Source organism: Cnephaeus nilssonii, assembly GCF_951640355.1.
Source record: "Cnephaeus nilssonii genome assembly, chromosome: 1".
In the NCBI taxonomy this organism is placed as follows: domain Eukaryota; kingdom Metazoa; phylum Chordata; class Mammalia; order Chiroptera; family Vespertilionidae; genus Cnephaeus; species Cnephaeus nilssonii.
In genome coordinates this window covers 61,094,198-61,382,555 of record NC_137072.1, presented here as the reverse complement: position 1 = coordinate 61,382,555, position 288,358 = coordinate 61,094,198, and the positions used below count along the sequence as shown (strand labels likewise).

General features: G+C 40.5%; 6 protein-coding genes across 10 annotated transcripts; 3 read left to right on the top strand and 3 right to left on the bottom strand.

Annotated features, from left to right (window-relative positions):
• Positions 1–9,125: 9,125 nt before the first annotated feature.
• On the bottom strand, positions 9,126–34,147 carry HSD17B11 (hydroxysteroid 17-beta dehydrogenase 11). Its single transcript, XM_079775427.1, has 7 exons — positions 33,777–34,147; positions 30,958–31,065; positions 27,844–27,975; positions 26,410–26,516; positions 18,496–18,633; positions 13,529–13,645; positions 9,126–9,871 (listed from the first exon to the last, which is right to left on the bottom strand). Exons 1-7 carry the CDS (start codon positions 33,987–33,989, stop codon positions 9,781–9,783), a joined length of 906 nt encoding a protein of 301 aa, XP_079631553.1. The 5' UTR covers positions 33,990–34,147; the 3' UTR covers positions 9,126–9,780.
• A 30,321-nt stretch (positions 34,148–64,468) lies between these two features.
• NUDT9 (nudix hydrolase 9) lies at positions 64,469–92,540 on the top strand. 2 transcript variants are annotated; one of them, XM_079795948.1, is made up of 8 exons: positions 64,469–64,862; positions 74,125–74,364; positions 79,155–79,250; positions 80,749–80,835; positions 86,020–86,131; positions 89,167–89,313; positions 90,597–90,681; positions 92,026–92,540. In XM_079795948.1, exons 2-8 carry the CDS (start codon positions 74,168–74,170, stop codon positions 92,202–92,204), a joined length of 903 nt encoding a protein of 300 aa, XP_079652074.1. In that variant the 5' UTR covers positions 64,469–64,862; positions 74,125–74,167; the 3' UTR covers positions 92,205–92,540. The 2 variants fall into 2 exon arrangements, with proteins under 2 accessions (XP_079652074.1, XP_079652073.1); XM_079795947.1 differs by lacking the exon at positions 64,469–64,862 and adding an exon at positions 65,092–65,496.
• Positions 92,541–96,501: 3,961 nt separating this feature from the next.
• Positions 96,502–108,508, bottom strand: SCPPPQ1 (secretory calcium-binding phosphoprotein proline-glutamine rich 1; the record flags this gene model as incomplete). Its single annotated transcript, XM_079759648.1, has 9 exons — positions 108,448–108,508; positions 108,038–108,067; positions 107,333–107,403; positions 105,907–105,939; positions 105,737–105,814; positions 103,701–103,745; positions 101,680–101,706; positions 97,576–97,605; positions 96,502–96,537 (listed from the first exon to the last, which is right to left on the bottom strand). The coding sequence occupies exons 3-9, from the start codon at positions 107,387–107,389 to the stop codon at positions 96,502–96,504; spliced, it is 306 nt and encodes a 101-aa protein (XP_079615774.1). The 5' UTR covers positions 107,390–107,403; positions 108,038–108,067; positions 108,448–108,508.
• Positions 108,509–110,120: 1,612 nt separating this feature from the next.
• On the bottom strand, positions 110,121–174,399 carry SPARCL1 (SPARC like 1). Of its 3 annotated transcripts, none has more exons than XM_079770732.1 (11): positions 174,312–174,399; positions 129,369–129,433; positions 124,524–124,700; positions 123,211–124,149; positions 121,305–121,377; positions 119,934–120,052; positions 119,355–119,475; positions 117,496–117,632; positions 115,548–115,696; positions 114,805–114,953; positions 110,121–110,547 (listed from the first exon to the last, which is right to left on the bottom strand). In XM_079770732.1, the coding sequence occupies exons 1-11, from the start codon at positions 174,394–174,396 to the stop codon at positions 110,519–110,521; spliced, it is 2,043 nt and encodes a 680-aa protein (XP_079626858.1). In that variant the 5' UTR covers positions 174,397–174,399; the 3' UTR covers positions 110,121–110,518. The 3 variants fall into 3 exon arrangements, with proteins under 3 accessions (XP_079626858.1, XP_079626859.1, XP_079626860.1); XM_079770733.1 differs by lacking the exon at positions 174,312–174,399 and adding an exon at positions 163,881–164,272; XM_079770734.1 differs by lacking the exon at positions 174,312–174,399 and adding an exon at positions 145,254–145,275.
• A 40,675-nt stretch (positions 174,400–215,074) lies between these two features.
• On the top strand, positions 215,075–219,737 carry DSPP (dentin sialophosphoprotein; the record flags this gene model as incomplete). The annotated part of the gene is made up of 4 exons (XM_079759533.1): positions 215,075–215,125; positions 216,143–216,229; positions 216,354–217,325; positions 218,016–219,737. 4 exons carry the CDS (start codon positions 215,075–215,077, stop codon positions 219,735–219,737), a joined length of 2,832 nt encoding a protein of 943 aa, XP_079615659.1.
• A 27,029-nt stretch (positions 219,738–246,766) lies between these two features.
• Positions 246,767–253,448, top strand: DMP1 (dentin matrix acidic phosphoprotein 1; the record flags this gene model as incomplete). 2 transcript variants are annotated; one of them, XM_079776801.1, is made up of 5 exons in its annotated part: positions 246,767–246,820; positions 247,338–247,385; positions 249,550–249,582; positions 249,756–249,803; positions 251,975–253,448. In XM_079776801.1, the coding sequence occupies 5 exons, from the start codon at positions 246,767–246,769 to the stop codon at positions 253,298–253,300; spliced, it is 1,509 nt and encodes a 502-aa protein (XP_079632927.1). In that variant the 3' UTR covers positions 253,301–253,448. The 2 variants fall into 2 exon arrangements, with proteins under 2 accessions (XP_079632927.1, XP_079632928.1); XM_079776802.1 differs by lacking the exon at positions 249,756–249,803.
• Between the last annotated feature and the right edge of the window lie 34,910 nt (positions 253,449–288,358).

Sequence of the window (288,358 nt, the reverse complement as noted above, 5' to 3'; positions counted from 1 at the left end):
TTTTTTTGCATGTGTGTGTCCAATTTTCCCAACACCATTTATTGAAGAGACTGTCTTGATTCCATTGTATGTTCATGCCTCCTTTGTCAAATATTAATTGAGCGTAGTGGTTTGGGTCGATATCTGGATTCTCTATTCTGTTCCATTGGTCTATATGTCTGTTCTTGTGCCAGTACCAGGCAGTTTTGAGAACAGTGGCTTTGTAATACAGCTTGAAATCTGGTATTGAGATCCCTCCTACTTTATTCTTCTTTCTAAGGATTGCTGCGGCTATTCGGGGTCTTTTTTTATTCCAGATGAATTTTTGGAGAGTTCTTTCTAGGTCTGTGAAATATGCTGTTGGTATTTTGATGGGGAGTGCATTGAATCTGTAGATTGCTTTGGGTAGTATGGACATTTTAATGATGTTGATTCTACCAATCCATGAACATGGTATGTTCTTCCATCTGTTTACGTCTTCCTCTATCTCTTTTTTCAGTGTCCTGTAGTTTTCCGCGTATAGGTCTTTTACCTCCTTAGTTAAGTTTATTCCTAGGTATCTTAATTTTTTTGGTGCGATGGTAAAAGGGATTTCTTTTTTAGTCTCTTTTTCTTTAAGTTCACTATTGGTGTATAGAAATGCCATAGATTTCTTGGCGTTAATTTTGTATCCCGCTACATTGCCGAATTCATTTATTAAGTCTATTAGTTTTTTGATGGAGTCTTTTGGGTTTTTTACGTACAATATCATGTCATCTGCAAATAAGGACAGCTTCACTTCTTCTTTTCCAATTTGGATGCCTCTTATTTCTTCTTCTTGCCTAATTGCGGTAGCTAATACTTCCAGTACTATGTCAAACAGGAGTGGTGAGAGTGGGCATCCCTGTCTTGTTCCTGTTCTTAGGGGAAATGGTTTTAGTTTTTGCCCATTGAGTATGATGTTTGCTCTTGGTTTATCATATATAGCTTTTATTATGTTGAGGTATGATCCTTCTATTCCCACCTTGTTGAGAGTTTTTATCAAGAAAGGGTGTTGGATTTTGTCAAATGCTTTTTCTGCATCAATTGATATGACTATGTGATTTTTATCTCTCAATTTGTTTATGTGATGTATCACATTTATTGATTTGCGGATATTGTACCATCCTTGCATTCCTGGGATAAATCCTACTTGGTCATGATGTATGATCTTTCTGATGTATTGCTGGAGCCGATTTGCTAGGATTTTGTTGAGGATTTTGGCATCTATGTTCATGAGGGATATTGGTCTGTAATTCTCTTTCATTGTGTTGTCTTTATCTGGTTTTGGTATTAGGGTGATGCTGGCTTCATAGAAGGAGCCTGGAAGTGTTCCTTCCTCTTGAATTTTTTGGAATAGTCTGAGGAGGATAGGTTTTAGTTCTTCCTTGAAAGTATGGTAAAACTCTCCTGTGAAGCCGTCTGGCCCCGGGCTTTTGTTTGCCGGAAGCTTTTTGATGACTGCTTCAATTTCGTCCATAGTTATTGGGCTATTGAGCTGTTTAGATTCTTCCTGATTGAGTTTTGGAAGGTTGTATTTGTCTAGGAATATGTCCATTTCCTCCAGGTTGTCCAGTTTGTTGGAATAGAGTTGTTCGTAGTATTTTGTAACAATCCTTTGTATTTCGTCAGGGTCTGTTGTTATTTCACCTCTTTCATTTCTGATTTTGTTTATTTGGGTCCTCTCTCTTTGCTTCTTGGTGAGCCTGGCTAGAGGTCCATCAATCTTGTTTATCCTTTCAAAGAACCAGCTCTTGGTTTTGTTGATCTTTTGTATTGTTTCTTTGGTCTCTATGTCGTTTATCTCCGCTCTGATCTTTATTATTTCTTTCCTTCTGCTTACACTGGGCTTTTCTTGTTGCTCTCTCTCTAACTCTTTGAGTTGTTTGGTTAGGTAATTTATTACCATTGTTTCTTGTTTTTTGCAGTAGGCTTGTAGAGCTATGAACTTCCCTCTCAGGACTGCTTTCGCTGTGTCCCATAGATTTTGGATTGTTGTGTTTTCATTGTCATTTGTTGCCATGATGTTTTTTATTTCTTCCTTGATGTCTTTGGTAACCCAGTCATGGTTTAATAGCATGCTGTTTAGTCTCCATGTGTTTGATTTCTTTGGGTTGTTTTTATTGTAGTTGATTTCCAGTTTTATGCCACTGTGATCTGAGAAGAAGCTTGATATGATTTCTATCTTCTTGAATTTGGAGAGACTTTGCCTATGTCCTAACATATGGTCTATCTTTGAAAATGTCCCATGTGCACTTGAGAAGAATGTATATTCTGTGGCTTTGGGATGAAATGTTCTGAAGATGTCGATTAATTCCATCTGGTCTAGTGAGTCATTTAGGATTGATGTTTCTTTGCTGATTTTTTGTTTAGAGGATTTGTCCAATGGTGATAGTGGGGTATTGAAGTCTCCTACTATAATTGTATTGCTGTCAATCTCTCCTTTGATATCTTCCAGGAGTTTTTTAATGTATCTTGGTGCTCCTGTGTTGGGTGCATATATGTTTACCAGAGTTATTTCTTCTTGTTGGATTTCTCCTTTTAGTATTATGAAGTGGCCTTCATTATCTCTTGTTATGTCCTTCACTTTGAGATCTAATTTGTCAGATATAAGTATTGCTACCCCAGCTTTTTTTTCATTTCCATTCGCCTGGAAAACCTTTTTCCATCCCTTTACTCTCAGTCTGTATGCGTCCTTTTTTTTGAGGTGGGTTTCCTGTAGACAGCAGATATATGGGTTTTGTTTTCTTATCCAATCTGTTACCCTGTGTCTTTTGATTGGGGCATTCAATCCATTTACATTTAAAGTTATTATTGATAGGCACTTATTTGTCACCATTTTTATTCTATACCCCTGTGTTCCTTCTTTGCTTCCTATTTCTTTCTTTCTTTCTTTCTTTCTTTCTTTCTTTCTTTCTTTTTTTTTTTTTTTTTACAGCAGACCCTTTAGCATTTCTTTCATTGCTGGTTTGGTGGTGATAAACTCCCTTAGCCCTTTTTTGTCTGTGAAGCTCCTGATTTCACCTTCAATTTTGATTGATAGCCTTGCTGGGTACAGTATTCTTGGATTGAGACCCTTCCTTTGCATGACTTTGTATATTTCATTCCATTCCCTTCTGGCTTGATGAGTTTCTGTTGAGAAATCAGTTGCTAGTCTGATGGGGGTTCCTTTGTATGTAACTGTCTGTCTCTCTCTGGCCGCTTTTAAGATTCTTACTTTGTCGTTGGTGTTTGCCAACTTAATTATAATGTGCCTTGGCGTCGGTCTTTTGGGGTTCATTTTGCTTGGAACTCTGTGAGCTTCTTGGATTTGTGTGAGTTTTTTCTTCCCTATATCAAGGGAGTTTTCTGTTATTATTTCTTCTAACAGGTTTTCTATTCCTTGCTCCGTTTCCTTTCCTTCTGGTACCCCTATTATCCTTATGTTGTTTTGTTTTGTGTTATCCCGAAGTTCCCTTAGGCTCTCCTCATGCTTTCTAATTTTTGTTTCTAGAAGCTGTTGTAATTGGGTATTTTTTTCCATCTTGTCTTCTAGCTCACTTATGCGGTCCTCTGCTTCTTCTAGTCTACTCTTGATGCTTTCTATTGAGTTCTTTACAGCAGCGATGTCATTTTTCATTTCTTCTTGCTTCTTCTTCATTTCCTCTTGGTTCTTACTCATATTGTCGAATTTGTCTTCCATCCTTTTCAGCCACCTTATGACCATTTCTCTGAATTCTTTCTCTGATAGGTTGTTTGCCTCTAGTTCGTTTACTTCCTTTTCTGGTGATGCCTGCTTCTCTTTCCTGGGGGGGCTAATTCTTTGTTTCCCCATGGTCTCTCTTCTCCGGATGTCTGGTTATATAGTTCTCTCTCTCCGGCGTTGATTTAAAGGTACAAAATACAACACAACCAGGCACAACACACAAGGCACTAAACAGAATTGTATTCACGATATTAATAACCTCCAATAAAGGTAACCACCAGAGAAAGCCAAATTAGGGAATAGGAGTGGAAGAGGGAGAGTAAAAAGAAAGAACAAAAAAAAAAAAAAAAAAGAGTGTGAATCTGAACTTGGGAGAAGAGCAGTAAGAAAAAAGAAAAGAAAAATGAGTAAGAGAGGCAAGAACAATACTAAGAGAGAAAAGGGGAACAAACTATATATATGGGGAGTAGACTCCACTAGAACAACCACTAAACCCAGCAAATTCCAGCAACACGAGCCTGGAGATTAATACCAACTGCAACAGCAACTCTTATCAAGTGAGGCAAGAGAAAACAAAAGTAATAAACAAAAACAAAAACAAAGCAAACAATAGAACCAAACAAACAAACAAAAAGTATAATCAAAACAATCTCATAAAAAAAGCATAAAAATTCAATCTAATCAACATTCAAGCAAACAACAACAAAAGGCCAGAGAGAAAAATAATTTTTTTAAGGGGAAAGGTTAGGAGAGTGATGGCAAAATGTTAGCGTTGAGATAGGGTAAGGGAAAGATGCAAATAGAATGTAGGACACTAATCCCAAAATAAAAGAAAGAGAAAATCTAATGACATTTAAAAAAAAAAAAAAGTAAAATAATAGCAATAATAATGCTGATTGAAAATAAAAATGTAATAATTAAAAAGTTGAAAATCGAGGAAAAAGGAAAAAAAATTTTTTTTCTTAAGTAAAGATGCAAAAAATGAAAATAAAAAAATTAGAATAAAAAAATTGAAAAAAAAATTGAAAAAAGAATTAAAAATTAAAAAATAGGAAGACTAAAATGTGCAGTAGCGGCTGTCATTCACTTCCTCTTTTATTCTGTTTGGTATGCCTGTTTCCCAGTCTGGGCGGTATTTCAGTTCAGCTTCGTTCCTCAGCTCCTCCGTGTTGTAAGCCAATCCTGCTTTTTAAGCCGGCCGTGTCTTAATTTCTCGTATTTATTTTTGATTACACCAGAGACAATTAGCGTTTCAGCCCCTGGGTGGCAGTGTTTCTGAATTGACTTCTGGGCCTCTCTAGCTTTTTTTTTTTTTTTTTCCCTCTATGGCACTCACTACCGGTTTGTGGAGGTGTGTGCCTCACAGCTGCCTCTCCGATGGTCACACCCAGCTCTGTTCCCAGGTTCCGAAAAAAACAACTTCCCCTGCAGTCTTTCAGGGTTTTTCCACCTGGGCTTTCCTATGCGTTGGGCTTAGTAAGCAGAGTCGGAAAGAGCCCAAGTGTGCGGACAGTGGGTCTGTGCGCCAGACTAAGGAGCCCGCACTCCTTTGAAAATTCTTAGTCTGATCCTCCTCATCAGATTAAAATGAGTTGATTTTAAGAGGACACTTCAGTTAGCAACTCAGAGTACCCCCTTCCACATTCACGGATCACGGCAGCTCCAACTGCCGCTGGTTTTTCTAGGCACAGACCTCCCGGTTCCCGCCGGTCCCGCGGCTCGCGCGCTTCCCTCCCACCGCGGGGATTAGAAACCACACCTTATTTCAGGCGAAATCTGACCTTTCCGTGGTACAGTGAAGAGTTCCTTTGAATCCGAATGTTTGCGCCGATAGGGGACCGGTGTTCTGGTGCTCGCAGCTGTTCAGTGTTTGCAGTTGTCGCGGAAAGTCAGGTTTCCAATAAAATCCTCCTTTCCTTGCAAGATGGCGAGGCGCCCGGTGAGCCCGCAGCTCCGGGAGGGAACCCAGCCCCTGTCAATGCTGTCTCTATGTGGTCTCCACTTATGTCCTTGGTTATCAGAGTTCTCTCCAACTAGTCTTCAATTGATTTTTCAGGAAGTTTTTCTGTATTTTAGTTGTAATTCCAGTTTGGTCCTGGGAGAGTGTCAGTGTAGCTTCCACTTAATCCGCTGCCATCTTGGAAATCAAAACAGGAATCTTTTCACCAGAAGAAACATTTACTTGTTTCCACAAGTTCTTTGGGTATTTAGTTCTAAATAACATGTTCATATTACTTTTTTTCTCTCTCTAATTTTACATATTCCTAATTACTTCCTACAAATTAGCCATCTTACACTCCCAATAGCTCCTCTCTAAACTTGCACAGTCTTCCAGCCTTTATCCTTTCAGTACAGTTATATGATCCTTTTTAGAGGAAATTGGCCCATATATAGCTGTAGATTCAGTGTGTCCCCTGAAGAAGTAAGTTCAAGATCTCCCCACATTGCCATCTTGGTCTGGAACCCCACAATCCTTTTTAACTAAGTAAATATTCAGAGTTTACATTATTATGACTGTGTAAGTATTATTCACAAGTGAGCCATGTAATGTACTATGATTATTTCCCTTTCCTATACAATTTTCCCCTGCATTAATAATTGCCTTTTTTTTTAGCTTATTCTTTTTTTATCCACCCATCCTTTATTAGTTTACTGGGGGCCCAGTGCATGAAATTTGTGCACTGGGGGGGGGGAGTCCCTCAGCCCAACCTGCCCCCTCTCACAGACTGGGAGCCCTCAGGGGATGTCCTACTGATGGCTTAGGCCCACTCCCCAAGGGGAGCAGTCTAAAGCCACAGTCTGAACTCCCTCTACAGGAGGCGACCGGGCTGATCAGGGGAAGGTGCCAGCCCCATCACCCTGCTGCTGCAGCCACTGCCAGCCACTGCAGCTGCCAAAGTGTTTTCATCAACACGGACTCCAGTCCCTTCACCATGAAAAAATGACAACTTTCTTTAGGCGTTTTTAAGATGTGTCTTTCATAGGATATGACGTTTCTTTCTTTCTTTCTTTCTTTCCTTTCTTTCTTTCTTTCTTTCTTTCTTTCTTTCTTTCTTTCTTTCTTTCTTTCTTTCTTTCTTTCTTTCTTTCTTTCTTTCTCCTTCCTTCCTTCCTTCCTTCCTTCCTTCCTTCCTTCCTTCCTTCCTTCCTTCCTTCCTTCCTTTCTTTCTTTCCTCACCTGAGGATATGTTTCCATTGATTTTTAGAGAGTGTGGAAGAGAGAGGGAAAGACAGATAGACATTTATGTAACTTGAACTGGAGATAATCCAGGAGGTTATGTAATCTAATTTGATCCTTTTATAAGTGAGGAAGCTGAGGTTCCAGGATGGCTAGCTTGAATTAGATTAGGTAGCTATAGAGAAGACTATAAAAATAAAAGGCACATCTCCCTAATTCTGAGGTTGACCAGTCATCCCTAGACAGAAAAAGGAAAAACAAAAACTTGAGTGGTCAGATTGGCTCTAAGGTTAAGTGGGAATTCTTATCTATTTGGGGGAAGGATGTGATGTCCAGTATAGATTAAGACTTTCCCAATATTTTCAGGCTCAGCATTTTATTTTTATTTTTTTCAAATCCTCACCTGTACATACCCTGGACTGGGAATTGAACCCGTGACCCTTCAGAGCTCCAGGGTGACAGCAAGGGCTCAGAGAAAGGCTTTATGGTATGTCATTGGAGGGTGGGTTTCTTGCCATAGTCAGGATTTCTTTATCCCACAAAAGAGCAAGCCATTGGTCCTAGTTTAGGACCACAATGGTTGACATAAGGAGTTGTCTTCCTCTTTCACCCCAAGACAATGTAAGCCTCTGATTTTTGTGTGACCTTCAGAAGCAGCCCTATTAATGGCTGCAAACCTGTTGAAAAGTAGGTTCAGAGATAAGATTAACTTCATTCAAATGACAAAAGTTTTCAAACTTAGAGTCATAGTAGTGATTGCCTGATGTTGGTGAATTGTAGCAAGCTTTTTAGAAAAATGCCAAGAACTAAATTCAGAATCCCTACAGCATTCATTCCATCATCCACCTTCCCACAGGTTGGGCTCCACCTCTACGGTTCCTCTGGGTTCCTGCTCACTCCTGCTGTGTTCACAGCTATTTCAAGTCCTTCAACAATGCCTGCTACACAGGATTGCTGGGGGATTGAATGGCAAACTGTGCCTTGTATGTGGTTAACATACAATAAAAAGAACTGATTGCCATTCTGTCAGTCTAATATCCAAGAAGCATTACTTCACCATAATGGTTAAGGCCAAAGTTCATTCAAGTGCTGATTTCAGACAACTGTGTTAAGAGCCAAAACATGTTATAAAACGTGGCAAGTTATTAGTGCACTTTGAACCTCGGTTATCTCATTGAAGTTTCACTATCGGCTTTCTCCCAGCCTTTCTCCTCACGGTTCCACTGGGCAAACTGGAAAAGGTATAACTTAACTAAAAGAATGAGTTAGAAGCTGACTGTACAGACTCCTAGTGTCATTCTCATAGACTAGAGGCCCCATGCACAAAATTCTTGCAAGGGCCTTGGCCCTGGCTCCCGTCTGCCACCGCTGCGGCCAGGGGCCTCTGCTGCCTCTGCCTTGGCCCCCTGCCCACTGCGGCTTTGTCCAGAAGGAAGGACGTCTGGAAGGATGTCTGGTCTAATTAGCATATAGCATATTACACTTTTATTATTATTGATACTCTAGTAGGGTGCTACTACAGTCTGACAAATGTATGGAGAGGAATTGAAGTCACAGTATTCAAACGTAATGATGATTTCGAAGCAGGCATTTTTACTGAGATGTGTCTTTACTTCAACTAAATGTTGAACATAGTCCAACAGTAATTGCATTTTGATTCTCTATATTAGAGGAAGGTAGTTGATGGACAAAAGGAAGACATTTATGTAGGAATGATACCTTCTGAAATTCTCTTATATGGTATAGAATCTATAGAATAACCTTCCTTAAACAGACTGTCATATGGTGATTAGAATCTGCAGTGGCATTGATATTACTTGTTCAACAAGTCAAGTGTTTAAGATAGCACCTGACACATGTTGAATAAATATTAATTCCTGCTTATAAAATGGATAAAAATCTGTTACCATGAAGTGTCTGAACCTAAATGTGGTTCGTTTGCTACATTTCACAGGGATCGGTTACTCAGGTTTATGTTTCCTGAGTATGAACTTTCTGATATAAGTATGTTCTTTACTTCATGTGTCTAACACAGTCTTGAAAATATTTTTAATATAAATGCAACAAACCTACTTATTTTTTCAATTTATAAGTCTGAACTTATATTACCATCTCACTGAGTCTCACATCTGAGACATTTCCAGACACTAAAAAACAAAACAAAAAAACCCCAAGACCTTTGAGTACATAATCCATTTTCCTTTCAGTTGAAGATTAAACCATGGTTTAGTCAAAACACAAAGATGGAAACACCACAAGTTTAAGTTTGATCCATTTATTATTACTGTCACTTATGCGTACATTCTTGCATTTCTCTACCTGAAATCCCAATGATGGTTTTTTTATTTGCAACATGTGTCCACTTCCAGTTTCCCTGTGCTGAAATGTTTGTCACTGAAATATGAGGTATTTCTCAGGAAACAGGGGTGATGTGTAGGACAAAATATTTGAACATTTCTTACATCACATAAAAATTCCTTGTGCAATGCTACTAGATATAGTCCTTCATTATATTTAAAGAGCTTAAGATTTCCATTTTATGTACAATAGGGAAAAGAAACATGTGAATTATATAAAAGTTAAGTGTAATTAAAAATAAAAATATATCTTAAACATTTATAGTACAAATTTTGCAAAGCCTTCAGATGAGCCACACAATCAGAAATTATTGTAAAATTGCTTTTGTTCTTTTCCTCCATTTTCCACAAGGCAATTGCTCAGATATTTCTCTCTTTGTATTACATGAAATTAGCTTTCAGCCAAAGAACAGTGATAATAAATGAGGACCGCCAGAGCCTCAAAAGGTGATATTGAAGAAAAAAAAAGATAAGAAAAGCAGAAGTCCAAACATTAAAATTCTGATTAACATTGGATGAAATCAACTTAAACCTGATAAATCAATTTCCAAAAAACCAAGCACTTATTCTCCTTTACTTTTATATCCAATAACTGCATCAAACCTAACATTGATCTTCCGTTTTAAAACTGCCAGGAAACGCTCAGGAAGCATCCTAAAAGAAAGATATATAAATATAATTAGGAAATTAATATCAAGTGCATTTTTAAGATATCTTCTCTTAAAATGCTTGTGTTTATCATGCATCATGTCCATGTTCATTTGAAACAAGGTTAAGATTTTAACACATAGTCACTACTATATGTTCTTTCCAAGTAAATCCATTTTCTTTTCATAAGGAAAAGAAAGGTTTAATTCTTTAGAGTAGAAGTGACTTGAAATATTTGTTTTAAAAAATAAATATACTCTATATTTTTCAAAAGATCTGTGAGAGGAGGTGTATAGAACTCAATAGTTGAGATGCTAAAGACTTTATTAAAACACACACACACACACACCTGACATTGGAAAAGAAGTGAGAATAGGAACTAATTTTATACTTTATAATCCAGTATATTATCAAAATGGCCCACTAAGAGACTGGGGAAGTAGAACTGCTCAATAAAATGCAGACAATACACTTGGTTTTCAGCATAATGCTGAACAAGTTATTTTAACTTTTGAGTTTAAATTCCTCACATGAAATGAAAAAATGAACACCTACCCCACAGTGTTACTTGAAGAGTCAATGTGTTAATATAAAATGCCTTACACACAGTGATAGACATCTAGTAGGACTAATTTTTTTCTCCCCACTCTATAGTTAAGAATATTTAGGAAAAGGTCACATTCCAATGAGTCTGAGAGAAACTAAAGAGACTATGTAAGTCAGTGTAACTATATACAGACATCTGCCTGGATGGCATTCAAATACAGTTTGGAAATTGAGCACACTGAACATTCACAGTCAGAGAGGAAAATCAGGCAATGGTAACAATGGTAATCTCTCTCTCTCTATATAAAAACCTAAGCGACCATTGCAACCTAACGGAAGACTGAACAGGCTGCCTGGGGCGAGTAGGACAGTAGGGGGGTTAGTGAGGGGCGACCAAACGACCGAGCAGCAGGCTGCGTGGGGCGACCAGGCCGGCAGGGGGGTTAGTGAGGGGCGACCGAACGACTGAACAGCAGACTGCGTGGGGCAACCAGACCCACAGTGGGGGAAGTTGGGGGCGACCAGGCCGCCAGAGGGGGGCAGTGAGGGGTGGCCAGGCTGGTGGGGGGGGCAGTTGGGGGCCACCAGGCTGGCAGGGGGGCAGTAAGGGGTGACCAAGCCGGTGGGGGGGCAGTTAGGGGTGACCAGGCCATCAGGGTGGGGCAGTTGCGGGGAACCAGGCCAGCGGGGGGGGGGGGTAGTAAGGCGTGACCACACTGGCAGAGGGGGCAGTTAGGGGCGACCAGGCTGGCAGGGGGGGCAGTTGGGGGCGACAAGGCCAGAAAGAGGGGCAGTAAGGGGTGACCAGGCCAGCGGTGGGGTGAACAGTTGGGGGCAACTAGGCTGGCAGGGGGGCAGTTGGGTGACCAGGCCAGCAGGGGGGTAGTTAGGGGTGATCAGGTAGGCAGGCAAGTGAGCAGTTAGGAGCCAGTAGTCCCGGATTGTGAGAGGGATGTCTGACTGCCGGTTTAGGCCCGATCCCCCGGATCTGGCCTAAACCGGCAGTCAGACATCCCCCGAGGCGTCCTGGATTGGATAGGGTGCAGGCTGGTCTGAGGGGACTCCTCCCCCATGCACGAATTTCGTGCACCCAGCCTCTAGTTATAATAGTAACAGTGATAGATAACATTTATTGAGTACTTTTAGGGTACTAAATACTTTAAATGCCTTATTTTATTTATTCCTCATAGCCCTATAAGTCTTATTGTTGTCTCCCTATGACAGATGAAGAAACTGAGCTTCAAAGAAGTTAGATAACTCATCCATGTTCATGTTGCAAGCAAGTCACACAAACACAGCTTCGCCTAACTCCAGAGCGAAAACCCTGAGTCTCTGTGTTAAAGGTTTAGGAAACAGAATTAACTTATTCAATCAGCAAACATTCTGATGCTGGAATGTGTCTACCGACTCTTCCAAGTGCAGGGGATATAGTGAGGAAAACAGGCCAAATTCCTTCCCTCACAGAGTTATATTCTAAAGCATTGTAATCACTGAGTGCCTGCTTCGGTGATGTGACAAGTCGAAGGCTAACACCTCAGAGGTTTTAACTTGTTTACCCACCAAGGAGATGCTCCGGCTTGACTACCGCAACCTCTAAAGTATGTTCAATAATAGTCCCTTAGCATAAGGGACTAAAAACCCGACATCTGCCCTAATGCTTTTGCTCTCTTACATTTTTTTCAGTCTCTAGGTCTGTAGCTCTCAAAGTATGATCTTTGAACCAACGGCTTGTGCCAATTGCCTGTTAAAATACAGATTTCTGGGTCCCACCTCAAACATCCTATATTAAAATCTCAAGAGGTGAGGAATCTAGTTTTTAAATATATATGATATTTTAAATTTTATTTTAGAGAGAGAGGAAAGAAACATCAATCGGCAGCCTTCTGCACGTCGTCTACTGGGGATCGAGCCCACAAGCTGGGCATGTGCCCTCACCAGAATCAAACTAGTGACCTTCTGGTGCACCGACCAGGGCAGGAATCCATTTTTTAAATTGACTTCCCTAGTGATCCCAATGCCCTAATCATGAGGGAGAAGCTAGACCTAGGAACAGGAAGAGCTTTGTTTTGTTTTTAACTTTAGGCGCCTCTTCCGTTTCCCCTCATTACCTGACCAGCCTCTCTGTCACACAGCTTTCCCAGATGAGTGATGAGACAATGTGTTATGATGAGGCATTTTTTTAAACCAGTGCTTTCCAATCCTGACGCTGCATTAGGATCACTGGGCAAGTTGTACCTCTGACACCAGGCCACACTCCAGACCAATTAACTCAGCGTCTTGGGGAGCAGGTCTCAGGCACTAGCATGTTTAACCCTTTGCACTTGCTTGATTTTTTCTTAATTCCTTTATTCTAATGCTAACCGTGTCGAGTCAGATAACTGACTTCTTTCACTTCTTTTGACATCCAAGTGCAAAAGGTTAAAACTCCCAGGTGAATTCCAATGTGCACCAAAGTTGAGAGCTACTGGTCTACAGAAATGCTTCTAAATCGAATATGCATACAGATCACCTGTGGATCTTATTAAAATGCAAATTCTGATCCAGGAGATCAGGAGAGTCTGTATTTCTAACAAGCTCCCAGGTGATGCGGATGCTGCTGGCCCTGGACCACATCGGAGGCAGCAAGGCTCGAGGACCTCTACAATTCCTTAGCAATTCCTGTGCTTCAGTATGATTTTGCACAAAATGAGAGCTCAATGATTATCTGCTCTATATTTAAGTGAATATATAAAACTTAACTTATGGTTTCCTCCAATATCATTGTCCTATCATTCCATTATGTACTAATGTTTACAAACGGTCTTTCTTCATATTTATTCACTTATAAGACTTCCAAAATATTAAAAAAAATTAAATACATAAAAATGTAAAGAAATTTCTTTAAAAAAAAAACACGTAAAAACTGGTGGAAATTATTCAGTTCATTTACCCAATTGCTATACTAATCTTGCTTCAATCACTAACAAATGTAGTTTAAAAACTGATGGATTCTTTAAACCTATTATTTTTGTTAACTTAATTCCATTTCATTGTACTTTACAAAGATTTGGTCTTAAATCTGAGTAAAAACATGTAGGATGAATATTCATAATGCTGGCAAACATAACTGTTGCTTACCTCTCCAGCACTGTTATAAGCTTTATTGAAGATGGAACAAAAATCATCTTCTGGTCAGTCAGGACTCCCTTCATCAGCTTGCTCACCACTTCCTCAGGTTCCAGGGTGGGTCCCAAACTGAAATCAGAAGCAAATCATTTCACGGAGGCTTCAGCTTTAGTTTAGTGCTAAACAAATACTTTATGTTACTAGAGGAACCGTAACCTAACTGACTTGCGGCATCTAGCCCATCCTAAGTATTCAAAGATGGTAGCTGCTTTGGCACTAATAACAACAACCATTTACATGGTGTTTATCATGTACTGCCCACTGTGCTAAGCATTTTCCACAGGTTATCTCCTTGAAATTTTATAGCACCCTATGAAGGAGAGACTATAGTCCCTATTATGCAAATGAGGAGTATAAAGGTAACTAAGACTCAAAAAATAATTTAGCTAGATTAAGACTGATAAATTCACTTTTAAATCTTTAGAAGCTTTGGGAAAGAAGTCAGACACCATTATGCAAGTGTTATTATATACTAAGATGTTTTAGTGAATAAATTCTAAAGTGTCAAGGAATTAAAATACAGGAATGTGGTCTCTCGCCCAGTGGGGTGAGCTGGGCCCTCCCTGGAGAAGAAACCCGGGTCCCCCAAGATATGTGATCAGTGCTGGGGCCCCGCCAGCAGGCGAGGGGATCCCAAGGCAGGTGCTGGGCGTGGAGGCCACGGGGGCATAGGCTACCAAGGAGACAGAACTGAACCTCACAGCACCCTGCTTGGCCCCGGAGGATGGCTGGTTAGCCAGAGACGGGTAAGATTCCTCAGGGAAGGAACAACCTAAGACAGGCACAGTCGCAGAGGGGCCATCAGGAGAGAACTTGGGGGTCAACAGAGGTGGGGCACAGACCCTCACCCCCCCAACTTTGCAGGGGCCTGAACCCTCACCCCTTCTGAGGGAAGTCTCCTGCCCCCATGGCTGCTTAACTTTCCATGCCCAGCTCAAATCGGGACTCGGGTAACAGACAGAGACTTGGCCGACAGCAGCTGCTTTCTCACTGCAACAAGAATTGTTTGAGTTGTCTTGAACCCATGGTGTGGGGAAGTGGGTTTTTGATATCTAAATCCAGCCTACCACCAGGAATTCTCAGGGCCTACTCAAGAAGGCAAATAATCCTTTCCACTAATATTTACAGGGTAAAATAAGATTGTTGTTAGAGTAATAAATTTGACAGTAAAATAGTAGTCAAGTTTTCAGGCTAATTTAAATTGGCTAATTGAAATAAGCAAATATTCTAGAAAAATTAATTGTACTGGACAAAAAGCCGTTCCTAAAGTGTTAACTAAAATTTTTATTGGTAGTTCATCTCATGATAAAATTGCGTAACATGTAATGAACCTAAAGCAGTCATATTATAGTGCAAAAAATTAAAAGCTATCAAGACTACATTATAAAATTTTCAAAAGCCTCCTAATATTTAAATCAAAAAAGGGAGTATAGTAGAATATCATGTAAGGAAAAATATCCTGTAAGTAAATTACATCTAGAAAATTTGTACTTTAGAAAATTAATTGTAATGCTAATAGCAAGACACCCATGAAAAACACACATGGTGTCAAAACAAGCCAGAGGAAAATCATTTGGGCAAAAAATGAAAAAGGATCCCAAGTCAATTTTATAGAAAATATCCCTTTATTAACTTTTGGTCGAGAATATGTTTGTATATTTTCAGGAAACAACTCTGAGACCATGTGGATTCCGGCAACAGAGAGGAATTGACAGGACTACTCCAGCCATGAAGACAGAAAAGAAGCAGTCCAGAGATGGAAGATGCTGACGTCACCTTGCCATACTAGCAGTCAGCAGCTGTGCATCACTGCAGGTTGCCCAGGACCAAACCAGAGAGGGTCGGACCTGCATTACCACCATTTCTCCACCAGCCAGAACTGAAATATCATCGCTGACATGTACACATAAGAATCTGTTTGACACTGAAATTGGGTCTCAAAAGAACTGTTGGCCCAGAAAGAAACTCACTACAGACTGATTCATTTGCCTTTCAGCATAACCATTATTGCTTGTCTCATTTTTGGTTCTTATAAGTATATTTCTAGTAGGACATGAAAATGATGAACAACATAGATTGATGAACAAGAACAGACACAGAGACAAGGAGGCATGGATCAGACTGTCAGACCTCAGAGGGTGGGTAGGGGAGGGTGGGGATAAAGCGGAGAAATCAACCAAAGGACTTGTGTGCATACATATGAGCCTAACCAGTGGTCAAGGACAACAGGGGGGTGGGGGCATGCGTGGGGAGGGGTATGGGATGGAAATGGGGGGATGACGACAAATATGTGATACCTTAATCAATAAAGAAATTTAGAAAAAAAAATACAGGAATGTGTCCGGCTCTAGGTCCTTGATGTCTATATGAAACACTAATATGGCTTTGATGATCTAACTTCACCACTTTATTAGGTCTTTGTTTCATTTCCGGTGTTGTTACTTAGTTCCATGTTACATCTTCACTGTGTAATCAATCACCCTGGTATATGTTCTACTGAGTAGCATGCAATCCCTAAAAAGTGACCTTTGTTATCTGGGTGTTAGAATAAATGCACGCAGGATGGAGTTGCACAAGAGTTGGTCCTGAGTTTTTAACATCTTACTAATGATTTAGATAAAAAGATACATAATTAAATAAACTTCTAAAATTTGCCAATGTCACCAAACTGGGTGACTAACATTTTGGGGAAGCAGTTGTTAAATTTTGTGATTAGTTAAGAGAAGTGAGACAAAAAGAATTGGATGAGATTCCTTATGAACAAATACAGAATAGGTCATTCAGAGAGATTACATATGCAGTAAAGTAAAGGTGGGACAAATGAGAAAAGTAGTATTATACCCAGCCGGTGTGGCTCAGTGGTTGAGCATTGACCTATGAACCAGGAGGTTGTGGGCTTGATCCATAGTAGGGGCATGCAGGAGGCAGACTATCAATGATTCTCTCTCATCATTGATGTTTCTATCACAGGGGAGCGGGCCTAAGCCACAGTCTGGCCTCCCTCTGTGGAAGGCAACCGGGCGATCAGGGGAAGGCACCACTCCCATCACCCCGCTGCTGCTGCCACTGCCAGCCACCAGCCCTCCTCGGCCCTTGCAGCCACCACGGCTTTGTCCAGAGGACGTCTGGAAGACATCTGGTCTATCCAGTCTAATTAGCATATTACCCTTTTATTAGTATAGACTAGAGGCCTGGTGCACAACATTCATGCACTTGGGGAAGGGGTCCCTCAGCCTGGCCTGCACTCTCTCACAGTCTGGGAGCCCTCAGGGGATGTCCGACTGATGGCTTAGGGGAGTGGGCCTAAGCCAGCAGTCGAACATCCTCAACACTGCCTTGGAGGTGGGAGAGGCTCCCGCCACTGCCGCTGTGCTCACCAGCCATGAGCCCAGCTTCTGGTGTACTGACCACCAGGGGGCAGCTCCTGCATAGAGCGTCTGCTCCCTGGTGGTCAGTGCACATCATGGCCATTGGTCGTTCCAAGGTTCCTTCAATTTACATATTAGCCTTTTGTTATATAAGATTGCACTAGTAGAGCTTTGCCAGAAGAGGGCACCCCAGCCCAGACCTACTGACACCGAACCTGCATTCAGAAGATCTGTGGGGAAACTCAGAGGCACATTCAATTCTAAGCTTTGTGCAGCCCTGTTCTGGGGGCAAGGGTAAAAAATCCAATTATAATTTTTAAATATATGCTGTCTGTTTTTAACTGCTGAAAGACAGTCTGAGTGAGGAAAACTTGGCTCAAATATATTATTTTAGTACTTAAATTCTGAAAATAATGGAGGAAATTGCCAAATTCTATACTTGGGTATGATCCCTCTTCCTTTGACACCCCCTTTCAGTTTTAGCGAACTATTTTAATTAATTTTTATTGAGACATAATTGAAACATCACACGGTGTAAGTTTAAGGTGTACTACGTGTTGATTTGATATAGTTACATATTGCAGTATGATTATCACCATAGCATGAGCATAATTATGTCATGTCACATAATTATTATTTCTTTTTTTGTGGTGGGAACAGTTAAGATCCAACTTCTTAGCAACTCTGAAGTTTTTAATACAGTACTGTCTATAAACATAGTGCTGAGGGAAGTGAGCAGTTTACTTACTGTTTCTAGAAACCCGTGTGTAATATATGCTAGTTACATACAATTTAGACATTTAATCTGTACATAGGGAAATGTCTAGAAGGATGTTCATCAAAATGTTGAGTAGTTTCCACTGGATAGAAGGTTTTAAGAAATTTTAAAACAAAACTTTCCTATTTGTACATTCCTGTATGTTGGAATTTTAAAAAAGTATACATTATGTTTACCAAGACATTAAAGCTATTCCCAAATATAGAAAACATTAAAATCAACCTCAGAGCAGATCCTTACAATTTTACTTTTTAACCAAGGAAACATCATGGTCTGGTGCTCAATTTGGTAGATTAGCTCTAGATTACCAAAGGAAAGTGTTTTTCACAGTGTGGTCCTCATTTATCTCCATCAGAATGGCCTATGAAGCTTGTTAAACATACACAGTCCCAATTCCCCATCCCAACTACTAACTGCCCCATCCCAACCAAACCGAATAAAAATCAGCATCCCTGGGGGTGGGGCCTCTACATGGTTCCCAAGCACTCGTGTTGAAATGTGTGTCTACTTAAGTCTAAGAACCGCTGCTTAGGGGAAGGGAAAAGGGAGGATTAGCAGGTTCACCTGGGTCATTCATATGAACACTCGTATACATTCTCTCCCTCTCTGTCTCTACACCTGTTCTCACACAATCTACAGAAGCTGAAATTGAGACGAGCTAAGGGCATTGAATACCAGGTATTTAAAGGATTAAAATACTTAAGAAACCCCACAGAATGGCTCATTCTCACGTAATCGCCAACCCTTTTATCTCCATTTCTGTCTCAGTTTACCTGGTACTTGGGTTTTTGATGAAGCCGGTGTTTATGAAATTAGGGCAGAGACATGACGTTTTGACTCCGGTTCTTCCTAAGGCCGCCAGTTCTTCAGTCAGAGCTCGGTGAAATCCCACCGCAGCAAACTTGCTGGAACTGGAAATACACAGAGAGAGGTCGCTGTATCTTCAAGAAATAATTCAAGAAAGCGGCTGCTTCTATTTAATTCGGAGATCTGTTTTCCTTAGTTAAGGGTGGTCCCCTGCCGAGAAGCGTGGGCAGCACCGGGATCTCAAAAACACCCAGCCCAGACCTACGGACACAGAACCTGCATTCAGAAGATCCTTGGGGAAACTGAGGCACATTCAAGTCTAAGAAGCACTGACAGGCCTGGCAGGTGTGGCTCGGTGCTTGAGCGTCGACCTAGGAACCAGGAGGTCACAGTTCCATCCCTGGTCAGGGCACATGCCCCATTTGAGGGCTCAATTCCCAGTGGGGTACATGCAGGAAGCAGCTGATCAATGATTCTCTCCCATCACTGATGTTTCTGTCTCCCTCTCCCTCTCCCTTCCTCTCTGAAATCAATAAAAAAAAGAAAAAAAGGAAGCACTGACTGCACCCCAACACCATTTATCAGAGTGACATCTGAGTAGATTTAAATGTTTTGTTAGGAAAATTGGTAGGGTGCTTGTTTTGTTGTTGCTGTTTCCGTAAAATTTAATGACACTGTAGGCTACTCATTATTTAATATGTTCATGAAATTCATTGGAAAATTTTCCTGCCTAAGTTCTTTTCTTCCTTTAAGTCTCAGCTTGACTTCCTCAAAGAGGTCCTTCCTAACCCCTGGTCTAAATTATTTCCCCATTATATAATAATCTTCAGTTTTCCATCAGAGCATATTTGGAAAGAGAAAGGACATTAACCATATTTTAAGTGGACATTATGCTTCCAGTTAGGTGTTTAGAAAAACAATTTTATTGAGATATAAATTCACCTACCATATAGATCCATTTAAAGTGTACAATTCAATAGTTATTAGAATATAACATTAATTTTAAAAAACTATGTGAAAAATATATATAACAAAATTTGAAATTTTAACCAATTTAAAGTGTGCGAAGTTCAGTCGCATTATCAGATAGATTATTCTTCTAGAAATCTATATGGATTAGCAATTATGTAAAGTAGCTCTAAATTCTTATAAATTAACCCGTGCTTTGGGAAATACAACGCTGTGGAAAGTTCTCTTTAATTTTATTGATTTTTAGAGAGGAAAGGGGAGGGAGGGAAGGGAGAACAAAGAAAAAGAGATAGAGAGATGTGAGAGAGAAACATCGATCATTTGCTTCACACACCCCGACCAGGGATTGAACCTGCAACCTGGGTATGCGCTCTGACTGGGAATGGAACCTACACCTTTGGGTGTACGGGACGACGCTCCAACCAACTGAACCACACTGGCTGGGGAACCTCTTTTTTTTGAAGCTTAGACAAATATTTAAGGCTTAAAAAGAAAGATTGCTAGATTCAATTATATAAAATGTAAATCTTCTGTACCTTGAAAAATAAAACAAGCAAAACTAATCATGAATAAGATAGATTACTACATGCCAGACACTGTTCTCAGTTATTCAGATGCATTGTTTTCATTTAATCCTCACAAAAACTCGATGAAATAGATACTATAATGATCCCCATTTACAGAAAAGGAAACTGAGGCACAGGAGAGGGATACAGAACTTGCCCAAAGACACAGAGTGGTAGAATCAGGCTTTAAATCTGGGCAATAAACCAGGCCTCTATATGATATACTCTAAACTTTGCTGGCTCCCAACCAAGTTAAGAGGTAAATAAGCTGGTAAAGCATTTGCAACATATACAACAAGGATAAGGGTTGATATATGGCAACTTTTAGAAATGAATAAGACAATATTCTAATGGACAAATGGCTAAAGAGCATTAGCAGAAAATACACAGAATGAAAACACCAATAGATATACTCATATTAAAATGTTATTTTTAGGAATAATTAATACAAATTACAAAATAAAACAAGAGAGAATTTTTGCCTAGCAGTAATGTTAAAGATATGAGAACATTTTTATTTGCTTGAATTGTTTTTCCACATACAGAATATTTTTTATTTTATATGACTGAACTAGCCATCTTTTCTTTTTAAGCCTTCAACATATGTCTAAGTTTAAAAAGAAAAACTGACAGAGAACTTTCTATTTCCCAAAGCACAGTGTTAGTTGGCAGCCTTTTTGGAAGACAATTTGGCAAAAGGTATCAAATTCATTAAAATATGCCATGCTCTTAGATCCGGTAATTTCTCTTTTAAGTATCCTTAGGACATAATCAATCATATTTCTAAAGGTTTATTCAAGGATAGTCCCTGGGATACATAGTTCATTAAGGCAAACAGTTAAAAACAATATTTAATTAATTAAATTAATTAATTTAGGTAACACTGACTTATACCATTATGGAAGTTTAGGTATGCAACATTATCAACATTATCAACATCTGTATAGACTATACTCAGTGCTTATCACCAAAGTCTAGTTTCCATCCGTAACCATACAATTGACCCCCTTTACCTGTTTCACCCTCCTTCCACCTTCTCCTCCTCTGGTAACCACCAATCTGTTGTCTGCCTTGATGTTCTTGTGCGTGGAAATAATTTTAAACATCTATAGTGGACAGCTGTTGTTTTTGCTCATTGGCTTTCATATTCCCTTATTCTGCAATGTCATTCTGATTTTGCCTACCCATTCAGAACCTTTTTTTAAAAAAATATATTTTATTGATTTTTTTACAGAGAGGAAGAGAGAGGGATAGAGAGTTAGAAACATCAATCAGCTGCCTCTTGCACACCCCCTACTGGGGATGTGCCCGCAACCAAGGTACATGCCCTTGACCGGAATCGAACCTGGGACCCTTGAGTCCGCAGGCCGATGCTCTATCCACTGAGCCAAACCGGTTTCGGCCATTCAGAACCTTTTAAGGCATCACTGGGAAGTCAGGCCTCTCCCAACCTGCTGGACTCGGAGTTGAATGGATGCTCCACTGGAACTGCTGGGAGCTATCTTGCCAAAAAGAAGGAAAGCCTGCCTGAGACTTGCATCACAGAGGGGAAAAAATTCCTCTTTGGCCTGAGCCAGGTTAAGTTTTGTGTTCCTTGCAACTGAAAGAGTCCAGGCACAGCACCTTCGTGATGGCAAAAACATCGGGGAAGGAGCCTGGACCCTTATACTTTGCAGAGGAGAGTAGACCTGTTAACTCAGACATTTTGTGTGACAGAGAAGTAATCTATCTTGCTGAAATCACTTTTATTTTGAGCCATTCTATTTCCTCTGTTGAACTGATAATCTAATTAAACAAATGGTCACCAAAAATAGTAACACATTTTAATTAGATTTTGACAGGATGCTGGGGAAAGAGCAGCGGAAGATGATAATCAGGTGAGAGGAACTACAACCAGGTTCTGAGTAGAGAGTACCTCCCTGAGTTTTCCAATGAAAAAATGAAATCAGTCTAATGAAAAATACAATCCTCTCAACAATAAAGAAAAAAATATAAAAAATATGTTCATGTTAAAAAAAAGAGTCCAGACAAACGGACCCAACAATAATGGATAAATTAAATAAACAGTTGCATACCATGCAGAAATTGAAAATGATGTAGCACATATACATTTATTAACAGGCAAAAAGCTCATTTTAAATTTTTTAAAAAGCAAGATCATGTATGTAGATTTTTTCAATGTATGACTATATATCTGCATGTAAAATGCCCTAATCAGGTCGGTGTGCTCAGTGGTTGAGCATTGACCCGTGAACCAGGAGGTCTCAGTTTGATTCCTGGTCAGGACACAAGCCCAGGTTTCAAGCTAGATACCCAACAGGGGAGGGGGCATGCAGGAGGCAGCCGATCAGTGATTCTTTCTCATTGATGTTTCTATCTCTCTCTCCTTTCCTCTCCCTGAAATCAATAAAAACATATTTAAAATAAATAAATAAAGTGCCCTAAAAAATTATAACAAATGCTTACCAAGGTTTTTTTCTGCATGGTGAAATTATCAGCAAATTTTCTTTTTTCTTTTACTGAAGTGTATTTTCTCATTTTTTTAAAAGTGAATCAAGAATGCAGGAATATATTAAAACTCAGAGTTAATGATCTTGAATGTGTTAAAATAATTTTATGGTTTTGAACTTTAGGTTGAGTGCATTTTTTTCTGCACTTTGTAACAGTATATCAAATTTCTTATTCTTAGTAATCTGAATTAATATTTCTTATTCCAAATTATCCTTCATAATAAAAAGGCAATATGCAAATAACCATCACTCCGCTATGCCCACGACTGGGCGGTGGGAGGCTGGGGGGCGGGACTCGGGGTGGCATATCCGGCCATTGAGAGGCGGGGGACTCCCGCCCTTCCCCCCCCCTCCCCCCCCCCCCCCCCCCGCCTCTCAACGGCTGGATTGGCGGCCGCTGAGGGGGGCTGCCTCGGACACTCTGGACACCCAGCTCCGCTGCCATCGGAGGCGGGGAGCCAGTTGTCCGCACCCGGGTGCTCCCCTTCGTCAGCGCCTCAAGCCCCAGCAGCAGCGGTAGCGGCTGGGGATGAGCTGGGGATCCCAACAGCCTGGCAGCTCAGTGGCGGCGGCGGAGGCAGCATTGGGCCTGGGGACTGGCGAACAGGCAGAAGATGGCCCTGATCGCAGGAGGCTAGGCCTAGGGACCCTACCCGCACGATTGAATCGTGCGCTGGGCCTCTAGTTTTTTAAATAACATTTTATTACAAGCTAATGACCAGAACTCAGTTTTACCTTGTCTTCCCATATTGCTAACTTTCATGCTTATAAATTGGCTGTTTGAATTGACAAGATGTATTAGCCAGAGTTTTGTGGCACCAAATTGCTTTCTTTTTAAAAATCAAGACACTTTTGGACAAAACACTTAGGAAGCAGCAAAGGAACATAATCAAAGGATTAACCTCTCTCATCATGAATCCAGTTTTTCTTTTTTTTTTTTAAATATATTTTTTTGATTTTTCACAGAGAGGAAGAGAGGGATAGAGAGTTACAAACATCGATGAGAGAGAAACATCGATCAGCTGCCTTTTGCACACCCACCCCCTACTGGGGATGTGCCCGCAACCAAGTTACATGCCCTTGACCGGAATCGAACCTGGGACCCTTGAGTCCGCAGGCCGATGCTCTATCCACTGAGCCAAACCGGTTTTGGCATGAATTCAGTTTTTCCATCTTGCTTTTTTACACATTAATTATTAAAACTATTGAACTATAAATCCAAAAGAAATTGACTTTTTTTTTCTAATATAGGAGATTAGAGCTGTAATAGATTATTTTGCCATGGCTGCAGCAACTCAGGATAATGATAGCTGAAGGCTGGATTACAGGGCCTAAAACAGGTAATTCTAGGTCCCCTCTTATTTCATTCTAACAAATAGGAGCAGAGTATATATGATTCATTCCACTAGGGCAAAGCATTTTGGAAGCTAAAATGAGAGGTATGTAAACAGAGAAGTGGAATTGGAACAGAAAATCAATAGGTACTCTCCTGTTATCAAACACTTGCAGAATTCCAGATACTATGCTAAGTGCATGACATTACATGATTTAAACTTTACAGCATCCTGATGAGTTAGTTAGTTGCTATGGTTAGCATTGTGTTATGGATGAGAAAAATTACGCATATATAAGTTGAGTAGCTTGCCAAAGATCACATAAGGTTAGTTAAGTGATTAAGCCAAGATTTCAAACATCATTACTCATAGTAATCATGCCCTGTAAACAACGCAAATGTCTATCAACAGTGGATAATAAATTATTATTTACTTATATGATGCAATACTAGATGGGCATGAAAGTGATTAAACTACAGCTGCCAACAACAGCATGGATAAATGTTACAAACATAGTGTGCTTCCATGTATATAAAGATCAAAAATAGGCAAAATAATTAATGGTATAACAAGTCAATATAGGCGTTTCCTCTGGGAAGGAAAGAGGAATTGGTGATTGGGAAGAGGAACTTCTGTAAAGTTCTCTTTTTGACCTGCATGGAGGTTAAATAGCTGCGTCCACTTTGCAGTAACTCATTGAGCGGTACACTCATGATTTCTGCATTTTGATAGGTGTATGTTATACTTCAGTTTATGTTTTAAAAAGCAGCATCTCAGTTTAACCGCCCAATCGGTGATAACAACAACTGATAAACATTGTGTTCTGCTGGGTGAAGTCTTCCGTGTGTCTCTGGTGAAAGCTCTGCCATTGATCTGATATTGTGCAAAAACCAGAGCCGAGTGAATTTTAGATAATTGTGGTCAGTAAGGATCACAGGCTGCAGCTCAGGCCCGTGAGAGCGGAGGGTCCACACAGGAGTCCTGGGAGGGCAAGCACAGCCCAGGTCTGTCCCAAAGATGCAAGTGTACAAACCACCTGTGTAGCTGCAACCCCGCCTTTTAGCCCAAATGGTGCCTCTGTGTGAATTAGAACAGGCCACTTCTCTCCTCAAGCTGGTTTACTGCCTATGCATCTGGAAAATCATTCAAGTGTAAAAGGACCTGAATGTGAGCAGCGCCCCCTAGAATGTGCAGCGCACAATCTGCACAGCGGGGTTTGTTGCTCCGGCTGCGACAATACCTGATAAGGACCTTTACTTCTGTTGACAGCACCATCACTAGTCACCACGATAAATCTGTTTCTCGCACAAAGCACATTCTCGCTTGACTTTCACGGTAAACCTCAGTGGTAGAACCAGCTCAGAATCAGAAGAACTACAATGTTTACTGTGGCAAGGGAAGGAGGAAGCGCAACAGGGTTGACGGCCCTGTTACGTTCTCTAATTAGCTGGGACTAAGACGGAATTTGGCAGAGCAGGGGGAAGTCATGTGCTAGCCTAGCAGCAGCACCTGCAACTGCCTTTCATCAAGGAAGTAAATGCATATACAATTGTGTTAGCCCTTGATGGTAGGGGCCAATCTCCTAACTTAAACTTACTCCGAAAGAGACAAGACAAGGACTATAGATCTGTTCTGTGACTGCTTCAGCAGTTATTTCATCTTTAAAAAAAAAACAAAACACAACTCAATCCATGTCTATATTTATTTTTAAAACTATTATAAAACAAATAAATGGTCAGAAAGGAAGAAAGAAAACAAAAAGAATAAAATAAAAATCATTTTTATTGCCATTACCTAAGAATAACCACTCTCTAGGTGTGGTTAGATAATGGTTTGGTATATAGCTTTGCAAACTTACGTATTAATTTTTTTGTTGTTAAGCCTCACCCAATGACATTTTTTCCATTGATTTTTTTTTTTAAGAGAGTGAAAGGGAGGAAGGGAAGAAAGAGAGAGAGAGGTGGGCGGGGGGAGAGAGAAACATTGATGTTGACAGAATCACATCAATTGGTTGCCTCCCATACACTCCCTGACCCCTGACGGGGGCTGGGGATCAACCTGCAACCCAGCCACGTGCCCCTGACTGGGAATCGAACCCGAGAGCCTTTGGTGCTTGGGCTGACACTCTAACTACTTATTTTCACCAGCCAGGGCTAAAATTATTAATATTAATTCTGTTCATGGTATTGCTCTTATTTTATAATCTCTTGCTGCTAAAAGAGATAACCAGTGATCGCGGACAACAGGGGGGTGGGGGCATGCGTGTGGAGGGGTTTGGGATGGGAATGGGGGGGGGCGGTGAGGACAAATATGTGATACCTTAATCAATAAAGTAATTAAACAAAAATAAAAGAGATAAGAAATGTTGAAGCAGTTGGCTTCTAATTGGATAACTTCCCTGTAACCACCTCTAGAGTGGTCAACATAGTAGGGGAATTAATGGTTGATAATGTTGTTGCAAAGCTAAGCATAGCAACCAATGAAAAACCATGTTCACTTACCAATAAGCCATTAAAAAGGGAACTGTAGTATGCCCAGCTGCTGAAGCCACAGTGACAATATGGCCATGATTATTCCTCATCATCGCTGGAAGAAATGCCTTGGTGGTCTAGCAGTAGTTATTATAAAACAGAAAAATAAATTATTTCTGATTTGCAGACCTATTGGGAATATTTTGAAACAAAGATACATTCTGTTAACATTGTTTCTGAAATAAATTAAAATACCTAGATTAATTGCCAAATGTGGCAACATAAGGCAATTGGATAGGAAAATTAAGGTAAACCTTGGAAACTGAAAACTTTAAGAATCCATCTCATTTAAATTGTGAACAACTTATGTCTACTCGTCCTCCACCTTTTTTTGTTAATGATATATTCTATCTTAATGTGAAATTGTTAGGAAAGCGTTTGCCATAAAAATATTGAAGTGAAAAGCAATCTTCCAATAGTCACTGAATTATGCACACAATATTTACTGAGCATCTATTATATGATGGGGATTCAGAAACAGGTAAGACAATACCTTATATTCCAAAAGAGGCAGAAAGATAAGCAAATTCCTAAGTCATAAAAATATACATAGGTGTCAACAACTTGGGAATGTTAACATAACATAATACTGCATTTTTACCAACTAACTCCAATATTCTTTTGAGATTACTCATCCCAAACTCACATCCAAGAAAACATTCAGGGGCCCTTGAAGGAACTGGCTATTTGGGCAGTAGACTCCTCAGAAACTGTGTGTGTGTGTGTTTAAGACCTTGAATGGTGAGTTTCATAATAAAGTTTGCATTTGGGGCCAGGATATAACGGGAGGCCTGTGTCTCATGAGACTCAAAAAACAAACTGGGTTCCCCTTTTACAGAACCACTGAAGATAACTCAGAGTATCCCTAATCTCTTCTTCATCTTTAAACAGACAGAGACATAAGAATCTAGCTTAGAATGAAAACATAAATACCACCTGAGGTTTATTACTATTTATTATTATTAATATTTTTTGAGGGGGGAGGAAAAATAACTGATGAAATTTGGTTGTAGCAAAAAGAAAAATGATCTCGCCCCAGCTGGTTTTGCTCAGTGGATAGAGCATCAGCCTGAGGACTGAAGGGTCCCAAGTTCGATTCCGGCCAGGGGCACGTGCCCAGGTTGTGGGCTCGATCCCCAGTAGGGGGCATGCAGGAGGCAGCCAATCAATGATCCTCTCTCATCATTGATGTTTCTATCTCTGTTCCTCTCTGAAATAAATAAAAAATATATTTTAAAAAAAAAAGAAAAGAAAGATGATCATTTTGTATATTATCCCTGGTACCTAGCAAAAACTTTAGTATTGAGTTGATATGTCCTTATCTCTAATGAAAGCTTCACTTTAAACTTAATCTTCGAGTCTTACAATAAGACTCAAAGAAATTGTAAAAGAAATCATACTTACCCAGAAATGTGCAAGTACATTAACCTCAAAAGTCTTTTCAATTTGAGGGTCTTGTGTAGCAAACAAATCTGACGTATAGACCACACCGGCATTATTTACCAGAATACTAACATCTCCAACTTCTGTCTTCACCTTTAAAAATAAGAAAAATATCTGCATCATTTAGAAGTTTGCAGGTAGGTTTGCATGCAATGATTACTTTTAAAAGTGTGTCTTTTCTTTGATTAGCTGTGGGGGGGGGGGGGGGCGGGGAATGTAGTTTTGAATCTATGTGCCAACATGAAAAAAAAAAAAAAGAGAGAGAACCTTTTAATCTTAGGTACTTAATTTCAAAATAACCCTGCTTGTACATTTTCTTTTGCAATTTAGTCTCTTGACTTTGCTCTATTGATTATAGCTCAGGAGGCATTTGGCTAACAAAAACATAACTAGTGACAAATAAGCAGCTTTATTTTTAAAATACTACTTTAAAAGGTTTAAGAAAAAAAAGGTTAATTAATTGGCAAGTGCAGGGACTCTTATGAGGAACTCTGTAAAACTGATTACACCATTAAACTAACTATATCCTCTATTTATTTTTATGGTCACTCCATTCTCTTGCTCCCCAACCTTTCTCCATGAGGTTGCAGTAGACTTAAGGGCTAGCAATCCAAGAGTATCTTATTCTATATTTCAGGCTGCTTGGTGGGTGGAACCCGAGGGCAACAATGCATTTTGTTATACATTGTGCTCCAAACAAATGCAAGCCTCTATTAATAGAGCTGTCATTATTTAGATAGTGCTGTGGTGTCCTGGGGGACTGAGGGGCAGGTGGCAACTAGCCTATTAAAAGCTTTCATATATGTAATTGCTATGCATTTTACAGAACTTCACTATATCATTGAACTCTCACATGATTCTATGAGATAGCAACTCTTTGAATGCTCATTTTCATGAGAAACATGAAACCCAGAATGGCTCACTTTCTTGCCAAAGGTCACATGGAGTTGGGGCTCTCCCAGATTTACTGACCTCAGAGACCAGGACACATCTCAAACCTCAAACAGAGGGGAAGTCAGGAGGGTGAGGCCCATCACCATCCCAGAAGGACATCAGTTCCTCAGCCAGACTGAGTTTCATCAGGTTGTATTAAATTATTAGAGTCAAGCTAAGTTATTTTGGTCCTTAACAACACATTTTTGTTCCTATATCCACATCTCTAGCACAATAGGAAAATTGTTGTTTAGAATAATGCCCCTACGTTATGAGAGAAACAGGACATTTTCTGTGATTGAATTGATGAAGCTGCTGTAATGCCTCCAAATTACCATGACTCAAAATATAAATTACTGTTTCATATTGCCAAAGTATTTGCTCAGACCCTCTGACCCTTCCGTCATCCTTCCCATCGTCACCCATTGTCTTCCCCCAGGATGAGAATACCGATTTGAACATTTCTTAATAATGAAAGTGAGCCGAGAGCTTTATTGTCTAGGTGGCATAAAAGTGTCCTGATATCAAAACAGCCACATCAAAATAGCTACTTCAAAATATCTGGTAATCATATGTCATTGTGCATACTCTGTTCAAGCACACAGTTAGTTCATCTTAGAACAATTTCAATGAAAACACTGTGCTTAAAATAACATGGAATTGTTTCAAATAATAAAGTTATCTTTCCCAGAAAAGCCTATTCTCAAATGAGTCTGGAAATGAGTGTGTTCCAGTTAGGTACTAATCCCCTTAATATTGGCTGATAACAAAATTATATAGATTATATTGGTGATTCTATTATTGTTAGCAGCGGTAGCTAGATGTTCATAAAGGTAAGAAGCAAAAGGGATCAGAACATTATTCAGCCCAAAAAACCAGGGAGCTGATACGGGCCATAAGCCTGCTTGCTTCACCAGGAAGTTACAGCTTCACACACTCCCCAGGGCTCCACCCTAGGAGACCGAATATCCCAAGCAGGCCCCCATTTCCCCTGGGAACATTATAACACTAACAACTAATTCTTACCAAGCGACTACTGAGCACCAGGTATTGTTCTAATAACTTTACGTCATTAATTCATTTAATCCCCATAACAACCCTATGAGGTAGGGACTGCTGTGATCCCCATTTTATAACTGAGGAAAGTTAGGCACAAAGAGGTTGGGTAACTTGCCCAAGGTGATAAAGCCAGTATTAACTGGAATAGCACTCATTTCTATGAAGGAAAATCGTTATTAATGTAAGTAAACTAGTTATTGTGAGGAATACAGATGTTTCTTACCCAAAGGCCTTGATCTTACCATACCCCCTTCCCGGAAGGCCACTTCCCAACCACTAGCCTGGGTAATGTCTACCGATTCTACTGACCTAGCGAAGGCCTAACCAACAATAGAGGCATCAGCTGGAAATAAAAGATTAGAATTTAAAATAGAAGTTAAAGATGTCCTCAAACCTAAAATTCCAGAGGTTCTCAAGTCTTGGCGGAACCAGACTCTTTATACGGTACTGAATCAGAATATCCAGGGGTGAGGTCCAGGAAGGTCTATTTTAAGGAATTTGCCCAGGTAATTCTACTGGCCTTCCTGCTGTTACCACATTTAGTTAACAAGCATATTCATCAATGTGTTCAGAAGAAACCCCATTATATATATAGCACAGCTCAGTTATGTATAGAAGAGGCAAATACTGCTCTATAGAAACAGATTGGTCTATGCTCAAAGCCTGATAAGCAGTTATCCTATCTTTCTAACTGAGTTCTTTGACTGGAGTTCAGAAGACTCTGTTAGTGATTCTGCGGCGTCATCCAAGGATTTACCTGTATCAGAATCAGATGGTGAGGTGTGGGTGCAAGGGTACTAAACATGCAAATTCCTGGGCCCAGCCCTCGACCCACTGAAAGAAAACTTCTGGGGTGCCTTTTTTTTTTCTTTCTTTTAAACAAGCTGCCTGGAAGATTTTGGAACACATTAAAGTCTGGAACCTCAGTTCTGGGCTTTAGTTCTGGGTCTGCCCACTAGCTAGCTGTACAAGCCTTGGGCAAATCACCAACTTCTGTTAGTTTGTCTGCATCATGACTGGGCCATCTCCAAAATCCCTCCCAGCCCTGACACAAGATGATTCTAACCAAATGTGAAATGTCACCTTCTTCGCCGAACTGTAAATATCTTCTCGGTTGCTGCAGTCTACCACAAAGGCATGCGCCTGCGCACCCAGCTTCCTGCATTCAGCAGCTGTTTCCTCAATTCCATGCTAGGAAAAGCAACAAAGAGGCAGGAGAACACAATAATGGTGAGCGAATTATATCAACAGCTGAAAATAATTAAGGGGAGTCAGATTCTTTGAACTGGGATTGGGCAAGAATTCAACTGACACATTTTTGACAATGCTTTGCAGAGCTTCTTTTAGTTGGAAGTGAATTGAAAGCAAGCTTTGAAAAATAAGATAAAAATCTTAAAATACTAATTTTGTATTATTAATTTTATATTGGGAATGCATGTATAATTGGGAATGCATATATGAGTGTATATTCCATATTAGACTTTAAAAAATAACACTAAGCTTTTTTTTTCTCTGTCACTAAAAGCTACTCATGACCGTCAATTTTCTGGCTGCAAAATAAATAAGGAGTTAACTATAATTCATTCATTCATTCATTCACTCATTCCCTCCAACATTTTAATGTGTAGGTCATATTCATGGTGCTTAGAAGAACCTTATGGACACAAATATGAATGAGTCAGAGTCCTAACCTCAGTGAGCTCAGTGTTGTAGAAAGAAAAATAAAATAAGTATAATATTTTGGTAGGACCATACGAAATCGTTATTTAAAAATTTTTTTTTGTTAATCCTCACCCAAGGATATTTTTTCCCATTGATTTTTAGAGAATGGAAAGAAGAGGGGGAGGAAGGGAGGAGAAGGGAGGGAAAGAGAGAGAGAAGGATAGAGAGAGAGAAACATGGATATGAGAGAGGCACATCGTGCCCAATCCAGGCTGGGGATTGAACCTGCAAATAAGGTACTTTCTCTTGACCCAGAATCAAACCCGCAACGCTTTGGTGTGTGGGCTGATGCTCTAACCACTGAACCATGCCAACCAGGGTGAAACTGTTATTGTTTTAGAATAAAGGATTGAATATTGGCAGTTTCATATGGTTCAAACTAATATATTGTGATAAGTATATTAACAGAGCTACAAAGAGTTACAGGAACACAGAGAAGGGTCATGCAGTACAATTCTAGAAGAGGAGGTACCTGAGGTGGGTCTTAAGACTGAGCAGAACAGCTATGCAAAGAGAGGGCAGGGCATGCCAGGCAGAGTGTAAGTAAAGGAGAAAGATCCTCTGGGGAAGCATTAGGAGATTGGTGATGCTGGGTCATAAAGTTCAAGGCCAGGGGGAGTCCAAATTAAAGGGCATTATATGTCATAGTAAGTGTGCACTATTTGGCATATAGCGTGTGCCAAACCCTGTGCTTTGTGTGCAATATCTGATGTAATCCTTCCAGCCCTCTAAGGCAAGTACTATTATTTTCTCCATTTTTCAGAAAAGGAACCTAAAGCTCTAGGGAGGTGGTCGGCAAACCGCCGCTCGCGAGCCACATGCAGCTTTTTGGCCCCTTGAGTGTGGCTCTTCCACAAAATATCATGGCCTGGGCGAGTCTATTTTGAAGAAGTGGCGTTAGAAGAAGTTTAAGTTTAAAAAATTTGGCTCTCAAAAGAAATTTCAATCGTTGTACTGTTGATATTTGGCTCTGTTGACTAATGAGTTTGCCGACCACTGCTCTAGGGAGTTACCCAGGGTATTGGGTAAATTATCCAAGAAGAAGTAGAGAGGTCAGATGAGTCTGACCACACCCTACCAGACACTTCCTTCACAGCACCAGACTAGGCTGGACCTAGTTTGTATTTTTCATTGCATATGTAATTATTTAATGTCTATTTTCCTTACTATAGTGAAGGCATCTGACCCTGTCTCCTGTTTGCCCTGTGTTCCTAAAATCTAGGCAACAGATACTCAGGAAGTACTTGTTGATTGCTCTCTCAATTACCCACGCACTGGGTTGGGCTTGCCGATCATCTAACTTCACATCCCATGAATTCTTGTTTACATCATTGTAACTGATGTGTAAGGTATGGCATTTCAGGCCAGCAGGTGCTTCCAGGAGCCTCTTTGTACATCCATCACTAGCCAAGTAAAAGGTAAGATTTTAGCCCTGGCCCGTGTGGCTCAGTTAGTTGAGCATCCTCCCATGCACCATGAGGTCACAGCAGGCCCGCGGGCCGATCCGCAGTAGGGAGCGTGCTGGAAGCAGCAGATCCAGGTTTCTCTCCCTCTCCCTTCCTCTCACAAATCAGCAAAAACATTTTTTTTTTTGAAGAAAAAAAAATAAGATTCTAAGTCCCCCTCTCTTCCTTAAGCCTATACCTATTCTGGTAAAAATTACATTAAAGTTTTTCTTTTTTGTTGTTTTTAACTAAAATGTGATTTTTTAAAAAAAGTACGCTTGTAAATTACTGTGGCATAGTAATGTTGCTTTCTGTTGGGTATCTTAAACCCTCTTATCTCAGTTAACTGCAAGTAGGATTTTTTTCTTAATGGATACAACCCTCTTACTCTTTTGTTATACTAGCTAAAACTATTACTTTTTCCATATGATTAAGACTGAGGGATCAGTGAAATCAAGTTGAGGAGGAAATTACAAATTGCTTTCAGGGCAAAAGTGAGGATAAATTTACAATGTCAAATGAGCAGCAACTGAGAATCTTATCCTCTCGGTCCATGTATCACATGATCATAAACACATTAATTAATCCGTGTTGCCCCCATCTACAACTTGGCAATAGTAGTTTTTTCTACCTCCTCCTTTACAGCTACGCTGTACGGGGTTGCTGCCTGCAACATGCACCCATGCCCACAGCTTAAAGGTACCAGAAAGGAAAACAGTAAAGCACCACGATTACCTTATTTATATCCCACAGAACCAGCTTGCTTTTAAGCTTGGCAAATTCATAGGCAGTCAGTCTCCCGATTCCGTGCCCAGCTCCCGTAATCAGGACGATTTCTCCAGTGACTGACTTCCTCTTCTTAGGAATGAAAGACTTCAGGAGAGATTCTAAGACGAAGATGAGCAGTAAGGGCAGAAGCAGGAGGCAGCCCAGGACGAATTTTATCATTTTTGTTGCTGCGAGGATTTGGTATGTTTACCAATCACTCTAAGTTGCTGAAGGGGAAGTGCGAGGGTTGTTCCGTCTAACCCTATGGAGAGACGAAGCCAGAGCAAGGAAGGGCTTCTTTATCAAACAGAAACAAACAACTCTGAAACCGTTCCTTCCGCGGGGCTGGGCCTGGGGAGGTCCTTCGCAATTGGCTCGGGCTGCGTGCAGCGCGGAGCGAGTGCTCGCTGGCTCGGGAATCTGGGAGGGACAAAGTCCGGAGGAGAGCAAAAGCCAAAGTCGTCTTTCACCCACTCCCTCCTGATCCCCCGAGCCGACCTCGGAGGGTTCGTTGCCGCCTGTTTTCCTAAATTGGATACATTCCTCTTAAAGTTGCGAGGGTAATTGATAGTGTCCGCAGCCCAGATGCTTCTTTGGAACTCGATGGCTGCCCATTACCACTCGTTAGTGATGCAAATATCGCTGTCTGTCTTAAAGGAACCTGGGAGAGGGCCCGCTGTCCTGCTCCCGGCTGAGAAATGAGGCTACATCATATTTTAGTTTGAGCTGAGCACGATTTTTGGAGGACAGAGGATTTCTTGGGACAACAATAATCAAGACCCAGGAAATACCTGATCATATTAATGGGGATTGTTTCCATAAGGAAGAGCTGTATATTTGGATAACCCTTTTCACTCAACCTATTAGAATTTGTGGAAAAAAACAACCATATGTTACCTTTTAGGAATTGTGTATTTATCCAGGTTAATAAGTCACTGCCTACAGAATGGGTAATAAACTAGAAAGAAAATTTTTGCCTCAAAATTGTAATTTTTGGTTTAGTAGCCTATATATGGGAGTATTCCATATGTAACTGGTGATTTATTGATTTATTTTTAAATCCTAGTGATTGGTTATTGAAAGAAAAGACCAAACCCTGGGCTTGTGTGCAGTAAGAGCTTAATGTCTCTTGCATATGTTTTTTTTTCAATTCAGTTTTTGACAGTAATTTTATTGGGACTTTTTGCAATACATTAGAGTCTCTTCTTAGGAAGAGACTTTTGTCGGGAGGGGAACGAATGGTGACCCTTTTATATTTAAGAGGCAGGAAAATCGCAAGAAATGGAAGTTCACAAGGAATGCAGGCTCCCTCCTCTTCCTTCGCAGCCCCACGCTGTGAGAGGGCGGAAGGGGCTGTGACAGTCCTGCTGAGGCAGAACATCCGGGAGTTCTTGGAAGTTCTGAATCTCATCGGCACCTCTTTCTTATGGCCCCAAATCCAGGTTTACAAAAGCACATGCCTATCTATAGAAAGTTTAGAGAGCTTTTTTTCTGCATCTGTTATTTCATTTGATGTTCAAAAAGCCTTCTAGGAAGTACAGAAAAAATTTTTTTTCTCCTTATTTTATAAACGAATAAATCAGTTAGACTGACTGTTAAAGCTCCCACAGCAAGTAAAACTGTGAAGCTAGACACAGGGTGAGTGTTTATCAAACTTTTTTTTGCCCAATTCCTATAGGAAGAAACCACGTTTTCCATGGTGACCTAGTATATGTATGTGTTTGCTTTTGTATATGTTAACTTTACAATAGATCTTGAGACTCAGACTTTTTTTTTCTATTAAAAATGTTTATTAAGTAAAAACTGGGTAGTTTTCACTCACTAAGTTGACCAAGGAAAGAATCCAAGAAACATTCATACCTGAAGCCCAAATGTGTATGTGATTCACCTCCCTGAGCATGTGTTCTAATTTGTAAAGCTGGGATGCTACTAGTACTTACTATACAGGATGCTTGTGAAGTCCAAAAACGTTAACATAAAGCACAGTACATTATCTACTGTTCAACTCTATATAAATTATCATTAACACTAATATAATTATAATCTGAATGGTTTTGTGAGTGATGATTAGCTACTGATCTGATACAGTGGTAAAGTACATGACTTTATTACAGTATATTTGTGGTTTTAAAAAATACCTTCTACCCTGGCTGGTGTTCCCAGTGGCAGTGGTTAGAACATCTGCCCTCACACTGAAGGGTCTTGGGTTCAATTCCCTGTCAAGGGCACCTACTTGGGTTGCAGGTTTCATCCCTGGCACGGATGGGGGGGAGGGATGCAGGGGGGTTTTGCAGGAGGCAATCAATGTGTCTCTCTCACATCAGTGGTTCTCTCTCTCCCCCCTTTCTTCCCTCTCTTCCACTTTCTAAAAATCAATGAAAATATATCCTTGGGTAAGGATTTAATAAAAGGAAGAGAAAAAAATTTTAAAATACCTTTCATTAGGAGAGTTTAACATGTTTTATATGTGGAACATCTTAATTTCATGCTTCCTTCCCACCTGTTTAAGTGGCATTAAAAAGAATAAGGGGTTCCTCAATAATGTTTTGAGCACTTACTATGTATGGCCAGGCATTATGCTGAATGTTCACATAACCTACACGAGTCATTTTATCCTGTCAATAACCTTAAGCAGTAGGCTCAGTTAGGAACTCTGTCACATGAATGAAGAAATAAAGGATTAAGAGAAATTCAGCAAATCATCTGAGGTCATAGTATAAATGGCAGAGCTGAATTTAAGCCTAGGCCAATATGACTGTGCTAGATTGCCTTCTTTCTTAGGGCAAAAAAGAAAAACTAATCCAGTTCTAAATCACTGTGAAAATCCAAAAGAATCAAAACTCCCACTATTCATAACTCCAACAGCATTCATAAAACCTCCCTCTCATGTGATTAGGCCACTTAACTGACTAATTAGCAGGTAATAGAGTGCAGTTGTTAAAACAATGAGTTTTAATTCCTATCAAGGGTTTTATTAGCTACTAGAGGCCAGGTGCATGAAATTTGTGCACTTAGGGGGGAGCCCTCAGGGAATGTCTGGGAGCAGGCCTAAGCCGGCAGTCAGAAATCCTTAGCCCTGCAGTTGGAGGCAGGAGAGGCTCCTGCCACTGCCGCTGTGCTCACCAGCCGTGAGCCTGGCTTCTGGCTGAGGTGTGCTCCCCCTGTGGGAGCACACTGACCAGCAGGGGCAACTCCTGCGTGGAGCGTCTGCCTCCTGGTGGTCAGTGTGCATCATCACAACTGGTCATTCCACCATTCGGTCAATTTGCATATTACCCTTTTATTATATAGATGTGATATCTGGTTAATTAATTACCCTCACCTGAGGTCTTAGTTACTTCATCTGTAAAATGGATATAATAATAGCTTGGGGTGGGGGGAGTGGTAAGAGATCAACCAAAGGACTTGTATGCATGCATATAAGCAAACCAATAGACACAGATACAGATACTAGAGGGGTGAGGGCATGTGTGGGGGAGATGGGGGTGGATGGGGGGAGGCTAATGGGGGGCAAGGACACATATGTAATACTATATGCAGTACTTTAACCAAAACAAAAATAAATAAATAGAAATACTGCTAAAAATGCTAAAAAAACAAAACAAAACAAAACAAAAAACCAACCAAACAAAAAAATAACAGCTTGGTTTAGTAAGTGAGATATTTAAACAGCACAGAGCATGTCATCTTACATTAAAATGCACCTAATGAATGGTAGCTATTACCATAGCTGAACTGGTCTTCTGTAAGGTTGTGGCTCTATAGAATCCTAGTGGATTCAAGACAAAAGGCCACCCTACTTAGCAATTGCACAAGCTGTTCTTCTCCCCATTACTCTAAAAAACGCTAAGGCAGCACATCCAGAGTGATTGCTGAAGGAGGTACTTCAGAGTTCTGTCATCCTGGGATAGAAGCCCCCACGCTTGGCTCTGTAGTCTGGATTTGAGAGCTGGAGGGAGTTTGATGTTAGCTTGTCCGGCCACATCTGGTTTTTCTTTTTTCCAAGCAATGAATCTATGAATTCAAAGTAATGAATATATCTGGTTTAAAAATGATTCAGCAGGGCAGATATTAAAAACGCACAGTCTGACTTTTGTCTGACTCTTCAAATCAACGACTTTTAGTCCATTTAGCTGTCTATTACAGAGGTGACTTAAGAGCCTCTAATAAAGGCTTAGAGTGCCATGTCCTGATTAATCAGTAGTAGACATTATCAATCAGTTTTCTCCTGTAACAGCTGAGGTTGTAGCTTACTCTTCCCCTAATTCCCTCCTCCCTCTAAAAGGGTGTCTCAAAAAATGTATACAGGTTGTACACACTTTAACAGCTGATAGCTCAATTGATGTTTCCTTTCAGATTTAACCCATTGGAATTAATAATTATTCAAAGAGTGTATACATTTTTGGGACACCCTATATATTCCCAATATAATTATGTCATTTTCTTTGCTACTTTTATATGGTTATATTTTAAACGTTTACACTTTTTATGTCTTATTCTAGCAACTACCTGCTGAAATTATTGGCTTCAAATTTATCTATCTATTTATTTATTTAAAATACATCCTTATTGATTTCAGAGAGGAAGGGAGAGGAAGAGAGAGATAAAAACATCAATGATCAGAGAGAATCATTAATCGGCTGCCTCTTGCATACCCGCTATGAGGGATCAGCCCACAACCCAGGCATGTGCCCTTGACTGGAATCAAACCTGTGACTCTTCAGTCTGCAGGCTGATGATCTATCCACTGAGCCAAACCAGCTAGGGCAGCTCTGATTTTATAAGAGTAGGGTATGCCCTATTCTTTTCCTTAGCTGTCCATTTCTATGTTCCAGCTCCTGTTTTCTGCACATTTAATTTCACAATGCCAGGACTGATAATATGGACTTCCTATTTTGTAACTGCAACATCTCCTGTGCTTGGTCTATGGGTTGATTCTGAAAGCTGAGAGTCAACAAATAGAGTTCATATTCTTGGGACTAGCTACAGTAGCCTTCCTCAGCACGATGCTGCTTATTAGGCTGGACCAGAGGAAATCACTGTCATCTCGAAACTGTTCATTGGCCTTTATGAAGCTTAAGGCAGCATAGTGTTAGAGCAAGAGCTCTGCAGTTAAGGTGGAATTCTAGCCCCGTTACACTCTAGATGCGAGAATTTGGACAAGTCATTTATACTCGTTGTGCCTCAGTTTCCTTATTTATAAAATATCAGTAAGTACCTGTAGGATTGTCAGGAGGATTGAAAGAGTTAGCATTTATAGAGTATTTAGAAAAATGCTGGCCCATTGAAAGTATATGAATTTTCCAAAAAAAAAAAAAAATCAAAGACTGGCTTGGCTGGTGTGGTTCCGTGGTTGAGTGTCAACCTATGAACCAGGAGGTCATGGCTCGATTTCCAGTCAAGGCATATGCCCAGATTGCAGGCTCAATCCCCAGTGTGGGGGGAAGAGGGGGTGCAGGAGGCAGCTGATCAATGATTCTCTCTCATCATTAATGTTTCTATCTTTCTCTCACTCTCTCTTCCTCTCTGAAATCAATAAAAATATATTTAAAAAAATCAAAGACTGGTTTTCTCATCTAAGAGGAAAATCTGGAGGTAACTAATGCTGCAAAAAGTTGTTCCAACCAAGTTATTCTGTGCCATGGACCCTTGTTTTTCTTGGAAGATTTTTTAGCTGTTATAAGATTTTGTTATTTAAGGGACCTAAGTTCAGATGTTCCCATTTTCTCTATTTAGGATTGAACAAAGATACAATTAAGCTCTCCTGTTATTTTCTCCCATAATCTGCTTTATCCCACATTTTCTCATTTTGAAGGCTATGTTAAATGAAGCAAAGGTCCTTATTACAAACTGCACTGCAAAATAAAATGCACAAACTATCATTTTTGAAAGTAGGTGAAGATCCATTTAGAAATCTCAGGCCATAGGTTCATTTTTTAATTCAGTAATTCATTTATTGAAAAACAAAGAATTTTATATAATTTCTTGGTTAAATTTTTGAATTATTTTTTGATTTAAACATAAACATTAAAAATTATCCATAAAAATGGTCCTGTTCTAAAACAAACGAATAAAAGAAAATGCCGTTATTATACTGCATAAAGGCTGAAAGGAATTCTTCCTTTTTTTTTTTTTTTTTGAATTCTTTCTTTTCTTTATTCCCTTAAGAAACTCTTTTAGTGTCTATTCTTCCAAACAAAATTGAGGGATTATTATCAATTCTATTTAATTCAGTTCAACAAATGTTATTAAACATTCTGTGTGCAAGGCACCATGAGGGATATGAAGCACAGTTTTCTGCCACTTAACAACATTGTTAGGCGATTTCACCACTGTGCAAATATCATGGAATGCACTTACCCAAACGTACTGTACTCCTATGCTACATAATATAGCCTATTGCTCCTAGGTTACAAGCCTGTACAGCATGTGATTGTACAAAACAACATGAAATGAAATCAAGTACGACAGAAAATGATGCAATCAAGAGACTGTAAACATGAGACTGCTGCCAGAGCAACACAGCACACTGTTACAGCAAACATTTAATCAGTAGAAAGAATGCACATTTAGTCAGTAGAAAGAATACACATTTAATAAGTAGAAAGAATACACACTAAAAGTAACAATAGAAAGTATAGAACAGTACGTATATAAATCAGTAATATGGTCATTTATTATCATTATCAAGTATTATGCACTGCACGTGATTGTATGTGCTATACTTTTATACAACTGGCAACACAGTAGTTGTGTTCACACCAGCATCACCACAAACATGAGAGTAATCCATTGGTCCTACAACATTTAAGACAGATGCAAGGACATTTTCTGTTACGTGTATTTTACCCCAATGAAATAATGAAAAGAGACAATTACGATGTCACTAGATGATAGGAATTTCAGCTCCATTATAATCTTTTGAGGCCACCATTTTATATTTGGTCCATCATAGAACAGAACTTTATACAGTGCATGACTATAGAGAAAAATACATCTATCTCCTTAGGATTCTGCAATCTAAGAGAGCACAGACCAATACATTACTCTGGGGAAACAAACAAATATTTGAATAGAAACTGAAAGAACAAAGTGCTGTGAGAACTTAAGGGATTTAGGAATGGTTGACTGGAGGATTGGATTTGAGTTGTGTCTAGAGGGTGTGTAGGATTCTAACAGGCAGGGTAAGGCATTGGGAGGGGCATTTCAATCCTCTCCTAAATCCAACTAGGGAAAATAATTGTGTTGTTCCATGTAATAAATCTTCATTTTCAAATATTGCATTCTATTTTGTTTAAGATCATTACACTGTTTTAAATCCATTCAATATCAAGTTGACTTGCTTCACCAACAACCTAGCAGACTGAAGGAAGTGTATTGATATTGGAAAAGAAAGTGTATTGATATTCCAATCTGGAATTTTTAAAAACTGTGCTTCATTACCTATTAATGGGTCAAGGAATTGATTGTGTTATGAAATCAATTTAGAGGGACATACCAGTGTTAAAAAATATGTAATATAAAGAAAATAGGAGAAACCAAGATGGCGGCATAGGTAAACACCTGAAATTGCTGCTTTGCACAACCACTTCAAAACTACAACTAAAAGACAAAACGGACATCATCCAGAACCATGGGAAGGCTGGCTGAGTGGAAATTCTACAACTAGAAGGAAAGAGAAAAGCTCACTGAGACTAAGAGGAGGTGCGGAAGTAAAGTGCAGAGGTACAAAGGCGAGCGTGGAAATGGCTGGCAACTGAGGACGCAGTTGTCTTTTTCAATCAGGAGGGAGACACAAGCTCCCGAATGCTCTGAACTCCAGTTCCGGGTGAGACTCTGGGGACCCGGACTCATACGGGGAGAAACTGGACTGTCTGGCATGGGGCAGAACTCGAGGGCGGCTTTCTCTCAGAGGTGCTAGCAGCTATTCCAAGGGACACTGAGACCCAGGGCCTCTTAGGGCAGGGCTGAGGATGAGCCACTGCTGTTTGCGCTGCCCTGTTGATTCCCTGAGACCCCGCCTCACCCAAACTGTTTGGAGAGACTTTTGCATATGAATGGCCGGGCTCTTTGCAATCTAAGATTATCTAACAAACTGAAGCTGGGTCAGAGACCCCCGAAGCCGCCAAAAGAAGGACCAAGGCCCCACAGTAGCTTGCATTGCTTCACAGCTGGGCCTTATCTGGGCACCTCCAAACCCCAAACAAAAAGGAGGAATCTGAAGATCTCTCTGTAGCTCCTGCTGGGTGGTCCTAGACAGTGGCCGACCTTGCACCTCCTTGGAGATCCAAGAGCCAGTGTATCCAGTGGTCAGAGTGAGACCATACCAGATTACAACTCTTCACATCCATAAGAGACACATTCAAGGGGCAGACTCAGTGAGCACCAAAGCCCTACTGAAGCAAGTCCTGCCCCATAAGGGTGTCTCCTGCGCAACAGATCTTTCAGTGTAAGCACAGCTGATTCTCACAGCCAATTGGCCTGGAGGTCAATTCTTCCCAGTGATATCAACAGCAATCAAAGGTTAACTACAACAAGACTGTGCACACTGCCCACAAAGGGGTGCACCAAGAGTGTCCACCTCAGGTAACTGGGGAGGCTGAGCCACTGGGCCCTATAGGACACCTAGCACACAAAGCCACTCTGTCAACACAGGGAAGCAGCCAAAATGCAGAGACAAAGAAACAGTCACAAATGACAGAAATGGAGAAAAGCAAACTACTGGATTGGGAGTTCAAAACCACGGTTATAAGGTTTTTCAAGAATCTTCTAGAAACTTCCAATAAATTTAGTGAGACCCTCAAGGATATGAAAAAGGACCAACTAGAAATTAAGCATACACTGACTGAAATAAAGAATAATATACAGAGATCCAACAGCAGACTAGAAGATCCCAAGAATCAAGTAAAATATTTGAAATACAAAGAAGCAAAAAACACCCAACCAGAAAAGCTAAAAGAGAAAAGAATCCAAAAATATGAAGATAGTGTAAGGAACCTCTGAGACAACTTCAAGCGTACCAACATCCGAATTATGGGGGTGCCAGAAGAAGACAGAGAGCAAGATATTGAAAACCTATTTGAAGAAATAATGACAGAAAACTTCCCCCACCTGGTGAAAGAAATAGACATACAAGTCCAGGAAGCGCAGAGAACCCCAAACAAAAGGAATCCAAAGAGGACCACACCAAGACACATCATAATTAAAATACCAAGAGCAAAAGACAAAGAGAGAATATTAAAAGCAGCAAGAGAAAAACAGTTATCTGCAAGGGAGTACCCATACGATTATCAGCAGATTTCTCAACAGAAACTATGCAGGCCAGAAGGGAGTGGCAAGAAATATTCAAAGGGATGAGTAGCAAGAACCTACAACCAAGATTACTCTACCCAGCAAAGCTATCATTCAGAATTGAAGGGCAGATAAAGAGCTTCACAGATAAGAAAAAGCTAAAGGAGTTCATATACCGCCAAACCAGTATTATATGAAATGCTGAAGGGTATTCTTTAAGAAGAGGAAGAAGAAGAAAAAGGCAAAGATAAAAATTATGAACAACAAATACATATCTATCAACAAGTGAATCTAAAAATCAAGTGAATAAAAAATCTGATGAACAGAATAAACTGGTGAATATAATAGAATCAGGGGCATAGAAAGGGAGTGGACTGACAATTCTCAAGGGGGAAGGGGTGTGGGGGTGTGGGAAGAGACTGGACAAAAATTGTACACCTATGGATGAGTACGGGGGCGTAGGGGTAAGGGCAGAGGGTGGGGTGAGAACCAGGTGGAGGGGAGCTGTGGGGGGAAAAAGAGGAACAACTGTAATAATCTGAACAATAAAGATTTATTTTTAAAAAAGTAAAGAAAATACCATATGGTATAGTTCTGGGTAAGTATTCTGGTGAAACTTTTATATCAGTTTCATAGAGGTAGATGGGGTGGAGGAGTGTGTGTGTCTCTCTGTGTGTTTGTGTGTATGTGCACCTGTTTATACTAGTTACTTGAGAGCCAACAGAGCAAAATGCTAAGAGAATAGACTGGAGCCAGATTACCTGAAGTTGAACCCTTGCTCAAATAATTACTGTCTGTGTCCTTGTGCAAGTTACATAATTATTTCATTTTAGTTTCCTTGTCTGTAAGAGGAAAGCTGATTTAGTGTCTAATTGTGATTATTGTGAAAATTAAGTGAAACAGTATTTATAAAATGCTCCTAATAGAACTTGATACATGGTAAACTGTACACGTGTGACAAGAGTCTTAGGCAAACATTTTGAAAGCCACTATTTTAATTAACTTTAAATTAACCCAAATCCTTTTTTGTTTCAGAAGCACTTAAAGGAAACTAAATTTCATTTATTGTACTTCCCATGAACCTATTTTTTTAGTAAAGAATAATATTTATTTAGCACAATGTAATTTATAACAGGAACATTGAAAATTAGTGTTTTATTTCTCTGGAGTTTTTTTGTGGCTTAAAATAAGCATTTTGTTTTATTTTTATTTTTTAAATAAATCTTTATTGTTCAGATTATTACAGTTGTTCCTCTTTCCCCCCGCCCATAGTTCCCACCCCACCCCTTACCCTTACCCCCCTCCCCACCACAATGTCCTCATCCATAGGTGTATGATTTTTGTCCAATCTCTTCCCGCACCTCCCATACCCCTTCCCCCCAAGAATTGTCAGTCCACTCGCTTTCTATGCCTCTGATTCTATTATATTCACCAGTTTATTCTGTTCATCAGATTTTTTTATTCACTTGATTTTTAAATTTACTAGTTGATAGATATGTATTTGTTGTCACTTTGTTGTTCATAATTTTTTTAATATATATTTTATTGATTTTTCACAGAGAGGAAGGGAGAGAGATAGAGCTAGAAACATTGATGAGAGAGAAACATCGATCAGCTGCCTCCTGCACACACCCCACTGGGGATGCACCCGCAACCCAGGCACATGCCCCCGACCGGAATCGAACCTGGGACCCTTCAGTCCGCAGGCTGACGCTCTATCCACTGAGCCAAACCGGTTTCGGCCATAATTTTTATCTTTACCTTTTTTTTTCTCTTCTTAGAGAATACCCTTCAGCATTTCATATAATACTGGTTTGGTGGTGATGAACTCCTTTAGCTTTTTCTTGTCCTGAAGCTCTTTATCAGACCTTCAATTCTACCTGATAGCTTTACTGGGTAGAGTAATCTTGGTTGTAGGTTCTTGCTACTCATCCCTTTGAATATTTCTTGCCACTCCCTTCTGGCCTGCATGCATAGTTTCTGTTGAGAAATCTGCTGACAGTCGTATGGGTATTCCCTTGTAGGTAACTAACTGTTTTTCTCTTGCTGCTTTTAAGATTCTCTCTTTGTCTTTTGCCCTTGGCATTTTAATTATGATGTGTCTTGGTGTGGTCCTCTTTGGATTCCTCTTTTGGGGGTTCTCTGCGCTTCCTGGACTTGTAAATCTAGGGGAAGTTTTCTGTCATTATTTCTTCAAATAGGTTTTCAATATCTTGCTCTCTGTCTTCTTCTGGTACCCCCATAATTCGGATGTTGGTACGCTTGAAGTTGTCCCAGAGGCTCCTTACACTATCTTCATATTCTTGGATTCTTTTTTCTTTTTGCTTTTCTGGTTCGCTGTTTTTTGCTTTTTCATATTTTAAATCTTTGACTTGATTCTTGGGATCCTCTAGTCTGCTGTTGGATCTCTGTATATTATTTTTTATTTCAGTCAGTTTATGCTTAATTTCTAGTTGGTCCTTTTTCATATCTTCGAGGGTCTCACTAAATTTATTGGAAGTTTCTAGAAGATTCTTGAAAAACCTTATAATCGTGGTTTTGAACTCTATATCCAGTAGTTTGCTTTCCTCCATTTTTTTTTTTTCATTTGTGACATGTTTCTTTGTCTCTGCATTTTGGCTGCTTCCCTGAGTTGACAGAGTGGATTTGTGTGCTAGGTGTCCTATAGGGCCCAGTGGCTCAGCCTCCCCAGTTACCTGAGGTGGACACTCTTGGTGCACCCCTTTGTGGACTGTGTGCACTGTCTTGTTGTAGTTAAGCCTTGATTGTTGTTGGTATCACTGGGAAGAATTGACCTCCAGGCCAATTGGCTGTGAGAATCAGCTGTGACTACACTGAAAGATCTGTTGCGCAGGAGACACGCTTATGGGGCAAGACTTGCTTCAGTGGGGCTTTGGTGCTCACTGAGTCTGCCCCTTGAATGTGTCTCTTATGGATGTGAAGAGTTGTAATCTGGTATGGTCTCACTCTGACCACTGGATACACTGGCTCTTGGATCTCCAAGGAGGTGCAAGGTCGGCCACTGTCTGGGACCGCCCAGCAGGAGCTACAGAGAGATCTTCAGATTCCTCCTCTTTGTTTGGGGTTTGGAGGTGCCCAGATGAGGCCCACCTGTGAAGCAAGGCCACTGCTGCAGGGCTTTGGCATTCTTTTGAATGTTCTGGGTCTCTCTGACCCAGCTGCAATTTGTTAGGTTTTAGGTTGCAAAAGGACAGGGCATTCATATGCAAAGGCCAATGGGCATAGCTTGGATGGGGTTGTAAATTGGGTGAGGTGGGGTGTCTGGGAATCACCAGGGCAGAGTAAACAGCAATGCCTTCCAGTCAGCCCTGAAACAGAGAAGCCCCTGGTTCTCTGCGCCCCGAGCCCCTGTGCAGGAACAATGATCACTGCGAGCACCTCTGAAAGTTGCCCTTGCATTCCTGCCCCGATGCCAGACAGTCCAGTTTCTCCCCGTATGTCCCTGGGTCCCCCAGAGTCTCGCCCGGATCTGGAGTTCAGAGCAAGCGGGAGCTTGTATCTCCTTCCCAGTAAAAGAGCAGCACATCCAGGTGCCAGCACTTTCCGTGCCTGCTCACCTCTTACCAGTCTCAATGACTTTCTTCATCTCTCTAGTTGTGGATCTTCCACTCAGCCAGCTTTCCAGCGGTTCTGGGTGGCAGTTGTTCTGCCGTTTAGTTGTGGTTTTGATGTGGTTTTGAGAGGCAGCAAGTATAGGTGATTACCTATGCTGCCATCTTGGTTCTCTCCCCATGAATCTATTGACTCTATTAGCCAAACTTTATTTACCCAGATGTTTTATTTTTTTTAAACATTTTTTTGTAATATTCTTTTGCCTTTTTTTTAATTTCAAGAAAAACAATTTAAAATATAATAATGTTACATGCAATAAACATAAATATTTCAAGGAAAATGATCTTAGATATAATAATGTTACATGTAATAAACATTAATATCTCAAGAAAATTTATTTTAAATATAATTTTACTCAGATGTTTTAGTTATTTCCTTTTCAGTATTGTACTCGGCTGTTTCAAATCAGTGCAACTACGATTTTTGAGGATCTTCTCTGTGCTAGGCACATACATCTCTTTCTGAAGACTCCTTCTCTATTTCTGACTCCTTCACCAAATTCTCTTTTACTTCTATTTCAACTCAATTCAGCAAGCATTTGAGTTTCTGTATGTGCAAATCAGCAGGTGTGGAAATATTAATACTTAGAAGAAGCAAACAGTCCAATGGGTGAAACACATTTGCAAAATGATGAATGCTGAACAGTGTAGAAAGTACTATGGAGACTAAGACTGGGGTCAATGGAAGCTCCCAGAAAGGAGTAGTCGCTCCTCCCTATGCCAGCTAGGGAATGCATCACAGGAAAATTAAATAGGAGTTAGCACATGAATGCACAGGAAGAGAAGGGAGAGCGCTTGTAGCAGGTGGTACTGGCTGTGCAAGGACAAGATGAGTATGACATGGCATGTTCTGGGAACCATGTAAGACTCCAAGGGGGAATAGACAGAGGAGATGGACTGAGGCCAAGTCTTGGAGGGCTTTCTATGTTAAAGACTAGCATATGATATTATCCATTTGGATATCAGGAGCATTGATACATTTTAAACAGTAGGGTAACATGATTGAATCGTTCATTCATGTAACAAATAACTACACACTGCCCTTGTGCCAATGACTGAGATAGGTTCTGGGTTTAGAGGGGTCGTGCGACACCGTAGCAGTGGTTAAGAGCACTGATTTTGGAGCCACATTTCTAGGGTTGGAATTCTGGCTCTACTGTTAGTAGCTTCATGACTTGGATAAGTTAGTCAATACCTCTGTTCCTCATTTTCCTCATCTGTAAAATACAGATAAGAATAAAATCAAACTTTCAGGACTGCTGTGAGGATAAGTTTATTAAGATACAGAAAACACTTAGACAAGTTTTCCATCATTATTATTGTTACAATTTTTAATAAAAACACTCACTGTCTGTCCTTTCGAATCTCTTATCCTAGTGGGGAGTGTAGAAAATGAAGTAATAATTCATATGAAAATATAATTACAAATCTGCTATTATAAAAATTATATGAAAGAATCAAGAGAGTAACAGGGAGGCTGGATGGATGCCTTCTTTATTTAGGGTGGCCAGAGGATACTGAATCTGAAGAATCAGTCAAACACTCTTTTCTCTAGAGATTTAGCCCAAGCCCATAACTTCAATTTCCACCTCTCTGTGATTGTGTCTTAGTCTGTTCAGGTTGTTGTAACAGAATATCGGGTGGCTTATAAACAACAGAAATGTATTTCTCACAGTTCTGGAGGCTGGTAAGTCTAAGATCCAGGTGCCAGCAGATTTTGTATCTGGTGAAAACCTGCATTCTGGTTCAGAGATGGCTGTCTTCTCTCTGTGTCCTCACATGTCAGGAGGGCTGAGGGAGCTGTTTTGTAAGGTCTCTACTCCCATTCAGGAGGACTCTGCTGTCACGATGTAATCACCTTTCAAAGGCTCCAACTCCAAGTACCATCACGCTGGCTATCAGATTTCAACCTATGAATGTGGGAACACACAAATATTCGATCTGTATCACAATGACTCAGGGATGTACTGCTCTGGACTTGACCTTTCTCCTGAACTTTATACCTTTTATCCAACTTCCTGTTGCACATTAATCCCTTAAGTTCTCTCACAACCACAAGCTCTAACTAAACTCTATCTTCTTAAAGACTAAGGAAAATGTCATTCCAACAACTTATTTTCCATTCATATTTTTTGCACAAATTCTAAAATGTGTAATAGCCAAATATAGACACAACAACATAGGAGCTATGAAAAAATATGGAAAAACAAAGTCATCTAGTTAAAAAAAGGACTACTTTATCCAAAGGTTAATTTCATTATGTAACTATATAAGCTTACTCCTGTTCCTGGGTTTAGGAGGCCTCAAGTATGAGAGAGTAGAGAAGTGGCTTGATGTAATGTCCTGTCTTTAAAATATTTCATGGCAGGAGCCATAGAAATAAATATGTTTTGTACTGCAAGTCACACATATGTGCAAGTGCAAAGGCCCTGAGGCAGGATGTGCCTGGCATGTTTGAGTGAAACACATATGGCATTTGAAGTCAGACTGGCCTCAGCTTTCTGACCCTGCACATACCAGTCAAGGCCTAGGACAAAGAACTAAATATTCATTTCTAGGTGTTTTTTTTTTTGGTTTTATATTTTTAGCTTGGGGACAATTAGATTTTAAAAATAATTTTTAAACTTCATGCTTCAATTAATTAATGTTAAACTATGTCGTTGGGAATTTATATATATATGAAAGGCTAAGCAACCAGCCGACCAGCCACCAGCCGACTGGCAGGTGGATATGACGTGCACTGACCACCAGGGCACAGCTCAATGCAGGAGCTGTTGAGCTACAGCAACTTTGCAGAGTGTCCTCTTGCATTCTGGGACCCTTTGGGGGATGTCGGAGAGCTGGTTTCGGCCCGATCCCTGCAGGCCAGGTCGAAAGACCCCACCTGCCAGAGGGACCCTGCTCACTCCGCAGATGCTGGGGAGGGACCATGGGAGGTTGGCTCCAGGGTGTGTCCGGCCCTTCTCGCCCAGTCCCGCCCCACCGGCCACCTTCTAATTAATTTCCTTTCAATGTGCATGAATGCGTGCACTCGGGCACTAGTATTAAATATAATTAATCATATTGATGTTTAATATGCTTCAACCCCACTCTCTCCCCACCCAGATCTCTCACATGATCCTGGAGGTCCTGGTTATCCAGGCCTCTGTTTTGCCCTCTGGTCCATTTTAACCCTCAGGTGAGAGTCAGTTACTTAAGGCCCAGTGAATCCCAGTAGGTTCATTTGTGACAGGAATACCATAACTCTAGTGTGTTCAGTGCACCTCCTCCCTGGGAAACTGTTTGAAAGAGGTGCTTACTTTGTGGCAGGTTTGTTTAAAACTCATCTCTTTATTCTCTAATCACACCTAATGTTGAGGGTAGAGCAGGCGCATATCTTTCATTCAGTCTTCAGCGTTTTCATTGTAAATATTTGGTAGTGTAAGTGATTAAAGAAATATATTTAAATGATTTTCTTAAGAATAGGGCAGCAAATAACATTTGAATAGTATCTGGGAAGATAACCAAAATTTTATTCTTTTTTAAAAATAGTACATTTTTATTAACCTGGAAGAGTAAATCTAATTCAGTGCCTTATAGTATAAAGGTGATTCGACTATGTTGATTGAATCAAAGAAAGGAGGGTCAAATATGCACAAAAGGTAATAATTTTTAAGAATAATTTCCACCGTAGTGGAAAGTTTCAGCAAACAGTGATCTAGAAATCTGATGGCCAGTAAGAAAACACCCTATAAGGAAATTACCTAAGTTTGTGCTCTGAGGAAAGTATATCAACAAATTCATCAATGGGATTATAAAGTTGTCAAACCAAATATATGTTAAAGCAGTTGGTCTGGATATATAAACTTCTTTTTTGCCTCATAAATGAGACTTGAATTTGAATCTCAATTTCTTATCTAAGAACTTACATACATTATGCAAACTGTACAAGTTTTAATCCTGGATTTAAAAAAATATATATGTTTTATTGATTTTAGAGAGGAAGGAAGAGGAAAGAGAAATAACAATGACAGAGAATCATTGATTGGCTGCCTCCTGCATGCCTCCCACTGGGGATTGAATCTGCAACCCCAGGCCTGTGCCTTGACCTGGAATTGAATTGTGTCCTCCTGGTTCATGGGTCAACGCTTAGCAGTGAGGCCACGCCGGCCAGGCTAATCCAGGATTTGATAAAGGCTGGGGTTTACACTCTGCACCAGAATTTAAGGCTGATTTTAATCCAATTTACCTATCGTTTTATGTAATTCAGTGACTCAGTGTATATCTTGTACTGAGAGAAAGAGGTTCAGAATCTTTCCTATAATCACCTCCTTTGTTTTGTTCTTACTTGTTTTCCTCTTCAGGCTACTGTGGATATTCATTAAACCTTGATTCATTTAACAGGAAAATATCCCTCTATAGAAAGAAAAGAAAGTAAATGAAAGAGCGTACAGGGTTATTTGTCCTTGGTTGTAACCCTGAGAATTACAGTGAATTTGCTTAATTCAATTCCTCTTTCCCACTGTTGAGCAGTCTACTTCATTGTAAACAAAAGCACTCAACACTATTCCATTCTGTCGCCTTATTCTCCGCAGCCTTCCAAGCCTCAAAGGGATACACCTTTGATTTTTCCTGGAGCTGCCAGGGCCCTTTGTCTTAGGATCTCTTCCAGTTGAATGTTAGGAATCTATTTAATGTGCCTTAACAACCTACCTGCCAGTGCTAACCTTTAAGAGTTCACTGCTCTTTCATAAACCTTGACTCTACATCCTCTGAGAACTGCCAAATCTACCACTATTGTGCAACGGTTAAAAAGAGTTACACGTTGGAGACCAATGTGCAGAGAAGAGAGTAGATGAAGGCCAACAAATGACAGTTTGGTCTTGTATTCTGTTCTATTTACCACCCATGCCCAGGGTTGTATCCATAATCTTGATAAATATGGTAAGTACATCACATCCCAATCTCAGCCAGAGCCTCCCACACTCTTGCCACCAGCCATCTCCTGCCAACTCCCCCACGAGAATGCACCCACTACAGCAGCTACTTGACTGGTGTCCTTCAGTCAGCTGGCTTATCCTCTTCCAGATTACCCCACTGAGTCTCCCCGCCCCTCTACTCAGCTTTGATCCAAGCGCCTTCATTGTAATCAATTATCGATTCTCACTCCTTCTATTATTAGACTTTAATGAGACCCAGCCCTTATTAAACTCTGTTGTTTTCTACAATATGCTTGCACCAAGAAGCTGAGTACTTCTGGGAAAATAATATGTTAAAAAAACAACAAGATAACAGGCCCAAAATTTAGTCAATTATGTTAAATCCCACAGAGACTTAACACCTAACTTAATTATAGTTTCAGCCTCTCCCAGGAATGGAATCTTAACCCAGTCAATCTGAATTACCCGGTCAGCACTAGTGAGGTAATCTACCGGATAGAGGCCTCCTACCCCACAAAGAAGGTGACTTGGCCACAACCAATCTGCTTTTTGCCAGTAGCATAACTTCTTTGTCCCACTCCCTTCTGCTTAAAACGTCTTTCATTTGTACAGCATCTCAGACCTCTTTTCTATCTGCTAAATGGGAGGCTGCCCGATTCATGATCATTAAATAAAACCAATTAAGATCTTTAAAATTTACTCAGTTGAATTTTATTTTTTTCACAAAACAAATCAATAGCCTCAACCATGCAGAGAGAATTTGTGAGCACACATTTCATCTGGGTGTGAAGTCCTGGGAGGGAATTTCCTTTGATGCTTCTTTCCCACTCTGGGGAAGAGACCCCATCTCACATTGTCCTCACTGCAAACTGCCTATGCTCCCTTTCCTACCCTTACTCTCAGCTGGTGAACCTATCTCAATGGAGAAACACAGAAGCAATCACAAGGAATGTCTTCATTGTCCAACTATCGATCAATCACACTCTCTGCGCCTGATCCTAGGCTTCTGCCTCCTCTCCCGTTCCTCTGATGGAGGTCCCTGCTCCTGTGTCATCGTCAGGGAAACTCCCCTACCAGGCACTGAATCCCATCCCTTTCTGCCGCTCCTGCCCTTCCAGGGTTTGGAAGAACTTCCCTTCTGCAATTACCTCCTCTTCCTCCTATTGGAGCTGATTTTTAAATGGCAAATAGTTCTCTGCCTGTAAAGAGGGCCTCCTCCAGAGCCCTGGGGGTCAGCTCTGTGATGTTCTTACTAAATAATTTTCTAGCCATCGATGAGGAAACATTTTTCTGCTATATTAAGTAATGAGCTTCTGTGAATTAAACAGACTAAAAATAAGTAAGTAAGTAAATAAATAAATAAAACAAAACAACCCACCCCCCCCCTCACACACACACACACACACACACACACACACACACACACACACAGGTTAGCAAGAGAAAAGACAGGAATCCACAGAAAAATGTGATTCAAAGAGAAGGGTAGAAATAGGGGCTTATATACCACTAGAGGCCCAGTGCACAAAATTTGTGCACAGGGTGGGGGTTGTCCCTCAGCCCAGCCTGTACCCTCTCCAATCTGGGACCCCTCAAGTGATGTCCACCTGGCTGTTTAGGCCTGATCCCACTGGCTGGCAGGCAGAAGCGGTTAGGGGCAATCAGGCAGGCAGGCAGGCAAGCAGTTGGGAGCCAGAAGTCCTGGATTGTGAGAGGGATGTCTGACTGCCCATTTAGGCCTGATCCCACCGGATGGCAGGCAAAAGCGGTTAGGGGCAATCAGGAAGGCAGGCAGGCGAGCAGTTGGGAGCCAGAAGTCCTGGATTGTGAGAGGGATGTCCGACTGCCCGTTTAGGCCTGATCCCAGTGGGATCCTGGTGGGAGCCAGGACTGCTGGCTCCCAACTGCTCGCCTGCCTGTCTGCCTGATTGCCCCTAACCACTTCTGCCTGCCAGCCTGATCACCCCCTAACCACTCCCCTGCCAGCCTGATCGACACCTAACTGCTTCCCTGCTGGCCCAGTCGCCCCCAACTGCTCTCCCCTGCAGGCTGGTCCTCCCCAACTCCCCTCCCCTGCAGGCCTGGTCCTCCCCAACTGCCCTCCCCTGTAGGCCTGGTCCTCCCCAACTGCCCTCCCCTGTAGGCCTGGTCACCCCTAACTGCCCTCCCCTGCAGGCCTGGTTGCTCCCAACTGCCCTCCCCTGCCGGCCTGGTCCCCCCCAACTGCCCTCCCCTGCAGGCCTAGTCCCCCCAATTGCTCTCCTCTGCTGGCCCTGTCACCCCTTATTGCCCTCCCCTGCAGGCCCGGTCACCCCTAACTGCCCTCCCCTGCCAGCCATCTTGTGGCAGCCATCTTGTGACCACATGGGAGTGGACATCTTTGACCACATGAGAGTGGCCATCTTGTGTATTGGAGTGACAGTCAATTTGCATATTACCTCTTTATTAGATAAGATTTTAAGAGGGAAAGGGGTGTGAGAGGATACTCCTGGGTAAACAAATGAGTTTTAGGTGAAACAAATAGGACCTTAGGAAAATACATGAGGGATGTGATAGTTTTGTGACAATCTTCCCTCGTTGTGAAACTCCCAAAACTCCAGGTGAGAAGATTTATGACTATTGGGTTTTGAAGGAGGCTCTGGTTTTTAGTAGATAAGGGAGTTCATTAAAAAAGCCTTTTTTGGTTTGGCTCAGTGGATAGAGCGTTGGCCTGTGGACTGAAAGGTCCCAGGTTCGATTCCGGTCAAGGGCATGTACCTTGGTTGCCGGCACATCCCCAGTGGGGGGTGTGCAGGAGGCAGCTGATCGATGTTTCTCTCTCATCGATGTTTCTAACTCTATAACCCTCTCCCTTCCTCTCTGTAAAAAAAAAAAAAAAAGAAAAAAGAAAAAAAAAGCCTTTTGTGCCCTGGCCTGTGTGGCTCGATTGGGCATCCTTCCGTGCACCGACAGGTTGATAGTTCAATTCCTGGTCCAAGCACATGCCTAGTTGAGGGTTCAATCCCCAGTAGGGGACGTACAGGAAGCAGCTGATGGATGTTTCCCTCTCACATCAATGTTTCTCTTTCCCTCTCTAAAAATCTTAAAAACAAACAAACAAACAAACAAAACTGCAACAACCAAAAATCTAAGGCAATGGGAATAAAGTGTGGACTTAAAAAAAAAAAAAAAAAAGGCCTTTTGTTCTCAAGTGCTTTCAACTTAACACTTTTTATGCTACAGTGGCATATTCTGGACCCCTTCTTAGCCCTGAGAAATGGACCACTCCATTTCTTAACTCCTCTTCATAGGAGCCAGAGGGCTATTTGAAAAATGAAGATTAGATCACCAGTCTTCTGATTAATTCACGCAGGCTTCTCATTGCACTTAGAATAAAATCCAAACGCCTGTCCTCTTCTACAAGGCTCTCTATGATGCAGTCTCCACATGCCTCCCTGTTCACATTAATCCCTCTATCATCAGCACACCTGGGTCTTCTGTAGGAACTAAACACAGAACCTGATTTCTTTGAGATTTATGGACAGTGGACATAAACGATATTCTTTGGGACAAATGCGTAAGAGACAACAAACCAAGGAAGATTTAATAACGTAATAACATTGGGAAGGTCATTTGAAAATTGTTCCCTGAGTGTGCTAAAGGCTGTCTTCATGGCATGATATTAATGCAGCCTCCTTGAGTCACCTCGTCAGTTGACTTCCCAGGGTCAGCAGCTTGGTATTTACAAGGGCCAATTAACATGCCAGGAGCTGATAGTCAACAGCAAGGAGTCTCTGCCTTGGAAGGCACAGTGCTGCTCCAGAGCCCTAGGGGTTTTGTTCTGTGAACTCCACAAAAGTTCCTCATCCATCCTGGATAACTCTTGCCCAACAGATCTACAGGGCAATAAGGACCAAGAAATAGGCAAGCTCGGAGCATAGCCTGGACCTGACATACAGCACTCAAAACTGGCGGCATTCTGAGTTCACCAAGGAAGCTGCCAGGGGGTATTTCCAACAGCTGTCGTTACGTATATGCCCCCTGCAAACCCCAAAGGGACACTGTCCTTCTTTCTCAGTGTGGAGGTATAAAGTACAACCTTTGCTTAGAATTTTACCACCACCTAGATTCTACAATTAATGTTTACTACATCACATTTTTAACTCATTCATCCATATATTGTTACCTTTTAAAAATCTGCAGACATGAGACTAGCACATAATAATGCATAATATCTAATGATAACATTTTAATGTGTTACAGGTAAAATAAAACGATATAACCATGCACTTTTTGAATGTGGATTCCTCAGAGTGACTACCAGTAATTTGTCTATTTTCCCCAAATAGGCCTCACATGGAAATGGGGGTGGGGAGAGGGGTAGGGGTTGAGTGCGGTGCTTGTGATTGTGAGGTTCCCATACATGTCCTGGGGTGAGAAGGGAGGGGGACAAATGGCCAGGGTCTTGGGTCTCATGAATGAACCCTAGTCTCTGCTTCAGTATAACTTTAACCAGGACAGAAAAAGCTTGATGGCATGAATGGGGAATCCTGTCTGGTGTTTCCTTCAGAGGGAAGAATATTGGGGCCTTTCTCCAAAATTGGTAGACAATGTCCACATGGGACTGATTTGGGCTTAGGGAAAGAATATGAACTGAAGTTCCCCTACCCTCTCATAGTGAACCTGCCACAATAGCCATATATTCCTAGCTCTTAAATGCAATATCTGGAGTTTTATGTTTTTCCATGTGCTAGTATGGCACTTTAACTTATCCCCTCATTAAACACTAATGTCCCCCTTTGGACATTGTCTCCTAGTAATCCTAGCCCAAAGCTACAAAGAGAATTCCAGCTTTCTGACAAGCTGTTGAATGTTCCACACATAATCTCAATAAATATTCCAATGGCTGGGGTCCAGTGGGCTACCAAAACTTTACTAATGAAACCTGTGTTGAGACTAATTAGAGACTTGGCCATTAAAGTGATTTACATTTGAAAAGGGCACACAGATTCTGAAAGGGGAGGAGAGGGTCTCTTCAGAGAGGGAATTAAACTTCTTTTAATTTATAACTTGCCCATTTAATTTATATTTGACCAGTGGTATATAGGTCAAGTGGCTGAATCAGTGAGCTAGCAGTCTGCCAAATCCCTTTAGCAAGCTATACATAAAGATGGAATAATCAACTATATTAAAATGAATTTTTTGTACCAAAAAGGAAAGTCTTTTAGGAATGCCACTGTATTTAGAAATTCTTGTGCATTTTTTTTTTTAAGGAAAACCTATGATGGCCTAAACGCCCACTCTAAATAGTTGTGCCATTTTACATTCTTACCAGTATTTGTGTTGACCTTTTCCCCTCTACCCCTGTTAATATTAGGTGAAAGTGACCTGTTCCTTCTGATAAATTCAAGTTAATTCTTAAAAGCAAACAAGTAAATAAGAGAGTGAATTCAATATAGAAGATACCTGCAGGAAGCCACAGCTTTCCCAATACTGTCATAAGAGTGCACCAAGGTATATGGAAGGCCGATGGACCATGAGATAGTGATGGCTCGAAGCCATTTTCTGACCTGATAGCCTCAAAGGAAATGTTTACTGAACCTTACTGATCTTTATTGACCTTAGAGACAGTCTGTCTGCTACCTGTTTGCCGTGCTTTACTGAGGGCAAGATGTGTATCTAAAATGGAATAAAAAGCAGGTAAGGCCAGGTTTCAGTGTGCCTCTCCTAGAGAGAGGTCTCCACCTGGCCCCCCATGCCTTCTAAATTCATATTTCTTGTCTAGTGTTTTCATTTGTGCGTCAGCCCCTTTTTCAGATCCTGAACCCCCACCACAAAAGGTTGTGGCAGATGCCCAACCCAAACTAGTAACAAATGAAATGTATATACACTTCAATCGATAGAAGAAATGGGAGGTGGAAAGATAGGGATAATTATGGAGCTAAGTCCAGATAGCTCTTCTATCCTTCCTTGCAGCATTGCTACCTATGCAGTAGTTTTTGATTTGATGTAATTCCATGTTTTTAAGTTCTTTCTCTAGCAATAAATATTGATTACAGGCTATTTATGTAACCTTATGGAACTCACTGAAAGGGAAAAAGTCACTGGCATAAAATGTGGGGGAAAAATGTGTTTTGTTCTTTAACTAGCCATGAAATAAATTTTGTTTCTTCCACATAACAACTCTAACAGAATATCAATGAAAACTTTGGGAAACACTTATTTTCAACTACAAAAGAACATTATTTGAAATCTCTTTCATGAAACACGTAGTAACATTTGCAAAGGTCTCCTTGAACAACTTTCTTGTTTAATTAATAACCCAATAGTCAAGAAGGCCTTCTTTTTTATAAATGTTCTATTAGGGAATGATTTTTCTTTTGGGCTTTTTGAATGTCCTGATCACGTGCAGTCCCATCCTGTAACGATGATTGAGAACTTGCTTGGCTCTTTGTACAATAGACTACATTTGATTCTTGTTTCCTGCCTCGCTGATGCAAGCTACATTACAGATATGTATGTTATTTAGCTATAGCTGCACTATAAGTTGTGAGGACAGTTATTGCATGGACTCTATTGCATAGAGTGTGGTTGGGAAGACTTTTAGGGAAACCTCTGCAGGGGTCTCACTGTGGTAGTTCTATATCTCTTTGAATAGTCCTGTAGCTTTACTAGTATAGTAGATTCTCTAATGAAAGGAACAGGTAGGGAAGACAGAACTTGATTTACTGAGCACTTATATGTGCCAGATATCCTGCTAGAAGGACTGCATAAGGATTTTTATACTTCTCTCCATTTATGTCTAAGGCTCCTCATCTTCCTTCAGATCTCAAGTATTACTTTTTAAGTGGAGCTTTCCGAACTTGACCATATCTCCCTATCATAATTCTCAGAGCGTCAGAAACCTCCCTTCTTAACATTGATCATAGTTACAATTGGACATTTATTTGTGTGATTATTCCTACCAATGTTTTTCTCCCCACCCAGGCTGTAGATTCATGAGGGCAGTGCTCTTGATTGGTTTTGCTCATCATTGTATCTGCAGCACCTACCACAGTACTTACATGCATCAGGTGTTTAAAAAATATTTATTGACCAAATGTCTGGTTAAGAATTTGAGTGTATAGTCAGACAGACTTAAATTCGAGTCCTGATGGAGTAGGCTGAATAATGACCCCAAAGAAAATCAGGTCCTAAACCCTGGAACCTGTAATGTTACCTAACGTAGAAAGGGATCTTTGCAGATGTAATTAAGGTCCTAGATTATATGATGATCATGAAATTAAATCACAAGTATCCTTATAAGAGAGAGTCAAAGAGAATTGACACAAACAGAAATGGGGAAGGCAGTGTGACTGCTGGGAGTGATGCAAAGCACTGTGGCCACAGCCATGGTACACCAGCGGCCACCAGAAGCTGGAGCAGGAAGGAAAGGATAGTTCCCAAGAGCCTCCAGGAGTGTGTGCCTGATGACAACCTGACTTGTCATAATAAACTGAATTAAAAGTTCTGGTCACCAGAACTGTGAGAGAATAAATTTCTATTGTTTTTCACTACTAAGTTTGTGGTAATTTGTTACAGCAGCCCTGGGAAATACATGCACCTGACTTTACAAATTATTAGATAGGCTGTGTGTTCCTGGGCAAGTTATTTAACTTCTGGAGTCTATCTGCATCTCTAAAGTAGGGACAATTACATGAGCCCTCAGGATTAAATGTGGTAATCGGTGTAAAGAATAATTGTTACAATTTTTGTTAAGACATTTAACAAAAGTTATCTTCTTTAATTCTCATAGCTCTAGGGTGTTGAGTACCCTATGTCCTCATTTTACAGGTGAGGAAAGAGGCACGGGAAGGTAAATAATTAGTACAAGTTACATGGTCAAAGTAAAAAAATATTATGAGAATAATACTTTTGAAATATTTTTAGATGTGTTTTTTTAATATTCTGTGTATCTTATTGCCCTGGGACACCCCATCCCTTGACATAATGGTTTCAGTGTTTCAACGGGAAGAACAGATATGAATTAGAACAAAGAAGTGACTTGTCAAATGGGAATTCTGCGTCTCTGGCACAGGATTAATCTTGAAAGCTAGGCTTTGTCAAGGGAAACAGGGTTTTAATTTTCCTTCAATATGCATTAGCTTATTAAGAAACAGAACTGGTGGGTATGAAGTCTCCTATGGTTGACAGAATACAAAACATATGAACAAAATCCTTGCCATAAGGGAACAGAGAAGGAAGTTGGTTACTTCTGACCAGAGGATTATGGGAAAGAAGTGAAGGGATGGCAGTAGTGAAGAAAGTCAGAAGCTAGTTAACCTCACTTTCCACTCCAACCTCTGCCCCGTTGTTGCTGTTTATCCAGTTCTAACTTAGAGTATCTACCTCTCTATGTTGTGAGGAATAAAGCTTGGGGAGTTTTAATGGCTTTTCATTGCACTTGGGATAAACTCCTAATTCCTTACCATGACCTTGAAGACCTTATATGATTTGGCTCTTGTGCCGAGATTTTTACATAAAATAAACCCAACCATAGTAGCGTAGCCAAATAAGGGCTCTCTTCCCACCTCTCATTAGCCCAGAAGCCATAAAAGACTCCAGGCTCCTTCTTGCACTCTATTCTGCCATCCATGTGTGTGGCTGGTCTTTATGGTCTCAACATAGCTGCTCCTTCTCTAGGAATTGTGCCCTCATTTTCAGCAGGAATAAAGGAGGAAGGGGAAATGGTAAAGGGTTAATAGTTTCTGCCAAACAAGCCAGTCTCTTTCCACCGGGAAAATAATAGCCTTTCTAGACACCCACACAGTAAGCTTCACCTTCCATTCAGGAGGGTCAGGAAGGGTCATATGGCCCCTTGAGCTGCAGGGAGCACAGGGAGATAATTTTTTAATTGGACACATTTCTACATAGGACAGGGAAGAAGGGAGAATGGGTAAATGGGTATGGGGAAGCAGTGAATTGTGTCTGCCATGCTTCATCACAGATCATGCCCCCAGCTTTCTACTGTGCTTTAGCATATTGACTTTCCCATTCCTTGATTATGGCCAAGCTCTTTCCAACCACAGAGATGTTGCACTTAGAGTCCTCTCGGCCTGGAATGCTCTTTCCCCAGCTTTTCCAATGGCTGGCAGTGTCACGTCTTTAGGTATCTCTCAAATGGGACCTCCTCAGAAAAGCCTTCTCTGACTCCCCTCCCCTGTAACCCGCAGTCACTGCTGCCTGTTATTCTTTTCCACAGAAAGTTGTCTGTTTCCTTCATAGCATTTCTCCTAATCTGCAGTTCCTAGTATACTTACTTATAGTTGATGTCCCTCCCCTAGAAAGTAAGCTTCATGAGAGCAGGACCTTATCCATCTTGTTCACAACTGCATTCCTGGCACCTAGGGCAGTGCTTGGTAAACAGTAAGTAATCAGTAAATATTTGTTGTGTCCTATATAATAAAAGGCTAATATGCAAATTGTCCCCTCAACTGGGAGTTCGACCAAGGGGCGGGACTGACCAACCGCCTGAGGCCCCTCCCCAATTGGGGGTGGGGCCGGCCAGCCAATCTCCCCTGTCCCCTCCCCTCAGCTGGTCTGGCTCTATCGGCCCCGATTGGGGCAGGCTGGCTGGACGCCACCCATGCATGAATTTGTGCACCGGGCCTCTAGTAATAAAATACTAGTAAATGGAAAAAGGGGAACAGTTGGAATTCTTACCCTTATTTTTAGCATACATATCAATTTCAGTAATCACATACACTGTTTTCCTATTTAAAAATACATATTTCTCAGCATTTTGCTTTTCTCAGCAACTATTATAAGATGCCCTTCTTAAAGTTGGTATGTGGCTTCTAAATAAAAAATAAATTAAAAACAAAAGCCCTCACTTAAATTCTGATGACACCCATTTAATTTGGGATGTGAGTAAATGGACAGTTATATAAAACAGTAAATATTTTGGTTCTGTCAAAGAGTGGACTGCAGCAAATACTCACTGGATAAGTTCTAGCAGACCTGAGAGTACAGTCTGTGAGGGGAGGAATCGAGGAGACCCAGCTGTCTGAACCAATAGTGTTGCAGTTCCGTGCCATGGAGTTGGTTTTGTTTGCATAGTTATGTGGGTTTTTAAACTAAGTCCACTCCAACCTCCCTTAAGGAATGTAGAGTTAGAAGACAAGGGTTCAAAGACGTTTCCATAACTCCTTTCTGTTTTTCCCATTCTTTGAACAGATGTTTTGTAACCCACTGCCTTACCTCTCTCCTCCCTAATGTCAGCAGACTTTAAAATAAGCTGAACCTTTTATTTTTTTAAAAATATGTTTTTTATTGACTTTAGAGAGAGATATAGGAAGGGAGAGACACCCCCTATACTGACTGGGAATTGAACAGGTGACCTTTTGGTGCATGGGAGGACATTCAACCAACTGAGCCATAATGGCCAGGGTGAAATGAGCTGAACTTTTAAAACAGAACCTACCTAATACCTTTCCATCTGAAGCAGAGGTTGATGGTTGTTGACAACACTGACATCAACATCTATCTGACCAGAGAAAGCCAAATTCAGATATTTTTTTAAAAGCAAGCTTTTATTTTATATAAAAGTAAGTACACCTTACCTAATAATAGAGAAACATGTAAATTGACCATACCTCCGCTATGCCCCCAGCCAATCAGAGTGAGTATGCAAATTAACCCAACAAAGAGGCGGTTAATTTGCATACATACCTGGGTTCTGGGAACCTCATTGGCACCCAGGTCACTCACAGCCGGCCATCGGGCGGAGGCTTTAGGCTTGGGAAGGGGCTGAGCCTGGAATCGGAGGGAAGGAGGAAATAATCAATGGAAACATATCCTCAGGTGAGGATAAAAAGAAAAAATAAAGAAATGTCATATCCTATGAAAGACACATCTTGAAAATGCTTAAAGGAAGTTGTCATTTTTTCATGGTGAAGGGACTGGAGTCTGTGTTGATGAAAACACCTTGGCGGCTGCGGTGACTGGCAGTGGCTGCAGCAGCGGGGTGATAGGGTTGGCGCCTTCCCCTGATCAGCCCAGTCACCTCCCGAAAAGGGAGGCCAGACTGCGGCGTAGGTCCACTCCCAACGGAGAGCGGGCCTAAGCCATCAGTAAGACATCCCCTGAGGGCTCCCAGTATGTGAGAGGGGGCAGGCTGGGCTGAGGGACCCCCGACCCCCAGTGCATGAATATCATGCACCAGGCCCCTAGTCATAATAATAAAAGGCCAAGAGACGTCATAACCAAAACTACCAAACCACCGGTCACCAGGAGGTGCATGGAGCACCTCTCGGCCATAACGACCTAACAACCAGTTGCTATGACGCCCACTGTGGCCAGTGAACCAGCTGGATCAGGGGGTGGGGCCAGCGGCCAACCTAGAGGCCCCTCCCCCCTGTCTGCCTGCCCCTAATAGGACTCTCCCACCCTGATCAACAGCCAGGCTGGCCACCCCCCAGTTGGGCCCCCACCACCCTAATCAGCCTGCAGCCCCTCCCCTTGGCCAGCCCTGTCCCTGATCTCAACCCCACCTCAATAGGAGGCAGGGCTGGCTGGCCAACCTCCTGCAGCCCCTCCCCACTGCCGGCCATGCCCCCTATGGGCCCCCACCACCCTGATCGGCCCACAGCCCCTCCCCCTGGCCAGCCAAGCCCCTGATTGCCCCCCAACCCCGATCAGGGGCAGCCAGCCAACCACCCATGGCCCCTCCCCCAGGCTGCTGGCCCCAATTGGCACCCCCCACCTACCCCATTTGGGGGCGGGCCGGCCACCTCAACACCCACAGCTCCTCCCCATGGCCGCCCTCCCACCATCTCCTCCTCCCGACAAACTCAGCCCTGATCTGCCCTGATTGGGGCCAGGCTGGCCAGACCCCACCCGTCCACGAATTCCTACACTGGGCCTCTAGTTTAATAATAATACTTGACTACCCAAAATAACTATCAAAGATAAAGCTGTTTGCTAGGTAAAGCTGTAAAGACACATTTAATTCAGTAATACTACTGCATGAACTGAATTCAACTTCCCTGAAACAGAAGGCTGGAGGCATTTTAAAGGGTGGAGTGTGCCAAGGGAAAGGCACTGAGGGGTGTTATGGGGGTGGGTGGATGAGGTCATCTGGGTTTGTTAATTGGCGCTTATTGGTGGAGAAACAAATTTCTATTTTTAAAGCAGGAGGCAGTTGTGCAAGTTGAAGAAAGGTGCCACTTAAGTTGGACCCTTATCCTTCCACCGGGCTGGGAGATAGTACAGAACCATATCCCCTGAATGTTTGCTTTTCAAAAGGGCTCTCAGGTCCTTGAGTAAACAGTTCTGGGTGGTCGATTACATCACAAAAGGCAGAGAAAGGATTTATAATAGCAAGCTTTCTAAACCTGCCAATCGCCAGGTTTTGCATGGAATAAACAATAAATTCTCCTGGCAGCGTTGAGATTTCTGAGGCTGGCATTTTAAGCGGGGACGTGGAGGGTGTGGGCGGGTTTTGTTGCTGTGATCCTCCTAGGACACCCTTAAGCTGCTAGATGCCACACTAGTTTGGTCAAGTCTCCAGGCGCATTGGTTTAGATGGAGTCGTTACATGACAAGAGTTCTGCAGTCTTCTGAGCTGTACTTCTTAGTTTGATTAACCTGGCTTTTAAAATAGTGAAGGTTTCATAACGTCTTTGTCTATGACACACCATTGTAACATCTCATCATGTACTTAAAAGTTAAATGTTTGCCACATTCATAAGATAAACCCCTGGTTACTAGTTGCTTTTCCAAATTTCAGTTTGGCAGTTTATCTGATTTTCTTTTTTAAGGGGATCTTTTTTATTCACTTTAGAGAGGGAGGGAGAGCACCAGTCGGTGGCCTCCGGTGCGCACCCCGCCCGGGAGGGAACCCGAGACCCAGGTGTGCGTCCTGACCCGGATGGAGCCCGCGACCTTCCGGTGCTGGGACGACCGTCCAACTAACCGAGCCGCCGGCCGGGCCGTGGGTCTAACTCCTGCCTGGGCGTTGCCCCTTCGATCCTGCTCCGGGCTGAGCGCCCATTTCACAGATGGCGTACTCCTCCGGTTCGTCAGGATCGCCCCGGGCAATGCGCTGCCAAACGTAGCAAGTGCAGCGAATAACTGGTTAAAAAAGGAAGAGAAGAGCGACGGCTCCGCTGATTGCATCCCTTGCCTACCTCCCTTCCCTGGGACCGCTTACTCAGATCCGACCAGGACGCGCGTGACTCAGTGCATCAGCGGTGTGTAATCCTTCCACCCCCCCCGCCCCCACAAAAGGACAACAAACTTCTCCTAACCCCCTCTCTTCCTTCCTCTCTTCCCTCTCCAGTTCCTCGCCTTCTTTCACTCTCGCTAGTCCCCTCCACCGCGCCCCCACCACGCCTGCGCGGAGTGGGAGATCTGCGAAGGCCCGCGCGCGACGCAGCCCGGACGGCCTTTGCTTTGCGGCAAAGCCGTAAAGCGCCGCCACGCACCGGCGGTCCCGGTTCCGGCTGGCTGTTTCCCGGACTGCGGGGGCTGGGAGCTTCGGCGTCCTTGGCCGGTCTGGCTACTCTCACCCACTGGGGAAGCGCTGGACTGTTATTTTGGGAGGGGTCCTGGTCCCCTTGTGTTTATGAGATTAGACCTAGCTACTCCCTCTCGGGAACGGGAGGGCGGCCGGGTCCTAGTGCCCGCTGGCTCCCCGGGGCCCGGGGCTGCGGGGTGGGCGGAGGCTGCGGCCCACGCTAAGAGCGACCTCGCCGCGTGAAGCCGTCCGCGGGCGCTGATGGCCGGACGCCTCTTGGGGAAGACTTTAGCCACCGTGTCTCTCTCTGTGGCCTTGGCCTCTGTGACGGTCAAGTCCTCGGGCTTTTGCAGCATCCCGGAGTGCAGGTATCCCGCCCCCGACCCCACCTCGTGCTGGCTCCTCCCCAGTCCTTATGTTGCCGGTGGGAACCAGCTTGGAAGGGCTGGCGGATTCTATAGGCTTTGCTTGCGTCTCGGATTTTTTTAGTCACATAGAGACACGCTTTCAAAAAGGCTCAGAATGTTTTTATCTGCCCTTTGAAGGAAGCTGGTGCCATCCTTCCTAAGTCACCAACGTTGTTGTCCTCAGAGAGTTTAAATAGCACTTGTTCGGGTGTGGTGCTGTCCTGTGCTATTTTCTTCTGGTTAACACTTAAAAACATTGTTATTAAAATGAATACATGCATATAGTTTAAATGTGTGGCCAGTATAATTGGTGTCAAATGAAGAGCGAAAGTTGTCATTCTTCCTCTAAACCTCATTGTAGATAATGTAGGTATTAGCTGCCTCTTTCTTGATTTGTCAACTCTGGATAAATTTAGGGATTTCTTGTGTCTCACACTGCCTCCTATTTTTATTTTCCCCTTTTCAGGATTTTATTCTTCGAGTCCATTGTTCAGGAAACACACAATGGTTACTGAATTATTCATTCAAACTTAAGATCTGTGCATTCCGTTAGTCATCTCTATGGGATTGTAAATTTTGACAAGAACCTTTTCTTACGCTACTCTTTATGGAAGCCTTTTCTTATTTTATGAACATAAAAACGTTTTGAAACTATAAAAATGATAAAAAATTACCTTCTTTTTCCTGAATTATCTGTCTGTTTTGGGTAAGTGGTTCTGTTACCATTTGGTTCTTTTTCCTTTTTTTTTTTCTTCTCAAACATCTGGTGGACACTGGTTATCCATCTATATTTACATGAATATTTCAAATATACAGTAAAATGTAGATAATAAGCATTGTTTTCTCTACATGGGAGGACTGATTGAGTATTGCCACCATGTACCAGGGTGCCTAGACTGGAAGGTTTCAGTGTGTGTGCGCAGGTAGGTGGACAGGCTGGGAAACTCCCTCTTACCCTTTTCCCTGGGGTCTATGCTAGTGGAGCAACTTATTTGCTGAGCATAGCTGCTTTAACTTTACTTCCTCAGTGTGTTGTAGAAATAGTAAGCCCAAGTTTCTATTGTGCTAACACCAACATTCATAATAAAAGACCTAGTTCTTAATTTTTTTTAACTTTTGGCGTTATCCTAATGTAACGGTTGCTGACTTTTTGTTTGAAGGGTAGGCAGGGAAGGGGACTGATTTTCATGGTTACTGTCCCACTGTCCACTTAGGACATTTGGACCCACTTATTTCAATCTTGAAACCTCTCAGGGTCCTCTTGTAGGAATGGCATTTTTTCCTCACCCTTTTGTGAATATTCTCAAATCTAATTTGCTCTACTTTGGTTTGTAGGTCAGTATCATTCCACCTACTTGGAATCTTTCTGAAATTGGTTGAAATCTCTCCTTCACTTGGTGGTGTCCTATTCTCTCTTCTTGCTGTGGATGTTGTTGCCTTTTACCAGTACACATTTGTCTATCTCTTCAATGGGATTTGGGGAGGGAAAGAATAAACATCTATGTTCTCTGGAAGTCACTAATGCTGCTTTTTGATAGATGCCACTAGAATAATGTAAAATTGCTTGGCCGTTATTCTTCATTTTTATAATGCTGGGAATCCTAGGTGAAGCAGAGTATATCTAAAACCTGTGACTGCTTACTGGCTTGGAAGAAAAATCCAAAAGTTAAGCCAACAAGTATGTGTTGAGTATCAGGTATCTTATATTGCAAGGCATCCTGGAAGAGACAAAAGAAATTTAGCATCTAGAATTTTACTGCGCTTTAATAATTTGGGTAAATCCAGAAAGTCATAGTTTTGTAGTTGGTTTTTAAAAAAGTATATTTTTTTATTGATTTCAGACAGGAAGTGAGAGGGAGAGAGAGAAACATTAATGATGAGAGAGAAACATTCATTGGCTGTCTCCCCTCCTAGTGGAGTTTGAGCCGGCAACCCCAGGCATGTGCCCTGAATGGGAATTGAACCATGACCTCCTGGTTCATAGGTTTACGTTCAACCACTGAACCACACTGGCTGGGCTGTAGTTGGTTTTTGTGGTTTGACTAGAAAGTTGCAAATGCCTATTTCTAGAGAAAAAAAAAAGATAGTATATAAAGATGTGAGTGCTTCCAAATTTTCCATTGGTATTTATCAGCAATGTATGGAGAATGGTATATATTTTATTCCTGTGAATACATGTAAATATATATGTGAGTTGAAAATGAAATGGAGATGATATAGCATAATCTTAAGAGCCTAGAATTGGGACCAAGCTTGCCTGGGATTGGATCCTGATCCTGTTATCAGTTTTGTGACCTTGATAAACTTCATTAGCTTCTCTGGGCCTTGGTGGTCTTATTTCTAAAATAAGGTTAATAATATCTAACCTTAGAATTGGGAGGATAAAATGAGTTAATGTATTATAGCATAAGAAGAGTGTCTTGCACATAGCTTATACTATGCATATTTAGTTATTGGTGTTGCAATTTGCTTTATCTCAAAGTACTGCATCAATATTGCATTTCTTCAAGTTTGACTGTTTTTAGGAATTGGTTTTTGCTTTGTAAAATGAGCTTTATCAGCTACTTAATTCCCATTTGCTTGGTCAAATATATTTTTTTGTACCTATTCAGTAATCTAATAAAATAACGGAGGCTGCATATATGTATATCATATATAGGATGCCTCCCCCCGCCCCAAATGTGTACACACTTTGAATAATTACAAAGGCAGTATTTATTAAAATACAGTTCATTTTCAAAATTGAGCTATCAGCGGTTAAAGTGTGTATATGCTTGTTCTGATTCCTTTCAGTGTATCACATTTAAACAGCAGATATACTCTAAGTACTTCTTACTGTGGTAAGATACATAGTTTTTGAATTTTTGCTGTTTTTCTTGAAAAATTAAGTATCTTTGGAAAAGTAAATAATCAAGTGTGTAAGTTTATTTTGTCAGTGTGGGAACAGATTTGTGGAATTGCACATGCTTGTTGCTAAAGCAGGGAACAAAGAACCTCATACTTAGAAAACATTTTTGGTACTTTGTTAGGATAGAGTGGAACAAGGGCACTGTTTCCTGTTGAGCATCTCATTAAGACCCTTGACTTTTTTCTTACCTTACTAAACCATGAAAAAACCCTCTTAATTTTGTAATAGAATTGAGTTAAAGACTAGAACTTCATATGTAAAATTTTGCTTTTCTGAATGTACATGCCTGATATGTATTTGCATGCATGTATGCTCATTTTTATTGAGTATGGGTTTAAGGTGTGTGATGAAGATCTTATTTTGAATGTTCGTTATTCAGATTTCCAAAACTATGGCAATTTAGGCAAGCAAAACTCACCATAACATGAAAATAATGGGGTGGGGGGAAAGAAAATAACCTATCACTTTATTTTTCCTTAAGGATTTTTTAATCCATCCCAAGGATATGTCTATTGATGTGAGAGAGAGACAGAGACAGAGAGAGAGAGAGAGAGAGAAGAGAGAAAAGAGAAGAGAAACATTGATGAGAGAGAGAAACATCCATCGGTTGCTTCCCCCATGGGCCCCAACCAGGGATCCAACCTGCAACCTAGGTATTTGCCATGACTGGGAATTGAACTCGAAACCTTTTGTTGTACAGGACCACTCTCGAAGCAACTGAGCCACCAGGACTGAATCTACCACTTTGAATAAAATTAGTCACCTTACACTTTGAAGAGCCCCTCCGGGGTTATTAACTTTTTTATAGGTCAGGCTTCCCTGATTATTGGGTGTTTGACAATACTCCACAGATGCAAACCGAGTGCAAAATGAAATAGCAGTTGTTTCAAAGTCTTTAAATAAGATGAGAGAGAACAACTTGAATAGCACGTAATGGTATAGACAACCAAGAATTGGAAAGAATTAAAACAGTTAATAAAAAAGAAAAGACAGTTTGGCAGTTTCTCACAAAATTTACCATATGATCCAGCAGTTGCCCTCTTTGGTATTTACACAAATGAATTGAAAACTTAATGTTCACGCAAAACTTGCACACTGATGTTTATAGCTGCTTTATTCATAATTGTCAGAACTTAGAAGCAACCAAGATGTCCTTCAGTAGGTGTATGGATAAATAAACCTGTATACCTGGACAATGGAATATTGTTCAGTTCTAAAAAGAAAGGAGCTGTTAAACCATGGAGGAGGTTTGGATGCACATTACCAAATTAAAGTAACCATGCTACGACATTCTGGAAAAGGCAAAATGAAGAAAGTAAAAACATTCATGGCTGCCAAGGGTTGGAGTTGGGATCAGATAGCAATGAACTGGTAGAGCTCAGGATTTTTTAGGCCAGTGAAACTACTTTGTATGATACTATAATGGCTGGTACATATCATTATATATGTGTCCAAACCAATAGGATATATAACACCAAGAGTAAATTCTAATGTAAACTCTAGACTTTGGGGGACAATGATGTGAATGTAGGTGATCTATTGAAACAAATAGTGTCGGGAGGCTCTGTGTGTGTTGGGGGTGGGGGTGGGGCTCTGTACTTTCCACTCAGTTTTGCTCTTCACTTACATTTGCTCTTAAAAAAAAAAAAGTCTTACATTTGCTGTAAACAATAAAGTCCATTAAAAAAACAAAAGGGCAGATAGTAACCTTGGCTGCTTGCTTCAGTTCAGAGACAGGTACATGGAAAATAAACAATTGATCTTGTTAAAAGAGAAGGTTGAGAAAGGATAGTGTTTTAAGAAAGAATGATTTGAGTATCACAGGATTAAAGGAGGTGTGGGGACCCTATTCAGAGTATGCCAGATGCTCGAGGCCAATTAGAATGCGGAGGCCCTATTCAGAGTACGCAAGATGTTCAAAGCCACTCTGAGCATGGGAATCATAATCAGGGTGTCCAAAGGCTATACGCAGATGCAAGAACGCAAAAATCTATGCACTGTGCAAGCGTGCCCTTCTATAATCCAGATGACTGATATCACTATTTGGAAAGAAGCCTCTTTTGTCTAAGTAGTATAAAGTTGTTACTGACCAGTCAGTACAAGGCTGCATTATCTGCTGGGTACAGAGGCAGCATGCGGCTACTCAGATAATGGCTGTAGGAACAGGCTGCTGCTACTATGTAGGAAAGATGTATTGTTACCTAGCTGGTGTTCAGCTACCTACTGTATAGGACTTTGCTTAAAGAACTGTTTTGTTTAGTGGCTCCTTGTTAGCAATGGCTACTTGGGCTACATGGCCACTGGCTTCTACAATAAAGATTCTCTTATAAACCCACAACTTCTCATGGCTTCTTCGTCTACCACCCAGTGTTCAAGAAGGTCCAGCCCCTGGCAGAGGGGCTCAGACCCGACTATTAGTAGTAGGGCAGGATCAGGACCTGTTCTTCCAATAGTGGCGCAGCAAGTAGAGAATAAAGGAGGAACTTGCTCTGTCAGGAGGTCTTGGGAAAATTTTGATGAAGGCTTCTAATATTTTGGCCAAAATTACCCCCTATGATTTGTGATTTGTGAAGGTAAAAAGAAAAGATTGTATTATGAAGTTATACGAATTTGTTGAAAACAAAATATTTAATTCTGTTCTAAAACTTAGTGTGTGTGTGTGTATATATATGTATATGTATATACATACATTTATATATATATGTATATGTATGTATATGGTTATAACCTAGCTTATTTAACTATTTTAAAATTTTATTTTTAAAGATGAAGTCCTAATCAAGCTCCTTTTCACTAATTAAAACAAAAATTTGGTCTCTTTATAGCACATAAGCTTGAGCTACAACACACATGCTCCCTGTTCTCCATTTGCTTAAAATCAGGTGGCACCCTAATAAATGTAAAATCCCAATTGTGGCAATTCCATGAAAAGTATAATGGAGTTCTGATAGCACACAGCAGGGGAAACTTACTTCTCCTAGGGAGTTAGGGAGGAAGACTACCCTGAGGAAGTGAACCTTGATCTGAAGGATGGCAGAAATAACAGCGTGTGGCTTTCCATATTGGGAGGGAACATGGGAGTTTTTATGTACGTACTGGGTCAGCATGGCAAAATCATAAAGAGTTGAAGAGGAGTGTGGTAGGGAGTCCTTGAAGGTCAGGTTAAGAATTTTAATATTTCTTCATGCAAATACAATGACATACATTGACCAAATACATAAATATGATCCCTCATTTCACCTTTTTGGTGTGTTTGAGTAGTCTCTCTCTCTGCTTGTTTTTCTCCTTTGTCTTCTGTTTTCTTTCGTATCTCTTTTTCCAGTCTTTTTCCCTTTTCTCTCCCCTTTTCCCCTTTTCTGCCACCCCCTTTTTTCCCCTCACCTTTTGTTCCCCCTCAACTTCCTTTTTCCTTCCTCTTCTTTTCCTACTCCCTCCACTTTTCCTCACCTCTTCCCTTTTCCTTTGTCTCATATCTGTACTATATTCTCTAATCCACATTTAGAACCTGATGATATAGATCCTTTTACATTTTTCTCATTCTCATATAATAAATAGTATAGACGTTTGTAGTAGGCAAGATTTAAACAATAAAGTCCAGGCGGTTGGGGGGGGGTGTGGGGGAGTGGACCAGGCCTGCAGGGGAGGGCAGTTGGGGGGGACCAGGCTCCCCAAAGATGTCCACAATCCCTGAAACCTGGGCATATGTTGCCTTACATGGCAAAAGAGATTTTATAGATGTGAGTAGGAGTAAGGACTTTGAGAAGGGATGAGTATGCTGGGTTATCTAGGTGAGCCCAGTTTAACCATGAGTCTAAAAATGGAGAAGTGTTCCCAAGTGGACAGAGAGGGCTATCACTACTGAAAAAGGGTCAGAGAAAAATTTGGTTGTTGTTGGCTTTGAGGACTAAGAAAGGGGAACATGAACCACAGAAGGGGTGGCCTCTAGAATCTGGGAAAGGCACAGAAAAGGCCTCTAGAATATCTGTAAAGGGATGCAGCGCAGTCAGTATGCTATGTCGGGGCAACCAGGTCGGCAGGGGAGGGCAGTTAGGGGCAGTCACGCTGGCAGAGGAGCAGTTAGACGTCAATCAGGCTGGCCGGGGAGTGGTTAGGGGGTGATCAGGCCTGCAGGCAGAAGCGGTTAGGGCAGTGGTTCTCAACCTTTCTAATGCCGCGACCCTTTAATACAGTTCCTCATGTTGTGGTGACCCCCAACCATAAAATTATTTTCGTTGCTACTTCATAACTGTAATTTTGCTACTGTTGCTAATGACCCACAGGTTGAGAACTGCTAGCAGGGTCCCCTAAGACTATCGGAAAACACAGATATTTACATTACGATTCATAACAGTAGCAAAATTACAGTTATGAAGTAGCAACGAAAATAATTTTAAGGTATTAAGGACAGATTGGTATTATGAGAGCAGGGGAATGGAGTGTGATCACTTTACCATGTTCTCAAAATTCCCTTTTCCACTTCAGATCTCCTAATTTAGGGTCATTAGGAATTTTAATCTTTATTTTAAGAATAATGAGGAGGACACATGAAACATTTTTGTATATGCTGTAAAATAAAGGCTACAGTTGAGTTTTTGTCTATATTATCTAATTACTAGAGGCCTGGTGCACGAATTTGTGCACAGGAGGGGTCCCTTGGGGTGGCCTGTGGGGATCAGGCTGAAACCCGCAGTCCAATGCCTCCTGCAGCTCCTACTTGTCCCTCCTGCTCATCCTGGCCCCACTGCGCCAGCCATGGGCTCACACCCTATCAGTCCCTATCTGGAGAGCCTCGCACTGCTGCAGCAGCACTTGCCAGCCCTGAGCCCTGCATCTGGCACCCTCCTGAGGGGAGTGGCCAGCAGGATCAGGTCAAAACCGGCTCTCTGACATTCCCCGAGGGGTCCTGCACCAAAAGGGTGCAGGCCAGGCCAAGAGACCCCACCAGTGCACAATCAGGGCCAGGGAGGGACCGTGGGAGGATTCCAGGGTGTGTCTGTTCCATCTCACTGAGTCCCAATCAGCCAGACCCTAGCAGCAAGCTAACCTACCGGTCCGAGCATCTGCCCCCTGGTGGTCAGTGCATGTCATAGTGAGCAGTTGAGCTGCCTTAGCACATCATTAGCATATTATGCTTTGATTGGTTGAATAGTTGACCGGATGACCAGACACTTAGCATATTAGGTTTTTATTATATAGGATTTCAGATTTATACCTCTTAATTTTATTTTAAATTTTAATCACAGTCTGAATTTTAAGAATTATTATATTACTTCATGTACAATGTAGGAATCTTATTACAGTATATTTATATTTTCTAGTTATTCCTCCTTTGTGCTATTTTTGCCATACATTTTACACATGTGTCTTAGATTGTAGACTGCTCCTAAAACACTTATTTCTTCATGTATACTTAATCTTCTTTTACATTTGTTTTTATGGTTGAATTTTCATAATACTAGTGTGTGTAGAGGACTGATGCACGAAATTTGTGCAAGGGGCTCGGCCCTCGCAGCTGCGACTTGCCTTGGCCCTCGCAGCCCTGGCTTTCTCCGGAATTTTGTCCGGAATGTTGTCTGGAAGGTCATTCGGCCATCTGGTCTAATTAGCATATTATGCTTTTATTATTATAGATACATATATATTTATTTATTTAAAATATTTTTCTTTTTCCCCTCTCCCAGAAGCTCATTTTCATCGTGTGGGTTTCATCTTAACTCCAACATCATGTCTGGTTCTAATGGTGCCAAAGAGAATTCCCACAAGAAGGCTCGGACATCTCCTTATCCAGGTTCAAAAGTTCAACGCAGCCAGGTTCCTAATGAGAAAGTAGGCTGGCTTGTTGAGTGGCAAGACTATAATCCTGTGGAATACACTGCAGTCTCTGTCTTGGCTGGACCTAGGTGGGCAGATCCTCAGATAAGGTGAGCAAATTAGCTGGCATTAGCTGGGTTGTAAGACTGTTAGAGAAAGTAATGGTTGTATTTGTAAATTATCATTTTGACAGCTGAACTGTTTTTATCTAGTGCTTGATTTTATTATAACTTAGTTTCCACATTTGCTTGAGTTCTTGCCAAAGCTAGATACTCCATGTTCATTTATTTTTTGGGGGCTTTCTATGATGATCATTCTAAATGGGTGTATTTTGCTACTGAGTATTTTGTTTTATGAAATGACAAGTAGTGTCTGTTTTCATTTGTTCTGTCTTGGTTATCAATAGAACATCTTTTGTGGTTGTTTTCCAACATAGCTAGACTTGTATTTGAAGAGGTGAAAATATTTTTCAGAAATATTTTCCAAATTACTAAGAATGGGGTGATGATAAAATTAGAGCAGTGTTGAAAAAAATAGAAAAGGGATTGATAAAGGAGAGAAGGAGGAAAGTAAAATAATTGAGCAAAAAATGCTTTGACTAAAGTCATTAAAGTGCTACATTGACTCATATTTTTTATATTCCTTTTAATAAATACAATGATAAGTTTTAAAAAAAATGGCTACCTGTGATCTAGGCACTGCACTAAATGTTTTATAAGCATTATTTTATTTTATTCTTATAAGTATTCTGGAAGGCAAACAGGGTTATTATTTCTACTTTATAGAAAAACAAGCTAGTTTTGGGACCCTTTTATATATTTGATTTAATGGGTGAATTTATTGTAAATCATAGTCTTCTTGAGACATCATTTAGTCTTAAGTAAAAAGTTTTGCTAGTTGGGTAGATCCAGTATTAGTTCATTAGGTTGTTAAACTTTACCACGGACTTATTGCTGTCATTTGATTTTGACCCACAGTTTCCTTATTTTATCCAAAGATGTGTTTGTAACTTTGTAATAGTACTTGGATTATGAATTAATTATGAAGCTCACCTGTGGAAAAATTATTAGCTTTAAATAGTTCCCATTTCCCGGATTTTAGAGAATGCACATAAATACACATTATGCACAATTAAAATTAATGACATTGGCAGGGGTGCTATATAGTGTAAATAGAAGAAGATCTAATACATTTTCTTATTTTTCACTCAATTTTTTAACATTTGAATATATATCACCATCTAAATTGAGCTTTATTACTAAGATTAGTGGCCCCATGCATGAAATTCGTGCATAGGAGAGGGGTTTCTGCAACTCAGCCTGCACCCTCTCCAATCGGGGAACCCTTGGGGGATCCCCCACAGGGATAAGGCCTAAACTGGCAGTCAGACATCCCTCTCGCACTATGGGACTGTTGGCTCCTAACCGCTCACCTGCCTGCCTGCCTGATCACCCCTAACTGCCTCTGCCTGCTTGCCTGATTGCCCCCAACCCCTCTCCCTGCCTGCCTGATCACCCCTAACTTCCTGCCTGCCTGCCTGATTGCCCCTAACTGCCCTCCCCTGCCAGCCTGATCTCACCCCTAACTCCCTCTGCCTGCTTGCCTGATTGCCCCCAACCCCTCTGCCTGCCTGCCTGATCACCCCTAACCTCCCTGCCTGATTGCCCCTAACTGCCCTCCCCTGCCAGCCTGATCTCGCCCCCAACTGCCCTCCCCGGCTGGCCTGATCGCCCCTAACTGCCTCTGCCTCAGCCCCCACCACCATGGGTTTGTACAGAAGGAAGTTGGATATCTGGAAGATGGCCGGTTGACCTGGCCTAATTAGCATATTTACCCTTTTATTAGTATAGATAGATTATATAGGATAGGATTGTTTAAATGGGGAGCGGGGAGCCTTTTTCAGCAGGAGGAGATGCTCTTGACAGACAAAAATACATAATCCCTATATCTGGACTGATAGTCAGCCATATGCACTATACTGCCAAACCAGTCATTAAAAAATTGAAGCACTTTCTTACACCTTACACTAAACAGCTGTTGCCCTTAAAACCCCTTCTCAGCCCCCACCTTAGATTCTGACTTCACAGTTCACCCAGATTAGGTTCTGATTGGTCGTTTTCTATACCAGTCGGCGTCAGAAGCTCTGCCTCATAGGCAGCTATTGGCTCCTTGCAGTTCACTCATATTTGGTCCTGATTGGTCAGTTTCTATGCCAGTCAGCGTCAAAAGCCCCACCTCCTAGGCAGCCATTGGCTTCTCACATTTCACCCAGATTTGGTTCTGATTGGTCAGTTCCTATGCCAGTCAGCGTCTCCAGGCCTATCTCCAGCCAGATCAGAAAGGCAGAGCTGATCCACAGCCACCCCAGGCTGCTGGCAAGCAGGCTGAACTGCTAATCTCTCGGAGAGAGAGAGGCATGGCTGCTGGCGAGGCCTGGAGAGAGAGAGAAGCAGGGTCTGATCCGAAGCCTCGAGGCTGTGGATCAGACCCTGCTTCTCTCTCTTGGGGCCTCACCAGCAGCTTCAATATCCCCTGATCAGCCCTGTCTGTATCTCTCCTCAAATGTCAGCAGTTAAGCCCGCTCGCCAGTCCCCGCCCACCAAAGACTGCTACATGCGGGCCTGGCGTTCAGAAGAGCCTTCGGTCATTACGGATGCTGAGTTTTTATATATTAGGATTAATGCTTTAATAATTAAATTTGTGCTTTTTAAAAATTTTAATGGTGTATTTCTGGAGTCCCAAGAGCATTGTAATTCTGGTTTTATAATTTCATAATTTTAACCACTTAATTCTTTTTATTTGTGCGTTAGATGGAAGATTGGTTAGAAGTCTTAAGAAAATGTTTGGATTATTCAAACTGGAAATTATTCCCAAAACAGAGCACAAATATTCTGTGCTCACTTACTGGAATTAAAGCAAGAAAAAAGTGAAACTTATGTCAGAACTAGAGGCCCGTTGCATGAAATTCGTGCACCGGGGGGTCACCCAGCCCAGCCTGCGCCCTCTCCAATCTGGGATCCCTCGGGGGATCGGGCCTAAACCGGCAGTCAAACATCCCTCTCACAATCTGGGACTGCTCCCTCCCAACCGCTCGCCTGCCTGCTTGCCTGATTGCCCCTAACTGCTTCTGCCTGCCAGCCTGGTCACCCCCTAACCACTCCCCTGCCAGCCTGATTGACGCCTAACGGCTCCCCGGCTGGCCCGATTGCCCCCAACTGCCCTCCCCTGCTAGCCCAATTGCCCCCAAATACCCTTCCCTTCAGGCCTGGTCACCCCCAACTGCCATTCCCTGTAAGCCTGGTCCCCCCCCCCCCAACTGCCCTCCCCTGCCAGCGTGATAGCCTCCAACTGCCCTCCCCTGCAGGCCTGGTCCCCCGCAACTGCCCTCCCTTGCCGGCCTGATCTCACCCCCAACGGCTCTCCCCTGATGGCCTGATCTCACCCCCAGCTGCTCTCCCCTGACGGCCTAATCGCCCTCAACTGCCCTTCCTTACCGACCTGATTGCCCCTAACAACCTCTGCCTGCCTGATCACCCCTAATTGCCCTCCCCTGCAGGCCTGATCTTGCCCCCAACTGCCCTCCTCTGCCGGCCAATTTGGTACTGATTGGTTGGTTTCTATGCCAGTCAGCCTCAAAAGCTTTGCCTCCTAGGCAGCCATTGCTCCTCACAGTTGACCCAGATTTGGTTCTGATTGGTCAGTTTCTATGCCAGTTAGTGTCAAAAGCTCCGCCTCCTAGGCAGCCATTGGCTTCTCACAGTTGACCCAGATTTGGTTCTAATTGGTCAGTTTCTATGCCAGTCAGTGTCTCTGGGTCTATCAATGGGGCCTGATCAGAAAGGCGGGGCTGATCAGCAGCCCCGGTGGAGGCCTGGAGAGAAATGGAGGCGCAGCTGCGGACCAAGCCCGGAAAGAAAGAGGCAGGTGCTGATCAACAGCTGCCACAGAGGCTATGGATCAGACCCTGCTTCTCTCTTAAGGCCTCTGTCCGGGCCTGATTCGCAGCCCCCTCAGCAGTCAATGCTGGGTCACCGCGCCTGCAGCCGCAGCAGTCAGTGCTGGGTCGCCACGGCAACCCAGCGCTGACTACAGGACTGATTTGCGGTTGGTCGAGCCTCCTGGTCGTTGTGGATGTGACGGACCCAGGGTTTTTATATATTAGGATTGTCCAGAAACTATCCACTGCTCTGCAACTCTTTATTCACTGACAGTGCAATTATGTCAATGATTTCATAATGGAGAGGAAAGTAGTTTACTTATATCCATTTTTAAAATGTTTTTGTTGAGGTCTTGCATAAATGCAGTAAAGTACACATTTCTTAAGTGTACAGGTGTAGCTCAGTTAAATTTTATGTTTATGTAGCTCTGTAACTAATACCCAGATTAAGATCTAGAACATTTTTAGCATCCCTATTTTAATTTACATTATATTTGTTATGAAGCTTGTGGGGTAAATTCACTGTTTGGTGGGTTTACTTTGATAAAAATTACAGCTAGTGTACATTTGAAGAAATTAGAGACATCAAGATATCAGAAGGAATCTTACTTTTAGAACCACATAGAAATCATTAATTGCCATAATTTGCCCACAGACAATTCCTTCTTACTAATAGTAATATAGACTTTTTGTAGCACATGGGAGGAAGTCCAGTTCTTTTGCCATGAGTCCTTCCCAGTTTGATTATGTTACACATCCTTGTATTGAAAAGTGTTTTGGTTAACAGATTTTTTTTTCTCACAAAATGTTTTGAAGGGGTCAGGTAGATTTATAAATGAAAACTAAGCCTTAACATTTTTAATTTCAGGGATACTACTTATTATAAATAACAGATTGGCATTATTAAGATGTTGGTAGTACTGGACTATTATTTCTTATTTTGCATTGTTATTCTCGTTACAGTGAAAGTAATTTTTCTCCCAAGTTTAATGAAAAAGATGGGCATGTTGAGAGAAAGAGCCAGAATGGCCGGTATGAGATTGAAAACGGAAGACCTAGGTAGGTACTGGGAATGGAACTTTTTATAATAGTGGGTCTTCAAAAGGTAGAAAATATAATGAACAGTTATGAAGTGTTTGTATGTGCCAGACATTGTACAAAAGAATTTACATATGTGATCTAATTAAATTGTTGCAATAACTCTGTGGGTGGATATTTCTAGTTCCATTTACAAATAAAGAGAGAGAATGTAAGTGATTTGCATATAGTTCATAAGTGGCAGAGGCAGGATCTGAGTGCATCTTTTTGTAACTCAACCTTGAAAGTAGAAATAATTGAATAAGTTAACAGAGAAAGGATTGAAAATTGTATGTTTAGTAGTTATTTATTAAATGTGATAATGCCTTAAAGTAAGAATTATCCAAACATAAGAGTAAAAATAAAAATAACCCAATAATGTAATATCAAAAACCCTTGTATACTTTTAAAAAGGATTTTCCTTCACAATTCCAAAAATTTCCATTTCCTTAAGAAGTCATTATAAAAGTTTAGAAGATGTAAAAATCAGCACGTCCCAAATTAATCAAAGGGAGGTTCACAGTTTCGTAATCATGGTTCTCACGACTTGCAAAAATGTTGCAATTTATATTCTTAGTCTCTCTAGGACAAGGAAAGTAAGCAACCTGGTCCTTTAGTTTTGCTAAATTCTTTTTTTGGTCATAACTTACTCACCTTTGTATGTTACTGTATCTTTTTAAAGTCAAACTTTCCTTGTATTTGACTTATTCCTTAGGTTCTTTCCTTGGTAAAATATATTAAAAGACTAGAGGCCCGGTGCATGAAATTCATGCACGGGGGTGTGTGTCCCTCAGCCCAGCCTGCACCCTCTCCAATCTGGGACCCCTCGAGGGATGTCCGACTGCCCATTTAGGCCTGCTGGGACAGTTGGACATCCCTCTCACAATCCAAGACTGCTGGCTCCCAACTGCTCGCCTGCCTGCCTTCCTGATTGCCCCTAACCGCTTCTTCCTGCCAGCCTGATCACCCCCTAACCACTCCCCTGCCAGCCTGATCAATGCCTAACTGCTCCCCGGCTGGCCCGATTGCCCCCAACTGCCCTCCCCTACTGGCCTGGTCCCCCCCAACTGCTCTCCCCTGCAGGCCTGGGTCCCCCCCAACTGCCCTTCCCTGCAGGCCCGGTTGCCCCAACTTTCCTCCTCTGCCAGCCTGGTCACCCCTAACTGCCCTCCCCTGCAGGCTTGATCGCCCCCAACTGCCCTCCCTTCAGGCCTGGTCCCTCCCTCTTATATTGTAGAACAGCTTTGGAAATGATCCAGCTCCTGGATCAAGTCCAGAGCTGAAGACATGCACAAAGGAAAGTTAAATAACAATCCATGTAAGGCAATATATGTGCTTTCAGTACAGATATGTGATAGTGCTACTGAATTAGGGAGGGGATACTATTTTCCTTTTATTGATCTTACTACCTTTTATTGAGTCATATCAAGTTAGGTTAAAAAAGATGAACCCATTCAGTTGATTTTGTTTTTCCCCCCAGAAATCCTGCAGGACGCACAGGGTTGGTTGGCCGAGGGCTTTTGGGGCGATGGGGCCCAAATCATGCTGCAGATCCAATCATAACCAGGTAAGAACTAAAAAACATTTCAGTAGCAGAGAACTAAGTTATTGGAAAAATACAGATTATAACCATGTGTTTACATATACAGATATAAGTCTATGCACATACGTATACATGTATTGTTTGTATATACTAGTATACATCTTTATATGTGTTTGTATATGTACACATACAAACATATATACATATGTACACGCATAAAATCTATATGTTAAAAGGACTTTATGTAAAATTACAGTGATATGATACAAGTGTGAAGCTGTAGTTAGTTGTATGACTAGGTTAGGCATTATCTAAACAAAGTTAATTCATCAGGATACTTACTGAGCATCTATTTGTTTTCAGAATTGAGTAGGTGCTTTGGAGGATATATAAAAGTATAACAGTTCTAGATTTCAGCTCCCTGTCATCGAAGAGCTATGGCTTCATTTGCAAGGTGGAAGATATGAAATAAGAAAACATGTCTAAGTAAGATAGGTAATACAGGATGCTTTAGAGAATTAGAAGATTGCATGTGGGCAGGATGATGGTAAACCAGTGTACCCGAGAATGGCATTATGAAGGAGATAGATTAGAGCTGAACTTGAGTCCTGGATGGGGGACAGGAGGAGGCCTAAGAAAAAGCCTTGTAGTAATACTTATTTGAGTATTGAGACACAGTGAAAAGACCAGCATGGTTAGATTCTTGTAGGAGAATAGTGAATGGTAAATTAAACTTAAAATTAACTTTTATGCAATTCTCTTGTGGAGAATATTAAGTGCCAGAGTTAAGAAGTGTGAACTGGAGACATTGAAGGTTTCATAACAGGGAAAAGGTGCTCTCTTTCCGATGCAGATCTATCTGGTAAGCTAAATCATATACTGAAGGTCCCTTGGTGAGCGGAAATCAGAATAAAAAAGATGAGTCTAATGTTTAGATGGACTTAGCATAAGCCTCCATAGAAATCATGTTTCCAACACATCTGGAATTTTCTGTCATCTCTGTCATCCTTAAAATTTTTTATTTTTTTATTTTTAGGATTTCTTCACTGACCAACTCCCTTCTCACATGTAGTTTTTACTTTTCTCCTTTAAGTAATGCAGATAACCTCAATATTCTTACTTTTTTAGTTTTGATATTTTAAGGGCCTTTCTCCCAGGATACTTTGTTTTTCTCTCATCTGAGATATAATAATGATTTCATAATTTAACTCTAGGAAAGCAGCTTATTTTTCTTATTTTCAGGTTATCGGAAAGGGTACCAATACTCACCCAATCTGATTCTTTTACTTGACCTTTCTATTACTCTGCCAAAAGGGATCTTACTCTTAGTCCTTTATACTGCACCTCAGTTTTATCTTTTATCTATCCATTTACCTATCTTCCACCCATCCAGTTATTCATCCATCCATCCATCCATCTATCCACCCAGCCACTCAGCCACCCACTCATCTAACTACCTACCTATCTACTCCTGGATCAAGTGCAGAGATGATTGAACCCAAAACCTGTCAACATACCTATCTATTCATCTAATTTACTTTAGAAAATACAGTTTAAATGCGATATGAAGAGTTAATATATTGTTATTAATGAATATAAGTAAAATAATGTAAGTATTAATGGCAGTATTGGTTTCTTTCTAATTTTGGTGAGGCTTGTTAAAAGCAGGAAGGTGTGAAACATTTGAAGGAGGAATGCTAGTAAGGGGACAAGAAGCAGCAAAGGAAGCCAGAGAATTGAAAGTTAGCCTCTAATTAGCTTATTTATCTGTAGTAGACCAAATATGAGCTCTGATTAAACATGGCGATTGTATGTCATGTCTTTTGAAATATAGACTTTATGAGCATAACTCTGTCATTACACAGATGAGAGAACTGAAGCCTTAGAGATGATGGTCCAGGCTATAAAAGAGCCCACAAGTGGTGGCATCTAGCTTTCAGCTGTACTCATAGGTTGATGTTCTTTGCTGTGTCAGTAATGTATATATTAAAGGATGAGTTCCTCTAGATAGAGGAGTGGTTGTGGGAAGGCAAGGAAGCAAAGAATGAAAGATGTTGAAAAATCAATAAGACTAAACAAATTATTAAAAACATAGCTCTACTCTAGGTATTTTGCTAGGTGTTACTAGATTTTCCATTTGTTTCTCACAAAATTCCTCAAAGTAGATATTAACACATCTGTTTTGTATACCTGAATGGAGACTCACTGAGGATAAGTGACTTGCCTAAATCTTGTAGATCTGAAATTTGAATCGGGTATTTGGCTGTAAATATTGTGCTTTCTCTCTTTTTTTAAATCCTCACCTGAGGATATGGTGGTTTGTTTTTTAATTGATTTTTTTTTTTTTTTTTTTAGAGAGAGGAAAGGAGAGAGAGAGAGAGAGTCATCGACGTGAGAAACACTGATCTGTTGCCTTCCGTAAGTGTCCCTATCAGTGATTGAACCCAAAACCTAGGTATGTGCCCTGATCCAGAATTGAACCTGCAACTTTTTGGTATACAGGACGACATTCTAACCAACTGAGCTACCTGGCCAGGGCTACATTCAGTTTCTTAAACACATTTTATTTATTTTTTTTTATCCAGTGAAAGATATTATAAATAAGTAATTTTTTTTTTTTAAATCGACAGACTGGGGACTCTGTGTTGAACACATCATTTTATTTTACTACTTCATTTCTCCCTTGTGATTTGTCTGTCTGGCATCCTTAAAAACAGATGTTGTGACCTGGTGATGTGGCTCAGTGTTTGAGTGTCAAACTATGAACCTGGAGGTCATGGTTTGATTCCTGGTCAGGGCACATGCCTGGGTTGTGGGCTCGATCCCCAGTGGGAGGTGTGCAGGAGGCAGCTGATCAGTGATTCTCATCATTGATGTTTCTATCTTTTCCTCTCCTTTCCTCTCTGAAATCAATAAAAATATATATTTTAAAATGTTCTAACCTGTAGAGAATTTAAAAAACAAAAACAAACGGATTTTGTCTTCTTGTACCAATTATTCATTCATTTCTAGTTACTATACTTATCAAACTGTGACCGTGGCTTATAGTTTATTCACTTACATGTACTAGGTGTACTTGGTAATGCGGATTTTGTTCAATAGATGGAGTTACACATATGTTGATATATGTGCAATTTGATATGTATGCTATTTTGTTGTATTAGACAACAAGCTTCAAAACTTCATATGTCAAATTTGCTGAAGGTGTTAACAGCATAGATATTTTTACGCTTAAAAATGTTGGATTTCATGCCAAAGAAAGAGCATTTGTGGGAAGTTATAATTCATTACTTTATCTTGAAGAAAAGTGCTGCTGAATACTTCGGGAAGCTTATGGTGAACATGCTCCATCTCAAGATACTTGTGAACGCTGGTTTAAACGCTTTAAAAATGATGATTTCGATGTGAAAGACAAAGAACGCCCAGGTCAACCGAAAAAGTTTGAAGACCAACAATTACAAGCATTATTGGATGAAGATGCGTGTTAAACTCAAAAACAACTTGCAGAGAGATTAAACGTTGCTCAGCAAACAATTTCTGATCATTTACAAGCAATGGGAAAGATTTTAAAGGAAGGAAAATGGGTGCCACATCAACTGAACGAAAGACAAATGGAAAACAGAAAAGTCATCAGTAAAATGTTGCTTCAATGGCATGAAAGAAAGTCTTTTTTTAAATCGAATTGTGACTGGCGATGAAAAGTGGATTTATTTTGAGAATCCCAAATGCACAAAATCATGGGTTACTCCAGGTCAACCATCAACATCGACTCCAAGGCCAAATCGCTTCGGAAAGAAGACAATACTCTGTGTTTGGTGGGGTCGGGAAGGTGTAGTGTATTATGAGCTTCTAAAACCAGGTGAAACCGTTAATACTGATCACTACCGACAACAAATAATCAATTTGAACCACGCTTTAATTGTGAAACGACCAGAATGTTCCAGAAGACACGGCAAAGTAATTTTGCTTCATGATGATGCACCATCACACACTTCAAAACCAGTTAAAGACACATTAAAAGATCTTGCCTGGGAAGTATTAACCCACCCGCCGTATTCACCAGACCTTGCTCCTTCAGATTACCACTTGTTCCTCTCGATGGCACATGCACTTTCTGAGCAGCACTTCAAAACAAACGAAGAAGTGGAAAATTGGGTCTCTGAATGGTTTGCCTCAAAACAAGAAAAGTTCTATTGGGATGGTATCCACAAATTACCTGAAAGATGGGGAAATGTGTAGCTAGCGTTGGACATTACTTTAAAGCACTTTTGATATTTCTCTTGAAATTATCATGTTTTCTTTGATTACAAAATCCATCATTATTAACTGGTACACCTAGTATAGCTCCATTGCTAGACTATCAGTTCTTCCAGGGGAGGAATTATAGGTGAGATATGATAGTCAGCCACTATATAAAGAAATTTGGAAACTTATATCTAATCTAGTTTATTTCATTGAGTCTCCTGCAGAGCAATGATCAGATCATAGGTTTCTTTTTTAGTTTAGTATTAGAAGTTCAAAATCTTTCTCTTTGCCTAAGAGAGTTATTAGAATAATTTTTGAAATTGGGTGGAGGGAGGTAAATGTGGTGGGGGTAGGACAGGGGAAGTGGGGAGATTTATCAATATTTCTGGGGAAGAGGCTGTGGTTAGAAAAAGTGCATTCTGAAATTAACATAGCCTTGATACTATTTAAAAACACCATATGCAATTCAATTCAAAACTTAAAATTAAACTAAGGATAGAGTGAGATGTTTTTTAAATAAAAAAGGGGCATAAAGATTGAGAAGCACTACTTTTGAGAACAGATAAATCTGTATCATATAATCTGCTTTTCTGATACCACAGAGTGAACTATAAAAAGCAAATATTACCAGATCTTTTACACTACTTGTAATTCTTAAAAAGGGTCTGTGGACTTCAAAAAAAACCCAAACTTCTGTAATCCTTCCTGTAATTTCTGTCTTGGTTTTAAACTTATTTTTGGTTGTATTTTAGTACTGTAAAAACTTTATATTTTTAATATTCATTATGAAAGTAGACATATTTCTAATACAAAATATTTTTTTGGTAAAAAAAGCTGATTTGAGGTAAATTTATGTGTACTCTGTTATAAAGAGAAATACATCTTTATAACTTTGACTCAAGCTTGTGCTAGAACCTTGGCTTTTGTGCTAAATTAGTTATGATCTTACATTACTATTTACAGGTGGAAAAGGGATAAAAGTGGAAATAAAATCACCCACCCCATTTCTGGAAAAAACATCTTACAGTTTGTTGCAATCAAAAGGAAAGACTGTGGAGAATGGGCAATTCCAGGGGTGAGCATTAAAATTAAATCAAATTAATGTTTTAAGTTCTGTTTAGTTTTATTTGCTTTATTTACCACAAGATCATTGTGTATGGACCTTTTCTACTCTACCTATCCTCCATTCCTCACCACTTCAGTTAGTAATTCTTTTGTCATTCATCACTGCAATGAAGTGTCATTGTCAGTAACAACTCTGGGATAATAAGTACAACAAGGCAGTTAGAATCTGAGTCTGAATCGGAACCCCTTGGGAAAGGATAGGGACTTCGGCGTTGGACCTAGGCTCATTTCCTGGTCTTTCCACTTTGAGCTGCGTGATATGGAGTTCTGACCTCATCTTTATAATGAAGATCATCTTATCTACTTAATAGGATTACTAGAAATAGCATGCAGAGCAGTGGGTATAAAGTAGGTACTCACTAATGTTGGGTCCCATCTCAGAAATCAACCCATACTCCAAGCCCAAGATAAGATTTTTAGCATTTTTTTTTGTTGAATTGTGATAACTTTAGAAATAGTAAACTAGATAATTTTTATTACTTAATAATTCTTATAGTTTTAAAAATTTCCATATCAGCAGGAAGAGTGTACTTTGACTTCATATCAGTGGTATATATGTAAAAAAGAAATATATATATAAGTATTTTTTTTAAAAATATATTTTTACTGATTTTTAGAGAGGAAGGGAAAGGGAGAGAGAGATAGGAACATCAAAGATGAGAGAGAATCATTGATTGGCTGCCTCCTGCACACCCCACACTGGGGATTGAGCCTGCGAGCCTGCAACCGGGCATGTGCCCTGACCAGGAATTGAACCATGACATCCTGGTTCATAGGTTGACATTCAGCCACTGAGCCACCCCGGCAGGGCCCAGTGGCATACTTTAAGTGGCTTTTAAAAAATGTATATATGTATGGCAGAGAGTTTTATATTTAATGCCCTAATGTTAAATGGAGATAGTTTTACAAGAGGATGACTTTTTATACACATACCACTATTTGCAAGAATTGTTTTTTCTTTGTAAGATAAAAATGGAATGGAAATGAGTATCTCAGCTAACTGTGATAAAAGCCTAGCCAAGTAGTAAAACTTTGCTCATACTGAGTACAAAATGCAATAATGATTTCATCATAGGATTTTATATTTTTACTAGAGGCCTGGTGCACGAAATTCGTGCACTGGGGTGGGGTAGTGTCCCTCAGCCCAACCTGCACCCTCTCCAATCTGGGATCCCTTTCACAATCCAGGACTGCTGGCTCCCAACTGCTCGCCTGCCTGCCTGATTGCCCCTAACTGCTTCTGCCTGCCAGCCTGATCACCCCCTAACCACTCCCCTGCCAGCCCGATCATCCCCAACTGCCCTCCCCTGACAACCTGTTCACCCCCAAATGCCCTCCCCTGCATATTCCCTCTTTATTAGATAGGTTTTTTTCTTTAACATATTGGACAGCCCTAACTGGTTTGGCTAGGTGGATGGAGCATCGGCCTGCAGACTCAAGGGTCCCAGGTTCGATTCCAGTCAAGGGCATGTACCTTGGTTGGGGGCATATACCCAGTGGGGAGTGTGCAGGAGGCAGCTGATCAATGTTTCTCTCTCATAGATGTTTCTAGCTCTTTATCCCTTTTCCTTCCTCTCCGTAAAAAAATCAATAAAATATATTTTTAAAAAAAGAAACATTTAAGATTCCTCCATATCTGCCTGGCTGGTATGACTCAGTGGTTGAGATCCCAGGCTGCCACAGCTGGGAGGGGATCGTGCCATGCAGGTGCGTGCCCCTGCCAGGCTGAGACCCCAGCCCAGGCTCCCGCCGCTGGCAGGGGATCGCGCTGGGGGGATGCACACTCCTGCCAGGCTGAGACCCCAGCCCAGGCTCCCGCCGCTGGCAGGGGATCGCGCTGGGGGGATGCACACTCCTGCCAGGCTGAGACCCCAGCCCAGGCTGCTGCTACTGGCAGCGGATCACGCCGTGGGGGTGTGCACCCCTGCCAGGCTGAGACCCCAGGCTGCAACTGCTGGGAGGGGATCGGGCCATGGGGAGTGATTTTGTTTTTGTGTTTTATAAAGGGTCAGGAGGGCCTCTGGGCAGCATTCCACCAGGCCGCTTGCTCTGCAGGCTCTCAGCGGCAGCCCTCCCTGAGACTTGGAGACTCCGGTGGGGCTGAGAGGACTGGGTGCTGCCATCTTGTGGCTATGGGTGCCGCCATTTTGTCGCCGAGTGACGGTTAATTTGCATACTACTCTTTTATTAGATAGGATTCTCATTTGAAATTCCAATTAGTCAGGGAATTATTGCCACTGATATCATTTTGAGAATCATTCATCTAATCAGTATATTTTGTTTGCTAACAATGCAGACATTGAGGATGCAACAGAGCAACATGAACAAACATCCCTTCCTCTTGGTGCTCACATTCTAGTGGGGGAGACAGATAATATAAGATAAATAACTAATTATACTGGTATCTTAGAAGGTGATACATTTTAAGGAAGGGGACTAGGACGTGTTTGAGATTTTGCCATTTTAGACAGAGAGGTTAGAGAAGGTCTCCCTGAGAAGACCTTTAGTAAAGATTTGAAGGAGGTGAATGTGTGAATTATGTGGATATCTGGGGAAAAGCATCTTGGACAGAAGTAATATAGCAAGTGCAAAGTCCCTAAGATGAGAGTATGTCTGATATGTCTTAGGAACATTGAAGAAGTCAGTGTGGCTGGAATGGAATGAATGATGGGGAAAGTATCAACTTTCTGTATTCTTCCTTGCCTCCAGGCCTTCCTTCCTTAGCTGGAAAGGAGTCTGATTCGCTCAGTTTACCATAGGCTAACCTTGGACCAATTACTGTGGTCAAATATATCTGTGATACCCTGATAGGCTGCTTCTACTAGAAACACATGGTTTAGGGAAGAATATATGACAGAAGAATAGGGATCCTGTTTATGGGCAGATTGACCAGTAAAGGTACATGCATCACTCAGTAAATATTTGTTGGATAAATTAATGCTTATTACTTTTCTTCCTTTTTTTCTTTTTAAAATGTGGCCTTAGGGGATGGTGGACCCAGGAGAGAAGATTAGTGCTACACTGAAGAGAGAATTTGGCGAGGAAGCTCTCAACTCCTTACAGAAATCCAGTGCTGAAAAAAGAAAATTAGAGGAACAGTTGCACAAACTCTTCAGCCAGGAACATCTAGTGGTAAGAAATGGTGGTTCCCAGGAAGAAGTTAGTCCTGTGCATTAGTGAGACTTACTTAAAGTTCACCTAGAAATCTGGTAGATCATTCTCTGAATAAAGTGAAATATTGTATGTTTGTAATACCTGTTCATAAAACAACTTAAAATTGTAGTAGGTCTACACTGTAAATAGATTTCTTTTTATAGCCCAACTTTAGTTTGATTACATCATCTATATATATAAAAGGCTAATATGCAAAGTGTCCCTGAGGGAGTTCAACCAGGAGATCGGGAGTTCGATCGCTCTCTATGACGTGTGCTGACCACCATGGGGTGGCGTGGAACGAAAGAAGGCCCCAGCCAGCAGTCGGAAGGAAGGCTCCAATCGACCCTGATCCCTGGCCAGGCCTAGGGACCCTACCTGTGCATGAATTTCGTGCACTGGGCCTCTAGTTTATTATAATACATTTTTTTCTGTTAGTATTTGTTCAGACTAGATATGAGCTAATTGTAATACTGAGCTCACCCACCCAACAGAAAACATTAAATTTTTTTTTGCATGAATTCAGCTCTTTTGAAAGGACATTTACATTTGAAATTATGTTGTTCAGAGTTTCTATGGTTTATAACCATTTAAATAACACGTCTGTTTTGTCTACATATCCTTTGTAAAAATTTAAAAATCACTTATAAGGTATATGTACACTAAAAATAAGGAAAAGGACCGATTTTCTTTTTTTTGTTGGCTTTTTTTATTGCTTTGTTTTCTTTTTAGAATTAGGATTTCTTAATTATTTATCTTATCATCCAGTTCACATTTGTGTTAGATAGCTAGATCCAAATCTTTTCATGTATTAATAGTTTAAATATTAGTCTTTACTAACTTTACTTATATACCTCATTTAACAGATACTTAAATTATAAAGACTTTAAAAAAAAAACATATGGCCCAAATATTATTGTTACTAAATTTTGAAATTAGAATCTGAGATGTTGAGGGTTTTGTGAATTTTAAAGCTGCCTCAAAGGTTCTTGAGAATATTGTTCTTTGGGAAATTTAAAATAAGCATAAGGAATGCTATATTAAAGATGTTATGGTATTTATATTTATTTTTTTATTGTGGTAAAAAACACATAATTTACCTTCTTAACCACTTTAAGTGAACAGTTATGTTAATTATATGCACATTTCTTTGGAACAGGATATTTACATTGCTGATTTTAATGACAGTAACACGCTTCTGCTCTACCCATTCCTGTTTCACCCTACACTATTTTTTTTTGTCTGCCTCCTTTTAAAAATAGATATATAAGGGATATGTTGATGATCCTCGGAACACTGATAACGCATGGATGGAGACAGAAGCTGTGAACTACCATGATGAAACAGGTAATTTTACTTATGTTTATTAAACTGACTGGGTTAGAGGATCAGGCTAAGTCCAGCAGCCTACTAAGGCACAATTAAATCTGGACTATTTTAGTAACTTAAGCCAATCAACTGCTAACTATGGGATTATATTTAAAATTGTTGATATTAAAAGAATACATAGAAGAAAGCCTTGCCCCAGCTGGTTTGGCTCAGTGGATAGAGCATCAGCCTGTGGACTGAAGGGTCCCAGATTCGATTCCGGTCAAGGGTACATACCTCAGTTGCAGGCTCTATCACCAGCCCTGGTGTGGGAGGCAGGCAATTAATGTGTCTCTCTCACATTGATTTTTCTCTCTCTTTGTCTCTTCCCCTCCCTTCCACTTTCCCTACAAAAAATAAGTCAATAGAAAAATATCCTCAGATGAGGATTAGCAACAACAACAAAAAAGAAAGCCTTAAAAGTATTTTCTTTAATCCATTGGTAGTACATAAAATTAAGACAGAATTTATGGACTAAAATTATGTGCCTTAAAGTTATTAAATTGTATAGTGTGAGTCCATTTGCATAAAATAAAAAACAAAAGCAACTGGAGATTTGGGTAGAAAGTATGGCTAGGATAAAAGAAATGGGATTTATATCTGTCTTACTGTTTGAAATAATTTTATAACAAGTGTGTGTCAACATAAACATTATTCAAACCTGTGGAGAATTTTTGTGAGTTTATCTGAGCCAAACTGTCAACAATTGCCAGAAAGCAAAGTCTTAGCGAATTGAAAAAATGCTCTGGGAAAACGGCAGTTTTGCACTGTTTCATACATTACTATCAAAAGAGGAGTTGTAAGTGGATTACATGAATTTTGTTGGTTATAGATTAGGGATGTGGGAGAAAGCAAAATGGGGGAAACCTCTAGGTGAGAGCACTTATTTTTAATTTATTAATGTAATTGATAAATATTTTCTTTTATGGTTTTTTATTTGGTGTCATACTTAGAAAAGTCCACTTACCCTAAGACTATAAAACAAGTCACCAGTAATTTTTTTTTTTTACATTTAAACCCCTAATTGCTCTGGAATTTATTTTGATACAAGGTTTCATGCTTATTTAGTATGAATTTTATTTTAGGATAATACTCTTACTTTCTAAAGAGAAAAGCTTTCTTACTGGTACCTCCACTTAAAATTTAGAAACCTGGTTAAAATTTGGGCATTTGGAAAATTTGGAATATCCTAGTTTTTAATTCACTTGGCCACCTAAGACGATGTTTGTTTACTTATTTTTAGTAAGAATTCTTGAAGATACAGTTATGCTGAAAAAGAAATGAATTGCTTTTTCTTGGTGATGTTTTTTCTTTGGTAACCAGGTGAGATAATGGATAACCTCACCCTCGAAGCTGGAGATGATGCTGGAAAAGTGAAGTGGGTGGACATCAGTGATAAACTCAAGCTTTATGCTAGTCACTCTCAATTCATCAAACTTGTGGCAGAGAAACGAGATGCACACTGGAGTGAGGACTCTGAAACTGACTGCCGTGGGTTGTAGCTCACAGCCTCATGCAAGCCAAAGGCCAACAAAGGAGCATTTACTGCAAAGAAGGCAATATCACAGAACTCAAACGAGCAAGCCGGGTTGGTAACTTGGAAATTATTTTATTCACTTTTAAAACGATTTTTTTTCATTTAGAAGGTTTTACATCAGAATAAAATTAGTAAATATGGTGAAATATAACATGGTATTTTCTGCTTTCCAGTCAAAAGAAATATAAAAAATCATATTTTATATATATTCAATTTAAGCATGCTTTTAACCAAATTTAAACAGCTTCGATGCTCTGAAGAATTGTAATCTGAATAAAGATAAATCTCTGGTGAGCCCTGACTTCTGCTTTCCATCTGGTTCTTGGTTGTCAGTTTTGTTTTGTTTTCCATTCCCCTTGCTCTTCTGTGGTCTGAAGGGTGTTCCTGCCCCATCAGGCTCCTTTAGGGGGAGCACCACCACCATGCAACCTGGGTTATCTTTTAGCTATTGGCTCACATCTTGCTTTACATGATCTTGTTGAAGATGATTTAAAAAAATGGAAGCTTTATTCTTATCTTTAGAGCCTTCAGTTTTATGAGGAAATTTCAGCCCTCTTTTAGTTAATAAAGATCAATAAATAAGAGCTGATGTTCTCATTTTGAAAAATTCTGAAGTAAAAATATGTCCAGCCTGACCAGTGTGGCTCAGTAGTTGAGCATCAACCTATGAACCAGGAGGTCAGGGTTTGATTCCCGGTCAGGGCACATGCCCGCATTGCAGGCTCGATCCCCATTGCAGGCTTAATCCCCAGTGTGGGCATACAGGAGGCAGCCAATCAATGATTCTCTCTCATCATTGATGTTTCTCTCTCTCTCCCTCTCCCTTTCTCTCTGAAATCAATAAAAATATATTTAAAAAAATATGTCCAGGACATTAGTAATTTGATTTAATATATTTATTTTACTCTACTGTAACTGCATGTTATAAATGCATTAAAATAGATGTTAAAAAGGAACTGAAGTCAGACAGAGGGAAGTCTTTGGGGGGTCAGTGCTTTTGTTAGGTTAGGCATATTAAGGATTGAAATAGGCTTTTGAGGGAATCAATGTTAATATAATTCCCAGAGAAAAGGAAAAGAGATGGTGTTTTGGATGCTCTTAGGAGCAGGGAGGAGGGAAGAAAACAACACTGCCTTGTCCCATGATATCAACTCCTGCCAACCTGAAGGGTCTGTCTCAATTCCATCTTCATTCCAGTTGGACTACAAATGGGCATTTGATGGAAAGGAGGTTTAGGGGTAGAGACATGGTGGTTGTCTTTTCTTTAGACCAGGTGCGGGGAACCTTTTTTCTGCCGAAGTCCATTTGGATATTTATAACATCATTTGCTTAATCTAATTCACTTAATATAAATTGATGTTGCTATGGAAAAAGCTCCTAGATTTATTGTATTTCAAGTCCCACCTTCGTTTGCCTTGGCAGGGCCAGACCAAATGATTTCGCAGGCCTTATGTGGCCGATGGGCCGGATGACACCCCCCCCCCCCCCCCCCCCCCCGCCGCCCTTCCCCGCTGCTTAAGACATTTGAAAACAGTATTAGGCTTACTCTGTAGCTAGAGGACAGAACTAGGGCTCAGGTAAATCACAAAGTTTGGGATCCTCCCTCCTCCCCGATTTAGTGTCAAAACTCATTTGGTGGTAAAACTGGACTGATCTGACTGACGGGAAGCTTTTTCTCCTCGAGTGTGACTGTCAGTTTTGCTGAGAAACATTAGAATGTTTGGTTTCCAGATGTTTGCCTTGAACCCCCCTGGAAGAGTTATAAGGTTTATGTACAGTATTAATTTTCTAAAATTCATAAAATCCTGGTCACTGGGTATGTAATAAGGGACTTGTGCCTGAAAAGGATGACATTCTCATCGATGAGGGATAGGATGACCTGCTCCCAGCATGAAATAGTCTGATTCTACTTTTACTGTTTGGCAGGAAGGAATTGCTTCTTTCTGGCACTATATAGAATTCTCTAAAATTGAAATGGCTTACAAAAGCTCTTGAGAAAGTTTGAGCAATTTCCTCAAGAATGGCATTTACTTATGTATAATAGTGTTTTATTGTTTTTAAAGATTTCTTATTGATTTTTTTTAGAGAAGAGAGGAAGGTAGAGTAAAATATTGATGTGAAAGCAAAACATCAATCGTCAGCTTCCTGCATGCCCCCCACTGGGGATAGAGCCTGCAACCCGTCCTGATCGGGAATCGAACTGGCAACTTTTTAGTGCACAGGATGACACCCAACCAACTGAGCCATACCAGCCAGGGCTGTTAAACAGTTTTGATACATTTAAACTGACATTAGTAAAGATACTAGGTTATATTAAAACTTTATTTATTTAAAGAATTACTAAAGCACATGGTCTACAGAGAAATTCTTTGTGGCACTTTGTAGTTTTCACTGGAACATTTACAAAGTTTGCGAAAAGATAAAACTGCTACTATAAATTATAGATAGGTTCTAAGTAGATAATCTTCTGGTAACTGAGTATCCAGCACCATCTATAGTAAAGACCAGATTAAAATTTTAGTTTAAGACATTTCTGAAGGAATATCCACTCCTATATCACTAAGCAATATTGGTTGTGTATTTTGATTTTTTAAATTTTAGATATAAGGAATACTTTTGTTTTTTAGAGACATTTAAATAAATAGTAATAATAGATGCCATTGATCGAATCTACACTATATCACTTAATCCTCACAACAGTCCTTCGAAGTTAGGTAGTATTATTCCCATTTCACAGATGAAAATGGTATTTAGAAAGGGTGCCCCAGGTTTATTCACTAAGGGATAGAACTAGGATTTGAATCCTGGTCTGCCTGGTTCAAAACTTACTCTCCATCTACCATATTCCCAACTAAGGTTAGGAAGCTTTTGTGATTTGTTACTTTAATTATGCAGTTTGGAAGATTATCTGTTACCTAGCAGTAATGTTACCCAGATGTAATACAGTTACGGTTTGTGACTTAAAATTAAAGGCCATATCTGATTTGACTAGCATTGTTGAAATGGTTTGCATAATTTGGCCCAAAAGCAATTTATTTCATAATATCGAATGATTAACCTAAGGATAATTAGTGTTTGTCTTGCCAGCAGGTATTCTTGAGATTAGAAAGCATTTTAAACTCAAATGGAAGCATATGCTAAACTTACATAAGAGCATAACTATCTAAAAATCTAAATATTTGGTAGCTAAAGAGGGAACTTGAAAATTCTAACCACATTTAGAGGCTAAATGCTACGTTGTCTTACAGTATAAGGACTTAAGTGATTGGTATATGTGAAGTTTAACAAACTGATTTTAAAATATATACTTTGAAGAAATCATTTGTATTAATTTGATTTTTTTACATCTACTTATATTATTAATTTACCAATACATACACAATCTGAAGCTATTAAACTCTTAAGTTAAAAATACTGAAAATGTATAATAATGCTAGAAAGGAGATTTCACTAACCTTATATAACTTGTGGCATAGTAGTGAGAGAATTATTACTGAAAAAATAAATGATACAGATTATAGTTATTTATATGAAGGTAGTTTTTGCCATAATTTCTTCTTCACCTCTACCCACATCTCCCATATTAGTCTTATTTTATTGCTGATGGATTAGTATTGGTATAACCTTGTATATTAGGAGGTAGAGAATAATGTGATTTATTATACCTAAATGCTGATACATTGAGTCCTCATTTGTCTTTTCTGCAACACAGACTTAATTCCTCCCACTTGGCCCCTGATGGCCTGATAAGAATATTAAAAGTGGTAGGAGCCTTAGCCAGTTTGGCTCGGGATAGAACGTCAGCCTGCTCAAGGGCACGGACCTTAGTTGCATTGATCTCCAGTCCTGGTTAGGCCCATGAAGGAGGCAACCAATCCATGTGTCTCTCTCACATTGATGTTTCTCTCTCTCTCTCTGTCTCTCCCCCTGCCTTCCACTCTCTTTAAAAAATCAATGAAAAAATATCCTCGGGTGAGGCTTACTGCCGGGAACCAATTCCAGCATGTAATAATTACCAGAGTTCCATCAAAAGGTTGGTGAAGCTTGGGCAGCTCAACAAGGGTGAGCCACATATGTAGTTTACCTGTTGGAAACGGCTAAATGGCACTTCCCCCAAACCTGAATAGGATTGTTAACTGCCAGACAGCTCAGGGCATTTTATTGCCTCCTGTTGGCCAAACACCTGAACAGCTGTAGGCTATTCCCCAAACTGACAATGCTTTTGTAACCCTACCCTTTGAAATATGTATCTCCACCTTGCCTTAGGACAAATTGTGTTTAATAAATACCACGGGGTCCTAGACAAGGAAAGAGTCTTTAGCTCCTTCTAGCTGAAGATCCTCTGACCCCCCAATGCCTTTCAAAATTATCTTTTGTCTCCGGACTCTTTAATCATCTATGCGCAGCCCCTTTCTCCAGAATGCTGAACCTTTTGTAAGGTTGGTAAAAGAACCCTGGCATTATGACGCCCAAATGAGGGACGCCAACACTTAACAACAACAAAAAAGTGGTAGGAAACACTAAATAAGCACTCTAGGGCAGTGACACTTGTTAGAAGTAAAACGGGTGAAATCCAATTCCTTTCTCAAGATTGGAATTGAGAGTATTTTGATTCATAGAATTCTCTCTAGGTAGCTTAATACTGTATATAATTTTAATTGACATTAATTCAGATATTTACAAAAGGGATACACCTTTCTGGTCTCTGTTTTTTGTATATATTTTAAATGAAGCAAACTTGGGTGAGACTCAAAGTGGAGTCTCCAGGTTTGCAGCCTTTCCACCCAGTGAGCTGATGCTCGTGTGTGAAGGAGAGGTGCCTCCTTGCCATCGGGCATTCCGAGGTTTGGTAATTTCACAGCAGGCTTTGCTCACTGCTGACGTAATTGTCCACAAGACAACAGTATGCTTGAAGTAAAATTTACTGATTAGAATTGCTTTTTTTTTCTTTTTTACTGATTGAAATTTCTTAACCGAATATTGCATATATTCTTGTAAAAGGAAATTTTGTTAAATACCATGGGCATTATAAAAAGAATACCTTTTTAGTCCTGCAGAAATTAAGATATAAAGATCTTGGAGGAAATTGAATTTATAATTCATGAGCTCCAATTTGTGTAGATCAGTTGGGTTTGATTCTGCCATATGTTTTCATGGTTCTCAAGAATATGCTTACCTTTTCCGAAGTTAAATGTCACTTACTTTTATCAGTATAATCATAGAAATGAAGCCTTACCCCAAGTAACCCCTAAAAATAAAAAAATAAAAAAATATTATCTTAAATGTATTAAGTAGATTTTTAGTTTATAATAGCTTAAAAATTAATATGAACTTACCAGGAGTTGGTTCAAAATAGAACTGATTAACTGTGAGAGAAGAAAAATCAATGATCAGTGCTATCATAGATTTATTTTTAACTTAGTATATATATAAGTTAAAATATTTTCTATATGAAAATGTTTTTAATGAAAAATTAATTTCTTTTTACTGCTTAATTTTTTATTTGCATGATGTAAGATTTTTAAATGAATATGCAATATCTAGATTCAAATTATCTTAATTCTGTCAACTATAATAAAAAAGTGGAGAAATTGGTTAAAAAAATGTCACTTGTAATACCAGAAACAGTTTAATATCTTGGCTATTTAGTGACTTGCTTGTTTCACTTAATACTGTTGGTACTAATAAACAGAAAAAAAACCCTGAACAATAAAAAATAAATTCCCTTAATTCACAGAACTATTTTCCTGTAACTGCCTTGTAACTGTATTGACTATATCTAAAAGGTAGAAAATGGATGTGAATGGTTAATAAACCCACTGTGTACACTTCCATACAAGTGCTTGCTTATATTACGCAAATTCCCTGTGTGAAGGATACTGAACCGACATTTTCGGACAACTATGAGTACTTGGCACTGAGGTTTTGCTTACACAACCAGTTTCACTGGAAAAGTATTGCTTTGTCACTTCCACATGGTCCTTCTGTTTTCAGAGGCTGGCAGCTTGCTCACAGACCATTGGCCTTTTGACCGACAAGGCAAAGCTGCCAGGTTCGGCACTGTCTTGACTTGTTCTTGACCTGAGTATCGGTTGTTCTCTTAAGATGCTTTTTCCTGCTCCCTGACTTAACTAGGATCACTGGGAGAAAAAAAGATTATGACCATGAAAATATGGCAGTTTCTATAAATTATTCTGTCAGGATTCTTTCCAGGATGGGTTGTGGCCAACAGTGCTTTAAAAAATTTCAGAAAAAAACAAAATATAAATAGGTATTAAGAGTTCAGATCTAGGTAAATTGAATGAGTCATGTATCTGAGGAGTCAATATTTTCACTGGAGGGGACCTTGGAGCCAAATACATACTAGTACATTTATCCAAGGTCATGTAGATAATTTAATTGTAACAATGAGATTAGAATTTAGACTTTCAAATCATAGGCCAGTGGTCTTTTAGCCATGTTTTGATGGAAAGATGAACTTGCTAATTTTTATAATAACTTGCTAATTTTTGTAATTACCAATAATTAGTCATTGAAGGCAGTTTCTTAAAACATTTTTAGTTATAAATATGCCAGATTTTTTTTTTCCTTTTGGAGTTAGACAGTAATGCTGCTTAAACAGAATGGATTATGGGAAGAGCACTTAGGTATTTGAACTCAAAAGGCTTAGGTTCTTATTGAGTTGGTTGGGCTCAGAGCTACCTGTTTGACCTTAAAGTTTCTGGGACACTTCAATATTCTTCAAGATGGTAGATTTTAAATAGTCTATATTGAAGGATCCTGGAAATTTTATCTTATAATTTAGGCCTAACTTTCTGACATTATTACAAAATACGGCATGTCCCTGATTCTAAGGTACCATAATTATAAAATGCACCATTTGGTTAGAGCATTTTGAAGAAAAAGGAGATTCTAGATGAAATCTAGTATCTGCTGTGATATGTGTCTTGGTTTCAGAAAATGTTTAAGTGTGAAAAGTATTTTTTAGTCCAGGACATAGAATTTTTTAATATCTTTTGTAACTCCACGTATTTATCCAGTGTTTCTGTAAACTAAGATTCTGATTAACTTATTGTATCAATAAAAGGCCTCCTTAAAAAAGTTGAATGATGTGCAATTCAGTAAAAAATTATCTGTTGGGATTTAGACTTGATAATATTTAATGTATTTATGTTTATGCTAATGCTTTGTTAGAAGAAGTCTGTTTCACCTCTCCTAAAGCAGCTTATTCTGTGACTATTTAGTCTTATGACTCTTCAGTTTCACGCTCATCAATAAGAGATGAGGTTGTTTTGTTATCTGTAGTTTGGATTAATTGAGTAAATGAATGTAGAACTGTTTGCAGGCATTGAGAATGTTTTTTTGTTTTTGAATTTAATAGCCATGCTTTATTTAATTTCCAAATGAATTGGAATAATAAAGATAGTAATTTTCATGATTAAGTGGTTCATCATATGTAGGATATTGAATGTAATCCTATCTAATAAAAGAGTAATATGCAAATTGGCAGTACCTCTGCTATGCCCACCAGCCAGTCAGGAGTGAGTATGCAAATTAACCCAATCAAGATGGCTGCAGCCACAAAGCGAGCAGGAGGCTTGGGTTTCCCCGGCAATAGAGGAAGCCAAGCTTTCCGCACACCCTGGCCGGCCCTGACTCCACTCAGGGCTACAAAGTTTCAATTATAGAAGATAAATAAATCCCAACAAAAATGGCGGCAGCCACGGAGCTGGAGAGAGCAGGAGGCTTTAGTTGCCCATGGCAATGGAGGAAGCCAAGCTTCCGCAGCCCTGGCCTGCCTTGGCTTCTGCTCAAGTCTACAAAGTTTCAATTATAGAAGATAAATAAATCCCAACAAAAATGGCTGCGGCTGCGGAGCAAGCAGGAGGCTTGGCTCCGCTCAAGGCTACAAAGTTTCAATTATAGAAGATAAATAAATCCCAGATACCAGGGCCTCCGCTTGGGTCACCTGGGGGCGTGGCCGGCCTGCAAACCACCACAGGCCCCTCGCCCAGGCTGCCCCATGCCCCAAGGGAACCCCCATCCTGATCCGGGACACCCTTCAGGGAAAACCAGCCGGCCCCACCTGTGCATCAGGCCTCTATCCTCCTATCTAATAAAAGTAATATGCAGATTGACCATCACTCCAACACACAAGATGGCTGCCCCCATGTGGTCAAAGATGGCTGCCCCCATGTAGACACAAGATGGCTGCAACAGGATGGCCAGCAGGGGAGGGCAGTTGGGAGGGACCAGGCCTGCAAGGGAGAGTAGTTGGGGGTAATCAAGCCTGCAGGGAAGGGCAGTTAGGGGTGACCAGGCTGGCAGAGGAGGGAAGTTGGGGGCAACTGGGCCTGCAGGGAAGGGCAATTGGGTGGGACTCAGGCCTGCAGGGGAGAGCAGTTGGGAGGGACCAGGCCTGCAGGGGAGGGCAGTTAGGGGTGACCAAGCCTGCAGGGGAGGCAGTTAGGGGCAAACCGTCTGGCAGGGGAGCAGATAGGCATCAATCAGGCTGGCAAGGGAGTGGTTAGGGGTGATCAGGCTGGCAGGCAGAAGCGGTTAGGGGCAATCAGGAAGGCAGGCAGGCAAACAGTTGGGAACCAGCAGTCCTGGATTGTGAGGGGGATGTCCTACTGGGATTGGGTCTAAACGGGCAGTCGGACATCCCTTGAGGGGTCCCAGATTGGAGTGGGTGCAGGCTGGGCTGAGGGACATACCCCCACCCCCGTGCATGAATTTCGTGCACTGGGGCTCTAGTCTATATATATATATAACCCTAATATGCAAATAGACCAAATGGCAGAACAACCGAACAACCAGTCATTATAATGTGCGCTGACCACCAGGGGGTGCGCACAGAATGTGGTGGGTGTCAGTAGCAGGCGGCAGAATGCGGAACATGGCAGGCATTGGCCACGGTGGGATGGAGGAGCCTGTGAGTGGGGGCACCAGACCAAGGCTGGTTGCTGTCATTGGGGTGAGCCTCTGGTGGTTATTGAAAATTCTTTGCTCCCACGTGCTGCGGTCCTGCTGGGTGCTCCCACCTGCTGCCAGCGCTGGCCCTGCTCGCAACCACTGCCGGCGCCAGAGCCACCGCTCGCATCTGCTGTGAGCATCCCTGAGGGCTTCTCCACCTCCCCCTGCTCCTGAGGGGCGGTTGGGGAAGCAGCCACCACTCGCACCTGCTGACAGCGCTGGCCCCAATCGCTCCACGCCGTCAGTGGGTGGGAGCGGCGGTGGTGGGAGCAGGGCTGCCGGCAGACGGGACCAGGGGCTGAGGTGGGAGGGGCCGGGCAGGGGCGCAGAGGATGGGCCAAGACCCGCCCCTGTGCCCACCGCAGTCTTGCGGCCCACAGTTCCTTTCAAGGTGCACGAATTCGTGCAATGGGCCCCTAGTATTGTTATAAACTTTATGGATTAACAGGCTAGAATATATTTACCGCTATAATGTCATTAGGTGGCAGGACCTAAAATAAAGGAAACAATCAAGTAATTGAGGTGTGATTCAGCATTTAATCTTTTTTATGTTATACATTTTACTGTATATTAGCTTGATTAAATGAAAACATGCTTTTTAGAATTCTTAGCATTACTAAAATTATGTCTTTGAAATTCATATTCACTAATATTTTAAGTAAGTCCCCATAGCCAACTCCCCATTTTCTTTTGTGAGCTCCAGATGTAGTAGGGACTTTTAGGGAAGATCATTAAACTTATGCTTACTGGGTTGGGAAAAGGCTATATTTGGGGATTACTTCTTCATGAAAGAAAACTTTAAAGTCATTCCCTATGACTTTAGGAAAGATTGCTGTTATGTACACAACTTATTTTTTGGTTTGTGACTGAGTCAGTCGTCACTTGTAATTATTCCTCATTCAATACAATCCCTTCAAAAGCAAAATTTAAACAATCCTTTACACCATGACCATAACCTTAAATTTAGTTCGAAGGCTTCTAGAACAGATTCCATTTTAATAAGAATGTATTTTCCTTCCACTAATGGCAGATGTAAGCATAAAATTTAAGAGGTAAAATGGACTTTATAAATAATTTTCACTATTTCAAGAAAGTAAGGCTCAAAGTGATATGGTTAGCTAGTTAATTATTAATAACAGGAAAGAGGCAAAAGGGAGGCCAGATATTATAGGTGTGGTCATTTGGGCAGCTTCAACAGGAAGCTGCAACCTTACACTCCCCAGGAGCCCCCGCCCATTCCCTGCAGCTTCCTGGGGGAAGGGACTGGACAAAGGGGAAGATGGGCACTTGTGAAGTGAGTTGGGGTAATAGGGAAAGTACTTGCCTGTCAATCTAGCCTGGGGAACCATGGATTGGCCAGAGTGGGCAGGACCACTGCAAGCCTGCCAAAATTTGGGAATACATAACCCCTAGACCAAGCGTGTCAAATTCACAGCCCGTGGGCTGCATGCCTCATTTATTTGGCCCGTGTTAGCCTTTGAGTTTGACATGCTCGCCCTAGACCAGTGGTCGGCAAACTCATTAGTCAACAGAGCCAAATATCAACAGTACAGCGATTGAAATTTCTTTTGAGAGCCAAATTTTTTAAACTTAAACTTCTTCTAATGCCACTTCTTCAAAATAGACTCGCCGAGGCCGTGGTATTTTGTGGAAGAGCCACACTCAAGGGGCCAAAGAGCCGCATGTGGCTCCCGAGCCGCAGTTTGCCGACCACAGCCCCAAACAAAGGAACTAGTGCTCTTGGCTCTCGGTGCTTAGCTTTCTCTTGGTTCTCTGGTTCCTTTGGCTTTGCTCCTGCCTGTGTTTTCTTTGTAGCCATGTGGCCCCGAGGACCCCACATGCAATGGACTGATGGACTGCAGAGGGGAACAAACTCAGCTCTGGCCTGATGCTGGACTGGACCTGTGCTCCAACAGGGAGCGGAACTGTGGACTCTGGCTCTTAATTCTGCTGTGCTGTAGCCACAGCTACCCTTCTTCCTTGCAGGGGATGAAAGGAAATGAGACCTTGGAAACTCCGGGGTTTGATTCCACGGAAATAAAGCTTTCTACAAACCTCATCCTCCCGTTCGAGTCTCAGAAAATTCCTTTTCTGGGGATATCCCAAGAAGCCCACTCCCACTAGCAACCGGTGGAGATGAAGACCTCTCCCCACCGGCAACAAAAGGAGTTTGAGATTACTCCAAGGTACTAAATGGCAGAGCTCGCATTCCCAGGTTGACTTCAAGTGCTTTTTCTACTGGTCTCCTAGTTCCCTCTACATAATCAAGAAAATTTCAGGTCTTAGATAGTTCAGTTTTTAAGAGTATGTGAGATTTGTACATTAAAGGACTCAAGTCAGACAAAGTATCAATAACTAATGATCCCTGTAAGAGAATAATAACCATTAATTCTGGTATCAAATTCTCCTCTGATTAAATTGAAATAATTTTCAAGTTTTGTATTCATTTAAATACTTTTTAAAAGGGAACTTTAAGTATAATTACCTGATTTGGATTATACGGAAAAGGAAAAGGAAGAGGAATTGGAATCTACAAAAAAAAAAAAAAAGAGAGAAAAAGAAAAAAAGTGAGTTGTGAATAAAATAAAATGTGAACATTTTGCTTTGGCTTTTTTTCTCACTTATGCATTCATTTACTCATCCATCCAGTCATCCATCCATCCAGTAATTATGGAGCAATTATGTGCTCTCAGAGAGCCCACCTTCTAATTGGTGGAGGTTAGATTCTAAATCTTCATAATTTTTTTCTTTCAAGAGGTATGCTTATTTTGCTTAATTAGTCAAAGCTAAAGCCCAAGAATCTGTTCCATATGTTGATAATTCTTGCAAATCTATCAGTTTCTCTACAGTTCATTATTTGCCTGATATTTTTTTTTTCTTGTTCAGCCATTTCATATAGGAAGAGGACAACAATAAGTCTTCCCTCTTCAGATCTTGGCAATTTTAATCTCCATAAGCACAGCCACTAAAATCTATTCCTAGGAGAAAAATGTGGCAATGGGAAACTGCCTGATAGTTAAGACTATTCTGCCACCTGGTGGAAGGAAGAGTTTCCATTTCAAATACCAGTGTGGTTTTTTTTGGTGTGTTTTTTTTTTTGCCATGTAGATTTACACGTAATTTAATAATAGAGATTATTTAGACATCATCTCTATAATTTTATATAGAGATTCCTATATTCTAAACCAAGACTTTAGAATTTTGTATTAATTTAAAACAAATCTGAATGTCAGCCCAGAAAGGGGAACAATGCACCTAGATTTGACTAGAATAAAAACAATTAGCAATTCATTAAAATGTAAGTACTTAGAAATTTAGTGGCTAAGATTCAGTTAGGACATGTGAAAATGTTTTAAAAGAATGTTCCAGTCAGGACTGTAACTTCGGTGACAAATTTCCAAAAGCCTACTTGAAGTTGAGAAGTAAACCATTTGAAATTAAATACCAGCAAAGGGAAGGTGTTTGTTATATTTAGATATAAAAACAATTATACAAAATCATATTTATGTTTTAAACATATTTTTAGGTGATAAGCAAGATGTTAAGCAAGATGCTATTGTAAAATTTGTGTGAACTTTCCAAAACATCATTGCTTAAATACTGTCCACATTTAACGTTTCCAACCTGTGTTGCAGCCCCATTGTACTGGTCATTCTTTCCCCAAATTGCAAAGCCCTTCTTAGGTCTGTCCCAAGCCCTTGCCGTTCCCTCTGCCTCACCCACTTCTCATACTGGCTCAGATACCATCTCCCTGTGAATGAAGTCTTTGATCCACAGCCTAAGTCAGCTTTGCATTTGCATCTAGATGCACTTATCAAATCCCAGTGTTTTTTTATTTATGAATTTCTCTTCCTCATCAGACTGTGAACTTATACTTTTTTGTATTTTCAGCCCTCACTATAGACCCCATTAGATAATAGACACTCAATAAATATTAACCGAATGAATGCTGTTTGTGTCAATAAAAGTATTACATACAGAATAAAGGCAATTTTATTATGTATTTAGCATTGTTCTGACCTTTATTAAAAAGTGTTAGAAGAATTCAGATATTAGGAAGATGAGAGAAGGTCAAATAAGAAGAGCAAGCCAATTATATTGCTTGACCTGTGAGAAAAACTTAGGGAGAGCTGGAAAAAATACTGTAGCAAAAAGAAAGCAACAAAGTGACTAAGAAAAAGAAAAAGAACGGGTCTTATAGAAAGAGGTTAGTATTCTCTTCATGGAGAGTAACTAGCCTCATCATAGTTTAAGTAACTCAGTATAAATACTTTCTTGATGGAAAGAGGAGGGGCCACTGAAGATTTGGGGGGACGTTTGCTGGTCCCTTGTCACTCCACCACAAGCTATGAGAGGAGGGGAGAGTGAGTAGCTGATGCCTGGCAACCTTGAAAGCTTCACATTTCCCTATTAAAATTTGGAAATTTTTATCATCATCATCATCATCATCATCATCATCATCATCATCATCCAACTAATAAATATTCTTCACAATTTGAGATTTCCCAAATCCATACTTACCGGGGGCAGTTGTGGAGGTGGGAAAAATGGGATCTGAGGAAAAAATGGTAGTCCTTGGGGTGGGTAAAAGCTAAATCTCTGTAAGAAGAAACACGATGTCAGTGATTGCAGACAATTGCAAACTTTTAAAATGATGAACATGTCCTTTGAAAATACAACTAGAGGTTTACCTGACCACTGGAACTGCCTCCAGATTGTTCGAGCTTGTAAAACAATAACAGCAATGAGGTGAATCAACATATGTGGCAAAACTTCACTCATTACAAAGAGATTTTATTCTGATTGAGGGTAGGTAACAAGCTGCTACTGAGCATTATGCTCATCAGTAATGTAGCTTCACCTCTGAAATAAAACACGGCTGAGTATCTAATAAGGAAAAGTTGAATTAATTCTGCCCAGTGATCAGAATGGAAATAAGTTTCCTCAGATTAATTAATACTACATGCCTCTTTTTCTTTGAATCAACAATGTTTTCAGCATTTGGAAGTTCAAAGTGAAGGGAGTATGGAAGTGTAAGTTTAAATTTGGTATCCCCAAACACAAATTTTGAAAGCTCCTTCACTTTTTCGAAAACCCCTCTGTTAAAAAAATGTGCAGGGAAAAGGGTTTCTTGCCTACTTGGTGTCCTACATATTCAGACTAATAGACACAGGTTAGACTCATAGATCTCACTTGTATTGATGTAGAAAGCATGGCTATAGTCAACCTGAGACAGTTTGTGGTAAGGGTATCCTTCATAATAAAAGCGTAGTATGCAAATTGTCCCCTGGACAGGGAGGTCGTCCAAGAGTTTGACCAGAGGGCGGGGCCGGCCAGGGGAAGGGAGGGAGGCCCCTCCTGGCAGCCGGCAGCCGCTAGGGACCCTACCAGTGCACGAATTTTGTGCACTGGGCCTCTAGTTATAAATGAAACTCAATTCAAACTGTGCAATTAAGACCTAGGTCATGCCCTAGCCAGTTTGGCTCAGCGGATAGAGCATCGGCCTGTGGACCAAAGGGTCCCAGGTTCGATTCTGGTCAAGGGCATGTACCTCAGTTGCAGGCTCCTCCCAGGCCCAGGCCCTGGTCAGGGCTTGTGCAGGAGGCAACCAATCGATGTATGTCTCTCACATGGATATTTCTCTCTCTGTCTTTCCCTCTCTCTTCCACTCTCTCTAAAAATCAATGCAAAGATATCCTTGAGTGAGATTAAAAAAAAAAAAGAAGACCTAGGTCACTGCAGAATATAGTATTTGTTCTCACTTGTTAAGTTTATTTGAGAGTTTCCTATGCTCCAATTAGGACTCTTCAGTGCTCCTGCATTTTTATCATTCTCTCCAGGTTCTGAGGTAGCTCTTATAGCTCACTTTACAGACAGGGAAGCCATGGATTCCTTCCTTGCTCAAGGTCATGCACTTAGCAAATGGCACCATGCAGCTGGGATTTGTATTGGGAAGACCCTTACGCTGAGGGAAAAACAGGATGTGTCTGGGTCTACAACATTGCAGGACTCCACGTTTCTCTTTTGAGAAATGAGAACATATAGGAAATGCTTTCTAGCCCAGAAATACTGTCTCTAGAATGGAAGTGGAGTGGACAACTGGTGGGGAGTACTCACAGGGATGGGCAGAGCAGTGGCAGTGCTCAAAAGGCCAGCCAGGATGAGAAATTTCATTCTGAGGGAGGAGTCTGGAATGGAAGGGTTAGGTCCTAACCGTTAGGAGATCATTTTCAGTTTTGTTTGTTTGTTTGTTTGTTTGCCTACCTCCTATTCCCATTGTAATGAATTAGTTAGAGGTGTTGAAATCGTGGTCAGGCTAACTTCTGCCTCTAGATTCAGGCTTTGTAAGCCTAGACCATGCTTTAAATGCATTGAATGCCTTTAGATGAGACACATTCTCTGGTTCATAGCATTGCATTCCTACTCTTCCTCATAATCTATACTGTTCGGTCCCTGAAGTTATTTGAATTTGTTATCTCTACCCACAGATCTTCAAACACCAGTGTTATATCATGCTTAGTATTGGGGATGTACCATTACTGGCTCAAATGAGATTCCTTATGTAATATACAAATAAATCCACCTTGAGCTTCTACGAACGCTGTGAGACTCACCATGGTCTGGATGCTGTTACTGACAATTATAATTTCTCAAGAAGGAAAGGATCTGGAAAGAATCTTGTAAGGCATAATGGGTTGGCAGACAATAAGTACAATAAGAGTAGATTCCATAAAGCAAATCAATGTCGTCTTTACTGGCTAGTTGATTCAGAAAGCAAACCTTTTTATGGTCCTCAATCACACTTAATTTAAATAAACTTACCTTGTGAGTTTCCAGCCAAATCACTGAACTCTAGAATTGAATTTTGGAAGAAAAAGAAACTTTATCACGTTCTTATTAAGACTTGTCCCCAGCATCTGAAGCAAGATATACCTCTTTATATATAAGTCACTCTTCAACTATTTTATATGTATTTGAAACTGAAATCAGATTTAACTTTGTGCCATTTTATTTTGACTGAATTTAAGCAACTTATCCCCCTTTCCCTCTTTTTCCACATCTCTCCTTTATATTTTTCTTCCTTAGATTCAAACCCTTGAATTTCTTTTTTCTTTTGTCAACTGAAACTATTAGAAGTCATTAAATTCACCAACACAAGAATATCTTACATTCTTTTACCTAGTGCAATAGAATCAACCCAAATGACACTGTATGTCTTTTTAAAAAATTACCTTTGCTTCAAATGGTCCTCGGAGCAAGAATTCAAGGAGCAGTGTGATCTCCTAGTATCTCTATGCCCAACTAGTATTTAAGCTGTACTACTAATGCCTTCATGGGTATGGGCAATATGAGTCATAAAATTCAAAGCTAAAGTGAATAATTGTTTCCAGACTAGAAACTCCAACTCATAAAGTCTCTCAATTGCACAGAGATAGGATTAAAGACTGATTACTGAGAAAATAACTTCATCCCCTTGGTTGGGATTAGGGTAATGTCTTTATCACAACCCACAATTAAAAACTGTGACCACCAAGAATATTAAAGTGCTTCTACAATATGTCATTTAGGGCAGTGATACACATGGGAGCCTGAACAGATAGAAAATGTTAAGCTTCTAAAATGTTATATTTTTAGATTATATTTTTCATTTCAAAATAAAACATTTTTAGTAAATATTTAGGCAGTGTCTTCAGTATTAAAATCACTTTTCACTATTCTAAAACAGGCAAAACATTTAAAATGATAATTTAGGTCTAATTAATACCACTGAATAAAATTTCACTGTTCCCAGCAAACTCACAAATAGAAACTTATTTTGTAATTAGTTAAGATCTCTCATGACATTTCTTTAGAGCTATATACAAAAACATTCTAAATTTGGGATAATTTCTAAAATTATTTCCCTCGTTGGAAAAATCTAATAAATAATAATTAAATGTTGACTAATCAAATTGAACTTAATTATTTAGACATGACATGGTGTGATGTGCTCTGGTTAAGAACAAGTGATTCACTGAGCTAAGAAAAGAGATAAATAAAAATTTGAAGTTAATCAGAGAAGATTATTCTGATAAAAACAAACTCTGCCATAAGTATCCTTCAGATGAAGTTTTCTTAGGGGCACATACTCTCAGTGACAATCAGAGATAAAGCTCTCTTATCAACAACAAACTTCTGATTGTTGAAAGAAATAATCAGAGATAATTGCATTGATGTCTTTTCTTTCATGTAAGAAAATATGTAAAAAACTATTTTATTTTCTTTCAAATATTTAGAGTAAGGGTGTCAAGGTCTTTCAGATCCTAGAAAACGCTATTATGGTGTCTTTTATATTTTTGCAATCTAGATTTTACTGTTTTAATAGTTACCAGAAAAGAGCTCAAATGAGAATACACCTTCTCTTAGGACAAATTTTCTTGCTTTCAATTTACAGTAGTGATATTTACCTCTGACTCTGTTGGGCATCAAGGCAATTCAGGAATCTCCACTGTCGGTGTTATCTTTGCACTATTTTGAGGACATGAAATGTGTAGAATTTTTACAGGGCCACCCTCTCTCCCAACACACATGGACACCTGCATAAAAGCTATAATTAGTTGCATCAAGCAGTGCACAATCGTCTACATTTTTAATTGAATCGATAAAGAACACTTGAATTCAATTGTTCCTCCTGTTTAAACTTACATTATGACAAAGAACATTCATGAGCAACTACCACTTAACAACTGAACATTTGTTTCCCATAGGAAACATCTCTCCTAACCACGTTCACACTTTTATTTTATTTTTTTAATTAATAGGGTCTAGGAAGCACAATTATAATTTGATATGAAGCATGAGCCCTGGTTGATCTTTCACATATAGTTGTTTAAATAAATGACTGGAAAAAAACTTGAACAAGTACTTGGATTTCTATGGATTTTTATTAGGGTATTAAAACATGGAAAATAATACACATTCACAACAAAAGGGCATTGTTGCATTTTCTCGACATGCACATGATATTACAGACAAAAGGACGTATCTCATAAATTGATACAGTGTGATGAGTTAAACTCCTGCTTACAAACAGCATACAGTATTTTTCATATATCAACTTCACTTAATGTTAAAGTTTTATTTCCAACGTCAATGTTAAATGGCTGGTGCATATACAGTTATCAAGCAATTACTCTCATTGTCTTCTCAGACATGCAAACATTCTGCTAAATATAAATCTACACGTATCACAGCTGCATGGATTTCAGAAGTGGTCAGCATAGAGGAGGATGCTGGGAAGTTTGAGTTCTTTCAGATCTTAATTCAAAACAGGAGGTTTTCATCTATGTCTTCTGTAAAAAAGCAAAAACAAAACAAAGCACATTTTTAGGAAGTAGTCCGAGTAGTACTAGAAACAACGTTGGAGCTGAAGGATTAGAACAATTATTAATAAGGCAGCACGATGGTTCTCAGCCCGGGGAGGGCATCAGTCACCTGTAACACTTAAAAAAATATATAATTTCAGGCTTCATGCCTGGCTTCCTGAATCAGAACCCCCAAGGGTGGGCCGGTGGCGTGTGTACATTTAGAAAGCTCTGCAGGTAGTTCTGATGGAGGGTTGAGAACCACTGATAGAGGACATTGAAGGGGGGCCCAGCCAAGTATACTAATCTGTAAGGGTTGTTAAAATATAATGGAAATAAGTAGAGGTACAGTGACAAATCAAATTTCCAATCAAGTAATTGGGAAAGAACTTGTTGCTGCAACTATGGAAGAAGACAGCATCCTCAGGGGGCTATTAGACTGCCCCTTACCAGTATGGTCCTCCCTCCCTCAGTAATTGCTGCAGACTAAGCTACTACCCTGTCTGGGGCACCAGGTAATTCTCCTGCCCAATATAAATCTTCCTCTCACTCCAAGAGTGGGAAAAATGATGAGTTTGGTATATTTCTTTCGAGCACTGGCTTCATTTGTAAAATTGGGATAATAGTCTCATTACTTATAAACTAATTTATGTCCTATATAATAAAAGCCTACTATGCTAAGTGTCCAGTTGTCTGGTCGGCTGTTCAACCAATCAAAGCATAATATGCTAATGATATGCTAAAGCTGCTCAACTGCTCTCTATGATGTGCACTGACCACCGGGGGGGCAGACAGTTGACCGGTTGACCAGTCGCTATGACATGCACTGACCACCAGGGGGCAGGCGCTCCAACCAGTAGGTTAGCTTGCTGCTGGGGTCTGGCCAGTCAGGACTGAGCCAGATGGGCCGGACATGCCTTAGAGCCCTCCAGTGTTCCCTCCCCAGCGGGCCAACCTCCCGTGACCCTCCCAGCCTGGTGGAGCCCCTCAGCCTGGCCTGTGCCCTCTCACAATCCGGGACCCCTCGGGGGATGTTGTAGAGCCAGTTGTGGCCCAATCCCGCAGGCCAGGCCAAAGGATTCCACTGGTGCATGAATTTGTGCACCGGGCCTCTAGTTTGTTTATATTCTTGCATATATCTTGAATAGGTTTCTAATATACTTGAATATATTTATTTTTCTTTTCCCTAATGTAACTGCCCTAGTTCAAGGTCTCATCAACTCTTGCCTAAATCTACCACATCATCTTCTCAACTGCTCTTTGGCTTCTCCACAATGCAACCAAAAGAATCTTCCTTAAATATAAATCCAATGAAATCACTCCCTGTTTAAAACACTTTGGTGAGCCTCCAGGATTCCTAGGGTGATGTCTTTAACTAGCTTAGTAGGACCTGCATGATCTGACTTGTTTACCCTATTAGTCCCACTAGGAAGGCTTTCCTAAAGATTAGTGTGGATATATGTCAATAAGCATACATACACATGTTATGTCCTGGGCAGTAAATAAGTAATACTCCACCACCTCCTAAATGAACCCCTTTTTGGACACAGAAGGAAAATGAGACCTGCGGGGGATGAGTGGCATACCCTAATTCCCATAGCCAGTTAATGACAGAGCTGGAATATTTGAGCACATTTAGTTCACATCAAAGGCCATTAAAATTCAGGAAAACCCTGGCTAAAATGATCGTGTCCTTCTGTTGATTTCTCAGCCCAGAGGGAAGGAAGGATATACTTACAAACTGAGACACATTTGTTTTGCTTTCCCTATCTGTATCCCAAAGCAGTAACTTGTTTACTGGCTCTGACTGAATGTTTCATATCTGCTTTATTGGCTTACTGTGTGATAATTCTTTCCCTTCTTCATAATAACGTAATCACAGCCAAACCACACTGAACAAACAAGACCATTAGGAGCTTTGCAGCCACTGGACTTTAAGCTCTTCCTGCTCCTCCCAGACAACCGCCCAGCCCAGAGCCTGAGGGAGCCTACATGCTGAACAGTGGCCACAGTTTCCCTAAATAAATGGTCTCTGTTCATATTCATCTTTTGCTTCCTCCTTTAAAATCAAGTGCCATCTAAAAGAGCATACACAAGTACGTCCTGCCCCAGCCACGTTATTCCCTCTCCAGAATGGTGGGGTGGCAGGGACACACACACACACACACACACACACACACCTCAATGTGAGAGAGAAACATCAGTTGGCTGTCTTTCACACGTGCCCCAACCGGGAATCAAACCTGCAAATTTTTGATGCACAGGACGATGTCAACTAACTAAGCCACTCTGGCCAGGCTAGGGTGATTTGTTATCCAGCAACAGACAACTAATACACAGAACTAGATGCTTACAAAAATATACATTCTTTGCTCATTACGGTTGTGCTTCTTTCACAGAATACTATTGTAGAGAAAAAGAACTAATACTTTCTGCTTGCCTATTTATCAATAAACTAGAGGCCTGATGCACAAAATTCGTGCATGGGGCGGGGTGTCCCTCAGCCTGGCCTGCACCTTCTCACAATCCGGGACCCCTCATTCCTAAATGCCTGCCTGCTCGCTCCTAACCCCCCACCTGCTCACTCCTTACCGCTTGGCTCACTGCTCCTTAGTGCTGCCGCAGAGGCGGGAGAGGCTCCTGCTACTGCCGCTGCACTCACCAGCTGTGAGCCCGACTTCTGGCTGAGTGGTGCTCCCGCTGTGGGAGCACACTGACCACCAGGGGGCAGCTTCTGCATTGAGCACCTGCCTCCTGGTGGTCAGTGTGCATCATAGCGACCAGTTGTTCTGGTCGTTCCACCTTCAGGGTCGCTGGGCTTTTTTATATATAGATAACTAATTCATCATATTCTCAGCTCTTTCTAATTTCAAGGCATTATACATGTGCATAAAGACTACTTTGAAAGTGAAGTTCACACGAGTTACCTCTTTTGGGGAATTTCTGACCTTTGAGGAACTTAATTTACTGCTTGGTCATATGTTATTCTACATGTATGTTGTGAATATATGTATAAAACCTCAGCCTTAAGGATTTAATCTTCACTGTTCATTTACATTGTAAGCAGTTTTGATTTTCTATTTTTAAATACATCTTTCAGCCCTAGCCGGTTTGGCTCAGTGGATAGAGCCTTGGCCTGCAGACTGAAGGGTCTCGCGTTCGATTCCAGTTAAGGGCACATACCTCAGTTGCAGGCTCCTCCCCGGCCTGGGCCCTAGTTTGGGGCACGTGCAGGAGGCAACCCATCGATGTGTTTTTCTCACATCGATGTTTCTCTCTGTCTCTCCCTCTCTCTTCCACTCTCTCTAAAAATCAATGGAAAAATATCCTCAGGTGAGGATTAACAACAACAAATTATTCAAATTTTGATTATTAAAAACATGCTTGCTCATAAAAATCAACTCTAACTTAGGAAAAGAAAAGGAAGTAGATTAAGGCATAACCTAGCAAAACAAATGTGTAAATTTCAAGTCCTCCACTGTGGGAATAAAGAAAAAAAGCCCTTAATTTTATTTTTGTCACTGAAGATGAAGTAATGGGTCACTTTTGGGTTAAAGGAATACTATTGGGATATAACTTGTGATGTAAGACCCAGCTCTTGTTGGTGTGTTGGTAATGAATCCTGAGATTCTTCTGATGTCTCCCATCGGCAAAAGCAGGCTGGCTATTTTACTCTTCACATATGATTTTTTAAAAGTTTGGTCCAGCCTGGCTGGCATGGCTCAGTGGTTGAGCGTTGATGTATGAACCAGGAGGTCATTGTTTGATTCCCAGTAAGAGCAAATGTATGGGTTGTGGGCTCGATCCCCAGTGTGGGACGTGCAGGAGGCAGCTGATCAGTGATTCTCTCCCATCATTGATGTTTCTATCTCTCTCTCCCTCTCCCTTCCTCTCTGACATCAATTATATATGTAATACCCAGGTTAAGAAAGGGTATACAATCCTCTTCTCAGAAGGGCAGCCTTCTGAGATTCACCACAACTCTCTGGATTCACATCATTTTCTTAGGCTTAACCAACTGCTGAGACCTCAATGCAGGTATCCTCTAAATATTCACACTTGCTACTCTTTGAGTATCATAAAGGGAGTCAAAGATAACCTTGCCAGGAGAGTTCTTTCTCTGAAGAAGCCCTGCCTGGGATGCTGCCACCTTGCAGTTTCTAGGTTTCGATTTGAACACACAGCAGGACGTCTCTATGAGGGTCACAGGGCTTAGGTTTGTCTGGAGAATGATGATGAGCTTACCTTCTTTAATTCCAAAGCAGTGGCCCCACTCCTTCAGGGTGATGTGCTTATCCTTGTTGGGGTCACACTCATCAAAGAAGCGAGTGATGCAGTGTTCCATGGGCACCAGAGATGCCCGCAAAGGAGCGAGCTCCGAATGTGTCAAGACCCTGCAATGAAGTTCATGGCAGCCTGTTAGCTGAGTAGCTTGTGTGTGAAAGGTAACTCTTAGAATCACCATGGGCATTTTTTCTTCCACAAGACTGCTGACTATGCCAAATGAATAGTACGCTCATGAGAAGTTGCAAATGAAATAAACTATCTTTGGGTAAGACAGACAGCTTTTGGGGTGTCAATTCTTAAGGTTTTCTTTTTCATTGAAAACTGCTCTCCCACCATTCTAAATTTGTAGGGGTGCACCCCAGCGATCATGTTTCTGCAACCTGGACATACCTAATTGTTCCAGATGCAGCACTTGACCCACGTTGGGCCAATCAGATTATCTTGGGACTTTAGGATCAAGAATGAGAGAATTAGCAGAGTCTCAGTGGGAAACGTGTGAACTTGGGAGCTGGGGTGTGGCCATAATCTATTGTTTTCAAAGCAGTTTTGTGTTTAAGCACCAAACCACATTTATTTGACATTTCAGTCTTCTAGACTGGAACTGGGAAATTCCCTAAATCTGTTTAGAATTCTCTTTGTCAAGATAACTAGACATTATATCAGGAAAGTGACCTAGTCACGGGAAGGTAAAGAGTTTTTACCTGTCCATAGGATGTTGGTCAAGTTCACTAAACTGCCAGTGTACAGGATACACATACATGTGGTAGTTTTTCTTAAAGTCCCTTAAGAGAAGGTCAATGGAATGGTCCCCAGCCAAGAGTCTCTTTTCATCCAGGTAAATTTTCTTGACCTGGAATTAGGAAGGGAGAAAGATCATCAGAGAAATGTAATCAAATTATCACTTGCTAAAGCTTACTTGAAGAACAATGTAATAGCATGACAGGAAATCAAGCCCAGGCCATTGTATGAGACCACATGAAATGCCTTCTAATCAACAACAGCCTTTCTTTTTTCTACATAGAATAACAGCCAACATTAAAACAACTTAAATTTTCAGAAGAAATTTGTCCTTTTCGATTTTTCTCTTTTAACTAAGTAATGTTTACTGCATTCCTTAAAACTATGAGAAGATTTTAATGAAAGGGCTAAACTGACTTAGGCAAGACTGTTGATCAGTGAGGGAAAAGCCCACTCTTCCCCCAGTGGCATACTCCATTCTTAATCCTCAGGGTATTGCCATCCACTGCCTGCTCAGGCTCAGTCTAGCCCTAGTGTGATACTGTTTGTCCACCCTACCTGAAATTTCTGTTTTGTGTCTAATGCTCTCAAGGCTCTCTGTGATGATGTATGAATGAGAGAGGATAGAAGTTATTTTGGGGCAATGCGTGCAAAACTCCTAGCTTGTGGCGTTACCCATTATTTCACTGAGTAATTGGAAGCAATCAGAACAGAACTTCTAACCATTCCCATGACCACATCTACCACCTTCCCTCCTTATTAGTTGCATGAACTTCTGTGCTCCTAATCTAAGCCCTCCCCTCACTGATGCCCGGAGCCCACCTCTCCTCATCTACTCAACATAACCTATGGCAGTTGGGCATCTTTCCTTCTTCACTGGGTTATTTCCAGAAACACAGGAGATCCTCCACCATCTCCCACTGGGAGGTGGAACTCTTAAACTTACACCCGCCTCCAGCTTCCACCCTGTTTCACTGTTTTCCTTTGCAGAAAAATCTCTTGAAAATATTGTTTATACTTGCTGCTTCCATATCCTTCCTCTGATTCTATTTTGAACTCTGTCCACTAAAGCTTTTCTCCTCTCCATTCTGCATTAACAGCTCTTGTCAAGGTCAACTATGATCGCCACATGCCATATCAATGGCCAACTCTTAGTCCTCCTCTTACAACCTATAAACAGCTTTGACACAGTTTAGGCACACCCATCTTCTTGTTTTATTTTTTCTTCATAGCACATTCCATCTCACCTGGCATATTTTATATATATGTTTATATATTTGCATGTATGTTCATATTTGCATATGTAAATATATACACAAATCATATATTTAAATACACATGCACATATACACTTACTTGTTAAGAGTCTGTCTTTTTGCCTAGAATGTAAGCTCATGAAGGCAGATAGCTTTGTTTTGTTTATTGCTGTATCTCCAGCACATAAATCAATTCCAGCTACTGGAATAAATTTTTCCTGGGAACTTCTGGAATCAATATTCTGCACATTTTAATCTTAATATATTACTGACATTGTGAGTAACGAATTCTCTTATACCATAAATCTATGTCTGGCCCGTGAGGGCAAAAAGACATTTAGGTTTAAATAATATGTCTGGGCATGAATATATAAATGCTGAATTGAGGTTCAGCTTGCTTAAACAGAGGTTGCTCCAGGTCTGAGTTAGGAAGCTCTCCCTCAGGCTACTGCCCTTTGCATAGGAATGGGGTGGTTTAGCATGTCCCATACCTTGTGGCATGAATGGTCACCGCTACTATTCCATATGTGCTAACCAGATTGGGGAGGCAAAGTGGGCTTTTGCTATCTGCCCAGGGAGGTCACCCCCTCCCCACCTCTGTCCTGACACCTTTTTTCCTCAGGCCTTCTGGACAGACGGCCTGTGTATAACTTACTTTATTTCTCTGCTTCTCATTTAAATATCCATCATGTTCAGGGTTAGGCTCATAAAGTTGCATGAGGATATTCTTGAGCCAGTCTCTCATTCTTAGAGGGAACTGAGTCACCTCAAAGTCCGTACAAGCAGGAATAGCTGTTTCAAGAAGAAAGTAAATCGATGTTAACCTTTGGGTCTTACTCCTGTCCTATGGCAAGTCCTCATAACAGGAAGCGTGATGACTGACAGCATCCTCACGGCCCAACCACCACAACGTGGCCCTTAACCCTGGCGGCACAACAGCATTGCCCTGGGTGTTTAAAACACATATCAGATGCCAGCTTCCATCCAAAGGAATTCTGATTTGGTTGCTCTGGGGTGGAGCCTGGCATCAGGATGTTTCACAAGCTCCAAAGGTAACGTAGATGTGCAGCCAGGGCTGAGAAGCACTTCTCCAGAACTGGAGATCTGGGCTTTAGAGGTGGAGGACATGCGCTGTTTATTAGGGGAAAAGAGAAAAAGGTAGAAGTTAGCTCTTACTGTGGTCACAATGGAATACTTTGAAATCTCAGTGGCTTAAAGGAACCAACATTTGTTTTTTCAGTTCTGTTGAGATATAATTGACATACAACACTGCATACATTTAAAGTGTGCAGAGGAAGGACTTGACATACATATATTGTGAGATGATTCCACAGTAAGTTTAGTTAATATCCATCATGATGTCACATAGTTACAAAAAAAATTTTTTTTTTTTTTACTTGTGATGAGAACTTTCAGGATTTACTCTCTTAGCAAGTTTCAAATATACCAGCCAGTGGTATTAACTATATAGTCAACATCACATCGAAGGTTTATTTCTTGAGACTACTGCAAGTCCAGCACAAGCTGGCAGGAGGGCTCTCTGCTCAGCGCAGGCTCTCTGGGCCTCAGCGCCATGGAGACTCCACCCTCTCCACACAGGGAAAAGAGCGCGTGGAGAACCACACAGCAGTTCTGAAATGCTGCTGTCCAGAAGGCACATGGATGACTTTTGCTCAGATTTCCTTGGACAAAGCAACCGATATGGGTACATCTAAAATCAAGGGGCCTGAGACGCTTAATCCTCTCCTGGGTATAGAAGGAGAGGAGAACCGGAAATATTAGTGAGCACTGCTGATGTGGAGAATCACTTAGCGATGAGGGGATCCAAAGACAATTGAGAATATCCTGGGAAAGGAAGATGATTAAAAAAAAACATACAAAAAACTTCTGGAAGAATATGTTGTCATGAAAGTTCTTGGCAGGGGCTTAACTTGACTAGGGAAAAGGACAAATAATTTAGCAAAATTCCAATGATTCATCTCAATTATTAAGTGGATAGCATTGTATAGTGGTTCTGAACCCTAGCCACACATTAGAATTGTCTAGGTTACTTTAAAAACAAATGGAAAAAAAAAAAAAAGCCAAGGTTCCAACCCAGTTCAATAAAAATGAAATCTCTTATGCTTAAAGCCTGGGCATTCTGCTTTTTCTTCTCCTTCTCCTCCTCCTCCTCCCCCTCCTCCTCCTCCTCCTCCTCCTCCTCCTCCTCCTCCTCCTCCTCCTCCTCCTCCTCCTCCTCCTCCTCCTCCTCCTCCTCCTCCTCCTCCTCCTCCTTCTTCTTCTTCTTCTTCTTCTTCTTCTTCTTCTTCTTCTTCTTCTTCTTCTTCTTCTTCTTCTTCTTCTTCTTTTTGTAGTCTCCCAGGTTGGTTTTAATGTGCAGCCTGGGTTCAGAACTATATTAGCTTTCTCCTGTTTGCATATGTATGAGCACATGTAAGTGTGTTGTTCAGATATGCACAGATCCACCCCCAACCCTCTCCGCAATGGTGGCTGGCAGCAGTGATGGACTCTTACATTTGCAGGCTCCGAAATAATCCAGCTGCAGTTGGTGCCCCTTCTTGGTCCCCTCCAGTCTGCACTTAGTAGCAAACAGATGGCAGGAGCTAGCATAGGTCTGATTGTCAGTGCCACAAACCTAGGAAAGACAAGCATGAGAAAAAACTCGTGTCTCTGAATGCTCATTGGGAAAACGCTCGGCTCCTTCACGCTCACTGTGCTGTGCCCACAGGTGGTCAGGTAGGTGAGGCTATTAAAATTATAACTATCCCATTTGGCACAAAAATGTTAACTAAATTATACCAATGGTGATGACTATTTAACTTTAGATAAGCTCAGTAGAATGAAACTGAAGATGTTCCAAGGATAGAGTGAATTTTAAAGTGATTTCTATAGATCAGTGCCATTATTACCTTTCCAGGGCACAGTTGAAATTCTTTGATTTTGCTGCCATTTGTTCCTACTTAATATTAATTCAAATATTAGATGATAACCTGGGCTTTTACCTTTTTTTTTTTTTTACAAAAAATTTCAATAGCTTCTTTCATTTAAATCACTAGTTGGTGTGCCTTAGAGACCAGTTTGTAGAATACTTACTTGGTCAAGGAGTTTTGTAGGAGGACAAGTCATTGGGTCTTGGCAAACACAGTGGGGTTTTCCCTGTGGGTCAGCCTTACACATGTGTCCTCTTTTACACTGGAAGTTCATGCAAGCATCTAAGAGAAAAGTTTGGACAGGGTAAGCTAAATTGGATATATAAACTCAAATTCACCCAGATAATTAGCTCCATTTGCATTAATAAGAGAAAATTTGGGAAAACTTCAGAGACCATTTTAATGTTAATTTTCAGGTCAGGTCCTCCGGTATAAACGATGTTACACAATAGTCTAGAATTTTCTATACACTTTGGCTCGGAAATTTAGGAAAAACAAACAGCTCTGTTGGCCCACCTGCAAGAGTCGTAGTCTGAAGTCTGTAGTGCAATTTTGTGCAAGTTATTTAGAAGTTAAATAAGCCATGAGAATTTTGTTGTGTTGAAATTAAAAATATTTATGATTGGGAATTAGGTTTTAATTAAATATGGGATCTAAATTTCCTAGTAAGTTATGGATTTCAGAATCAAGAAGGTAGAATTAATTCCTCTCAGAAGCAAAAGGATTTAGATAAAATGAATTCTAGCTTTCACAGTAGTATTGCAACAGGACTTCCATTTGGTAAACACATGTACTCATAGCTGTACTCATAGCTGTCCCCCTCATCTGTAGGGGATACCTTCCAAGACCCTCAGTGGATGCTTGAAACCATGGATAGTACTAAACACGTTATACTATTTTTTTTCTTATACATACATATCTATGGTAAAGTATAATTTATAAACTAAGCATTGTGAAGTAGCTTTAAGCTACTAGTGACTTTCTGACTATATGCCTGGGGGGAGATCATTGGTTTTGGGAGAGCCGGGATCATCGTGATGATATTGATGGTTGGATGTCAGGAGCAGATGTTAATCATTGGAAAAATTTAATATTTTTGGACTGATGTTGACTGCAGATAGCTGAAACAGTGGGAAGCAAAACTGTGAATGGGGTAGACTACTGTATATCAAATGTGGGCAAGAGAATGTCTACAACAGGCCCTGACCAGGTAGTCAGTTGGTTAGAGCATCACCTGCCTGATATGCCAAGGTTTTGGGTTAGATCCCTGATATGCACTTACAAGAAGCAACCAATGAATGCATAAATAAGTGGAACAACAAATTGATGTTTCTCTCTCTCTCTTCATCTCTCTCTCTCTCAAATCAATTTTAAAAAAGAGGGAGAGAATGTCTACAATTTATGAGAGCATTTCCTTGGGGAGAACTGCGGGGAGGAGAATTCTGTGCAGTAGTCACAAATAAAGGGATGGGGATAGCCCAATGTAGCTGATTCCATCTCTTCCTTGATATAGTCACAAACAGCCCATACTCACCAACATCGTATACCCTAATGTTGCCTTCAGTTGAACTTTCATCTTCATTCAGTGAGCTCTCTGCTTTTTTGGCCTTTATAATAACAAGAGGAGAAGTTTAAGTCTATTGGAAAGCTGTTACCTATTTTATATTTCTGATGTACATACATTCACTGAGCTTTTCATATCCAAATCACGTCAGATCTCAAAAAGAGACACCAGTCACAACTGTGGAAATAGACAGCAATCCTTTGAGAACAGGAGCTATTTCTTTATCTTCCTCAACTGGATTCATGCTTTATCTCTGGGGATTACGCAATAAAAGTTGGAACTAACTAACATCAGGAGCAAAGTTGGAACCTCCCCTTGGGATTTGGGAAAACAGTAGAAATATAATATCATCGTGCAATTCTGTGGGTAAGACATGTTACCTCAGTAATCTCTGTGAAGCTGCTGGTAAAGGTTTCTTACAGCTTCTAAAGTGTAAGAAAATTCCTCTCTTAGAATGACAGCAGAGTTCTCAGAAATCGAGGTTATTGACCTTGCCCACCAAAAGCTGTCAAAACTTCCTGGTGGATGGCTGCCAAGGTTTTGCACTGAAGCTCCAAATGATTAAACAACCAAATAACAATATGCTTCCCCCTACCCCACTCTCACTCTGCTGTCTCCCAATTAACATTTTGTGCCTGTTTGCTTCATAAAGTTGTAGCTGAAGTCTTTGTTCTTCATCTTTATAATTAAACTAGAGGCCCGGTGCATGAAATTTGTGCATGGGGAGGTAGGGGTCCCCTCAGCCCAGCCTGTACCCTCTCCAATCTGGGACCCTTCAGGGGATGTCCGACTGCCAGTTTAGGCCCGATCCCGGGAATTGGGCCTAAACTGGCAGTTGGACATCCCTCTCACAATCCGGGACTGCTGGCTCCTGCCTGCCTGCCTGATTGCCCCCAACTGCCCTGGCCTGGTCACCACTGGCCTGGTCGCCCCCAACTCCCCCACCCCCCGCCCCCCTGCCAGCCTGGTCACCCCCAACTGCGTGCACCCCCTCTCCCCCACTGGCCTGGTCACCCCACACAACCTGCTATTCAGTCATTTGGTCATCCCTCACTAACCCCGCCTGCCTGCCTGGTTGCCCCACGCAGCCTGCTGTTCAGTCATTTGGTCGTCCTTCACTAATCCCCCTGCCAGCCTTGTTGCTCTACACAGCCTGTGTTCAGTTGCCCGTCCAGTTGTTTCAGTTGTGACGGCCCCTGGCTTTTTATATATTAGGATCAACAAACATTGCTGGATCTCCTGTTATGTTAGAGGCATTTTGCTAGACATTGGTAATTCAACTTGATGTTATCTGACACCTACCTGCCCTCAAGGCATTAGAGCAGCAGTTGTCGGTGTCTCCCACCCCTTATACCTGTCAGAGTTTACCATTCTAGTTAGCTCCAGGGACTTTCAACAGCCAGCATCTGTGTCTTTGTGGCTTCAAAACTATGGAATTCTATTTAGCCTGCTCAAAGAACAGACTGTAAATTGTAGGGAATTAACACCCCTCCTGGCAATTCTAAGCCTGTAAAATCAGGTACCTTTGATTAGCTTCCTTTCCTTTCCTATGTCCCTTCTCCACTCCTCTTTGTTCCCTGAACTTCTAAACAAAACAAAACAAAACAAAACAAAAACAACAACCCCTGCCCACCCCACCCACCCCCCAAAAAAATCTGCACTAAGATTCAAGGTCTGCTTCTAGGGGAACCAAAATAAAATAGTCATTTTCAGCCTAATAATGGAGATGCAGAGAGAAATAAGAAACTGCAATATATTTAGTAATGTCCTGATAGAGATAAGCATAGGAGACTGGGAAAGCACAGAGAAAGGTCATGGCTATTTCTTGATAAAGCTAACTGCTTTATCAGACAAGCATCACTGTAAATAATCTCACCCCTTCGGCTTCTCCAGGTTCACTGGCATCTACATTCTCATTCTCATGAGCTCTTTCTCTTTGCTCCTCATGTTTGATGTGATAGTTATTGGAAGTAGCTCTTTCAGCCTCCTGGAAGGCCTCGCTTGGGATGAAGTAGTCGTCACTTGCACTGTGTCTGGGGCCATCATCACCACCATCAGCAGCAGGCTCTACGACTAAAGCCTCAGAAACAGTCTTTTTCTCCATCTCCTCAGGGTTGCTGATAACTTCAAGGCCAGCTTTTCCCTCTTGGCTCTGCCACTCAGTATCCTGATTGTGCTTAATGATTTTTGATGCAGGTTCCTCTTCCATTTCTTCATTGGAGTTATCCTCTTCTTGTTCTTGGTGATCCTGCTCAAATTCATCTGTCTGCATCTTGCTTACTTGAGTTGGTTGACTGGACTCTTCCAAAATATCATCAGATTGGGTAGTGTCTTCTTCAGGCTTGCTGTTAGAATGCTCCTGGGGAGATTCTCCCTCCTTTTCTTGGTTATCATTGTGGGTGCCAACTTCACTTGGCTCTATGCTCGTCCCTTCCTCTTCTCCATTTGAAATGTTTGGATCCTGCTCTTGGTTTTCTTCATCACCTAGGTCTTCACCATGTTTGCTGCTCCTGTTTAACTGAGGATGTGAATCAGTTATAAGCTGTTCTTGGTTTTCCTCTGTCTTTGTGATACTTTCTTGTCGGTTAGAATATACAGTGGAACTAACATCAGGAGCAAGGAAATCAATATTCTCTGGGAGTTTTTCCTTTTGAGGCTCACTCATATCTTCTTTTAGGTCCAATGCACCTTCAGTGAGTGCATCCTCTAAATTCTCACTTAAGTCACTTTCACTTTCCTCTTGATCCTGTAATCCCTGATCTGCTGACTGGTCATGATTTTTCTCCTTTAACTTTTGTACTGAAGATTTTTCAGCCTTAAAAGAAAAATGTTTATTTTGAAACAAATGGTAATTTGTTATATACATCACATTTACAATTCATAAAGCCAACATTTAATATTTATTATTCTTTGTTAATATAATGACATGTAAACTTACATTTATAATGTTCTTCATATTCTATAGCTACAAGTTTTACCTGAATTTGAATTTTGTGAAATGAAACAATTACATAGCACCTCAATTGAAGGAGTAAAACTCATTAATTCTCACAATTCTTCTAGTGATCAGAGGCAATTGATATGATATAAAAAATTAAACTGAGATGAGAATGAAATAATCCCTTTGCCATGCTTTGAAATGGAAACCTTTGGAGAATTTGGAAATTAGCATAACTATGTGACTTTTACCTTATTGTTGGGTTGCTCTTCTACAGATACTATAGTTTCCTTTTCATCTTCTGCATCTTCAGCCCCTAAAATGGGCACCGTAGTGTCGCCAGGTGTTACTAACAGTTCAGCCTTTTGAATGGAACTCAAGGACTCTGCAGTTGGTTGGGAATGGTCAGATAGGAACCTTGCATTTGTCTGAAAATTAAAAAATTGGTTTGTGTTATTCATGTACAGATGTTAATGTTTAAAATTTTTAGTCTTTTATTGTTATTACTAGAGGCTCGGTGCATGGGATTCATGCACCAGGGGGGGAGGTTGGAGGGATGGGGGGGCGTGGCCTGTGGGGATTGGCCCACTGTGGGAGCGCTGCTCATCCTGGTCAGCCGAGTGGCTGTGGACTCCCCCTCTCTGAGTGGCTGCTCCCTCTGTGGGAGCAAACTGACTACCAGGGGGCAGCTCCTGTGTTGAGTGTCTGCCCCCTGGTGGTCAGTGCGCATCATAGTGACTGGTTGACTGGTCATTATGGTCGTTCTACCGTTTGGCCACTGGGCTTTTTAAAAAAATATATATTTTTATTGATTTCAGAGAGAAAGGGAGAGGGAGAGAGAGATAGAAACATCAATGATGAGAATCATTGATCAGCTGCCTCCTGCACGCCCCCTACTGGGGATCCAGCTGCAACCTGGAGCATGTGCCCTTGACTGTAATTGAACCTAGGACCCTTCAGTCTGCAGGCCAATGCTCTATCCACTGAGCCAAACTGGCTAGGGCTGGGCTTTTATTATATAGGATTATTAGTGGCAATACACTTCATTTCAAAAATAAATTAAAAGATATTCTCTAGAATTTATAAGGATACAAGCAAATGTCCAGAATATAATCTTAAGTGAAAACAGAATCCCAATAATGTTTAAGAAAAAGTTATACATGTAGAGACTCGGTGAAAATAGAGTTTCAATAATAATGAATTTTGAGTTTTGGAATTACTTTCTGTGTTTTTCAAACTTTTACAAAGCAATTGTACTTTATAATGTTGAAAAATATTGTTTGTTTAGCAGAAAGTTGAGGTTAAATTAAGTTAACCATAGGGTATAGCATTGTACATTTGCTTAAGTTAATTACTCACTGATAATTAGCAGAAAGGCTATAAACCTTTTATTCAATATTTGTTTACTTCCTTAACATTATCAGCCTATATCCATCAAGAAATCCTTTAATAAAAATAATTTAATGTCAACTAATTAAAAAACTGTGGAACAGAACACCAAGTCTAGTAGGGAAGAGTAGCTAAGGCATATTATTTCCACTAGATGGATGGCTCTGTCTACTTCTAGCAAGATTGGAGGCATGCTCTGGCCAGTGTGCACAGTGGTTAGAGCACTGGCACATGCACTGAAGGATTTAGGTTCAATTCCTGGTCAAGACCATGTACCTGGGTTGCAAGTTTTATCCCTGGCCCTGGTAGAAGTGCATGCAGGAGGCAGACAATGGATGTGTCTCTCTCACCTCAGTGTTTCTCTTTCTCTCTCTCCCTCCCTCTCTACCTTCCACTCTCTCTAAAAATCAATGGAAAAAATGTCATTGGGTGAGAATCAACAACAACAACAAAAACAGATCAGAGGTCAGAAGCCTGATTGGAGAAGTTGAGATAAGACAGCTCCCTTCAAGTCTTGACTCACCTATTTACTATCTATCTGTGGTTTTGTTCCTCTTTAACCTGTCATCTCTCAAGGTGAAGTGAGCAGAAATATCAGGATAAGGTCAAGTGCCCATCAGTAGATGAATGGATGAAAAATTTGTGGGACATTTGTTCTATGGAATACCATGCAGCTATAAAAAAGAGGGATCTCTTACCCTTTAGGACAGCATGGATGGACCTGGAAAATATTATGCTAGGTAAAAAAAGCCAAATTGAGAAAGAAAAATATCACATGATCTTACTTATTTGTGGGATCCAATGAACAAAATGAATTGACCAACAAAATAAGACCCAAAGCAGGGAGGCATGGAACAGACTGACATACCTTGATGTGGGGTTGAGGGGATGAGAAGAGATAAACCAAAGAACTTATATACTTACTAGAGGCCCAGTGCACAAAATTTGTGCATGGGGTGGGGGGACTCCCTCAGCCCAGCCTGCACCCTCTCGCAATCTGGGACCCCTCTGGGGATGTCCGACTGCCAGTTTAGGCCCAATCCCTGGATTGGGCCTAAACTGGCAGTCGGACATCCCTCTCGCAATCCTGGACTGCTGGCTCCTAACCGCTGGCCTGCCTGCCTGCCTGCCTGCCTGCCTGATCGCCCCTAACCACTTGCCTGCCTGCCTGATCGCCCCTAACTGCCTCTGCCTCGGCCCCCGCCACCGCAGCTTCGTCTGGAAGGACGTCTGGAATGATGTCCGGAAGGTCGTTTGGCTATCCAGTCTAATTAGCATATTATGTTTTTATTATTATAGATATGCATAGCCCATAGACACGGGCAATAGGGTAGTGAAGACCTGGAGGGGGGATAGGGCCTGGGAAGAGGGGGACAAGAGGGAGAAAATGGGAGATATCTGTAATACTATCAACAATAAAAAATACATAAAAAAGATAAGGTCGTGTACATTAAAAAAATTTATAAATTTTAAGGAGTTACCTAAGTGAAAAATTACTATGGCTAGTAGCAATAGCATGCAGTGGTAATAATACAAAGTGTCTGATATCTTAGGTAGGTAGTCGCCATGAGTCTTTATTAAAGAGATGCTGTGGACATTCAGATGTCAGATCAGGTGTAAGTATAAGAGTCAGATTCCATTTGGATGGACTCATCTTTGTTCCATTAGCAGGTCCTGCAGTGCTGATTGTGCAATATAAAGAAAGGGTGGGAGTACAGGATTTATTTTAGATTTGGTTTGCTCTCCTGCTTCTTATTATCTTTTCAACTAAGAAGAAGGATAATATGTTTTAAAATTTCCAAAGAAGCTATTTGTAAGAGGGAAAAGGAGAAAGAATGGCAGCCAGTTGGCAAGTTGCCGGCAGGGGCATCAGGTAGGCCCAGGCTGGAGGAGATTTTAGGGTTATTAGAGGAGGACGGCTCCTCCTCCCTGCTCAGCTTCCTCTTCAATTTCCCTCCTCCAAATGGAGGAGGTGCACAAGAACACGGCTGCTTATTTTTTTCAGAAGTTTCTTGAAAATGAAGTGGTTTTTTCCTTATGTTCACATCTACATTTTAAACAACGTACCCTCTGGATATCTGCACGGAATCTTGTAACCACACAGAATCCACCCACTGACTTCTGGAGAACTCAGGCAGCAGGGGGAAATGAGACAAGATTTCTAACAGATAGAGCTATGAGAAGGTATTTTGAGCGTTTCCTAGGTCTGTGTGATAAACAAGTTGTCCTAAAAAAGAAACATCTGGAATGTGTCTCTATGCAGGCAGGTCATTCAAACACTTCTTTCAAAGGCGCTTTGGATGCCTGTCTGCATAGCGGCAACCGCTTCAAGAGCAAAGCACATTTTCAGGGGAAAACACTGGTTCTGTGGAGCCCCTTTCCGTGCTGGACGTAATTTATCCCTTGTTTGTAATTTCCGAGGACAATGCATAATTTCAGCTGGAGTAGCTCCACACTATTTAAACATGACTCTTGGCAGTGGTCATACATTCTGTTTCCTCAGAACTGCCCGGTCTGGTGGCATGGCGTTGGTCTTAGCTGACACATCTGTCAGTCAGAAGCTATCCACTAGCTGGCATCGCATCTGAGAGGGAGGGACAGCAGGGACAACAGATAAACTGCTTTGTCTGTTTAAAGGAGCCCTATTCCTCCATTTGGTGAAAAAGAAAAAAAATACACAAATCCTTTCGTTTGGTTAAGGATGGATGATATGGTTCTTTGGGGACATTCAAATTGTCATCAGCCATGGAGATATATATATATAGCATGCAGTGGTAATCTTAATATATATATATATATATCTTTTATTTTTCACATTATTTTGAGGCTGCTGATATGTCTCAAAGGATTTGATTTGTACAGCTGATTTATTGCTGTGTGAATGGAGGGGCCAGTATATGTGACTGAAAAAAAAGATGTTTTAGTCCTGTCTATTTTCAGTGTGTTTATTTGAATAAACCCTTAAGGACGAGTTAAGAACTGATTTGTGGTTACCGTACCATTTCCTGTCCCTAACCCCTTGGTTCCTATTTTTATTACAGACTCAGCATTTCTCATCCAGGTTGTATTTGACCTTGGAGAAAATGCTGCTGGAGAGCGTGGCTGTGCCCTCCACCATTTCTCATACAAATTCCTTAAATTTCTCATGCTAATGTGATGAGCTTCCTTAGGAGAATTTATTTCTTCCTGTGCTTTATCGTATTTGGGCATATTTCCTGACTAATAAACTGATAATCAGCATTTTCAGCTACATACCAGTATATAAGGCATCTTATAGAATCTGTTAGTTCTGAAAGAAATATATATTTTTAACGTACCATATCTCAATTTCCCTAATCATCCATTCCTCACTTGGGCAAAAAATATGTAATGTGACTAAAACAAACAAAAAAGTTGTAAGCCACCACATAAGAACATTTTCTTTTAAAAAAATTGCCTTTATTTATTTATTTATTTATTTATTTATTTATTGAGATTGATGTGAAAGAGAAACATCAATCAGCAGCCTCCTGCCCCTTGCCAGGGACTGAACCCGAAACCCGGGCATATGTCCTGACCAGGAATTAAACTGGTGACCTCTCGGTGTGTGGGATGACCCTCAAACAACTGAGCCACATCGGCCAGGGAAAGAACTTTTTCTTTTAAATGGAGGATTTCTAAACTAATATCAGGAGGAAGAGATGTAATAACAGAAAAAAAAAATTTACCGGGATTGCTGCTGCAGTTCCCAAAATGTACAGGAAAAAAAGCACAGTCTTCATGCTTCCAAGACCTGTGAACCAAGAAGAGAATTAGTAGTGGTGGGTAAAGTTTCCTTATGTGTGAGAAAGGCTAAAAGATAATCTTAGCAAATATTGAGCTTGATACCACCGTCCTTTGTATTTACAGGTGATTGCTGTCTTTGTGGACTAACATGTCTGCAAAGACAGATTAGTGACAGTTTTGACCCAACTGTGCCCCTGTGAGGACTCCTTGAGTTTTTGGCCCAGCTGTATTGGTGGAAACTGTCTGTGCTTATGACTGTGTGTCCCTGAATGAAAGCTCTACCCAAATCTTGGGTCTTAAGACTTGCGAGTATTCAAAGGGAAGTCAGCAGTCACAAAGAGAAGTACTAGGGTGTAAAAAAAAATCTCTTTGGTGATAAAGAAACCCACACATTCAGTGAAGAGTTTTAGGCATGAGACATTGTACTGCACTCAAGGGGCCACCAATGTTCACCTAATTTAGAGGTTTCACATTGGCAACCTGTGAGTTGGTGGTGGCCTGCGAATGGGTTTGGTTTGGTAGGCACTGTGTATTTTAAATTCGCATTTAAAACTCTGGAGATTTCATGTAAAAGATCCACCTACGCAGTTTCTCTTGATCTACTGGCCCTCCTGGTAACAGCAGGGTCTCCTGGCGACAGTTGGCTAGATCGGAGTAGAGACTGCCCTGTACGAGGGACGCTGTCATTTGTATCTGGTCTGTTTCACTTTGGTTATTTGCTTGCATTTTTGAGTTCGGCTAATTCCAAACTAACTTTTTCAGTTTAGAGATGAGACAAGTGAAACAAACAGGCTAAGTAAGTTGGCCTCTAGGTGAACTCTCTTAAAAGGAGTGGGCTGTCTACAATTTCTTGCACCGTATCCTTAAACCTGGTAATCTGAACTCTGACTGAGATTAACGATACAGTTTTTAATCGCTAACAGAGATTTTCTATCTCCAAAACTCCCAGAAATAGTAGGCAACTCTTTTAAATTACTTCTTGCAATCATAGTTTTATACGTACATGCATTACAGAGCTTTAAATGACACTTTGAGGTTTAAAATATCCATTTAAGCTAACATGCTTAAATGGATATTTAAAAGAAGGTGTGAGGGATGGGAGTGGGGTGGAGGGGATTGATGGGGGAAAATAGAAGGACATCTGTAATACTTTCAACAATAAAGATAAATTTAAAAATATATATGCATATGTTTTATCTGTCCCATTTAATCAAAAGAGATTTTTGTTTCTTCATCTGATTTATATTTTTCTTACTTACTAGAGGCCCGGTGCATGAAATTCATGCACGGGGGTGTGTGTGTCCCTCAGCCCAGCCTGAACCCTCTCCAATCTGGGACCCCTAGAGGGATGTCCGACTGCCTGTTTAGGCCCGATCCCTGGTCCCCTTGAGGGATGTCTGACCGCCCATTTAGGCCCGATCCCCTGGGGTTCGGGCCTAAATGGCGGTCGGACATCCCTCTCACAATCCAGGACTGCTGGCTCCCAACCACTCACCTGCCTCTGCCTGATTGCCCCTAACTGCTTCTGCCTGCCAACCTGATCACCCCCTAACAACTCCCCTGCCAGCCTGATCGACACCTAATTGCTCCCCGGCCGGTCTGATTGCCCCTAACTGCCCTGCCCTGCAGGCCTGACCCCCCAACTGCCTCCCCTGCTGGCCTGGTCCCCCCCAACTGCCCTCCCCTGCAGGCCTGGTCCCTCCCAACTGCCCTACCATGGAGGCCTGGTCTCCCCCAACTGCCCTCCTCTGCAGGCCTGGGTCCCCCCCCCACCAAGTGTCCTGCACTGCAGGCCTGGTCCCCCCCCAACTGCCCTCCACTGCAGGGCTGGTACCCCCCCCCTCAACTGCCCTCCCCTGCAGGCCTGGTCCCCCCAACTGCTCTCCCCTGCAGGCCTGACCCCCCAACTGCCCTCCCCTGCTGGCCTGGTCCCCCCCCAACTGCCCTCCCCTGCAGGCCTGGTCCCTCCCAACTGCCCTACCATGGAGGCCTGGTCTCTCCCAACTGCCCTCCTCTGCAGGCCTGGGTCCACCCCCCCCCCCGCCAAGCGTCCTCCACTGCAGGCCTGGTCCCCCCCCCCAACTGCCCTCCACTGCAGGCCTGGTACCCCCCCTCAACTGCCCTCCCCTACAGGCCTGGTCCCCCACAACTGTCCTCCCCTGCTGGCCCGGTCACCCTTAACTGCCCTCGCTGCTGGCCTGATCGCCCACAACTGCCTTCCCCTGCAGGCCTAGTCCCCCACCCCCCCCCACCCCTCAACTGCCCTCCTCTGCAGGCCTGGTCCCTCCCAACTGCCCTACCATGGAGGCCTGGTCTCTCCCAACTGCCCTCCTCTGCAGGCCTGGGTCCACCCCCCCCCCCCCCGCCAAGCGTCCTCCACTGCAGGCCTGGTCCCCCCCCCCCAACTGCCCTCCACTGCAGGCCTGGTACCCCCCCCCCCCAACTGTCCTCCCCTACAGTTCTGGTCCCCCCCAACTGCCCTCCCCTGCTGACCTGGTCTCTCCCAACTGCCCTCCTCTGCCAGCCTGGTCACCCCTAACTGCCCTCCCTGCTTGCCTGATGACCCACAACTACCCTCCCCTGAAGACCTGGTCCCCCCCCAACTGTCCTCCCCTGCAGGCCTTGGTCCCCCCCAACTGCCCTCCCTTGCTGGCCTGGTCAACCCTAACTGCCCACAACTGCCCTCCCCTGCTGGGCATCTTGTGGTGGCCATCTTTGACCACATGGAGGCAGCCATGTTGTGTCTTAGAGTGATGGTCAATTTGCATATCACTCTTTTATTAGATAGGATTATTCATATTTATTTATTTATTTTAGGAAGCATAGGAATTACTACAGGTATTTGGTTCTAACTTCATTAGCAAATGTTTAAAAATGTATTTTTATTGCCCTACCTGGTTGGCTCAGTGGATAGAGTATCAACCCACAGACTGAAGGGTCCTGGGTTTGATTCTGGTCAAGGGCACATATCTTGGTTACAGACTTGATCCCTGGTCCTGGTCAGGGCACGTGCAATTGATGTGTCTTTCTCACATCAATGTTTCTCTCTCTCTGTTTCCTTTTCTCCCTTCTACTCTCTCTGAAAATCAGTGGAAAAATATTCTTGGATGTGGATTAACAACAACAACAACAAAATATGTATTTTTTATTGATTTCAGAGAGGAAAGGAGAAGGGAAAGAGATAGAAACCTCAATGATGAGAGAGAATCATTGATCAACTACCTCTTGCATGCCCCTGACTGGGAATTGAGCCTGCAATCCATGCATGTGCCCTGACCAGGAATTGAACCATGACCTCTGGTTCATAAGTTGATCAGCTCAACCATTGAGCTACACAAGCTAGACAGCAAATAAAGTTCTTTTTGAAGAAAAGGAGGTTGTAGGTATGAGCACAGACTTTTTATCACATCAGAAACAAATTAGAACTCATTCTCATCTATCCCACTATTTGAACATCAAGAGGTAGACCTGGACTAGGGAATAGTGCTTTGGAAGGATGGAGAGAAAAGCTGCACATAGAAGGTAATTTGGGATAGAGTATGGAGGAAAAACTCAAATCATGTATAACCTTAAATAATAATCCATTCTAGTTTTAGTAAAAATAACATGTATTCCACTTGGAGATTTTAATTCCTCTAAGGGCCACCTCTGAAAATGACTACTCATTACTTAAATAGAAATTCAGAGTACTAAGGGTGAAATGTGTGTTACATCATTTATACCTTTAAATAAACATTATGTAGAACTAGTAATGGTGTATAACAGATACCAGATTATATTATCAAAGTGCCTTGGGTTTATCAAACAGATTTATAACTGGGATATTATCTTATTTGATCATTTAAACAACTTCATTGATATAGTAGATGAACAGACCTAGAAAGGTTATTATAGGTCACACTCAAGGTCAAAGAGCTGTTAAGAAGAGGAATTGGACTGGAACCCAGTTTCCTGGCTCCTGTTCTGGTACTCTCCCCGCTCACTTGTAAATAAATATCTCCATTTACCTCTTTCAGAAAGATGTTGGGAAGGAGAAAAACAACAAATACCCCCAAACCAGTATTGGAAGAAATTCAGAGTTCACTTTGAATTAAGGAGTTCCAAGCATTTTAAGGTTTAAGGTTTTTGCCTATGTGGCAAATAAATATTTTTCTGTGTTGGGGAAAAAAAGGCTGATCATAGAAGACTGGCTGGGTTATTTGATAGCAAAAGTCCCTTTCAATAATGCTTTTTAGTCTAAACAAGGCCTTTGCATAGAAATGAAATTTCCCTTGAGTGAAGAACATGTCTAAATAAAAGCTTGTAGCATGTTAGAAATGGTCTTTGGGAAAGTTATGTACGAGGATAGGCCAGTGAAAGACTTAATAGGAGGAAATGGCAATATTAAGGTGAGAGGTGGTCAGAGCATTGAATTTTGGCTGTGGTCTTGGAAATGGAGAAGAGAAAAATAGATTCAGTTTGTATTGGCCCCTGAGAGCCAATTATTAGATTTTCAGGAATTTAGTTGACTATTAAATGAAGCCATTATTAAAAACTAGAGGCCCAGTGCACGAAATTCATGCATGGGGGTGAGGTGTCCCTTAGCCTGGCCTGCACCCTCTCCAATCTGGGACCCTTCGGGGGATGTCCGACTGCCTGCAGGAATTGGGCCTAAACCAGCAGTCAGACATCCCTCTCGCAATCTGGGACCGCTGGCTCCTAACCACTTACCTGCTTGCCTGCCTGATCGCCCCTAACCACTCTGCCTGCACCGGCCTGCTTGCCCCCAACTGCCCCTCCCTGCTGGCCTGCTCACCCCAACTGCCCCCCCGCCCCCGTGCCAGCCTGCTCGCCCCCAACTGGTCCCCCTGCCAGCCTGCTCACCCCCAACTGCCCCCTCCCCGCCAGCCTGATCACCCCCAACTGCCCTCCCCTCCTGGCCTGATCACCCTTAACCACCTCTGCCTCGGCCCTGCCACCATGGCTTTGTCTGGAAGGTCTCCTGGTATAATTAGCATATTACCCTTTTATTAGTATAGATTAAATTATACACACATATACTTAAATTAATAATATCAAACAAAAGAAATAAATACTCAAAACACATCACTTCACACTTATGCTGCATTTTACTGTTACTTACTCTTATGGTTATTTATGCCTGTTGAATCTGTAGGTGGAAATACTATATAATGTGCTACTGGGCATCTGTTCCCAATTTTGCTCAGTGATGTCATGCTAGTAGTTTGAAATTATCCATAGTGGGAGGATTATACCATGAAATCATCAAATGCTGCTCAATTTCTCTCCAGCCTTCCCCAAAGCTGATTGCTAAACATTCATCAGCATGTTGAGTTGTACACTTGAAATCTGTATGGTTTTGTTAACTAAGGTCACTCAAATAATCTCAATTAAAAAATATTTACCAGCATATCACTGGAAAATATTTAAAAGCAGAACAGATAAGATTTAATAACCAATTGGATATTGTTGGAAGAAGAGAAGGAAGTCTTAGGCTATCACATTTCTAATTTGGGCAAATGGGTAAATGATAGTATTAATCACTAAGATAAGGAATTATAAGAGGAGGATCAGGTTTTGAATTAGTTTTGGACTTCTTGAATTTTAGTAGAGATATACTTGAATAAGTGAGTCTACAGGTAAGCACTGAGCTGGGGGTTAAAGATATACTTTGGGTGCTATGGGCATGAGAAGCTATATAATGAGTGGAGCAGAGGGCAGGGGCCAGAAGCCTGGTGAATAAAGACCATTAGGTCCATTAGGTCCATAGGATGGGAAGAGCTAAAGACACAAAGGATGAGAGACAGGAGTTTCACATAAGAAAAAGAGTGTTAAATGTCCCAGAGAGGTCAAAGTAAACAAAGCCAGGAAATTATCCACTGCCTTGGGAATTACAGAGGTTATTGGAGAGTGGTGGGAGAGTAGTTTTGGTGCAGTAGTGTTGGTGTAGCCAATCTGTAGTGACTGAGGAGTAGATAGTGATGAAGTAAAAACAGTGGGTGTGAAGATGATTGTCTATGAAAGAAAGGAGAGTAAGGGGAAAGTGTGATCACAGGCAAATTTTATTTGTATTAAAATGTAGTCATCCAAGTGTTTTTTTATGCTTAGGGGAAAGCAAAAGAAACCCAAATGAGCCCAGCTGGCATGGCTCAGTGGTTAAACATCGACCTATGAACTAGGAGGTCAGGGTCTGATTCCCCATCAGGGCACATGCCCCGGTTGTGGGCTCCAGCCCCAGTGTGGGGTGTGCAGAAGGCAGCCGTTCAGTGACTCTCTCTCATTATTGATGTTTCTATCTCTCTCTCCTTCTCCTTTCCTCTCTGAAATCAATAAAAATATATTAAAAACAAGAAAAAAAGAAACCCAAATGAGAAGATACAGGAGAAGAGAGGAAATGTGGTAAGCAATGATTGTCCCAGTGACCCACAACTCCTGGGCTGCATGCCCTGGACTTTGGCCTTGGCCTTGTGACTTGTTTCAGCCAATGGGACATTAGCAAGCATGGTGCCAGCAGAGGCTTGGCAAGCACTTGCACACTAGAATTTTTCCTCCTGTGAGAGCCATCCACCATGCTATAAAAAAGCTTGGACTACCGACTAGCTCAATCGTTTAATGATAAGCAACCATGCAGAGAGAACTCTGGAGGATGAGAGACCATCTGGGATAGCTCAGCCTCAGCCTCAGCTGAGCTCCCAGCTTGCTGGAGCCACATGAGTAATTCCAGACAAAATCAACAGAAGAACCACCCAGTTGAGTCCAGTACAGACTACAGAATCATGTGCAAATAAGGGAGTTGGTTTTAAGCCATTTAACCTGGAGGTGGATTGTTATGCAGGAATAGATATCTGAAATAGGGGAAAACAGAGAAGTTGCCTGAATCATTGTGTAGCTAATATTGCACAGCAATTCATGACATAGGCTCTGAAACAGGACTTCCTAGATGCTAATACTTAATTTGCATAATCCTGAGTAAATTATTTCGTTTTTTTTAAGCCTCAGTTCTTTACCTGTACAGTGATGATGAAGATAAAGTGAGGTGATAGAATCTCAGTAAGCCCTTGATAAATATTTGCTGGTCTAATGTTAAAGCACAGGTGGAAGGTTTAACTCTAAAGAGAAGGAGGGATTTTTTTCTTTCGTTCTTTCTTTTATTTTTCTCAGAAAAATATAGAGAAAAGCTTAACTGTAAGGATGTGTTGAGACAAGGCCCCAGGGATATAAATTCATCCAGTCAGACATGGCTACTCCTGCCTTATATTTATACTAGAGGCCCAGTGCACGAAATTCGTGCACGGAGGGGGGTTGTCCCTCAGCCCAGCCTGTACCCTCTCCAATCTGGGACCCCTTGAGGGATGTCCGACTGCCCGTTTAGGCCCGGTGGGATCGGGCCTAAACGGACAGTCAGACATCCCTCTCACAATCCACGACTGCTGGCTCCCAACTGCTTGCCTGCCTGCCTTCCTGATTGCCCCTAACCACTTCTGCCTGCCAGCCTGATCACCCCCTAACCACTCTGCTGCCAGCCTGTTTGCCCCCAACTTCCCTCCTCTGCCGGCCTGGTCACCCCTAACTGCCCTCTCCTGCAGGGTTGATCACCTCCAACTTCCCTCCCTTGCAGGCCTGGTCCTTCTCAACTGCCCTCCCTTGCAGGCCGGGTGCCTCCCAACTGCCCTCTCCTGCTGGCCATCTTGTGGTGGCCATCTTGTGTCCACATGGGGGCAGGATCTTTGACCACATGGGGGCAGCTATATTGTGTGTTGGAGTGATGGTCAATCTGCATATTACTCTTTTATTAGATAGGATAGAGGCCTGGTACAGGGGTGAGGGCCAGCTGGTTTGCCCTGAAGGGTGTCCCAGATCAGGTGGGGGTTCCCTTGGGGCGTGGGGCGGCCTGAGCGAGGGGCCTGTGGTGGTTTGCAGGCCGGCCACGCCCCCTGGCAACCCAAGGGGAGGCCCTGGTATCTGGAATTTATTTTCCTTCTACAATTGAAACTTTGTAGCCTGGAGCGGAGCCAAGCCTGGGGCTCCCTCTGAGGCTGGCAGCCATTTCTGTTGGGGTTATAATTGAAACTTTGTTGCCTTAAGCGGGTGGGCCCGGCCAGGGTGTGCAGAAAGCTTTGCTTCCCCTGTTGCTGGCGGCAACCCTGGCCTGCTCTCTCAAGCTCTAATCTGCCGCCATTTGTTTGAATTTATTTACCTTCTATAATTGAAACTTTGTAGCTTGAGTGGAGGCTTAGGCCTGGCAAGGGCAGGCGGAAAGCTTGGCTTCCTCTGTTACCTAGGAAACCTTGCTCTCTGTGGCTGTAGCCATCTTGGTTTGGGTTAATTTGCATGCTCGCGCTGATTGGCTTGTGGGCGTGGCTTGCGGGTGTGTCGGAGGTATGGTCAATTTGCATATTTGTCTATTATTAGGTAGGATAGTATTCTATAGTTTATAAAATATTTTCTTATATGCTGTCTCATTTGATCCAATAAGAAAAGGAGCGTAGATAACATTTAAGGAAGAAACTGAAGTTTGGAGAAGGTAAATTTTTACTTGGCTCAGGGTGCAAGGGTACGAGGTGAGCAAGAACTAGACCGCACACTTTGGACTCAGAGCCCAGGGTTCTCACATGGTTCAGCAGAACATGCTGCAGACTAGAACTTAGAGGTTTTGGCTTTGGGCCCTGGCTTTGCTAAGTACTAAATGCTACTTTGAGCGATCACTTAATGTCTCCAAACCTCATCTATAGAAAAGGAATGACAATTCCTTCCAGTGTCTAAGGAGCCATTGAGATGGGGAAGTTCTTTGTAAACTCTGAAGTAACATCCTATCCTATCTAATAAAAGAGAAACATGCAAATTGACTGCATCTCTGCTATGCCCACCAGCCACGCCCACCAACCAATCAGGAGCGAGTTTGCAAATTAACCCAAACAAGGTGGTGGTTAATTTGCATATCCAGGCGCAGAGCGAAGACTGAAGACAGTGTAGAAGGAAGCCAAGCGCTGCAGAAGGGAGCGAAGCTGTGGAGAAGCAAGCAAGCGGGGTGGCAGAGAAGGGAGGGAAGCAGGCGGGCGGGGGAGAAGGGAAGGAAGCAGACTGCCACAGGAAGTCCTATTGCAGGAATCTTCCTGCAACGGGCCTCTAGTCTAATATAAAAGAGTAATATGCAAATTGACCATCACTCCAACACACAAGATTGCTGCCCCCATGTGGTCAAAGATGGCTGCCCCCATGTGGACACAAGATGGCCACCACAAGATGGCCAGCAGGGGAGGGAAGTTGGGAGGGACCAGGCCTACAAGGGAGGGCAGTTGTGGGCAATCAGGCCTGCAGGGGAGGGCAGTTAGGAGTGACCAGGCCTGCAGGGAAGGGCAGTTAGGGGAAAAACAGGCTGGCAGGGGAGTGGTTAGGGGGTGATCAGGCTGGCAGGCAGAAGCAGTTAGGGGCAATCAGGAAGGCAGGCAGGTGAGCAGTTGGGAGCCAGCAGTCCTGGATTATGAGAGGGATGTCCGACTGCCCTTTTAGGCCCGATCCCAGTAGGGTAGTTGGACATCCCTCGAAGGGTCCCAGATTGGAGAGGGTGCAGGCTGGGCTGAGGGACTCCTCTCCTCCCCCCCCCCCCCCCCCCCCCGTACACAGATTTCGTGCACCGGGCCTCTAGTAAACATATAAGTGATGATTATTCCATTGCTCTGCCTGGTGCCTCTCATCAGTACTATTACTATAGTCATCTATGCCATGTATTAAGTGATAAGGGAAATGAACCTTTAGTGTTCCCTTACTTTTTCTCCTCTCTCCTTTCATGTCTTCTTCCCCTTTTGGGATTTCAAGCTGCCCAGGCCTCCTAGTTACATAATATTTTCACACTTAATCCACTCATTAAACAAACTCACTTGTCTTATATTTCATGCATTTAAATTCCATTTTTTATATGCATCTCATCTATACCTAGAAGATAAGAATGTTCCTGAATTAATGTCTTTCTAGTCTCAGGTAAGAGGTATTTTCACCATGGCTTTAGCCCAAAGGAGCTACTAGATAGAATGCTGAGAATCTTGGCATAGCTGTGGGAGAGACACATCAAGACATACAAAAAGTATAGGGTTTGTCCTATGACCTTCAGTGGCCAGATGTGCAGGGTTTTTTGAGAGTCAACCCCAACATTTTCTGCATGGTCCCTGATCATTTACTGTGTCCCAGGATGGAACTATTTTCAGGGGTCTCATGTTTATTTATATTTCCCTCTGGTAATTGAAAACAAGACTTAAAGACAGAATATGGTTGTCATTTAGAATGATCCAAGTGGGAAACTACCTCAAGTTTTCAATTATAAAGCAGATGCCTGTGCTGCATTTTTTAAGATAAGACCCTGTGGAACAATCCAGTACCTATAATGTAGAAGGCCTTGAGTTTCACATTGTCCTTCAAACCAGTCACTGGGCATTTGTGTCTCATGAGTTAATTGTATTTGCCACACACATTGATATAATTAATTCCCCGGCCTTTAGCTTCTTATTTTAAGAATTGAACAAATGTGCTGGGAAACAAGAGATATTTTGAAAACAACTGTTATACTGATGTCTACAAGGAGGCTTAATTAGCTGATGCTTGCAAAGTACTTGGAAAATGAAATCCATGATGTTCTTGCTAAGTATGATATAATTTATTCTTGGATTAGTAAAAAGTCATATACAGCATGTCCCCCAAAATGTATACACACTTTAACAGCTGATAGCTCAATTTTGAAAATGAAATGTATTTTAATAAACACTGCATTTATACGTTTTTTTTGGGACACCCTATATTTCAAGACATTAAAATTTGGTGTGCACTTTCTATAAAAGCAGATTGTTATTTCTGCAGAAAGAGCAAATAAAATTCTAGGAGAAAAATGCAAAAATTAGACTTATTTATTTATTTATTTATTTATTTATTTATTTATTTATTTACTTTTGGTTAATCCTCACCTGAGGATATTTTTCTATTGATCTTTTAGAGAGAGTGGAAGAGAGGGAAAGACAGAAAGAAACATAAATGTGAGAGGAACACATCAACTGGTTGCCTCCTGCATGCCATAGTACACGCCCTTGACCAGAATTGAACCTGTGACTCTTCAGTCTGTAGGCCAAACTGTCTAGGGCAAAAATTAGATACATTTCAAAATACAGAGTTATTATCCCTAAAGGCTTAAATATGCAGTGTTTATGTGAAATTAGATAAATACTATTTTGCCCAAATGTATGAGCTTATTAAAGGCAGCAGCATAGCTGAAAGAACACTTGGTATAGAACTGGAAGATCTAAGTTCCAGACCAGATCTACCTTCAGTCAGCCAAGAGACTTTGGGCAAATGACTGGTTTCTTTACCCACAAAACAGGAAAATGATAGTACATTTCCTATTTATTTTTAGGGTTGTTTTCAGGGACACTCTCAAACACCTCTCTTTCTCTAGCTCAGGGGAAATTTGTACATTCTCCTCTTCTATAATGTGTAATTGAAGGATTACTTTAATTATATTGAGAGGATCCCCATGACTTATCTTTGGCAAGACTGTGCAATAGCCATGTTTCCACACTTCTTCCTCATGCCTTTCAGAATTCCTCATCTTAGTGTACTGCTCACCACTACTGACCTCGCTGGGTCCCATTTCACAACTCCGTATGGAATGTGTGCACGGAGGCACACTCTGTTCTCTCCCTCAGGCATTTGCTAACCCTTCAGAAAGTCTCCACCACACCCTGCCCTGTGGTGTAGAGGAAGAAATTATTTTGGTTATATTTATTTTTCTTTGCTCAAATCGTATTATGGTATATGTCCTCTCATTTCCTCTTTATCTGTGAAGGCAGGGTTTTCTCATATTTACATTTATTTATTCCTCCCTCTCTCCTTTTTGCGCATTCTTTGGGGTACAGACATTTGAGTATGGCCAGACATGGATGTACTACGAAACTAAAAAGTGTCAGGTCTCACCTGGTACAAGCTCTTTACAAAGCCCTGCACTTGATTTTGATTTTTTCCTATTTTTTAAAAAAGAGGACCCCACACATTGTGTAAATGTCCTGTTTATAAATGCCGAGTCCACTACTGAGTAAGGCTCACCTGAAGGCCTGTAGCATTTGCTGCAGGACTTAATATCTGAATGATTTTCTGCACAGTATTAATAGCATGACAACTCAGTTTGAAGCCTACCTTATCACTGAAATGGCCAGAAACATGAATCTTATTCTTTTTCTGCCATTAGCTCTCCTCTCTACCCCCTAATTTATGTTATTCTCTACCTCCCTGGAATTTCTTTTCCCTGAATGCCAGGTTCTTAGCTTTCTCCTCTGACTGCTCTTATTTGAATTTCCCTTATTTCTTAAACTCTGCCGACATAAAATGAAACCTCTTTGGATTCGGTGGAAATTGTCTCTCTTCTTCTTCTTCTTTTTTTTAAAATTAAATATATTTTTAATGGTTTCAGAGAGGAAGGGAGAGGGAGAGAGGGAGAGAGATAGAAACATCAATGATGAGAGAGAATCATTGATGGGCTGCCTCCTGCACACCCCCCACTGGGAATTGAGCCTGCAACCCTGGTATGTGCCCTTGACCGGAATCAAACCCTGGACCTTTCAGTCCACAGGCTGACGCTCTATCCACTGAGCCAAACCAGCCAGGGCGTCTCTTCTTTTGTTAATAGAGCAAGATGGTTGTTAAGTTCTGCTAAAGTTGGGAGAGGAATCTCAAGTGCTTTCAGCTCTTTGAATGCATGAAGAATTATTTACTGGGGTAGTTGTCTCCCAGGATTAAGAAAAAACAGCAAATCATTCCTAAGAACAGTTCCAAGTAGCCTCATTCTCATGGTGTTGGGACCCATGGGAACAATGGTGGGCTTTGATGAGTAGTTCTTGCGTGAACCACTAATGAAAGCACTCAGTCCAGGCAGCAGTCCCTCCAGGATTCAGCACGTGGTGGGCACTTCTCATTTGTATTGGTGAGGGGCAGCACATTGAAGAGGAGAAACAATCCGGTGCCCAGTGGTGCAATGTTACTCATTACCTGCCTTTTCCGAAAGAAGCAAAAACAATAAACCCTATTGGATCTCGTGGCTGGGGATTGAATAATTCTTTGAAAATAGGTTGGAAAACCTAAGCTTATTTATGCCTCAGAGGGGTAGTGCTAGAAAATTCATTAGCACAAGGAGAGGACACAGCTGGCCTGCAGCTGGGAATCCTGTCTCTCCCACATGGGGAAGAGAGTTTTTTTCTCTGAATATCTAGATATTTTTCATTTGTTCCCCCAGATTCACTCCACATCCACTTCTCCAGCCTTATCCATCCTGAGCGGTCCCAGGGACTGTGTGAATTGCATAGTCAGGTTCTCATGCCTGAAGGTTTATGTTGGGCTTGGCCAGTGGGGAGATATTTGAGGAAAGGAGGAGATTAAATCAGAATATGTATTTTCCCAGCTCCTTCTCTGTGACTGAGTCCCTCTCCTGAAGGTCACAGCCCCTCTCAGTGACTTCCACACAACATTTTCTGTCTGGGTTCAGAAAATGCTCCCATCCCTGGATCCTACAAGCTTAACTCTTACTAGCCTGTTCCTACAGCCCCTTGTACCTGCTCCATATCCTGCCTACACCTTGGTAAATAATCCTTTAGTTACATTCTCTTTCAATCCCTATTTTTTTTTTTTTGGTCTGGATCTATCATTTCCTTGTTGAGACCTGGACCAATACCACCCTTAATTCAAAGTTTAGGATTCATGGGTTTGAATATTTTCAGATCTCCTGCCAACAAAGCTGCCCCCCTGCTCCTCAGTGCTGCCCTGTTTCCAGTCTTTCTATAGTTGCTGTGGGACCTATCTGGAACCTTAGAGATGGTATCAAAATTGTTTTAAGACAAAGGCATTTGAGAATTCAACAGATGCAAAAGGAAGTTTTTTAGAGCTTCCCTTGTCCGACTAAAAGTAGGAACTTCTGAGAAGTGAGAACTGCCATAAATTTCCTTTGGAATGACATCTACTCCCAGGAACGAGAACACACGAGTAAACCTATGAATCTCTTTACAGGGGAACTTTATGACTCAGAACAATACAAAAAGACCATTTATACCTCTACAGAAAAATATCACAGACTCTCTTATCTCCCATTTGGTCTAAACATCCATTTGTATTTCCTAAAGAAATAGTTTTGTTTTTCCCACAGGAGCCATTTCTCCTCCTTCCCTTTTCCCTACTAAGTTAGATATATAAGCATCTAACTTTAACAGTTTAGGGAGTTAGTGCTTTTGTTGGCTCCTATGGGCATATGAGTAGGTCATTTTCTTCTGTTAACCTGTCTCTTGTCAGTTTAATTTGCAGGGCCCAATTACTGAACATAAGAGGGTAGAGGAGAACGTTTTTCCTTACCTACATTGCCTTAGTGGGTGCACATTTTTCTTTTACAATGGAGCATACCAGGCCTCATCTTTGGGGAAATCAAAAGCTATAAGGTATTAAAATGTGATCAGCACTCAGTGAAGATGATTTCACTGATAGAATCACAAGATTTGAAGGTGCTTGGAATTAAAGAGATTTAGAAGGAAAGATGGGCAACAGCTCTGAGAGCATTTTGTGTTGGAACAAGGCATGCTTCACTCTGTGGTACTCCCATTTCTCCTTTCATGCAGTCCTCTGCAGTATGAGAAAATGACTCAGCACAGAATGTTATGACACTGGATTAATCTGGAACCTTGGGAAGTAAATTAGTCTCTCTGTTCTTTTCTCTTCCCACCCCAGAGGGAACCCAATTCATTAGCTCAGTTTGACTGAACATTTTAAACATTGCTCTAAAAGTACTGGGTTTGGGTGGTTAGTCTTAGAACATGTAGAAATTTGTATCTAATCAAAAGTAGTCTAACTAGCTAAATTGAAACAAAGCTGTATTTTGGGTAAATAATACTATGCAAGGCAATCTGTTGTTAATTCTTTTTGGACAATGACTAATTTATTTTCATGGCACTAAAATGTGCACACCACATTTAAAAACTAGGCTATGGATCCCTAGAGATATCAGCCCTGTTATCAAAATGTTGGGAAGCTTAAGGGGAATCAGCCACCTCCAGCCATGACCACAACCTCAGACCTTACTGTGGTTATCATCCACACACACAGGATTTGAGAAAAATAAAACAACAAAGAACCAAACATAGAGTAAGCATGGGCTAGAAATTGTTTTCAGATCATAACAGACATTAATTAGATGTTTTTATCAGTGAGCTGATGCTGGTACTCCACCCCCTACTTCTCCCATGCCTTTCTAAGAAGCTACTAAATGCAAGATCACTAGGAGTACCAAGCTTTAACCCAAAACCTTCTCCAATTAAAACAAATATTCTAGTATTCCTCTACCTATATTTTAAGAAATTACTGAAGGGGGATTCCAAAATGGCGGTGGAGTAAGTGGAAGCTACACTGACACATTCACAGGCCCAAACTGGAATTACAGCTAAAATACAGAGAAAGCATCCTGAATAATCAACTGAAGACTAGCTGGAAAGAACTCTGATAACCAAGGAGCGAAAGTGGAGACCACATAGAAACTGGTAGGGAAGGCAGAGGCATGAAAGGCCTGGCTGGACTCCCACAGATAGTAGCTCAAGTTCTGTAGGGATATCTCAGCTGTGGGGGGTTCCCACTGAGAACTCTGGTGTCTAAACCCCAACCTGGGTTCCCCAGCCCAGAGCACCAGAACTAAGAAAGGTGCCCACAGAACATCTGGCTGTGAAAAGCAGCAGGGTTGCAGCCTGCCAGAGAGAGATGGCTGGAAATGCATGTGGCCTCTTAAAGGGCCATGGCAGAAAATTTCATGTGCAGCCACTCACCTTAGGTCCAGCAGAGAGAGGACATAGTGAACTGGAGCTGTGTGAACAGAAGCCAGGGTTGCAGGCTCTGGGGTTAGAGCTTGGAAGGTGGACACACTGGTTTACTGTGCCAAGTCATTTCCTCATACTGCAGAGGACATCTTTCTGACCTTTACTATCTAGGCATCTTTTGCCTGGGGGTGAGGGGGAAGCAATTGCCCACCCTATTGGAAAAACCCTTGCCCCACTCTGTGGAGTTTCTGCGGCCCATCAAGAGACTGGGAATAACAACCAGCCAGCAGGCAGAAGCAATTGCCCTACCCTGTTGGGAAATCTCCCACTTCATTCTGTGGTTGATAGCCTGAGGCTAATCAGGACTGAATAACAACCAGACTATAGGCAGAGGCAGTTCTCTGGAGGCTTTGAGTCTTTGCCTGATCTAATCTGGGGCCCAGGGCTAGGACAAGCAGACCTTGGTGTACATCTTGGTCCTTTCCAAAGGCACCCAGCCCTAGCAGAGGGAGTCAAGAGCTGTGGATTGCTGATTGCTCCAAACAGGGTACTCAGGAACAGCCTCTGACATTGGGAATCAGAGAAGATCTACCTAATATATAGACACAAACCCAAACAGGCAGCCAAAATGGGGAGATAAAAAAAAAAATCCAAAATGAAAGAACAAGAGAATTCTCCAGAAGAAGAGCTAAATGAAATGGAGATAAGAACTTTATCAGACATAGAGTTCAGAATAATGATGGCAAGGATGCTCAATAGCATGAGAAAAGATATAGTAACTATGAAGAATGACATAGCACCAATAAAAAACAATGGAAGGAATACACAGAAGATTAAGGGAAGCCAAGGATTGGATCAATGAATTAAAAGACAGGATAGAAAAAAATCGCTCAATCAGAGAACCAAAAAAGAAAACAACAATTAAAAACAGGACAACTTAAGGAAGCTGTGGGACAACATGAAATATAACAATAATTGCATCATAGGAGTACTAGAAAGAGAAGAAAGTGAGCAAGGAATAGAGAATGTGTTTGAAGAAATAATGGCAGAAAACATCCCTAACCTGGTGAAAGAAAAGGTCACACAAGTTCAGGAGGCACAGAGAGTTCCAAGCAAGAAGAACTCAAACAGGCCCACACTCAGACACATCATAATTAAAATGCCAAAAATTAAAGATAAAGAGAGAATCTTAAAGGCAGCAAGTGAAAGCAGTTTGTTACCTACAAAAGAGCTCCAGTAGTCTATCAGCTGATTTTTCATCAGAAACTCTTCAGGCCAAAAGGGAATGATATGAACTATTCAAGGAAATGAAAAAACAAGGATTTGAAACCAATATTACTATATCCAGCAAGGTTATCATTCAAAATAGATGGTGAAATAAGAGCTTCCCAGGCAAAAAAAGCTAAATGAGTTTATCACCACCAAACCAGCACTGCAAGAAATGCTAAGAGACTGCTGTAATGAGGAGAGAGAGAGAGAGAGAGAGAGAGAGAGAGAGAGAAAGAGAGAGAGAGAGAGAGAGAGAGAGACTTAGGCATACAGAATTAAAATGGCAATAAATAAGTACCCATCAATAATAATCTTAAATGTAAATGGATTAAATACTCCAATCAAAAGACATAGGGTAGTTGAATGGATACAAAATCATTACCCAAATATATATGTGTCTACAAGAGAAACATCTCAGAACAAAAGACTCACACAGGATGAGAGTGAAGGGATGGAAAAAAGTTTTCCATGCAAATGAAAAAAAAAAAAAAAAGCTGGGGTAGCAATGCTCATATCTGGCAAAAATAGACTTCAAAATGAAGGCCATTACAAGAGACAATAAAGGTCACTACATAATACTAAAGGGATTAATCCAACAAGAGGACATAACCCAGGTAAATATATATGCGCCCAATATAGGAGCATCTAAATATATAAAAAAAATCTGGAGGACATTAAGGGAGAGATAGACAGCAATACAGTCATAGTAGGGAACTTTAACACCCCACTGACTTCACTGGATAGATCTTCCAGACAAAAAATTAACAAGGAGACAGTGACTCTAACTGACACACTGGATCGGATGGATTTAATTGACATTTATAGAACATTTCACCCCAAAGCAACAGAAAATACATTCTTCTCAAGTGCACATGGGTCATTCACAAAGATAGACCACTTGTTAGGACACAAAACAAGTCTCTACAAATTCAAGAAGACTGAAATCATATCAAGCATCTTCTTAGATTCCAATGGAATGAAATTAAAAATCAACTACAGTAAAAACACTCAAAAACATTCAAACACATGGAGGCTAAATAGCATGTTCTGAAACAATGAATGGGTTACCACTGAGATCCAGAAAAAAATTAAAAAATTACTGGAAACAAATAAAGATGAACACACAACAACCCCAAATCTCTGGGATATAGCAGTCCTGAGAGGGAAGTTCATAGCACTACAAGCCTACCTCAAAAAACAAGAAAAATTAATAATAAACTTTTTAACCCTACAATTTCAAGACTTAGAAGAGAACAATAAAAAAAAAGTCCAGAGTGTCAGGCCAGTGTTGCCCAGTAGTTGAGCATTGACCTTTGAACCAGGAAGTCATGGTTTAATTCTCAATCAGGGCACACGCCCAGGTTGTGGGCTCAATCCTCAATGTGTGGCAAGCAGGAGGCAGCCTATTCTCTTTCATCATTGATATTTCTATCTCTCTCTCCCTCTACCTTACTCTATGAAATCAATAAAAATATATATTTAAAAAACAAAAGAAAGAAAAACCCAGAGTAAGTAGAAGGAAGGAAATAATAAAGATTAGAACAGAAATAAATGAACTAGAGACTAAAAAGACAAAAGATCATTGAAACCAAAACCTGGCTCTTTGAAAAGATAAACAAGATTAATGAACTGTTAGCTAGGCTCATCAAGAAACAAGCAGAGAAGACCCAAATAAATAAAATGAGAATGAAAGCAGAGAAGTAATAACTGACACTACAGAAATACAAAGAATTGTAAGAAAATACTGTGAGCAACTATATGCCAACAAGCTGGACAATGTGGATGAAATGAACAAATTCCTAGAAAAATACAATCTTCCTAAACTGAATCGGGAAGAATGAGAAAACCTGAATAGCCCAATAACAATAGATAAAATTGAAGCAGTAATAAAAAAACTCCCAGCAAACAAAAACCCTAGTTCGGACAGCTCCACAGGGTAGTTTTACCAAACATTCAATAAACTAACACCTATCCTCCTGAAACTATCCCAAAAAATCCAAGAGGAAGAAACACTTCCAACCTCTATTTATGAGGCCAGGATTATCCAAATTCCAAAACCAGATAAACACACTACAAATAAAGAGAATTACAAGCCAATATCCCCGATGAACATAGATGCTAACATTCTCAACAAAACATTAGCAAATAGGATCCAGCAATATATTAAAAAGATCATACACCATGACCAAATGGGATTTATTCCAGGGATGCAAGGCTAGTACAATATTTGCAAATCAATAAATGTGATATATCACATAAACAAACTGAAAGACAAAAATAACATTATCATATCAATAGATGCAGAAAAAGTAAAATTCAACAACCATTTTTGATAAAAAGCATCAACAAAGTGGGAATAGAGGGAACACATCTCAATATAATAAAGGCCATATATGACAAACCTACAGCGAACATCATACTCAATGGGCAAAAACTAAAACCACTTCCTCTAAGGACAGGAACAAGACAGGGATGTCCACTTTTAACACTCTTATTCAACATAGCACTGGAAGTGCTAGCCATAGCGACCAGACAGGAAAAATACATAAAAGGCATCCAAATTGAAAAGGAGGAAGTAAAATTCTCATTATTCACAGATGACATGATATTGTACATAGAAAACCCTAAAGAAGCTACCAAAAGACTAGATTTAATAAATGAATTTGGCAATATAGCAGGATACAAAATTAACACCCAGAAATCGATGGCATTTTTATACACCAATGATGAATTCTCAGAAAGAGAAACTAAACAAATAATCCCATTTATCATTGCAACAAAAAAATTAAGATACTTAGGAATAAACTTAACCAAGGAGGCAAAAGACCTGTACTCAGAAAACTATAGGACATTGAAAAAAGAGACAGAGGAAGATATAAACAAGTGGAAGAATATACCATGTTCATGGATTGCTAGAATTAATATCATTAAAATGTCCATACTACTCAAAGCAATCTACAGATTCCACGCAATCCCTATAAAATTACCAAAACCATATTTCACAGATCTAAACTCCAAAAATTTATATGGAACCAAAAAAGACCCCAAATAGCTGCAGCAATCTTGAGAAAGAAGAACAAAATTGGAGGGATCACAGTACCAGATATTAAGTTATACTACAAAGCCACTGTAATTACAACAGCCTGTTACTAGCACAAGAACAGGCATATAGATCAATAGAACAGAAAAGAGACTTCAGAAATTGACCTAAGCCATTAAGGACAATTAATATTTGACAAAGGAGGCAAGAGCATACAATGGAGTCAATATAGTCTCTTCAATAAATGGTGCTGGGAAAATTGGACAAATGAATATAAAAATAAATGAAACTAGACCACCAACTTATACCAAACACAAGAATAAACTAAAAATAGGTGAAAGACTTAAATGTAAGACGTGAAACCATAAAAACCCTAGAAGAAACCATAGGCAATAAAATCTCAGATATCTCTCATAGCAATATGTTTTCAGATACATCTCCTAGAGCAAAGGAAACTAAGGAGAAAATAAACAAATGGGACTACCTGGAAATACAAGGCTTCTGTACAGCAAAAGAACCACCAACAAAAATGAAAAGGGGGTCCATTGTATGGGAGAACATATTTGGCAACATATTTGTCAAAACATATTTTATAAAGGGTTAATATTCAAAATATGTAAGGAACTCATACAACTTAAAAGGAAGACAAACAATCCAGTTAAAAAATGGGCAAAGGACCTAAATAGACACTTTTCCAAAGTGGACATATAGATAGCCAAGAGACTTGTGAAAAAATGTTCAAAGTCATTGATCATCAGAGTGATGCAAATTAAAATTACAATGAGGTACATACCATCTCACACCTGTCAGAATGGCTACCATCAAGAAATCAATAGGAATGCAGACTGATGCAGCCACTGTGGAGAACAGTTTGGAGTTTCCTCAAAAAACTAAAAATGGAACTCCCATTTGACCCAGTGATCCCACTTCTAGGAATATACTCCAAGAAACTAGAAACACCAATCAGAAAGGATATATGCACCCCTATGTTCATAGCAGCACAATTTACAACAACTAAGATTTGGAAACAGCCTAAGTGTCCATCAGCAGATGACTGGATTAAAAAACTGTGGTATATCTACACAATGGAATACTATGCTGCTGTGAAAAGGAAGGAACTTCTACTATTTGCAGCAGCATGGATGGACCTGGAGAGCATTATGCTAAGTGAAATAACTCAGTCAGAGAAAGATAAATATCACATGATCTCACTCATTTGTGGAATATAATGAACAACATAAACTGGTGAACAAAAACAGATCCAGAGATAGAGAAGCATCGATCATACTGTCAAACCTCAGAGGGAAGGCTGAGAGGGTGGGGAGAAGGGAGAGATATCAACCAAAGGACTTGTATTCATGCATAACTGATGGACACAGACACTAGGGGGGGTGAGGGCTCAAGTGGGGATGGGTTAGGGGGGGCAATGGGGGAATCAGGACACATATGTAATAGCTTAATCATTAAAGAGGAAAAATATATAAAAAAAGAAAGAAACCAACAAATGATAAGTGCTGGCGAGGATGTGGAGAAAAGGGAACCCTAGTACACTGCTGGTGGGAATGCAGACTGGTACAGCCACTATGCAAAACATAATGGAGTTCCCTCAAAAAATTAAAAATGGAACTTCCACTTGACCCAGTGATCCCACTTCTAGGAATATATTGTAAGAAACCCAAAACACCAATGAGAAAGAATGTATGCAACCCTATGTTAATAGGAGCACAATTTACAATAGTTAAGATCTGGAAACAACCCAAGTGCTCAATAGTAGATGAGTGGACAAAAAAATCTGTGGTATATTTACATGGAATACTATGCAGCTGTAAAAAAGAAGGATCTCTTACCCTTTGAGATAGCATGGGGGGAACTGGAGAGTATTGTGCTAAGCAAAATAGGCCAGTCAGAGAAAGACAAGTATCATATGATCTCACTCACATGTGGAATCTAAAGAACAAAAGAAACTGATGGACAAAATTGATCCAGAGATAGAAGCATGGAACAGACTGTCAAATCTCAGAGGAAAGGTGGGGGTGGGTGGGTGTGTAGAGATCAATCAAAGAACTTGTATGTATATATGTATAACCCATGGACACAGACAATAGGGTGGTAAAGGCCTAAGGCAGGGGTTGGAGGTGGGCTAGAAGCAAAGGGGGAAAGGGGGGCATAGATCATACTTTCTACAATAAAGCTTTTTTTTTTTTAAAAAAGAAATTACTGAAAAGTTTTCCTAGAAAGAGCTTACATTGCACCCCACTATGAAGTCCTCATTGTGTGCTAGAATTGGGGATCAGGTAAGAAAAAAGAGGGAAAGAAAAAAGAGGGAAAGAAGACACCTGGGGTTTAGCCTTTGTGTTTTGTTTCGTCTGAATTCCAGTAGAATGCTGTGTTGCTTTAGAGTTAGCTCAAAGTTGTTTGGTCTCTATAAAAGGTTGGCGAATTCTCTTGATTTAACTTGAGAGTTAAAAAATGATTCCAATGGATTAATCTGGGAGGAAAACCAAGATGGCGGCATAGGTAATCACCTGTACTTGCTGCCTCTCACAACCACATCAAAACTACAACTAAAAGACAAAACAATGATCATCCAAAACCATGGTAAAGCTGGCTGAGTGGAAGTTCTACAACTAGAAGGAAAGAAAAAAGTGCATTGAGACTGATAGGAGGTGTGGAGGTGCGAAGGTGTGGAGGCGCGCGTGATACGGGCTGGCAACTGGGTGCGTTGTTGTTGTTTTTTTCAATTGGGAGGGAGATACAAGCTCCCGATTGCTCTGAACTCCAGGTCCTGGCGAGACTCTGGGACCCAGACTCATACAGGGAGAAACTGGACTGTCTGGCATCGGGACAGGAATGTGAGGGTGGCTTTCTCTCAGAAGTGCTTGCAGGGGTCATTGTTCCTGTGCAGGGGTGCGAGACGCGGAGATGCGGGGACCTCTCTGCTGCAGGGCTGACTGGCAGCCATTGCTGTTTGCTCCACCCTGGTGATTCCCTGAGACCCCACCCCACACAATTTACAACTCCACCCAAGCTGTGCGCAGTGGCTTTTGCATATGAATGGCCTGCCCTTTTGCAGCTTAAAACATAACAAACTGCAGCTGGGTCAGAGCACTCCAAAGCTTCAAAAAGAAGGCCCAAGGCCTGGCAGCAGCAGCTTGCCTTGTTTCACAGCTGGGCCTTGTCTGAGCACTTCCAAACTCCAAACAAAGAGGAGGAATCTGCAGATCTCTCTGTAGCTCCTGCTGGGTGGCCTCAGGTAGTGGCTGACTTTGCACCTCCTTGGAGATCCAAGAGCCAGTGTACCCAGTGGTCAGTGTGAGACCATACCAGATTACAACTCTTCACATCCATACACAACACACTCAAGGGGCAGACTCAGTGAGAACCAAATCCCCACTGAAGCAAGTCCTGCCCCATAAGGGTGTCTCCAGCACAGCAGTTCTTCCATTGTAGACACAGCTGGTCCTCACAGCCAATTGGCCTGGAGTTCAATTCCTCCCAGTGATACCAACAGAAATCAAAGCTTAACTACAACAAGACTGTGCACCCAACCCACAAAGTGGTGCACCAAGAATGTCCACCTCAGGTGATTGGGGAGGCTGAGCCACTGGGCCCTATAGGACACCTAGCACACAAGGCCACTCTATCAACACAGGGAAGCAGCCAAAATGCGAAGACAAAGAAACAGGTCACAAATGAAAGAAATGGAGGAAAGCAAACTACTGGATATAGAGTTCAAAACCACAGTTATAACGTTACTCAAGAATCTTCTAGAAACATCCAAGGAACTTAGTGAGACCTTTAAGGATCTTAGTGAGAATGCCCCCCCCCCAAAAAATGGAAAAGGACCAGTCAGAAATTAAGTATACACTGACTGAAATAAATAATAATATACAGAAATTCAACAGTAGACTAGAGGATCCCAAGAATCAAGTCAAAGATTTGAAATATGAGGAAGCAAAAAACACCCAACCAGAAGAGCAAAAAGAAAAAAGAATCCAAAATATGAAGATAGTGTAAGGAGCTTCTGGGACAACTTCAAGTGTACCAACATCCGAATTATGGGGGTGCCACAAGAAGACAGAGAGCAAAATATTGAAAACCTATTTGAAGAAATAATGACAGAAAACTTCCCCTACCTGGTGAAAGAAATAGACTTACAAGTCCAGGAAGCGCAGAGAACCCCAAACAAAAGGAATCCAAAGAGGACCACACCAAGACACATCATAATTAAAATGCCAAGGGCAAAAGACAAAGAGAGAATCTCAAAAACAGCAAGAGAAAACCAGTTAGTTACTACAAGGGAGTACCCATACGATTGTCAGCTGATTTCTCAACAGAAACTATGCAGGCCAGAAGGGAGTGGCAAGAAATATTCAAAGTGATGAATACCAAAAACCTACAACCAAGAATACTCTACCCAGCAAAGCTATCATGTAGAATTGAAGGTCCGATAAAGAGCTTCACAGACAAGAAAAAGCAAAAGGAGTTCATAACCACCAAACCAGTATTATATGAAATGCTGAAGGGTATTCTTTAAGAAGAGGAAGAAAAAAAAAGGTAAAGATAAAAATTATGAACAACAAAGTGACAACAAATACATATCTATCAACAAGTGAATCTAAAAATCAAGTGAATAAAAAATCTGATGAACAGAATAAACTGGTGAATATAATAGAATAGGGGCATAGAAAGTGAGTGGACTGACAATTCTCAGGGGGAAGGGGGTGTGGGGAGTACGGGAAGAGATTGGACAAAAATCGTACACCTATGGATGAGGACAGTGGGGGGGGGGGGTAACGCCATGGGGTAGGGTGGGAACTGGGTGGAGGGGAGCTATTGGGGGGAAAAAGAGGAACTTCTGTAATAATCTGAACAATAAAGATTTATTAACAAAAATGATTCCAATGTGCTAAGAGAGTGTGAAGATCTGACCACACCACGTCTTAAAAGCAGTCACAGGTTTTCACTAACCCCTAATCAAGATTCAATTTTTCTGACTTTTGTAGATCTCAGGCCACCTTCCTATGGGGTCCCTATCATTTTATATGAATGATTAGGTAACACAAGTTGAATCAAGTATTTAAAAATGCTTTGCTTTCAGAGCTATTTGAGGGTCACTCTCAATGGTAGAGTCTTATCCCTCTTTATTTACTTTTATTAACAGTACAGGCATAGCACCTTTATTAAACCTTGGATAAACTTCATCCTATTAAAACAACAACAACAATAAAATAAAACATTTACCACTTCTCACTCTACTCATAAATAATGTATTAGTTGACTGAATGCTCCTTCTAAAAATTTTGCCCATTTTTTTTTGGGGGGGGGATAAGCTACAACTCTGGGTTTCATACCTATTCAGTAGATTACAATGATTGCATAGCGGTGATAGAGATTTGATTAGAATGCAGTTAGTAACTTTATTGCTTCAGCAATTATAGGCTTATGCTATGTCCTTGTAAAATATGTTTCCATAAATGACTATTTTGATAACTGTCTCCATTTTTCTCAATTCGGTGTTAGAGATTTTGGGAGACACCTCTCCTAGCAGCACTGCATTTCTTCATTATCCTCAAGCAAGCAGATTGGCTGAGAGGGTGGCTCAGAACATTAAAGATGTCAGAAACAGATTATAGGAGGCTTTAATAACTCACTACCTTTTTTTCTTGTCTAACACTACATTCCAACTTCAATAAGAGAAGTTATCTGACTGAATAAAAAATGGGTGTGCAGAGAGTGGTTCAGAATTTGTTTTGCCCATCAAATAAATCCTTGAAAAATCCCCAGAAAAATTCTGCATTAGATATGAAAATATTCTTCCTTCTTATGGGAGTGGGGGTAGTAATAGATCATGACCATTGTTTCCAAGCCAAGCAAGCCAAGGTCACGGCAACCTTTCTGTCTAGTTGCTTCAGAGGGAAAGTAGAACACAGGCACATCCTCTGCTTGAAACCTCTTTGTTTTGCTTCCTTTTACATCAAAAGGATTGGCTCTCACCATGGGAGAGGTTGTAATTGGATTTCACCATGACAGGAGGTTGTAATTAGATTTCTCAGCAGGCCTACAAGTTCTGTCCCTGGAAAAATAAGGAAAGGGGCCCGGATATTTTTCCTGTAGCTGGAGAGGTAGCCCAGGCAAGCCTGCAGAGATTGGTCTGAAAGGCACAGGCAGAAAGGGCTATGCGTGTGTCCAGCACCTCCAAGACGGAGTGCATGGCCCTTCAGGTGGGGGTAGGAAAGCCGTGCATGTAAGAGCAAATATTCCTTGGACATTGCATTTGGTAGGGAACATAAGATATTTCTGTGAATGAAACCCTCTGATTTCTGGTGTCCTAAAATTTCTATCTCCCAGAGAAAGGGAGGGCACTTAAAGTTTGGAACACCCCAGAACAGTGGTTCTCAACCTTTCTAATGCCGCGACCCTTTAATACAATTCCTCATGTTGTGGTGACCCCCAACCATAAAATTATTTTCGTTGCTACTTCATAACTGTAATTTTGCTACTGTTAATGAATCGTAATGTAAATATCTGTGTTTTCTGATGGTCTTAGGCTCTATAGCAGCGGTTCTCAACCTGTGGATCTTAGGCTCTACAGCAGGGGTTCACGACCCACAGGTTGAGAACCGCTAGCAGGGTCGCCTAAGGCCATCGGGAAACACAGATATTTACATTACGATTCATAACAGTAGCAAAATTACAGTGATGAAGTAGCAACGAAAATAATTTTATGGTTGGGGGTCACCACAACATGAGGAACTGTATTAAAGATTCGCGGCATTAGAAAGGTTGAGAACCACTGCCCTAGAACCGTGGTCGGCAAACTGCGGCTCGCGAGCCACATGTGGCTCGCGAGCCATGGTTTGCCGCTCTGTTGACTAATGAGTTTGCCGACCACTGACCTAGTCTCTCGATTCCAATAATTACAGGCTGTTGTTGTTCCTTGTGATTAAGCCCCTATCCCAGTGGTCGGCAAACTCAGTCAACAGAGCGGCAAACCGCGGCTCGAGAGCCGCAGTTTGTCGACCACTGCCCTAGAACATCACTCTCCATCTGGAGTTAGAAGTGAATTTGTACACAAAAACCCAGAATAGGCTTTGGATAATCTGGTTCATTTTGAGTTCTTATTTGTCATTGGTTTCATTTTAGTTTCTATAATAGTTTCTAGAAGTTTAAATTAGAATAAGATTAGGTCAGAGTAGATTTTTGTACTTTTTAGTCAGTTTCTATAGCTTTTAAAGAACATTAATATAATTAATTTAGACCATTAATTTAAATTTACGTTTAATATGGTAAATGTTATTTTTGAAGTTCCTCGTGTTACCTTGCCACTGAAATCTACTTACCCTAACCATCTGTCTCCACGGAGCACTTTGTATCTCACTATACCTCTCCTCTCTTTTTACCTTCCTTCTCTTTCCCTTTCTCTCAAGCATTTAACAAGCAGTCTGACCACTGAACTTGAGTGGCCATCCATGCCTCCAAAGGGAGGAACAGGCTTGGGGACTATTGTTTTCCCTGTCTGTATTGGCCATATCAATGACTCCAGGACATTTCAGTGCTGGGGGTTATCTCTCCAAGTCCTTCTAACTGAATTTTCTTCATTTTGCCTGAGTTCCTCTCCAGTCATTGGCTCCTTGGTGGGCAACCTCAGCCAAACTTAACAAGTCCTCCTCTTCTTCTGGACCAAGGAAACTTGCTTCTGCATGTTTGGTTTTCAAGGCAGATGGGTAGTACTTGATTGTTCACCCTATCTGGTCTCAAGGTGAAAGACATACCACATACCCTAGAAGAAGGAGAGGTTTCCCCCATTATTTTATTTTTCTTCTTACTATTGGCATATCACTTCCTGGAGTATGTACATTCACACTTCCAAGTAAAGACAGGTATCTTCTGTTGAATTCATTTTTATCAGAGGAAGCCTGTAGGCTTCTATTTTTAGTAATTATTATAACTATGAAAAAATTTCCTTTCAGGGAAATGTAGTAAACAAAATGATTATTGTAAGTGCTTCATAGTCAGACTCAAACAGACCATTCTCCTTCACCCTGTCTTTATATGATAGCCAAAGCCTTTGGTATCAGAGAGAAAATCCTTTAGTCTTATTTTGGCTAACATATACCTGTTATTACCTGATCTGGAGTTAACACTGATGCTTTAGGGCTTTTAAAATATTAATGAGTCTCTTGGGAGAGCTCTACAGCTTGGAGTTAAAGTCATCTGAAGGATTAAAAAAAGATGCTCTTCTATTTCGAGTTCTCGGTTGAATCACCACTGTCTGACATCAAGATGTCCAGCCCTGTGCATGTATATAATATACTCAAAGTACAGACTTTTCTGGAGCTCTGACCTTCCTTCTTCCTAACTGAACTTTTCACCATGTGGGTCTGAGCTAGTGTTAAACATGGGTCATGCCTATAGGAACTTTAACTCTAACCAGAATTCAACAAAGATACACATCAAATCAAGGAGAGGATAAACACCTATAGTACTCAGGTAAGAGGACATTATGGGGAGTTGCTGGGGATCTGCATTTCTCACTGCTCTGCCCCTTGTGCAGAGGAGCTGACCTTCTCCTGTTTGTTCCTGGAATAGGCCATGACCCCTCCTACTGCAGGGTCTTTGTGCAAAGTGTTTGCCCTCTCGGAATCCTCCTGCCAGCATCCACTCACCTCAACTACCACCATCCAACATCCACACACACCCACACCACAGAGGCAACCTTATTTAACCTTTGGATCAAGGAAAGTCATCACTGACCTTGAGCAGAGGTCAGGCTCTTCATATACTGTCTTAGAACGAAAGTGCTTTGCCTTCTTAGCACTTACTTCAGTGTATAGTTATATACAATGCACATTAAATATAATTTGAAAAATTTCACCCCCTAAAATCATGCTATAAAAAGAGGGATTTGTTTTATGTTCCAGTAATTCTGAGGTCTCTCAGATTAAAGGCCATTTTCTCAATTACTTCATTTTGAACAACAAAGTACCATTTCATGGAAACAGCCTAAGATGATCTCTAATAATGCTTATTTTTGTTCTTAAGACGGTCACCATGACAATAAAAAAGGATATAAAGATATTAAAAGCAGATTAGTAATTATTCTTGAGGTATGACTTCATTGCAAATGTTGAAACTGAACAATTTTAGAAAGCCACACTTTACAGACTACAGTGGATTCAAATAAGCCCTTTTAAAGAGCACTGGTAAAAGCAGCAGAGTAAGCAATTACATATAGAGATCCTCACCAGAGAATGAGAATTCCTGCTTGGGGATCCAATGTGCAGCATCAGCAGCTTTTTAAGACATATTCTATAAACAACATTCAGAGGATTGATGACACCCTTGCGTGAAACAAGTACAGAGTGGATCCAGTGAACAAGGCACTGATTTACAGATGCATATGGAAAGCTTTAACAAAATTATTTCATGAAATACGAGAATGTTAATTAGGATGAGAAGAATCTTCTTTACTCTTTATAAATGTAAAAAAAACACCACATTTCTTTTTTTTCTCTTTGGGAATTCAGCGGTTCACATTTATACAATAACTGGAGGCCCGGTGCATGAAATTTGTGCATGGGAGGTGGGGTGTTTCCTCAGCCCAGCCTGCATCCTCTCCAATCTGGGACCCCTCGAGGGATGTCTGAGTGCCAGTTTAGGTGGGATTGGGCTTAAACTGGCTGTCGGACATCCCTCTCACAATCCAGGACCACCGCTCCTAACCGTTCACCTGCCTGCCTGCCTGATCACCCATAACTGCCTCTGCCTGCCTGCCTGATTGCCCCAACCGCTCTCCCATGCTGGCCTGATTGCCCCTAACTGCTCTCCCCTGCTGGCCTGATCACCCTAACTGCTCTTCCCTGATGGCCTGATTGACTCTAACCACCTCTGCCTGTCTGCCTGATCGCCCCTAACTGCCTCTGCCTGGGCCACACCACCATGGCTTTGTCCGGAAGGACATCCGGAAGATGTCTGGTCTATCCAATCTAGTTAGCATATTATCCATTTATTAGCATAGATCAGTGATGGGCAACCTTTTGAGCTTGGTGTGTCAAACTTCGCCAAAATACTGAGCATAACTCGGGTAGTGTGTCACTTTGAGGAAAAAACTAACTCCAAGACTCTAGTCGCAAATGTTTCATCCTCAGGAGCAGCAAATGTTTCATCCTCAGCATGCTGCCGCGTGTCATCAGAAATGGCTATGCGTGTCAGTGCTGATACGTGTGTCATAGGTTCGCCATCACTGGCATAGATACTTATGAGGCTTTCATTTATTCCTGGGAGATTCCAACTTGAAAAAAGCCATTCTTATTAGAGTTAGACCTCATGATGAAAAATATTAAAAGAACTACTACACTCTGAGCAGTTAAAGTCATTATTTCAGTTACTCTTACAGTCTTAAGAATTTTCTGTTATCTCCATTTAATAATTAGGGGGAACTGAAGCTTGTCAAGCTTAACAGCCAGCCATTACCACTGGTCAGATACTGTAATAAGAGCCTTACATACACTATCTCATTCAATTCCCAAGATAATTGTATGACTATTGTTATCATCTCTATTTTACATATTAGAAAATGGAGGCAAAGAGTGGATACAATAAACAAACTAGGAAGTATGAGTGCCAGGCCGCCTGCCCCAGAATCCCCCTAGATAACCACCATACTATTACACATTGTGAAGTTGGGAGGAGGCAGTGGGAACTGGGAAAATGGATTTATTCTGGGTGTGAAGTATGTGCTATGAAGTGAGGTCATTTTTCTTTCTCTTTCATTGCCTTCCCAGTTGTTTTTCCCTTGCACTCCACAGTTAACTGGCCACCGTTTTAGTAGTTTCCTTGTTCATTTTCTTAACATCTATTCATTGAATCTTTAAAGGAAACATTTAACTACTGCAATCGGTATACATAACATGGTTGCATAATAGGAAGGAAACAAGCCAGGACTAGAGGCTGCATTTCTAAAGAAGGATTTTAAAGCAGGCGAAGAGTTGTTTCACAGAGTGGTCACGAAACTCGAGTCTCTCCATACCCTTTCATTGCTATGACGACAGGCTGCTCCTGCTACATGTAGCCAGAAAAAGCAGCTGACATTTCAATGACAGGAACATAGGGGAGAGGTTTACAAAAACAAAAACCAAACCCTCTGGTTTGAATTTCAGTTAGAGAGGAAAACTACCCCTTAGAGCAAGTCAAAACCCCTATTCTTGCCTTTAGAAAAGATAAGAAAGGAGAAATGCTGGGGGCCTTCTCCCCTGTCCAAGTGGGCCAATAGAAGAGAATTAACTGCAAAGCAGCATTTCTTCTCACTCTCCCTAATGGCAATCCGAAACAGAAACCTCTTTGGTTTCATTTGACTTGGCCATTAAGAATCAGCTAATTGATGAAGCATAAAGACTCACAGTTATACATGCTTCACGTTGAGGCCCCCAGGGGAATACAGTAGTGTCAGATTTTTTTCTCTCTCATTTCTTTGGGTAAAAAAAAAGATAATTAATTTAAAGAATATTTCTTTCTTGACCCCCAGTTTTACTACCAGAAAAATCATTGCAAGTGCATAACCAAACACTGTGTGTTTAGTACTCTGCCAGGAGCTATATTTAGCATTAAAAAATTCATTTAATTCCTACAACAACCCAAGTTGTGGGTTGTATTATCACTATTTGCTTCATAAACGGGCAACCTGAGTCTTGGAGGTGTGATGTGACTGCCAAGCTCACATCACAACCTGTAAGAGGCAGAGTCAGGATTCAAATTCAAGAGTGTTAGACTCTGAACCCATGCTCTGTCCACGCTGCTGTGCTGACTCTGAGGCAGAAACGTGGCATTGACATTTTATTACACAGCAAAGCTTGTCCGTATAAGGAAGAAACCCCGAGGGAAAACCTGGTGCAAATTCCCTTTCCACAGAGTTCCAATCAGGACTTGTAGGTAGGCTAGTGCTTTAATAATAGCTATGATCAATTGATTACTTCATATGTACCAGGAGTAGCTGTTTTCTTCACTAAATTATTACAACATGTTTCTGAGGTGGCAGCTAATGTTATGACCCCCATTTCCACAAATGAGGGAACTGAGGTGCAAAGAGTCCTTTGTCCAGAGCCTGGTAAAGCCCAGATGTAAACCAGGTCGGTATGCTCCCAGAGTCCATGATCTTATCCACTTTATTATACCACCTACCTACAGTCGCTCTGTTCTCCAGAATTCTGTCTACCTTTAAAAAAAAATATATATATATATATATATATATTTCAGAGAGGAAGGGAGAGGGAAAGAGAGATAGAAACATCAATGGTGAGAGGGAATCATTGATTGGCTGCCTCCTGCATGCCTCCTACTGGGGATCGATCCCATAACCCGGGCCTGTGCCCTTGACTAGAATCAAACCCAGGACCCTTCCATCCGCAGGCCAACGCTCTATCTACTGAGCCAAACCGGATAGGGCTGTCTACCTTTTGATGCCCAAGACACAAACCAGGCTAGCCCCAGGTGGACCACCTTTGCAGACTCAGCTTTTGGGGGAAGATGCCCTGTGGGCCCTGCATGAATGAGATTCTGGCCTAGTTAGGCACCTCTTGGGCAGCCAGGTCTACTGGGGAAATTCTCCTGGATTTATGGGGCCCCCTTCTCCTTCGCTAAGGGTTGTTGCAGAATGATATGTGAGGTTAAAGGGCACCTGAAGTCTTTTAACAACACTTGTTTATATTCTTGGTGAAAAAAGATTCCCAACATGTTCTGAACATTGTGCTAAACTTCCCTAAAATAGCAGTGTTTGCGCACTTACAAATCAATTGAATAAAAAATAACACCCAGTCAAGAGGAAAATAAAATGAATAATTTTTTTGGAGACGTCCAGATACATCACTATTCATTTTATTTTTGTCATTGCTATTTATTATTTTTACTTAGATGATAAGTGAAACTGCTCATGAGAAACTATTGGGGATTATATCCCAAAGGACCTGGAAAGGAAATCCAATACTCTAATTGCTAAATGGCTGCATAGACATTTCCTGAAAGAAAAAAGGCAAGATTTATTAATAACATGTACATATTCTTTTCCAAAATGTGGAAAGCAGCATTAGTTGATTGGATGATAAGTAGATGAAACCCATGGCTTTGCTTTGCTAGATCTTGTTCAATGAAGAGAAATATGTACTTAAATCTTTCCCAAGATGGGTGTCCTTTTTTTTTTAATAGTCCTAGTTAACAATGTTTCATAACCATCAAGGTTTAGCTGTGAACTGAAAAAGCTGGTATCCATGAGAAAGGGGCAATTAAAATAAAAAATAAAAAAGACTCTGCTGCGTTGGACCGAGGGAACATTTCTATTCAGTGTGCTTCGGCCCTGGGCCAGAGGAGAGCTCAGCTACAATGCCAAGGTGACATATTTAACCTCTTTGCCGATTAAAGGCCGTATGTGAGAGATACTCTTTCTGCAGTACCTCTTGGTTATACTATCAGCAGTATCGATCGGCAGCTGAAAGCGTGGTTTTCTCCTGCAGGGTGACCTCTAATACCGGGAGGAATGAATGAGCATGACTTGCATTTTAATTTTTATTTTAGAAGATAGAGCCAGAAATGATAGTACCTTACAATATAAGAGTTATCATAACCTCTTTAGCTCTTTAAGTCCCCTCCCTCTTTTTCCCCTTCTTAAATAAGACATCCTTGGGAATTAGAGAAATTTTATGTTATGTGTGTAAACGTCTTAAAAATGAGAGAAGGAGACAAGAGACAATTTGTCATAAAACTATAAGAGTGAATCAGGAAAGGAAAAATAGTCACAAAAATAATCAAGGATGAATATAGTATTAGGGATTTTTATACCTTTTGGAAAAGCACAATGTTCCATTTCTACATTGCTGATAAGTACAGACTGGGGCAATGGTGGTGATGAGTAACTTCATATGATTTAGATATAAAAAATGCACAAATTTCTTTGATTTGAAAGTTTTTTAAAAGACTTTCATTATGATTTATTTAGTATAATTAGTGAAGTATTTCTACAAAACACAGCTCAGGGTTCAGACTTAACCAAGATCTGAATGCAACTCTAGCTGACAACAATTCTACATTTGTATTCTTGCTCTATACTAAAACCATCATTTATTAGTACTTGCTATTTAATCTTGGAGAAGAAAAGAAAACATGAATACAAGAGTTAAAATTCCCTATTAAGTAGCTTTTCTATAAATCAAACAAAAGTTTTAAATAAATAAATGAATGGCTTTGTATTAGGCAGAAATCTTAGATATCTTCATCAGATCATGCAAATCAGTTAAGCACATGCAATTAGATGATACAGTAAACTTATTAAAATTTACCTTCAGGTAGGCGGCTGGACTCAGAGCCTTGGCAGAAAATGGAAGTTGAATCCCCTCTTTGCACACAGCCAGGGAATAAAAGTTTGACAAATTCCCAATACTCTTTAAATCTCTTCCCTCATTAGCTTTGCTTCTTTGCACAGACACACATTTGAGACTATTGGAGTTGAAATTCTGCTGCTCTATCAACTAGTCAGGGTCTGAGGTGACGGACCAGTTAGGAGGGTGGCACCGGGCTGGCGTATTTCAGACTGTCATCGTTTTTGTTGCAGATTCCTGCAGTTCTCTGGCAGGCTGGCCTCTCGCGAGGGAGCGATGAGCTTTATGAGCAGTGCAAACCAACGGGGAGAGAGTTAACAGTCTTCCCCTCAAGCTCTTGTTCTCAGAAGCTCATAACTTGGCCAGAATATAAGCGCTTGGCTCTTTATGCATTTTTCCCCCCTCCAAACAGCTCTAAAAGGTTTTATAAGCAGGATCCCTTTTTAGGGGATTTTTATTTTAAGACTTTGAAAAGAAACTCCATGCTGTTTTTTCTTCCTAAAGGAAATTAAGGGTGGGGGTTAAGGAAGGAGAGAAGAATTGTAGCAGATGCATTTCCACATTGCTTAATTGGAAATTATTCTCAGGAAAACAGTCTGAATTTTAATAATAGCAGGGTACTTGAGATACTTTAACCTTTCTGTAAATGACCTTCAGAAATTTACGTATGTATAGAGCACCACTCCTATTACAGATCGCTTGTATGCCGGTCCACAAATGTTGCAGGTCATAAACTATTCTTCCCCAACACAACTCCCTACTGAAATCCCTTCTATAATGATTGATTTATAAGAAGGATTTTCCCCATAAATAGTCATGCATTTATTTTTGATTTGACATTCTTGTTATTTATATATGAGTCTGAGCTCCTCTACTGCTACTTCTACATGCTCTATACATTGTGCTAACATTTTTATTGTTGTTAATCCTCAACGGAGGATATTTCCCATTGATTTTTAGTGAGAGTGGAATGAAAGGGGAGAGACAGAGAGAAACATTGGTGTGAGAGAGACACATCGATTGGTTGTCTCATGTACTCACCCAACCAGGGCCAGGGATGGAGCCTGCAATTGAGGTATGTGCCCTTGAAAGAAATTGAACCCGGGACCCTTCGGTCCGTGGGCCGACACTCTATCCACTGAGCCAAACCTGCTAGGGCTGTGCTAACATTTAAAAAATATATATTTTTATTGATTTCAGAGAGGAAGGGAGAGGGGAGAGAAATAGAAACATCAATGATGAGAGAAAATCATTGATTGGCTGCCTCCTTCACACCCCTTACTGGGGATTGAGCCCTAAACCCGGGCATATGTCCTCGACCAGAATCGAACCTGGGACCCTTCAGTATGCAGGCCACCACTCTATCCACTGAACCAAATCGGCTGGGGCTGCTAACATTTTTTTAATGCATTATTGCAGTTGGTCCTCACAATCTATATGAGGTATTACTATGTTCCCACTTGAGGGAAGTGTGTATAGTGGTAAATAAAGTATGCATGCTTTGAGGCCACACATCCTGGGTTTGCATCCTGGCTTAACCACTTCCTAACTGTATGACCTCAGGCAAAGTATATAACCTTTCTGAGCTTTAGCAATTTATCTATAGCATGGGGCTGTGTTGAGTTATTCAACCTCCAGGCTATAATACCTCCTGAGTGAGCCATGAGCTCGTTGAGGGTAGAAATGTGACCCTTCTCTATTCTCCATGTGCCTAGCACAGTGCTTTGCCTACTGTAAGTGCTTCATCAACATGGAGTAAATGATTGTAATGTAATTTAATTTAGATTTCTGCATTTATGCCAAAGTCAGGCCAAAAGCAAACCAACAACAAAAATAAATAAAAATCCCACTTCTAGTTATAGGTAAATCTGCCTTCAACAATTGTCTCTAAGCACGTTACAAACCTTTGCCCTGTTTAGTTTTCAGAACACCACAAGAGAAAGGTAACAAGAATTATCTCTCTTTTGCAGTTGGGGAAATTTGGGAGCAGAGGAAACTGGGCAATTTGCCCAGGAACTGAAAACAAGTCATGGCGCAGCTGGGAAGAGTCTCACGTCTCTAGAATCAGGATGACTTGTTTCAAGCTGCCTTTCCAGGCACAGGATGAAATGACGCGATGTCCTTTTGCCTCAGACAATGGGATGTTTTTCCTCAGCCAAGGTCTGGGGTGTGGACATTCTCTAAGTCTCCTTAGAGAAAAGATCAAAGGGGTAGGCTGTGTTTGACTTTGTTTCTCTGCCTCTGTGCACATCTGGGTCTGAGAAGTGAGGGAGACATAGACACCATTTCTCCAACACTCCTGAGGGCCACGGGTGTGTGGGACTATTGCAGGGTATGCAGGACAAGTATTTCTCAAGATTATGCCCCGTTTAGCTAAAGGAAATGTTTTCTTGGACCCACAATGTCAACTCCTTATTCTAATACCATTCCCCGCTTATTAGAGACTAGAGGCCCAGTGCATGAAATTTGTGCACGGGGGTGGGAGGGTGTCCCTCAGCCCAGCCTGCACCCTCTCCAATCTGGGACCCCTCCAGGGATGTCCGACTGCTTGTTTAGGCCCGATCCTGGTAGGATCGGGCCTAAACGGGTAGTGGGACATCCCTCTCACAATCCAGGACTGCTGGCTCCCAACTGCTCGCCTTCCTTCCTTCCTGATTGCCCCTAACCGCTTCTTCCTGCCAGCCTGATCACACCCTAACCACTCCCCTGCCAGCCTATTGATGCTTAACTGCTCCCCCTGCCAGCCTGATTGCCCCTAACTGCCCTCCTCTGCAGGCTTGATCGCCCCCAACTGCCCTTCCCTGCAGGCCCTGTTGCCCCTAACTTCCCTCCTCTGCCAGCCTGGTCACCCCTAATTGCCCTCCCCTGCAGGCTTGATCGCCCCCAACTGCCCTCCCTTGCAGGCCTGGTCCCTCCCAACAGCCCTCCCCTGCTGGCCATCTTGTGGTGGCCATCTTGTGTCCATATGGGGGGCAGCCATCTTGTGTGTTGGAGTGATGGTCAATTTGCATATTACTCTTTTATTAGATAGGATAGAGGCCTGGTGCACAGGTGGAGGCCAGCTGGTTTGCCCTGAAGGGTGTCCCGGGTCAGGGTGGGGGTTCCCTTAAGGCGTGGGGTGGCCTGGGTGAGGAGCCTGTGGTGGTTTGCAGGCTGGCCATGCACCCCCCGATGACCCAAGTGGAGGCCCTGGTATCTGGGATTTATTTATCTTCTATAATTAAAATTTTGTAGCCTTGAGTGGAAGCCAGGACAGGCCAGGGCAGGCGGAAAGCTTGGCTTCCTCCATTGCCAGGGGCAACCCAAGCCTCCTGCTCTCTCCAGCTCCGTGGCTGCTGCCATTTTTGTTGGGATTTATTTATCTTCTATAATTGAAACTTTGTAGCCTTGAGCGGAGTCCAGGGCTGGCCAGGGTGTGTAGGAAGCTTGTCTTTCTCCATTGCCGGGGAAACCCAAGCCTCCTGCTCGCTCCATGGCTGCAACTATCTTGGTTGGGTTAATTTGCATACTCACTCCTGATTGGCTGGTGGGCGTGGCTTGTGGGTGTAGCGGAGGTATGGTCAATTTGCATATTACTCTTTTATTAGATAGGATATTTCTGTGAGATTTATTTTAGGTGATTTATTTAGGTCAATGAGAATATAGAGAAAGTTTTAGCTAGAGGGCAATGGAAAAAAGATTTGACGGACAATATTTTTTTCTAATACAAAAATTGGTATTTTATGTTTCTATGAAGTGATCGAAATGAAATTTCTTATAGAAATTTATGTTAACATAAAAAAGAATTTGGTTAGAGCAAACTGGATTTATCTCTTAAATGTAACTATGTACCTAGAGAGTTCATTTGTAGGTGGCAGAGCTTGAGAATTTCAACTCTCTTTTACTGAATGTTTTCTCTAGATCTTACTAACCTACAACACAATGAAAATGATTCACTGTATTTATTTTTTTCACTGTATTGTTTATAAATAGAAAATAGAATATTTTTAAAAATCCTATCCCCCAGGATATGTTTTTCATCACCAATAGAGAGAGAAAAGGAGAGAGAGAGAGAGAGAGAGAGAGAGAGAGAGAGAGAGAAAGAGAGACATAGATGAGAGAGAAGCATTGATCAGAACCAAACTCACAATCTTTTTGTGTATGGGATGATGCTCAGACCAACTGAGCCACCTGGCCAGGGCAAAGCAATTTTGAAACAATAAAAGGACCTTGAATCCACAATGTCTTTTAAGTATGGTTTTATTTTGGGAATGTTCATGGGCAAATATCCAAACTCTTATTGTTTCTTGCAGCTGTGCTTTATAAAATACAGCTCATGAAGCTGAGGACAATAAACCTACAACAATACTCACTTAGCAAATAAAGTTGTAGCTCAGATTTAGAAGCTTATCCAGTGTCTAAATGTGATGGGAGAACTTAAACTAATAAAGAACTTGTTACATTACTGCATGTGAACTGACCTATATAACATCAGTATTGGGGAGAAGGGTTTAATAAAAGTCAACATCAAAGCTTATATGTTTTTTAACCTTCTAGTGCTATGAGTCCCTTTGAGAGTTTGTTGAAAGCTGTGGGTAAGCTCCTAAAGCCCAGCTATGAACCTCTGCACTCACGGGTTCCATGAAGTTAAGATCTTCTGATTCAAGTGAAGGACTAGAGAACTCAAGAATCAATCCTCAAGCATCAAATGAGGCTTTTTGTTATTCGTAGCACAAGTTTCTGGGTGACATAAGAGAAATATCATTATTCCTGTCTGTTAAGGGTGTAAGTGACAAGGCGTATATTCCTTGTCAGAAGGAGGCATGGCTCCCTGGGAGTAGTGGAAAGCCCCAGGAGGTAGTGAGTACAGAGGAAGGAAAGTTGCAATGAAAATAGTGTTGATAATTATCTTGGCCAGGAGCCGGCATGTAGGACCCTCCTCACTTACACCATGTATTAGTTTTCTACAGATACCATAACAAAATACCACACTGCGGGTGGCTAACATAACAGAAATTATTTTCTCACAGTTCTAGAGGCTAGAAGTCCAAGATCAAGATGCTAGCTGAGTTGGTTTCTCCCCAGACTTCTTTCCTCTGCTTGCAGGTGGCTGTCTTCTCACATGGCCTTTTCTGTGTGCTCATGCATCCCTGGTGTCTCTTCCTCTTTTTATAAGAACACAAGTCCTATTAGATTAGAGCTCCAATTTATGACCTAATTTAATCTTAATTACCTCTTTAAAGGCTCTATCTCCAAATTCAGTCACATTGGGGGTTAAGGCTTCAACATGTAGAATTTTGGGATGGTGGTGGGGGATACACAATTCAGTTCATAGACCTATAGGAAGGACCCTCCTCCTCGCTTACACCATGGGCTAGTTTGCTAGGGCTACTATAACAAAATACCACTCACTGGTAACTTAGATAACAGACACTTATTTCTCACAGTTCTGGAGGTTAGAAGTTCAACATCAAGATGTTGGCAGGTTTGGTTTCTTCTGAGGCCTCTCTCCTTGGTTTGTAGATGACTGCCTTCTCCATGTTTTCACATGGTCTTTATTCTGTGTGTGCCTGTAGCCTAAGCTCTTCTAAGAACATCAGTCATATCTGTTGACTTAATTTAAAGGTCCTATCTCCAAATATAGTCAAACTAGAAACCCGTTGCACGAAGTTTCGTGCAATAGACTTTCACCTGGCTGCCGGCAGCAGTTTTCCGCCAGCACCAGTTTTCCTCTGGCCACCCGCCGATCAGAGCGCCTCCCGCCAGCGCGATCGGCTACCCCGAGAGGAACTCCGATCCGGGGAGGCGCTCCGATCAGCGGGTGGCCAGAGGAAAACTGGTGCTGGCGGAAAACTGCTGCCAGCAGCCACGCAATCGGCCACCACCAGCGTCTTCCGCCGGCCTCATGGGTCCTTCCGCAGTGTTGGCCTAACGGCCGGTGGGAGGAGCGGGAGTCGGGGACTCGCAAGTCCCCGCCCCCCGCTCCTACCGCCAGCCAATCGGCCACCCTGAGTCCCGCCCCCCGCGCCTCCAGCCAGCCCAATTGTGGGCGTAGCGGAGTGATGCAATTTGCATATTCCCTTTTTATTATGTAGGATTCTGAGATACTGGGATTAGGACTTTAAGATATGAATTTTGGGGAAACACTATTCAGTCCATAACAGGAATCATTCTTCATTTTCCTTGAAGAATAACACATGTTTGTAGCCATAATAAATTTTGGAAGTCTGACAGCCTTTATTTCATTCTGTCTCTCTTCCTGCTGGTATAACATTCTGAAGAAACTTGTGGGTCTCCTGTGCACTCTATAGGGGTCCAAACCATCAGAAAAGAGGGTTCTCCACAGCTCTTTCTAAATAAATCCATTTGTATTTCTGGCTTCTGTTGAGAAGGTTGACTGGATCCATGGGTCACATTCACAAGCCTAGGTAGCAGAAAGTTGTCCAGCTATACCCTTGATGTTCTTCCCAGAGCATTTTTCTTTTTTCTTTTTCTTTTTGCTATCTGAAGGCTGAGAATTTTCAAAATCATTAAGTTCTGGTTCATTTTTCCTTAGTAGCTTCTTCCTCCACTTACCTCTTCCCTCTCATATCTACACTAATAAAACAGAAACATGCAAATTGACCATACCTCCACCACACCCACCAGCCAATCAGAGAGAGTATGCAAATTAACCCAACAAAGATGGCAGTGGCCATGGAGCTGGAGCAAGCAGGAGGCCTGGGTTGCCCCCAGCGATGGAGGAAGACAAACTTCCCACCTGCCCTGGCCGGCCCTGGCCTCCACTCAAGGCTACAAAGTTTCAATTATAGAAGATAAATAAATCCCAGATACCTGCTTCCAGTGGGCCCTGGCCTCTGCTCAAGGAGGCGCTGAAAAAAAAAAAAGAAAAAAAAAGGAGGGGCTGGGAGCCATCAGCCCCTCACCCAGGCTGGCCAGGCACCCCAGCAGGGACCCCCACCATGAAGGGAGTGTGGTGAGCCTGAAAATGGCCCTCAGCCCCTCACCCAGGTTGGCCACTTCCCCCCAGTGGGGACCCTCACCCCATGGGGGCGTGGCCGGCCTGCAAACCACCACAGGCCCCTCACCCAGGCCAACCCACACCCCAAAGGACCCCCCACCTTGATCCAGGACACCCTTCAGGGCAAACCAGCTTGCCCCCACCCGTGCACCAGGCCTCTATCTATACTAATAAAAGGGTAATATGCTAATTAGACTGGGAGACCTTCCAGGAGAACTTCCAGACGTTCTTCAGGACAAAGCCATGGTGGCAGGGCCGAGGTAGAGGCAGTTAGAGGCCAAGAGGGGAGGGCAGTTGTGGGTGATCAGGCCAGGATGGGATGGCAGTTGTGAGTGATCAGGCTGGTGGGGGGCAGGGCCATTGAGGGTAAGCAGACCAACAGGGGGGCCAGTCGGGGGCGAGCAGGACATCACTGAGGGTCAGTTGGAGGTGATCAGGACAGTGCGGGGGGGGGGGCAGTTTGGAGTGAGCAGGCCAGCAGGGGGGAAGTTGGGGGTGAGCAGGCCAGTGGGGAGGAAGGTGGGGGTGAGCAGGCCAGCGGGGGGGGGGGCAGTTGGGGGCGAGCACACTGGCATGGGGGGCAGTTGGGGGTGATCAGGCTGGTGGGGGAGCATTTGGGGGCAAGCAGGTTGGCAGTGGGGGGGCAGTTGGGGGCGAGCAGGCTGGCAGGCAGAGTGGTTAGGGGCAATCAGTCAGGCAGTCAGGCAGGTGAGCATTTAGGAGCCAGCAGTCCCATATTGCGAGAGGGATGTCCAACTGCCAGTTTAGGCCCGATCCCTGTAAACCGGCAGTAGGAATTCCTTCGAGGGGTCCCAGATTGGAGAGGGTGCAGGCCAGGCTGAGGGACAATACCCCCCCCTTGCATGAATTTCGTGCACCGGGCCTCTAGTTTTACTATAAACAGCAAGGGAAAACAGGCTCTGCCTCCCATACTTTGTTTGGAAATCTCCTTAGCTCAATATTCAGGTTCATCACTTACAAGTTTTGCTTTCCACCCAACAGTAGAAGATAATTAAGCAAAGTTCCTGCTAATTTATAACAAGGGTTGCCTTTTCTCTAGTGTCCAGGAACATGTCCATCATTTCCTCTGAGACCTCACCAGAATTACCTTTAACATTTATATTTCTATCAACTTTTTGTTCATGATAATATATGTATTCTCTAAGAAAGAAGATTTCTCTATGGTTCTCAATTCTTTCTAAGCCCTTTCCAGAATCTCCTTTAATGTTCACATTTCTACCAACAATCTCTTTAAGGAAATCTAGATTTTTTCTATCATATGCCTCAAAATTCTTCCAACTACTACCCATTATCTAATTCCAAAACCACTTCCACATTTTTGGGAATTTGGTATAGCAGTGCCATTTATCAGTATAAAAACTTCTATTAGTTCCTAACAGTTGCCAGAATAAATAACCAAAAATTGAGTGGCTTAAAACAATAGGAATTTATTTTCTCAAGGTGCTAGGGGCTAGGAATCTGAAATCAGCAGGCACAGGCTCCTTAAGAATGCTTTAGGGAATAATCCTTCCTTACCTCTTCCTGGCTTCTGGTGGCTTCCAACAATCTCTGGCATTCCTTGGTTTGTAGCTGTATCATTCTAATCTCTACCTTTGTCATCACATGGCTTTCTCCCCCCCTGTGTCACCTCTGAATCTCTCTGTCCTATTTTCCTAGAAGCACACCAGTAATTGAATCTATGGCCCATCCTCATCCAGTATGACTTTATCTTAATTACATCTGCAAAGACCCTATTTCCAAATAAGGTTCCATTCACAGGTACCCAGGGTTTGAAACTTGAACATACCTTTCTGAGGGACACATTTCAATCCACTACAAGGTTAAGTTGCAGATTTGACTCTAAACTTCTAGTTGACCAAAGGAATGAGGTAAATATGATTAGTGGTAGAATTCATAATGTAAAAAAAATTCAGAAAAAACATACAAGACACTAGGTAAAACAGCAAATGGAACCCTTACAGCATCCTTGCAATATCATGTTTCTTTTAGATGTTTCCTACAGCATCCCTTGGTGGATAGGTAATGAAAAAGGGCTGAAGTGCAATTAAGTAAAGACATTTTGTGAGAGAGTGACAAAAGATCTGTGATATTTGTTCTTCAATATTGACTTAAGCAAAACTCAAAAACAAACAAACAAAAAACACACAACAACATATCACACCAAAAACAACAACAACAACAAACCCAAAAAACTAACTGCTATTTGTAGTAATTCTGATCTTTGGTTTATGGGTTCAGTTTGAACCTAGTTGTTCCAGCTAAAAAAGTTATGTGTAGGGATATACTATATATCAGGGGTCCTCAAACTTTTTAAACAGGCGGCCAGTTCACTGTCACTCAGACCGTTGGAGGGCCGGACTATAGTTTAAAAAAAAACTATGAACAAATTCCTATGCACACTGCACATATCTTATTTTGAAGTAAAAAAACAAAATGGCAAAAACACCTGCATGTGGCCCGCGGGCCATAGTTTGAGGACGCCTGCAATATATATATATATATATATATATATATATATATATATATATATATATATATATATATATATATATATAGTATATCCAGTGCTTTAATTCAGAATTGATCAATTCTAAATTGAAGGACATTAGGAGTTGAAGTTCAATGTCTGCCATTTTCTTGTACCTTCAATCTTTTTTGCTTACCTCCCTATCAGGTGCCAGATTAACAAAGTATATTCAGCAGGCCTAATAGGATCGTGCTAATCACTGATGCCACTGAATGCTGCCAGAAATAAATTCTACTACCTGGTAATCTAAATTACACCAATCAAGCCCTTGGAAGACAGAACCCGTGTTCAAAATCCTTTTCTCTGGAAGACGAGAATTGATGATTCAGAGAGCAATTCCCAGCTCTGAGACTTTCTAGCTGTGTGACCTTAGGCAAATACCTAACCTCTCTGTGTCTCCATGTCTTATCTGTCAAATGAGGATGATACTAATATCTACTTCATAGGGTCATTTTGAGGAAAAAAGGTGATATTTGCATAGTGCTTTGTCCAACCATGATTGGATTAGGGTTTAATAAATAATGATGATGATGATGATGATGACGATGAAGGCCACCAATATGGAAGCCGAATGTTGCTGGAGATTGTCATGGAGCCTTCTGTAATAGACATTAGAACGCCTCCTCTTTTCACATATACTCTGAGGGATGATGACTTTCATGCAGGGAAATGAAACACATCCTTTTAGTCAAGCTCTGTAAACACAGCAGCTGCTCACATCAATCCCAGGAGTCCTATGTCCCTGTCTTTTCTCAGACAGAACCCTCATTGAGTTTGGGAAAACAGGGGTGGGCTACACACTAGCAATGTGAACTGTGTAGCTGCTCTCTTGTTCTGACCTTACCTTGGGAGAGACTTTGAGCCCAATCCATCAAATTGCCTGGTGTGCCGATCTCTTGTCCAAGTGAGCTGCAGCTGGACCTCTTCATATTTCTGTGCATTTGACCTGAAGGATGTGCCTCGTTTACCAAGACCGGAGTTTATATTCAGGCCTTCTCCCGGGTGAGGTCACTTTGCAGTTGCTAGCCAAAAGCTGCCCCACTCCAAATCTGTCTGATGTTTTCTTGGCTCCAGTGTTAAGTTCCCAGAGCAAGATGTTTTAGACTAAGAAGGACTGTTTGTGTGATGAAGCAATCCTACTCTGGAGATTTGTTCCAGTGGTGGTGCTTTCTTCTAGGTTTTGAGCAACAGCATTTGTATTTTTTGTAAATATTTCAGTTGTGAAAGAGCCCTGGGCGTGTTATAGAGATTTCGTGTGATCTGGATGTACATGTGAGAGCTGGTGATACTATGCTGAAGCTCTAGCTATAGCAAATGGAAGGAGAACCAGGCTAGGACTGGTTAGAATTTACGCTGGCATTAATGGGCTGGCCACTCAAATGGAGACAATGTGAACAATTTGTACCATGTCTGTTCTCTCTAGTATTTCTCAAAAATTTATTTCATTATCACTTTCCCAAGGGGGTTTTGAATATTTTTTTCCTGTCCCCACCCTCACCCCACTCCAAGAAGTTGTAATACTACAGATATTCTGTATATCCATTTATGTACTATATCTATAACTGTATTACATATACATTTAAAAAATAATAGGATTTTTCACCCCTCCCAAGAACCAATTTTGTCCCCTTGACTAATGAGCCTCACCAATTGACTGAAACACAACTCACACATAAAAATGTGCAGATTACTGTGGTGTAATCAATTACTGTGGGTGGAGAAACTTAGTCAAAAATGTGTCCCTATTGAACTCTATAAAATACTTGTAATAGTATTCATTACTCCAAAAAGTTTATGAAGGAACAAGTTGGAATAACCTTTTGAAAACATTATAGTTGCTTTTCTGAGGACATGCAATATTTTCATAATTATAAGTTTTTCATCTTGTTAGCACTTCTCATGTTGTGTGTTAATAGTTGAGATTCAGCAAAAATAGCAAGACAAATATCTCCTGCACATGCTTGCAATAGCTTCTCACTGCCTACCAAGTCAATTCTAAACTCATGAGCCAGGCATTTAAGGCCATCTGCCACTGTATGAATTATCTTTTCTTCACTCTTTCCTTGCTTTGCAATTTTCTGCCTGATGCTTTTGATTGGTAGTTCCCTCTGCCTGTAACCTTCATCCTTAAATCCTATCAATTTTCCAAGGTCTGACATAGATGTATTCTTTCTAAGAAGCCTTCTCTGCTACCTCTGATAGGAGGTTATTCTTTTTCTGAATGTCAAATATATATATATATATATATATATATATATATATATATATATATATATCCTATCTAATAAAAGAGTAACATGCAAATTGACCATACCGCTGCTACACCCACAAACCTCGCCGACCAGCCAATCAGGAGTGAGTATGCAAATTAACCCAACTAAGATGGCTGTGGCCACAGAGAGAGCAGGAGGCTTGGGTTTCCCCGGCAATGAAGGGAGCCAAGCTTTCTGCCTGCTCTGGCCTGCCTTGGCCTCCACTTAAGGCTACAAAGTTTCAATTATAGAAGATAAATAAATCCCAGATACCAGGGCCTCCACTTGGGTCACCGGGGGGTGTGGCCATCCTGCAAACCACCACAGGCCCCTCGCCCAGGCCGCCCCATGCCCCAAGGGAACCCCCACCCTGATCCGGGACACTCTTCAGGGCAAACAAGCTGGCCCCCACCCATGCACCAGGCCTCTATCCTATCTAATCCTATCTAATAAAAGAATAATATGCAAATTGACTGTCACTCCAACACACAAGATGGCTGCCCCATGTGGTCAAAGATGACTGCCCCATGTGGATACAAGTTGGCTGCCACAAGATGGCCAGCAGGAGAGGGCAGTTGGGAGGGACCAGGCCTGCAAGGTAGGGCAGTTGGGGGTAATCAAGCCTGCAGGGGAGGGCAGTTAGGGGTGACCAGGCTGGCAGAGGAGGGAAGTTGGAGGCGACCGGGCCTGCAGGGAAGGGCAGTTGGGGGGAACCAGGCCTGCAGGGGAAGGCAGTTAGGGGTGACCAGGCCTGCAGTGGAGGGCAGTTAGGGGTGACCAGGCGTGCAGGGGAGGGCAGTTAGGGGTGATCAGGCCAGCAGGGGAGGGCAGTTGGGGGCGATCAGGCTGGCAGGGGAGCAGTTAGGCATCAATCAGGCTGGCAGGGGAGTGGTTAGGTGTCAATCAGGCCTGCAGGGGAGCGGTTAGGTGACAATCAGGCAGCAAGGCAGGCAAGTGGTTAGGAGCCAGCAGTCTGGATTGTGAGAGGGATGCCTGACTGCCAGAATGCCCTGTGGGATCGAGCCTAAACCGGCAGTTGGGGATCCCCCAAGGGGTCCCAGATTGGAGAGAGTGCAGGCTGGGCTGAGGGACACCCCTACAGTGCATGAATCTCATGCACCAGGCCTCTAGTATATATATAATTTATCTTTACTGTTGAGAGTATTACAGATGTCTCCCAATGACCCCTTCCATCCAGTTCCTGCTCCACCCCAGGCCTTCACCATTGGGTTATGCATATAATTAGCATATATTTTTAAATGTTAAAGATGTAATTGGCTTTATTGACCAATTTATGAATTGGGCAGCATTCCATTGAGCAAGTAGAAAGGAGCTTCAAAGAGCTACAGAAAAAGAAAGGTGTTTAAAGGTGGAACAAGTAAGTAAAAAACTTAAAAAAAGATTGTTTCTGGAGAGGTCACCTCATTTGGGGGGACAATGGGATCTATTAGGCAGATTACCTCACTGATGTAGACCAGAAAATTCCAGATTAACCACTTAAGATGACATTCCTGGGAGAGGCTGAAACTGAAATCAGGTTAGGTATTAGCATTAGATCTTGGTTTCAATAGCATATTTTAAAAAATAATTTTTATTGTAGTAAAATACATATAAGATGAAATGTACCACCATATGCGTTTTAAGTGTACAGTTCAGTGATATTAAATACATTCATGACATTGTGCAACCATCAGCAAGCACTACCTAGCTTTATAACTCTTCATCTTGTAAAACTGGAACTTGTACCCATTAGACAATAACCCCCATTTCCTCCCTCCCCTCAAAGCTGGCAACAAGGTTTCTATTTCTGTCCCTATGATTTTGACTATTCTAAGCATCTCATATGAGTGCAACCATACAATATTTGTCTTTTTGTGACTGACTTATTTTACTTAGCATAATGTCATCCATGTTGTAGCATGCGTCAGAATTCCTTTCCTTTTTAAGACTGAAAAACATCCCATTGTATGCATATACCACATTTTGTTTATTCACAGTGACAGATAGCATCTGTCAATGGACATTGTATTGCTTCTACATTTTAGCTATTGTAAGTAATTGCTATGAACATGATGTACAAATGTTTCTCTGAGACCCTGTTTTCAATTCTTTTGGGTATATACCCAGGAAGGGTATTGCTGGGCCATATGGTAATTCTATTTTAAGTGTTTTTGGGAATAGTTATATTGTTTCCCACAGAGGCTGTAGCATTTACATTCTCTGCAACAGTGCACAAGCGTTTCAATTTCTCCTTATCCTTGCCAACATCTGTTATTTTTTGGATTTTTTTATGATAGCCATTCTAATGGATGCTACAGGAGCTGAGCAGGGTTTTTGAGGATGGAACATTGTGGACCTCACTCATTCATAGGGTCACCAGGAGTTGGAGCTGACTCAATGGCACAGAATGCACACCCACACCCACATGGTCTGAAGTGAATAGCATATTTTTTTAGGAAGTGCTCAGAGCACCTGACCCAGAGTAAGTGCTATGTCCATATTAGTCCTGCACTAGAATGTACTGACTCAGAAAAAACAGCACGTCATCTGTCGCCCTTCACCTCTTATCTCTGGCTTTGTCCTGTGTCGTAGGGAAATAACAAATTAATTCAATTTGGGGGGTATTTATCACTTTCATCCTGTAATAGAGTTATATTATACAGGTTACCGCTCCCCTATGAGATAGTATTTTAAAACTGGGATTATTTCTTATGTAACCTTGCTTTCCTTCAGTGATAATTACTCAGTAAATATATGTAAAATGAGCATTTTGTGACTGTTGATTGCTTCATCCACCAGATCATTCCTTCCCACACTCTCCAAAAGTTTCAGATCTACTGGTGTGCTAGTTGAAGGGCACAGATTGAGAGAAGGCCAATTGAATGAAGGAAGGGTAATGTGCAAGGGATGGTCAGGTCTCTCATGTGTTTGCATCAAAACTTCCACCAGCTTTAGGTCAAATGTTGAGCTTTGTACACATTGATAATTGCGAATTTAATACAACACCTATTGACCCTTGTTTTAAGATGCTGTTAAACATCATGCCAGTTTTCTAAAAAAAAAAAAAAAAAATTGGTCTCACCTTCTAGAGAACTAAAAAATAAATGATTCTCAGGTTACCCAACCTGAAAGACGAAATCTGCTCATTTGCCTGTTTGTGTGTGCAAGCCAGAAAACTGTAACGTGGCCACAGGAGGGCAGTGTGAACCAAGGTCTCCTTTCACAAATGAATGGAACCCATCAGTCATTCTCTCTCCAGCTGAATGCATGTTCTACTCTGAACAACAGTCAATTGAACAATCATCCCTCTTCCAGCTGATTGTCAAAGGATGAATGTGGGTTTGCCCTTTAAGTGTTCGCAGAGAATATAACCTTCAGCTCTCCGCTGTCCAATCACACCATAAACCCAACTGGAAGAAGTATTTATGCAGGAGCGCCTGGAGGACATGCAGTCCCTCTTCCTCAATTTCGCTAACGTTATTTTACTTCTGCATCAGAACCCAGAGAAAACTGAGTTCTCTGATCACCTTGCTTCCCTCCATTTAGAATTGTTTATATTGAATGGCAACTTGGCATGTTGTCATAGGCCTCTGTTGAGGGATGATGTAAAAAACAGCTGTTTGAAATGTATTATATCAATATAAGGATGTGGTCTACAAACTCACACAGTGTTATGCTTTTGAGGAGCCAAGTTTGCTCGAAACTCAGAATGAAGGAAAAGCTGTTTGCTTTTACTTAAGACTTTGTAAATACCTTAACTTAATTATCATGCTCATCTCTTTTCTTTGCCTGCTGGGAGGCTTTTGTTATTCAACTGATATTCACGGAGTGGCCATCACATGTCAGGCATTGAAGGAGGTAGGATGGGGCACACGAAGGGAGGATTACTGTCTTCACGAAACCTCCATTTTGGTGGGAGAGACAGATCGATATTCCTTAATCACTCAGATGAATGTGTAAACTACAAACTGAGAAGTGCTGTTGAAGAGAGGAAGCTTCGTACCAGCAGAGTGCAAAACAGCAGGTCTGGACTTACTTGGAAAAAGTGCCCTTTGAAGCCAAGGATGAGTAGGAGTTACCTGAGAGACAGGGTGGGGCACGAGCATTCCAGACCAGAAGGGGACAGCACCATCGTGCACCTGGAAGAAGAATTCCGGGGGGCGGGGGGGGTGGGGGTGGGGCTGGCTGGAGTGCAGAGGAAGATAGAGGTTTGGGGCCAGGCTGAGAGGACTGCGAGGTGTTGGCGGCTGTACATGCGTTTCTGCTTGCTAATCTCACCCAGGCTTTTGTTTTACCCTCTATCTCTCGTCTGTGTTATCCTTTCAAATAACTCTACTTTTGTGGAACAGATGGTATAGAAATTAAAAGTTATTATTCCAAGTTGCATCACAAATCGACTCCATCAGACATTTACATGAAAAACAATTTCACACACACACACCCCCAAGGCTCGTCCAAGGTCCCTGCTGCGGACACAGGTGGGCTGCCCGCTGCGGGTGAGCCCACGCGCTGGAGAACGCAGGCCGGCTTCGCTCTGCGGGCTGGTGTTATTTTGCTCTGCGGGCTGGTGTTATTCTTCCTCGGCAGCACGTCAGGGTCCAGAGGCAGAGAATGCTTCCTAGAAGACAGATTTGTTGACAATTTCGAAATAGCCGGCCTCCGGTTCTGTAAAAACAGTATGGCCAGCTGCCTCTTCAAAGCACTTCAGGAACAAAAAGGCCAGGTGAATAAGAAGGCAGTGTTTTATAGTTGCTTTTCTGATTATAAATCTCCCTTCTGCCAGCTTTGCTGAGGATTAGAACGTGCTGGTTAAAGATTCCTAGTGGAAACCTGGGTGGTTAGCTGTTCCTTCCTTCATCTATGGCCCCTGTTATTGATATAGAGGTAAACCAAGGCATTAATGGGAACAAAAACAAAAACAAAACAACAAAACAAAAACTACAAAAAACATATCAACTTTGCTTACCTTTCCTAATCAGGAAAAGGTCTATTTCTGAGCCTTTACTCGGTGTGGTAAAACATGTTTCATTTAACAGAAGGCGGGGAAAGGAAGACAGAAAAACTGAATTGGAGATACCAATTAAAGCAGTTACAAATAGGATTACCACATTCTCTCTTAGCTAGACTGAGCCACTTCCTAAGCCTCAAAGCACACCAGACACATTGCTGCCGCAGGACTCTAGCACTGGCTGCTCCCGCTCCCTGGAATTCTCTTCCTCCGTACAGCCGCAAGTTAAGTTGCTCACCTACTTCTAGTTTTTGATTGAATGTTACCTTCTCAATGAGACTCACTTTGATCATCCTATTTAAAATTGATGACATACTTGAGCTTCCAATGCCTTTTACCCTATTCCAGAACTTGATAATTTATGACCCTTTGTGCAAATAAAGTTTTATTGGAACACAACCATTGACATTTGTTAATGTTTTGACTATAGCTGATTTTGCCCTACAACAGCAGAGTTGAGAGACAGTGTGGCCTGCAAAGTGCATGGTGGGTCTTCAATAAGAATTTGCTGAATGAATGAATGAATAAATGGATGGATGAATATAAAGTGTTCTGCAGAGATCAGACAGTTAGTTATAGTCCATTATTATTTCAATATATCTACAACTTTTCAAAAGCGGAGGATATGCATCATACCAGCATATATTCTCAACCTAACATGTAGAGAGTTGTGAATATCACAAGACTTTCTCAGCGACTGCAAGGAGCATGCTCTTGTAAGTTTGCCTCTGAGCCTTATATACCTCTTACCTCTCCTAGAACACCCACATGATTCTAAAATAAACACTAGAGGAAAAGGCTTTTTTTTTTTTTTCGAAAGTAAACATCTTTTGCAGCTCTAAGACACTGCTTTTGTTGGGAAGTGCTATTTTCATGTACAGACAGAGGAATGACTATTTTTACATTACAGCCAGACAAGACTTAACTTTCAAGCTAAATGAGTAGGTGTGTTTTCAAACTATGTCTTTATTTTATCTAAAAGAAGAGGGGAAATGGATAGGCTCACCTTTTGACCAAGGAAATAAAAGCTTCAGCCTTCCAGTTCCTCAGCAATTGAGAACATTTTTTTCATATGGGTTACATGTCTTGATCTCATCAACAAACACTCATTTATATAAAGTAGTCTCATTGATTGATGCAAAATATCCACATAGTCACTGCAAAAGCATTAAGGTTGGATTGTCTCTAAGCAGAATTCTGAAATTTATTTTTTATGTCTGCTGACTTTTAATCCCCACTTCTGTGGTCGCTTTCAAAAGCACAGAGATATCAGCCTCCTTATTGTTTTTAGGTAGTTTGTGAGGGTGAGCATGAGCCAAGAGTGATGTATGGCACAGCAGGGCCAACCCATGACAGCCAGCCTCAACTGGGTGACTGTGCATTTCACAAAGTCTGGAGACACTTAGCTGGGCCCGACTGGGAAGGTGCTACTGACGTCTTCATGGTACTTGGTATCACCAGCAATGCCGCTAAACATCCTACAATGCCTAGGGTAGGTCCTCCCTCCCCCCTTACATTTGATAAGTATTTTATTTGGTCTAAAATGTTAGTAGTGCCAAGGTTGAGAAACTCTGCCCTAAAATATAGTTAACATTTCCCCGTTTCCTTTCGAAGCCATTTGCTTTCTTGTTGCCTTGGTGATGTCATCACATGCAATCTAGGGTTAAGGATCAGGGCCCATTTCTTTCTCCAGTGGGAGGAGATAATGACCATAAGGCACCTTAAAGCATTCAAAGTCCCAAAGGAAAACAATTGTTACCATTTACTAAGAGAGAATGATATGTCTCTGGATTTCATGGCTGTATTGTCTCAGGGCTGCTTTTTAAAAGTTCAAATAATTTAGGAAAGCCAAAAACCTAGATGTTAGCTGTCCCTTTGTGAGGTCAGAGAAAGGCCACAGAACACAGGATGCAGAAATCCATGTAAACGAATCTGCAGCTGACATGCCTGCTCTTCTTTGTCTCTTTGTGGCCGTCCTATTCCAGTGTTTCTTTTCTCTGTCCTTGTCCCCAGCCTCCCCGGCTTCTTTCTCCCCTCGAAGGATAGCTTTGCTCAAACCTCTCATTCCTTCTCCCTTAATTCTCTGGTATTTCATCAACTTTCTTTTGTTACTCAAGCATTCCCTTGGAGTCTCACTCTTCACCCAATAGTTTATCAGCATTTTTTTTCTGAATAAATACAGTGCTCTTACAAGGTGAATAAAATGTTCTTCTTCTAAATATAAATATGAATATAAATATAAATATAAATATAAATATAAATATAAATATAAATATAAATATAGATATAAATATTTATCCTTGAATGTTTAATAATTTTATGCCATCTAGCCCATCTCAGTTCAGTAATGGCTAAATAGTAATTAATACAAAATGAAAACCAGAGGAAAAAAATCACTTCATGGAATTATTTATTTGGGGCAGAAAAGAGAACCTTCTGGCTTTAAACTAGGTTCCTAATGTCTAAGACACCTAAGTCCTCAAACTATATATATATTTTTTTTTGGAAAAAACCTGTGTTAGTTTGCTTTTTAATTTTATATAAGTCTTGGGTTATGGGGCATAAGGCTGGCATGGTGGCTGTGGCTGCTACATAAATGGAAGACCCAAATGGTAAGGCTTAGGGATGGACCCTCCTATCTTGTAACTATCATCATCTCTCACAAGAGTGTATGCCAACTAAAAGAATATATCGTAAGATGGAATAGTGTGCATGTCTACATAGGTGTCTGATGGATTTTAGAGGAGGTTAGTGATTAAGATGTAGCACAAAGCTCTTATACTCAGCAAGCTGGAGACACTTTAGATGTAGAAGATTGAGTTGGATAGGTTATTGGTCCTTCCCATTAGGTTATTTCTTAGCTTTTTATATGTTTTCTTAAAAAAGGAGAGATAGTCTATCTGTATCAATTAAATTCAAGAGAAAATGTAATTTACTTTCCATCTGCACTCAAATTTGAGACAAAGACTCAAACAAAGTCTTTGTCTTGGCCTACAAGGTCTAGAAGCCATGGCTGCTACTATCTCGCTGACTCATTTCCTACTACTCTCCAGTCGCTCACTCACTCACTCACTCTGTTCCACACTCTGGCCTCCTTGCTGCTCCTCAAACCCTTCTGACACCTTCTGGCCTGGGACCTTTATACTTGCTTTTTCTTATGCCTCAAATGTTCTTTCCTAGTTTGTCCATTTGGCTAACTATCTCCCAACCTCAAGTCTTTGTTCCAATTTCTCCTCAGTGAGACCTGTTTTAACCATGCCATTTAATATTGCAAACCACAGCTTTCCATTTTCCCCTTAGCTCTCTTGATTCTTCTTCCTGGTTCAACATTTCTTCTTCTTTTTTTTAATATAATAATAATAATAATAATAATAATAATAATTATTATTTAACAACCTAAGTAATTTACTCGTTTATAATGCATTGTGTTTATTTTCTGGCTTCTCCTGCTAGGATGTAAGCTCCTGAATGGTAGGAAATTGATCTGTTTTGCTCACTAACATTGCTCAAGAGCCTAGAACAGTGCCTGGCTCACAGTAGCCATTCCAGACATATTTGTTGACTAAGTGAAAGGTTGGTTAAGCACAGGCAGGGACAGAGCACCTTAGTTAGGGCAGGGGCTTTAAGGAAGATGCCATTCAACAAGGACAGAAAGAAGACAAACAGCCTTGCTAGAGGGTATCTGAAAATGCTTGGTTATAGGCACTCATAAACAGCTATCTCCAGGGTATTTTAGGAGTGTGTGTGTGTGTGAGAGAGAGAGGGGCAAGAGGAGGGGAGAGAGAGAAAGAGTGAGAGAGAGAGGAGAAGGCATTGCAATGGTATTGCTAAGAAACTTCCCATCACTCACTTGACCTCTCAGACCTTATACTCACTTTTGTGCTTGTACTTGCAGCACACCATCTGGTTTTATTTTTATAGCCAGACAAAGATGACAAACTCAAGATATCTCTGGATATAACCAGGGCCACAATGAGACAAAACAAAACTTCATTTTTACCAGACACAAGACAAAGATGAGTCATCAGACAAAACAAATGTACTTTTCCAAACCCACCTGTTCCCCCTTGGGAAGTTGTTTTAACTCGATATTCCAGTAGTGCTGGCTGAATTAGGAGACAGAATGGAAATGTTATTAGAAGAAGATAACGTCACATTAGTTTATGCTCTCTTCCCCAGCATGAGGATGCTCCCCGTGAGCACAGCTCTGAGCACAGCTCTGTATTAATTTGGAGGGTAGGAATCAGACTGCCTGGGATCTGTTAGTTAACAGCTGTGTGACCTAAGGAGTATTATCTAATCCTTTTAACCCTCTGTTTCCCCATCTGTAAATAGTACCATGAGACCACTGTGAGGATAAAATGAACTAATATAGATGTAAAGCACAGTGCCTTCATAAAGAGTATCTCTTGGGCATGCCCTACTATAATATAGGTAGGCAGACTGCCTATATTAAAATTCTGGCTTTACTACTTAATGTGACATGCAACTTGGGGCAAGATGCTATACCTCACCTTCCTTCAGCTTTATTTTCAAGAGGCAAATTGTTTGTCTCAAAAGATTGTTATGAGGATCCAAAAAAATAGTTTTGGCAAACAACTTAGGAAAGACCTAACACATAACAAGTGAGGAAAAAAAGGCACTTAAATTATCCATACTTGCCAATATAATTACTACTATTACTATTATTATGAGAAGGCTGGGAAAAACAACAACAACCCCTAAACTTTATTCTCAAGAAGACATCTGTTTACAGTTTTTAAAAACACTTTTCCTCACCTTCTTATCTATATTCCTTTGTTTAGCACTCAGGTATAATCACTTATCATTAGAAATTGGTCAATGCTATTGAGATACTAAAGTATGGGGATACCTTTCAGATTCTTGACTCTAGAAGCACTCATGGAATTTCTTGTATTGTCCTTTGAACAGCATATTTGAGGGCAAAAGACTTTGTTTTCCAGTTTATTTCATTTCTACTTGGGCTTGGTGACCCACTGAAAATAATGGAAGAGATAAGAAGCTGGATATAATTAAAGAATAATTAACTGGTTACTGTGGGAGAGATTATGAGTTGTCTACCAATATCTATTTTTGTCCTTCTTTCTGTAATGTTAAAACTGTTGGTTCATAGCTGGGCACTCTGCTTTTTAGCTCAAGACTCTATTTCCCAGATTCACTTGCAGCTAGCTATTCCTTTATCTCCCAGATTCTCTTGCAGCTAGCAGCTAGCTATTTCTTTATGACTAAGTTCTTGACAACAGAGGTGATATATGTCTCTTCCAGGTTATACCCTTAAAGAAGTGGGTAATGCATACTCCTTTTCTTTTCTTTCTTCTGACTACTTGGGATGAAGATATGACGGAGGGCACAGAGCAGCCATTTTAGACCCAGAGATGGAAGGTTCTTAAAGAGAATGGCAGAGATCATCATTCCTGGACCTTTATGTACAAGACAGCAATATACTTTTATTTTGCATTAGCCACTAGATTTTGGGATCTCTTAGCCTGCAACAAATACAGTCAAATTAATTCAATAAAAATGACATTCTACTCAACCACAATCATAAAGGAAGACAATTTCAAACAGTCTTAATATAATAAAGACAGGTTCAGAAAGGAAATACATCAGCCTTTGAGGAAGATAAATTTAAATTCAAGAGATCAAATAAAAATTTGAACTTTAAAGCAGTTTCCAAGTCTTTTTTTTTTTTTTTTTCACATTTTGTACCGTAATGAAAGCCCTGCTCTAGGAATCAGAATAACTCAGTTATATTTTCAATGTTATCAATTACCAGAGATCTTTTGGATTTGTGGTTAGATGCCATTTCATATGGTTAGAATTCAGACAAGTATCAATGTGATTATCTAAATAATTTATATTCAGTCCATAGATAGAGTGATGTAGACACTAAAGTATAACAGACCCTAACATTTAGGATAAAAGATAAGTATATTAAAACTAGAGGCCCAGTGCATGAAATTTGTGCATGGGGGGTCCCTCAGCCAGGCCAGCACCCTCTCCAATCCAGGACCCCTCAGGGGATGTCCGACTGCCTCTCACAATCCAGGACCGCTGGCTCCTAATCGCTCACCTGCCTGCTTGCCTGATCACCCCTAACCACCTCTGCCTGCTTGCCTGATCACCCCTAACTCCTCTCCTAATAGCCTGATTACCCCTGACTGCTCCCCTGCTGGCCTGATCGCCCCTAACTGCCTCTGCCTCGCCCTGAACCTGGGACCCGGGCTTCATTCCCTCTGGCCGGCTGCAGGCACCCAGGACCCAGGCTGGCTTCACCCAGGCCGCAGCAGCAGGCACCTGGGACTGCGGGGCGGGTGGCTTGTCCCTCTCCCGGGCTGCAGCCTGTCTGCTCCCCATTCCTCTCTTGCGAGCTCATTTATGCCTAGCTGGTCCCCATTCCCTTCTCCCCAGTGTTGAGGGTCTGAGCCATTACAGCGTAATGGTGTGAGGGCATGACGACTATTTGCATATTAGTTCTTTATTATATAGGATGCCAGCAAGAGGTCAATATAAACACAGCAGGGAATGACGTGCTCAAGACTTGCAAGTTTGAATTATTTATTGTGAGCATGTACTGCTTTTATATTTAAAACAACATATATATTTATATAAATATATATAAAATTACATGGTAAGGTTTCAATTGATTATCTACAAGTTTAGAATTAGCCTGCAATTTAGAGGTAGATTGCTGCTCCATAAGAGTAAGCCCAAGCATCCTCAGGAAGTTAGCATGTTAAAATATAGTACATGAAAACTAGTCAGTACATCTGGGAATTCTCACGATAACCGAAGTTGAAAGAAGCAGGCCCATGGTGCAATGTTAAATCCAAATGGAGGTAAGTGACCCTGCTGTAGAAAGGGATTAAAAGTGGGTCTTTTGGTTAGCCTGGTCATGGCCAAAGCATGATTGCATGGTACAGGCTGTGATTGTGATTCACGGGGGAGTATCTAAAGAGAAGGGAGCCTCTATCAGGCTAGCATGGTGTCATAACAATGCCTGCAGGAATGTCCATGCCCTGTGCTTTCCTTCTGTAAGCCTTTGCACTGAGAGTGGGCTCTTGGGTAGACCCCCCATGTCAGAGGAAATAATACCATCTCTGTAGGCCAGGTTTGTCTGATATTGTTATACCTGACATTCTGGCCTGTACATAAATCTCTTAGGAGTTTGTTTGGTATGGTTCAATACTTGTAATCCTTCTATCTCTAGGTCAATGAATTAAATAAAGTTTTTAAACCTTTAGAGTTGAGACCAGATCACTCAGTAAAAGCCATCCATTGAGATTTCATCTGAAATAGCTATCTTTGGGTTCATATAACCACTTGTATTTTTGCGCTAATTTTATATTTTATTTTTATTTATTTTTTAAAAATTAATTTATGTATATTAAACACTTTTTATTTATTTAATTTTTTAAAATATATTTTATTGATTTTTTACAGAGAGGAAGGGAGAGAGATAGAGAGTTAGAAACATCGATGAGAGAGAAACATCGATCAGCTGCCTCCTGCACACCCCCTACTGGGGATGTGCCCACAACCAAGGTACGTGCCCCTGACTGGAATCGAACCTGGGACCTTTCAGTCCGCAGGCTGACGCTCTATCCACTGAGCCAAACCAGTTTCGGCTAATTTTATATTTTAGAAACATGATTTTTTATTATTTGAGCAGTTCTCAATTTCAGTTGAGCATATAAAGAAAGGAAAGGTTATACTGATCTTGAAAATAGATGATTACCGCACTACACACCAATTAACCTGGGGGAAAATACTTATAATACAGAATGCTGACAAGAATGCAGAGAAATTGGATCACTCATATATTCCTGGTTAAAATGCAAAATAGGGCAAGTACTCTGAAAAATAGTTTGACAGTTTCTTATATAATTAAGCATATACTTATCATACAACCTAGCAGTTGCCCCAATGGACATTTATCCTGGAAAAATGAAAACATGTTCACACAAAAACCTGTACACAAATGTTCTCAAAGCTTTACTTATAATAGACCTAATTGGAAACAACATAAATGCCCTTAAAAAGGTGAATGGATAAATAAACTGAGGTAAATCTATGCAATGGAAAATTACTCTGAAATACAAAGAAATCAACTACTGATTGTTGGATCAACTATTGTTGATGGGTTCTTTCTAGAAGTCATTTAAAACTAGCAGTTAGGTAGTAACACAGTGATTTTTAAAATCTGAGATCCAGTTAGGCAAGACCAGACATCAGCTTGGATGGATCCCAGGGCATTATGCTAAGTAAAAAAAGCCAGTCTCAAAAGATTACATGTTGTTTGATTTCATGGATATCACATTATTGAGATAGGAAAATTATAGGGACCACATTAGCAGAGAACAGATCAATGGTTGCTAGGAGTTAGAAATGGGGATGGAAGGAAGGTGTGGCTATAAAGGAGGATATCATGAGGGTGTTCCTTTGTGGTCACAGAATGTATTTGTGATAAGATTTCATAGAACTATATGAAACAAGGAGCGCATGTGAAAACGAGTGGATTTTGAGTAAAGTCTGTAGTCTACTTCAGTGATTTTCAACCGGTGCGCCGCAAGAATTTTTAAAACATACAATACCTGACTTTTTAGTCAGGGGCACTGATCTCTTTTCCCTTAGATTGTGAAGTAAAAAAATGACAATACAACAATAGTTGTCCAGTGTGAATGAATCAAGATTATATCTATTTATTTTGTCAGATTGACAAAAAATATAACATACTTTTTGGTGTGCCACAGAATTTTAGTAATTAGTTTATGTGTGCCATGAGATGAGAAAGATGGAAGTCGCTAGTGTACTTAATAGTGTTTCTGGTTTTGATAATGCACTTTAGTTCTGTAAGAAGCTACTTTTGGGGCAAAGGTTTCATAGGACCTCTCTACTATTTTTGTAACTTCTTGTGAATCTATAATTATTTTAAAATAAAAGAATTAAAAATAGTGATTACATTAGCTCACCAACTATGACAGCTTATTTTTAATCTGTTTATTTTATTTTATGAGGAGGGATATACTGTTTTAATCAGAACAGTTCGGCTTTTATCTGTCTTTCCCTCTAGGAAGATTTATTCTGAATAGAGAATTTCTGTGATAAAGTTTGAAAACCACTTCTAAAAGGTTGTGGTTTTCAAACTTTTTGAGACAATCAAAATCAAATCATGTGCAGTAGTTTAGTTTTTAATCAAGAAAAAGAGGCGTGGTATGCTTTAGAAGGCATTTTGGTTATTTATTATAACAGAGGGTTACAGATTTCAAGGGAAGTGATTACAAGTGACCACATATTTTAGACATGGTGTCAGAACTGGTTTGTTATAAAATTACAGCTGCTAATGTTAACCATAGCTTATATACTGCTTGCTGCAGTGCAGGGAAATGAAATTGTTGATGGATTCTTCCTAGAAGTCTTTAAAAAAGCAGTTAGCTAGTAGCGGCAGTGATGTTTAAAATCCGAGATTGTTTAGGCAAGACCAGACAGATATAAAACTCCTTAGCTTAGCACAGAATTTGTTGCCAACATAAACTGTATCTTTGTACACATTCAAAAAAATTTATTTGCTGTCACAAAATTTTGTCCGCAGTCAGAGATTTTGGACAGCAGACAACTTGAGGTGGCCGTCACCCACTCCATGTAGGAGTGTTTCTTGCAGCATCTGTGGAGGCAAAGCTTTCCCGGTAGGATCTGACCAGAGGTGGTTGGACCCTTGGCTCTCCGGGCCCCACATATCTACCCAGAGCCCCAGCAAGTCTCTTCTTCCGGTGACCGAGGCCTGATGACGGGTCCTTCGACGGGACCTCTGAGTAATTACAGGTTGGCCTTGTGGTTGTCTTCCAGGAAATGGCAAGTACCGCTTGCCCTAGTGTGTCCCCGCAGACTGCACTCGGGGACAACAGGAAGCAAATGCCATGTAAGGACATCCTGTAGCAGCTGTGGACAACCGAAAGGTGGACATGTTCTCTGTCAGCAGCGCCATTTGCCCTTCCTCAGTCAGTTTGAGGCTTATCATGAAGTGAAACTTGTGTTTCTACAGTGATCTTCAAAAGGACCTACGTGAACTTTCACACTAGAATTGGGAAGACTTGATTTTGACCTTCCTCTACTTACAGTGGCTCTGAGAATGTTTTTGTAGCTTTTTCAACACTATTATTTTACTGCCAAGGCTCCTGGAAAGTTCTTCAAAGAGTTTCTCTGCTTTCACCATTTATTTGAGAGAACAGTAGCTTCATTAGCCTGTGGCCAAAAACAAATTTTAAAAATATAACCAGGGTTATTCCCAGGGTTAAACTTATCAGTTGCAGAAATCCAACTTCTCTTTGAACTGTTAAATTTGGATGTGTAATGTGAAATTGGAGCAGGAGAACAGGAAGTCTGTTGTTTGTGGGGAGACAAGTCAGACAGGATCTTCTCAGGTGTCCTCACCGTCTATTGCTCTTGGCTACTTGTCCTGTTTTCCTACCACAGGAGGAAACTTGAGGGAGTTGCAATGTGAAAAGAGGCCATAGCAGGAAAAGCTTTGGAACGCCCTGGAATACTATGTGGCCATTAACAATGAATTAGAGCTAATCCGAATGATTTTCAGGAATTTCCACACATTATTGTTGAGGAAAGAAAAAACAAGATGCAGGAGAGTGTGGTGCTTTATGGAGCACTCAGCATTGGTCTCTCTTGCTTGCAGGTTGAACATTAGGCAGGGGCAGTAGCTAAATCAGCATTGGTGAATAGGAGCATAGGCTGGGCACATGCAAAGCCTCTCTCCCTGACACAAAGCTACTTCCTCCATGTTCCCATTGTGCTAGCAGTGGGTGGCTGACGACAGAGGATGGCTAATGTCCACTGGCCCAGTCACTTTTGTCTAACTGGTTGTTTGGTACCCCTTCCCTGTTGGTGCTCTTGGGTGAGTGTTTACATGTATCACATATATTATGAAGCTTCTCAGACCTCGTGCTCAATCTCTAATGTTCACTATATGCCTGTTTCCCAGACTTCCTTTTTCCTGATATTCTAATTTTTCTTTTTTTTTAGAATGAGTCGAACAGTGTCTCTCCAAAATTCATGCCTACCTAGAACCTCAAAATGTAACTTTATTTGGAATTATTGTCTTTGTAGATGTAATTCGGCACATACCCAGGTTGCAGGCTTGATCCATCCCCAGTAGGGGGTGTGCAGGAGGCAGCCAATCAATGACTCTCTCATCATTGATGTTTCTATCACTCTCTCCCTCTCACTTCCTCTCTGGAATCAATAAAAAATATTTTTTAAAAAGGATAATTTACAGGGATTCAACAGTAGAGTAGAGGGTTCTGAGAATGAAATCAATGATTTGATATATGAGGAAGCAAAAACACTCAATCAGAAAAGCAAAAAAAAAAAAAAAAAGAATTAAAAAGAAATGAAGATAGTGTAAGGAGCCTCTGGGAGAAATTCAAGCATACCAACATTCACATTATGGAGGTGCCAGAAGGTGAAGAGAGAGAGCAAGATATTGAAACCTACTTGAAGAAATAATGACAGAAAACTTCCCCCACCTGGTGAAAGAAATAGACTTACACATCTAGGAAGCGCAGAGTCCTAAACAAGAGGAGCCCAAAGAGGCCCACACAAAGACACATCATAATTAAAATGACAAAGGTTAAAGACAAAGAAAGAATCTTAAAAGCAGCAAGAAAAAAGCAGTTAGTTACCTGCAAGGGAGCACAGCTGATTTCTCAACAGAATTCAGCTGATTTCTCAACAGAATCTTTCAGGCCAGAGGGATTAGCAAGAAATATCCAAAGTGATGAGTAATAAGGATCTACAACCAAGATTACTCTACCCAGCAAAGATCTCATTTAGAATTGAAGGTCAGATAAAGAGCTTTACAGATAAGAAAAAGCTGAAGGAGTTCATCATCACCAAACTAGCATTACATAAAACATTGAAGTGTATTCTTGAAGAAGAAGAAGAAGAAGAAGAAGAAGAAGAAGAAGAAGAAGAAGAAGAAGAAAAATATGAACAACAAAATGGCAATAAATACAAATCTCTCCACAATTGAATCTAAAATTAAAACTAAATAAGGAATCTAATGAACACAATAAACTGATGAATAAAATAGAATAAGAGGCATGGAAAAATGGAATACACTGATGAATTTTATGGGGAAGAGAGGAGGGGGGATGGGAAGAGTTTAACCAAAGATCTAATATGCATATATGCATTATCTATGGACACAGATAATAGGGTGGTGAAGGCATGGGGCAAGGTGGGAACCATGTGGAGAGAGGCACAGAGGAGAAAATGGGGAACATCTGTAATACTCTAACAATAAAGGTTAAAAAAAATAGTAGTATTGCTCAATGAAATGCCAAGGATCCTCAATGCCTCAACTTAAGAATCATTGAATTAGAATCTGTTATAAATATCATTATTTGATCCTCTTTAATAATAGTTCCATTTTGCTGACATTGTTTGTTTCCAATATATTGAAATTGAAACTGGACAAAAATAGTTAGAAAAATGTTTAATTAGCATAAAAGTATCTTCTTTGATCTTTCTGTGTGTATTTTTAAAAATTTTATTGAATTTTCAATAGTTTATCAATTTATTTAATGCTTTCTACATGCCAGGAACTATTTTAAGCATGTTGTATGTATTATTCATTTAATGTTCACAGAATCCCAATGATATATTCATTAGTATTTCCACTTACAAATGGGGAAACTAAGGCATAGGTTTCTGCAACTAATAAGTACAGTGCTGGATTGTCAAAGTTGTCTAACTCCTGAGCTTGTGGCTTTACTTCATTTGCAATACTGTCTTCAGTAAATACCAACACAATTAATGGAATAATGTCCTAATATTGTCCTACAGTAATGAAACTAGAACACAGAAAACACTTTTTTCTCACAGAAAAGTGCAGAAGTTCTTATTGACCCATATTTGAAAGTTTTTTTGCTAAAATACTTAGGAAAAACTTGCTGCCTTGAATATTCAAGGTCTTCCAAGTTCATGATTATCTGCTCATAAATGCTAGGAGAAAAGATGATTCATTGCTGCTTAAATTAAAGTACAGCAGCTTCTTAGCAAAAACAACCCCGGGTTAGTTGATGACTAAATCTAAATGCCACATAGAATATGACTTTTTATTTTTAGGGGTCCCAGGAAGCAAAGATATCCAGGTACAAGCACATTACCAACTCTCAGTGGGATTTGCCAGACAGCATAAACTAAGCATTTTATTTTGAGTATAAAGAACTTGGTCTTTTTGCCCTACAAATGTCACACCATTTGCTTTCATACCATGTCCTTTTGTCTGTGGTTATTACTTCCTTCTAAAGTACATGGATAGAAACTTTTGCTTGTATGAAGGAAGCTTTTCCAAACTCCTATTTCCTTTTCTTACCACATTCCATAGTAAAACAATAATTAAAAAAAATCTCAAGTTGTCTTTCCTCTTTCTACAGCTATTTTAGTATTTCCAGGACTTGAAAACACACACACACACACACACACACACACACACACACACACACACACACAATCACCATCTCTTAAAAAACAGTCTTGTGAGCTTATAATTTCTCTGTTCGGCAGTTTTTCCCCTCAAGTGCTGTAACCAAGTTACCTGTCAGGGCATAAGCGAGATAGGCTGTTTACTATTAGTTAAACTCCAGGTCATTCTTTTTTGACTTAAAACAGTTTCTGGTTTCCCTCCCATTGGTGCTGTGAAACTTACAATGCCCCGACATTAAGAAGTGGGTGCCAAGGGCAATGTAGATATTGCAGATTTTGTTTTGAAACAACAATTTGACAAAAAACACTAACCTTGTGACACATGCTCACCTATTCCATCGTGTTAAAACAATGCTGGGGACCCTGTCAGGTGATTTCACAACCCGTAGTTAGGGATGGCCCACCCACTCTTTGTAAGGTAATGTGGCACCCTTAGCATCTCAGGATGGGGGCTTTCAACGGGTCCGAACATCAGAACTACTCGTGGAACTTTTCATAAGTACAAATGCCGGGTCTCATGTAGGACCCACTAAATCAGAATATCCAGGGAGTCATGAGGCAAGTTTCAGGAACTTTCGCTTGACAGCTATAGGAGTGCAATTGGACTGGGGGAGTGGCTAGAATGGGTTAATTTGTCACTGAGAAGTGAGATAAGTGAAGTGCAGGGGTGGATCCAGATTTTGTGAAGCCTAAAGCTTGTATAATTTTGGAATTCTTTTAAAGAAAAATAATACAAAATTAGGTAAGAAAAATAAGTGTTTTTGTAGAATGAGCAAATAATCACAACAAATTACAAAATTTAAAAAGCATACACATTTCACAAACATAGAAAATTCCTCAAAATATTTTTATTAATTAATGCCTTACATGGCTCTTGAATTCTTTTTATTTTACATTTATTCAATTCATAGTCTGGCTTATATTTAGAGAGAAGAGAACAACTATATGGTCTCTCCTTTGGCATAGTTGATTGAAGTTTATTACTTATTGATGATGGTTGAGAAAACTTTCTTCTAGCTTCCCAACTTGCTATTGAAATATCATGTAAAATTTTTAGATTGCTGTCTGTATTAGTTTTCCAGGGCTGCCCTAACAGAATAGCACAGACTGTGTGGCTTAAACAACAAACATTTATTTTCTCACAGTTCTGGAGGCTGAAAGTCCAAGCTCAAGATGCAAGCAGGTTTGGTTTCTCCTGAGGCCTCTCCCCTTGGCTCACAGATGGTCACTTTCTTGCTATGACCACATATGGCTGCACCTCTGTCTTTGTTGTCTGTGTCCTAATTTCCTTTCCTTATTGACACACCAGTCAGGTTGGATTAGGGCCCACCCCAAGGACCCCATTTTAACTCAGTTACTTCTTTAAAGGCCATATCTCCAAATACAGTCACATTCAGTGGTGCTGAGGGTCAGGGTTTCAACAGATGGATTTTGAAGGGTCTCAAATCAGCCCATAACATTGTCAAATTTGGAAAAAAAGATCTCTCAAATTTCCTTCATTCATGAGTATAAAGATGTCAGTATATTAAACTTTTCCCCGTGTAATGATTAATTGTAAATACTCTGAGTTGGTGACACATTAAACTAGTTGGTGTCTATATCTTAATTATATTGATTTATTGTTATATCTTTGTAGATGTCAAATCAGCAAAAAGAAAATTGAAAACATTTTCCAATGATTTACTTTTTCTCATTACTTAGTTTTTTAGGCCATCTAAGTGTCTACTAGTTACTTATATTTGAAATTTATCACTTTCTCTTAATTAATTTTTGCTTTTGGTATAATCTGAAAAGGATATTACAGTTCCCTTCTCAACATTGGATTTATTTCAATGTATTTCATTCTCATCTTTACTGCTTTTGTGTTATAGTCAATTAATTTTTATTTTATACTTTTCTTTAGGTATAGATCAAATGAATTTAAATTATAAAAGAAGTTATGCCTTATATAAAAACCAAATTAGAAGATTGTAATTTCTCACTGTTTTAAAAAAACAAGCTAAATTTCTTGCTATTCTCATTTAAAAAAAAATGATGTATGGCCCCCACTGGGTGGCTCAACTTGTTGGCATATTGTCCCGTGCACCAAAAGGTTGTGAGTTTGATTCCCTTTTAGGGCACATACCTAGGCTACAGGTTCAATCCCGGGTCAGGGCGTCTTTGGGAGGCAACTGATCTATGTTTCTCACTCACATAGATGTGTTTCTCTCTCTCTCTCTCCCTCCCCCCTCCCTTTCTCTAAAATTCAATAAGAACATATCCTCCAGTGAGGATTTGACATAAATAATGTATGGTGTTTTTTAAAATTGTATATACTGCATCATTGAGTATATAATCTTGACAGGAAAGAACTTCTGCTTTGAGAAGATATAGATGAGACCTGAATCCCCCACTACCGTTTTGCATGTCTGATGTTAGAAGCCCTTTTACAGACTAATTTCTGCCTCCTTTCATTTCAGCCCTTGCTTCTCAATGGCGACCCACATGCCTCTGGGCCCGAGGTCTCTTAACTGGCTCTGACCCTGCAGCTTCCAGAGGCCAGGTGAGCTGGCTCCACGGTGTTAGCGGTATATCTGGAGCCATTTCTCCACGGGGACAGCTAACAATAACTCCACTCTGCACAGAAACCAGTGTGAACCACCTAACTATCCCAGTCAGCTCAAAATGAATGTATCCCCATTTCACCTTTTATTTTAACTAGACTCCAAAAGTGCCTGTGGCCATGCAGCATCGGTGGACATCAGGGAAGTCAGAGGGGAAAGAAAAAACGAAGTCTTCACTGATTGTGGTTAAGACCTCTCACTTTTGCGTGTTTCAGAAAATCATATGACCACATGAACATATTGTTAGGGCCCCTCCCAGGGTTCTGAACTTTAAGCTTGATTGTCTTCATGGAAATCAACGCCATTTGAGATTTCCATCTAGTACCATGGTTCCCAAGCACCTGTCTTCGAGTCAGTGCCAGTCCATGACAAAGGTTTCAATACTATATGATGAAATGAAAAGGATAGAGACAGTGATACACACACACACACACACACACACACACACACACTGAGTGGCCAGATTATTATGCGTTCAGAGATCATAATAATCTGGCCACTCAGTATATATATCACTAGGGTTGTCTACTGTTCTCTTTTGAGAAAGACTGTAATTTTTAAATGAGAGTATATTCTTCCTATGGATTTGGTGTTAAAATATGCTTCCTTATTTGAAATATGTGGTGACAATAGAGAGTAAAAGGTAAGGTTTGTAAACTTATGTCAGTCCTTTTGCCTTCTGGGTAGATGGCTTCACTTTCTGCATGTATGATCAGGGGGAGGGAGAGAAATGGAAGACTGCACAGGACAATTCAAGGGCAAGCTTAGACGTGCATTTGTCTCTTTTGCACACATTCTTTTAACCAGAGCTCAGTCCCATGGATCCACTCCAGATGCATGAACAGCTGGAAACTGTGTGCCCAGGAAGAGAATGCATGGGTGAAGGTAGCATTTTCTCTATCACACCATCTTTTCTCAGATTCTAATAAAGTTTTAAGCAGAAGTAAGAAGTGATCATGTTTTTAGGCCTCTTGTCTGTTTCATTACCTTTTACCACATGCAATGACAACCTCAACACCTGGTGTATTTGCTTTCTACTGTGATCTACCAAATTATCACAAATTTAATGGCTTAACACAACACTAAGTTATTATCTCTCAGTTCTATGGCATGGCTGGATTCTCTGCTCAGGGTACTACAAACAAAAATCAAGTGTTGGCAGGAATGTGTGCTTTTCTGGGGGTTCTGAGGAAGAGCATACTTCTGAGCACATTCAGGTTGCTGGCAGAATTCAGTTCCTGGCAGCGGTAGGACTGAGGTTCCCATTTTCTTGCGGCTTCCTCCCTCTGCAAGTCAGCAACGGTGCACTGATCACTTCTTATGCTTTCAATGTCTCTGCCCTGGCCCCACTCTGACTCTTAAGGGCTCAGGTAGTTGCCTTGGGCCCACCCAAATTATCTAAGATAATTTCCCTACTTTAAGGTCAACTGAGTCATAACCTTAATTATACATGCAAAGTCATTTTTTTTTTTTTTTTGCCATGTAAGGTAACCTATTCATGGGTGTAACACCGGGGGTCAAAGGTCACAGGGGCCAATATTTTACCTGCCACACTTAGTATCCCCCAGGGATAGCCTTCCTTCTCTTTTTATTCATTTTCCAAATGCACTAGATTCCAACACCCCTGACCCCTCCTAGCACCTTGCCAGCCTTGCAGCCTGAGGTTCCGAATGTCACCAGGTTTTATCCTCTGTCCAATTACAGGTGCATGCAGAGGAGTGGGCTGGTGTGCCTCACCATGGGCCGGGTCGGGTCTGAAGGGGTGGGGAGGGGTCTGGTGCTGTAAATGGTGTAAGACACTGCTGAGCTTGATTCTTCCCTATTTTAAAAAACAAATGGGCCATGCTATGAAGTGGGTACATTTTCAGTTTCACTCTCATTCTTATCCTAACCCATGGGACCATGAAATTAAATAAAAAGAAAAGATCCCAAGATAAAAATGATTTTTCTAATACTAGAAAAGACTATTTCTGGAATTCTTAAAAAAAATAACAAACTCATTTTTCATATACATTCATATCCCAGGAGGTCTCCAGAAACCTGCAAACCTCAGTCCAAAGTATAGAATACCATTAGCTTTTCTCCTCTTTCCAAGTGCGGGCGTATGCATAAGTAAGTACACTGGGTACGCACTTCTGGCATACCTCGAAGCAAGCTGATTGCCAATATACGGGGCTTGTAGGCAAGAACAGCTTGTTACATGCTCCTTTGTAACTCTCAGGGAGCTTTTCAAGTTGCTATGAACATACTAAAATTGGATAATGTGTAGTGTTACCACTGCAATTTACAAGCAAATAAAATTGAAAAAAAATCATAAAATGAGGCCCGTGTGTGTTAGAAAAGCTATCAAGACCAGAAAAATAGCAGATTCACGCCACGTATATGGACAGTAGTTTTACTTGTTATGTCTACACTCCAGCATGACTTGTTGTAAAAGGGTCTTTTCTGTGTTCTGTGCCACTAGTTTATATGTTTTAAGATAGCATCACATAAACTTCTTCCCATAAAAATAGTATTTTCATAGAAAAACAGTGTTTTTATAGACCGATAATTATAATTTCTGCATTGTTTTTCAAAACTAGACACACCATTTGACTCAAAGTTAGAGATTTATCTCAAGGTAAACACACAAAACTCTAGCAGGAGTATCTGAGTGCCACTGATATAGTCAAATGGGCCACATCATATAGAGAAATATTTATTACAATCGTGTTGAGTGGCAATGTAACTCTCTGAGATTTTTGCTTTTCATTAAATTGTCTTAGGATTCTATCAATATAATGAAGGTGCTTATTTTAAAAATAATTTATTGTGAAATAGTCCCAAACTTATAGGACAGTTGCCAGAACAGATAAAAGAATCGCTAGATCCCTTTCACCCAGATTCCTCGAATGTTATTATTTTACTTCATGTGCTGCATCACCCACACTCATTATCATTAGTCTGTTTCTGAATCTTTGCAGATTAACTGCAGAAATGATGTCCATCACCCCTAGATACTCCCATGTGTATTTCCTAAAAGTTATGACACCCTCATATAAAACAACCCACAGCTCTCCAAATAATCATGTCAATGTTGATAAAATACAGCTGTCTAACCCTAAGACCCCATTCAAATTTTGACAAACGGTTCTTTTCCTTTTTGATTCAGGATCCTATCCAGGAAAATGAGCTGTACTCAGCTCTTATCTTTTAAGACACCTTCAATTTGGAATAGTTCTCACTCCTTGTATAAAAAAAATTTTTAAAAATTGATTTCAGAGAGAGGAAGGGAGAGGATGAGAGAGATAGAAACATTAAAGATGAGAGAGAATCATCAATTGGTTGCCTCCTGCACACTTCCTACTGGGGATCAAGCCTGCAACCGGGCATGTGTCCTGACCAGAAATTGAATTGTGATCTCCTGGTTTATGGGTTGACGCTTGCCATTGAGCCACACCAGCCAGGTAGTTCCCACTCCGTATCTGCCTTTCACATGCCTGACAGTTTTAAAAAGCGGAAGCCTTACATTCCATAGGATGATCTCCACTGGGATCCATTTCTCTGTTCTCATAACCAGATGACCAGACTCAGGCCACCCATTGTCGGCAAGTGTACCACTGGAATGACGCTGTGCTCTTCTCAGTGCCTCGTATCAGGGGGCACCTGATGCTAACCCATCCTACTGCTGCTGGCGTTGACCTCGACCACTTGGCATGTTGCTCTCCACCAGATTTTTCCACCTTAAAGTCCTCACTTTCCCATTTGCTGTTAATTAATAGTTGGGATATATATGAGGGGGGTTATTTGGACATTTTGCTAATATCCTGTACCTCATCAAATATATGCCCACATCTTCAACAACCATTGATAATTTCTCTCTCAATTAACCTCCTTTACAATGGTTGCAAGATGGATATTCTCTATTTTCTACATTTCACAGTTGAAATATTGTAAGGAAAAAATGTTATCTTCCACTCTAATTATTCCTTTATTTATTTACTAGGTGTACTGGCAAATAATGAGGATTTTGTAATCAAAGAAAACACGATAATTTCAAGAGAAACATCAAAAGTGCTTTATTCAAAGTAATGTCCATCACTAGCTACACATTTCCCCATCTTTCAGGTAATTTGTGGATATCGTCCCAATAGAACTTTCCTTGTTTTGAGACAAAGCATTCAGAGACCCAATTTTCCACTTCTTCGTATGTTTTGAAGTGCTGCTCAAAAGTGCATGTGCCATCGAGAGGAACAAGTGGAAATCTGAAGGAGCAAGGTCTGGTGAATACAGTGGGTGGGATACTACTTCCCAGGCAAGATCTTTTAACGTGTCTTTAACTGGTTTTGAAGTGTGTGATGGTGCATCATCATGAAGCAAAATTACTTTGCTGTGTCTTCAGGAACATTCTGGTTGTTTTATGATCAAAGCGTGGTTCAAATTGATCATTTGTTGTCAATTGCGATCAGTATTAACAGTTTCACCTGGTTTTACACCACACCTTCCTGATCCCACCAAACCCAGACCATTGTCTTCTTTCCAAAGTGATTTGGCCTTGCAGTCAATGTTGATGGTTGACCTGGATCAACCCATGATTTTGTGCATTTGGGATTCTCAAAATAAATCCACTTTTCATCGCCAGTCACAATTCCATGCAAAAAAGACTTTCTTTCATGCCATTGAAGCAATATTTTACTGATGACTTTTCGGTTTTCCATTTGTCTTTCATTCCATTGATGTGGTACCAATTTTCCTTCCTTTAAAATCTTTCCCATTGCTTGTAAACAATCGGAAATTGTTTGCTGAGCAACGTTTAATCTTTCTGCAAGTTGTTTTTGAGTTTGACATGCATCTTCGTCTAATAATGCTTGTAATTGTTGGTCTTCAAACTTTTTCGGTTGACCTGGACGTTCTTTGTCTTTCACATCGAAATCATCACTTTTAAAGTGTTTAATCCAGTGTTCACAAGTATCTTGAAATGAAACATGTTCATCATAAGCTTCCCAAAGTATTCAGCAGAACTTTTCTCCAAAATAAAGTAATGAATTATAACTTCCCGCAAATGCTCTTTTTTTTTTGGCACAAAATTCGACATTTTTAAGCGTAAAAATATCTATGATGTTAACATCTTCAGAAAATTTGACATATGAAGTTTTGAAGCTTGCTGTCAATACAATAAAATAGCATACATATCAAATCGCATATATATCAACATATGTGTAACTTCATCTATTGAAAAAAATCTGCATTATTAACTGGTAAACCTAGTACAGTGGTCTGCAAACTCATTAGTCAACAGAGCCAAATATCAACAGTACAACGATTGAAATTTCTTTTGAGAGCCGAAATCTGACTTCTGTGCATGGGCCACGAACTTTCAATCGCACTGTACATGCGCGAACGCACGTGGTATTTTGTGGAAGAGCCACACACAAGGGACCAAAGAGCCGCATGTGGCTCGCGAGCCACAGTTTGCCGACCACTGACCTAGTATATCTGTAGGGACTCATGGATTCCTATTTCATTATTGGTTGTAATTTGTTACTACCATTATTTTGATGTTCAAATTTGTTCCCACATTGGCCAGTGGGAGTCCTTTCAGGCTGGTCCCTGTGCCCCTGTGGCATGACCCCATCATTCTTTGAGTATTTATGTGCTTTCTGACACAAAAAGACATTGCAGGCTCATCTTATATTTTACTAGGGGCCCAGTGCATGAATTGCGCACCTTGAAAGGAACTGTGGGATGCGAGGCTGCGGTGGGCACAGTGGCAGGTCTTGGCCCATCCTCCATGCTCCTGCCCGGCCCCTCCCACCATGGCCCCCAGACCCTTGTCTGCCGGCAAGCCTGCTCCCACTGCCGCTGTTTCCATGTGCTGATGGCACCAGCACTGGCAGCGGGTGTGAGCGGGGCCAGGGTGGGCAGCAGGTGCAAGGGCCAGGTGGGACCACGGCATGTGGGAGCAAAGAATTTTCAGTAACCACCAGAGGCTCATCCCGATGACAGCGACCAGCGCCTCACCTTGGTCTGGCAACCCCACTCACCTGCTCCACCATTCTGCCATGGCTGATGCCCACCATGTTCTGCGCCCAGCCCTGGTGGTCAGTGCATGTCATAGCGACCGGTTGTTTGGTTGTTCCGCCTTTTGGTCTATTTGCATATTAGGGTTTTATATATATAGATTTGCCTCAGTCCTAGAATCAGCCATTTCTCAAGGAGATTTGATATTTTTCCTCCCAGAGGAGAATGGTATTTAGAACTCAAAATCTGGATATTTGGTATACTCATTACTATTGGGGTATCATTGTTCCTGGGCTTTCTTAGTAGACAGAGTTAGGATTATATAAGCATGGATATAAATACACATACATCTATAAGTATTTCTATTCCTATCTTTATATCTATATACACTGAGTGGCCAGATTATTATGATCTCTGAACGCATAATAACCTGGCCACTCAGTGTGTATCCTATATAATAAAAGGCTAATATGCAAATTGTCCCCTCGACTAGGAGTTCGACCAGCAAGCAGGTCGGTCAACTGCCCATGTCCCCTCCCCCTGGCCAGGCTGGCTGGACCCCACCCATGCACAAATTCATGCACTGGGCCTCTAATATATATATATATATATATATATATATATATATATATATATATATATATACATACACACACACACACTGAGTGGCCAGATTATTATGAGTTCAGAGATCATAATAATCTGGCCACTCAGTGTATATAAAAGCCTAAGTGACTGTTACTACTGGAACGGCCAACCCGTTAACTAGTGGCTATAATGCTCACTGACCACAAGGGGGCAGGTGCTCATTGCAGGAGCTGCCCCCTGGTGGTCAGTGCGCTCCCATAGCCAACCTCCCACGGCCAGCCAACCTCCCGGGGTCCCTCCCCCTGATAGGCCTCGATCACTGTCCAGGCCAAGGGACCTCACCCATGCACAAATTGGCACACCGGGCCTCTAGTATGTATTATAAAATCATTAACTCACATTGTCACCTCTGATTTTAATCCCATATCTCAAGTTGCTTTCTAGCCCTCCTTTTTTCCATGATGTAAATACCTCCTAACCAGCTGGTGTCCTGCAACTAAATTAAATTATGACACTATCTATCTGAAGTTAGCATCTACTCCCACAAGCTAAAGGCTCAACTTCATAAGACTGCCCCCATCTCAAGGTCAAGGCCTCCCTTACTTCTGGCTGACAGACTATAAATCAGGGTTCCTCATGTCTCCCTACTTAGGTTTGATAATATGCTATCACTGCTCACAGAACTTAGGAAGTCATTTTACTTACTGGTTTGTTATAAAGGATACAACTCAGAAGCAGCAAAATGGAAGAGATGCATTCATTGGGCAAGGTATGGGGAGGGGGTAAGGGAATGGAGCCTCCATGCCCACTGGGTGTACCACCCTCCCAGCACTTGGGATTTGTAAGACGTTTCAATGAAAATCTCATTCGATAATAGAATGAGCATTTCAATTAAGTCAGGCAATTGTAGAGCAGGCACCTCATTCATCTAGTTCAGCTCTTCTATTTCAAAATAAGAAAATTGAGGCCAAGGGAACTGAAACGACTGTTGCTGTGGCACCTGCATCTATTCATGTAGGTGAGACCTTAAGTGGAAAGGAGAAGAAAACTGACATTTAAGTGACTGTTTGGGGGCAGACACCATGCCGAAAGAGTTTATATTCACGATCCTGTTTTACTTCCTAAGAATTCTTGCAGGTATTATCTCCATTTCACATCCGAGGAAATTAAAGCTTGTCACAAGCCATGAAATTAGTAATAGAGCCTGGGTTCAAACTCCTGTGATTCCAGGAGCAATTAGCTTTCTATAATCCACTATAAACAATAAATATTACACTGTAACTCAAATACACATGCAAAGTGAAACAAACCTTTAAAAAATATATTTACTGTGTGTGGTGTCCTATTCTATTCTTTCATCACAAAAACACTGATATTGATTTTATGATCTATTAATGGGTTGTGACCTACACCTGAGTGGCCAGATTACTATGCGTTCAGAGATCATAATAATCTGGCCACTCAGTTTAAATTCAAAAAACACAGCATGGTATTTTCCCTTTCCTATTAATTATATTAATATTTTTGAAGACCCTTTCTCTTCAAAGCTTTATCAGATCTTACATACCAACAGTAAAAGGGATACTATCTAGCTAGTCTTTGCTTATTTAAATTCGTAGTAGCTCATGCAAAACATTGTAGCTTAATTCTTCCTGTGGCCTTAGACATTTTAGCTTCTTTCTCTCTCTTTCCCTCCCTTCTTTCTTCCCTCCCGACCCTCCCCCCCGCCGACTTACCACATCCCTGTGAAGGGGAAGATACAACATTAAAACTGAACCCTGTTATTTTCTGAACTGATGGGTGGTTTGTTATTTGAGGAGAGTCTAAGCTCATGTCTATAACAGGCAATCGTAGGCAAGTTATCCACTGATTTACATTTGGCTTAAAACCCTCTCTGAGTGGGTGTTTGGGTGGTAGTAGTGGTGGAGTTGGGCTGTGTATCACTTACCCTGGCAATACTCCATGGGACAGAGTGTGCTTGGGTGGCCTGGCATTCCTAACCCATTTCCTGGTGGGTGCCATGATGTGCCCATTGGAGTCACCTATATCATCCATTCACAATTCTTTCTTGAGTGATGGGAATTAGGGACTTGAATTTCTTGGCCCACTGTGGGATTGCTTTTAGAACCCAGTAACACCATGGGTCTGTCAGTGCTTATGCTAGATTTTAATTATGATTGGCATCGATAATCATCTGGGTTTCAGGAACTGCATCAAACACTTCACACCCATCATCATTATTGAATCCTCATAGCAGCCCTGTGATGGGGATGTAGTTATATCATTGCACATCAGCAAAAGACTAGGTTGGCAGGTGACTTTTGTTCAGTAGGCACTTAGAAGGGAGGGGAGGGTTGAATCAGAAAATGTAATGAGGAAGGAAGCGGTAGAGATGAAGTTTACACACACACACACACACACACACACACACACACACACACACCAAAAATAAAAATTTTGCTGTTCAAGTTAAGCCTGCCTTGCTTTCTTCCTTTTTCTGACCTTGTTTGTCTGCAAGAGGATAAAGTATTGCATTGTAAAAATCTTTATTTGTGGAGGAATGATTTTCAGTTAGTGTTGCCAAATAAAAGATTTAAGCACCAATTACTGTGGTAGAAAACTAGCATAAATTGCCAACTTTTTGTGATGATTGAGAAGAGGTGAGTACAGGACATTTAAGTCATCCGCACAAAGTCAATACGGAAAGCAGAAACAATCATTAAAATCCAGGCTATGCCCTCTGTATTCAGGACATCTGGCAACCTGATCCCAACCATGTCTCTGGCCCTGCTTCTCTGTGACCTTCCCCGTCATGCTCAGGGCTTCAGGGTTTTCAAAGGGGAGTGGCCCCAGGTGAGGCTGGATAGTGGAAGAAGTTCCCAGCCAGATGAAAGAGTCACTCAGAGGTTTGCATCTAGCCCCAGCTGGGTGGTTCTGCTGGCTGGAGCATCGTCCTACACACCAAAAAGGTTGTGGGTTCGATCCTAGGTCAGGTCAGGGTGTGTATGGGAGGCAACCATCAATGTTTTTCTCTCTCTCTCTTTTTCTCTCTCATCAGTAAAAACATATCCTTGGGTGAGGATTTTAAAGAAAGTTTGAATCTAAGTAGTGGCGTGATTAGATGTGCATTTTAGAAAGATCACTCAGGCATCGGTGTGAGAGGTTTAGGAACAGGGCCCAGAGACCGGAAACAGGTAAATCTGTTAGGAGTCAAAACACTCAGTCGGAGCGAAAGAATGAGGGCCATTATATTTCGTTTTCACTAAAGATTAGTAAGTTACTTATAGTATTGAATAAAATACCTGTCAAAGTTTGGGGGTCTTATTTAAAAGGCATCACTTTGCCAATAATCCTAGGACAATTTGGTCAGTGACAAAGGACTCGGACTTAGTGAAAAACCATGAAATTAATAATAGCTCCCCCTATAAGGAGTTATGTGTGTGTGTGCTGGGCACTGAGCAGTGTTCCATGTATTACCATCACAGTGTCATTAAGAAGGAAGCAGTTAATTCAGCGCAGTGGCTAAGAGTCAGGTTCTAAGGTCAGAATTCTGGGTTTCAAATCTGGGTTCTGTCACTTAATGGTTGTGCCATTTTGGGATGCAGTTTCTTTATCTCTATGATGTAGATAACTGTGTTATCATGTGTGATCATTTTAAGGATGATGAGATAATAAGCTTAGATTGTTGTGTATATATAAGTGCTCAATAAGTTAACTATTATAACACAATTATACAGATGAGAACTGAATCTTAGACGAGGTCACACAGTAAGTGACAGGTAGGTGTTGACCCAGATATATTTGACTTCAAAGTCTCTAATCTTAATTATTACTCTCCAATAGCTCTCAATATCTAAGACACAGTTTTCAAAAAAATATATATGCAAATGAAAAGAGAACAGTTGAAGTATTCCTTTTTTCAAAGGAAGAAAAGATTATGTGGTCTAGTAACTGTTGTATTTTCAGTCATAATAAGACAATGGAAGCTAAGACTGCCCCAAAGACATGTCTGTTACTTGAGGTTCAATTATAATGTCTTTTTAAAATAAAGAGATTTCAAAGATATTATGCTAACTGTAGACTTGAGGGAAATGGAATAAGAAAATCTAGAAGAAATGGTTGCCACTTAAAAAACAACGATGGTTGCTTTTCTTCAAAAAAATAATATAATATCTGTTTTCCCAATTGCACTGGCATTAATTCAACAGTGGACAATTGAATTGAAGGTGTGTTTTTTCCCCTCCTTTTTTTTTGTTAATCCTCACCAGAGGATATTTTTCCATTGATTTTTTTTTTTTTTTTTTTTAAAGAGAGTGGAAGGGAGAGTGAGAGACAGAGAGAGAAACATTGATGTGAGAGAGCCAAACCGGCTAGGGCTGAGTTGAAGGTTTTTGCCTTTTAAGCTTTCACCAATCAAAGACGCCCGGCTGGGATGTTATACATCTGCCCCCACAGAGAAGCACATGCCTTCTGCTGGTTTGTGAACCAATTTGAGTCAACTTGAAATACTCTGAGTTGGAACATTCTCTCAGGGTCTGTGCTGCTATTGTTATTCTTGCCTTAGTTTTCGCATTTGGCTCAGCTACTGTTTATCCAAATTTAAGAAAACAGGAAGGCAGATAGTTCAAAGTCATGGTAATAGAGTAGCCACTAGGTTGAGTTCCATTCCAAATTCTTTCCTTAGGGACAGAATAACAATCTTAATTGAGGGTTTTTAGATAACTTGTTTAGTTGCTAAATTGATATAGATATTTGAATACAGATCTTAAATTTTGGTTTCCATAATCAATTGAGGTCTATGTTTCCTTTTGGGGAGCCCTTATTAAAGCCATAGTTTTAACTTATCAATTTACAGGATTTGAAATGATTTAATTACTTTTTCTCTGTAACAGCTTTATTGAGGTGTAATTGACAATAAACTGTACAGATTTAAAGTGTACAATTTGATGTTTTGACATATATATACACCTATGAAACCATCACCCCAATTAAGACAATGACAAGTAACCATAAAAATTTCCTCATAACCCTTTATAATCTCTTCCTTCCATGCCTCCCCCCATCCAGGCCCCTTGAAGCCACTGATTTATCTTCTTTTACTATAGATTAAAATGTATAGCATGCAGAATTTTCTTTTATTCTCACTTGAGGATATGTTTTTATTTATTTATTAGAGGCCTGGTGCATGAAAATTCATGCAATGGAGGGAGGTCCCTCAGCTCGGCCTGCCCCCTCTACAGTCTGGGAGCCCTCGGGGGCAGGAGGTGACCCGGCAATCAGGGGAAGGCGATGCCCCATCACACCTCTGCTGCTGCCACTGCCGGCAGCACAAGCCTTGGCCGGCCCTGGTTACCTGAGCCTCGGGCGGCCCTGGGCAGCTGGGCATCCACCATCCGAGGCTTGTCTGCACCTCAGGCCAGCCCTGGGCGCCTGGGGCGCCATTATCTTGTGGCTGTGGGCGCGGCCATCTTTGCGAGGGCATGATGGTCAATTAGCATATTCCCTCTTTATTAGATAGGATTTTTGAGAGAGAGAGAGAGAGAGTGAGAGAGAGAGAGAGAGAGAGAGAGAGAGAGAGAGAGAGGGAGAGAAAGGAAGAGAAAGAGAAAGACATCGATTGGTTGCTTCCAGCACAAGCCCTGACTGGGGTAAAACCCAAAACCTGGGTATGTGCCCTGACTGGGAATTGAACCTCCTTTTGGTGTATTGGACGAATCTCCAACCAACTGAGCCACCCAGCCAGGGCCCATTTTTTTTGAGTGAGCTTTGGTTGTTTCACACAATCTATCCATTTCATGAGTTATTGAATTTATTGGCATAATGTTGTTCATAGTATTCTCTTTTTAATCTTTTAATGTCTATAAAACCTGCAGAATTTTCATCTCTTATTCTTATATTAATAATTATGTCTTCTCTCTTATTTATCTGATTAACTAGGCCAGAGTCTTATAAATTTTATTGAGCTTCTCAAAACAACAACAACCACCAGAACAAAACAAAAACCCAGATTTTGGTTTCATTGATTTTCTTTATTTAATTTTTTTTTTTTTTTTACTGATTTCAGTTTTGATCTTTATTATTTCATTTCTTTTGCTTAATTTGAATTTAAGTTTTTTTCTTATTTTGGTAGTGTCTTAAGGTGGAAGGTGAAGTCATTGTTTCGAAACCTTTTTCTTTTCTAATACAAGAATTTAGTGCTATACATTTCTCCCTACAAACTGCTTTAGTGACGTCTGCAATTTTTGATAAATTATTTGGTTTCTCCTTTCACCCATTGATTATTTAGAACTGTGCTATTTAGCTTCCAAATATTTGGGCTTTCCGGATATCTTTCTGTTACTGACTTCTAATTTAATTCTATTGTGATCAGTAAACATACTTTGTATGACTCCCATCCTTTTAGATTTATTGAGATTTGTTTTGGGACCTAGAATAAGGTCTATCTTAGTAAATGTTCCACCTATACTTGAAAAGAATGTTTAATCTGCTATTGGGTAGAGTGTTCAACAAATGTCAATTGGATCATGTTGGTTGATATTTCTTTTTAAAACTTGTTATCTGTACTGGTTTTTCTATCTACTAATTCTATCAGTTATTGAAACTCTGACTATAACTCATGTTCATTCAAATTAAAGAAAAGGAAGGCAGGCATAGTTCACTAACCTCCACTGTTGTCTGTGTGAGACTGAGGGTGTTGTGTTAATCCCACGAATAACCTAAGACTTCTTAAAACTTGGTTAGATCTTTTAAGCCACCCACATAAACATGCTGTCTAAATAAAAACAAAATGCTTGCTATGAAAACAGTTTCAAGGCAAATCCTCTTTCCATTCTCCTACTCCCCTCCAACTTTACTGCTTTCCCTGTAATAGTCTTCTATTTAATTCTGTAGTTATTCTGTACTACAGTTGGGTAGTAATATATTAGTGGCCGAACGTGGTTCATATCTTTTGATGTTATAATGTACAAAAATATCAGATTATTCATGAAAATTTTCAACAAGTTCATGGAAAGACATAGATTGTCAAGTTTTTAAACTTACATATTGGAGAAATGGTTTAGAGATTACAGTACCTGCATCATAGCACATGTCTGGGGCTCAAGACAATGCTGAGTTCAAGTACCAAAACTTTCTGCTGGAAATATGACCTGGTTTTCTATTTTGTTTTCCACAGCTGACAGAAAACAGGTCATTGAGAGCTCAAACTTTTGTCTGTACATCCTTTTGCACATCTAAGCATCTCACAATAAATTTTGGTATTTTAAATAATCTATTTTAAAAACTCAGTTTGAATAATAAATTGATACATTTTAAAACTTCACGTCAGTGTCTGGGTCAGAGAGAATTTATGGAGTTACTATTTATAGATTGTTAAAGACACCTCTCAGAGCAATATCAAGGCTGTTGTGTGTGGACATTTCTGGGATTATAGCACAGAAACTTTAATACCCACCTCAGGAATGACAGGGATCTTAAATAGGCAGTCATATTTACTAAAGAAACCTAGAGTTTTCTTAGATTGCCAACCTTAGTAAGACAAGAAATGTCAGGGTGACAGAACTTAAGTGGCTCTTTTCAGATATGTTACACTGATTCTCTATATTTAAAATGCAAAACAGCCTCCCAAAGCTATTTAATTAAGTGAAAGTAAGTCTAGTCCTTTTGGAACCAAATGGTTCAGTGAGCAAATGCATATCAGCAAGTGGAGGGAGAGGAGGAAGTTATTATGTGTTTCACAGACACGGTGACATGCTATAACCCTATATCAGGGATCCTAAACAGTGATTGGTGGAGAAAATTATCAAACTGAGTTTAAATTTCGGCAGGTACGAAATTATCATGCAAAAGTCTAGGACAGTGTGCCACTCAGTCTCCAAAGAAAAAGATAAGAAACCCTGGATTTTCAAAGTCCCTTTGAAGGCTTTTAAGGTAAGACAAAACATCCTCTTTACTCAGAACCAACAGATACCTTTAGAAAAAAATTTGAATTTCAGAGAAGCCAACTAGATTTTAAGACGTGAATAACCCTGTATGATTAGATTTTTCCCCTCCTCTTTTGACTTGTCAAATCAAGAGTTTGTATGAAAAGATCTCGAGAAATTATGTGGTAAGGAATACTGATTCCATCTAGCAAAATATTGCATTACTGAAGAGTAGGTTTTTATTTAAAAAAATAGCCAGTGTTAAAATACCAGTTGTGAATAGAAAGAATATATGTAAGATGAAGCAAATATTTTAAATCCAAAATCTTAACAACAGAATGAGTGATTAGAATATTTTATGTATAACTCACTAAAGTGTCATTACTGTTATTTTTATTCAGAAAACCCAGTTTTGAGAACCTTGAGCCTAGTTAAATAAATTTTTTTAGTCTCAATGCAATGTAAGATGTGATGGGATTGAATGAAAAAGAAAAGAAACAATCTCTCCCGTTTTTATTTATTATTATTTTTAAAATTATTATTATTATTTTTAATTCTCACTCAAGGATATGTTTTTATTGATTTTCAGAGAGAAAGGAAGGGAGAGAGTTAGAAACATTGATGTGAGAAGCATCTATCACTCATCTCCTGCATGCGCCCTGACTGGGGATCAAACCTGCAACCTAGGTATGTGCCCTGACTGGGAATCGAATCCACAAACTTTTGGTGTATGGAACAATGCTCCAACCAACTGAGCCACCTGGCCAGGGCTCTTCCTCTTTTAAATAGTAACAATAGTAACATTTAAACACTGACTATGTTAAAAAATAAACATGAATTTGATGTAACACATTATGTTATATTTATTTCAAAGTTTGTCTAATCAACTCAGTGATAGGGCCCATGTCTGTCTTTTAGGGCTCCATATCTGGCTCACATTAGATCTTCAAATGCTTGTTGAATTAATGAATGGATCTCAGTTTACATATAACTTCTTGGTCCCTAAAAAAAAAAATCAATGTTTAACCTAAAAAATTAATTTTTTGCCAGTTGACATTAGGGCTTTAAGAGCTATACTAAAAACACTTCTACTCAGAATAGCTAGAGATTCTGACCTCTGTCAGACTTCTCCATTTTACAAGATGGTAGCTTTGAAAAAAGAAAGATACATTACTAACAAATTGGCAAACTGAGGTGGAAATTTGATCATTATTTGGTGCTTTGGTTAGTTTCGATAAGAAATTAGATAAGGCAGATTTTAAAAATTCAGCTTGGGCTTTCAAACAGGGCTTTAATTAGGCTTTGCTTTTCACTTAAAAAAAGTTGTCCAAAATAACTAGGTAAAATTTCTAAATCTCATTTAATTTGTGACATGAACTAATCTGGAGGGGGTACACATAATTCTTAAGACTCTGTTCTCAGGCTGACAAAATTAAGGGCATTTCTTTTTCTTCTTTTTAAAAAATATATTTTTATTTATTTCAGAGAGGAAGGGAGAGGGGGAGAGATAGAAACATCAATGATGAGAGAGAATCAGTGATCGGCTGCCTCCCGTACGTCCCCTATTGGGGATTGAGCCTGCAACCTGAGTATATGCCCTTGACCAGAATCAAACCCGGGACCCTTGGGTCCACAGGCTGACGCTCTATCCACTGAACTAAACTGGCTAGGGCGAGGCCATTTCTATAGGAGTCTTTCGAGCCATTGACCTACATGGGGAAACAGCTGAACATCAGCATGCATCATTCAATTGTTCTGGAGTGGATATGAAAGGGAGCTAATGTGGTCAGATTTCTGGATTGCAGTTTAGAAACGGGCTGCACATAACCCTGGCCTTCACTACCGGTACCTTTCCAGGACACCATGGGCCCTCCAAATCACCGTGTAGACTGGCCTTCGGCAGACTCTCTGTAATAAGTAGGGTTGAGACTGCAAAGCAGAGTATAACTCCTGCTTACTAAACAGCTGCCCTTCCACATCCATGCCCAGAGCTCTGCATTAGACTTGTCCTGAGGTCACCTCGGCCTCGCTTTCCATCTGCAGCATTTTGGAAGGAGGTCTTGGCTTTCTGCTGAGCGGCTACAAGAGTCAGCACTTTCTTTCCCTCTCTCAGTAGCTCTGAAACTGTGTCCTCTCTCCTGTGAAGAAATGCCAATGACGCTATGGCAGTTGGTGTTCACTGATGCTTTATGATCTTTCCACTATCAACATTAAGTCCAATAAAGGCCATTTTATAACATGCAGCATTAGAAACTATAAACCCAGTTGGAGTTCATGAAATAGGAGCAAAACTCTCCTTTCCTTTCTACAGTAATGGAAGCATTACATCAAGCAATCCAATTTGCAATAAGTGGGAATTTAAATTTTTGATTCACATGGACTATCATGTGCCTATTCCAATGTATCAAAATGTATAGTTGACCATTTCTGAATGTAAATTCTAACAGGAGTAAAGGGTCATATGTTTATAAGTCCCTCATAGTAATCGCTATCATTTATTAAGAGATTGCTCCATATTAAGAGATTGCTCCATACTCAGGGCAGTGCCAAGTATTGCTTATATTAGTAAGTATTTATTCATCAACAATATTCGGAAAAGGTCTTTTTCTGTGCTCTGTGTTGGACTACAGGGATTACCAATACATGCTCCCGGGTCTCGGGAGCTCTCAGTAGGGCAGGAGAAGGTGCAAGGAGCCAGGCTGTTTTTAAACAGCACAATAAACACCGAGAGGCTCTCTGTATACTTTTCTTAATTGTCTGGCTGAAGTGTTTTTTATTCACCTCCAGTTTTGAAAATCTGACAATTTCTGTAATTATGTTTTCTGTGTACGTCATCTGGAACTCCTCATCTACAGAAATTGGATCTCCGTGATCATTTTCTGAATTCATTAACTGTTTTAATAAATTTAGGTTTTTAGCTTTGAAAAAAAAAAAAAAACAACAACCACCAAAAGCAGTACAATGGGCTACCAGGGAGGTGTGCAGAAGCTGCTGTGTGTAAAAAAGAGACACTAAGCACCCTCAGAAATGGAGCCGTAGAAGGCTTCTCAGAGAAGATTTTTCTGCTAAGATGGCTGGGGCAATCCTGCAGGGCAGGCATTATTATTATCCCAGATGGAGGAAACAAGGCTGAGTAAAGGGCTTACATTTCTCAAACTCACACAGCAAGTAGCAAAGGTAGAATTCGAACCCAGGTCTCTAAATCCAAACTCTATGTTCTTTCCATGAGCCTAGGCCCCCTCGCGCCTGTCCCTTACAGTCTGGCAGCATCCAAATGTATGAATCGAGAGAGGGGACGATAAGTGCTTCATCTTTTAAACGCAATCTTAGTACAATTAGTTAATACTTGATTAAAACTATTCAGAAGAGACAGATATCATTACCATTAAGAACAGCAGAAGGACACTAATTATGGTTATGACTTTGTGGCTATATGGCTGTTCCCCTTCACTGGCAGAGGCAAACAAGTCCAGATGGTTCCATTGGTGATGGGCCTGAGGATGCCTGTACATCTCCACGACCACGCCAGGGATGCTCTGAACACGGAGTCTTGGCAGCCACCTTCTCGTGCTCGATAAATACTTCTTGCCTGAGAAAAAGGCAAATGCTTACAAACCAGGTGACCCATTACTGAGGTTATTACCTTTTGTTCTGTAAGTAATGTTGTGCTGTTCTCTTTTTTAAACAGCCATTAACGAATATTTCTGAAGAAAATGAAGATAATCATATGTTTTTGCATTTGGGCAGCAGGATGGGCCATTCCGGTAAGTATGCCATCCTCAGGAAACCTCTGTACTTGGCTATCTCTTTTAACCTAACAAAAATATAGAAGACTTTGCAGATAAGCTGAGCCTAAACATCTAGATTTGCATGAAAGACTTGACAGGCTATCTCTGGGGGTCTCAACAAAACCAAACATGACTCCAAGTTCATGCCCCTATTCCTCCAATCAAAATTCATGCTGCTCAGAAGGATTCTTATTTAAAAATCATTCTGATCAATTTACATTCAATCCCCAGAAATCATGAAGATTTCGTTCATCTTTGCTCATGTGCTCTGAAACTGCACTCTAATATCAATGAAACCTGTATTGTTTAAAGTTTTCAAGAAAGAAAAATAGCATTTTTTTTTAACATAGGGGAAAACTAACATTTTTACTCAGAGTTATTTTTTATATGTTCACTGTAGAAAATTTGGGAATATACAAACCACACCAACAAAGAAAAATTAAGAAAATTCAACCGTTTGTAATTTTATTAGCCAGCTGCTATGGTTAACATTTTTTATATGTTTTCATAATACCAAATGCTTTGGTATTGATGTAGTTGAGAATTTTCTCAATTATTTCAAATGTGCTCCTGAGGACACATAGTCTACTACTTTTTTTTTTTTTTATGAACTGGCTCTGGTCATACCAACTATCCTCCTGGGGGTTTTGGCCAGGATTATACTTAGGGTAGGTCTTGTACTTTGCAAGAGGCTTATTGTAGAGAAATACCCAAGATCTATCTTTTCATCTTTAGAATAGACTGTTCCTCTTCTATAGTTGAGACGAATGGTCTGGTTAATTCTTCAATAAAATTGGTAACACCGTTGTGAAAACTATCTGTATGCCAGTTTAAATTCCACATAAACCCTGTAAAAAGTCATTTCTCTTTTCCACCTGATTAGAGCATATGTTGGCCTTTGTGTTATATCTCTCCCCCGCTTCATTTAGGGAAAAATGTGTGTGTCTGTGTATGGGAATGCACGCAAAATAAGAATGTTTTTGATTTTCATAGGTTCCTCAAATCAGGCCATTGGAGAGACATGCTGTTGGCCAATCTGTGAATTTAAGTCTTCCAGCAAAATTAAAAGTGCCAATACAGGTATAGGGTATAAAATGTGTTTCTAAGTTATTTTTAGATTCCATTACCTTCCAAAAAAATTGATGCTCAGCTTTTCAGTTTCACAATGATATTCACAATTTATTTTGAATTGTTTCTTTTTCAGGATGAGTTATATGCTAATGATACCACCAAAGAAAGTGGTGCCCCCATGCATGAAAATGAAATGGGAAGGCAACAGTATACCAAAGATGGTTACCAAGTAGCAGGAGATGGCTCTGAGTGGGCAGGAGTAGGAGGGAAAAGTTTTTCTACACATTCCATGTCAGTAAATGGAGAGGGGCATCCTGAGGATCAGAATGAGGGCACAGAAAACCCAGAAACATATGGTCATGATGGAATACATGGTATTAGGGGACAAGCAAGCACTATTGACATGACTGGAGCAGCAAATGGGAGCCATGTTAATGGAAATACTGATGAGAATTCTAAAAATGGGGATGTTGGAGATGCAAGTCAGAGGGAGAATGCCACTGTTGTTGACGAAGATGAACATCAAGCATCTGGAAGCAGTAAGAGTACAGGCCAGGAGGATGACATAAATGGGAATTCTTGTACGAATGAGGGTGATACAAGTGCAATAACACCTCAGAAAGGAGGTGAGAGAAATGGTCATGAGGAGGCCGGGGTAACACCAGGGGGAAGCGGAGCTGGCAATAGAGAAGATGCTGGCCTCGATAATTCTGATGGGAGTCCTAGTGGAGATGGAACAGATGAGGGGGAGGACAAGGGCTCTGGTGATAATGAAGGTGAAGAAACGGGAAATGGAAAAGATGGCACTGATAACAGCCAGGGCCAGGGGGGCCAGGGTCCTGGAAAAGAAGAGGACAATGATAATAGCTTAGGTAAAAATTCAATTAGCAGTGAAGATGATGGCCCTGAGGACAAAGAAGATCCCCATGACATGGATGGAGACAATGCCTCCGAGAGTGAGGAGGATTCCGATAGTATCCTAGAAAAAGATGATAGCCAAAGAATAGAGGACATCCACAAAACCAATCACAGAGAAAACAATGGTGTGGATAATGGAATTACCAAAGAATCAGAGACAAGCACGAATGGGAAGAGCCAAGATAAGGTTAGTTTATGAAGTTGATTTTTTAAATAGCAATTTAAATTCTCTCTTCCACCCAACTAATGGTAGCACAAAAAAAATAATCATGACAAGCATTCATGTATTTTCGTACCTAAATTACTTGAATATCTGATGGGAAAGCCAGAGTTCTTACTAGATTTTGATATACAACAATTTTTTTTATATTTTATTGATTTTTTACAGAGAGGAAGGGAGAGGGATAGAGAGTTAGAAACACTGATGAGAGAGAAACATCGATCAGCTGCCTCCTGCACACCTCCCACTGGGGATGTGCCCACAACCAAGGTACATGCCCTTGATCGGAATCGAACCTTGGACCTTTCAGTCCTCAGGTCGACGCTCTATCCACTGAGCCAAACCGGTTAGGCAATATACAACAGTTTTAAAAAATGAAACATTTCTAAAAATTTGGTTAAAATTCTAGAACAGTCTTAAGCTAAATAATGTCTGCACCATAAAAGTTCCTACTGGGTGAAATATGTGGGTGGGTTGTTATATAACCCAAGCACTTTCAAGTACTGAATCCAGCACATTTTCACAAACAGATGTTTCTGAAGTACTAGAAGCTGACTTTCTGTTTCACTGGTCACTTTTCTCAGTGTTCCTCAGACCAATGCAATTTTGCAGTATAACATTCATTAATTACCCATTCTTTTATCCATTCTTCCATAGCGAATAGAAATTGAAGGTCCAAGCAGTGGCAATAGAAACAATATTACCAACAAAGCTGGGAAAATCATCGGCGATAAAGAGAGTAAAGGTCAACATGGAGTGATTGTGGGCAACGGAAATGTCCAGACACAAGGGGAGACTGACAACATGCAAGAACCTGGCCAGAAGTCAGAACCTGCAAATAAGGTTGAACATGGCCAAACAGGTAGTGAGAGTAACAGTGATGGCTATGATAGTTATGAGTTTGATGATGAATCCATGCAAGGAGATGATCCCAACAGCAGTGATGAGTCTAATGGCAGTGATGATGCCAATTCTGAAGGTGACAATGACAGCAATAGCCGAGGAGATGCATCGTATAACTCTGATGAATCAAAAGATAATGACAATGACAGTGATTCAAAAGGAGAAGGAGATGAGGACAGTGACAACACATCAGATGCTAGTGATAGTGACAGTAATGGCAATGGTAACAATGGGAGTGATGACAGCGAATCAGACAGCAGCAAAGATAAATCAGACAGCAGTGACAGCAGTGACAGCAGTGACAGCAGTGACAGCAGTGACAGCAGTGACAGTAGTGACAGTAGTGACAGCAGTGATACTAGTGACAGCAGTGACAGCAGTGACAGCAGTGATAGCAGTGACAGTAGTGATAGCAGTGACAGCAGTGACAGCAGTGACAGTAGTGACAGCAGTGATAGCAGTGACAGCAGTGACAGTAGTGACAGCAGTGACAGCAGTGACAGCAGTGATAACAGTGACAGTAGTGATAGCAGTGACAGCAGTGATAGTAGTGACAGCAGTGACAGTAGTGACAGCAGTGACAGCAGTGACAGTAGCGACAGCAGTGACAGTAGTGATAGCAGTGACAGCAGTGACAGCAGTGACAGTAGTGACAGTAGTGACAGCAGTGACAGCAAATCAGATAGCAGCAACAGTAGTGACAGCAGTGACAGTAGTGACAGCAGTGACAGCAGCGACAGTAGTGACAGCAGCAACAGCAGTGACAGCAGTGACAGTAGTGATAGCAGTGACAGCAGTGACAGCAGTGACAGCAGTGACAGCAAATCAGATAGCAGCAACAGTAGTGACAGCAGTGACAGCAGCGACAGCAGTGACAGCAGTGACAGCAGCGACAGCAGTGACAGCAGTGACAGTAGTGACAGCAGTGACAGTAGTGACAGCAGTGACAGCAAATCAGATAGCAGCAACAGTAGTGACAGCAGTGACAGCAGCGACAGCAGTGACAGTAGTGACAGCAGTGACAGCAGTGATAGTAGTGACAGCAGCGACAGTAGTGACAGCAAATCAGATAGCAGTGATAGTAGTGACAGCAGTGATAGCAGTGACAGCAGCAACAGCAGTGACAGCAGCAACAGCAGTGACAGCAGTGACAGCAGTGACAGTAGTGACAGCAGTGACAGTAGTGACAGCAGTGACAGCAGTGACAGCAAATCAGATAGCAGCAACAGTAGTGACAGCAGTGACAGCAGCGACAGCAGTGACAGCAGTGACAGTAGTGACAGCAGTGACAGCAGCGACAGCAGTGACAGTAGTGACAGCAGTGAAAGCAATGAAAGCAGCAACAGTGCATCTGACAGTAGTGATGAGAGTGACAGCAAGAGCAAGTCTCCTAATGGCAACAACAATGGAAGTGATAGTGACAGTGATAGTGAGAGTGAAGGCAGTGACAGTAATCACTCAACCAGCGATGATTAGAATGAACAAAAACCCCACAAGATTTCTTGTGTGAAAAGTTTGGTGAGTGATAGGAAATAAAGACTTCCAAGAAAGTAAGGAGAAGGGAGAAAGAAACAGAAGACATGTAAACAACCACAGAATTAAGCCAAACGGATGGATTCAGTCCAACTCCCAGCTCCCTCAGAGAGAATCTGAATGTGTGACCTTTGGTACATGCGTGTTAAAATATATTCTGAAAAGATTTTGCTAAAGGTGTACATCTAAACATAAAATAACAATCAAAGTATCATTTAATACTTCATACAGAAATCTCAAGTAATCACGTACTACATGATAACTTCAATTCAAATGCCAAGTGCTTTAGAATGTGGCAAGCAAACACTTCTTATAAACAGCTTGTGACTTTGCCTTACTCTTTTGAGTAATTATATTTTCTGAATAGATGGTCTGCTCACTGCTGAGTAAAGGATGCTGTTACTATACCCACCTTGACTACTAATTCTTTACTTATTCCAAGAAATGCACTTGTAACATGAAAAAAAGAAAAGCAGCAATATTTTAACCTTTTGGGGAATAATCTTTGTAATTATTGAAGAGAGTAATTCTAAGTTAGGGAAATTCTAAAGAGTGTTAGAGAGGAATCGAGAGGCTGATTTAAATAAAACCTGATACTTAGTATTACATTCCTGCAAACCACTGGAAATTTAGCACAAAGTCCCTAAAGCTACTGACAAAACTGGTGCTGTGCTTAGAACAGTGTCTTGCCTCCACTAGCCCCTTTCCAAATAGCAATAAGTAAATGAAGCCAAGAATGGACGTTGGGTGGGGTAGAGTGGGGAGGGATGGTGGTGTTCAATTTTGAACTTTATTAACTGAAATCAGTTGTCTTCTGCCTCAATCTCACAAAGTCAAACTTGGTTCACATTTCCCTTTTAAACCCCCACAAACCAAAACTTCTAGATCAGACCTTGAGACTCTCTTCTCACTGTTAATCTCTTTAATAAAAGCCAATAGTTGCTGGTGGGTAGTGTTTGGAAACTACTCTTTATTATTATTATTTGAGTCTTATATGTAGCTAAAATCTGAGCATGGATCTTCAGCCTTTTCATGAATGAGGGTAATTTTTAGTTTTGGGATGAAGCCCAAATGCCTGAATGTGAGGATCTTAAAAATGTATGAGCCTAGACCCGTGGTCGGCAAACTGCGGCTCGCGAGCCACATGCGGCTCTTTGGCCCCTTGCGTGTGGCTCTTCCACGAAATACCACGGCCTGGGCAAGTCTATTTTGAAGAAGTGGCGTTAGAAGAAGTTTAAGTTTAAAAAATTTGGCTCTCAAAAGAAATTTCAATCGTTATACTGTTGATATTTGGCTCTGTTGACTAATGAGTTTGCCGACCACCGGCCTAGACTGTCATATTTCATAGGGTGGAGATATACTTTATTACTCAAACTAGGACACTTTTGAGAGTAAAAGGGGTGCTATCAATAATTACTTGGGGACAGGGGGTGTAAATTGGACTGTCCAGGGACACTGGAGATACAATGAACATAGCCGTAAAACTTTAGGGTATATTTTTAAGATTTAGTAGCGATGATTTTTCATTTCCCTCTCTTTCCACGTAGGCAATTATTTTAGGTTGCTCTACTTCAAAGTTAAACATCTATATGGGGGAGTTTTGGATGCAACCTTTTAAATGTTAATTTTCAACCAGGCATTAGTTGACAATTTATGCTCTAAGATTAGGCGTATTTTACACAAAGAGTTTCAGTAGGTTGTTTTTTCTGCCTCCTTCCTCCCATATGCAAGAGTTTCTTAGTTAAGAGATCAATACAGCAAGGAATATTTCTGAAGGCTTTCAAACACTGCTACTCATAAACTACTTGATAGCTCAAAAAACTGTGAAATTTTAGTTTTCAATATATGCCAATCATGTAAGTCACTTCAAACTTCTTTTGTGAAAGTATGCTCTAGGTTTTGAATTAAAAAATGTATGAAGTGCGGCTTCTAGTGTTTGTCCCATCTATTTCAAAAGGTTGTGATGAGCACTCAGTCAGGCAATGGATGTGAAACTCTTAGTAAGCTGTACAAGATATGTAAATGACAGATAATGAATTTTGGTGTTATAATAAACATCTGTTTATATGATTGTCCTCAAGGAAATCTTCCTTTATCTTAATGAGTTTGCGTAACATGTTTAAAAATTAACTTTAAAATAAATATATATCTTTATTGATTTCAGAGAGGAAGGGAGAAGGAGAGAGAGAAATATCAATGACGCGAGAGAATTATTGACTGGGAATTGAACTGTGACCTCCCGGATTATAGGTCAACACTCAACCACTGAACCACACTGGCCAGGCAAAAATGAACTACTTTTAATTGAAAAAGTAATATATGTATATACACAAAATAAAAATTCAAACACTATGAAAAGGTATACAAAAATATTAAATCTACACAGTCCTAGACTCCCAGTCCTCTATTTCTCTTCCCTAGAGGCAATTCCCATTACTAATATCCTGTTGAACTCTCCAAAAATACTTTATACACATATGAGCATATATGTTCCCTTTTTAAAACACATGGAAGTCTACTATACACAATGTACTTTTTAACCTAAGAATGTACCTTGAATAAAACACAGATTGATAATCTGTGTTGCATTTCATTCTATGAACTGCCATAAGTATTTAATCTCTGCCTATTTTTCCATTACTTTCTGAGCCATTCATGGAGGGAACTCTTTAGGCGTCACCGGAGTCTAATAGCCCAAGCTGGCTACATTTTCAGCCAGTTTTAATAAAGATTTCATCTTAAGAAGTGTTTCTGGGGGTGGAAGATGTTCAGAACTTAAAGCTGATGCCAGAAACAGTGAAGGAAGATTATGATCCTGATTTTCTTATGTAATAATATTGGCATCAGCCTCTGGACCTTTGAGGCAAAAGTGGAGACACTTTAAAAGAATGTCTCAAGAGTAGATCCTTTGTACACAGGAAGTCTGGTGTTAGAAAACACAATTGGTTTGGGGTCATTTTTCTGGAATAAAGTTTAATAAGCTATCTGCTAATATTGTCCATGAGAGTAATTTTTTAAACTGCAGATTATCACTAAATTTTTAAAAATATATTTTTATTGATTTCAGAGAGGAAAGGAGAGGGAAAAAGAAAGAGATAGAAACATCGATGATGAGAGAGAATCTTTGATCAGCTGCCTTCTGCACACCCCCTACTAGGGATTGAGCCCACAACCTATGCATGTGCCCTTGACCAGAATCAAACCTGGGAACCTCAGTCTGAAGGGCTACACTCTATACACTGAACCAAACCAGCTAGGGCTTGTCACTCATTTAGTAAGTACTGATATCAGTTTAGTGACTTATCACCAACATTTTATAAAATGAAATAATAAAAAAAGAAAATCATAGTGCATCAGATGTAGTGTTTTGTGAAACTTGACATTTATCTCTATATACATACTAGAGGCCCGGTGCATGAAATTCTTACAGGGGAGGGGGGTACCCTCAGCCCAGCCTGCACCCTCTCCAATCCGGGACCTCTCGGGGGATGTCCGATTGCCAGGTTAGGCCTGATCCCAGGATCGGGCCTAAACTGGCAGTCGGCTATCCCTCTCACAATCATGGACCGTAGGCTCCTAATCACTCACCTGCCTGCCTGCCTGGTCACCCCTAACTGCCCCCCCCCCCGCCGGCCTGGTGGCCCCCAACTGCCCCCCCCTGTCGGCCTGGTCGCCCCACACAGCCTGCTGTTCAGTTGTTTGGTCGTCCCTCACTAACCCCCCTGCCAGCCTGGTTGTAGGCAGCCATCTTGTGAGGGTGTGATGGCAATTTGCATATTACCTCTTTATTATATAGGCTATACACACATCTGTCTAAGTATGCTTATACTAGGACGTGATGTAAAATGTCATTCTGACTGTTGGTTGTCATAAAAAGATTTGACTGCCATTGGTTTGGTAAAGCATTATTATTGCTAGTAATCATTTCATATTTACTTTTCACATGCACATTTCTCCATACAGCTAAGTTTCTTTCCCTCTTTGAAGCAGTGTTTAAAAAATAAAAGAAACATAGGAGTAGTGGTGTATGTATAGAGAGTGATGCAAGAGTGGTGGTGGGATGGGTTTCTGGATTGATTTGTGCTGCAGTAAAGGAGGCAAGGTAACATTTTTATCTTTTGAGCTGGCTCTCAGAGGTCATCTTGACCCTGACCCTGGAATTTCTTCCACACCTTCTTATACCACAAATAAGGAAAGGTAGTAAGGGTGTGTGTTTTGTTTTGTTTATATAAAATCTATTTCTTAAAACAGATTCTAAAAAGATAACCTTCAGAGAGTCATACCTCACCATATAAATACATGTAAAGTTATTAACTGGGATGGAATTTCCCAGAATTCAAACTTGCTTTATGGTTTGTAATGGAAGTTTTGAAAAACTTTAGACCAAAATAACCTGGAACAATTTTCCTCTCCCTAAAAGGAGCAGGAACAAAATGGAATAGTTCAGTCATAGATGAAAATATCATTGTGTTCTCACAGGGATCCATTGACTGCTGCTCACAGGCAAATCCTCTAGAGAAAGAAACAAGTCAACAATACAATGTTCCCAAACTCTCGGCTCTGAATAGAGATCTTAGGTTCACATGCTAAAAAAGGGATAAAAAAAGGAAAAAAAAAAGATAATTCCTATGGGGCACTCACGTAGCTCAGGAAAATGGTCTAGTCCAGTGGTCGGCAAACTCATTAGTCAACAGAGCCAAATATCAACAGTACAACGATTGAAATTTCTTTTGAGTGCCAAATTTTTTAAACTTAAACTTCTTCTAACGCCACTTCTTCAAAATAGACTTGCCCAGGCCGTGGTATTTTGTGGAAGAGCCACACTCAAGGGGCCAAAGAGCCGCATGTGGCTCGCGAGCCGCAGTTTGCCGACCACGGATCTAGTCTAAAGATCACTAACACATTAGACTTCACGTGTTTTCCATTAGTTGGCAAGTCCGCTCTAGCACGAAGCACTGCATTTACAGAGTGCTGTATCCCAGCTCCCTCCTTCACTTCCAAGTCCATTATTTTGGGCGTTGCCATTGGATATACCCCTCCTTCCTTGACCCTTTCCCTCTTTTTCTCTCTAGTATTTTTTCTCTTTCAAGAGATGAAGAAATGTCTGGGGAGGAAATGCTTTGTCCTTTGCAGAATTTACTTCCCAGGCATCTCCCTGGGTGAGGCCCAGGAAGACCCCCCAGGCAGAGGTTGCTGTGTTGAGCTTCCTTTTTCCAGCTCCTATATTGCAAACAACCAGCTGGGTCCCAGCTCTTGCCTCCCTAGTACTCTCCTTAATTGAAACCACTGAATGTTTCCTTGCCACTCTAGTTCCACCTCCCTATCCTCAGACCAATCTGAGGTGGAGGCAGATACTCAGGCTCTCACAGACCAACACTTTACTTCTTGTCTTATTCTAATAGCCTGATTCTAGAAGGTTGACTCTTACCTTGTCCCCACATGACAATCCCCCTTGATCTTTCTAACTGGGCTTCCACATGGCTTCCTCATCTCTCTGTAGTGTACTGATTAGAATTTTCCCAGCCCAGCCAGCCTGCGAGGACCAGGAGCAAACCTGTTGTCTGACACATTCAGGCTTATTGATGCAACCCAAGGAAGGAGATTGTGCAATAGAGCAACCTCGGGCATCTCAGCAAACAAAGGAAAAGACAGAACTACTACAGGGTTTTGGGAAAGGGTGGAATTTAGATAATATTTAAAAGTGTTTGAAAGGTTCAAAGCAAAGCAAGCTATGGCTAAAGGGGTCAACCTCAGGTTTGGACTATGAAGTAGATGCAGGTTCCTGCGTCCTTGGAGAGTGCCAAGTGAAGATGGATGTGGAATGCTGTAGCCCCAGATCCCTTATCTGACTCTCTGTTCCTAGGTTATACGTTGAGAATGGTTCTCTGTGTCAAAGTACCTTAGACCCTCCAAGCAAATGTGAGGTGTTTTATGTTTACTGATATTTAAAAAAGCAAAATATCGGATAATCTACGGTTTTAGAGAATAAAGCTTCCAGTAATTTATAAATCTTAGGTTCACATGCTAAAAAAGGGATAAAAAAAGGAAAAAAAAAAGATAATTCCTATGGGGCAAAGTAGGGGGTTGTTATGACACTATACAGCTTCAGTGTCCTTGGGAGAGATATCTTCTGTTAAGTTTGCAGCTAACTGTGAGTCCACTCTGATAAATGGTGGGGAGATTTTTACTCTCTCAGTAGGAGCTCATTTTTATTTTCTCAGGAAGTATGTTTCTGCTAAAACCAAGACTCTGCTTATCTTGCTGGTCTTTTTCCCTAATTCTGGCAGAATTCCCAGATGTCCACCTGCTCTTTGAATATTGCCCATTCCAGCATCTGTTGGACTTTGCATTACTCCCATAAATTGTGTTTCTGTCTTGCTGATTACTCTCTATACCCTGAAAACACATTGTCATTTCCTCTTCGTGCCAGTGTTCTGAACACAGATTTTCCCCTGTTTAAACCTGAGCATGGCATAACTTTTCCACTGCCATTTCTCACCTGTCTCATGTAGACCGGGAGGTCCATGTTCTATCTCCGTCCTATCTATTTCATTCTGCTACTAGGAGCTCATCCCTAATTGGTCAAGTTCTGGTATTTAATAGTTACCATCTCTAAATTGAACTTGAGTCCTCTTCTAAATTTCTAGGTTGTTGTGCACTGATTTCATAGATTTTTTTTTTTTTCCCAGGAGTCTCTCTGACTCTGGGTTTTTGGTTTGTTGACATATTTCTCCTCACCTTTTGTGGTTTGTCTGAAGGACAGTTAAGAGCCTGATGTTTATACTGGGTTCTGGGCTTTATCTTTTGGCCAAACTCAAATATTCACCTGTCATTATCTGCCAATTGTTGGGACTGAATTTCATTTTGAAGAAGATAAATGAGTAATGTAGCCAGTTTGTTCAACCAAAGAATCTTATCCATTCGAACTAGACCTAAGACAAACAAGATAAGAACATTCTCTCCCTCCCCGCAAAATATGAACAATCAGAAACAGAAAAATAAATCCACAATAGTCTTCATGGTTCTACATTTTAGACAGTGAAAGCCTGATATCTAGAATCAAAATGGTCATTGATAGGTAAGTTTATCTTAGACTTATCAGGTAGGTAAACAACAGCTCAATAATATTGGGGCTGTGTATAGATAAATTTGGTCACATGTTTTCTTTCTTGTTTTAATTACCTATTTTCAGAGCAGTGTTTGATGGAGAAATGTTCCCTTCTGTGGCTAGAGCTTTGGCAACATGATTGCTAATTCTAACTTATTAGAGCTCTTGAAACATTTTTTTCAACCTACATATGTTTATAATATTGGTATCAATGCTAATCAAAGTGTGACCAGTGGAATAGTTACAGCCTATAAACAATTTGTTAGGGTTCAGAAATAGAGAAATTGAGAGTAAACATTTATAATCTTTATAGCAACTTGACACTGCATGAAATTCAAGCGTGATAATTTTTCTAGTAATTCATTTTCATTGTATTTGTATAAGCAGAAATTCAGGAAATGTGTGGGAATGGATACTTAGGGTGGGGAGTAATGGTAGAAGGAACATAAACTTGGATCAGGCCGAATTTATTGATATGTGCTCGCTAAGTAGAGAATCTGCATGTAATGTTGCAGCTGGATGGCTAGAAAGGGCTCTAAGGGCTTGGTTGATTGGTTGACTGAAACATGGACCAAAGGTGGCTGTTAGTGAGTGAAATGGAAATGTTTGGCTCTCCTTGGTTTGATGTAGCGGAAGGGATTCAAAAACTTAAGGAGATTGGGATGCTGGAGTGGTGTCATTTAAGACGCATTTACCTACTCCGGGAGGGTCCAGCAGACACAGCTTTCATCTATACTCGGAGAAAGAAACTTGTTCTTCTCTGAAGGCCAGACCTTACATGAGAACCAGAGGCATTCAATTTGAAAACCTAAATGCAATAACGGTAATGGATCTTGGAGGCAGGGTCCAAGTGACTGTCCTCAACTGCCAAAGACAAGTTGGTGTGGTTACTGTAATGGACAGCAGAGTCAAAACAGTAATCAGAATAGTCTGACTTGCATAGACTGGTGGCATTGCCTAGTTAATCATGGTGTTCCTAGAACTGAAATAGATGGTGAGCTTACTAAATTCTTACTTTCTAGGTACAAGCAGAAAAGTTCTACATCAAGTGAACAAAAGTCCAACTCAAATAAAAACAGAGACGTGCATACAGTCCCTCAATCAATTCCCAGACTTGAGACACAGTGTGTAGGTCCTGCACCTCTTGAATGAAGGGGAGACCAGATTCCCTTTAGGAAAAACCCCAGTATACTACCAAAAATTTATACCACTAATATTTCTCCCAAAGAAATCTATGACATTTCATGAGGGAAACCATACATCAACGCAGGAAAAGAAATAATTGGACCTGTAGGGGCTACTGGACACTGGCTCCAAACTGACACTAATTCTAGGAGACCCAGAATGTCACTGTGGCCTGCCAGACAGAGTAGGGGCTTATGGAAGTCAAATGATCAATGGACTTTTTAGCTCAGTTCCATCTCATGGTGGGTCCACTGGGTCCTTAAACCCATCTGTGGTTATTTCCTCAGTTGCAGAATACATAATTGGAGTAGACATACTTAATAGTTGGTAGTATATACATACTGATTTCCTGACCTGTGGAGTGAGGGCTATTATGGTGAGAAAGGTCAAGTAGAAGCATTAAAATTGACTATACCTAGGAAAATACTAAATAAAAAATGAGGCTGCATTCCTGGAGGGTTTACAGAGATTAATGCCATCATCAGGGACTTGAAAGAGTCAAGGGTGGTGATTCCCACCACATCCCCATTCAACTCCCCTATTTGTCCTGAACAGAAAACAGATGGATATTGAAGAATGACAGTGGATTGCTGTAAATTTAACGAGGTGGTGATTCCTACTGCAGCTGCTATACCAGATGTGGTTTAATGCTTGACCAAATTAACACATCCACTGGTATCTGGTATGCAGCATTGCTCTGTCCATAAAGATGACCAGAAGCAGTTTCCTTGCAGCTGGTTAGGCCAGCAATATACCTTCACCTACTACCTTCACTGTACCTATAAACTCTCCAGCCCAATGTCATAATGTAGTTTACAGGGATCTTGATTGCCTTGCCATTTCAGAAGGTATCATACTGGTCCATGGCATTGATGCATGGATGACACTGTGCTGACTGGGCAAGGTGAGCAAGAAGAAGCAACTGATCTAGATTATTGGAAAGACATTTGTGTATCAGAGGGTGGGAAATAAAGCTTACTAAAATTCAGGGGCCTTACAAAAATTCAAGACCTCAGTGGAATTTCTAGGGGTTCTGTGGTGTGGGGCATGGTGAAATGTCCCTTCTAAGATGAAAGATAAGCTGTTTCATCTGGCCCTTCTTATAATCAAGAAAGAGGCATAATGGTTAGTGGGCCTCTTTGGATTTTGGAGGAAATATATTCCTTATTTGAGAGTGTTCCTCTTGCCCATTTACTGACTGACCCAAAAAGCTGCTAGTTTTGAGTGGGACTGAGAAGAAGAGGAACTCTTCAACAGGTCCACGTTATTTTGCAAGTTGCTCTCCCACTTGGACCATATGATCCAGCAGATCCAATGGAGATTAAAGTGTCAGTAGCAGATAGGGATGCTGTTTGGTGCCTTTTGCGGGCTCCTATAGGAGAATTTCAGTGTAGGCCTTTAGGATATCATCTGAAGATAACTACCAGTACCTTCTTTTTGACAAAGAACTCCAGGCCTGTTACTGAGCCTTTATAGAGGCTGAAGACTTGACCATGAGTTACCAAGTGCCCTGAGCTTCCCATCATGAACTGAATGTTTTCTGAACCATGAAACCATAAAGTTAGGTATGCATGACAATACTCCATCATCAAATGGGAGTGGTGTATATGTGATTGGGCATGAGCCCTGAAGGAAAAAGTAAGTTACATAAAGGAGTGTAACATACTGATCCAAATTTCTATGATTTCCACTCCCACTACATTACCTCCTCTCTCCCAGCCTATACCTGTCCTCATGGGGCATTCCTTATGATCAGTTAACGAGGCGGAGAAGACTAAGGGCTGGTTTACAATGGAACAATGTTTCCAGTGACCTGGACGTTCTACAGATCATGCAGGTACCACCCAAAAGTGGCAGCTGCCTGCCTGCAGTCTCTTACTGGGATGTCCCTTAAGGGGAGCGGTGAAGGTAAATCCTCCCAATGGGCAGGACTTTGGGCAGTGCACCTTGTTGTTCACTTTGTTTGTAAAGAGAACATATGTGTGGCTATATACCAGTTCGTGGGCCATAGCAATGGTTTGGCTGGTTGGATGGAAGAGGTATGCGGATATATCTACCTGAGTGGCCCCAAATCATGAAGATATTTGTGTCCCATGTGAATGCTTACCAAGGGTGATACCAGAGAGGAGGATTTTAACAATCAAATGCATGGAATTGCCTACTCTGTGGATATCAGTCAGCCTCCTTCCCCAGCTACCCTTGTCATAGCCCAATGGACTCATGACAAAGTGAACATGGTGGCAGAGGTTATGCACGGCCTCAGCAACATGGACTCCCACTCAAGGGCTAACCTGGACTTGGCCACCACTGAGTGCCCAATCTGCCAGGAACACAGACTAATATTGAGCCCGCATATGGCCCCATCCCCAGAGTAATCAGCCAGCTCCTTCTATTATGGAACGGGCAGTATTTTGTTATGACTGGAATAGACACTTACTCTGGATATGGATTTGCATTGTCTGCATGCAATACTTCTGCCAAAACTACCATCTATGGATTTATAGAATGCCTTATCCACAGTCATGGTATTCCACATAGCATTGCCTCTGATCAGGGAATTCAACTCACACACACACACACACACACACACACACACACACACACACACACAAGAAGTGCTACAATGGAATTCACTGGTCTTACCATGTTCCCCACCACCCTGAAGTAGTTGGCTTGATAAGAGTTGTGTGGAATGGCCTTTGGAAGACTTAGTTACATACTTTGTAGGGCTGGGGCAGGATTCTACAGAAAGCTGCATGTGCTTTGAATCAGTATCCAATAATGGTGATGTTTCTATGATAACCAGGATTCATGAGTCTAGGAAACAAAGAGGTGGAAATGGTAGCAGCATCACTCATTATTATCTCCAGTGACCCATCAGCAACATTTTTGCTTTCTATACGTGTGACTTTATGCATTGTTGGCCTAGAGGTCTTAGTTCCAGGAGGAAGAATGACTCCATCAGGAGATACAACAATGGTTCCATTTAATGGAAGTTAATTCTGCCACCTGGCCATTTGGGCCTCTTCCTTATGCTCCTGAAACAACAGGCAAAGAAGGGAGTTGCAGTGTTGGCTGAGGTGACTGATCATGATTACTAGTAGGAAATTGAACTATTACTCCACTATGGAGATAAACAAGAGCATGTCTGAAACTCAAGAGATCTATTAGGGTGTCAGTATTACCGTGCCCTGTGATAAAGGTCAATGGAAAACTACAGCCACCTAATCCAGGCAGGACTACAGATGGTCCAAACACTTCAGGAATGAAGGTTTGGGAGACCCAACCAGGTAATGAACCACAACTAGCTTACTGAAGGCAAAGAATGGGTAGTAGAAAAAGGTAGTTATAAATACCAGCTGTGACCACGTGACCAGTTACAGAAATGAAGACTGTAATTGCCATGAGTATTTTCTCCTTATTTTGTTATGAATATACTTATGTAATAACAAAGCAAATATCTTTGTTTTCCATCTTCTCTTATTTCCTTATCATGTAACTTAAGATGTATTGACTTTATATAACTACTTAAATATTTTAAATTTTGTGTCATGGGACTTCTTGGCCGCTGTAATCATGTGAGACTACTCCTGTAACACAGCTCCTCTTATATATCTTTCTCTATATATCCTGTTGGTTCCGTTTGTCTGGTGAACACTTACTAATACAACAGGTGGCAAGGAGGGAATTCTGAGTAAGATGAACCACTGACTAAAAGCATAATGTATTAAGGGTTGGAATAAATAGATGCATATGCCTGAAGTATAGAATTCATAGAAAAGTTATAAAAAAGATGAGATGGAGAGATAAAAAGGAAGTACTGTAGGACAGTGCTGGTTGCTTTATTTTGACTGTTTTCTTTCTTTTTTTTAACATAAAACAGCAATTTCAAATGGTTCTACTTAATTAATAATAAATATGAGGTTGGACAAACCTATTCACTTCTTAAAATTACACAAAGAAAAAAATATTATATTTTTACAAAGGTTCTCAAAGGAGTCTGTCTGGCCCTAATGATATTATCAGACAATAAAAAGAGAAGTTATTAGGGCCACCTAGAGAAAGAAGAGAGAAGGAAGTTGAAGAGTAGAAGAACAAAATGCAAAAATTTTAAAAGTTAAAATTTATTCATTAGGGGAGAAGTAGCATTAGAAAAGATTATTGAAAATAGGATTAGAAAATATAGTAAAATGAGCACATAGAGCACAACTGATATTTATGTATGCATTTTTATTTGTTTAGGAAAAGAACCTAGTAGACTAATAGATATTCTATTGGTAAAAGAAGGAAGATTTTTCGGCCTACTTTCAATGAAAATATAGAAAAGCTTTGAGAGGATTAAAAATTTTCATATCTGTATTTAAGTAGACATCTCTAATTTGGTTCAGGTGGATTCTTAAACATACAGATCAAATAAAAAACTGAGGACATGATAATATCACATAAAAGTTAATGCATATCTAAGTGAAGTGTTTACCTGTCTATGTAATAATTATTGTTGTCAAAGGTGTTAGTGATTATTATGCTCCCTCTCATCAAATTCAGATACCCCAGAGTGGCAAAACACAGTTGATGTAACTGCTATGTGAGTAAAAAAATCCATTTTACCACCACCTTTCTTATTATTCTTTGTCATATTGATGATGAATTTGTGAGTATTTTGTACATATAAATTAAAATTAGAGAAATATAATGCATGCATAATCTAGTTTGCCAAAATTACATTCTTTTTAAAAATATATTTTTATTGATTTCAGAGAAGAAGGGAGAGGGAGAGAGAGATAAAAACACCAATGATGAGAGAGAATCACTGATCAGCTGCCTCCTGCATGCCCCACACTGGGGATTGAGCCTGCAATCTGGGCATGTGCCCTGACCAGGAATTGAACCGTGACCTCTTGGTTCATAGGTCAACATTCAACCACTGAGCCATGCCAGCCAGGCCAAAATTACATTCTTTATTAGCAAAGTGAAATAATTATGACTAAAAGTAAGAATAAAGTATTTGAGAGGAAATATGCTCTACAATTCTACATCCATGTTTGTGTCCAGAACCAACACTATATATGTGTCATTTCATAGTATCTGAGATGCTTTGACACCATCACTTTATTGATCTTATTAAATGGTATTAACAAAGGTTTTCACACATCTCTGTCATGATTGCCACTGGTCTGTCACAGACAGTCAGATGCATCTTAAGAGACTTTTACTTTAAAATTGAGCTACTCTTTTCCAGACTAATCTTTTTCATTTTACAAATTGAGAGTTGACTCTTTTGGAATCCTTTCATTGGCTCATGGAAGTCTTTAGAAAGGAAGGCTCAAGTAGGACAACTTGGAGAACTGATGCTATAATTCTATTCTAAGCATTATTTTAGGTTGGCAAAGAAAAACAATGGACATGATGTATTCAGAATTATTCTTTTTTATTCTATTACCAATTTTATCCAAGATCAGAATATCCTGAGGTTTCCAGATTGGAAAAGATTCAATTTCTGTGGTAGACTGAAATCAATCTTTTTCAAATAACTCAGTTGCCGAATTGTAAATTCCCAAACAATCTCCAAATAGCCAGTTTCAATTTTTAAATGTTCTTACAAATAGGAAAGTTAAAAATATTTTTATCCACTCCCAAACCTCAAAACAAAGAATTAATTTAACTTCCATTATGGAGAAGAGATAAGAAAACATTTATAAAAACTAAAAAAATTTCTGAAATAAAAAAATTTACAATTCCTTGTTGGCTTAAGATTAGAATGGTAAAATTACTTTACTAGTATAAGCTCACAGAAGAGCTATTTTTAATGATCATATTCAATGTTAATTTTCTAAAAACAGAAAATTCATCTTAAAGACTTTTTATTATGAAATATAATATACATACCCCAAAGCATTAAACAATTGCACAACTTTAACAAACCTTATAAAGCAAATGCTTGTGTAGGCACTAATTAGGAGTTTTACATATTATTTTGTTTTTGGTATCATGAATGCATAAACTCATGGATTTAAACATATTTGATATGTGACTTGTTTTTAAAAAACATATTTTAAAACTTTTATTGTAAAAATAACTGCAGATACAAAATTCCTCAAAATGAATCTATAGCTGAATGAATTATTATAAGGTGAATATGCTTGTAATCATCATCCAGCTCAACAAGTAGAACATTGCCAGTCACCCCAGAAACCCTTCATGTGCTCCATCCCAACTAAACAATTTTTATGTCCCCAAAAGTAATAACTGAATTGCGCAGAAATCACTTCCCTGATTTTTAAAGAGTTTTACCACCAAGTGTGCAAACCTAAAACAATAACCTAGTCTTGCCCATTGAAAAACAATTTCTATGTATTTTAAGTCTCAAAATCATTTGCTACACTTCTATTTCTTCTTTTTCTTTTCCTAATAATTAATCTGTTGAAGACTCTTCAGTATTTGAATTGTAGAGCTTCCCACAATCTATATTTTACTGATTACACACATGGTGCAATTTCAAATACTTCTCTGTTATCTGTATTTCCTCCAACTTGGCAGCTGGATCCAGACATTTAATTGCCTTGGATTTGCTCTGTTTGGCCTACTATAGGTGATATTGTGTTGTTTTGTCAAGAAGCATATAGTTTGGTTGTCTCTCTTTTTTGTGAGTCAATGATGTGCAGTACCCAGATTACTTAATTAGGGGTTGCAAAATGGTGAACTCTATCATTTTCTTTTAATATGTTAATTGGAACTTTATAAAGATTTGTTTTCTTTCATCTCTAATTTGGTTCAGTTTTTATGGGACTGGACATATGCCTCATTGTTTTCCTTTATTTACAATATTTATACATAATATGAATTGGACCCTGTGATCATCCTAAGGTGACCAATTAGTGTTTTATTTTTTATTTTATTATTATAAACTATGAATTTAAAATAATTTGATAGTGCAAGATTAATTAACAGAAGCCTCATTTAAATTGGAGTTGGGAGGGCTTTATGGGAGCTCTCATGCTCTACTGCTCATCACCAATTACTCCAAACATGAGAAGACATATTTTCCACCTCCAACAGGAAGATGTTTTCTACTCTGCTACTCAAGCAGGAAGAAGGATCTTCCTGTCAGGCAACCATTCAGCCAATTAAAGACTATATTACAACTCAGCCAATGAAAAGCCAATACACTTCCAATGGGCTTTCCTATCTAATAATAGACAAATATGCAAATTGGCCATACCTCCGACACACCCACAAGCCACGGCCACAAGCCATGCCCACCATCCAATCAGAGCGAGTATGCAAATTAACCCAAACCAAGATGGCTACAGCCACAGAGAGCAAGGTTTCCTAGGTAACAGAGGAAGCCAAGCTTTCTGCCAGCCGTTGCAGGCCTAAGCCTCCACTCAAGCTACAAAGTTTCAATTATAGAAGGTAAACAAATTCAAACAAATGGCGGCAGAATGGAGCTTGAGAGAGCAGGCCAGGGTTGCCGCCGGCAACAGGGGAAGCAAAGCTTTCCGCACACTCTGGCCGGGCCCACCCGCTTAAGGCAACAAAGTTTCAATTATAACCCCAACACAAATGGCTGCAGGCCTCGGAGGGAGCCCCAGGCTTGGCTCTGCTCCAGGCTACAAAGTTTCAATTGTAGAAGGAAAATAAATTCCAGATACCAGGGCCTCCGCTTGCGTTGCCAGGGGGCATGACCCACCTGCAAATCACCACAGGCCCACCGCTCAGGCCGCCCCACGCCCCAAGGGAACCCCACCCTGATCAGGGACACCCTTCAGGGCAAACCAGCTGGCCCCCACCCCTGTACCAGGCCTCTATCCTATCTAATAAAAGAGTACTATGCAGATTGATCATCTCTGCAACACACAATATAGCTGCCCCCATGTGGTCAAAGATCCTGCCCCCATGTGGACACAAGATGGCCACCACAAGATGGCCAGCAGGAGAGGGCAGTTGGGAGGCACCCGGCCTGCAAGGGAGGGCAGTTGTGAGGGACCAGGCTTGCAAGGGAGGGCAGTTGAGAGGGACCAGGCTTGCAAGGGAGGGCAGTTGAGAAGGACCAGGCCTGCAAGGGAGGGCAGTTGGAGGTGATCAACCCTGCAGGAGAGGGCAGTTAGGGGTAACCAGGTCGGCAGAGGAGGGAAGTTGGGGGCAAACAGGCTGGCAGCAGAGTGGTTAGGGGGTGATCAGGCTGGCAGGCAGAAGCGGTTAGGGGCAATCAGGAAGGCAGGCAGGCAAGCAGTTGGGAGCCAGCAGTCCTGGATTGTGAGAGGGATGTCCCACTGCCCGTTTAGGCCCGATCCCTTGAGGGGTCCCAGATTGGAGAGGGTACAGGCTGGCTGAGGGACAACCCCCCTCAGTGCACGAATTTCGTGCACAGGGCCTCTAGTTTGTTTATAATAGCCCATCTATCTGGGCTTCCCCTTTTCTCCATAAAAGAACATTTATCTCCTTTGTTCTTAGGACTTGTGTGTAGTTTGCCATTTGACCACATATTTAAAATAGCAATTCTTTGTTTTTCCCAAATAAAAGCATTTTGCTGGAGAAATACTTGGATGTACAGGTATTTGTGTAAGGTCAGCTACAGGTTTCAGTCTGTTGTAACTAGAATAAGTCCTCGCTTAACATCTGTCAGTAGGTTCTTCAACTTTAAATGAAATGACATATAATGAAACCAATTTTACTGTAGGCTAATTGATATAAACAGAAGTTACGTTCCTACACCACCCCATCAACATTATAATGAATTAATGTTGAATGAAATATTGTTCAAGTATCTGCTGTATTATCTATTTTAAAGATTACATCGTCTCATCTTTGGTAGTGAAGGCCTATTTAGGTTGGCTGCTGAGTCTCTTGATAGCTTTCCTGTAATCTGGTATATGAGGATGTGCCAGACTTACCTTGTATATTTCTTGCCACAAACCTGGAATCAACTAAATTCCCCAAAGACCCTAGGCACTAGGGTGCTAAGGACACCAACTATTATTGTGTTTGTCATTGTTTTTAGATGTCTATAGGGACAGAGTTAAGAAATACATGGTATGTGTATGTGTGTGTGTGTGTGTGTGTGTGTGTGTGTGTGTGTGTGTGTGTGTGGTTTATACAATTCCGGTGAAATTTCTTATTCTTTCCATTTAAATTCAGGATTACAGGATTCTTAACTTTCTCTCTACTGTATCAAATCTGTATCTCCTTTCTTCCACATTGAGAATTCTAATTCTCAAGGACACATTGGTTACAAGGAAAAAAATAATTTATAATTACTAATTTACTTTACCCCACAAATAACACAAAAACCATTTTCAAAATAACAATATTATCATCATTGGGAAATTTGAAGTTCTTTATTAATATGTGTTTTTCAATCTCCTCATCTTTTAAAAAAGTTGTACTATATCTATGTTAAATATATACCATTACATACTATACTCTCTTTTTTAGCCTAATTTAATTTTATTTCTACAAGTAACTCTGTTTAATGCTTACTACCTATTCTTATGTCAATATCTTTCTAGTCATTTTGGTTGTCTGAAGCTTATTCTCTAGTAGATTCTCCAGAAAGTTTTGAGAAAACTATATTCCCTGAGTACTGCATGTCGGTTATAGTCTGTTTGAGTTCTTTATACTTAAAAGTTAATTTTGCTGACTATAAAATCCTTGATTCACATTTTTTACCTTGAATGTCTTAAATATGTTATTCCATATTCTTGTGGCATAAAACATTGTTGTCAAGAGGTCTTAGGGTGATTTACTTTCTTTTCCTTGTAAGTCACTTGCTCCTCTTGCCTACAAGCCAAAAGGATTATTTTCTTTATCTTTCATTGGATTATGTTTTGGAGTTTATTGGTATAACCTGTCATGTAGTGTGGTAACCAGTCTTCAAAATGGCCTCAACATTTTCTCTGCTCCTTATACTGTATACTAGAGGCCTAGTGCATGAAATTTGTGCATGGGGTAGGGGAGTGTCCCTCAGCCCAGCCTGCACCCACTCCAATCTGGGACATCCCTCTCACAATCCAGGACTGCTGGCTCCCAACCACTCGCCTGCCTACCTGCCTGCCTGATTGCCCCTAACCCTTCTGCCTGCCACCCTGATCACCCCTAACCACTCCCCTGTCAGCCTGATTGACACCTAACTGCTCCCCTGCCAGCCCGATTGCCCTAACTGCCCTCCCCTGTTGGCCTGATCACCCCTAACTTCCCTCCCCTGATGGCCTGGCCCCCCCAACTGCCATCCCCTGCAGGCCTGGTCCCCCTCCCCAACTGCCCACCCTTGCATGCCTGGTCCCTCCCAACTGCCCTCCCCTGCTGGCCATCTTGTGGTGGCCATCTTGTGTCCACATGGGGGTGGCCATCTTTGATCACTTGGGGGCAACCATCTTGTGTGTTGAAGTGATGGTCAATTTGCATATTACCTCTTTATTAGATAGGATTCATTCTGTTCCTCATATCAAAAGGTAGGGAGTATTTTTTCTTCTGAATTTGGGATGCTGTGTGACTGATTTGACCAGTTGAATGTGGAGAAAGTGACATTCCCAGCCACCTAGTGAGAAAACCAAGCTACAGAAGAAGCCATGTGAAGGAGAACAGAAATGATCAGAATAACAGCTCCTGCTGAACCCCCAGATAACAATCATGTGAGAGAGCTATTTTGAATATTCTACTCCAGATGAGTCTCCAAACTTATAGCTCCCGTTATAAGAGATAATAAAACGATCATTGTTTTAGGATACAAAGTATAGGAATGGTTTTTAATACAGCATTAGGTAAATAAACATTTAGTTTGCTGTAAATGTTGTCCATGGTTTTTAATTTTGTTATCTAGTTGCTTTATCTGTTTGTATTTAGGGCTTTGGAGAGATGCTAAAACCATGTCCTGTTATACCCTCTGCCAAAATCTTCCCAGAATCTGCTCTGACATAAGATTATAAGGTTCTTCTAGGATAGACCTCACTCAAGGCCTATGAAACCACTAGGAAGTGTAATTCAGAACCAGAACAGATCATAGGGAATTTATAGCTTCCCCATGTGAGCTTGGTTTTCTAATCGGCTTTAGAAGGAAATAAATTCCTTTCTCCTCAGTTTCTGGCCCCTAATTCCTTGCCGTTCAAATCGAATAAATTAAGAATCCTTACAGCCCTGGCCAGTGTGCTTGATGGTTGGAGCATCAGCCTGAGTACCAAAGTGTCGCAAGTTCAATTCCCCATCAAGAGCTCATGCCTGGGTTTCAGGTTTGATCCCCAGCCTGGTGGGGGCAGATGTAGGAGGAAACTGATCGACATGCCTCTCTCAAGTCGATGTTTCTCTCTCTCCCTTCCACTCTTTCTAAACATCAATGAAAAAATATCTTCTGGTAAGGATTAACAACAACAACAACAACAGAATCCATATGTTTGTATTAGTTTTCTGGATAAAATTGGGCACCCAATTCTCTAGAACCAGATTGGTAAGAGTATCAGATAAAATTTCCAACAATCAAAAAACTTTAAAAAAAAATCAGAGTGAGTCATGTGGGTACTACATAATTTGACCCATAATTTCTAAGCCAATCAGTTCAGTCCTTTATAAAAGTATTTATGGAGCAATTATGACCCAGGAACTAGATATTAGGGCACTGGGTATGCACCAGTAAGCAAAACAAATATCCCCAATCTTGAGGAACTTAAATTCTAGTGATTTACAGTTTTTAAATATTTGTTCACTGATTGTCCTATTGTATCTTCAGCAGGCTCCTTTGAAGTGCCAACTCCACTTTCAGAACCCTACAACAAATACACTCCCTGAAGAGTCTTGATAAGTAGCATTTTATCCTTTTCATTACATTTTCAGTGATGATAGAGAGTCCATTGGAAATTGGTTTCTTTATCAGGGGTGGGGAACGTCCGGCCCATAGGCCCTATTAGGCCCACAAAATCACTTGGTCTGGCCCTGCCAAGGCATTAGGAGTGAGTTAATTAAATGTTTGACTAAATATAGCAGGCTAATTTTTAAGTTGATAATTTTGTATGGCCCATGAATAATGTTATAAATACCCAAATGGCCCTTGGCAGAGAAAAGGTTCCCCACCCCTGCTTTAGAAGCTACCCAGTTAGTCTTCTCCTTAAGCCAACTCTGATTTCAAAGAGTCACCAGAGTTAAAACCAAAATATGGCAAGCAGTTAGGGGAAATAATGAGTTATTTAGATTTAAATTACTTTTGGTTAACAACAAAAGTTACTTAGGGTGGTGCTTTAACATTTCCAGTCAGCGCAGAATTCTGTAACTGGATACTTCATTAATTAGTAAAAAATTTGGATCTGTATGTATATATGGGGGAAGGGAAATGAGAGAAAAAGCAGATGAGTAGTAGAGGTGGTTAAAAGGAAAAGAAGGAAATGAATGCAAGTCTGTATTTTCAACACCAACAATTTAGGCAAGTCTAGTATTTTAGTAGGTTCTCCTTGTACAACCTGGTAATGTACATTAACAGGAAACTTTCTACCCACTCCTTGACTCTCCTTTTCCCATCCTTGTGTCTGCTGGGATCTATCAGTGGGTGGAAGATATTGTCATTGTTTATAATGTTCATAAGACTGCATGGATGTGAATGACATATATTTAGAAATCAAAATAAAGCTTTAGGAAGATCTTCAATTTAATGGAAACTAGTATAGTCATTTGGGAACCACAAAAGCTTTTTAGGGAAAATCTGCCTCTGCAGGCTGGAGGAAGTGTGGGTGTGCTGGAGTCCCAGTGACACCTTGTGATGTCAGTCACCCCCAGCCCGAGGTTGATTGGCTATGAAGAGCTGAAGCAGAGTTTAAATTCCTGCACCATCAGAGAAGTGTTCAGAACATCAACAGAAGAGTGGTTTTGTTGGGCATCAATTTCCTTTGTGAGAACTTTAGCCTGATCATCGAGATTTTTTGGGACAAATCTTTGTGAACTGAAGACGGTAAGACATTTTCATGGTTTAATTTTTAAAAAATGACTTCTGCTGTGTTGTTTGAAAATTATTAAATATGTGTACATGTTGAGAGGCATGCTATATGGAGAAAGATGGGGAAAACTGTGCCTTGGGTAAAAATGACTCTCATTTTTTGTGTGCCTGTTGTTTATGCCATAGTAAACGATGATATTAAAATGACATAAGTCAATAGAGCCAGGTGTTTTTCTCAGTGTACTTTAATCAGATCTCTGCATAGTACTTTTGAAAAGGTTTACAGAACAGGAGGGCAGGTGGAAAGTAATTCAGAAGTTTAGCTTTAATTAACAAATCAAACTTTTATATCTATGTTTCATGGATATAGTGAGGTTCATTACCTATAAGACATTATGAAAGAATCTAAAGTAGACTGACAGGATTTTCAAAATATGGTGTCTGAAGTGAAAAACCATTTAATGCTATTCATCTATAGAGCATCCAATAAAATTCATTATGAACTGAGTAACTGAAATAAACCAAGAGTGTGATAATTATAATGCTTTTGTATTGTTTAGCTGGGTATTTATAGTAACATGATGCCTTGCATACTGTCAGAATTCAGTAAATGTTGAATACTATTGTCTTTTTAAGACATTTTCCAACCAAAGGATTTGTATGCATGCATATGAGCATAACCAATGGACACAGACAGTAGGGGGTTGACAGCATGTGCTGGGGGGTGGGAGTGGCCTGGGAGAGGTCAATGAGGGGAAAAGGAGACTCATGTAATACTTTAAACAATAAAGAATTTCAATTAAAAATAATAATAAATGACAGCTTTTAACTGGTGAAAAAAAAACATTTTCTAGTGCAGAATACTCCTGTCCATATGTATTTTTTAAAATATATTTTTACTGAGTTCAGAAAGGAAGGGAAAGGGAGAGAGAGAGAGAGAAACATCAATGATGAGAGAGAATCATTGATCCACTGGCCCCTGCGCACTCCCTACTGGGGATCGAGCTCCCAACTTGGGCATGTGCCCTTGACCAGAATTGAACCTGGGACCCTTCAGTCCACAGGCTGATGCTCTATCCACTGAGCCAAACCAGCTAGGGCTCCATATGTATTTTTATTTGCTGCATTTAATCCACTTGATCTGTGTTGGAAGTCTCCATGATGAAGAGCAGGGGCTATGGTGAGGCAATGCATTCTGGGTGACATATAGAAGATTCCATGTGTCATAGCAACACTTCTAGAAACCTGTCTTTTTCAAGAGCAATAACCTCTGGTAAACCATACATTCTGTTTAATTGATGGCCAAGTAGACTATTTTACTTTGATATGGTTGGTTACAACATGTGAACAGTTTTCTAAAGGGCATTAGTCAGTCTACTAACCTAACCCAAAATGGTGATGTGGACCAATGTGCCTCAGATGCTTAGAGGTCTTCCAAATCTATATCTAATTTTGGGAACCTAAAAGTTATTAAACTGTGGTTGAAGGCATATGACATGGGATTGATTGTAATTGATTTCAAGATAATTATAATTGGAGAGATGGGGAGATTTTTATTGATTTATTGGTTTGTTTTTCTGAATTCCTGATAGAATTAATATCCTGGTCAAACTGCACTTTATTTTCAAAGAGTAATAATCAAAAAAATTCTAGCTAATGTTCTGATTAGTTGGGTTCTGGGTAATTTTCCTCTTATAAGACCAGCTTATTATTGTTATTATACTCTATTGCACTCTCAGCACCTGGAATAGTGTCTGGCACATAAGAGGTACCCACAAATATTTGTTGACTACCAATGAAGGGATAAAGTGTTCATTAGTATTACTAAGAACAACCAATGTAAGCCAAAACCAAGCAAATTAAGCATGATAAATTGAGTCAGTGATTTTTCAAGCTCTTCTTTCCTTCTTTTGGCCTATCCTTTCACTGTAAAGTATGTAAATTCAGTGAATTAAGATATATACTTTAGAAGTGAACATTAACTTTGAGGAAATTTCAGAACAAGTTTCCTTACTTGAGAGCACAAAGAAGTTTAGGCTATACTTGAGGGTAGCCAGAGGGAGAAGGAACTACAATTGCCCTCTTCAGATCCTAATTATTTTCTATCTTTTCAGCTCTGGGAAAACAATTAATGAAGGTTGAAAGTCTCTAATACATACACTGCCTTCCAAACAGGTGGAACTCAAATTGAGGTTGTTGATTTCCTTTTGTTCCATGCTCTTATGATAGAATAATAGGGTATACGATGTAGGAGTGACATTTAGCAATCACTGAAGAAGAATTTGAGGTTCTGGATTAATATCTTTCAGGCTTGTAGCTATTTTGCTAATTTATTACTCAGAATAGGACTATTGCATATGTGATTGTAGTCTGTGTAGGGTGGCAGCAAAAAAGCTTATAAAAGTCTGGAATTCTCATTTGAAAATACATTTCACAAAAGTAATATTTAAAATAAATAAACAACAGTAATTAAAGAAGATATTTCTTTTTAAAAATATATAGTTTTTATTGATTTCAGAGAGAAAGGGAGAGGGAGAAAGAGATAGAAACAGCAATGATGAGAGAGAATCATTGATCGGCTACCTCCTGCATGCTCCCTACTGGGGATCAAGCCCACAACCCAGGCAAGTGCTCTGACTAGAATCGAACCATGACCTCCTGGTTCATAGGTTAATGCTCAACCATTGAGTCATACCAGCTGAGCAAGATCTGACTTTCTTTAATGCTTGATGGCAGGTGATATTCTTTGGGAGGCAATGTCAGGTCTCTCAGGACCCCAGGGTATATTTTATTCTACTTTATCAGACCTCCATTTGGGAAATTATTACTTTAGGTCAGGATGTTAATGGCATTTCTAGAAGCATAAGCATATTAGTGCATCTTGTGTTTCATGATAGTCCATTCCTGAGAAACTTGACTACTGGAAGCATATATTTCCTTTGTAAAAAAAAAAAAAAAGCACACCCATACATTCATTGGTGTAGAGCACCTCCTCATTTTTATTGTTGTTGTTCTTTTTTTTTTGGTTATTTGGATAAGAGAGAAAAGAAAACACAAGAAGAGAACTTAGTATTCATTGGCCTTTTATCAAGGCTGGAATATTTTCTCGTTTTCAGAGCATCAGATCACCACCCTATTCAAATTTCATTTTGAAAATTAAAATGGTGAGCAGCTTACTTTTCATTTGACCTGTGAAGCCAAAACCATTGGCATGCAGTTATTTTGAGAGTATCATATTTGGGGGGAACTTTCCTTTCCTTAAGAAATAAACCTAAGAACTTAAAAAAATGTTTTGAGTGTGGAAACAAAAGGGAAGTGTAGAGGAGGTAAATTCTACTCTCTTAGGGACTTCTGCTGGGCCTAAGAATTTAACTGACTTAAGACAGAGTGTCAGGAAAAAAGCATACAAGTTTTATTAAAATTTTTACATGTACATGGGAGCCTTCAAAAGAGAATGAAAACCTGAAGTGATGAGCAAAGAAAGCTGTTATACCTTTTAGACAACAAAACAATACATTTGTGAAGAATTGACAAGAAAGGGTTTGGGGCTATGGGCAGTAAATTGTGTAGAAGAGACTGGGAAGATAAGGGTTAGTTTAACAAGGCTTGTTTGTGCCTTGAGTTAAGATGCCTTCTTTCCTTATGGTTCTGAGAAGATCACTCACATGGAAGTTTGAGCTCCTATTTTCAGGAAGAAAAAGGTGGACCAGTGTGCCCTTCTTGCATCTGCTGTTTCTCAAATGCCTTTAGCTCAAAATAAGTTTCATGTCAAAGAGGCGTATTTGGGGATGAGATATTCTGCTTTCCTTCAGAAGTAATATCTTGCTGAATTAGGCTTGTTTTAGGTGCAGTTAAATATTTTCATATTTTCTCAGTTGATATTAGGCAAAGGATTTAAAAAATTTAAATAATATCAAAATACAATATGACCTATACGGAATTAGGATAAAGAAAATAGCACACATTAAGGATGGCAATGTTGAAGAGGAATAATGCTCGTGACAGAAAATGAGAGGCCCTGCTGGACCGCTTGAGCCGTATGAACACAGAAATGAGGGATATGCTCAGCCTCCTATTTTAGGATTTCTATTGTTTTCTTGAATAAATTGAAAAAGAGGATGAAATGACTTCTCAAGCCCAATGCTTCAGACATTATTTAGCATATCCAGACATTTTGAGCAGTGTACACTTATTTTCTCAGATCAAGGGTTAAAATCACCTAGAGTACCTTAGAAACAAACTTCATGCCTATTCCCCCCCCAGTGAAGTGTTACTTACTCAGCAGCGGGATTTGTGCATTGGTATACCTTCAAATCTCCCCAGAGAAACTAAGGAACAGCCAAGGTTGAGAATCTCTGCCTTTGATCTTTTGTCACTAATAAGGCATATATTTAACATTTGAAAAAACAAATAGACAATAGTGAAGTCTGCAACAAACTTGCAGGATTTTTTTTTTGCAAAATGTATGGAAGTCCATCTGACCAGTTTGTTAGGGCAAATGACTTTCCTTTTAAATCATTTCAGTAACTCTTTAGCATCTAGTACTTTTATTTTTAGATATAGAACAAATTGCTTTCCAAGTTACCAGTTCTTGAGGTGTGAAATGAAGCCTCCAGGAAAATGCAGTTTGATTTGGCCTGTTTCTTGGAGCATGATTCACAAGTGCATCCAAGCCTTAGACTTCCCGAGAGCCTTCAGTACTGTGAATGACACTTAAAAGAATTGAGCATATTCATGTAGAATGTGTGACTAAATGTAGCACAGGAGATATTACGAGCTTTCTGGAGCTGTGATATGAAGCCTGCCTTAGTGCACTTCTTGCAGATCATGAAAAAAAAGGCAAAACTGATATATTTTGTGTAGACATTATTATGAGGTTATATGCGACTGAAAAGCCACTTTGTGTGTGTGTGTGAGTGTGTGTGTGTGTAGTCAAATGCCCACCAGCTATCAATGGTATCCATAAATATAGTTTTTTTGTGGGGGGAATATATTTGTCAGGTTGCTCTGCTATATCACGTTGCATAATTATTATGAAAAGTGAATGGTCAGAAATTTCTTTATTCCTTTTTCTTTAAATTTCGCTTCATTTATCATATTTTAGGTATTAATGAAGAAGTATTATAGACCTCCTCATTGAAAAGTTTTCAATTTATCTCTTAGCAGTAAGGTTTATTTTAAACAGCTTTATTGAGATATAATTCACATATATATACTTTACCTATTTGAAGTGTACACTTTAATAGTTTTTAACATATTCCCAGATCTGTAAAACTGTCACTGAAATCAACATTAGAACATTGTCATCACTTCCAAATTCACCTCTTAGCTGTCATACCCAACTCCTGGCCAAGCACTTATCTACTTTTTGTCCCTATAGATTTGTCTGTTTGGGATATTTCCTTTGAATGGAATTTTACAATATGTGGTCTTTTGTGTCTGGCTCTTTTTCACTCAGTGTAATGTTTTCAAGGTTCATCTACTTTGTAGCATGTATCAGTAATTCATTCCCTTTTAGGACTGAATTATATTCCATTGTATGGATCAAGTACATTTTATTTATCCATTTATCAGTTGATGGACATTTGGATGAGTTGTGTATCTGTGTGTGTGTGTGTGTGTGTGTGTGTGTGTGTGTGTGTGTGTGCATGTGATGAATTATATCTTAAATAGGAAGAAACTGTTAAAAAGTCGTAGCTCCTATATTTTTGTAGCCTGGAGAAAAACATCTGTCTTTCATCACAGGTGGAGGTGTCACACCCAGCTATGAAGACCAGCATTCTGCTTATGTTCCTTTGGGGGTTGTCCTGTGCTCTTCCAGTAAGTATCAGGAGAGGGATATCTGGGGGAAACACACACACACACACACACACACACACACACACACACACACAACACCTTTTATACCTAAAACTTCACAATGTTCACTGGCTATGAGCCAAGGTGGCTGTGTATGTTCCAGTTAGATGAAAACAGTAGTTTCTTAGGAAGCTGCTTTCTTTAAAATATCATCTGAGTTATTCTTTATGAGCCACCATTCATATAGCCACAAGTCTCAATTTTCTTCCTCATAAGCAGTGGCTCTCAACGTGCATCCCTAGACCAGCAGCATCAGCATCAACTAGCACTTTGTTAGAAAGGTACATTCTTGGGTCCTACCGCAGACCTGCTGAGCCAGAGTCCAGGGATGGGACACAGCAATGTGTTTTAGCAGGTCTCCAGGTGATTCCGTTGCTTGCTAAAATTTGACTATCACTGTTCCTAATTAAGTAAAGTGTTAATAGCTGCTGCCTTGGAAATTTCTCTGTGGGCTGACCGTGTGAACTTAATTTTCTAGGTAGCCAGGTATCAACATACTGAATCTGAGAGCTCCGAAGAATGGAAGGTGAGTAGAAATATTTTTATTTTAATATATTATTAGTATAACCAAAATCATCTCCACTGTAAATGTTGAAACTGTTAATGATTTAATGAACACATCAATAACTTACGACATAGGTAGTAAGAGCTATAATTTCTAGTTCACATAAGGAAATTTAGTTCATATAATGCTTCAATTCCAACTTACTAGTATAATTTGGCAAGGAAGCCTTTTTTCCTTTGGCTTTATTTTCATAATGGATGTGTATCGTAGTGCAAGGGGATGGTGACAATGAACCAAGACTGCCCTTGGAGGAGTACGACTAGAAATGTGTCTTACCAGATGTCTGGGTAGGCAGAGGGTCAAGTCTTAGAAAGTGAGAAAAGAAAGAATGAGAGGGTACTAGAGTCTCTGGAAGGAAAGCTAATGTTGGTTGAGTGTCGACTCCGAGCAACCTGATAGTTACTAACTCTCAGTAACTCAAGAACCATTTCCAGGCATGGTTCTGTGTGCTTTGCATGTATTAACTTCCTCAATCTTCACAGCACCCAATAAACGAGGTGTATTTTATTCTCGTTTTACAAATGGGAGCCCTGAGACAGAGTCACCTCGTCTGTCTGGGCTATACACTTAATAAGTGTTTAGAGCCAGACTTTGAACCCAGGTCACTCTGGCTCCAGAATCCACATTCTTTACCAGGGTGTTCCATCCCTGTCAGGAAGGTGCCAGGTCTAGGAGGGCAGTAGGTTCTCAAGATTGGAACTACGAGTAAGGGCTAAGACTTAATGCTAATTGAGAGTGTTTTGTTCATTATCGTGTTTCCTGCTGTGTATGATGCAGCTTGGGCACGATGCTATTAGTGGTAGGAAGATAATGCCAGAGGCCTGAGATGGGGCCCTGCCCCTCCCTGAGGCTGGAAAGGACATTGCAGGATCCTTTCTGGTAATTTACCTCAGACATGTCTGTAGGCTAGTTTATTTAAAAGCAGCCACTGTAGATCCTTTCACTCCTTCAATCAGACACTCCACGAGTACTACAAACATGCTGTGTTCTCAAACCCAGTCTTGGTATGAGAAGAACTCCAATGTCTGGCTCCTTCCACCCCTTAATTTCAAATAACTGGAGCAGAGTCTGTCATTGTGCCTGCCTGCAGTGTCACAGGGCAAAGACTTAACTAGTAAATGAGTGTCGCTCCTTCTTCCGAAGAGCTACCAGTATCTCCAGCCTAGCACTGCTGATAAGCCCTGTTGATAGCTCCTCCCTGCTCTACCTTGTCTTCACACCCATCTCTCAGCAGCTTTGAGCCTCATGGGATTTTGGGATTTTGCCTTGCTCAAGGGGAAGGAGAAGAATAGGTGGAGAAAGGGCATCAGAAGTGACGCAGGCATCTTTAGAGTTCTTAGAAGATTAAAGAAAGTTAAATAAATCAGAACTATGAGTAATTGTCAGATTTAGAATTTGTGTTTTATTTTGTGACCTTATGTGACGAGAAAGATTTAATGGCTTTCTCTGTTCAGTTTTGTCTACTACTGAATTTTATAAAGTAGGTGTTCTCAATGGATCATTACTTTAGTTTATATCATATTGAACAGTTCTCACTATGTTTCTATAGGCACTAGCTGAATTCATCCTCATAGAAATCATGTGGAGTAAGCACAGTGGTTGCTAATATTCTTAATTTATGAATAAGAAAATGATATCAAACATGGGAAGTGAATTGTCCAAATTCACATAGAGTGACCAACCACTGAAATTTGCTTGAGACTTAGGGGTTTCCTGGGACACATGAATTTCAGTGCTAACACCAAGATGTTGGTTTTCAGAGCTAAAACCCAAACCAAGTCACTAATTGAGACTTAAATCTGGGTCCTGAATTCCTGCGGTGTTTTTCCTATCTTACGTTTCCTCTAGGTTGTCCAAACAACCCATTTCCAAGAAAGTAAAATTTTCTCTAAGTACCAGATATACAGAAATCTTCCAGGTCTTTTATATCATAAGATTTTTCTCAGGCCATCAGTCATCTCACACTCATTTTTTAGCTATTTCATCATAAAATGTCATTATTAGTCATGTAAATTCAAAATATATACCAAGAAACTTTAAAAGAATTACATAAAAGTATTCTAAATATTTGTGATGGCATGAATCATCTGTGAAGGTGTAACTTGTTTTCCTTCCTTTTTTACAGGGTCATTTGGCTCAGACACAAACACCACCATTGGTAACTATCTCGTTTATTTGTTGTCATAAACATCTCATAAAGTAACTTTAACACTCTTCCCATCACCTCAGGCCATTTGGAAAGTTGTAAACCCAAACCACAAGCAATTTATGTGCATCATATTTTTTCCTTTCCTCAGGAATTACTAAACAACTTTTTTTTTTCCCTTTTAGGAGAGTAGTGAGTCATCAGAAGAAAGTAAAGTTAGCTCAGAGGAGCAGGTAATTAAACAGACCTTTCTTAACTTTTCAGACTGTTTAGGAATGGAAGGAAATGATGTTAGATTAAATTACCTGGCAACTGTTCTAAATATAATATTTTCTAACTATTGGTTATGCTGACTAAAAAGTCCCATAAAATAAGAAGGGAAAAATGAGTGGGAGAATTCAGATGTGCACATGCTGTTCATTCCATATTTGTCACTGGAGCCAGATTATAGACATTGTGGCCCTAAATATCCCTCTAGTTAAAAAGAACACACACACACACACACACACACACACACACACACACACACACACTGGTCAGAGACTAGTTAGACAAGCAATAGTTCACTCGTTAATTAAAAATGCTGCTTTTACAATTAGAGCAGTTCAGATTGGGTAGAGAAAAGTGTTCTGGCTAACATGACATGAAGTGCCGGCTGGGCCTGGAGACCTCCTTCATGTCAGGACTCTGTTAAGGAGAGAATAGGAGAGCCCTGAGGAAAATGGAATGAAACAGGGGCTTCAGAAATGACTTTCTCTTTAAAATAGTTGTGGTCCTGGGATTGAGAAAAGTTGACTTAGCTTATATCTCTTTAATAAAAAAATACCTGTCTTTCTTCTCCTTTTCCTCCTCTCCCTTCATTTCCCTAAGACTAAATGTCATTACTTCCTTAGCTATTCTATCATTTCTGACCAAACTGAACCCAATGGGGCTCCAGAGATTCCAGGAACCAGGTTTTTCTCTGCAGTTTTGACCCATGTTTCATTTTATACTCGACTGCAGTTGCAAGATGAATTATTAGGCTTTGTACCACTATTGACTAAAGGTTTTTCAGAGGAACATTCAAGAAATTTATAAGCACAGAACTGGGAAAATGCTCTTTTCTGCAGATGCAGTGATTTATTACCCTAGTGGTCTCTGTGCTTACGCGAGGGTAACAGTCTCTGCTTGAGGAGGGTGCCATAGGTGCCTGATGAGGTATGGAAAGCTAAACAGATGTTTGGTTCCAGCATATCAGTGTAAACTAGCGATGGAAAGAGATCTCATCATTTTGTACTCCCGACTGGAAACTCAGACATTGATCAGTAGGAACATGTAGAAAAAAAGGAAAAAAATTAGCAAGAATGTTCTAATATAGACTATGACAAAGAGCAGATTTTCCAGACCTCAATGATGATGACTCACTATCCTTCCTTATCTGTGTAGAGCATCCCATTGTTTTACTTATGGGGATAATCTGTGTGAGCTCTTAGAACTAAGCTGCCTGGGCAGTCACGCTATTGCAGTCTTCTAGCTGAACCTTTCACTGGCATAATAAGATATAAACATGGTTTGAATGAGATAGATACCTTATTGCAATATTTTACTTTCATTTTAGCTAAAGGTTTCATCCTCCTGCCCTAATATATCCACCCCCTCTCCCCAATTGATTAGAAAAAAAATTGGGGTCTTTTACAAATCATTCAGTATTTTAAAAAATTCTGTCTTAAACCAAATATTTTGGTGAGTGAGCATTATAAACCAACTCTTTACAAAAAAATTCTCTGAGAGTTTTATTTAAGGAATCATACTTCAATATAATTTGAGGTTCATAAATGTGATTCAATAAAGTTTTTGAGAATTTTTTGCAGCATGAGTGAATTATCTTACCTAATAATATTCAAACATGTAAATTGACCATACCCCTGCTACGCCCACAGCCAATCAGAGTGACTATGCAAATTATCCCAACAAAGATGGTGGGTTATTTGCATACGCAGGCACGGAGTGGCCTGGAGGGGTGGGACATCTGGTATGAGGGGGAGGGGAGACAGCGGAGGGAGCTAAAGGAGCAGTGCTCCCGACAGAAGTGAGGACTTGCCGGCTCCTGGTTGGGCCAGGAACAGGGACTTGCAGGCTCCCGGGCGGCTGGGATTGAAGCCAGGGGAAGGAAGGCCTATTCTTGCATGAATATCATGCAACGGGCCTCTAGTGTTTATATAAAATGGAAAGACTTGAGTTTTACCTCTCCTTCCTTCCTTTTGAACCTTTGATAGAAATGTTATGGAGCAGTAAAATTGACCATGGTTTAGATGAGGGATACAGGAAGAAGAAAACAGAAAGAACCTAGAAGGATACTAGATAACACAAACCCTCTATATCACCTCCTAAAGTACTGACCATGTCTGTTAACCTCAAACTCCAGGTAAATGAAGACCCAAGTGACAGTGCCGAATCAGAGGAAGGCCTGCACCTTGCGGATCATCCATATGCTCATAGGCCAGCTGGTGGCTTTTCTAGGAATGGAGGAAAAGAAGGAGCTGATAAAGATGATGATGAAGATGACAGTGGAGATGACACCTTTGGTGATGAGGACAATGGTCCAGGACCTGAAGAGACACAAGGAGGAAATTCTAGACTCGATAGTAATGAAGACTCAGCAGATGCCACACAGTCCAGGGAAGATAGTGCCTCTCATGGGGAAGACAGTGGCCAAGATACCACCAGCGAGAGCAGGGACGTTGACAAGGAGAGTGAGAGTGAGGAGCACTGGGTGGGAGGTGGCAGTGAGGGAGATAGCAGCCATGGGGATGGATCTGAGTTTGATGATGAAGGAATGCAGAGTGATGATCCAGACACCATCAAGAGTGAGAGAAGCCACTCCAGAATGAGCAGCGCCAGTGTCAAATCAAAAGAATCAAAAGGAAATAGTGACAAGCAAGCCAACACTCAGGATTCAGGTGAGAGCCAATCAGTGGAGAATCCCGGTAGGAAATTTTTCAGAAAGTCCCGCATTTCTGCGGAAGATGACAGAGGTGATCTTGGCAATAGCCGAGAAGAAGTAAAAAGTGACTCCACAGAAAACACCAACTCCAAAGAAGCTGGCCTCAGCCAATCCAGGGAAAACAGCAAGAGTGAAGCTCAAGAAGATAGTGAGGACAATCAGTCCCAGGAAAATAGCCAAAATGAACAAGACCCCAGTAGTGAGTCTAGTCAAGAGGTTGACCTGCCATCTCAAGAAACCAGTAGTGAATCTCAGGAAGAGGTATTGAGTAAGTCCAGGGGTGACAACCCAGATAATACCTCCAGTCACTCAGAAGATCAGGACAACAGTGACTCCACTGAAGAGGACAGCTTGAGCACACCCTCCAGTTCAGAAAGCACATCCAGAGAGGAGCAAGCTGATAGTGAATCCAATGAGAGCCTCCAATCCTCGGAGGAAAGCCCAGAGTCCACTGAGGATGAGAACAGCTCTAGCCAGGAGGGCCTCCAGTCTCACAGTGCCTCCACAGAGAGCCAGAGCCAGGAGAGCCAGAGCGATGAGAGCCAGTCTGAGGAAGATGACAGCAGTGATTCTCAGGACAGCAGCAAATCACCAGAAGATAGCAACTCCACTGAGAGCAAGTCAAGCAGTGAGGAAGATGGCCAGTCAAAAAACACTGAGATAGAAAGCAGAAAATTAACAGTTGATGCTTATCACAACAAACCCATTGGGGATCAGGACGACAATGACTGCCAAGATGGCTATTAGCATCAGCTTTCCTAAGAAGTGGCTCTCAGGTTAAGGAGTCTTAGAGTTTGGAGAGTAGGGAAAGAATTATAACTATAACTTATTGATGCTTATATCAGACCGATAACTGAAGGCCACTTCTTTCTGAAAGGAATTGCTGGACATTGTATTTGTTTCTAGGGTGTCACCAACCATAAAGGTTTACATAAGTTGCAATGACACCAGAACACACTCAATGAAACTGGAAGCAAGGAAAGATGTGCATTATAGCTTCACAGCTGAAATAGTTCCTAACTCATGAACCTAACAAACAGTTATTGAAATTCTATTATGTACCAAGCACTGTGCTAGGTGCTAGGGACATTAAGAAGCTCAAGGCTTGTTTCTTGCTCCTGAGGAGCTTATAGGAGGATAAATAAAGCTAAAAAGCTAAAGAGGAATACATATGAGGGAAACAAAAATGATTGCAATACTATGTGGTGAGTGCTATAACAGAGGTATGAACAAAATTTATGAGAGCATAAAAGAGGGCAACCAACTTTGCCTTGGAGAATCAGGGAGGGGAGGGCTTCACAGCAGAGAAGAGCCTGGATCAGACCGTTTCATAGGATTTCTTCATTGAAGATGAGAGAATTTCATTTATTCTTGAGCTAAGCAATAGTAAATCCTATATGATGGAATGTTTAGTTTGTGAAAGCACTTTCAAGTTATGAACCAGTGTGAGATGTTTGGATTAACAAAACTTTTTTTCAACTAATTTATCATTTTTGACACTTTTTTGTGGCACTCCCATGAACATCACCTCATTGACTACTGGTGATGATGTGGAGGACTGGATGGGGAGAGTGGGAGAAGAAGAGTCCTCTTTAAAAAGATAACTTTTAGCTTTATTTATTTTTTCTAAAATCAGTCTATGTGCAATGCTAGAAAAGCTGTCTTCTGAGTGCTTTACATATGTTGCACATAACAAAATTGTATCTCTAGAATTCAATTGATTTTTGCCAAATTCCCTTTGAAATGTTACCTCAACATAAAATATTTGTTTTGTAATAAAGATGATAATATTCCAAAGTATGTGCTTATTTTTTTATAGTGATATTATTAGGCTGTCTTTATACTAAACAACTCTTCCTTTAAAACATCACAAAATAGTTTATTTCTTTCTTCCATTAAAATGAAAAATTTTCTTAAATTATTTTTTAAATTAAATTTTATTTATAATTCAGGCAGCATTTTGATAAAATTACTTTACATGTTGCTTATAATATGCCACTGAATATACCTGTTATAGACAAGGAAAAAGAAAACAAATTCTCAACTTTTCATGAGGCCATGCCAAAGGGTTGCAGTGTTTGAATATAACATTAGTTCTTGCTGGTCTTTTAGATTTGACTTTTAAATAAACTCTGGGAATTATAGGGACATATTCCTTATATTTTTATTTCTTTGGAGAAACTTACTTCACTTCAGCACTTCTACTTTCTGAGTGTGCTTTCAGCCACATTTCTACTTAGAGTACATGGACATTTCTCTACAAATTTATTAAAAGAACCAAGAAGACTTCCTAACTTTGAGTCTGACCCTTCTCATTTTTCACTGTTCCCTCACATTGTCAAAGCAGTGGAGCAGTGGTCACTTGGGGAGATCATATATGTATACACACACGCATACATACACAGGATGGAGTAAAAGTAAATATACAGTTGTCTCAAAAATGATACAATTATTAATAAATAATAATAATAAAACAATAAACTCTGTGTTTCATGTACTGACAAATATATGTACATATATACATTTACATAAATACAGGGTGTCCCAAAAAATGTATAACCACATTTTTCTAATAGCTCAATTGACGTTTCTTTCTTTTCAGATTTAACCCATTGGAATCAATAATTATTCAAAGTGTGTATGCATTTTTTTGGGACATCCTGTATATATAATTTTTTCTTAATCCTCCCCCTTGAGATTTTCATTCAGCACACCTGGAGTGAAACTCAGAGTTCTGTGTTTTTTAAATGGATCCGGGAAGATTCTGATGTATACATTTGGATTCCCTGACCCTATGAACTAATTATCTGGTTCTATTAACCTAAAGTTCTGGCCAACCCACAGGTTTTTCTCAGGAGACCTGCTTCATGCTCAGACTTCTGGGTGCCTTACCTCACCCAGATGATTGTATGGAATGAACACCTAATCCAAAGGGAATTGCCCTCTAGGCTGGCCAGCAGCATCAGAGCAAGCATGTTGCAAAGGCCCTACCAAAACACAAATGATAGTGGATTGAAGTCTAATCTTCACTCTCTGGAAATTTGGATATTGAGAGAGGGAGAAGCTAGAAAGTGGTCTGAACAAAAACAGGTGGGAAAACACCGAGAGGCAGAATAAAGAGAGAACACAGGAGAACAAAACTGAAAATCATTGAGCTCTGGATGCTGAGGGGCAAAATCATAATCCTCTTATTCTCACGCTTGGTTCTGGACTCTCTTATTGCCCCAGACCTTCCAGACTTCCTGTGACATCCTTCCTCATAAGTGCTAATTGTACCTTATAACACATCCAACTTGCTTGAGGCAGACTGAGTCAGTCTTTGGTCCCTGCAACAAAAAGCCCAATGAAGTCAGACTCATAAACTTAGCCAGTGTTTTGAAGTCACATAACTCCTTAACCAAATTAACTCACAGGACATTTAGAAGGAAAAACAATGATAAGAATTTCAGCTATGTTCATGATAGAAATAATCTTAAGCAGATGTGGGGAAGTTTTCTTTTAAGTTTCTATCAACTCATTTTATGTACTAGGTATAGATTTTGGTCCATCTTGTGATTAGAAGTGGTATAGAAATATTATCCAAAGGAAAGCTAGCTGGGTGGGCTTGGTCTTGAGCTTTAAAGATGTAGAAGTTTCCTCATGGAGGCCCTCATTGAAGTCTACAGTCGATGGGTCTACTTGGGAAGACAAATCACAATTAGAAACCAAATTTTAATTTATAAAATTTGGGAAATAAGAATTACAAGTCTATAAGGTGAGCATAAATGAGAACAGGGAGAATTATGTGACATGAATGCTTAATAGCATTGGGCTAAAATAAGATAATGAATCTACGATACTCCATGGGAAATCTTACAGTTGGAGCTTAAATGCTAGAAACCTGACTCCTCCTTTCTTAGAAAGCGCTCACAAGATCCATCATCAAGTCTTGGCTTAGTGACCCTTAGTTTTCAAGCTTATTAGGGCTAATTCACTCTTGGTTAAATGGCCCACACTTTCTTTACATTGAACAGCACAGTCAGTTTGGTTTTTGTGGAGTCCTGCTGGCCTGGAAGCCATTTTTTCTTTTCCAGGTGATTTTGCATATATATGCAGATCTTAAAATGTAGTTTCTAAATAATAATCTTAGTTTATTTCTTCTAGTATTTGGATAAGTTGGGCAGTCTCTGCAGCTCCCAAATAAATACAAATTGGTAGGTTTGCAATATAAGGCCTTTCTTATGTTGAGGTATGTTGAATCTATTCCCACTGTTATTTTTTCATAAATAGGTGCTGGGTTTTTGTAAAATGTTTTTTCTATATCTATTGATATGATCTCATGACTTTCATCTTTCCTTTTGTTTATGTGGTATATCACATTAATTAATTTGCAGATATTGTACCAACCTTGCAACCTAGGAGTCATTCCCACTTGATAAATGGTGTATAATTTTTTAATGTATTGCTAAATTCAGTTTAATAATATTTTGTAGAAGATTTTTGGATCTGTGTTAATCAGGGATATTGGCCTATAATTTTCTTTCTTTGTAGTGTCTTTATCTGGTTTTATAATTAAGATAATGCTAAATGCATTAAATGAGGTTAGAATTCTTTCCTCCTTTTGAATTTTTTGGATGAGAGGATAGATGTGAGTTCTTTGAATGTTTGCTAAAATTCACCCCTGAAGCCATCTGCTCTAGCACTTTTGTTCGTTGGAAATTTTTAGATTACTGCTTCGATTTTGTTGGTCAGATTTTCTGTTTCTTCTTGATTCAGTTTTGGTAGATTGTATGTTTCTAGGAATTTATCCATTTCTTCCAGTTTATCCAATTTATTTATTTATAGTTGTTCATAATATTTTCTTACACTCCCTTGTATTTCTGTGGTATCAGTTATTATTTTTCCTCTTTCATTTCTGATTTTATTTATTTGGATCCTATCTCTTTTTTTTTCTTGATGAGCCAATCTAGTTTATCTTTTCAAAGAACCAGCTCTTGGTTTCATTGAACCTTTGTATTATTTTTTTAGAATCTATTTTATTTACACTGTGAACTTTATTATTTCCTTCCTTCTACTCACTTTGGGCTTTGTTTGCTGTGTCCTATGGATTTGGGGTTGTTGTGCATAAACTTGTAATTTAGTGGAGAAATTTATTCTTAATTCCCTCAAAGTTTCCCATGAAGATATATATAAGACCAAAGATTACTATAAACAATTTTTAAAAAAGAAATACCATGGTGATGTTGAAAAAACTAGCAATACTGATGTCCAAAAAGGGAAGCTTATACTAAAGCCTTTAGCAAACATGATTTAAGGTACAGCAAAACTGATTCAGTCACTGATATTGCCACAAAGCAGTGAACACTGTGGCTATTACTACTGATCCCACTGGTAATTACTCTAGATTCTGTCAATAGCACTAGTACTACAATAACACTGGTTCTACTGATCCTAGTTGTCACTGCTGCCAGAGACCATTCTCTATGTACCTTGCTTCACTGTATCACAGTTCTCAATTCAAAATCTGTGGTAGATGCATAAAGTTGGCAGAGCTTGTAGTAGGTATCCATGCACTAGTTACAAAGGATCCTAGAAAGTATATTTTCAGCTTCTGTATCACAAGATAAATTTTGTCTCTCACCCAAACATACAAGGAGGTAATATATGTACCATATGTAGGAAGGAAGTTCAGATGCTGGGTGAGCAAAATGATTGTAAAGTGTCCCACTTATGTGAGGAAAATCCATGTCCATGCCAAAAGAAGGAACAGCATTAATACCATGGGAATGATGAAGTCAACTTCCATGGCTGTGGGTGTGATCCATGTTGGTGAAGATGAGAGAAGTAATATCAAGGGCATGCATTGGAATACCAAGGAATTCTTACAGGGAGCAGAGGGGCCTTGAAATAAGAGAAAGAGAGATGATATTTATTAAACAATCAGCCTGCTCCAGATCCTGTGCTACGTGTCTCACCTTGGGCCAGAGTTCTAGGAATTCCACTGATGGAGATAGAGATTAGAGATTTCATCTATATGTTCTCAGGCTGCTGTGGAAGACAGGGAGAAAAATCTCTCATTAAATATAGTCAAGGCACCCCAAAACTAAGCTTAATGAGGGAAGGTATATTTAACCCCCCCCCTAAAATGATTTGTTCAATTTTTTATATAGAGAAGCCCAAATATATTTTCATCAGATTCTCAAAGGAGTCCATGACTAGGCTTCTGGAATCTATTCAATTAAATAAAGGAAATAACATTGATAATCATAATATCTGCCGACCTTGTTTGGTGGAACTATTGTATTCGGGGAAAACCCAGGTCAGTGTGGATGAATAGACTTGGGAATATAGCATAGCATGTTTCATATTATATGCATTACTTGCATATTATAGCTATATACAAAGGAAGAGGGTTAATCATAGAATGTTTTTGATCAAATGAATATAAATTTTAAACTTTTCAAATGTTAATAGGACACATAATGAAAGTAAATGTTCTCAAAATAAAAATTTAAACCTATAGTTCCTTTGTATTCTAAGTATATTTAGATTTTGGGTTGTATGTAGATGTTGTAGAGAATGATCCCTAATATTTATTCTACTGTTATTTGTATTAGTGATAGAAATCTTTGGGTAGGGTCCATGACTGGCCAGATGCAGACTTCATTTCCCAGGCTTCCTTGCAATAGGCACACATATGAGCTGAAGTGGCATGCTCTGCCTCTTTCTTTTCCTCTTCCCATTGACAGGAAAGTAGCAACAATTGTACCGAAAGGTACCCTTCTCTTGGCTATTTCATGAGAGAGAAATGAACTTCAATTTTATTTAATTCACCGTATTTTGGGGTGTTTTTCTTACAGCAACTTAATCTACATTATCACTAACACATGTATATATGTGCATATTAAGTCTATATAAGTACAATTTAGAGTTCTTATCAGAAACACTGAGGAATATGCTCTTTATTTATTAATTGAGGAAAATGTGTTCTTCAATTGTGCTCTCACATAATTTTTGCATACTCAGTAGTCTTTAGTTATCTAGATGAAGTTGATTTTTAGACTGTGAATTACTAATGAGGTATACAAAAAAGACACAAAAGAATCAGCTAAAATGAATGAAATATTTAGCCTTTGCAAATATGAGACTTGGAGAGAATTCCCCAGCATATATATTATTCTTTGGGAAAAAGTATGTTGTGCCAACTGCTAGATACCATTTAGGAAATTTCTATGTTGAGGACTAAAATTGTTGGTCAGAATTTCAAGTTGTGATGATTATTTAAGTACAATATGCAAATCGGCCTGTTATGAATGAATGCAATGAAAATGAGGTACGAATGTTAGCTTGCTTTCATTCCATTGTAAGCTGTCGAATAGCACCCGGTTCTCAGCCCTGGCTGCACATCCCCTAAGGAGCTTTAAAAAAAAAAAAGTCTTTGCCCAGGCTGCCTCAGAGATTCTGATTTAATTAGTCTGGGTTTGGGCTTCGGCACTGGTAGGTTTTAAAAGGCCCGGGTAATCCTGAAGTGTAGCCAGCATTGAGAACTCCCGCTATAGTAGAACAGTTAGTTCTAGAAACGTTGGGCCATCCTTGAGTCCAAGGTCTGGCTTCAATTTTGGAGATAAAACGCTAAGCAAACTCTGATCCCATTTTGTATGACGAGTTGAATTCTTCTGTCAGGCACACAGGCGTGGCTGCTTCCTCTGCCAGCACGTAAAGAGGCCCAGCATTTGAGTAACTGCAGCATTTAGCTCTCATCATCTCCTGGAGGGTGATGAGTTAAGACATAACAAGTCATCAAAAAAATATGCGAGGATATTTTTGCTGTTTGGTAGAAAAGGTCAGTCAGAATATAGCATCTCTGAGTTTTGCTCTCATTGGCTTTCTATCAGCATCTGTCTTGTCCTCAAAATAAACCTTACTTAAGCTCGTGAATGGTTTCCCTCTGTCCTTGCACTGCGACTCAACAGATGGAAGAAATTATAGCAGGAGCAGCAGCTACAGACTGTAGAGCCCATGGTTAGACACACAAAACAGAAAGCCTGGCTTTCCTTTGTCAGGAGATCGTAACTATTATTTTAAGCAACTGCATATAAATGCAGTGTTTGGTCAGAGACTTTATTGTGTAACTGATATGAAAGAGACCATTACCATCCTTTTCTGTAACACAAGCCACCCTTAGAAATTGTAGGTCTAGCAGATTGTCTGGATGTCCCCTGTGGGGTAGGGAGTGTGCAGGAAGTCTGACTGTGACCTTGATGTTGGGCCCACATCCACCCCCACCCCAAAGAGAACTTCAAAGCTCCCTCATCTCCTTCCTGGGGTGGGGTGTTTCCCTACCCCGTCTTGCCACCTTCACTCCCCAGTCAATACCAAGCTATGACAATAAATAGCGCATTTACATAGGTGGAGAAAGGACAAACCTTGCTCTGCTTTAAAATGGCAACACTATTAGTAAGAGGAAGGTTTTTAAAAATATATATCTTGTTGATTTTTTTACAGAGAGGAAGGGAGAGGGATAGAGAGTTAGAAACATCGATCAGCAGCCTCTTGCACACCCCCTACTGGGGATGTGCCCACAACCCAGGTACACGCCCTTGACTGGAATTGAACCTGGGACCCTTCAGTCCGCAGGCCGACGCTCTATCCACTGAGCCAAACCGGTCTGGGAAGTAAGAGGAAGTTTTGTTTGTCCTTTAGATGTTTCACTCTGAGGGTGGAGGTCAAAATGCCATTGTCCTTTATCCTGCCTTATTCAGGACTTAAAGATATGCATTATCCTCTACTTTTTTCTGCTGCAGCTTCACTAAGGGGATAACACAATGGAACTGGTGACCCCAAGGGGATGAGAAAAGACTCAAATAATGGAGGGGATAAAAGGAGGGAAGAAAGAGGAAGACCAGAGAGAAGGGACCCCCTCATGCCCATGGGAATTGCGTTCCATATAGGCTAATAATTGCTTTGAGGGACAAAGTGAAGAGCTATTTGTATTCTTCCCTGGAAATTGTATGTGTGTGTTTGAAGGGGTAGTGTTAAGATTTTCTTTCTGGGAGTATATCATACCTTCCCATCTTCTCAGATATTAAGGAGAAGATTGAGGTGGGGGGGTCACAGCAAGTCTGAGCGATTTTGGCAAATTAACATCTGATACACATAAGGTAAGAGGCTAAGGGAAGGTCCTATACAAGAAAGTGGGACAGGATGCTTCAGACGTTGGCCCAAACTAGCTTCATGAGGTTCAGAATCTGATACAGAGCGAGGGTACCAGAGGAAAGGTGAGTGTTCGCCACACCCCAGTTCACCCTGACAGGATTTAGCATGAAGAGTTCCAGCAGTGGATGCACAGCATGACCTCGGGCCACCACTCTGTGCCCATGCATATTTTTCTATAGTTGCAATTATAGAGATTTTTAATTTTCTCATCTAACTTACACATTTATTTTGTTAATCCTCACCCAAGGATATTTTTCCATTGATTTTTTTAGAGAGAGGGAAAGACAGAGAGAAACATCGATGTGAGAGAAACATACTGATTGGTTGCCTCCTGCACGCACCCCAGCCAGGGCCGGGGCTGGAGAGAAGCCTGCAACCAAAGTACAAGCTCTTGACCAGAATTGAACCCAGGACCCTTTGGTCTGCAGGCTGATGCTCTATCCACTGAGTCAAACTGGCTAGGGCTAACTTACACATTTTTAATGTTTTACAACTTCAAAGTTATAATAAATTAATTACTTGCACATATTCTTTTTCCTTTTATTATTTAAAATGAAGCAAAAAGGAACTTTATGCAAATATTGTTTTGCTACTTATCAACCTTAGATTATTCACTCTAAATTTACTCAAGAAGAGACCATCCATTATCAAGAACAGCAATGACAAATCGTCCCTTAGGCAAAATGCCTTTTAATTTAACTACATGCATTTTTCCAACAAGTCTGAATGGAGAATCAAATGTGTCTTTTTAACCTCTTCTATTGCAAAACACATTTAAGTAGGCTAGAATTGCTTGATATAATGTTGGTAATTTAATGGTACTGGCTAGAGTAAAAATGTAAATAATTCAGAGAACAGTAATTGCGATCACTGCAGCATTTCAAAAGCTATAATCAGTAATATCATTATGACTTAAAAGATAAGAGTCATCATTAAGCACAACTGTAATTTATGTACATTTGTTTTTAAAAAGCAGGATTCTTTCCTTTTTCATTGAGAAACTCACATGTTATTAGTTCTTTTTTTATTATTGTTTAAAGTATTACATATACTATTACATATGTCTCCTTTTTTTCCCCCATTGACCTCCCCTGGGCCACCCTACCCCCTGGCACATGCCCTCACCCCCCTAGTGTCTGTGTCCATTGGTTATGCTTATATGCATGCATACAAGTCTTTTGGTTGATCTCTACCCCCTCCCCAACCCTTCCCTGCATTCCCATTGAAATTTGACAGTCTGTTCGATGCTTCTCTGTCTCTGTATCTATTTTTGTTCATCAGTTTATTATGTGCATTATATTCCACAAATGAGTGAGATCATGTGATATTTATCTTTCTCTGACTGGCTTATTTTCACTTAGCATAATGCTCTTCAGGTCCATCCATGCTGTTGGGAATGGTATGATTTCTTTCTTTTTTACAGCAGCGTAGTATTTCATTGTATAGATGTAGCACAGCTTTTTACTCCACTCATCTGCTGATGGGCACTTAGGCTGTTTCCAAATCTTAGCTATTTAGGCTGTCTCCAAATCTTAGCTATTGTAAATTGTGCTGCTATGAACATAGGGGTGCATATGGCATATGTCCTTCCTGATTGGTGTTTCTGGTTTCTTGGGATATATTCCTAGAAGTAGGATCACTGGGTTAAATGGAAGTTCCATTTTTAATTTTTTGAGGAAACTCCATAATGTTCTCCACAGTGGCTGCACCAGTCTGCATTCCCGCCAGCAGTGCACAAGGGTTCCTTTTCTCTGCATCCTCACCAGCACTTTTCCTTTTTTGATTTGTTGATGATAGCATTCTGACAGGTGTAAGATGGTATCTCATTGTCGTTTTGATTTGCATCTCTAGGGTGATTAGAGACTTAGAGCATGTTTTCATATGTGTCTTGGCCTTGTGTATGTCAACCTTCGAAAGATGTTTATTTAAGACCTTTGCCCAATTTTTTACTGGATTGTTTTATCTTCTTTTTGTTAAGATGTGTAAGTTCCCGATAAATTTTGGAGATTAGACCCTTATCATATATAACATTGGCAAATATGTTCTCCCATGTAGTGGGCTTTCTTGTTGTTTTGTTGATGGTTTCTTTTGCTGTGCAAAAGAAAAAGTAGGATTCTAAAAGACGGCTTTGAACCCTGAAGTTTCAGAATACTTGAATAGAAAATCCAGCTCTGTTACTTCTATAACCCCCAGCAGGTGGCAATGTTGCTCGCTGTTGTGGTCCCTGAGAGACTGGAAAAGTCTGGAATTCAGAGCACAGGTGGCTGGTCAACCTGTTAGAAATGTGGCCAGATATTGAGTTAGAGAGATGCAGCCACTCGTTTGCCACTAATAACCTTTCAAATTATTTCTTACAGTGCAGTTAGCTTTACTTATGGAAAACAATCTCCCTCCACCCCCAACCCATGTCACCTCTCCCTACATCTGTACATTGATTCTTTTTTGATTATTGAAGAAATCTTAATTCCTTAAACTGAAAATGTACCTGTTAGTGGCATGCGGGATGGATAAAAATAGGGAGAAATGAGAAGCAGAGACAACAATTAGGAGAATCCCATAGTGTTTTAGTTAGGACGATTTAAATTATTGAAGGAATTTAAAAGACAATCACTGTCAGGAAACCAAAGGATTGGAGTGCGGAGCAGAGGCCTAAGGGATGAGGTAACTGAGGAAGATGGCCAGGACCACATCTCTGCTTCTGATTTTGTCTCTTCTCCTGCCCGTGTTCTTGATTCTCTCTCCCTCTTTGAAGGCAGTGCTCTCACTTTCTTCAGTGCACATGGGAGAAGCATGGCCTACCCCTACGTTTTCTGCCACAGAAACTAGTTTTTTTTAAAATCAGTTCTCGGGAAAGATTTGATTGGCCTAGTTTGGCCCACCACCTGGTCCCAATGGAATAGGAATAAGTTGTGCAAAATGGATGTGCCCTGTCCATGCAGACAGGAGAAGCAGGTCAGTTCCTGGAATATGGGGGTGGGGGCCAGGGCTGCACAGACATGAAAGAGTACATAGGGAGGCCTAGGCATAGGTAAGGGTGTTCTGTGCCATGGTGATGTTAAGGAAATAATGAAAAGGGGCACAGATAGGAGAGGTTTGGGGGAAATAATTTGTAGGACATGGAGAATGATTAGATATAAGATGAAAGGAAGCATAAAAAACCCTTAAACTGAAATAATTAGAAACAAGAAAATAGAAAAGGTGGAGATACGGGGGGAGGTGATGAACACAATGACTTGATGATCTAGATCAGTGGTTCTCAACCTTTCTAATGCCGCGACCCTTTAATACAGTTCCTTATGTTGTGGCGACCCCCAACCATAAAATTATTTTCGTTGCTACTTCATAACTGTAATTTTGCTACTGTTATGAATCATAATGCAAATATCTGTGTTTTCCGATGGTCTTAGGCTCTACAGCAGTGGTTCTCAACCTGTGGGTCTTAGGCTCTACAGCAGTGGTTCTCAACCTGAGGGTCGTGACCCACAGGTTGAGAACCGCTAGCAGGGTCACCTAAGACCATCGGAAAACACAGATATTTACATTACGATTCATAACAGTAGCAAAATTACAGTTATGAAGTAACAACGAAAATAATTTTATGGTTGGGGGTCACCACAACATGAGGAACTGTATTAAAGGGTCGCGGCATTAGAAAGGTTGAGAACCACTGATCTAGATCATTTTGAACTGCAGATTAGAATATAAGTGAGGAAGGATTTTAATTTAGTTCTTATATTCTCAGATTAATAACTCAGTAAATTGCTTGAATTTTTGGATCTTTATTATTGTAGAACCAGTTCTGAAACAGCTTCCTTCTTCTGGCAGAAGCACCATAGTGAATCCCATAATCTTAAAAAGAACCCAATAGAGGCATTGATCCTTTCAGGAGCATTAGTTCTTTTTATGAAGCATTGAAAATATAATGAAGTTATGATTTCAGTGCAAATATTCTGCTTTTTCCCCTGCATAACAATAGGCGGCATGGAGGACTAAACCACCCCCAGTTCCTTGCCATGTGGGTCTCTCCATAGGGCAGCTTACAACATGACAGCGGGTTTTCATCGAGAGAGCAAGCAAGAAAGAGTGAGCAAGATGGAAGTCCCAGCCTTATAACTGAACCTCAGAAGTGATACCCTATCACAGTTGCTCTCTTCTGTTCGTTGAAAGCAAGCTACTTGACTCAGCTCAAACTCAAGGGGAGGGGATTATTCAAGGCCATGATTATATGAAGGTAAGGATCGTTTGGGGCCACCTTACAATTTTGCTGTCCCTGTAGCATATGCTGATAATAACTAAAAATAAAGAAGGTGACAAAGAAGGGATATTTGAGAAATTGTGTTTAGATATATTTTACCTATTTTCATTTTTAGATTTTTGTGTTGGTATGTGTGTATGCTTAGGTAGAGAAAAGCAAGCAAGCAAATTGTGTGCAGCATGCATTAGGGGACCTATAACAACCATTCCACATTTTATGTCCTTTATGTCTCTGTTTCTCTCCTACATCTCTGCCCTCCCTTTCCATACTCTTAGGAGATGACTTTATTCTACTATGCAAAGAAAATAGAAACCAGCCAGGGAAATCTTCATTTTTCATTGCCATCTACCTCCATCTTTATCCTTACTGTCATCCCTGTGATCCAAGGACTACACACAGCTTGTCCAAGGCTGAGCCATCTGCCTGTGCTGTATACCCTTCTACCTTCTCAGGAACCACATTTCAACATGTTTTCCTGTCCCTATCTTCTATGGCTCTTTTCTATGGGCACAGGGGCATGTTCAAAAATTTAAAACCACCTTTAAAAGACAGGAAGCTAACTTTCCCTCTGCCCTGAGTAACGCTTTGGCTAGTACCATCTCTCACCTCACCCCTTTACAACCATGCTTTCTGAAACAATTGTTGATTTTCTTTTTCCGTATTTTTTAAACTTTCAATTCCTCTTTAACTCACTGCAATATGATCTGTACCTGTCCCCCATCTTTTAACAAAATATATATTTTTATTGATTTCAGAGAGGAAGGGAGAGGGAGAGAGAGATAGAAACGTCAATGATGAGAGAGAATCATTGATTGGCTGCCTCCTGCACATTCCCCACTGGGGATCAAACTCACAACCTGAGTATGTGCCCTGACCAGGAATCAAACTGTGACCTCCTGGTTCATAGGTCGATGCTCAACCACTGAGCCATGCTGGCTGGGCCCATCTCCCATCTTTAAGAATAACAAAATGACTTCTCTTGATCCCACTTACTCTGCCAACTAACCATTTCTTTGCTCCTCTTTGTAACAAAACACAATTTCAAATCTGTCTTTTAAACTCACCTTAAACGGGATGTTGCCTCTCACCCATACTGAATGACATTATTAAATCTGATGGCCAAATCTCATTCCTCAGCCTGCTGGACTTGATGGTAGCATTTGACAGGGTTGATCACTAGCTCCCTCATGATCCATTTTCTTCACTTGATTTTAAGGCTACCACACTCACTGGTTTTTTCCTACCTCATGGACCACCTTGTCCAAGTGCTTCTGTTGGTTCTTCCTCTTTGCCCCAGGCCCTATCTTTGGAGGTCCCCAGGGCCCAGTCCTTAGTCATCTTCTCTTCCACATCCACACACACTTCCTTGATGAGCTCCCCCTGTCTTATGGCTGTAAATACCCTGGGTGTGACTGTAGCTTTTGCATTATATCTATAGTCCATATCTCTCCCCTTGATCTATATTTATGTACCAACTGCCTAGTCACCTCCTCCACTAGGACATTTGACAGCTTATCACACTTTAAGTGAACACCATATTTCTGCTCCTCCCAAACTTGTTTTATCCGCATTCTCCCTCACTCAATTGATGGCATGTCCATATTTCTAGTTCCTCAGGCCAAAAGCATTGACTCCTCTCTTTCTCTCACTCTCTTCTGATCCATCAGAAAATCCTGCTGGAAATTTGAGAAAATATCTAGAAGCCACTCTCTCACTCCTCACACCTTTGCCACCTGGTCTGACCAGCATCTCTTACCTGGATGATTGTAGTAGCCTCCTAATTTGATGTCTTTCTTTCCACCCTGCACCTATCATCCCCTCCCCCAAAGTTTATTCTCCAGTGTAAACCTTTTAAAAAAAAAATCACATCATGTCATTCCTCTTCTCAAAACCTTCCAGTGGCTTGCCATTTTGCATAAAGTGAAAGTCGGAATTCTTACAGTAACCCACAAGGTCTTAGATGACCTGAAATGTTTGACCTCATCTCCTATTGCTTTCTCCTTGCTTGCACTACTTCAGCCATTCTGGCTTCCTTACTATTTCTTATATATGCCAGGCACGTTTAGAGCCTTTCCATGAGCTATTTCCTCTGTCTGAAATGCTCTTCCAAAATCTTCATGGCTCACCCCCTTATCTCTTTCAAGTGTTTGTTTAAATGTCACCTGTCAATGAGACCTACCTGGACCATCCTCCTCCATGCCCTCCTGTTGCCATCCCTACTTTTTGTCCTACTTATTTTTTCCATAACACTTTTATCAAATTTACTTCTTACTTGGTTAACACATTTATTGTTTATTGCTGAGAGTGTAAGCTTCATGATGAGAGTGCCTCAATGTAGGCAAGGTGTTCATTAAATGCATTTTGAATGCATGTTATTTAACATGGTCACCAAAAATCTAATTTACAAAGCCAATTGCCCATTTCATTTTTAATTTTACTACTTAACATTAAGATGACAGACCTCTCCTTATTTTATGACATTTCCCCCTCTCTAGTAACTTGTTTCCTTCCTGCCTGACTAGTCCTCACTGTTCTTTTATGGGCTCTTCAATACAGGTGTGTCCTGATGTTGTCCTTGATGCTATACTCCCCCCTTCACAATCTTATCCACACACATATGCTTCAACTATCATTACATTTCTTCAGCCTTGCTATTTCTCTAATGTCCTACAAGGCATCATTTCTTGAATCTTTCACAACCATCTCATCCTTAATGAACTCAATCTGAACTCATCAACTGAGACCTGCTCTTCCTCTTTTTTCTTGTCTCTGTGAATAGCATCATCATTCACATAGTTGTCCAAGTTGGAAACCTACAGATTATTCTCTATTACTTTTTTCCTTTACACTCCCTATGGAATCTAAGTGATCACATAGTCATGCCAGATGTACATTCTAAATATTATGTAGTATGTCATTCCACCATTGCAATGATGTTCAAACCATGCAATGATGAAACTTTCTTGTGCCCTGTCCTCTGAGCTGCTGCCAGAGAGGTCTTTCTAACAGCCAAGTCTGATGGTGCTTTTCTTTACTTAACATCCTTGAGTGGCTTAATTTGCATAGCCTACCAAGCCCCTGCCTGCAGTCCCTCTTCTTTCCTTACCTGTCCTTGAACATCCTTTTTTGATGAATTAACCTGCTATCGCTCAAATTTGCCATATGTTTCTCAGTTTTGTGCCTTTACACAGGCTATGCTCTGTGCTGGAAGCACTGTTTCTCACTTTGTGGTTTTCCACGGACTATTTTCTGATCTTAAGGCACACTTCCTCCTCTTCTTCTCTTAGCAAAGTCTCCCACATCTTTCAAAAGTCATCTTAGTCATCTCTTCGTCTATGAAGTTTTCTCTGAATTTCTTTTTCAAGTAAAGCTAAGTGCTCTATTTTTTTTATTCCTATAGTATTGTAGTCTTTATGGGAATTGCTGTTTACATATATGTCTATCTTTAGAGACTTTTAGGGCTATAATTATGTGTCCCTCATCATTGTATTCCCACTACCCAACACAATGCTTCACATACAGTAGGTGATTAATCAATTTCAGAGTAAAGAAAGAAGGAAGGAAACACCACACACTTTGGAAAATTATTGTGCTAGTTCAGCCTCCACCCAGAAAGCTTCTTAAAGAGTATAAGTTGAAAATTAATGGAAAAGAGCAAAAGAATATCTGTAACAATTATTTTATTACAAGATTTCTTATGATAAATCATAAGATCCTAGTCTACTTCTTATAAAGGTAGGATGGTCAATTGGTCAGTCATATGTGATAGTTGGACTCTTTCTTAAATGTGTATAAACCTCTCCCCCACCATTTAATTAATGATCAAAACATATGTATCTGTCTTTAGTTCAGCAACATCAAATCTCTACCCTCCAAGTTCTTAGATTAGATAAAGAAATATTGACTTGAAATCTCTGCTAATTCTTAACAGTGGGTATGTAGTTCATTAATTTTTTCTAGATCTTCTACTTTACTCTCCTCCCAAACAAGATCATACCTATCCTATGAAATTTGACTGTATAGTTTGACCTTCATCAAATCACTTTTACTGAATGCATTTAGAAAAGTTAGATGAAATAGTTATGTGAGATGACACTCACTATTATATCTATTGTAGAGAATTTGTGAAGGAAGTAATCTCCTATAGTCCCTCTCATGATGATCCACAGAGAAACTGCTTTGTTTTATTACTTGCAAATGCTTTGTCTCTTGGGAAACCAATTTATTTTAATCTCATCCACTCTGAATCCTGTAACCAATAACATTTTATCCTCTTTTCTGCTACCAGAAAGTTTAGACATATCTGAGGCTCAACTTTAATAAGTACGTAATAATTTATGACTGAGATTTTTTAATGTACTAATCTTATAATTGGTTCATTTTCCTATCCTTATTTCCTCCACACTCAGATTTGCTCATCCATTTAGTTTCCTCCCACTTGTGTATATTGCTAAACTGACTCAAACCCTTTTATAGTAATAAAATAGGGCTAAAATAGTTTAAATGAAAATACAACTATCTCATTGGGACTTCATGGTTCTTTTAGGGAAAAAATAATCCACTACATACTTCAAATGAATATAGATTTTTTTTCAGCAGCCAGGAATTGCAAGGCACATGGGGTAGAAATTTATTTATCTAGGGCCGTGGTTGGCAAACTGCGGCTTGCGAGCCACATGCGGCTCTTTGGCCCCTTAAGTGTGGCTCTTCCACAAAATGCCACGACCTGGGCGAGTCTATTTTGAAGAAGTGGCGTTAGAAGTTTAAGTTTAAAAAATTTGGCTCTCCAAAGAAATTTCAATCGTTGTACTGTTGATATTTGGTTCTGTTGACTAATGAGTTAGCCGACCACTCATCTACGGTATCGTCTCAATTAAATATTCCCAGCATTTTGATATTTCATCTCTAAGAACAATAACCTTACAATGACTTGGTAGAACATGTAAAGTACAGCCCTGTTCTTTACAAACTCTCTTGCAAGTCATGCTGTACCAGCCAGATTACCAACGTGTCACTGCACTCATCCACTGTGATTTTTCTCTGTGCTGTGAGGACAGAGGATTGTAATACTGGATGCTCCTTTGCATTCTGGCAGACAGTCACTGTTATTATATGAGATGCACCATAACCATTTGTTCTTCTGTTATTGGACTGTTATGATCAAGAAAAGAAAAGAATGCTCATAAAACAAAGGTTTTGACAAAAATTCCATAGTTTGGATGATTCTGGTGGTTAGATTCCTGGATAAGTGATCCTCTTCTGTACCTCCACCAATTAATGAAATAACATTTATTGCATATGCAGTATTCTAGGTGCTTTACATGTCCTTACACATTTTTAAATTTAATTATTACAATTAATTAGTGAAATACTATTATTTTCTTTGCTCTGGATTAAGAAATTGAAGTTCAAAGGAGAAAGAAATATATTTTCCTTTTACCCATTAATCAAAGGATAATGACTTTGGGTATTGAATTTCAAATTATGTAACCCCAGAATCATCTTCTTTCCACAACACACTATCCCAGCAGGTAGCAGATAGCCACTCACTCAAGAGTTTAACTGAAAAGAAGGAGGTAAAGAGATTACCTACAGAGGTATGGGCAGGGCTAGGGACCCCAAAAGGATGGTGAGGTACCTAGGAACTAGTGATAGTGTCACACTTAGGTCTGAAAGCTTCAAGGGAGAGAATTATGTTACCAGAGCCCAATGAGATGCTGAGCAACCTGCTAATGTGTTTTATTTGTTCTTTATGTACTTGCTTATACACACCTGGTCTCATATGCCATCTTCATGTAATAACATAATGATGCTATACAAGTCCAACTTTATGATTTGTGAGATAAATAACATGTCTTTTTTATTGCCGCATGAGACAAGGATTTTCTTTAAGGACATCATAGAGACATTCTGATTCTTCCCCAAACCTTTTTGTTGATGGGTAAAACTATAAGTTTATCTTTTTTAAAAAAAATCAAAGCTCTCCAAGACAGTCAGAAGTAGCTATAACACCCTCATAGATAAGTCATTATCATGGAAGCAATAAATGCCCAGCTACTTGCTCTCCTAAGCCTTGTTTTCTACTGGTATTCTGACCTTTGCTACAACTGATGGTAATTGGAGTTAACAAATGCCTTTGCATGTCATAAGTTACCTATGGCATATTTCTTCTATTAAGAAGATTATCTGAAGCTCATGGCAAACAACCCAGAATCTTTTTTGAAGGTCTATTTCCTGGGATCATGCCAGTACCAATCACTATATCAGGCAGAGTTCAAGGAAGACACAGATGGCACCATTAAAAAGGTGAAAATGAAGACAACATACTGAAAGGATTGTTTACAGAGGTATGGGCAGGGATAAAATACAAGGAATGGTGAGTTAGGTTTTTGCAGCAGTGAGAAGTTGTTACAGTTCGCAGACCTGAAGGGTTAAGAAAAGGGTATATCATCAACAAGTCAACAAAAAACAAGTGCTGGCGAGGATGTGGAGAAAAGAGAACCCTCGTGCACTGCTGGTGGAAATGCAGACTGGTGCAGCCACTGTGGAAAACAGTATGGAGTTTCCTCAAAAAGTTAAAAATGGAACTCCCATTTGACCCAGTAATCCCACTTCTAATATCCCAAGAAATCAGAAAGGATAGATGCACCCTTATGTTCACAGCAGTACAATTTACAATAGCTAAGATTTGGAGGCAGCCTAAGTGCCCATCAACAGATGAGTGATTAAAAAACAGTGGTACATCTACACAATGGAATACTAAGCTGCTATAAAAAAGAAAAAAAAAAACTCTTACCATTCACAACAGCATGGATGAACATGGAGAGCCTTATGCTAAGCGAAATAAGCTAATCAGAGAAAGATAAATATCGCATGATTGAACTCATTTGTGGAATATAAATAGATCCAGAACAAAAATAGATCCAGAGACATAGAAGCATCAAACAGACCATGAAACCTTAGAGGGAAGGCAGGGGAGGCGGGGTAAGAGATCAACCAAAGGACTTGTATGCATGCTTATAAGCATAACCAATAGACAGACACTAGGGGAGTGAGGGCATGTGCTGGGGGTGGGAGGGCCGGGAAGGGGTCGATGGGGGGAAAAGGAGACATATGTAATACTTTAAACAATAAAAAAAGAAAAGCGTATAGTGTTGTGAAGCCTGGGAAAAGGTTGAGCTCTGGGAAGAGAGACTGTCTGACATGGTATGCTAACAGGTTTTGGCGACCACTGCTGAAACCACAGAAGACAGAGAGGGAGTGGGCAGATTAGCACCCTGACCTCTTTCTCCTCCCATCTGATCTCTTGATTGGTCAAACCCAGAGGGGAGGGAGATAAGCGATATAGAAACTATATTAATTACAGGTAACTCATCCAGGTAAAAGGAAATGGAGAATATGGCTGCTTGAAATATTTTGCTAAGGCACAACTTCCATTATATATATTACACATTAATTATGTACTAGTAGAATAATATTTTAGTCATATTCTCAAACTATTAAACCTCTTTATATTTTCATTAAAATCTATTAAAGTTTTTTTGTTAAAAATCTGCAATATTGATATATTAATGCAATTTTTAAGGATAATACAGAATGAACAGGTGTGGGAAAGGAAATATATATTCTGAAGCTCTAGGGAAATATATATTTTAAAATGATATTTGATCAACTTAGAACTCCGAATTAAATAGTCTGACTATAGTTTGACCTTTTTACTTTAACTTCCTTTAGGGGAAATCTTAGGAGAACATTTGCATTTTTGTAATTACGTGAAAGTAATGCTTTGACAAGCATAAATGAATATAAAACAACTTGAAAGGTTTCACATTGCACTTAAAATGCTCATAAGTTTAAGGTAGTCAGATATACTAGTTGGGGTAAAAACATGTTTTGAATTTAATTTCTATTTGGAAAACACTTCAAGAAGGTTTTCCTCTGTAATCCAACAAAACCACTTGAAACAATAGTAGTTATAACAGCTTATTGCAAGTATCTCTTTAAGTCTCTCATCTAAATATAGAGCAATGTTGTTTTCCTTTAACCTTGACTGATACATTTTGATGAGGTGGAGAGAAAGATTAATTTGAAAAAGATTAAAGAGAAAATGAATGTCTGGGGTAGCCACGAGTCTCAGATAGATGAAGAGAAAGCATGAACTCCTTTTTCGTATTTCCATTTTATAAATATAAAGATTATTTTCATATCTATAAAATAATGTCTATAAAAAGGATAGATCAATTGGGAAATTTCTGAATTGCATTTATCATCCAATACTTCAGTATTTGTGGCATAACTTGAAACACTGACATTATCTTACCCAGCCATAAAATAAAAACACTGAGCATAAAAAAGGTATGCTATTAGAAACTATGGCAAACCTGTTCTTACTCCCCCCTTCTTTTAAGATAACTAAGCCCTAAAACTTCCCAAATCAATTTAAAAATTTTACATATTCCAAGTGCCTTACTACTTCTAATGTTATATCCAAAGCCTAATCCTTTATGTTTTTAGTTTATTTACATTTTCACATATTATTATCTGTCCCCAGACATATTTTTATAATTTTTAATGAAAATCTTGGTTGAGAAAGGATAACAAATACAAAACTTAAGAGTAAAAATGGCTTTTATTAAAGTGTACATTACATAGAGTAAATCAAATTTCAAATTTATTTTGAACACCTTTTCTATGCATATTTACCAGCATATATAATCTTTTGTTAGCTTTCTGTGTAAGTCCTTTGCCCATTAATTTTATTGGGTTGCTTATGTTATTGAGTTGTAAGAAATATATACAATACATATGGGGGATAAATGGTGATGGAAAAAAATAAAATAAAGAAATATAATGTATAATACATTATCATTTATATTCTGGATACAAATTTTTATCTGATATATGTCTTGAGAATATTTTCTTATCTTTTCATATTTTAACACTATCTTTTAATGATAATAAGTCTCAAAGTCAAGTAATGTAAGTTTTTCAATTTTGCTCTTTTATTACAAGATTGTTTAAATTATTCCAGATAATTTATATTTCCATATATAGTTTAGAATCAGCTGGAACTTTGATTGGGATTGCATTGAGTCTATAGATTAATTTGGGGAGATTTAACACCAGTATCTTGTGTCTGCTTTTTATAACCCACTAACATGAAATATCTTTTTTATTTTTAAGAACTTTAATTTCTCTCAGCAGTGTTTCATAGCTTTTGGCCAAGAGTTTTCTTTTCTTTTTTGGAGTTTTAAATATTATTTTTATTATTACTATTTTCAGGAGAAAAAAATGATCCCAAATTTTCTTTTAAGTTTTTTTTTCTAATAAGAAAGTGAAAATATAAAGTTTATTTCTCTTTAGTCTTCTTTTAATTAATTATTTCAATAACATGCAATATCTAGACTTGCCAAATCAACTATATAATAACTTCTTCTTTCTATTTTTATCAACATATTATCTGAAAACAGATATCAGAAAATATTCACTTGTTGAATGAATAAAAGAATAATGTTGAATGAAAGTTACATGTGTATATATATATATATATATATATATATATATATATATATATATATTTCAATAGATAATTTATAAAGAAATACAAGGTTCCAAGAAATAAAGCTATAAACAGCTAATATGTTAAGTAAATATTTTTGAAAGAGGACAAGAAACCTCACATATTTGGAGAATGGTATCAAGATACAAAAATATTTTAGTAGCTTAAAATAAGAATTTAAATATAATAAAGGAGATTTATATCAGGTCTAAATATGAAATTCTACACTCAAGTTCAAAGACTCTGTCATATAAATGCAGACCTAAGTATATTAATATTGTTGGGAGTTTGTTGATGGTGACCATATATAAGTCTGCTGTGTTGACTTAAACATTTTATAGATACCTAGCACATATGATTGGAAGACATTTTCAATAAAAGGAGAGGGTATTCCTTGTGGATCTGCATTGGCATGTTGTGTTAAAATATGAAAATTACTTTTTAAGAGGGGTATTGAAAATCAAACCATATTTTGAATGTAAGTTGATGGAAAAGATCTGAAAACTCTTACAAGAAAATGAGTTGAAGGCCTATAGGATATTATACTAAGAAGGGAAAGCTTGGGCAGTGCACGCATGAATTCAAATACTTTTATAGTTGTTACCAGATTGTTTTATGCAACCAGATTGTTTAATTTTCTCTGTAAGTCAGAACCTCCAAACTTTTAAAGGGTAGTTAATTAAATTATCCAAAGTTGATAAAGCTTCATATGTAATTAGTTGAGGAGCTCCTGATTTGAGTGGAAGGTTAAACTAGATGACTCTGTTAGCCATTTATTAAGCAATTATTTATTGTGCTAGATGTTGAAAAAAATTTTTTAAAAAGATAACTGATCATTAACAGTATGTAACTAAATTTTAATTGATTAAAATGTTTCTTATAGCCATTTAATACATATACATCCTATATAATAAAAGCCTAATATGCAAATTGTCCCTCGACTGGGAGTTTGACCAGGAGTTCCACTGCTTGCTGTGATGTGCACTGACCACCAGAGGGCAGTGCAGAACATGGCAGGTGTTGGTGATGTGGTGCTGGCAGTGGGTGGCAGTGGGTGGCAGTGGAGGTGCTGCTGGCCCCGATGGGCCCCGATGAGAGTGGGACCATGGTGGGATGGTGGAGCAGGTGAGCAGGTGGTGCCTGGCCAACGTGGGTGCAAGTGGGGCCCAACTGCCCCACTGATTGCCCCACAGATGGAGACCAGTGGCAGCAGTTGGGGGGGGGGGGGGCGGGGCTACTGCCCAGCTCCCAGGCGCTGAGGGAGCCAGGCAGGGGCCCAATGACTCGTCGGCCAGGCCTAGGGACCGCACCTGTGTATGAATTTCATGCACCGAGCTTCCAGTTTTATAATAAACTTGTGATAATTATTATAATGTTACATATATAAAATAGTGTTGAGCTTACTCCCCTATGTTTTCTTCTAGGAGTTTTAGGGTTTTAGATCTCTCATGTAAATCTTTAATCCATTTCACATTAATTTTTATGAGTGATATAGACTAGAGGCTCAGTTTTACCATATTTTCTGGCGCATAAGATGACTTTTTAACCCAGGAAAATCTTCTCAAAAGTCGGGGGTCGTCTTATACGCTGGGTATCATATTATAGGGTGGGTATATCCCAAACTCTATATTTTAACTGGAAAAGTTGGGAGTCGTCTTATATGCCCAGTCGTCTTATACACCGGAAAATACAGTAATTCTTTTCATGCGGATATCCAGTTTTCCCACTATCATTTATTGAATAGGTTATCCTTTTCCCATTGTGTGCTCATGGTACCCTTGTAAAAAATTAGTTGACTGTGTAAGTGTGGATTTATTTCTGGACTCTTTATTTGGTTCCATTGATCTATATGGTATTCAGTTTCAATACCATACTGTTTTGATTACTATAGCTTTGCAAAATAGTTTGAAATCAGAAAGAGTGATGCCCCAGCTTTGTTTTTCTTTCAAAGATTGCTTTAGATATTTGTGGTTCCATACAAATTTTAGGAGTGTTTGTTCTATTTCTGTGAAAAAATGCCATTGGAATTTTGATAGGGATTGCCTTGAATCTGTAGATTGGTTTGGGTAGTATGAATATTTTACAAAATTATTTTTTTCAATCCATGAGCATATAATATCTTTCCATTTATTTTTATCTCCTTCAATTTCTTTCTTCAGTGTCTTATAGTTTTTAGTGTACAGATCTTTCATATTCTTAGTTAAATATATTCTGAAGTATTTTATTATTTTTGATGCTATTATAAATGGTATACTTTGTCTGAAATTAAAATAGCTATTACAACTTTCTTATGATTAATATTTCATGGTATATCTTTTTTCCCCCAACCTTTTGCTTTTAACCTATTTATGTCTTTATATTTGCTGAGAATTGCTTGAAAACAATACTTGGATCTTGCTTCTCTGTCTTTTAGTTCGTTGTTTAGTTCTTTTATATTTATATTTAGTTCTTTTATATCTAATACATTTATTGATATGGCTAGATTTAAGTCTACCATCTTACTGTTTGTTTTCTATTTGCTCCATATATCCTGTTTCTTCTTACATCTTTTAAATTATTTCCTAACTTTATACTTCTCTTCTCTTCGGGCTTATTATCTCATTGTTTTATTTCTGTGGTGGTTTCTTTAGAGGTTATAATATGCACCCTTAATCTATTATAGTATACATTGAATTAATGTAACACTTCACATATAATGTAAAACCATATATAAATATACTTCCATTTGCCTTCTCTCCTTTGTACTATTTTCATATATTTTAATTCTATATGTTATAAATTCCACAACACATTATCATTTATGCTTCAAATACTTAATTGCTTTAAAAAATTAAGACAGTAGAAAAATATATATAGTTCTCTTTATTAATTCATGTAAATTTTAGTTTCCACTCAGTATAACTTCCCTTTAACCTGAATACATTTATTTAACATTTCTTCTGGTGCAGATCATCGCTTTTGTTATCTAAAATATCTTTATTGATTGAGTTTTGAAGAAATTGTTTGCTTGATTTAAATTCTAAATTTGTAATTTATTTCTTATTTAACATTTAAAACTGAATTCCATTGTTTTCTAGCTTATATTGTTTCTGATGAGAAAAATATTTTTGATAATATTTGGGATTTCTTTGACTATTATTTCTTTTAACTTTCTTTTTCCCTGATAAAATCTCTCTTCTTCTGGGACTTCTATTCCACACATGTTAAATGACTTTATAATACTCCACAGGTCATTGAATCTCTGTTCATTTTTTTGTGTGTGTCAGTCTTTTTTACTTTCTGTGCTTCAGTTTGCATAGTTTCTATTTTCCTGTCTTTAAGATCTTTTCTTTTGGAATATCTGGAGTGCTGCTAAGCTCAATTTATCAATTTTTAAAAAAATTTAGACATTTTTAATTCTACAATTTTTAATTTGCTTTCCTCTTTCTTTTTTAGTTTCCTTTTCTTTGCTGAGATCCTTTTCCTTGCAATTCTTCATCTGTTCATTCATGAATTCATCTTTGCCTTTAAATTTTTTACCATATTTATAATAGCTGCCTAAAGTCTTTGCTAACTCCAATATGTCAGTCATCTTTAGGTCTATTTCTATTGTCTTTTCCATTTCTGATTTTAGTCACATTTTTCTGATTTTTCATATGCCTGGTATTTCTTATTTTTATGCCAAACCATGGAATGCTATGTGGATGAGATTCTGGATCTGTATTTCTAGAAAAACTTGAGTTTTATTCTGGCAGAGAATTACTTTACTGGCAGCTCAGAATGTTTCTCCTGAGTCTTGGGTTTAAGCTTTGTTAGAGTAGGTCTAGAGTATTCCTTATGTTAGGGCTAAAGTAGTACCACTCCTAAATCATGACTTTTCTGGGGCTTCAACCCTGGTTGTTGGCATACCATTGTCTCCCAGCACTGTGCATTCTCTGGCATTTCCATTCAGCTCATAGTCCCAAAATAGCTGCTTTTTATTAGGCCTCTCAGTTTTTCTTGTGTTTTTTTTGTTTTGTTTGTTTGTGTTTTTTTTTTGTTTGTTTGTTTTTTTAATTCTCACCTGAGGACATGCTTAGAGAGAGGAAGGGGGAGAGGAAGAGGAAGAGGGAGAGGGAGAGAGAGAGAGAGAGAGAGAGAGAGAGAGAGAGAGAGAGAGAGAAGAAATCTGTTGTCTTTTGTAGGTGCCCAAACTGGGGATTGAACCTGAAACCCCGATACATGCCTTGAATAGAACCAGCAACCTTTGGATGCGCGGGTCAACACTCCAACCAACTGAGCCACTCTGGCCTGGTAGGCCGCTCAGTTTTACCACATGCATACACAGGTGTTTAGTCAGACTGAAGAGGACACTGATGCCGATTTCTGTAGTTTCTTCTCTGCTAAATTCCTTTACATCTGGCACCCTGAAATACAAATCCCAGTCCCACACTTTAATCTCTGTTTCACATGGCTGACAAGACTACTGCTTTTTGCTTGGGCCTTATTTCCCTGGGCCACAGTTGGATATTGCTCTTAGGTAGCAAACCAGGGTGAACATGGTGTTCGCCTGTGCTTCATAGCTCTGAGTATCACAGCTCTGAGCTGCCTGTTGACCAAAACATGAAAAGAACTGCTTCACCATTTTTTCCAGTTTCATAGTTGTTAATAATGGGAAAATAAATATAATACCTATTTCTTCAATCATGGCTACAGCCAGTGTCAGGAGTTTAAAAACTCAGTTCCTTTCTTGCTTAGTAAATGGTCAATGTCCTCCAAGGCATAAGTTATTTGGTGACTGGATAATATCCTCCAATCACAGAAACATATATTTATTGAGCAGTTTCTTATGCCAGGCCTTATATTATATACTTACATACATTTTCTCATTTAATATTGACAATAAATCAATGCTGTATGGGTATTCCTATTAACTCCACTTTAGAATCCATATTTTAAGAGTCTATATACGATGAATGGTAAAGCCAGGAATTAAACCCAGGATGGTAACTCCAGAGCAAACTCTGAAAAACCATGCTAGCTTAATTGCTCTACTCTTAAACAAACTGTTTATACAACTAAAGCTGTTCTTCCAAATGAAAGTTACTTATTTATTTTCTATAATGGAAAATCCAGCAATTTCCATGGTTAATGTATGTAATAGTGATTCCCTCCTCTAGGGCAAGGTGATATCTTATCCACAGGTGTACTAGTATATTTGCCTAACAATGCACTTGGCACAAGAAAGGTGTTCAAAGATGCTGTGTTAGCTTTTTAGGGCTTTCAACAGATTGCCAGAAAGTGGATATAAACAGAAATTTATTTTGTCAAATTTCTGGAGGCCAGAAATCTGAGATGAAGGCTCCAGGGGAGAATCCTTGCTTGCCTCTTCCAGCTTCTGGTGGCCCCTGGACCTCCTGGGTTTGGTCTGTATAACTCCAATCTCTGCTTCCATCTTCACATGGCCGCTGCTCTTCTCTCTCTGTGTGTCCTCTGTTCTGTTCCTGATAAGGACACTTGTCATTGAATTTAGGGCCCACCAGAGCAATTCAAGATGATCTCATCTCAAGATCCTAACTACATCTGCAAAGACCTTTCTTTCTTCCTTTTTGAAAAAAAAAAAAGATTTATCTTTATTGTTGAAAGTATTACAGATGTCCCCTTCTTTCCCCAATGACCCCCCTCCACCCCAACCCTGTACCTGGCCCCCCAGGCCTTCACCATACTATTGTGTGCCCAGGGGTTATGCATATATGCATATGAGTTCTTTGCTTAATCTTTTTCCACTCTGCTTCCCTCCTTCCCTCTGAGATAGCTTAGTTTGCTCCATGCTTCTATATCTCTGGATCTATTTTGTTCATCAGTTTATTTTGTTCATTAGATTCCACATATGAGTGAGATCATGTGATACTTGTCTTTCTCTGTCTGGCTTATTTCACTTAGCATAATACTCTCCAGGTTCCCCCAAGCAGTCTCAAAGGGTAAGGGATCCTTTTTTTTCCTCACAGCTGCACAGTATGCCATTGTATAAATGTACCATAGGTATTTTATCCACTCATCTACTGATGGGCACTTGGGCTGTTTCCAGATCTTAGCTATTGTAAATAGAGCTTCGATGAACATGGGGTGCATATATTCTTTCTGATTGGTGTTTCAGGATTCTTAGGATATAGTCTTAGAAATGGGATCACTGGGTAAAATGGCAGTTCCATTTTTAATTCTTTAAGGAAACTCCCAAAATGAAGCCACATTCACAGGTTCTGGATGGACATATATTTTGAAGGGGGCCACAATTCAACTCACTAAAAATGCTTTTTAAATGAATTAGTAAATGAATGACAGGAGAAAAAAAAACTATGTATACATTGTTTGCATGCACAAAAGATGAGGACAGGAAATACTGCCTTGTTTTTACATTTTTATCTTTTACCTTCTATTTTTAAGTTCACTTTGTAGATAATATGTCATGCTTGTTGCTCTTTGCATGTTAAATAATAAAGCAATTCAGAAATTGTTAAATTTTTTATTGAGAAAAAAAAGAGAGAACTCATGGACATGGACAATAGTATAGTGATGGCAGCTGGGAGAGACGTGGGTGGAGGTAGGAGAGGGTATAGAGGGGATAAATGGTGCTGAAAAAATTGTTAAAAATTTTTTAAGATTGCTAAATCAAAAGACACATTTAGGAAAACTATACAATCATTCTAACTGTACTTCTTTCTTTGCTGATATGACTTAGTTTGCCTAAAAAGTATGTTTAACAAATCTGTTTCATACGTGGCCTTTTTCTCTCTCCTAGAGTTAAGACATAGGTTGAAAAGTTACCACACAAATAGAAAAAGTGTTTTCAAATAGGCATTTCTACATATAGTCACATTACTCTTTCCCTCAAAACACAGTCTACTTTAAGAAACAGGACTTGTGAGATTGAAAGCTGTTTCTTTTTGTAGAGTTATATTTGTATATTTTCATAAACAGAACAGGTTGGGAAGTTAGAGGCCTAGAAAAATATAATAAAAAAATCCAGATTTATTTTGTGTTTGGTTTTAATATAGTCATTTTCTCTTTCCACTTTCAATGACTGAAAGATTTAATTTGAGTAATGCCACAGGAATGTGGTTTCAGGGAGAAAAAATGTTCAAATATCCACCTCCCTATTCCTCACTTTAAAAAAAGAATAATTTGCTATAATATATATTGAAATGTTTTCTTCTTCTTCTTCTTCTTCTTTTTTTTTTTTTTTTTTTTTTTTTTTGCTGGCATTTGTGTTGTTTCTCATTTAAATAAATAAATAGAAACTTATATACAGTTCTCAAAGGAGGACTCTAAGCAAAAAACAATTGTTCTTTTGATGTCTCAAAATAATAGCACCACCACATTTTGTTTTGAAAATAATAATAAATTAATGTGTTAAGGTTGTTTTTGTCTGTCAATACATATTTTTTTTAATATCATTATTTCTTGAGAATTCAGATTGAATTTTTTCCTGAGAAGTTCATAGATCTCTATAAATAGCAAATTGGAAACATTGGGGCACCTAACTCCAAGCCTTTGGTTTGGGGACACATGAGCAGCTGGGACTTTAGAACGCTACGGTCAGCTCCTAAGAAGGCAACAGACAGGGAAAGGAGGTGTACACAAATGCCGTAGGCATACTCTCTCTATTAAGTTCTGAGCAAGAGTGATGGGCCACAGATCACCTTCTCTCTTTCCCTGTATCCCCTAAAAGTTGTGCAAGGTCCCTTTATAATGGTCCCTTTTTGTTGTTGTTAATCCTCACCTGAGGGTATTTTTTCACTTGATTTTTAGAGAGGTTGGAAAGGAGGGAGGGGTGGGGGAGAGAGAGAGAGAAACATTGATCTGAAACACATCAATGGGTTGCCTCCCACCTGGGATCAAACCTGCAACCCAGGCATGCAGCCTTGACTGAGAATCAGTCCTGGGACCCTTTGGTGTGTGGCCAATGCTCTAATCACTAAACAATGCCAGCCAGGGCTATAATAGTCACTTTTTATATATTCACCCTTCTTTATTCCTAAGGTTGCTCTGGTTCATCTACTAAACCCAAGAGTGACAACCAGTCTGTTGCCACTTGTTCCTCTTGTTTTTGTGGCAGACATCACTAATTGATCATGATATTCTGTATTGCTGAGCCTAGCCTAGGTTTAGTCTCAAACACAAGGCTTCATGTAACCATGTACTTGTTTAGAAGTTGTACAAGAGACAAAACCGTTGCCATTCCTGCCCTACTCCGTGAAAAGGGGTCCTTATAGCCTGCCTAGCTCTTGCCAAACTTCTCCTCCTCTTCCTTCCTATATTTTCCTGCTACTAATAAGGGTCCTGCTAGAATCACAGTGCCACCACCTGTCTGGCTTTAAGTAGTGCCTGCTGCTTGGGTTGGAGTCCCTAATACAGAACTACCTGGATCAGATATGAGATTACCACACCTTTTAGCTACTGTATCCTAATTCCATGTCAGGGTAAGCCTCTGCATCCTTCTGTCCCTGGCCTTCCTGGCCTGGCTTCTGCTACATTTCCAGTGACTGGGATTCCTGAGATGCAGAAACATTTTGTTCCAACAGGACTCCTGCTAAAGTACCCAAAGATTAGATCCACTTATTTTATTTATAACTAGAGGCCCAGTGCACAAAATTCATTCACTTGGCAGGGTGGGGGTGTGTGTCCCTCAGCCCGGCCGGCACCCTCTCACAGTCTGGGAGCCCTCATGAGCCCAGCTTCTGGCTGAGTGACGCTCCCCCCATGGGATCGAGCTGAAACCAGCTCTCTGACATTTCCTTAGGGGTCCTGGATTTCAAGAGGGCATAGGCCAAGCTGAGGGACTCCACCAGTGCACAATCAGGGCTGGGGAGAGACGTGGAAGGTTGGCCAGCCAGGGTGGGATCCTGGGAGGATTCCAGGGCATGTCTGGCCCATCTCACGCAATCCTGATCAGCCGGATCTCAGCAGCAAGCTAACCTACCAGTCAGAGTGTCTGCCCTCAGGTGGTCAGTGCATGTCACAGCGACTGGTCAACCGTCTGGCCCCTGGTGGTCAGTGCATGTCATAGCCAGCAGTTGAGCTGCCTTAGCATATCATTAGCATATTATGCTTTGATTGGCTGAATGGCCGACCAGTCGACCAAACACTTAGCATATTAGACTTTTATTATATTAGGAATACTAGAGGCCCAGTGCACGAAATTTGTGCATGGGGGAGGGGTGTCCCTCAGCCTGGCCTGCATCCTTTCCAATCTGGGACCCCTTGGGGGATGTCTGACTGCCGGTTTAGGCCTGATCGGGATCAAGCCTAAACCATCAGTCAGACATCCCTCTCACAATCTGGAACCATTGGCTCCTAACTGTTTGCCTGCCTGCCAGCCTGATCGCCCTCTAACTGCTCCCCTGCCAGCCTGATTGACATCTAACTGCCCTCTCCTACTGGCCTGATCACCCACAACTGCCCTCCCCTGCAAGCCCAATGGTCCCCAACTGCCCTCCCCTGCCAGCCCGATGGCTCCCAACTGCCCTCTCCTGCTGGCCTGATCACCCACAACTGCCCTCCTCTGCCAGCCTGATAGCCCACAACTGCCCTCCCCTATGCCGTGACCTGCCTCCTCAAATGGGACCCACATACTCTACACTGCATGGAGCCACAGGACCCCCAGGCCTCACTACGTGGAGTGGCCGCTGGGCCCCAACTCTGCTGTGCATGCAGCCATCTTGCAGTGGCCATCTTGTGATGATGTTGCGCATGAGGGCCCGAGGACCACCTAGGCTTTTATTAGTATAGACTAGAGACCTAGTGCACAAATTCATGCATGGGTGGGGTACCTTGACCTGGCCAGCAATCAGGGTTGGTTGAGGCTATCTTGCCTAGTCCCGGTCCCTCCCCCTGGCCGGTCAACCCTGATTGGGCTAATCAGGCCAGCTGACCATGGGGAGGGACCACGGGAGGTTGGCTGGTGTGGAAGGTTGGCTGTGGGAATGCACTGACCACCAAGGGGCAGCTCCTGCATTGAGCATCTACTCCCTGTGGCCAGTGCATGTCATAGCAACCATTTGACCGGTTGTTCGGTCCACCAGTTGTAACAGTCGCTTAGGCTTTTATATATATAGACTAGAGGCCCGACGCATGAAATTTGTGCAAAAGTAGGCTTTCCTTCCCCCAGCTGCCAGCACCAGCTTCCCTCCAGCACCTGGGACCCAGGATTCCCTCCAGCTGCCAGCACAAGGGACCCGGGCTTCCCTCTGGCTGCCGGCACCCAGGACCTGGGCTTCCCTCAGAGAGGGAGGCCCCGCCCACCGGCTGCAGCCTGCTGGTCAGTGGCTTGGGCCTCCCTCTGCAGGGCGATCATAGGCGATGGCCGGGCCCCTGACCAATCGCATCGCACCTGCCTTGGCTGGCCTGGCACCAGTGGGTGTCTTAGTGTGGTCCCAAATGGTCATCTGGATGGTAGTTCCGCTGTTCAGCTGTTCAGTCGATTTGCATATTACGCTTTTATTATATAGGACTAGAGGACCGGTGCACGAAATTCATGCATGAGGGTGTGTCCCTCAGCCCAGCCTGCACCGACTCCAATCTGGTGGGATCGGGCCTAAACGGGCAGTTGGACATCTCTCTCACAATCCAGGACTGCTGGCTCCCAGCCACTCGCCTGCCTCTGCCTGATTGCCCCTAACCGCTTCTGCCTGCCAGCCTGATCACCCCCTAATCCAGTGATGGTGAATCTATGACACGCATGTCAGCACTGACACGTGTAGCCATTTCTGATGACACGCGGCCGCTGAGGCGGTAGCATGTCGAGGATGAAACATTTGCTGCTCCTGAGGATGAAACATTTGCGACTCCAAGACTCTTGTCGCAAATGTTTCATCCTCCCCTGTTAGACACTCTGTGCCGGAGGTCTGTAGGTCAAAACAACAGAAGTCCGGCACAGAGCATCTAGTTCTGGGACTTCCGGTTAAGCCGGGATCTTTGCCCTCACTTCCGCCGGCAGAGCAGGGAGCAGCGGAATGCAGTGGGGGACGCATCTCTGGGGGCCCTGCCATTACCAGTAACTAAATAACAGTTAACCACAGCAACCATTATCTACTGTTCTGGGGTGTCATGGATTTCTAATCCATCATTACTGAGATAAGTGAGGGGGAGGCTGGGAGAGGTGAGGGTTTGTGGCGTGCTATGGGTGCCATTTCCTGCCATTAGAAATAGCGGCAGCCATTTTAATTCACATAAGAAATACCATCTTGACCCATAGTGCAGACTCCATTTCACCACTATTACTGTTGTGCATCCTTATTAACCCCTATTTCTGCTTATTAACCCTGCCCTTTCCTAAAAGACAGTTATATGCACCATTTTGTGGTTAGTTAGGCTAGTTAACCCCTAATTGCCTGCAGGCCTAACAAGCTATCTATAATTCTATCTTCTGTCACTGCCCCCCTGATGGAGAACCCAAAAAATAAAAAACTAAGGTTAAGTAAAGGAAGTGGTAGTAGCAGTGGCCGACCCTTTCAAGAGACATGGACTGAGATGTATGGCTTTATAGAAAAAAATGGCAGATCATTTTGCATTCTATGTACTGAAATGGTAGTAAGCAGAATGTGGAATATAAATAGACATTTTGAAACTAATCATTCCCACCTCTTGGAAAAAAGTGAGGATGAAAGGAAGGAATACATTTCCAGACAGCTACACCTTTATAAGAACCAATCTAATACCATCCTTAAATTTATGAAAGGCTCTACAAATTTAACATCTGCAAGTTTGAGCATTGCTCACTCTATAGCTCAGCATGGAAAAGCACTCAGTGAGGGAGAATTTATTAAAGAAACTCTCCTAAGATGTGCACCAGTTCTATTTCACGATATGCAGAATAAAGATGCAATTATTAAGAGAATATCTGAGTTACCACTCAGTAGAAATATCAGAAAAGACTGAATAATGAGACTGAACACAAACGTACAACATCAATTAAAGAGAGACATAAGGAAGTGTAAATATTTTTCCATCTCTCTTGATGAAACTACTGATGTCACATCACATGCTCAGTTGGCCATTATTGGTCGATATTCTGATGGTCTTACAATTAGAGAAGAGTTGATAAAGTTAGTATCAGTGTCAACAAGTAAATCAGGAAACGAAATATGTAAGGTTGTTATACAAACATTTCGTGACCTAAGCATTGATATCTCTAAAGTTGTGTCAGTGACGACAGATGGGGCACCAAATATGGTGGGGAAAAAAGCCGGATTTGTCAAATTGTTTACAGAAGCTATTGGACATCCGATTGTGCCTTTTCATTGTATTATCCATCAGGAGGCTTTATGTGCCAATCAGGATTCACCGACTTAAACGACTTAATGTCAGTTGTTACAAAAATAGTTAATTTAATAGCTGCTCGCCCCCTTCACAAGCGAGAATTTTCGGCACTTTTACTGGAGGTTGATTCCACCTACAGTGGACTGCTGATGTACAATAATGTAAGATGGCTGAGCGGAGGCAAAGTTCTTGAGCGCTTTGTGGAGTGCTTTGAAGAAATTAAGGTATTTCTTGACGATAAGGATCTGGGAAACTTTCCTCAGCTTAATGATGATAAGTGGGTCAACACCCTGATGTTTTTTACAGATCTCGCTGTTCATATTAATGAACTGAACTTAAAGTTACAAGGTTTTGACAAAAGTATTGACGTTATGCTTTTGAAAGTAAAGTTAAAATTTTCAAGCGAGATGTAGAAACTAAAACTTACAAGTATTTTCCTCGAGTAACAAAGTATTTTGAGAAGGCCAGTGCAGCTGTACAAAATGAAATGGAACACTTGCATATGAAGTACCAGCATGTT

What these genes read in the sequence shown, in the direction of transcription:
- SPARCL1 (XM_079770732.1), bottom strand. Translation starts at nt 174,396, where the DNA reads ATGAAGAGGTCCAGCTGCAGCTCACTTGGACAAGAGATCGGCACACCA. An exon ending in GGCTCAAAGTCTCTCCCAAG is followed by an intron (nt 129,434 to 174,311) that starts GTAAGGTCAGAA and finishes CTTGGTTCACAG; the next exon opens with GTCTTGGAAGCATGAAGACT. An exon ending in CTACAAAACTCCTTGACCAA is followed by an intron (nt 119,476 to 119,933) that starts GTAAGTATTCTA and finishes TGTCTTTCCTAG; the next exon opens with GTTTGTGGCACTGACAATCA.
- NUDT9 (XM_079795947.1), top strand. Translation starts at nt 65,390, where the DNA reads ATGGCCGGACGCCTCTTGGGGAAGACTTTAGCCACCGTGTCTCTCTCT. An exon ending in GAGAATGGGCAATTCCAGGG is followed by an intron (nt 86,132 to 89,166) that starts GTGAGCATTAAA and finishes ATGTGGCCTTAG; the next exon opens with GGGATGGTGGACCCAGGAGA. An exon ending in GAACTACCATGATGAAACAG is followed by an intron (nt 90,682 to 92,025) that starts GTAATTTTACTT and finishes TTTGGTAACCAG; the next exon opens with GTGAGATAATGGATAACCTC.
- HSD17B11 (XM_079775427.1), bottom strand. Translation starts at nt 33,989, where the DNA reads ATGATAAAATTCGTCCTGGGCTGCCTCCTGCTTCTGCCCTTACTGCTC. An exon ending in TTCTGTGGGATATAAATAAG is followed by an intron (nt 31,066 to 33,776) that starts GTAATCGTGGTG and finishes TGCTTTTCCTAG; the next exon opens with CATGGAATTGAGGAAACAGC. An exon ending in ATGTACTTGCACATTTCTGG is followed by an intron (nt 26,517 to 27,843) that starts GTAAGTATGATT and finishes AACTACTGCTAG; the next exon opens with ACCACCAAGGCATTTCTTCC.